Genomic DNA, 288,358 nt, shown 5'->3' on the forward strand with positions numbered 1-288,358 from the left:
CAGAATAAAGTATTCTTTAAATGATGCACCATTTAGGCTGTCTGTTGTAGACATACCCATGAGGATGAACACTTTAAAAAGCCCTCAGTCATTCAGTTCTACTCTAGAGGAATCATCCCATATGAATGATATTAAGTCTGAACATACTCTCTTTACAGTGAAAGGTTTGCAGGTCAAAGCTCATCCTGTTGTTTTCCAAAACAAGAAAAGATATCAGGAGGGGGGGTTTGATTTGGATCTGACTTTCAGTACAAATAATATAATTGCAATGGGATTCTCGGATGAAGATGATTTTTGGTTCAGTAAGCCAAAGAATGGTAGTAATTATCCTAATTCAATGTCAAATGGGAAGGTAGAGGAGCTGGGTAAGAATGTTGCTGATATAAGTATGGACTCTGAAGGTGGTGAATGGGAGACGTGTGTTCGTAAGTCCAAGAATAACTCTTTGAACAAACCTGAAAAACAATGGAATCAACAAACTGTGAATTCTCCACCTAAAGCTTGGGGGAATAATGAGAAAAGTGCAGGTAAGGGTTGGCAACAACCAAAGGCAGGAAGAGGAAATAGTTTCAATAACAATTTGGCAGCTTCAGGGCCTGAAATTGGTCTGTCTCTTCAGAATGGATGGAATTGGTCTTCAACGGCTGCCGCTTCTACTGCTGCTGCTGCCAATGTGCAAGTTTTTAAGGAAACAGTTTTCAATAAGCATGAGTCTGATGAGTATGATGTACTTGATGATTCTGACAATGATGTGTATGATTCATGTGCAAGTGAGAAGAGCCATGAAACTAGGAAGAAACAAAATATGTTAGCCGATTTCTTTAAGATATTTGATAAATGTTCAAATGAGGAAATGAATGATGTAGGCAGACAATGGCACTGGCTGGCATGCCAGGATGGTCTATGTGTGATTTATTGGTATAAAGGTTTGCCATCGATTGTCACGCATGCATCAAAGGGGGCGATTAGGATGAAGCTACATTGCGAGCTTGCTACACTATTGGACGAAGAACTCAAGATTCGAGGAGCCCCGATTGTACCAGCGGGTGAAGTATTTGGCCAATGGAGGGGTCTTTCACATCAAACAATGAAAGATCGCGAAAGTGTGTGGCCTCCCATAGTTATTATTATGAACACAAAACTCAAAAAAGGTGAAGATGAAAAGTGGATAAGCATGGGAAATCCAGAGCTTCTGCAATATTTCCATGAATACAATACTTCGAAAGCTAAACATGCTTATGGACTTCAAGGTCACCGTGGGATGAGTATTATGATATTCGATAGCTCAACTACAGGACACATGGAAGCTTATCGCAATCCTGTCATGTTCTATCCTGATGGAAAGCGTCAACTCTATGGATTCATGGCAGATAAGAAAGACATGGATGTCTTCAACCAACATTGCCAAGGAAAGGGGAAGCTGAAATATGAGTTGCAGTCTGATAATGAAATGGTTTTGAAGAAGACAAGGCAAGTGAATGAAGACAACCAGCTACTCATGTGGTCTAGGGATAGGCCCGCTAGAGAACATATGCGATCTAGAGGTCTCGAAAAATCACTTGGTATAGTTAGTGAAAAGTTGCAAAAGACTAAGGAGGAGTATCGCATCGGTAAGATGAGGTTCAAAAAAACATTACGAAGAAACCAATGAAGAGTTTGTGTTTCAAGAAGACTGCTTCAGTGCTCAAATGAAGATGATTCATGAAGCTAGAGTAGAACTGGAAACTAAGTTTGAAAAAAGGCAACAAGATAAACGAGAGGTGAAGAAACAGTTTTCCGATCATCATCCAAATATTTCATCTACAAATGAGGAAATAACAAACTTTATAAAGATTCAAGAGAAGGAAATAGGTGAATTTGTTGGTGAGAGGGAGAAGTTTAGGAAGAGTTATGATTTCAAGGTAAGAACGATGAAGTAATTTGCGTGTTTTAATTTAGAGACGAAGAGGATGTCTACATGAATTCGCCGGGGACGTCGAATTTCAGATGGAGAAGGTATTGATACGAATTGTAACTACAAAGGATCCGACGGAGACTATGGAGCCACGTGGCGACATCACAACAACCTGATGAAGAATATCATTTGTTTTTCCTTTTCTTTTTATTGTCTTTTCTGTTTTAATATTTCTTTATTTCTGCCCCTGAACTTATGTCTTTCTTAAATTTTGACCCAGTTAGTTAGGTCAGCTGTCTAACCCTAAAGAGAATGTGCTGAGAATATATAATCAGTAATCTCTCTTTAGACGAGTATCAATTAATTTCTGAATGAAAGGGCAGTTGCTCATCTCTTTCCTCATCTTTTCAATCTTATTGATCTTCATCGTTGGATGAAATAGTTTCTCTTCTCATCTTATTCTAAAGATCGTATCACATTCTTTCCTTTAGCTATCACCAAAGACCCCTTAGTGAGTTTCCATTTTCCTTCACCAAAGTAACTATGATAGCCCTCATCATCAAGAATACCAGTAGAGATCAAATTCATTTGAATGTCGAACATTCTTCAAAAGTAGCTTGCACAAAGTGTTAGTATCCAAACAGACATCTCATTTCCAACAATCTTACACGTAACATAGTTTCCCAACATTACTGAACCAAATTGTCCACTAGTGTTAGAAGAAAATATATCACAACGATTGGTGACATGATAAGAAGCACCCGAGTCTATCACCCATTGTGTATCTTGAGAAATAAGGTTTATACTATCATTGTCGTAAACAATATCAATGTCGTTACCACCCACATCTGCAACCTTACTACTTCCATCTTGTTTATTCTCCTTTTGTTCACGCTTTAAAGATCTGTATTGATACTTCTTGTGTCTTGACTTACCACAATGATAACATGTAATCTCTTTTCTCGAGCTAAATGTTCCCCGTGACCTGTCTGAACTGCCACTGCGATTTTTTGGAGTTTTACTTTTACTTCTACCCTTTTCTTAGTCACGAACACCTGACTTGGAGTCGAGAAGCCATGTTCTTTTCTTCTAGCCTCTTAATTCAACACGCTCTCTTTCATCATTTTCAAAGTGAGCTTACCTTGTGGAACAGAATTAGTAATTGAAACCACAAGTGTCTCCCAACTATCAGGAAGAGAATTAATCAAACACATAGCATGAAGCTCATCATCAAATTTCATTCCTATCATAGTCAACTCATTTAGAATACCCTGAAAAGCATTTAGATGCTCGGATATAGAAGACCCATCTTGATATTTCAACGAGCAAAGCTTCCTAAATAGAAATGCTCTGTTTTGAGTGTTGTTCATACAGCTCACTCAAAATAGTCCACACTTTATGAAATTAACCTCAATAGCCACATGTTGATACACACTATTGTCAACCCATTGTCTGATTTTACCAACTGCCTTTCTGTTCAGCTTCTTCCAATCTGCATCTGTCATAGTCTCTAGTTTGCCTTTATCACCCCAAATAGTGTCTTCATAATCATAATTACACAATAAGTCCTTCATCTGTGACTTCCAAATTGTGTAATTGGTAGCTGTGAGTTTGATCATCGTGCCATTACTACTCAACGATTCTTCCATTTGAATTATACAACAATCACCGCCAAACGAACTCAGCTCTGATACCACTTGTTGGAGAAATCAAATAATAGTACATGTTTAACAATCCAGAAATAGACAAGCTACAATAAATGCCTAACAATTCTTTTACCCCTTCTGCTGCTTCAATGGAGAAATTGTTGTTTCAATGGAGGAATAGTTGTTTCAATGGAGGAAGAGGGAGAGAGAACCAATCAACTGTTGTGTTTTTTTCTTTTAATTAAATATGCTCTAATGGGCTTTATTAATTTGTCAGGCCCAACTGTCAAATGAGCTGACCCAACAACTTGTAACAATGTTTCACATGGAAACTATCTATATCTTCCCAACGCATAACGATTTATTCAGACAAGGACATTTCTTTGCGTCATACCGAAAGTAAACTCTATTGTGAGACGAATTCTCCGATTATAAAATATATTTTAATTATACATATTTAGTAAAGTATTTTTTATTCAAACTCAACCTCATCTTATCCGAAAAGCTTGTTTGTGAGTTCATTGTAATAAATTTGATTTATTTAAGATTTAAAAAACAAAACAAAAAAATTAACAAGCCAAAGTATTTTAAAATAAAATGATATAATTGATAAGAATTAATATATAATATACAATTGACGTTGGAAATGAGGATTAACCATATTTTGGTGCAATTAATCAATCAAATTCCGTAATGGTCGGCAATAACAAAATGACCGTTGTTGATAAAGCACAAAATGACAGATTTGACAAATTGGTCTTATCATATGACAAGTTAATGTTTAGTGGCACAATTTTATTATTATTATTATTTTCTTCTAAGAAATTTCATCATTAGACGTTAGAAACTAGAATTAGTCAGTCTGAGTTAGGCAAACTAATATAAGTCTATAAGTCTTTTGTATGGAACAAGGTTAAGATCGAGCCAAGATAGCAATGACATCAATATTGGTGATCTTGGTGTAGAAAACTATAATAAATCAAAGTTGTTTTATTGGTTGCTAAAGGAATTGAGTTTTTGGGTTTTATCTGATTTAAAAAAAAAAAAAACGTTGTTATGATAAAAAGTAGGTAATATTTGGCTTTTAAATTTTGAAGATCAAATTACTTTTGATTTGTTTTATTTATAGGAGAGAATTTGGGAGAAGAAATGCTGTGTCGCCACATTATTCCTTTTCCATTCCCCCAATTATTTCTCATTTATATATTAATATTAAATTTAATTAAAATATAATTTTGGTATTCAAATTGATAAAATTGATTAATTATATTGTTGATATGATATTTAGGTTTGATGATAAATACTAGGTATTATCCCAATAATAATCAAACATCAAAATGAGGCTTTAATTCTAGAAGTTAAGTTGGTTTTTTTTGTTTTTTTTTTGGTTATATTGTTATTTATATTAGTTTCAATTTGATATTATAAATATGATGTATAGTAATGAGTAGTTTTTTTTTTGGTATAAGAAAAAACAAAAATATATTGTAGCGTATATCAAAATATATGTATGATTAGGTGATATTGAGATTTTGGTGTGGAATCAGTATTATACCATTAATATTAAAAACATATATTTAAATTTCAATAAACCTAATTGGGTAAAAAAAAACCAAACAATTTATAATGAAATCAAATTAGTTTAATAACTCGTAAAATAAAATGTTGAAGATTTGTATATTAAATAATATAATAATTTAATTATATTTTGATTTAATTTTTAAAAATAAAATTTTATAATTGAATAAATATCAAATATTTAGAAAAAGAAAATAGTTAAAGTTGCAGAGACAAAATATATATTTTTTTTAAAGTTGAGAGTTAACTCGTTTCAAGAAAATGAAATACATTAGAAAGATGGATTGATTGGATAACGATAGTTTGATTTTACATAAAAGTTTATAATGGTTGTGAATTTCTTCAAATGCTAATTAAAGTTGAATTATTTATAATTTTGTTAGGCATCATTTATTATATATATATATATATATATATATATATCGAAATTTTAAAAATCGCATTTATTGTACCGTTAATTTTAGTGTTAGTATCGTACCTTATTAGGATGACAATGTAATTTTCGATAATACCCTACCGATAATACATTTATCATTCTCGTCCCATTATATTTTGGAGATAATTTTTATTATTATCTTCGCCTATTTGATTTCGACGAATATCCGTGGACACAGTTATATCATATTCTTTTAAAAAATAAAAATAAAAATAGATAAAATTTTAAAATCAACTTTGTAATATTAAAATATTGTAAAATATTAAAAATTTATTTGTATTATGGAGTAGTGAGTAGTGACTAATATTTGTAGTCTTTTGTGGAGTATTATTGAAATTAATTGAGTGATGTCCAAGTTTTTAGGTAGTTAATGGGAAATTTTGATTGATGCGACCTACATATTTCAGTTACCCTTCAAAATATTTTTTGGTGGATTATCTGGTTGGAGATAAATCGTTGAACTTTCAATGGTCGTCCGATGCATATCATTCATAATATTATTATAAAAACGTTTTTTGAGATTAGTTTTAAAATGCCGGTAAAGTCAGTCAGAGATTTAATCATTATTCTCAAGAATTTATGAGCTCAATAACCTATTGTTTGACAGGTTTTTTTTTCTTTATATCATGTTTTATCGTTGTGCATACATAATTTTATATAATTTTTAATATAATGGATAATTTTTTTAAAAAATAAGATATATATTAAAAATTTATATTATTATAAAGAAATAAATTTAAAACTTTTATAAAATATAAATAATAAATAAATATATTGGTGAGCTTATATATTTAATTGTATGTATTAGTATTCAAGAAAGAATCGGGACAAGATCAAGGCAGAGTTGGGGCAGAAGACACAAATATCATCTCCGTCTCATTCTCGATCAACTACCGATCAAACCGAAGAAAAAATAACTCTAACGTGACAATTTAAACTGGAAATTATCATACTCATACCTTACCATTTTTTCGATAGACCAGAAACATTGATATGTTAAATTACATCATTTTTTTATATATGGAAGATAATGTTAATTTTAATTTATCTAATGATAAGATACAAAATACATGGAGTAGGAGTGTTGTATTAGAATAAACTTTAATTTAAAAAAATAATACATAGATTACTGTAATTAGTTTTAGGTAAAAATGTACAACTTATGTATCTGTGACTGAGTTTTATTGGCCAACTATTATTGCCAACCATTTAATTCATAATTCTTTATTGGCTTAATTATTATAAGTTTCGTTAAAGATATAAACCAAATATTACTTATATATTAATATTTTCAATAAAAATAATATTATTTAAATTTTTGAATTCGTTTTGATTTGTAAAGTAAATTTAGTTTGGAATACAAATTTAATATTTACATATAATTTTAAATTCATCTAGTATATAAAGTTTGAAAAGCACCGACTATATATTTTGGATCAAATTATCCATCAACTTATATAGAATTTTAATTGGGTGTAATATTATTTATTATTATACTTATTTGAAAAATAAAAATATTAAAAAAAAAAATCAAACCAATTATTTTAAGTTTTTTATAATTAAAATAATTTTGATTATTTAATAACTAAATTTAGTAAAAAATGATATTTATCAAAAATAAATAATAAAAAATATTGAATATAGTTTTTTTTAAATAAATTAATTAATATTAATATAATAATTAAAATGTGATAATAACATTGTTGTATATAGTGTTTCAATTTATTTTTTTATAATAATAAATTATTATAATAAATAATTGGATAAATATTAAAAAATAATTAAATTAATATAATAATTAAATAAAAAAATATATGTTAATAAAAAATTTGTTCATGCAATGTCTTAATTTTTTTTATAATAAATTAAAAATTATTTACAATTAATATATATATATATATATAAATATATAAATATATAAATAAATAAATAAATATATATGTGGTAATAAAAAATGATTCTTTTAAGTATTTTAATGTATTATTTTTATAATAATAAATAAGTTTAAAATACATTTCTCAATAAATTTAAAACTTAATATATTTAATTCAATATATTTTTAATTTAAATATTTTTATTAATTTATTTTATAGTTTTTATTTTTATTTTTAACAAATATTTGTTCAGTTATTTTATTTCGATAATTTTAATTAATAATATATTAAATATATATATTGATATTTTAATGGTTAAATTTTCGTTAATTCTAAAATATTATTTCAAGGATATAATGTCTTATTTTGTGTTTTTATAATAATAGATAAATTAAAAAGAATTTTTGATCCTTTAAAAACTTAACATATTTAATTAAATATTTTTTAATTTTTTTTCTAATATATATATATTTTTTTAATATACATATATAGGAACATTATAAATTAAAATGACAAATATTTATTATATTTTATGGATTATATATATATATATTTAAATAATTAATAATTTATATTCTAAAAAGAAAAAAATAATACATTATTAATTTTTTTGTACTCATATATATTATCTAAATTATCTTTCAATGATGCATTATTAACCTTAATCATTTTCAATTACCAACATACTTAAACATTCGGCCTATTGACTTTGACTCACCCTATGTAGAAGAACTTTAAGGTCTTTAAGTGTGCATTCTTAAACATTCGATTACACGCTTCGGCATGATTTTAGGCCCTAAATGACTCTTTGTTGACGAACCCTTAAGTTTTCTTACAAATGTTTGTTTTACTCATGTCGACATTCTCAACATTCATACTCCACGGACGAACTTTTAGGTTTTCTCACTAATGTTTGACATTTTCGCTTCCGCTTCTGCTTCATTCACCAATGTTCGCGCACCAACATATAATAATTACTTTTAGAGAGATTCAAACTCTAGTCTTAATGTTAAGACTTTAATCGGTAGATCACTTATAATTGTTGAAATAATTTTATAATTTTGTATATGTATATATATTTTGTAAGTTACATTTTGAATAACAATATATATTACATAAAATTTTCATACTCATACCAAACAAATATAATAAAACTAATTATATCTCTCATACTAATATTAAATAAAACATTTCCGTTAATAATGATATATATAACATTATATATAATTAAATCTCTTATCATAATTTTATTTATTAATTATAATAACACATTGAATACATATTTTAATTTTTTTTTTTAATTTACCTTTTCTGTGTGTATCCATGTGAATTTACCAGTATTTATTATAATACTTAACTCAAGTAAGTAGACATTCCCAATATTCGATTACACATTTTGGCATGATTTTAGGCCCTGAATCACCCATGTCGACAAACTTTTAGATTTTACTCACCAATGTTTACATTACTCAATCCGACATTCCCAACATTCGATTACACCTTTCAACATATATTCTCGTTTTTGCTTCATCTACCAATATTCACATACTCACATATAATAATTACTTTTAGATGGATTCAAACCCTGGTCTTAAGTATGAAATGTTAACACTTTAACTGTTAGACCACTTATGATTGTTAAATAATTTTATAATTTTGTGTATGTATACATTTTTAATTTTATTTTTAACTGTTTCAAATTTATGGGCAGGTCAACTCACGATCTGACACAAGATCTAATACAAGTATCCATTTACTCTTATATATATAAATTAACCACAAATCTCGACTCGACAAATCAAGCAAATTCAAATTAAACTATATATATATATATCTATATATATATATATATATAGATATATCTATATAGATATACATATACATATATAGATATACATATATATAGATATATATATATATAGATATATATATATATAGATATATAGATTTGGATTAATTTGTTAATTACTTGTTTGTCCCTATTATTACTTCTCCAAACCATTCATTGCAAAATATAAATTTCATGATATACTTATATATAGGTATTTGGATGATTTTGATTACCATCAAATTTTCGGTAATAAATTGTTATTATTATTTTTTAAACATGGGAAGCTAACATAACCACAATGTCTATCAATTTCAATTTAAAACGTTTTAAATGAAAATCGAATCAATTTTAATTTAAAACATTTTAATTGAAAATCGAAGTCGTATTATTTTATATCTTCGAAATTAAAATGGGCACTTTAGATGAATAATACCTTGTTTCTTATTGTATTACTCATTTTTTGGTATTATTTAAAAGACTTCTACTGAAAAATAAAAGTCGCCCATGTTACTACTAGGTCATAGTCTTTATTTATTTCAACTTAATTGATTTTGGGTTATTTGTTGACCGTCTACATCATTGGTTTTAATTAGTTGATTTCCATTATTGTGAAATCATCTATTGACCATTTCCACCCTTAAATTTTAGTTCTTTTTTTTTATTTCTTAAATAATGGCAATTATAATAAAAGCTGTAAAAGCACAAAAATATAAGAGATATATTAAGAGTAAATTTTATAATTGAGCTTATTTGTTCAAAAAATAATATTATCAAAATCAATCATATTTATTAGAAAAAGTTAGATTAACTTACATATTATTTGATCTAAAAAATTATTAAAAGAATATTCTTTTATCCATTTTTCACCAAATAATATTTCAATTAATTCAATCACATCTTTCATTTATACCAGATAAAACTAAAATCAATTTATACTTTAACAATTTTCAAAAATCATTATAATTGTGATAGTGATAAACAATTATTTTCCAACGAATCTTAATAGTTTTCATTAAAAAATAAATTATATGTTTCTATAATGAAACAAGTCATAATAATTAATAAGTCTCCTTATTTTGTTGTTACTTTATGCCCTTAAAACTGTTTTTAGTAAACTATTTGTCAATTTAAAGTTAAAATTTCTAAAATTTTGAAAACAAATTGGGGCTTATATCATATTTTTAATACAATATGGGTCCTAAATAAAATAAAATGCTATTTCAAGATACCTTAATAAAAAAATAAAATAAAACTTATATAAAATGAATTTGGACAAAATTTAGGGATTTTCTATATATAAAAAAAAACTTACAAATTCATCATAAAATGGTAGGGTGGGAGAGGGACAATGTGACCTTTTCTTAGCCTGGCAGATTATATAAACATATTTAATAATTAATATGATTGAGAATATATATCAATCTATTTCTTATGTTTTTGACAGTTATATATAATCAATCTTCTTAACTTCTAATGATCATATTTTATATTATTAATATTATTAAAACAAACTGTCAACTTAAGAGTGGATTATCCAAATGATTTCAAAACTAACATGTATTATCATTAATGTCACTTCACACTTACATCAAATATTTATAAATTGATTTTTTGAATTGAGTATCACTAGAAAACCTTAAATTGTGATTTATAAAGTTTTTTGTTTTGTTTATAATAATGCTTTGAGCTCTCCTAAGCTAATCAAACATTATTGAGAAATATTGGATTACTAAATGATATAACTCTTTTATCAATAAAATCTTTTGTTTTTGGTATTTTTTTATAACAGTTCAATATTTTATAATAATGGTCTTTACTAAAAAGAAAATTAGTATGGCATGGAAATTGCTAGGGAAGTCATCATGGTGTAACACCTCTTTGATTTGGTCTATCTTTTGACCATGACTAATTTTGTTATTTCTATTTGACTTTGTCCAAATTTAGGGATTTTATTGATGTAAAATAGATTATGGAAGGTAAAACTATTCTCATATTTATTATCTTCAATTTTAATTTAATACGATTTTAGTAAAAATTAAACTTGTAATATTGATATTTTAAGTAATATATGTTTAAAAGTTTGTGATCCATATAAGAACTAACCCTATATTATCTTCTAGGCTTCTTCTAAAAGAAGTCTATACGTGTGTGGCCAATCTTGCTTAGTTAACTAATTCTCCCAATTTGTGAAGATTACATTTTTTTTTTCTTTTAATGTGATTTTCAATAAATGGACATAAGTCAAAGAGAGTAACACTTTATTTTTTGTGAGATATTTATAAAAGTAGTAATAGATTAAGAGTTTGTTTGATGTGTTATTTAAGATTTTTATTATTTTTTAAAAATATATTTATAATAAAAAAGAAAGTTAAGTTATTTGAATTTTTAATTGGTTAAATTATTATAATATTTTTCTATGATTAAAATTTAAATTTTATAAAAATAAAGCAAGATTATTAGGTTTTTTTTTTTAAAAAAAAAATGTTAACTTTAAACTAACCAAACATGTTAGTAGTTAATGTTAAAATCTATAGTCATGTTTATCCTTAATTGATTTGAATTCGACCCGATTGTCTGAATTAACCTTACTCAACTCGAAATCAATTCGATTTATCTCGACATAGTTAATACTACAACTATTTTTTTAAATGAAAATGACGTTAACAAAAAATAACAATGAAATTAAATCACAAATTTACTATAAAAACCTATAAAAAAATAAATAAATAAGTGATAAAGAGTAAACACAAAACTCTACAACAAAATTATAAACCGGTTGATGTATATACTTTTAATCATTTAATGTCGACCCAATTTTAATCGGTTTTAAACATGTCGACCCAATTTTGACCCGAAAAAAAAAAAATAGTTGGACCATAATCTGATTTTCTCTTTAGGATCATGGTCATAAATTGATTGTTCTAATAAGCACACCTGCTAAAATTATTTTTATCTGCTTCAAATAGTTATTTATTTATTTTTATAAATATAGTGTTAATAAATAAATACAAATTTTTATTTATTTTTAAATGGGGCTAAACAAACGAGACTTTGAGCACATGCAAATGGTGTTCCATATGCAGTCAAGGAAGCGCGTGGGAACTTGTCCAATCTGACAGCCTGACTCTCTTAATTTTAAATTACTATTTTGCCCTCAATATTTTATTCCAAAACTTTCTATTCATTATTAATATAAAGTTCATTTCTTTAATAAGGCCTTTTAATTTCTTTATATATTATAATTAATTATCAATCTCACATTTAAATTAATTTAAATACTCATGTTTTAAAGTGATTTCAGTTGATTTCATATAAATTTAAATTTGGACATAATATATCAGTTATATCATATAAAAATCTCATTTTTATGGTATATCTCACCTATTAAATACATTGATATTGATTAGATTCAAATTTCAATAATTAATATATTAAGTATAATTTTTTATTGACCCGATTTAATAATTATTTAGATTTCTATTCCACATTTAGAAAAAATAATTAAAAAAATCAAAGTAAAAAAAATAAACACTTTTATAACAACCAAAATTAAGTTGATATATATTTTAAAAATGGATAGAATTATCAAATTAGTGTTATTTATTAGAATAAATTATCTTAATTGTTTTAAACACAATTAACTTATTATTTAATTAGAAATAAATAAATAAAAAATTATTATAATTAATTTAAACTACTAAATTTAAATTAATGAATTTATTAAGTAAAGGGTGATAATCTTTTCATATATTTAATTTTTGTGATTACTTTTACATAAAACATTTAAAAATAATAATAATAATAATAATATTAGTTAGTAACCAACCTCCCATACTTTCTGCAAATTACATAAATTAAAAATAGCCGTTTCTATTTTTCATTTATTATTTTATAAAACCAGCGCCGCGTATTATTAAAAATATGATTATTTTTTATAAATAGAGATTATAGAAAGGAGGGGAGAGAGGAAGAAGAAGAAGAAACGGCTAGCAGAAGAGAGAGAAAAATAAAAGTTGGATCTTGAAGAGGCCCCTCTTATTTATTGCAGTTTTTCTTCTCAATCGATTCACCTTTTCCTTCATTCCTTCCTTCTCAAAATCCTAGATTTTCTTTCGGGGATTTCGATTTCGGCAAGGCTTTCTCTTCTTTGCCTGCCGACCTTCTGATTTCCCCATCAGGAATCCTGGTTTTATTCAGAGAAGAAGAAGAAGAAAGAAGATAAAGGGGATTCATTCATTCATTCATTGATACCCTTTGATTCCCTTGAATTTCTCCACCCAGATCTGACTTTTCAGATTTCAAATGAAAGAAATTGATAGAGAAATGTGGGATGCATCTAGGTTATTGGAGAAACTTCATGCCATGGCTGAAGGAGGATCTCATTACTGTTCCAAGAAGACGGATGATATCTGCTGTCAAGGTCACGATGAGGTTCGTTTCTCTTGTTTTATTAGAAAAAAAAATCTAGGGTTTCGTTTTGTAGCAAATTGTAATGGTGAATCTCATCTTTGATTCAGGAAACAGGTCGATTATTAAACATGACAAGGCTGAAATGTATTCTTAAAGGATTAGATTTCAAGATGATAATATTTCTCTTCATCATGATCCCATCTTGTATCTTTTTCATTTACTTACATGGGCAAAAGATCTCTTATTTCCTTCGTCCGCTTTGGGAATCACCACCAAAACCCTTTATCGAGCTTCCCCATTATTACAGCGAGAATGTTCCAATGGAGAACCTTTGTAGCTTACACGGATGGGGTATTCGCGAATACCCTAGACGGGTTTTCGATGCAGTTCTGTTCAGCAATGAAATCGAGCTTCTATCAATCAGATGGAAAGAATTGTACCCTTTTGTAACGGGTTTTGTATTGTTGGAATCCAATTCGACGTTTACAGGCAAACCGAAACCTCTTGTTTTCGATATCAATAGGAAAGAGTTTGAATTCGTGGAACCGAGATTAACCTATGGGAGAATCAATGGAAGGGCGAGGAAAGGAGAGAATCCTTTTGTTGAGGAAGCTTATCAACGGTTGGCGTTGGATAGATTAATCAAACTGGCTGGAATTGCTGATGATGATTTGTTGATCATGTCGGATGTTGATGAAATTCCTAGCAGACATACTATTGATCTTCTGAGATGGTGCGAGGATACCCCTTCGATCCTGCACCTTCGATTGAAGAACTATCTTTACTCTTACGAGTTTCCTGTCGATAACAATAGCTGGAGAGCTTCTGTTCATCGGTATCAAACGGGGAAGACAAAGTATGTTCATTATCGTCAGTCTGATGTTATCTTATCCGACGCTGGCTGGCATTGCAGCTTCTGTTTCAGACGGATAGACGAATTCATCTTCAAGATGAAAGCTTACAGCCATTTCGATAGGGTGAGATTCTCTAGTTTCTTGAACCCTAAAAGAATTCAGAGAGTGATTTGTGAAGGATTGGATTTGTTTGATATGATTCCGGAAGAGCATACTTTTAGGGAAATCATCGCTAAATTGGGTCCAATCAAACGGTCATACTCAGCTGTGCATTTACCATCTTATCTCATAGAGAACGCCGAGAAATTTAAATACCTTTTGCCGGGTAACTGTTTGAGAGAAGAGAGTGGGTAATTCGCTTTCTTTAGAGTAAAAGGATGAATGGATTCTTCTAGAAGAGATGTACTCGAAGAAGAAGAAGGCCTTCGAACAAGATGGAAATAGCGATCGAGGGTGGCGGGGGAGATAGGAATGAATTGTCGGGAAAATAGCGATCTGAGGATTTAGTTTGTTTCTGGAGGAGTAAAAGTGAAATTTTCATATGAAAGTATCACTATCTGATTCATATTTATTCATTCATTTATAGTTATTGTTCTTTTGTATGGAAGTTGAGATTTTTCTATTATGAATAATGCATATGATTTATTGGTTGGATATTTTTGGATTAAAAAGAGGTATGCATCTTTCAATGGGGCTCCAAAGTCCATACAATGGAAAAGTCTTATCTAGTGGATTACCAAACCTTAACAACTTTTGTTCTCATGCTTTTTTTTTTTCTTAATGATTGAATTCACATATGAAATTGGTACAATTGGAATATTAACTTTGTGGTTGATTTTGTATGGTTTAGACTTTAGGTATGTTTGATTGTATTTTTTAGATAACAAGTGAACAACAAATTCAAAGAGCTTTTCATGTATAACCTTAGTTATATTCTATTAAGATGTATTCATAGATGAAATATCAAATTTGATACTACCTTATATAAGGGTTTGTTGTTTTTGAAAAAACCTAGATAGGAAAAAAAGTAATGATTTTAAGGATAAAAAGACTTAAAGGCTATTGATATATATAAATAAAATAAAAAGAAAACCTAGATAGGAAAAAAAGTAATGATTTTAAGGATAAAAAGACTTAAAGGCTATTGATATATATAAATAAAATAAAAAGTAATAATTTAAAATAAAGGGTATTTTAGTATTTTAGTTAATGAAATGAATGATGTGATTGTTGAGAAGTGATTGATTGGAAATTGATTTTTGATGAATTTTTTAAAAAACCCAAAAAGAACAAGGCTCAAGGATCAGCAATTTCTAATTTGAACCGAATACGAAAAAAAATTAGGGTTTTTTAGTTTTAGTCCAAATTAGATCGATCCGTTTAATATGATTAATAAATAGGTTAAAATTGGGTGAAATAACTGAAAAGTAGACTCCCCAACCTGTTTTCAGTTTTCTTTTGTAAGGTTTGTGTTACCCTTTCCTACTCATTTTCTTTTTTCAACTGAATTTGTGATTGAAATAAAGATATAATATTAATTACATTGAGTTAAATAGAGTTATGTTCGAGTTGAGTCAGATTATTAGAGACTTTAATCCGAATTAGTAAACATATCATGTCATGTTAATATTGCTCTGAATTGTCACCCTACATAATATATTCAATAATTCATATTATAGTAGGGTGGTTTATGTTGCTCACCTCTAATTGTCTAAGATTCTATATTTTAGGTCAAATATATAAATTCTCAACTAATCTAAAGAAATAGCCAAGATACAAACTTCATTAGGTAGAAATAGTAATAAGTAAATAGTAATATTATAAATTGTGCTAATTAGTTGAGAAATATACACCAGCTTTACTGTATTACTATTTCTAATACTACTGAATATACAAGCAAGAAAACCACTTAAAAACCTATTATCATATCCTTTTTTTGAGCTTTCTTCAAAATACTAATAGTTAGTCAATTTGTCAACAACTAGCCTATCCGATGTCGAATTTGGAGGAATCAATCCCATCGAATCGTAATAACTGATGTCAGCTTCAGCCACCCGAGTCTGGAACAATTTCCACTCTCTTTTACATCGCTCCCTTACCTGTTTTTTTGTCATTTGTTAAAAGAAAAACAACATTTGTCGAAAGAAAAATAACATTATACCAAGTTACGTACCCCCATCCATGGCGCTCTCCCGGCCTCTGCTTGTCCCTGCGCAGACACAAAACATACAAGGCTAAATTTAGTTTTAAATGTTTTTGCATGTTGTATTGTATAGTGAATAGGATTTTGGGGAATATCGCGATTGTGTAGAATTATAATTAGCATACAAAAGTATAAAAAAAGTGGTGTCTCGTTCCTTACCTGATTTCCAAGTGAAGGAACAGATCGATGATCTATCCACTGTGAATCAACCACTCCGATTTTCTCGTGGGCAGGCTGTATTATCATGAACATGAATAGAGAAACTGTTACAAGCTCATATAAAAAAAACAATTAAAAAATTGTAGAGATTAATAACCTCAACACATTTTCTAAGGGCGAAATCAAGCCCCCATCCATGAACCAAATCATTCTACAATTAACCAAAATGTAGCATTCAGTATATGTTTGAACAAGTAAAGAGATTGAAAACACTTATTGTTCCTGTATCTGGAACCGTCTCAAATTTCTGAATTCGTTGTGACTAAATTTAATTTCTAAGGTTTGGTGTTTTTTTAGAAAACGGATCAAAATACACAAACAGAAATTTTTTGTTTGTTGACCTGAATTAAATACCACACACAACGCCAAGCTTCCCTAGAAAACACAGGAGCCATTATCTCCACAAATCTGTTCAACAACCAAACAAACAAACAAAGCACTGCAAATTTCATTCATGTACACAACAAAATGAGAAACAAAACATGTTTTCATTTTCTTTCATACGCTGCACATGGTGGCGAATGAGGATCAGGGCACCATCCCGGTTTCTCTTTCGTCACTCTGGTTAATAGCGCACCAACATAGAAGGAAATCAGAAAATTAGCTTTAAAATAACGATTTCATTTGAAAAAAAACACTGCTTACTTGTGAACTTCACTATCAGTTCGTCTTTTTGTCATCTCCCATGTTAACAACTTGTTAGGTTCCAAACCAGGCTGGGAGATTTCTAGTCCATGCTTCTTCACTAGCTTTATGTACCTGAAATAGGACCCAAAAAATGAGACTTTTGACTGAATTATTAACCTTAAAATGACATATTTCAAGATTAATACTCACTCTTCAGCATTAAAATGTTCAACCCCGAGATCTTCATCCCAGATGAATATATAATCGTATGGTGTCACTATATCCGGATGTAGAAATCGCTTTGCATACCACCTTCAGATCGTAATGAAAATAGCTAAAGGTAAAACTAAAAGGCGATCATGAAAGAATCTTACTGACAATTGCAACTCTTTCTTACCATTTTGTTTGCTTTGGAACACTCACATGAATTGCATGTTTTGACCAGTCAAATTCATCCCATTCGTTTACTCGACCATCATAATGAAACAAAACTATTGTAAAATTTTCCGAGAACTGTGAGGAAAAGAAAGATTAACATAATTTGTATTTTATCACAATCAATCTTGATAATTGTCAAAGTGAAAGTGATTTTTTTTTGTATTTGGCATGAAAAGTGTGATTGAATTTGATGAAAAAGCAAGTTTTTTTCCAAATATGTATATAGGAGAGGTGAGAACCTTTTTCACTGCTGCATCGACATTCTTTTTTTGTGCACTTCCAACAGTAAAAGCTACCAGATACCTTTGTTTAACCCCATCTAAATCTTCACTAGGCTCTCCCCACAATCTTCGTAAATACAAATCAGATTTGGATTCAACAATGGTTGGTGGTAGCCTTTCAGCACCCGGTGGATTCGATGCAACCCAAATCTGCACACAAGTAAGAGTCATAAAGGATGCAAATCGATGTCAGCTCTATATGAACATTTATGATAAACCTTCATCATTTATGTCTTTACTTTGAATATAAATTTTACCAAGTAAAAAAGATCAACAAAGAATCTTGTACTTGTGCAAGAACTAAGGAAAAGAAAGCCTTACCTCTGTAGTATAATTCTGTTTCAGAGCACTAGTCAAGTTGCCTTTAGTTTCATTAGACGGCATTTGTTCCAATATAGTTGAGTTTTGGTCCTTAATATTACTAAGGAAACGAAGCTAAAACAACAGAGAAATAGACAAGTAAGAATGTAAGTGAATATGAAGAAAAAAATATCAATAAATGAACCTGTGAGGGTGAGAATGTTAGAAATGACAATCCAACTAGGAAGCCCAAAATGATTCCAATAAATGTTGTCAAAACAAATTGCATGTTATCAACGGGGTTTCTAGCCATTAAACTGCACCAAATATAACAAGAGCATAAATAATTTAAGGTTAGTAGAAAGAAATTAGCATTTCTACTAACCTGCGTCCATGGCTTCCCATTTTATCAAAAAATCTCTTATCTGACATCATTGATTGTCAAGATTTCCAAGGGAAAATCCCTGAAATTTCGTCAAGGGGAATAGATATATATATATATTTCAGGAGAATACAATAAATAGAAAATTATAACCTGGAAGAAATTATAGTAAATTTGAAATCCTTCTGAGTGCTGAAAACGTTGTAGTCCTGATAAAGCAGCACATTAGAGTTAACTACTTTCTCCTCAAGAACATATTTCTGAAGTTGAAAATTTATTTAACCTTCTCTTGGAACCAACTGGGTTCAATGTATTGATTATTCTAAGGCCGTCACTTGACATGTTGTTTCTGCAATTGATGCATTTTCTTCATTAAAGATCCATGCATGTGACAGGTTTTGATCAAAATAGTTATTGAGAACATGCAGAAAGAAGCAATCTTTGTTTAACCCAATTTTCATTGATTGAAGTGGGTTCCACCTAATCCCTTCTTAAAGAAAAACACAAATGCCCATGATCGAGTGTAGCAAAGATGAAAGATAGAGAGAGCGTACCTTGGATGAATAGCATGGAGAGGAAACGGGCTCGTTGAGGGAGACCGGAAGCAGCTTAAACGTGGGAAACAGGACCTATGCTGGAGAAAGATCCTGATGGATCCAGAATCTTTTACCAGGTAAAACCCAGCATCAACAAAATTGATAATAGAGATAGAGATGAAAAGAAGAAGAAGAAAAAAAAAAGTGAAATTTCGGATGATGGATTTGCTAAATAATCGCCATACTTTCCGGTTAACGAATCCAATGGCCCAGTTTTTTCTGCCACATCACTCAAATTTTACAATGAAAAGTTTCAATTATATATATGGAGAAAATGCTTCTTTTAATATTACACAGAGAGAGAATGGTTTTATCCTTTAAACTTCCATTCTTGAACAAGCAAATTGAAGTGGAATTGGTGGGTCAGAATATGACCCATTAACGATTTGATGAAATATCCAGTTATTAGCTGCCTCGGTGAAATGAGTTCCATCCCAATTGATACGAACAGATGGATCTTTGCAAGATTTCGCTACCATTACCTCTGTTCCATTCACAATTTTCTTACTTCCACACTTTAACAATCTGTTGTAATTGTACTTCCCACCATGCCCACAACAAGCCAGAAAAGGGTCCTCAAATCCTGCAATTCAAAAGTAAGTAGAGGAAAGAATGAACAATAAAGATGATGAAGAAAGAAGGAAATTACTAACCAAGCTCCCTGGCTCGACTGATGAGTGCATATTTGACAGAATATACATCAACATACGTAATAGCAGCAAAAGTAAGCTCTTTTCTTAAACGGACAAGAGCTTCCTTCAATCTAAGGTTGAAATAACTTGAGACATCGTTAAAAGGGGTGGCGCATCCTGATTTGTCGATCTCAGCTGCTGTGATCGGAAAACGGTCCATTACATATGGTAAGCATCCAACTGGACCCGTGTTGTGTACCCAAAATGATCTTCCTCCTTCCGCATATACAATCTTTAGAAACCCAAAAAATACAGAGTATGGGATGAATTGAGTTTTTTTTTTATTATTATGTCAATAATAACAATAGTCTATGAATTTTTGTCATTTTTATTTGTTTATTTTGATATAAAGCCATTTCATAATTAATAAATAAAAATCCAATCAACAGAATTTCTATCTCATTACATGTAATCAACTGATAATATATCAGAATTTGGTTGTTCTTGTTAGTGGAACTTGGCTAATATTTGACCACAAATGCAGATGGACGATTGAGATAAAAAAGACCATTAGTCACATGACTCACATTTAGGAATATAGTATTAAGTTGTTAAAGGGAATATGTAATTGTTTTTTTCAATATTTTAATAGTATTTAATATTAGCTAAGTCATGATTACTGATTAGGCCCCTAAACATTATTATAACATTTAAATAATTGATAGATGGACACCCTATATGGAAGGTGAATTGATATTTTGGACATTCTTTTTCCAAATCTTAACATATGGGCATATTATTATTAAAATTACACTTCATCGAGTATATGTCTTAACCATTTCAAAAGTCATTAACTTATTATTTAAGATGACATTTATAAATAATTTATATATCATTAATTTAACTATCGAATTTTAGCTAATTGAGGGTTTTGATTACCGAATTTCAAATAATCGGTAATCAAAATCTTCAATCCGGTAGGTATTTAAATTAGTGACATTAATTTTGTATTTATTTAGTTATAAATTACACATACATAATAACGACATTTGAAAATGATAAGACAAAACTCCGTTTTATATAACTTTAATAATAGAAAGCCTCAAATTGTTACGTTCAAAAAAGAGGTTCGAAATTTCAATTGTGGGAGTCTCCAATTTGACAATTAGAAGTTTACAAAGAATCAAATAGTCTAGATAGGAATCAAAATTATGTAGATAGATCCATACTGACCTTGATGGCTTGAGTGAGTTGGGTAATGAGATCAGGAACATATTCCTTCACCTGTTGAGTGGTCAAGTTGAGCTTATACCCTGCAGTTAGGTCATTCTGGCCAATGTCAAATGTGTATAAACCGCCGGAAAACACTTTCTCCTCCGGCAGCAACTCTCTATAAACTCCTCCTATAATATGAATCTGCTATTACATATATAAATAAATCTGACTAATCCATAATAGATTATGCTACTTGAATCATTTCCAATTACCTCGCTTACGAACTATCTGAGATCTACGATGAAAATCAGTAAACTGAATGATTTGATAATTAAGGGAGAATGGACTATAGCCACTCTGAGACATAGTAGTGTTTTGCGGCCGAATTGTCGATCCAGCCGTAGCGAAATTCGCTCCTTGACTGAAGTTTGATCCAACTGAATCTAGATACGCACTCAGATAACCTAACCCTAACCTCTCAGCTGAATCTCAAACCAAAATCAAAACATTATTATGAAGAAAATTAAACAGATGATTTTGTAAATGATTACCGATGAAATCGATGATGAGGCGACCGTCGGAGTAACGGCCGGATGGAGAGTGGAAATAGGTTTCTCCATTTGGAGATGGAGCTTGTCCGAAGGCGGAAGAGAGACCGCCGGTATCGGAATTGGAGTCGCCGAAGTTGAATATGGCGGGGAATGCACATGTATTAACTGCGGCGGATGCTGAAGAGAAGATTACTGAGAATGTGACGAGATTTGATGTGATAATTAGGGTTAAGAAGTATAATTTGGGATTTGTTAACGACATTTTTGAAATCATTGAAAGAGATTGAACGATGGGTGAGAAGAAGGAAGAGAATATTTAAGGAGGCAAAATGCCAAAAATTGAACAACCACTTAATGTGGGAAGAGTGTCATTTTGTGGTAGTTATGATGCAATAAAATATTTGTTTTTTTTATATATATATTTTAAAAGTTCAAATTGGGCTTCTTTTAAAATTTAAAATTTTAGTTTTTTTTTATTATTTAAAATAAATAATGTTATAGAATATAAATGATATTAGTTTATGCATAGCAAAAAAAATGCTCACATACGAACAAATATAACATAAAATTTAACGTTAAATATTTAAGAAAATAAATGAGTTAACGGACTTTCTCTACCGGTATTTTAAAAGAGATCTTTATCGTCATAATAATAACAGTGTGGAATAAACGCATTGGTCGACCGTGAATCGTGATCACTGAATCCTAAGATTTTTTTCGAGTCAAATAGTCGCCACAAAATAACGGGATAGAAACACATCGACTCAATCCAATAGAGCTCATGATTTTTATTCAAACATCTCAACAACCGACGGTTGACTTAGACATCACTCACTCAATGTCAATCATGTTTCAAAGTATGCTCTAAATCGTAGCCTCTCAATTGTAATGTAAAAACAAGTGAGATGTCGTCTTCACCTTTTCGTAATATATTATGTAGCGACTAATCATAATGCACCATTTTTTATACATTTATCATCCTTTAAGATCTCTACATGCATTACACTTCATCCAAAAAATGAAATTTTAAAGAAAATTTAGAATCACACAACTTCTCTAATAGGAAGTCATATGGAGAAATCTACATAAATAATGTGTAACAAACCAACCTTAAAAGAATATATATCTTGTCAACGTATGATATCACACGGAAAAATAATCACCACCTTGCGATTCACTAAAAGCAACATCCTTTCATGTAAGGTTGCCTCACTATCATTAAATTTTCTCATGTATCTTATTCTACTCACGAAACTATTCGAACGTTGATCGAACATTCCCTTGATCAAATCATTTCTACATATCAAGATTGAAGCGAGTGTTTGGAATGAGAAGACAAGACTACACTGAACATTGTTCAAAAATTTGATCGATGAGTCGTCGACTACAGAGAATTTACAATGTCCACAGAAGATTTCCACATAGTAGAGATGTCTTTCCAAACACTACAACAACTTGGTCTGGGCTACTTTTGGTGAACTATCCAGACAAATCATTTTCATACTTGTATGTTCCGAAGAGAATCTATTGCACAATTTTGATAATAAATGAATCTAAATTTCTAATTCTCCTAAATCCTTGAATCTCTTCACTTTATCCCAACTCACCAAATGACAAAAATAGGACTTAGAGGATACCCAAAGAAATTTGCACATAATTTTTTACATCTTCAAGACCACACTATTGGGAAAAGAAACAAAAACATCATAAAAGTGGACATGAAGACCAATGCGCTCTTAATGAGGATCAACTGACCCCCTTTCGAAATCATCTTACTCTTTCATATAAGTAATTTCCTCTATATTTTAGAGATAACCGAATCCCAAGAGTTTTAAAAGCATACCCATATAAGTTGGCAGAAATGTTCCAATGCTGAAGCCTGTCAAACTTGTCGAAGATGCTTTCCTTCTAGTGAAAACATAATCCAAAAAGAAAATATTAGACTTGCCGATATTGACCCGCATTTTAGAGAATGCTCTGAACAACCATAATATCCGACAAATGATTTATATTTCTACGTGGGGTTACTTATTGTTAAAATTGTACCAAGCGAGATTTTGTCATAATAGTTTTAAATGTCGTTAACTTATTATCTACGTGTTATTAATGAATAAATAAATAAATAAAATTTCAATGTCACTAATTTAACTATCAAATTTTAACGAATTGAGAGTTTTTTACTACCGAATTTCGACGAATTAAAGGTTTTAACTACCGAATTTCTCGTTTAATATATTTTTGATATATTTAATATTTTTGAATTAAATGTTTTTACTAAATTAACATATTTATTTTTTTAATTATAATCAAATTAAATATTTATTAAAATTTCAATGTCACTAATTTAACTATCAAATTTTTATATATTCTTATTATTTCTAGTAGAGATGAAGTTAACAAATTATAGTTTAATAATTTAATTTAATATAAAGTTATAAAATATATTAGTATTTATTTTAATTATTTTTTATTTAATATATTGAGTTTATTAATTAGTATATAAGAATATAATAATTTTAATATATTTTTCATATATTAGTTTTTAGATATTATTAAACAAATTCAAATATAAAATATTAAAAGTTTAGATATTTTTATTTATTTTTATCTTAATTTTTGGAAAATCCTTTTAAGAATATTGCTTATCATTTCAAGAATAAAATACCAAACATGCAAAATAAAGATGAGAAACTCTATAAATATAATTGTTACAGCTTATTTATGAGATTTCCATAACAATATTTAATAAAAATATACTTAATAAGGGTTGACTACAATCACTATCTTACTTTCATGGATTTGTTTTTCAACATTCATCACATCATCATTATTATGATTACAACTTCACATTAATTATTGATCACCCCCACACTATTACAACCACATATACATAAATATTTTGAAAACAAATATGTACAAAAACATCAAATTTGTCACAATATTATATATATGTGTATGTATTTATATGTTACAATTACATTCTCATTATTATTGAATTGTAATCTAGGGTGCTGATTTAACTATTTTACCATCTCTGTTTACAATTCTAAACAATGAAGAGCTGCTATAACTATAGCACCTCTTTCTTTCTTCTTCGTTGAGATTCCGATTTCGATTTGCAACTCGTCGACAATTGTATTCTTTCTTAAATAATAAGATCCATTAAGAAAGATGCTTCAAAAATTCCTCCATTTCGTCGGCATCTTCTTCACCTTCTTTTATTATCTGATATTCAATCCAAACAACTCAATCAATATAACTAACTAAATCAATATAATTTGGGTTTATTTGAAAACATTATTTACAATTGTACCTTTATGCGAGAGCTCGGGAAACCCCTTCGATTGAGAAATTCGTAACCAACCATCTCCCAATCATCCTTCAAATTTGTGGTTGAATACTCACTACCAACCCATATGAACAAAGTATTACAACTCGGAACTATCGCCAAATACACTAAACTCGAATCGAGCAATGCAAATCCACCCATATCAACTCTATCGAAACTAGGCCATTTGTAAACTACCTTCTCCATATCATATTCCATCTCATCATTGTTCGCTAACATATCGTATCCCTCCTCAGCCAAAGAGAACGATCTAGACCTAACCAACAATCTTGGTAGATGAGAATGAGAAGTTAATTCATCGACAGAAGGTAAGATCATAAGTGGAGGACGATAACTCTTTTTACAAGCTAAGCAAATATTAGTTTCCAAAAACCCTTTGCAAACAGGGCAATCGGTTCCACTAGGCGAAGATTGAGATGATAAGTACGAAAGATCAGACCAGTTTGATGACGAAGGCGAGAAAGTTAACGAGCTTGAGTAATCTGATGTCGAGGGTGATACAGAAGGATGATCATCAACTTCACAAGAATCTAGTTTAGTCGAAGCTAGGAGTTTTTTCATGATCCCACTCGCAAATTTCCTTCTCAATCTTCCCCATCCGCTATCTCTAAAGGGAAGACATGTTTCAGTTTCAGTTCCAGAAAGTGGAATAGGAGGCAAAATTCCTCCTGAAACCGCCTGATGGAAGATCTCAAAATCTTTATTGTATTCTTCTACTTTTCTTTTACCCGCGTCTCCATTTCCATCGCTTAAAGTTTTCTCATAACCAATCGCATCCCAAAACTCAGGAGTCTCTTCTCCTTCTTTTACTGTAAAAACAGGTCCTTTGGCAATTTCATACTTAACAACCTGAAAAGCAGCTAACTTTGCATTATCCGACATAACAGCCGGACAATGTTTCCCAATCCAAACAAAAACAACAGAAGGAACACGAACCAGAAACGCTCCTCGAGAATCAAGTCCAGCAACATCAGAGCTGATCAACATCTTAGGAACAAGATGAAGAGGGGCATAAGGCGAATGTGGCGCCATTCTATAAACAGCAGTCATAGATTTCGGACTTGCTAAGAAATCAAGAATTCGTTTCTGACATAACAAAAGTTGACAAGCAAAACCCATGTTAGGATTCGTTACACCTCTAGCTGCTTTAACAATTTGAAATGCATCTTCAAATGTCCTTCGTTCTTTCAACATTAGGTAAGCTATAACCAAAGAAGTCGATCTCGAAACTCCTTGACAACAATGAACAAGAACACGACCATTCTGTTCCCTAACATCTTCAAAGTAATCAAAAACATCGTAAAGTATACTTGTTATATCCTCAGATGGACTATCTTGAAGCCAAAGAGTTTTATAAACAAGTTCAGTCTTGAAATACTCAGGACAAACAAAACCAACGCAGTTTAAAACATGGGTAATTCCATTCTGTCTTAAAATTTCACGATTCCTTGCAACAGCATCACTTCCTAAATAAACATGATCCATAATTCTAGAACATTCTTTATCAAAGAAAGCAAGTTTCTCTCTTTTGTATTGAAACTCTCTCAATGGTTGTGGGTCGAGTTGTTTATTATCTGAAATACCTTTAGTAACAGTTTGGCCGCCGGGAGTTGGTGCTAAAGGCCATATACCCAGATCATCTGAACCTGCCGTCGGCCAGTCTTCACAGTTTGGTCGGGAAATCGAAAGCGGCGGTAAAGATGGTAAACACATCCGACCCTTTCCGGTTCTTTGAGGTTTTGGATTAGGAGCTCTAGGTGACCGGTCTGTCCATGATACAGAACGTAGATAGGCTTTCCGGTTAGCACCGGCTGGCCGGTGCTCATCTTCTGTTTCTGTAAACATATTATGATTTCGTCTAGAAATCAAAATCAAGATCCATTAAGGGATTTTTATCAATAGAAAGAGTTGACCCAATTCAGAAGGGGTGAAGGAGAAGGAGAAGGAGGAGAAATCAAAATCAAAATCAAATACAAATACGACTGGGTAAAAGATGGGAAATTGTGGAATAAGGGTTTCAACATGATGATGATGATATGAAGGAAGAAGAAAGTGGGTGGTATGAATCTGATAAAGAAAATGAAAATGAAAAAAAGGGGGTTTTGTTGAAGAAGACTTAATCAGATGAAGTAGATGGGTCGTGTTCTTTGAATTTGAATGTCTTTTTAGAATATTAAGAGGATTTGAAGGAGGATAATAAGAGAAGAAACAAAGGAAGAAGATCGATGAAGAAGATTCAACTCATTTGGGAAGAAGAGAGAGAGAGAGAGAGAGAGGGGGATGAAATAGACCAATTAGAAGAAGACAGCTGCATGCTTGTTGGGTTGGCAGTTTTTGACCAAAAATGGAAACAGTCAAACTGCCACGTCATAGGAAGATTAAATTATTATTTTATATTATAAAAATTATTAAATATGTATACTTTAATTAAATATATTAATTAGTAGTGATTTTAAAAAATTTAAAATTATCTCAATTGTTTTTGGTGAAGTATTTGGTTAGTGAGAAATTATAGAATTTTCAATAACATATTATCATATATTATTATTATCCTATTATTATTATTATTATTATTATTATTATTATTATTATTATTATTATTATTATTATTATTATTATTATGTTGTTTTCTGAATTTTAAGAAAATCAGTAGAGTTTGTCAAAAAAAACAATCATCTTGTTTTTTCTTAAAATTTACATAATTTATTAAATAGTTTTTTCTTATTTTTTATTTGTTATTTTAATGTCATTCTTAGTCATTATGTTTAAAAAATTATCTCAATTGTTCTTTGGTGGAGTATCTGTTAGAGATAAATCGTCTAATTTTCAATGAGAATCATACTATTATTATGATACTATTACGTTGTTTTCTGAAATTTAAGAAAATCAATTCTGTCAAAAAAAAAATAATAATAATCTTTTTTCTTAAAATTTTTTATAATTTCTTAAAAAAAATTCTTATTTTTTATTTGTTACTATTTGTGAACTAAAACAATATTTTTTGAATTTAAATTATTTAAATAAATCAAACCAAAAGAAACTATATTTTAGAAAATATCATACCTTATAAATTAAGATTTTTTTAAAATAATTATACTTATATATTATTTAATTTATTAATTAAAAGAATCTAGTTTATTAGCCACAAAATATTTTTATTTTATTATTATATAATTTTTTTAATTTTTTTTATCAAAATAACTCATCTTTTCAAAATTAACTTCAATTAATAATTTTTAAATAATTCATGTACTATCAAAAATAGGTTAAAGGCCTAAAAGTGTCAAAAGATTGCTTTTTACAAATAAATAATAAAAAATGATACGAAATAATTGGAAATTATAATTTATTAAATAATTTAAATATTATAATTTTATTAAATTAATTAAAGTGGTAAGAGTACTTAATCGAAATTAAAAGTCATGGATACAATTTTTATTTAAAATTTTTAAAATTCAAATGGAGGTCATTATTATGGAAGATCTTACACTAGATTTTTACATTTAAAAAATAAATTATAGTCAAACATATTTATTACAACACTTAATGCAATTTTTATTAAATATAAACTTTAAAACTTTAGTCTTCTATATAAACTTTAGTTTATTTGAAACTAACAAGATCTTATATGTATTTATTTCAAGTTAAGAAGTTATTAATAAAAATTAAATTCATAACTTTTGATATATTAAACAAATACTTTTATAATTTAATAAATATTATTTTTATTTAAATTGAGTTTAATTAACTACTTTTACTTGAATTGAGTTTAATTGAATTATTATTTTATTTAATTTTACTTGAAACCAAATGTTTGATATTTACCTTGGTTCTTAGATTATAAATTACTCAAATATAATGAATAACTATTTTATTTTCCTTAAATAGGAATGAAATTGAGTTTAATTGACCACATGCTTGATATTTACACTGGTTCTTAAATTAGAAATTACCCAAATATATAACTATTCTATTTTCCTTAAAAGGAAATGAATACTTTATTTGGGAAAAAGAAAAGTATATGAGTATTATATTATTGATAGGTTATGGTCTAATTTATATATTAATTGTGATAGTCTATATATGAGAATTGGTCTAAATTGATTAATTATATATTTGATCAAAACAAGTATATAAAATTTGGGATGATTTATCAATATAATAAGATTTTTGTAAGTAAGCTCAATATTTAAATGATATGAAAATGGTGTGGAAATTTTATAATAATAGTAAATAGCAAGTAGAAATAAGACTAAGGATAGTTGAAGTTTGACCAAGGACATCTCTTCCTACTAGTTAAACCAATAATAATATAATAATAATAATTAAATGCATGCTATTTAATTTTAAATTGATAATAAGAATTACAAAGGTGTCACCACTTTGAATTTAGATAATTATATTTGTATAACATGAGTGAGTGAAAATTGGTGTTTGTCTTATTAAATTTAGTTGATAAAATCAACAATGTAATAAATACAATTATTTATATATTTTATTGAATTATCTAAATTAATTATATTTATATAGATAATTAAAGTTATCTTTTTATTATTATACTAAAATACATTAAATTAAAGTATGACTTAATTATAATAAATAAATTGTGCTAGTTAAATTTGATAGTATATAAAATATTTAAAATAATTCACATCTCAAATAAAGCCTACATAAAAATCAATACTAATAAATCAACAATTAGATAATTAAAATAAATCAATAATTAGATAACTATTATTTTCTTTTTTAATTAATTAAATAAAATTTCATCATTTAAAAAAAACAATAAGAACTTAGTTTGAACTATTTAGATGAAATTAATTATTATAAATAAAGTAAGAGTCATTTGATTCATAATTTGAATAATCAAATAATAAATGATTAGATGATGTTTTATTTATATATATTTTAATTTTTAAGTAATTCACATGAAGCTCAATAAATTCAAATTTAATTATATCAAAGTCAAGTAAAGTAGGCTAGAAAAAATTGTATATACATTTAATGGTCACATCCATTGAATAGCCCCTTAAAAAATATTCATAGTCTTCTATTTATTAATTTTCTTATTTTGGTTGGTAAGGGTGGTGGTAGACTGTAGACTTATGATATCCAAAAATATTATAACATTGAATGATGAAAAGTTCTTAGGAAAAAAAAAATTGATTAAAAAAATAATATTAAAATAGGTCCTCAATATGTAGTCAAAGATCAAACAAGTCACTAATATTTTGAAAATACACTTATTGAGTAAACTTTTCCTTTTCTTGATATTTTACAAAGATAGGATCCAACCATAAAAAAATTGGTCCAAATTAAACTGAATTACAAATAAATACTAAACTCAACATGGTTAATTTAAAATTAAATAATTTGCTAAGAATTGATAGAATTTGTTTTTTAATATTTAAGATTTTGAATCTTTCACTAAAATAGATATTTGAAAAATATATATGTATAATAATAGTATTAATTTTTTTCCTTTTTTCGTTTATGATTTACAAAAACCAATTTAATAATAATTTGAAAGCCACAGTTTAAAATTTTATACTCAATTAACATTTTAATATATTTAATCATTTTTTAGATGTATTTTATCATTTATTGTATAATAACTCAAATTTAGAGATAAAATATAATTATTTAAAAATACAAAATATTCAATTCAAAATGAATGATTTTATTTCTTAACAAAGTTCATATTTAATTAGAGAGAAGAAAAAAAATGATAAGTATAAACTTTGGTTCAACTAAAAGATTAATCGGGATATTTTGATCCCAAGTCTTTCTAAAAAAGAAAAAATAAGACGTTAAGAGACCATCCTAGCTCGCCCTAGACACTTTAAGATTATCTCATTAAATAATTTTATTTTACAAAGGACAAACTTCAGACTGATTAAACATTTGGTTCATTACAAACTCCAAATAACATCTCATGTATCCGAGGAGTCAAGGCAAAAATGATTCATCTAACTCGAAATATCTACCTAAAATCATCGGTCTCGACGACAAATATTTGTAACCAAGCCTATACCCAAGGGCAGATCTACCTTATACTCAAGGGTGGATCTACATTATGGCTACCTGATTATAATTGGATGACCCAAAATATTTTGTATATATAACTAAAGAATCTATGGAGATTTTGTTTACTTGTTTAATAATATTATCATTGTAGTTCAGCTACATAAATTTCAAAACTTAACTCTAACCTTTCTTATACTTATAGTTTGTTTAACCCGATGATGATAATACATTTTACCAAAAACACATTAAATGGGTAACTTTTAAAATACATGAACAACATTCCAAATCTTTCAAAGTTTTTTACACAAATATAAAGTAAAAAAGTCAAAAAAATCTCACCAATGTCTCAAAATAGTGTCATCTTCCTCGTACAGAAAATACATACTCAGAAAATACATATTCTTAATTTTGACACAAGGTACTTATTAGATCGAATAAATAAATTTGATCTAATAGAAAGATTTTGCATTATCCAAACAAATATCAATCCAACCCAATTCATGAATAAAATGGGATCAGTTAAGCAACCAACAAAACTACTTCTTACAAATAACATCATGTTGTTGGATCGAAACATATAAATGTTGACTAATCTGGCTAACATTGAACTTGGTTATCGTGCACTTTGGAAGAAGTAGAAAAAACATATTCTATTCTTACTAAAACTATGTATGCATAAAATTCTCATATTTGATTCCTTCTTCAAGCCTATCTGCAAAGAGAGTTTGATATTTACCGTCTCTACAAGGTCCTGAGTTCGAAAGCATTACGTTTCCGTATATTTAGGAATATATGTTTAATCCATGGGGACTAAAGCTGAACCAACCTTCTAAAAAAACAAATATTCTCAATTTGATATGTAAGAAACCTACTTCCTAAACATTCTAAATTACTACAACACAGAAATTCCAGTTCCATCTTTCCATCACAATCAATATATACAAGAAAGAATCAAAGTTCATTGATAATAACATGTATCCGTACAATGAACTATAAGTAAAAAGATCAAATATGTATAAAGAACAATACAATCTGAAGAACATATAACTCAAATTGGTTACTTATTAGTAAAGAACTCCATTAAAGCAGACCAAAGAGAACAGAGAATCCAAGAACAATTAACCAAACAATATGCAACAACAAGAAAGCCTGTCCAGAAAGAGAACCATTACCTCCATTTCCCACGTCACAAAATCCTCTTTTCCTTACACGAACACCTGCGTGCTTCGCTTCTGCACAGCCGCACCAATAGGTCACACCGTCGATACCGCATACCGGATCCGTAGTAAAACATTTTACAGGGTAAGACGATTGCGTAGCTGTCGTACCGGCGCAAATATCATCTGAAGATTCATTGTCGATCGGCATCTGGATGATGATGGAGTCATCGTTTTCCGATCGGATAGAAGGAAATAAACATATACCGATAATGAGCACGAAGAGCGTGTTATGTAATGCAGATTTCGATGATTTAAGCATGATTGAAGGTAATAGATTGCGGTGATTCTCTGTTGCGAAGAAATTGGAAGAACATTTGCAGAAATTTACAATGATCTGGAATCCCTAGACGAAACCCTAACAAGAGGATTCGTAGGGTGGAATGAAAGGGTCTGGACCGGAGAAAGCAAGGAACCTTGGCGGCTTGGTTATTAAATATTCAAATTCGACAGCAAAGTAGTTGAACCGGTTCAAAAAATTGGTTTTTTTGGAAACAACCGAGTGTAAAATAACTAAAAATATATTTGAAAAATCTCATCCAAATATTGATTAAAATAAATAATGTTTTTAATATATATAATAAGAATGGTAAAATTATCTTTATTTTTAGTATATCAAGATATTCATAATCTTGATAATCTTGATATATATGAAAAAAATATTTATAAATAAATATACATTTATATATATATATATAATATAAGTAAATTATAATTAATGAAATTATATATGATTAAACTAATAATATCAATAATTAGATTGATCTAGAACTTTTTAATCAAATGGTGATAAACCAAATTTTAATAAAATTATTTTCTTTTTAAAATAAATTTGAGACTTAACTCTTAATTTGTTGATTCTATCTCTAATCTTAATAAATTTACTTTATTTTATTTGATGTTAATTTATTTGTAGAAACTTAATTTTTAAAAATTAATTCAAAATATAATTAAATTTTAATATTATTTAATACATGTAATTGTTATGTATTTTATTGTACAATATGCCCTCGTTTGGTAAGCAGTATAGCACTGTATATATAGTATAATTATAATTACAGTAAAGTTTATTAACCGTTTGGTTGTATACTTTTGTAACTACAGTAATTTAATCGATATAATTTATACCCTAAACTAAGTATAAAATTGTAACTGGATTCACCTGTTACAAACCTATAATATTTTTTTATTCCATTATTACCCTCACATTTTTTTTTTCACTTTCATCTTATTTGTTTCATATTTTTTTACCTTTTCTTTTATTTACTTATCTTCAATAAAAATAATATATTTTATTATTTAATTTATAATTGTGTTTTATAGTATTAATTATTTATAATTATTTATATAATTATAAAAATTATAATTATAATAATTATAATACAATAATAATATTTATTTAAAAAATATATTTATATAATAATTATATATTATTTTTTATTATTTTCAAACAAACTATATTATAAAAAATATATTAATTTTTATATAAATAATAATACAACCACCTAAAATAATAATTAAAAATATTTTATTTACATAGGGGTATAATAGTCTTTTACACGTTTTTATTACTTTTTTATACCACCAACCAAACATAAAATAATAAAACTTATATAATTTATACTTATTTTATACTCTCAACCAAACACTAATAACCTATATAATTTATATATTTTAATATCTCATTACAATTTATACTCATTACAATTTATACCTACATAACTAATACCCTATACCAAACATTGCATATGAACTAATTTGTTTTTTTAGAATAGACCCAATTTAGTACGAAATTTAATAGAAATCTATTAATACCGTAAATATAAATTATACCGAAATAATGTTATTGTTTTTTCTATATCAATTTTTTCGATAAAAATATGAATAAAAAAATTACAGTATATAACTCACGTTAATATAGACTTATAAAAATTGTCATATATTATTTAAAAAAAAGAAGTTAGATATACTTGATAGATAAATATTTATTTTGGTTGGGCTTCAATAGAGACAGATATAAATTAGTCTATAAAGTTTGCTTTTAAATGGGTTTTAGTGAGAAGATAAATTCTATTAATTAGCATGAAAATTCAAATCAATTTACTAGCAACATACAAAATTTATTAGATATAAACCTTTATCTACTAAAGCAACTTAAAGAATGTTGAAGATGGATTTTATAAATCTCAAATTCAAGAAACTTATCAAAAAGAAGATTAATGAGAAGATTAATAAGAAGATTAATGAGAAGATTAAAAGAAGATTAATGAGAAGATTAAAATAGACTTCAAGAAAATAATGATATTTTTCTTGTTGAGATTTTTGGGAATGATAATTTGGCTAATTAAATTGATTTAACTAATTTAGGTTAGTACAAATTTTCACTTTATTTTTATTTTAAAAGTTATAATATAAATATATTTATACATATAATAATTAAGGAACCAATAATTCAATTATATAAATTAAATATTAAATTTATTAAATATTTTTTTTAAAAAAATATTTTTTTTGCAGTTTTTATATTCTTTATCATTTTATATTATTTCATAGATATATTTATAAATATATTAAATTATTGTAATAATATAATATATTTTAAGAATCTTAATTTTTAAATTGATAATTATATAAATTATATATATATATTTTTTAAATAATTCTATACAAATTATAAGTTAAAATTTAAAAATAATATATATATATATATAACTATTTAATATTAATTATAATATATTTAATATTTTAAAAAATAACTAATATAAATATATAATAAAATTATTATCTAGAAAAATAGTTTAATAAAAAATCAAACCATTTAACCGTTAAAAAATGGTCGGAATCATTAGAATCGGTTAACTAATAAACAATAAAATAAAACTTATAAATTATCGGTTTGTTTTTTTCATAGTAATAATATAGAATGTATGTACATATATATGACCGGTTAATTGTCATCCATTAAGAATTGATCCGAACGACTGTAACAAATCGATACAAGAAATAAAATGTTGACAAAGAAGATAAGAGAAACTGATCTAACAATATATAATAAATTGGTCCATTAATAATTAAAAGGTAGAAAAAACAAAACTAGTTTTAGATGAAATTAGTCAAACAATGCAAATCTAGTTCTACTTGCTAGCTTAATAGATTTGAAAGTAAAAATAAAAATCCTTGCTTCTCCTACATCATTTAAATATATTGTCTTATTAGAAAACACAATTAAGATAATTAAACTATGGTGTAAGAGAATAAATATCACATTTCATTAGTTAAAGTTTAGTCAAATAAACATATTAGTTTTCTAAAATAACTAATGTTTGAATCTTTATGGTAACTTTCCCTTGCTATTAGAGGTGATCAAATTCATAAAATCAATATATTAACTACAAATTAAATTTATTAAATTTATAATCCTAACCATTATATTGCTTATTATGTGATTGAATTTGGTTTGGATTAGGAGTGTATAGTTGAATAATTTAATTATACAGTTTTTATTTATCTAATTGTTTGATATATTTTTTAATTACTATTTATTACATTCACTCTAATCTTTTTTTTATTTATAAATAACATATTTTAGAAAAAGAAAAAATTAATGTTAAATTTTAAATTTTTTAATAATATTTTATTTATTTATAATAAATACTATTTATTTGACTAAAAATAAGATCAATATAAATTTGATGGTGCAAGAGAAACAAATGATTGATCAATAAATTTAATCCATAACATTATTTAAATGGGGCAAAATAATAGATTTTTTTTTTTGGTGTGAATAAAATAGAACTAAAATATAAAAATAAAATTTTAATTAACTAGGAAGATCCCATGATAGAAATATATTTTTATAACTTTCTGCGTTCATCAAATTTGATAAATTTGGTGTTAAAATTAAAATATAAAGTGTTATTAGCCTAGTTGGTTAAAAATTATATTTGTTTTTGTTAAGTTGCAAATTCGAAACATAACTATAACTTTTTTAATTTTATTTTTAACCGTTTTAAGTTTATAAACGAATAACCCAGAATTCGACCCAAATATCCATTTACTCTATGTATCCAAATTAACCAAAAACTCTATATTCGAACACTTTCAAAATTAAGCATCATATTCAAATTTAATCAGTTAATCTAAACCACCAAAATAATTAATTCAAATGTGAATTTAGAATTCAAATCAACTTAAATTTCAAATTAATCCATTAATTTAAAATATTTTCTGCAATTACTTTCCTTTTAAAATCCCAATAATTCACCAAATATAATATTATTAGAATTTCCTAATTAATTAGAAAAAAAATATTCGTGTTATTTTTAACTTATTAATTTATTTTTGTTAAATTTAAAATAAAATAAATTTTAAGTTATATCATTTTCCAATTCCTTTTTTAATTTGTAAAACAAATAAATACTCAAAAAACCTAATCTATTATCTGAAACCCTAATCGCCGCCAATCTTCTTCTTCCTGCTGGGAGAGAATCGGGAGAAACTAAGCACTCGTAAGTCTACCTCTAGCTCTTCGTGAATCACGTCGGATTGTTATTGTGTTCGCGTCTGATTACTGTCTGCATTCTTTCATTGATTTTGTATTAGCAGGAATAGATGGAGTTAGAAGTACTATCCGCCTCCGGTCGAGGCTCTGAGAAGCTAAGTTTACCTGCTCTTCAATCGAAGATGAAATGTGATCCAGAAGGTTACGTGACAGAGCTTGAACTCATCTACGGTCAATTCAAGTCATCTCTTTATATCTTTCAACAACAAGCCTCAATGAACTTCACCTCCCTTACTGGAATTAAAACTGATCCTGCCATCTCAAAAAATCTAGCAGATCGAGTCATGTTCTTAGCTCATGTTACTCCTTTTTTCCCTAAGCACCTTTCTCAGTTCCCTAAGGAACTCGCTAGTTTTTTACAATCATCTGCTCCTACTCTGCCTTCATCGCTTCGCTGCACTGTTACCAAAGCCTTGATACAACTTATCAATCGCAATGTAAGTAGATTTCAGAAAGCTAGAGCTGTAGATTCTATTGATTGTAAATTTTATTGTTTCATGTTAACTTTACAGATGGTTGATCTTGGAGAGAACCTTCCTTTATTTATGGAGCTTCAAACATTAGGAGATACGGTATTGAGAAAGTTGGCATCCACACATATAGTTCGTAGAATTAAGAAGATGAATCAGAAGCATAAGAATGATGTTAAAAACAGGGCATTACAGAATATCATATTTAATATGCTGCAGGTTGGATAACTCATATTTTTCAGAATCATTATATTGCATATTAATTTGTTCTTCAAAACTTTAATGTAATGTTATCAATTTTATAGCAAGAGGATGAATTAAAAGCAAAGAGGTCTCTCATCATTCTCTGTGAACTTCACAAGAGAAAGGTGTGGTTTGATGATAGAACCGCCAATGCAATTTGCTTAGCGTGTTTTCACCCCTCGTCAAGGTTAATTCTTCTTTGTCCTATTGTCCATTTTTTGTTTTGTTGGATTTTGTTTGTGTTCCTAACACTTTAAATTTTCCCTTTCAGAATAATGATTGCTGCCCTTTCATTTCTTCTTGACTATGAGAAGATTCAGTATGATGAAGATGATGATGATAGTGATGCAGATAGTGAGGATGAGTTGGCTGCTAAGAAAAACGAAGTTGTTTTAAGTAGAGAAGCCCTATATAAGGTTTGTGGCAATAGTTGCATCATCAATATGCCTTTTTGTTGTTTTGATTTGGAGATATTTCTTTGCAAAGTAATTGTGTTACGAGATATTACGAAATATTTGTAATATTAGGTAACCCATTTGGAAACACTTACAATTTATCTTTCTGTATTTAATAAAATTTTGAAGCTGTGTTTGGCTAAATTTTGCTTTCAATCGTATCTGGATTTAGATAAAAAAAATTGCTTTCAAATGGGGCCATTGTCTAACTGGGATTAGTTAATGTTGCATTTGGGATTAGGTGAACATTGAAAATCTCAATATTTTTCTTATAGATATTCTCTTGCAATGTTCTGTTGTGTTTGATTTTAGGCTTTTCACAAAGGAACAGTCTCTAGCAAGAAGAAAAAGAAGGCCAAACTATTACGTGTCAAGCGTAGCTTGAAGAAGCAACAACGCAAGTCTACTGATGATGGGAAACCTGATTTCTATTCACCACTTTACCATCTTAAAGATGCACAGGTTTGTTAGTCTTATGCTACAGTCTGCACAAGATTACGTGCTTCAAAATCGATAAACCAACCAATTTCTTCTTGCAGGGCTTTGTTGAAAAGTTTTTTTCCCGTCTTCAAGCTTGTACTGAGCGGTTTGAGGTGTGTATAATATCAGCTTTGATAGAAAATGAATGTCATTATGTAATGATTTTCTTTTTTGTAATAAATTAATTGATTTTTTTCATAGAAATCCTGTTGTGGAGGCTTGACTAAAGCAAAATAATATATTCTCTGTATATTATGTGTTCATTTGATTTGTTATCACTAGAAGCTAAAGTTGCTCAAAATATCAAGTTCTGGTGGTAGATTTATAACATCAATTGTCTTTGTATGATTAATTCATTCACTTCTCTCTTGTTTTTTTTAACTTGTGTTGTCCAAATCATTTTTTTATTTTAACTATGAAGGAAAGAGGAATGAGATCCTTATATGGCCTTCTTGGAAGTATTTATTTGTAGTGATTAAATTATTATAAAAAATTGCAATGATTAAAAAGATATACTAATGACATTTCTTACATCTTCATTGACTGACTAACAACTGCGAGTCTTTTTTATGCTACAGGTTAAGATGATGATGCTTAAGTTAATTGCTAGAACGATAGGGCTTCACAGCTTGATTTTACTTAACTTTTATCCCTTCCTTCAAAAATATGTCCAGGTATGCTATTCATCCTATTTCTGTGATAATCTTGCATCACATTGTGTTTTTTTAAGAAGGTCAACAATTTCATTGATAACAAATAATGCGCATCTTTTGTGTTTTGCTGAGAAAGAAGACTCCTTTTGTCTTTGCAGCCCCACCAACGGGATGTCACAAATTTACTTGCTGCAGCTGTTCAAGCCTGCCATGATATGGTGCACTTTCTTTTTCTCTATTAGAGTATAGAAGATTATTATTGTTTTGTTATTTTATCAGTTTACATCTTATTCCTTTACTGAACCGTTTATTTCAAATGGGTATATACTAATAACATAAATGTTTTAAAAAATCAATAGGTGCCACCAGATGCAGTTGAACCTTTGTTTAAGCAACTAGTTAATCAATTTGTACACGATAAATCCCGCACTGAGGTACAGTATTCTTTGTGTAATTGATACGATGGCCTATTGGAGCACAAAGTTATTTTTTTTGCATTTCTTTTGTTAGGCCATTACCGTTGGATTGAATGTAGTGAGGGAGATTTGCATCCGTATTCCTTTGGTAAGATTTCTAATCCCTTGCCTAGACTGCGATTGGTTTTTGTGAATTTTGAAGGAGCTTTTTTGATCTTTGATTATTTGGAAAAAAATAAAGTTTAATGTGTGGTTTCAAAATCATATTATTTTGGTTCATTTACCATTACCTTAAATTGATAATAAATGAGGGGATTGACAAATTGATGTTTGATGTGATTATGAATTATTTGGGATATGTCAAACGAGCTCTAGTAGAGTTGTTGAGTGAAGTTTCATCATCTATTCTTAGTCTCTTTATTTTCTAATTCATTTATATGATCAATCAAATATTTTTTCCCTTTTTAACATTTTCCTTTGAGTTTCTTCTGAATTATTATGTTGGTGTTTGCAAATAGTTGATGACTGAAGAGTTGCTACAAGACCTTGTACTGTATAAGAAGTCCAATGAGAAGTCTGTTTCATCAGCTGCTCGTTCACTTATTTCTTTATTCAGAGAGGTATTTTCAGATTGCCCTGTTTATCTATATATTCTGGACCCTAAAAACAAAAATCAGAACTGACGCTATTTATTACAGATCTGCCCTTCACTTCTCATAAAGAAGGATCGTGGTCGACCTAATGATCTAAAAGCAAGACCAAAAGAATTTGGTGAAGCACATTCTTCTAGTAATGTCCATGGTATTGAATTTCTACAAGGTCAGGACAACTCTGACAATGATGAGGACGAAAATCCATTGGATTTGGATGAAGAAGAGGATGATGTTGAAGCGGAAGATGATGATTTTGATAGTATTAGTGATGATGAAGAAGCAGATGAGGATGAATGTGAAGCAGACAGTGATGAAAGCATGGAAGATTGTAGTGATGAAGATATGGATGACTGTGAAGAGAGAAGTAATGCCAGTGAGCCTAAATCGCGAAAGAGGAAGTTATCTGATTTTGATGGGCAGTTAGATGTTGCCGAGTCAAGTCTTCGGGCTTTGAAACGATTAGCAAGAGAAGAGACAAAAGTTGGGCTACCAAACACCACAGAAGAAATCGCTGATGGCATTCTTTCTAACGAGGATTTCAAAAGAATTAAGGAACTAAAGGTATCATTGTAGCGAATGAACAACAAATTGAGAAATATTTTATATATAACCAATCTTTCTTTTCTTGTTTTGTGATTTTAGGCGAAGAATGAGGCAAAAACACTTTTCAAGCAACATGGATTGTTGAAAGATGATTTTGATGGAAAGTCAACTTCAAATGGCCCAAACTTTGATAACCTTAGCACGAGGAGAGTTGACCCTGGGAAACTTGAAGTGAGTTGTGATTTTCTTGTGCAATTCCATTACAAGACATAAATTTGAGATATTTATTATTGTATACAAAAATTTTCTAGGCTGGTATTAGGAGAAAGCAAACAAAAGATGAAAGACTGGCTTCAATTAGAGAAGGGAGGGAAGATAGAACAAAATATCAGTCTCGTACTGCTACCAAACAGAAAAAGGTAAGTTTGTCTTTACCCTATCGATATTTGGTTCATCGTTTTATGTCATATTTGGATGATCACATTTTGAAAGCCTATTTAGAAACTTGTATTTTGGCACAATCTTTGTTAAAATCACCAAAATTGAAAGTGAATTTTTTGTGTAATTTTTCTAGATCATAATCTAAATTATAAAATGTAATTGTTGGTGTTTCTAGATCATAACAAATGTAGATTTTTTTTTCCTTTTCTGGATAATGATCAGCATGATAATAAAAAATGGTATACCAAAACAGCTCGTAGATTTAGAAAATTTATAACCCATTAGGTTAGCTCAAGTGACAAAGTCGGGCCTTTGAGACCAAAGGTGAGAGTTTGATATCCATACCACCATGTCATTGGAAAACTTAAACCCTTAGTGGTTTCTTTGTCCTGCATATAATATCATAAAGTGTCTTTGTTCTTTGGTTCTTTGTTCTTGTTTGATTTACTTTGAATATGGCGATGCAGGTTGGTGGTTCTAGTAACCGACAGAAGGAACACAAGAAGAAAATGCCACTTGCGGCAAAAAGATCGAAAATAGTAAAGTCTCGCCAAGAGAAAAAGAAGAAACAGAAGCGAGCAAGCACCCAGTTTAGGGGCAGAAAAGCATGGAAATCATAAAGCACCATGCACCCAGTTTAGGGGCAGAAAAGCATGGAAATCATCAAGCACCATGTTTGTGTTTTGACAGGAAACTACTCTGATTTTATTTTATTTCTTCTTCTATTTTAAACACTATATTATGTTTTTTGAATTTACATGAAACTCAGAATTTTGGGTTAGTTTGATTTTACATTTCTTTAATATTTATTACAAGAACCCATGTTTATTTTTATATGAGAAATATAATTATTTAGTATTTAATGTTCTATTAGAAGATGTCAATTCTGCTGTTTTATGTATCATCTTGCTCAAATGCTATAGGTAAGCTTGATCAATATAATTACTAGCAAATATTGAAGAATATTATTTACTTTATTTAGTTTTATTCCATTTAGGTTTAAAATTTAATTTGTGTCTTATATAATTCGAATTATGTCTAGAGTATAATAAGCATTCCCGCGTTCCAACCCATACTTGAGGATGACAATTTGAACCCGCATTAATCGAATTATTTTGTTTGGAACAATTTTTTTCGGTTTAACCGATAGTTGATTGGGGATAGTATTTGTATTCCCGTCCTATTTTACTCGAATACTAGAAACACAATTAAATATATAAAATTATCAAAATATTTATTTATTCGTTATATTTTATACAATTTTTAAGTTTATATTTTTATACTAATATAAAATTTTAATATATTATATTAAAAAATCGATTTATATAAAAAAAAATATTTATTTTTGAAAATATATTATAAACGGTACCCCGCGGGGATTCCAAAAACCGAATATGAATGGTAATAAAAAAATTTTAGAAGTAAAAACGAATGAGGATAGTAAATGCATTTTCTGTCTTGAACTGTCTCAGTACTGTCCTATTCCTATGTACATTTAGTAAGAACCCCTCTCAACTTCAACCTTCCTCGTCCGACCTCCGTTCGCGAGAGATTGAACGAAATTGGGTTTGACTATTCGGAATTAAAGGTGAAATTGAAAACATAATTTAGTAAAAATAAAGATATTTGGAAACACCGAGATGAAGTGGAGCTGAATTAAAGTAGATTGATAATATTATTTTATTTAAATCAATACCTAATTAAATATTTAAAAAAATAATTACCCATTAATTTATTTATAATAATTTAATTATTTATTTTAATATGAATAAACTAATTATTATTCTTCACAAATTTTGTTTTAATTAATTTAATAACCAACCAAACATCAAAGAAGACCCCCGACAGAGAGAAAGAACAATCGAGCGAGTGAGGGAAGAGAACAAGGAGAGAGAGAGAGAGGTTCAGCTGTTCTTAATTTTGACTGCTACGGAAAGAATCAAAGAGAAAGGAAGGAGAGAGAGATGACAGTAACGATGAACCTTTCAGCACTCAATCCCTTCTATCTTTGATGAAGTCTTAAATGGATCATGGATCTAGTAGTGAATACGACCATCATCATCAGTTTCTCCATCACCTCTCCTCGCTATTCGCTCATTCGCCGTTGTCGCTTTGCACCCACGTTCAATTCTCCGTCTTTATCACCAACCCAACAAATCCCTCTTAAACCCTTGCTCACAATTCTCCATTTCTAGATCTACCCACCTCGCCGCCCTATCTGATCTGTATTTCTCTTATCGTTTTCATATGGATGCGACCTCTCGTCCGGCGGTCGTCATCGATAATGGCACCGGGTATGCGACCAAAACATCCATCCATCAATCCATTCCTATATCGAATTTTACCCTAATCTTCATTTCCTATTTACAGGTATACGAAAATGGGATTTGCTGGTAATGTAGAACCCTGCTTCATTGCTCCTACGGTTGTTGCAGTCAATAATACATTTGCAAATCAATCACGAAGTTCTTCCAGGGGTAGTAATTGGTTGGCACAGCATAGCGCTGGTGTAATGGCAGATCTTGATTTCTTCATTGGAGATGAAGCTTTATCGAAATCGAGATCTAATAGCATATACACTCCCACTCATCCTATTCTTCATGGTCAAGTTGACAATTGGGATGCTATGGAGCGGTTCTGGCAGCAGTGTATATTCAATTACTTGAGGTGTGATCCGGAGGATCATTATTTTCTTTTAACAGAGAGTCCATTAACTCCTCCGGAGAGTCGTGAATATACTGGAGAAATTATGTTTGAGACTTTTAATGTTCCTGGCCTTTATATAGCTGTACAGCCAGTTCTTGCTCTTGCAGCTGGGTACACCACCTCGAAGGTTAGTCTTTAAAAATGTCTCATCAGAATAAAGTAGTGTGTTTCTGCTGTAACTGTGATACTAACCATCAATGTAGAAATTAGGCTTAGATAGCTAGAGTTAAGGTGAGAAATTCATAAGAAGGGGGATGGTATAATTGTATATTTTCTTGATTTTCCTCTTTCGTATCCGAATACCCTTTGACAAAAATGGTATCTCACTTGAACATAATAGAATGGCAATGTTTATCTGTTATGACCAATTAGTTAAGGTATGGGTCTTGGATCACACAATGGGAATATGATATTCTTTTGTGTGGTTTAATAGCCCTTAGGTTCTTCACTAGTGGTTGTGGTGTGCCTCTCCTAAGGTTTGTTACAATTGGCATCTCAACTAGTCAACTGCTTCCCGAGGTATGATATATTGTTATGACCCAATTGGTACCACTAAGATTTGGATCCCACCATAGGAAGTACAAGATTATGGGGGAAGTTTAATAACCCTTAACGTGATTCTCTTAAGGATTGTTACAAAATGTTAAATGGAGAATTACTTTTATTTTTTGAAAAAGGTCAACTTTTTATATTAGAAAATAACACAATAAGTGTTCAGAGATTACATAAGGAAAAAGAGGGAGAAAATAAGGAAAACCAACTGCATAGTTAGATGCCAATAAGATAAAAGAGATGCTCATCTCGTACAAACTCTTCCTTTCCTGATTGATGCAAACGCATGAAGTAAGACACCTTTGATTCTATTGAAACCGTAACTTTTTCCTTCAAATATTATTCTATTCCTTTCTTTCCAAATAATCCACCACATGATGAGAGTAATAGTTTTCGGTGATGATGTTACTTGAAGACAATTTTCACATAACCTTATTACTGGATTGCAAGAAATGGTTGTCTAGGAGGTACACATCTTATTTCTTTCAATAGGTGCAATTTGTTGAGTTTTGTAAGAGAAGAACCCCATTTGGAAACAAAATTAAGTTGATGAGAATAAAAATCTATTTATATTTTGACAGAAACAAAAGCAAAAGTTTTTCCAAATGGGGCCTATTTGGATGATAAACTAATACAAGGAGATTACAATTTATAGGCAATAGAAAAAGAAGCTAATTATATGAAGAGAAATTTCCTAGATATGTATAATGAGTCTTACTTGGGAAGAGAAGCAACTTCCAACCACCTGGAGTTAATGACTCTTTAAAATGATAAAACTGTTCCTTGGTAAGGTATCTCAAAAGGCGTAGGTTCATATTTACACACAATCATATGATCCAGAGTTTTGTAATGATTTTCTATACCTGAAGTTTGTCAAGCCACAGTTCCTTATTCTGTTTATATTCGTGTTGCCTTTGTTTTCCATAACAAGATCTAATGTACATGGGTACTATTATTGCAAACAAAACATATGACATTGAATTCTTCTTGTAGTGTGAGATGACAGGGGTTGTAGTGGATGCTGGAGATGGAGCAACTCATGTAGTACCTGTTGCAGATGGTTATGTAATTGGAAGCAGCATTAAATCAATTCCTATTGCTGGGAGAGATGTTACCATGTTTATCCAGCAGCTGATGCGGGTAAGTTGTCTTGAATTCATGTTTCATGTTAAGTAAAGAATACCAATTAATCATAAATCATGCTGTATAAGCATTTTCTCTTTTCACTTGTTTGCCTTTGTGTCCTACTACACTGTTGGTTCTCCTCGGAGAGATTTCTTAGACATATTATAACTGAATCATTGATTCCTTCCTTTCAACAGTGAAATTCATGAATGTTGTTTTTATTTGTTCTTCTGTTTTTGAAGAAGTGATATTTTAATCACATGATACAAATCATGTGTGTACAAGTTTTGTTGGGAACTCACTGATTTTTTTTAGAATGGTAAAACATTGGCGTCTTATTTTTTTGCTGATTGAGGGGTGTACTATTACTTTCTCTAGCCAGTAACATGTATTTCTATGAGTTTGAAATCTCTCATCTCTAGCATCTGGAACTCATATTATGCACAACCAGCAGACCATCAGCGGAGAGTACCACATAAAATTTTCTATTTGAAATAGAAAGTATATTATTTTCTGATTTAAAACATGATGCTAGAGTTTAGATTCATATTGCATTAATTTTCACATGTAGGAAAGAGGGGAGAATGTCCCGCCAGAAGACTCTTTTGAAGTTGCTCGAAAAGTGAAAGAGTCGTACTGCTACACATGTTCTGACATTGTCAAGGTATGTTTATATTCTTTGGGAGAAGTTTGGTTTTATCACTATTGCATGTTCTTGTTTCATCTGCTGACCTTACACAAATCTGACCATGTCTAAATATTTCATACTGGCTCTTGTAAAAGTCTAGTTCATCACTCACTATAGATTTTGAACTTTTCCTTCAATAATACCAGGAGTACAATAAACATGACAAAGAACCTTCCAAATATATCAAGCAATATAAAGGAATTAAACCAAGGACTGGAGCACCATTTTCTTGTGATGTTGGTTATGAACGGTTTCTTGGTCCTGAGGTATGTGTTCAAACTTTGCCTTTGCCCTTTTTGCATAGTTATCAGGGTTAAGATGAAAGCCATTTGGGAAAATATCATCCTCATAACGAAGTTAATTTGTCAACACTTGTGCTAGTTCTTCACAGCTTGTGTATGTTACTTACCTTCATTACGTTACAGGGTCTTGCTTTGCTTATTAGAGTTAACCATTTTTAGATGCTTTTGCTTCCTACCAGGATTTGGTATCTTGTCAACACGTTAAATAATAGGCAATGATTCACAAACACAAGTATATCTTAAGGAGCATAGCTTGTTGAGTTATTATATAGATGAAGGATGTTGTGTAAAGTTTAAAAGTGGCTAGTTATTCTTTGGTCTATTACTTATTGTAGTTGTATGTCTTATCAATAGCCACAAGAGAAACATCTGTTAAGCTTGATGGATGTTAAATGGTTCATGCACTTAAGATAGATACCTATAATTGTTGTACACTATCTGAACCCCTTTAATGACTGGTGGCTTCTTGTGTAGGTATTCTTTAATCCTGAGATATACAACACCGACTTCACAACTCCTTTACCAGTTGTTATAGACAAATGTATACAATCTGCACCAATTGACACTCGAAGAGCATTATACAAGGTGAGGTGGTTTTGATAATTTAGATGTGTTAAGGTTGCATTGCCTATTCTCGGAGACATCTTATTGGTAGATATGCCAGTATATGTTAATATTGTTTGTAGCTTAGCATGTCATTCTAATTCTGCAAGGTCTCTATGGGTTGAGCTTTGTATCTGCATAAGAGTTTAAGATCTCATGTATTTTGGTATTTATCGCAGAACATTGTGTTGTCTGGTGGGTCAACAATGTTCAAGGACTTTCACCGCAGATTGCAACGGGATATTAAGAAGATTGTAGATGCTAGGGTTGTTGTATCAAATGCTCGGCTAGGTGGAGAAATAAAAGTGGGTATTTTGACTTTTTTTTCCGATTAGTGTTTTTTTCTTGTAGAAAAAGAGAAATTAACTTTTGTGACTGTTGGTTCTTGCCCCAGGCACAACCAGTTGAAGTCAATGTGGTCAGCCATCCCATTCAGAGGTATGCTGTCTGGTTTGGAGGTTCTGTCCTTGCATCAACCCCGGAATTTTTTGGGGTGAGCTATTTCAACCTTTTCTGAAATTGTTCATTTTTCTAGAATTTCATTTTTGTCATTATATCTAATATTGGCAAGATCAGTTCATGCTATCTCTCATCTTGAACTTACACTAGATATTCAGTTTGAACCTTAAACCTGCTTCGCTTCAAAACAAACCTCAAATTTTTTAGAGTTCTCAAAATAGATATTTTTAATAATTGATATATATTTTTGATAGTTTCATGCCAGTAGTACCAACCCTAAACTACATACTAACTACGTGATCCTATCGTTACAAGGAAATTCAACCCCAATTTTTGTGTTAAAAAGGGTTGATTTTGATTTTATTGTACAAGTTGAAGGTTTGTTTCAATTTATCGCACATTTGAGGTGTTTGTTTTGAAGCAAAATTAAGTTTATACATCAAAATGAATATCGGGATAATATGTATTTTGCTTCTTGTACTTATAAATGAGTTGAAAATATCTCAAAATACTCTATTTTGTTTCAAGTTGTTCTTTGTATGTTAATTGTAATATGGATTCTCTCTTTAAACGTTTAAAATATGTTATCACACCATTATTATCTTTTACACATGTACAAACTACGCCTGTGGCACATCCAACTAGATTTCCCCTTTTCCGTCTATTCCTAAATCAAATTATTTTTTTAAAATATTATTTTTTCCAAAAAAATGGAGCTGGCAGCGTCATTGTGTGACAAAATGGAACGCAACCAAAAATGAAGGATGAGAGAAACAAGATGACAGAAGTGGAGATTTTTTATTGGAAAAAAGATTTTAAAAATAGAATATTGTTTAGGAAAAGAAAAAATATAGTTGGATATGCCCACTTAGGCACCAAAGCAATACCAAACTACAATAAAAGTGTATGGAGCAACTTCAAACAAATTAGAGTATTGAGAGATATTTCTAATGCACTTCAAGGTAGAGTGGACAAAATACCCATTATTCCATGAATATCTTACTCAAGTTGGTTTAATATGGGGTTTCACCTAATTTATTAGTATAATATGAAAACCCACTTTATTAGTATAGTATGCTCACTCAAATGAAGACCAAGTGTTACTGCCTAACTTAAATCGAGAACTTTATATTATCTTGTGGAATCCTCTGGTCTAGGACAAGAGATTTGTTAGAATACTTTTTACCTTTAAGTCCATCTTTAACAACTTAACATGTGAAATCAGCTGACTATTAATATTTGCATCATAGAGCGATGCCATTTTAAAATCTTCTATCTGTTAACTTATCTTACTACTCCTTTTATTCTCTATACTCCCTTCCAAATTCTCCTTTTTCTTGCCTGACATTAATGCTACATCAACAGATCTTGTCAATTTATGTTTTATTTTGCTTTTGATTTGGCTGACATCATTCGGCATAAAACAAACTTACTTGCACAAGGTTTTCTTATGACTGTTTGCTTTTCAAATAATGAACTTTAGTTTGATTAGTCTAAATAAAGGCTAGATGGCTGGTGAAAAAAATTACTTACTAAAAAGGTTTTTTGACATTATAGTTGTGCATAATGCACTTATCTGCCATTTGATGATTCAACAACCTGTTTGATGATTCAACAACCTGTATATGATAATATATCTGAATTTGTGGTTTCATTCGAAAACTAAGTTCTACCAATTGATTATAATTATGATTGGTGCGTGCTTACACTTGTTTTATCATGTTAGATCAAGTCACAACATTCTGGAGGACTTTATTTATTTTTGTTTTTCTGCATAGGCTTGTCATACGAAAGCAGAGTATGAAGAACACGGAGCAAGTATATGCCGGTCTAATCCTGTTTTCAAGGGTATGTACTGAGCAATCACCAAATCAAGAAGAAGAAGCATGTATGATTTTGAGAAGAACCTCTGACTGTGATGGCGATTTTCATTTCTGGGCAATGATTGTTTGTTTGACCATGTCAGAGATGGTGGTGGGTGTACATTTGATTGTCATTATTTTTTTTTTGTGTAAGGAAAACCGAGTCTCTTTTGTATTCTTTTCGCCTGGGGGAGAAACAGAAAACAGGGTTCTGAAGTTATTATACACGAGAATCTTGGAAGTCTAGCTGAAGGGGCGGCAGGCGTGGGTAGGCATTTTGCAGTTGAAATTTTGTTGTTTGGATTCATGGGGTAGGAATAGACAGACATACACAATAGTAAGTAGAAGGTTTTCTGTTTGTTTGTTTAAATATTTTGACAGTACACTTGTAAATTTTAGTTCACTTTTAGGTAGAGAATAATAGTGGTCAATAATCTCTTCAAGGGTAATTAATTCACATTCTTTTGGTACATGAAAGTGGTTTATTAATTGTTTGGTTGGTCACTTTTCAACATCTTTATTTCTTGTTAGCTTAGCTTATATATGAAGGCTATTTGTTTGGAATTGTCAATGATTAGGTTCTATTTTTGAGGGCCCTCTCGAGAACAGATCCAATGGAGACGAGGATTAGAGCACATGGCTACGAACCATGGTGTTTCGAATCCCTCCTCGTCCACAACCGTCCTGAAAGACGACCTTTCCCTCGAAAATCAAAGGTGTAGGAATAAGGAAATTTTAGACTAATTGTTCTAAGAGAACAAATCAAATGCATTCTTAATATTCCTTTAGACTCTTGAGAAGGATCCATATTAGTTGTTACAATGAACATCATTAGGTCAAATCCTGTATTATACTGAGTTTTTGAAGTTTATGTATAAAACACGTTTTTGATGTTTATGTATAAATTTTGGCCGAATTTTGAGAAACTCGAAAAGATTTTTTAGTTCTTATTATATTTTTATTTATATTAAAAACATACAATAGTTTTGTATTATTAAATTATAATTAATAAAATTAACTTTATCTATATGGTTAAATACTATTTCTTTTATTTAGAAAATTTATGACAACATATGCAAATTATATTGTACTGAATATTTTTTTTTTATTTGTTTTACTCTTTGATTGCCATCTTTATAACTAAATGGAGGAAAAAAATATATTTTGTTTTAAAAAAGTTATTTTTACATATCACTAGATCAAATGAAAAAAAAAGACCCCTCAACAAATATTACAACATTTGAATGTTATTTAGAAATTAGTATTGTGTTAAAATCACTTTTAAAATTTGACAAAAAAAAAGTAGGTGATTTTGTTTTTATTTGGTAAAATAAATGTGATTAAATTAAATGAAAAATCTATATACAAAAAATTATTTTTTAATAAAACTTTTGATTAAGCTATAGACACTTTTTTTAATCTCTTCATATTCTGTCATGTTTATAGTTTATTTTCTAAAATACCACAATTTATGCTCAATTTAAATATCCAATTTTTTATACTTCTCTACTCCATCTAAACATATTATTTTACTTTTTTTTTTCTTTCTTTTATTGAGTCAAATAAAATAGTCAATACTTATGATTAATTTTATAAATTTTATTATATTTAATTAATTTTCTTTTAAAATTTATTGAACCATATTAAATTAAATCATTAAAATGAAAAATAGTTTAAATATTAAAATAAAATAAATTGCATAAACATTAAATTAAAATTAAATGTATTATATAAAAAATAAAATACTCACTATCATTAAAAATTAAAATCAACTTTTTCTAGTATGCAATTTTTTTCCCATCTTCCACAAACTGTGTAAATCTGTTAAGATAGTTAGTTTAAAGCCTTGTTCTTATTTAGGTTTTTCAAATAATTCAACAAAATTAATTATCACATCACTCTCTCATGCATCAAATTAATCAATTCATTAACTAAAATACTAAAATATCATCTATTTTAAATTATTATTATTTATTTTATTTATATATATGAATACCTTGTCTTTTTTATCAAAAAAAAAACATTATTATTTTTTCAAAATCATCACACATAATCATTATTTTCTCTTTCTAAATTATTTAAATAACCTTAACAAGGCCTAAGTTCAATAAGATGAATTTCACAATATTTTTTTTAATGTCTTCCTAAACACAATATATTTGTGAATTATTTTTGACTAAAAATTGACTTAAACTCATATTTTCATATTTCATATATCATGTTGATTAATTGTGAAATAATTCAGTTGTATCTCAAATAGTGTGATATAGTATGTGTTAAAAATTTAACTTAAGAGTTTGTTTGAATTCTTAATTCTAAAGAAAGTTATTCTAAAAAAAATCTACACTATATTTTAATAATTTGACAGCTTATATCAATGTGATTTAATAATTATATGTTTAAAATTTATTAATTATATATTTTAAAAAATAATTATTAAATAATTCTATAAATGTAAAATTAATTCTATAATTTAAAGTTTTAATTATGTGTAGTAAAATACTTAATTTATAATTTAAATAAATAAAGAGAAATAATTAATTATCAAATAATGTATGGAATAGAGAGTATAAATAGTTAAGTATTTTAAGAAATTAATTTCAGAAAATTTGGTACTTTATTAAAACAAATAAAAAGTATGGGTAAAACAATAAATTATTTATTTTTATCAATTTTATCTAACAAATATGATTTTTTTTTTTTTGACAAACTTTTTTAACAAATAAATTAAATATTGTCTTTAAATGTTAAATTTCATTTTTTTTAAACTGTACCATTTGAGACTCATTAGGATTAAAATTATACCAAATAAAGTTTTGTTATAACGTTTTCAAACGCGTTAACTTATTATATACGCAATATTTATAAATAAATAAATAAAAAATTAATACTAAAAAAATTATTCATGTCACTAATTTAATAATTTTAGTGAATTGAAATTTTTTACTAATAGTTAAATTAGTAACATTAATATTTTATTTATTTATAAATGTTAGTTAAATAGAGAATTTTAAAAGAATAAGAAATTATAATTAATACAGAGTTCTAATTTCACAATTCTTAATATTTTAATTTTTATATTATTAGTATTTTTGGAAAATATTACATTAATATAAGTTAATAAAAATTGAGTTTTATATTTGGGAAATTGGACGAAATGACCCTAAAAATAGGCCTATTTGCCTCCGTGGTCAGGTTTAATAATATTTGATCTGGTGACCACTTATTTTTTTTTGGACAAATTTACCCTTTTCGCGTAACGCGAAGGGTGTTCGCGTTTCGCGAAGTGAGACGCTGTGAAAAGTCCAGAATACCCTTACTATATAATACAATCCAGCCATTTTTTTTCATTTCTTTTTTTCTTCTTCTCTCTCTTCTCCCCTCTTCTCCTCCTTCTCTCTATAGGAGGCGGCTTCTGCGGCGACGATGAGCACCACGACGAGCACCACGACGAGCACGAGCATCCCACTTGGTACGTTTATTCTCTTCAAGTTTCATATCTTCATGTTTTTGTTGTTCGTTTATCATCTTCACATCTGCATTTTCGAATCACTGTTTTTGTTTTTGAATCTGCATCTGCACCACGATGAGACTTAGCGTTTCGCTAAGCCTTAGCGTTTCGCTAAGACCTTCTCATTTCTTTCTTAATCATCAATCACATCTATTTACCCCGATCTGCAGTTTTAGCTAAATCTTATGCTGACTTTTATGGCCAAAAGCAGAGTCTGGATTGAAATATTGTTTATTCAATTAATGTGTCAGTTGAAACCTGAGGAAGGTCCAGATTATGAAATAAATGTGGTTCCTTTAATTGTTTCTTCAACTAATACCTTACCAGTTTTTTTTCTTATGCTTTAGATGATGTCTTACTTTCCTCTTTAGAGAGATGGAAAGCTTCAAGTGGTATGTTTTATAGGGAAATCTTGTGCTTTCTTGCATGATTGAATTGTATCTTTGTTCAGATTGTTATATGTACTAAACCATTTTGAGATCTTATATGTCACTCTCTTTGTTTTCTATGGGGTCTTATATCTAGAGTGCTCTTCAAGCCTCGATAAATGGCAAATAATGAGGTGGAATCGAACGCACTTCGTGGAGTAGAATGGGAAGTTGTTTCACCTACAACATCGGCTGCTGCTGCTGCTCCTAGTACACATGCTAAAGACAAATGCATTTTGGTCATTATTGGACAGCAATGGCAGAAGGAAAGGTGGCAGGTTTTATCATTAAGATGGTGAATGGACATCAATATTGCTAGTAATTTAAAGGGTGGAACTAACTATTGCACTTGTTAATATAAATTGTAATAATTGGTTGTGAATTGTGATACAATTACTTTGATCATATGCAATGTTTCAAGTTAAAAGTTTTTTCTTTGCATATTTTCATTACAATCATAATGATGTTTTAAACCAAACTTTATTCATAGTGTTCCTAATGATGTTTTAAACCAAACTTTTAAATATATGTTATATTACTAAACAAAACTTTCAATTTTCTTGTTGCTATTTTACTAGCATCTTGTCTTGGTGTAGCATTCTGGATTGGAATTCAGTATTTTTTTCAGATTAACAAATAACAACTCTAGATATAGTCGATGTAATCTTTGTGTTTAGCATTGTTTTTATGAAAAAATCTTTTTAAAAAGAAGCATATTTGGACACTGTTGGACACAAAATTACAGAGGTTATATAACTACCTATATAAGTATATATAATGAGAACATGTTCTAAGAGTTACATCAGCCTAGTAGTAGTATTCTCATTCGTGGTTAGGAATGATCTTTATTGAGAGGTTTCAAGTTGATGGTGTGGGCAAGGCCTCTCCGGTTCTCCTCTAGTCCACATGATTATGAGATCTCCTCGTTTTCTTCTCAATGTGAACAAAGTGCCTGCATAGACAACAACAACCCATGAATTATGAGGTATCAAATGAAGTAAAAAAGGGAAAACTATAATTTAGATCTTGATAAGAGAAAATAATTGATAATTTTCCAATAAGATCTTGATTATGAAAGTACAAATAAGCTGAATGAGTATAACCAAATGAAGTAACCAAAACTACACTATCTGGATCATAACCAAAGGAAGAAAAATCACTTTTAATTTTATGTTTGGTAATTTTCCAACAAGATTGTGAATTTGTGAGTATGATGATAGAGATAGTGACAAATACCTAATCCATATGCAATCATTGCCCATAAGAAATATCCTGCTCTGAGATTCTTCTTTGATAACCAGTCAAACCTTTTCATATGCGCGCCTTAGCGTTACGCTAAGTGCTTAACGAAACGTTAAGTGCTTTGCATAACGCTAAGTGCTTAATGAATCGCTAAGTGCTTAGCGAGACGGGAGACGCGAATCTTCCCTGAAACGGAACTCTAATGAGCTGCAAATATCATCATGAACAATAATGACCAAAATATCAACCAATATGAAAAATAATGAACCAAATATCAACCAATATCAACAAATATCAATAAATACCAACAAATATCAACCAATATCAACCAAATATAAACAAATATTAACCAATATGAATAGATTAAACGATTTAGGGTTAGAGTTTGGGTTTGAAACATGGATGTGTATGATGAAAATCGATTCAGGTTAGGTTAAGTTTACTTATCTTTCATTTGATGTTGTTTTCCGTAGGCGCCCTCGCCGTCGCTTCGCCGCCACCGTCGAACAAGAGAAGATAGAAGAGAGAGAAAAGAAATTAAGGAAATGAAAAAATTTGAGTTTTTATATAAAACCTAATCCACTTAGCGTAACGCTAAGTGACTTAGCGTTACGCGAAAATGGTAAATTCGTCAAAAAAAAAAATAAGTGGTCATCAGATCAAATTTTATTAAACATGACCACGGAGACAAATAGGCCTATTTTTAGGGTCATTTCGTCCAATTTCCCTTATATTTAGATATATATTTTTTTCTTTAGAAATTTCAGTAGCAAATTGAAAAGAAGCGGGAGCCTGGAATATAGCTAGCTCTGTCTCTCTCTCTAGGGCTTAGACTCTCTCTCTCTCAATCTCTACTTGCAGAGATACACTGTGAATCTGTGATTCCTTCTTTCTATTTGCTTCTCATTCACCATTCAATTCTGCATCTGGAGCTGAAGGAAGAAGACAGTTCAGGTTAGCATTCGACGAGCTTCAGAGCAGAGGCCGTTCATAATAATAATAATAATAAAGGAGCAGGAGAAGAAATCGAGGCCAATATTTCGTCTGGAAAGGCCATTTCTCGCATCCTTCGCACCTCTCATGGCTCCAACTGCATGAACGAGATGCTTCAATGCTCCGAAGGTGAATTCGTCGTCAGTTATTTCTTTCTCCTCTTATACATATAAACACTGTTGATCTCAGTTTATGTCCAAGTTGCTAGCTAGCTACTTAATTATGCTCCTTAAGGCAGTTTGATCTTCGATCTATTGTTTTCTTATCATTATGTAGTTCACATGCTCTGCTGTAGATGATTCATAGAATTTTTATAGGTGTCAACTTATTACATGTTAAAATCTTGAAGAAGAAGAAGATGTAGACGGAAAATTGTATTATTCAAGTTTTATTACAATCAATTACACCTATAAATTAGTAGTTTTAATCTGACTAATTAAAATAAACTGTTATTATCATTTTTACATTACATGAGCTTAAATAATCTTCTACAACTGATTTTAGTCGTATGATGTTACAACTTACAACCGATTGAATTGACGTCAACTGTGCAATTATCTGATGTTATTATTTTGGGATTCTGGCAAATGAATGTTGATAATCAAATTGCAAAATGTAGGAGATGGGACGAATGGAGTTGTAGTGATGGCTGGTGCATTTCTAGAACAGGCAGAGAAGTTTATAGAATGTGGTATTCATCCTTTCCAGATTTCAGAGGGCTATGAAATGGCTTCCAGGGTTGATGTTGAAAATCTGGAGCATATAGTTCATAATAGATTTGATTTTAAGCTAGTCAAATCTAGAATATTTGGTTCGAACTTGAATGACTACATTGTCGTCTAAGATGTAAGTTCATCACTTAATGTCATTCTTTCATTTGTTTGTTGGTTTCTGTATGCAGTCTAATTTATCGGATCATATTGTAATCCCATCTAGCAGTGTCAATAGATGCAAGCACAGTTTGGCTGAGATTTCTGTAAAAACAGTTATGGTTGTGGCAGATTTTGGAGAGGAAGGATCTGAAATTAGAGTTGATTAAAGTGGAAGGGAAAGTAGGTGGGAAGTTGGAGGATACCGAACTAATCTATGGTATCTCTGTTGACAAGGATATGAGCCACCCACAGATGCCAAAATAGCCATTTTAACTTGCCCATTTGAGCCACCTAAGCCAAAGACCAAGCATAAGGTTGACATTGACAATGTGGAGATTCCAAACTCTACATAAGCAAGAGCAGCAATACTTCGATGAAATGGTTCAGAAGTGCAAGGTAAAATTTCATGGATTGTTTTCTTTAGTTTTTGTTGTTGTTCTCTGCCCAGATTCTTATTTTGGAAGGAATGCTGACTTTGTTGCTTGTATAATGTTTCATGTGCATGTAATTTTTTTTTCTTCGAATTTTCAATTTTACTTGCACATCATGAAATGCAGGATGTTGGTGCGACAGAGGTAATCTTCCAATGGGGTTTTAGCGACAAAGCAATCACATGTTGATGCATTGAATCCTGCCTTCTGTTCATTGGGTTGGTCGTGTAGAGTTGGAGCATAGCAATAGCTACAGGTCAGTATTAAAATGATATTAGCTGAAATTCTATAACATATCTGACATTTCTTATAATGTGCCCCCTCTCAAGTTATGAAATGATATCTTTATGTCTTAGGTGGGAAATTGTACTTGGGTTTCAAGAATTGACCCCAGAAAAGCTAGGAAATGTATTTTCTTGTGATACCCCCCACAATCGCAAACACAGCTCATAAACACAAAAATCTAACAAAATGAAAATGCTCATTTTCCCTTTGGCATGATCTGTACTTTGATTGATGAATAGTTTTTTAATTTTCAAATACTTTATGGCCTTGTTTGATCTTGGGTCATTGAAAATCTTACTTTGCTAAAAGGACATTAGACACAAATATAACAAACAAAAAAATAGGGTATTTTGGTTGATGATTGATTAGATTCTGTTTCCAATGGTGAGCGATGTGGAATTAATCTGAAAAAACCCACATCAATCATGGCCTCCATCTTTCTAAATTTCCAGTTGTTCACCTCATGGATGAATGTTGTGCAACTCCAGTGATCTGAGATGTGTAATTGTGATATTATGAGAACTATACGTATACAATATGTAATCTAGGGTTGACAATATCTTAGTAACTGAGAGATTAGAAGAGTAGAGAATGAGAATAATTGCAGCAATTGATAGGAAGAAGAGATTAGAAGAGATACAGAATGAGAATAGGAAGAGTTAATCAGGGTTACCTGAAGAGTTACTCAACTGCTACAAGACCTTTCATATGCTGTGTAACAGCTTATTCCAGACTAAAAAACCTGCTGTGTGAATACAACGAAATTACCGAACCTGTCGGAACCTGTCGACTTCGTTAACAATCCGTCGACTTATTAAGGGTTAGAAAACCTAACCCTAAAATCCTCTCGTAACATTAGCCTCCTCATCAACACTTGTTCGCCCACGAACAAGTTGATTGAAAGAAGCTGTGTCTCCCAAGTCCCACCGTCAACACAAATTGAGGATACTTTGTCATCAACCATGACTCTTCCTCCCAGCTAGCATCATCATCTGAAGCGTTAGACCACATAATCAGGAATTGTCCCATACTGACTCCATCCTTCCAAACAATTCTCTCATCTAGAATTGCCACTGGTTCCACAAGGCTGTCCTCTTGTAGGATAGGAATATGAGGATTGACTACTGCATTTCCCCTCGTAACATTAGCCTCCCCTTCAATATTTGTTCGACCACGAACAACACAATTAAAAGAAGAAGCCAACTTATTTCCAACAAACCAAAGTTTTTGGAAATTCATGTTCCAACCAAGATTCATTCTCCCATGTAGATAATAAATGAAGGTTTAACTGACACTCCCAAGTATCTGGTGGCTCTTCAAACCACACAAATTGTTTCAAAATATCTCCCAATTGTAAGGCATAAGAACAATTGTAAAACTTTGCATCTGGTGGTTCTTCAAACCATAATAAGTATTTGCATCTCATCCATGTTTTATGCCATAAAATTTTCTGAGAGCAAGATCCAACATCTTGAGATTTCTCGAACCACAAAATCTGGATGCAATTTGGACTTGGCGCTAAGTATGCTTGAGAAATGGGATCAAACGACAACATCCTATCTTCAAGGCCCAAAACATCTTCAAATATTTCTTTAAATTTTATTTCTCCCAAGTTAACCCGATAATGATCTTTTTTTCCAACGTAGGTTGTCTTCGCATTCTCTTTGTCATCGTACACATGTGAGACTTGCAAATAAATAATCGAAAAACTTGAATTATCGTAGATTTCTTCATCGAGACTGAGATTGTCGTGTTTGATATCATGAGTATTTGAAGTCTCCATTTCTTTTTCCAAAACAAAAGTCTTCAACAGGAGGTGCGTCTTCCACTTTAGAACAATCATCATTAAAAGAGGTTTCGTCTTTGTTTAGAGCCGAATATGTCAATGGGGAAGGCATCGATTGTGAATGTGTCAATGTGGAATGTATCGATTGTCCAACATCTTCTACAGGTTGCTTGTCATCTTCCAATAACTCATCGGATTCGACTATCAATTTTTGACGATCGTTTTCCCATTTTTGCCTTGTTATTTCTTCATCGGCCTTTTGTTTCTGTCTTTTAATTTCATCAGCGATCCTCCATGATTTTAACAAGTCGGTTATTTGTTGACACTGTTCCGCGATTACCTTTCACGGTTCTGGTTGCACTTTCTTTTGTATATGTCGTGGATCGTCCCTGACACATGATCCAAACTCACGTCGCAATAGTTGTTTTAGCTCTCTCCACGTCAATCCTCTGCTGAGAGTTTTCATGACCACGTGTTCCCTAAGCCATCGTAGTGCCTTTTCCCTCATGTGACTTGTCGCAAGATGAACCTCGTCTTCTTCAAGTGTGTCGTTAACCCGAAAAAATCTTTCTGCCTCATAAATCTAGTCTTCAACATCTTCGACATTTTCTCCAAAGAATTTTGGAAAATTCATTTTGACAACTCACTGCACTTTATTCATTCATACGCCTAACTATGTTTATGATTTTCATTAAACTATCCGTCGATACGTGTTTCCACCATATTGCCAAGAATGTCGCTCTGATACCAATGTATTATGAGAACTATAAATATACAATATGTAATCTAGGGTTGACAATACCTTAGTAACTGCCGATAAGATGAGAGATTAGAAGAGTAGAGAATGAGAATAATTGGGAAGAAGAGGTTAGAAGAGATCAGAATGAGAATAGGAAGAGTTAATCAATATGCCCAACTGCCTTTGCCAGCTGGCAAGACCAGCTGTTACTGTCCTTCTGTTATAACTAATGCAGTTACTCAACTGCTACAAGACCTTTCATATGCTGTGTAACAACTTATTCCAGACTAAAAAACCTGCTGTGTGAATACAGCTTATTAACAACGAAATTACCGAACCTGCCAACTTCGTTAACAATCCGTCGACTTATTAAGGGTTAGAAAACCTAACCCTAAAATTCTCTCTAACAAATTGATACTTATTTCTTAAATTCATTAACAGGCTTCATGTTTGGCACTAGAAACACTGATTTCATAGTTTGCTCTTATTTGTAGGCTGGTTTGGTGTGTGAAAAATCGTTTGGCACAACAAAACATTGGATGCTTTAAATCGAACACTGCCAATTCAAGGGATGTAACCATATTCATTCGTGGAGGTAAGTTACTGAGGAGGATAATATGTTATTCATTCTAGCTTTATTTTTATTCTCTACATACTTTTCTTCTTGTTGATTCCTTCAATGATTTAATTTGATTGCTATTTGTATTAGTATCTAGGTTTAGTTAAGTTAGAGTGTAAAATGAATAATGAGTGAGACTTAAGAAAGGGACATGCTTTAGCAAGTGTCATAACTTTGTTTTACTTTATATAGTTAATTTCAATAAAGTTAGCATACTAGAATATTCCAAGGGTATATTTGTCTTTCTCAAGAACAGTACCAACCACCCAATGTGATTAATTGATTATGACCATGTTGTCAAAAGTCACTATTCTAATCCTTAAGGATGTGTTTGATCTAGGAGAATTGAAATTGTTGACGTTGAATTACAATTGGATTCTTATATTTGAAAAACTACTTAATTGTAATTTAATGTCTACCCATTCTAATAGAATTGAACAATTTTTATTTTTTTTCTCTAATACAAACCTCACTTATTTCAACTCATCAATAAACAATTGAAAAATATACAACTCTGTTCTAATTCTCATTCCCAAATATCCATTTCCCGGATATGCTACCTTAACTAAGCATAGACTTTACTTAGCTAAGATATAAGCTATTGCGACAAAGTCATAGTATTACTTAGGTTTGTTGTCATCAAGACTAACATAGTAAACTACTAAATGCACTTTTCATTGTAACCTTTAAAGCAATCCTAATAATAAAGAACCAAAATTGTTTTAAAACAATATTTGTAAAATTAGAATGTGACAATTGGATCATTTCTTTATTTGCATCAAAATTCATAAACATCTCATAAGATAAGAGATTACAAGAATACCTCATACTTTCTCTCATTTGAGGTGAGTGCGTCAATTGTAACCGTTCTATTAATAGATCGCTCTACACTTGTTGCTTTCTTAGTTAATTTTGAACAACTTTATGTATGTTCAAACTTAACTTTTGAACGATTTCCAAATTTGAAGTTGTTTAGTAGTTTTCTATGTCACTACCAATTACAACAAACTTAGTTGGGCTTATAGATAGAAAATGATTTCAAGTGCTTGGGACTTTAACTAACTCATAATTACAATTTGGTTATATCTATTTAATTTAGTTAAGTCTAGGTTTAAGTTAGCTTTGTATATTTGGGAACCAAATTTTATGACAAAGTTGTATATTTTTCAATTTTGAGTATATTATTTATAGAAGAGAAAAAATAAATATCTTTTTCATTTATATAAGAATTAACATTGAATTTCTCCTTATCCAAATAAACCTTAAGACCATAATAGTACAATTATTGAGCAATGATTTGCTGGCCCATTTTAGGATAAATAATAAAGAAGCTGAATATAAGATTAGGGCAGTTTAGGGTCAAACCTTGAAGACCAAATTAAATTAAACTAAAGAAAGCAACAATGTTAGAGAAACTGAATATCCACAATTTATAAACTATTTACGGCTACCCTTCAGTAATCCTGATCTTCCACTTCTTTTTTCTTTTTAACCCTAATGCAGATTTACTGAGACCCATTACCCCCAGATTGACTCCTTACCCAAAAGTCCATTCTTTTTTACAAAGCCAACCCTTTGTTGTTTACTTGTTCCTATTTACAGAGACAATAAACAAACCACCAAATCATCTTTTGCTTCAATAATGTTAAAAGAGAATAGAAGACCAATCCATCCATGTTCTGTCTAGCTTTAGCTTAAGCTGAGATCCACTCCAACCACCTCAGGGCTCGGCCTCTCCGTCTGGTTAGCCGCCAGCTCCACTCCCAACTGTCCTTTATCCCCTGCCCCAAACGCATACAGCTTCCCTGATTCAGTAAGTGCAAATGTATGTGCATTCCAGTATATAGAGTTTGTCAGGCTGATCTGCACCACTTTTTCTTTCAGCTCTTTCAAAGACGCCACCATTTGAGGGCTCAACACATTTGCATGCCGATTACCCTGTAGGAAAGAACAAACAATACCAAGTTACCCTGATGGGTTAACCAGAAAATAAACAATGTCGGACAAAACTAGAAGGAAGAAACCTGTCCACCATCTGCTGCTGCTGCTCCTCCTCCCCCTCCAACTCCAACTCCATTGTTATGACCGAGGCTGGATGATTCTCCACAGCCAAACGAGTAAACATCGCCCTCTTCCGAAACAACAAACGTCGTGTAATCTCCAGTCGCGATGTGAACAGCCTTCACATTGCTCAAAGCCTCAACCACTTTCGGGACCGACTCACATTCTTCATTTCCGTGCCCTAAGCAACCATACCTTCCCCAACCCCAAGTACAAACTCGTCCATCCTTCCCCACAACCGCAGCATGCCAAGCTCCAGCCGCGACCACAGCTGGCTGGATGTTCAAAGTCTGAAATTGTTGAATCAGCCTCGGCAACTTCTCGTCGGTTCTCGACCCATGTCCAAGTTTCCCGCCTAAACCACATCCAACCGAGTAAACTGACATGCGGTCTGGTTGGCATGCTAATGCTAGAAGGTAACAATAACCGGCAGCAATCTGAACAACGGGAATTGTTTCGAGTTCGCCTAGTAAAGGACGAGGCTCCAAGTCGGTCAGCTCGGTTTGATGACCGAGTTTCGTCTCATTCCCCCAAGAGAAGGTGTAAACCCTACCTTCTCTTGATAAAACAGCAGTGAAGAAATTCCCAATCGCTGCCTGTACAACAAACACGTCTCTTAAAGACTCCACAAGCTGAGGAGATGTAACCAGCTTGTTTCCTTGAACACCGTATTCGGCTTCTCCAAACGAATCCTTCCCAAAGGCGTATGCTTTTCCCGCATCACTTATCAGCATTGTCCTCCCAGCACCAGCCGCCGCTTGAATAATTCTTATTCCATGAAGAGACCTGTACAACAACAACAAACAAAAAGGTTAAAAAACTATACAAATGTTGCAGGTCTGGAAGGAAACAAAAACAAGAATCTTTGGGTAAAACAAGGTAAAACAAACAGAAGTAACAAAGAGGCATGGATATTCAAGAATGTGTCCAAGTCTGGAACAAAATAACCAACACGACCCAAAATAAGCTATTTTGAAAACCAGGGTCTGTTCCCTTGAGGAAGTCTGAACTTTGCATTGATACTTTAAAAGTGATTATTTCAACTACAAAAACTACCTGATAGGCTGCGGGCGATACTCCTCTTCAGTATTGCCATGTCCAAGCTGGCCGGAACTGTTGGACCCGAAAGAGTAAACCGCACCTTTCGAAGTTACAGCAATACTATGACCGGGGCCAGCTATCGCCTGCGATTTCTCCCTACGGGTACACAATTCTCCGGCCAGCAAGAATCTCAGGACTAATTTCCAAGACCCCCCACAAATCTGTTTCAGTTTTTGTCGCTCTTCAGCAGTCATCGGCTTAAATATAGCCCTCTTCTGGCACATGTCGAGAGCTGCAAGCTCTCCTAAAGACAAGTTAGGATCAGGTTCAAATTCAGCAGGCTCTCTGAAGAAAGAACAAGTAGCCTACAAAGAAAACCATTCACAAACCCCAATCCAATCGAATCAGTAAAAATAAAAAGTGGTACAAATCCGAGTTTAAAAAGATAGAAGCAAGAAACTCGCCTCGAGTCTAGCGAGATCACGAGGATCGAAATCGCAACCAGTAAGTACATGAAGAACAATGGTGGGGTTAGTAGATAATGGGAATTCCCCAGGATTCTCATCTCCAAAACAATGCCTGGTTTGTCGATGAAAAGCTGCTAAACCTGAGGTTACCAATGCTGCAATTGGTTGGTCTGGAATGTTACAGAATGTAATAGCTGGGGTTGCACTTGTTGATGGATCCATGGGCACTGCACAGGAGCTTGAAGCAGTGCCCAAAACAAAGACTGGATGGATTTATTTGAAAAAAAACTCACTTCACATCTTCAAAACAAAACCAAAACAAAAACAGAAGACAATTCCTTCAGAATTACAGTTCAATTTGGAATCTTTTAACAAAACTGGAAAGACAAGTTATCATTGGCAATTGGTCTAACGTCCAGTCCAGGTAAGACTCAACAACAACAACAACAGGAAGAGCCTAAACAAAGCAACAATACAATGTTTGACTTGAACAAATTCGATCAAACAAGTAAACATCTTATTGATTATGAAAGAGTTCATTCAATTAATGACCTTCCCATCCATCGAAGGTCATTAAATCAGATGATGATGATGATGATTGATTCATGTCCATAAGTGAAATCAAATACAAACCCATATCATAGATAGATAGATAGATCATCACAATATGTAGAGAATCAAACAATTTCTCAAAACATAAACAAAGATCTTGTGATTATTAATATAGAAAAAGGGGTTAAGTCTAGCAAAAGAACAAAAATCTCTACATTTCAATGATTGATTGATTGTTAAGATAGATAGATAGATAGAGATGAGAAAAGATAGATTCAGATTACATGTCATCGGAGAAACGGAAGGATGAATATCAAAAACCCCCATCCGATGATGAATTTCACCGTAAGCAACTGTTTTTTTTCTTTCTATGAAGATTCCAAATGAAAATAGCATCCGATCATCAAAGGCCGGCTTGGGTTTTGATTGTTTTTTTTTGTCAGATAGATAGAAAACGATCACACCCAGGCCTTAAAGCGTAAGAACTGTTGATGCCTGATGGGATGTTTTTGGAGGAATTTCAAGAGAGAGAGAGAGAGAAAGGGATGAATTTGGAGAGAGATATATAGAAAGAAAGAGAGAGAAAGGAAATTACTTTTTTGATGATCAAGTGAGAATGAATTGTGGTTTATGACGATTTTCTCTCTAGCCTTATATATTTTCGGCGTTTTGAGAAAGAACAGATGAGGTGTCTCTTTGGTGGTGATTGAAGAAGCCCCATCTATCTCTCTATCTCTCTCATCTTTATCTCTCTATATATAAATTAAAAAATAAAATTAAAACTTATATTTGAATTTAGGAAATTTATAATTATGAATATAAAATATAAACCCAACACGTTGAATAATTTTTAGATAATTAAATCCTCTTTTTTTAGATAATTTGACCAAGTAACCTTATCAAGTAGTAGTTTTCTAGTTTATGATAACTTCCTTTTATATATTATTGTTATAGCCATAGTAAAAACATTCTTATACTCTAAATATAAAGAATTAGAGTGAGTTTAAATGAAATAATATTGATATATTCTTTTATAAAAACTTGGATTTCGATCATGACGGTTATGTTTCACCTAGTTGAGTCACTTGCGTGTCTTCTTTAAGAAGACACGCAAAGATGTACATCTTGTGATGAGTTAGATAATCTATGTTTTTGCTTTATGACATGAAAATGTGAGGTTTAATCTTTTTATTAGTCTTGTCCCGATTTTTTGTTGGTCCGGGTTAATCGAAACATATCAATTGAAGTTTTGCCACGGAGAGTGCTTAATAATCACACAAATTTAATGTATAATGATCAAAGCTACTTATTAGTTATAATATTCATAAATTTATTAGACTTAAAATCAGATGTCTTTGTAAAGTATTTTTACATGGTTCCCCACTAACCCTACTTAATTTATTATATTTTCTAGAAATTTATATCTATTTTAATCAAGCTCAACAAATATTGATCCTTGAAATTTTGTTGTAATTTATACCAAATGAATTAAGATGTAAATGTATATTTATAAGTATCTAAAAATGAATGGTAAATCTAGATGAAACTAAATGATGTGGTTTGTTAATTGCTTCAAGCCAACACTGTACGCCATTAAACAATTACCACTAATTTATTTCTTATTTGGTCCTTTGCCAAATAAAGGGAATTTAGGCCAAAACCTAGGGATAACTAATGTTAGAAATTAGGGTTCAAGAAAGCCTACCCAATGGAGCTACCCATATGCCCTAACCTCATTTAAATGCCTTAGGGGGTTAGAGAATTGAATCTTCAAAACCTAAATGAAAAATATAGAAGAGTAGTAATAAGAAACTTACTATACCTAGTTAAATTAATTTAACTATCTAATACAAGATTTCTGAAGCCTATGTTATCTATTCTTACACACTATTTGTATTTCTCCCCCTAAAAAATTGATGTATAAGACCATCTCCAACGGGCATACAAATCTCATTATGTGTACCCATTCTTCCTTCAACCGGATCCCATACTAAACGCAAAATGCATTTTATTGCTTCTCTCTTCCGGACACTATTCCTCCCCTTTTCAAAATGGCCTTTAATCTATTTTTATTTTTTATTTTTTATATAACTTTAAATATTTATAATACAAATTGATCCTTTAACTTATTTTTTTTACTTTTAAAATAAAAAATTATAATATTTTTTAAATATATAATTAAATCATTAAATTGTATTATAGTTGAAATTTTATTTTATTTATTTTATATTTTATAAATAAAATTTTATAATTGTATTATACTTGAATTGATATATTCATATTTCTTTTTATTAATAATGTTTGTTTTAATATAATATATTTTTTTATTTAGATGTATTATTGAATTATTTGTTGTGTATAAATTGTTAATATATAATAAATTTTATTAAATCAATAAGAAAAAAATGAGGTTAAATATGTAAAGTTAATAAATATATAGATAATTTTAATAAGGTTAAAAAGTTAGTGTAAGAAAGGAATATTTTAAGAATATACTTTTAAGTTTGAAAATAAGTTTTTGGGTTGAAGATGAATTAATGTTTGACGTGATGTTTACTGTATTTTGAGTTTGAGAATAAGTTTATGAGTTAGAGATAGTCTAATAAGATACTCTAATCATACGGTATTATATAGATACAGTTAGTAGTATATATATATATTTTTAGCTATTTAGTGAGTGGTGACTGGTTTGGAGCTAAACTTTTTAATTTTGTTAATTTACTAAATAACAAAGTCCATGATTGTAATCTTATTTGGAATTTTATGTATTAATTATTTTTTACATGCTCTCATTTAAGATAAACATAGTATGAATAGTGAATTAGGGCGTGGATCAATGTAAGGGCTCGGTCCGTTTGCCAAACTCCTCGAAAAATTTCCCATTTTTGGTATATACCAAAAGAAAAAAAAATATTTTTTTACGATAAAAATGTGACAATATATCTTAATGTCTTCAATTTTTTTAATTTAATTCACAGTTTGTTTATTTAATTATTATAAAAATGATAAAATTTTAAAATTCGTTATTTTTTTAAACTTATTTAAAAAAAAAAAATTACTCTAACTCAGATATTTGAATCCGTACATGAGTGAATCCATTACTAAAAGAATTCAATCATTTTAATAATTTTTTTTAAAAGAATTCATTAAAGGGGCCATTAGTGCAATAGATTTGAATTCTGAATATATTGATTTTATAATTTAATTTTATTTTATCATGTTTATAGGGTTAAATCCTTAGATATGTTAAAATTTATCTTCATTTATAAAAATAAGAAACAATTTTTACATTTGGAGCCTTTACGGAGATGTTAATAAATTTATGACAAAAAAAACATATATTTAATTTTAATGTATACCATCATTTAATGCAAATCATGAAAGAATCAATTTAAAAGATTCTCTAATGCCTTCTATACATTTAATATTCATTTAATGACAGTTAGTGTTTGACAAATCACAAGAAGACACATATCCACATATTAAAGACTTAGATAATAATTTATTAGGATAATTATGTTAGTAAATAATAATGTTTTTAAGGCATGTTAAACTTTGGAAACACATTATTCCCTCACATAATTATCCTAAACGTCATCGTTTTAATTTAATAATTTGAGCCACCAAACATTCATAAGGGTGAATTGGTTGGCTACTCTGCTGATTATTTATTTATTTTTAGGAGGGTGAAATTTAAACCATTTTATATCTTTGTCAAATATATATATATATATATATTTAAAAATTGAAGAAGAATTTGCTCTATAAAAAAAAATATAACATCAATTTGAACAATGAAACTTTATAGTCTCTTAGTGAAAAGACTATTTATTTTAAGACATGAAATTTCAAAATTTAAAATCTATCTAAATAATTTTAAAATGTTATTTACAGCATCCTAATTGAAATATTTGACTTTGATAAAATTTGAGTTCTTTTGAATACCAATACAATTAGAATAACTTGAAATTTTCAAAATCTTATACATTATATTTGATTATCCTAGCATAATAATATAAGAATTCAACCATTTTTTAATTTTTTTTAAAGAAGTTACTATTGTTTCAACTCAAAACAAATTTTTTTAAAAAAAAAATTGAACATGAGAACTTTGATATTTTGTGTAAGAATTTTGTTAGTTAAATTATCTTAATGGAATTTTATCACTTGAGTTAAATAGTTAAAGTGTTTATAAAACTAATCATCTAGACTTTATAAAACCATACCATTAATTGCCCAATTAGAACAACTTGTACAACAGTTTTGTAACATAATTTTTTGAAAGTTTTTTTTATCTCGATAGTTATCCCCATAACTTACTTTTCTCTTGAGTGAAACAAAAAACCAAATTGGTAGGCGCTACTACAGTATTTTTATTTATTTTTTAATTAAGGAGAACTAACATAACACCCACAACCTTAGTACGTTTATAGTTATCAATTTATACTAGTTTTGACTCCCCTTTTTTTAGAGTTGTCACATACTTATTGAGATATTAAGAAGAAAATCAATTTTTAGTTTTTTATCCATCTTTTCCTAAATCATGCATATATTTTATTGTCAATAATCTTAAACATAAAATATTAAGAAATCACATATATTTATAGGCGTGTAACAATGTTAGAGAAATAGTACCTATAAAAAAAATAAACCATTGGTTTATAAATAAGATAAAATCCAAACGTACCCTTATTTCTGTTAGAAATAATATTTTATTTTTTTTTGTATTTTTTAAAAAATTATTAAATCATTTAAAAGTACAAAATAAGAGAAATGTTAAAAATAGAAATGCAAACATGCTAGGCCAATTGTCGGACAGTATGGGCAGAAGAATCCGAGCTCAAACATTTGAGCGTGTTCATAGGCGCGAGCTAAGCGTGGGTCGGTCGCGAATGGGTTCGCGGGTCTGGACACATCTGTATTCTTGGCTCAGTTGGCTGGGGGCTCTGACTCAGGGAAAGGAAATGAAGTCTCGAGTTCGGGAGTTGCTATTTCTTTTTTTACATTTTGGAAAGTGGGAAAGGTTTAAATTATAATCGGGATGAATGTTAACAGAACGACGTGCTGAGCGTATTGGTATAAGGTGTGGACGCAACGGTGGGAAGAAGGGACCCGAGTTTGATTTTCGCAAAGTTTTTTTTTTCAGTCAGAAGACAGACGTTTCGCTTGATCGCCTAACTCTTTTTTGTGGTCGAAGAATAAGCCAACGATTGTGTTTTTCTTGATCGGGTGTTCAAGAACACAACTAGTCACTAGACCTAGACCAAAACGAAATTTCAATGAACCTTTTTCGTTTTTCTCAACATTGGATCACCACCTCCTTAATTTTGAACCTCAACATAGAATCAAATACATCCTTCCAAACCAAACATCAGCACAGTCTCTGTTGGGTTAGCTAATTTGGCAGTTGAGCCTGACAAATTAATAAAGCCCATTAGGGCATATTTAATTAAGGAAAAAACACAGCAATTTAGTTTTTGTTCTCTCTCCCTCTTCCTCCATTGAAACAACAGGTTCTTCTTCTAATTTCCTTTATATCTTCTCCATTTGATTAGTCATCTTTAGTAGCGATGATAATGTATGTGAATGACAAGTTAGGATGAGGTTAATTGATAACTTTGATTAGATTACCTCTAGGCTTGTATTGAACAACATTGTATACCCATTTGATATAATGAATGATTTAAGTGGCCGAAATGTCCTGTGGTTTTTACCTAATTTAGGTTTTCCACGTAAGATCTTGGTGTCTTGCTCTCTGTTTCTTTGATTGTTTGATGCTCAATTGAATTGATTGCCTATTTGATTATACAGAAGGGGAAAAAAATTGTTAGGCTTTGTTGTAACTTGTCTATTTCTAGATTGCTAAACATGTGCTATTATTTTTTATTTCTCTAACAAGTGGTATCAGAGCTGAGTTCGTTTAGTAGCGCTTCTTGTATAATTCAAATGGAAGAATCGTTGAGTAGTAATGGCACGATGATCAAACTCACAACTGCCAATTACACAATTTGGAAGTCACGGATGAAGGACTTATTGTGTAATTATGATTATGAAGACACTATTTTGGGTGATAAAGGCAAACCAGAAGCTATGACAGATGCAGATTGGAAGAAGCTGAACAGAAAGGCAGTTGGTAAAATCAGGCAATGGGTTGACAACAGTGTGTATCAGTATGTGGCTACTGAGGTTAATTCTTATAAAGTGTGGACTATTTTGAGTGAGTTGTATGAGAAAAACAACACTCAAAACAGAGCATTTCTATTTAGGAAGCTTTGCTCGTTGAAATATCAAGATGGGTCTTCTATGTCTAAACATCTAAATGCTTTTCAGTGGATTCTAAATGAGTTGGCTGCGATAGGAATGAAATTCGATGATGAGCTTCATGCTATGTGTTTGATTAATTCTCTGCCTGATAGTTGGGAGACACTTGTGATTTCAATTACCAATTCTGTTTCACAAAGCAAGATCACTTTGAAAATGATGAAAGAGAGCGTGTTGAATGAAGAGGCTAGAAAAAAATAACATGGCTTCTCGACTCCAAGTCAGGTGTTCGTGACTGAGAAAAGGGGTAGAAGTAAAAGTAAAACTCTAAAGAATCGCAGTGGCAGTTCAAACATGTCACAGGGAACATCCAACTCGAGAAAAGAGATTACATGTTATCATTGTGGCAATGCAGGACACAAGAAGTATCAGTGCAGATCTTTGAAGCGGGAACAAAAGGAGAATAAGCAAGATGGAAGTAGTAAAGTTGCAGATGTGGGTGGTGTTGGGAATTTTGAAATGAAGATTACTTTTATACTGTAATCTAGCAATGTGAGATGGGTAAATGCACATGTTATCCAAGTCTAAAACAGAAGATCAAACGCAGAACAAAACAACACCAGATTTACGTGGAAAACCCTCTCAACCTGGAGGGTAAAAAACCACGGGGCCAACCAGCAAATTTCACTATAAGTAAGAAACAAATACAAATGTTCTTCTCAACTTTAAACCCAAAGTTGAGGCATACAAAACAGAGAAAACCAGATTCATTCAGACTTAAGCTAGTCTAGATATAATATAACAAGAGATTGAAACCTGAAGGTGAAAATGTAAGAGATCTACTGCCTCTTTCTCTTCTTCTTCCTCTGTTTCTTCTCCTCTGTTTTTTCTCTTCTTTGCAGAATGACTTCTCTCTCTAGAAGTGATAGAATGAGCAGCATTCTTAGGGTTTTGTTTGTTTTATTAAATGCCTAATTGGGCTGGACCTAAAGGCCCAACAATCTCCCCCTCCAGCCCACGGAGAGAGGTACACCGATCTTCAAGTCATCACTTGGTATTCATGTCGACAAGCCGACAATAGAGCTCGAGCTTGTCTTTTGGAACAATCTTCGTAAACATGTCTGACGGGTTCTTATCCGTGTGGATTTTCTTCAACTTCATCTGCTGGTTTTCTATTACATCTCTTAACCAATGAAACCTCACATCAATATGCTTAGTTCTGGAATGATATGTAGCATTCTTGCTCAAATCTATGGCACTCTGGCTATCACAAAAAACAATTGCATCTTCTTGTTGCATACCAAGCTCTAGGAGAAATCTAATCATCCACAATAACTCCTTACCAACTTCAGTTGCTGCAATGTATTATGCTTTTGTTGTTGATAAAGCCACACATTTCTGCAATTTGGATTGCCATGACACGGCCCCCTGCAAAAGTAAACACATAACCCGAAGTGGATTTTCTGTGATCTAGATCTCCAGCCATATCAGCATCTGTGTAACCTTCTAATACAACTTCACCATTTCCAAAACTCAAACACAAATTGGAAGTGCCTCTTAGATATCTAAGATTCCACTTCACTGCTTCCCAATGTTGTTTTCCTGGATTAGAGAGGAACCTACTTACCACACCGACTGCATGCGCTATATCTGGCCTAGTGCAAACCATTGCATACATCAAACTCCCTACAACTGAGGAGTATGGAACACTTGACATTTCATCATTTTCTTTCTCTGTTGATGGACACATCTTTTTGCTCAATTTAAAATGGCTAGGAAGTGGACAACTTACTTCCTTTGCTCCTTGTATGTTGAATCTTTCAAGCACCCTTTCAATGTACTTCTCTTGTGACAACCAAAGTCTCTTAGCTTTTCTGTCACGAGTAATCTGCATTCCCAATATCTGACGTGCTTGGCCCATGTCCTTCATGTCAAATGTCTTGGACATCTCCTTCTTCAACATTGCTATTTTCTCAGCATCATGTCCTACAATCAACATATCATCAACATAAAGTAAAAGGATCAGAAACTTTCCATTAGAAAATCTTTTGAACTAAACACACGGATCTGCCTTGGTTCTCTAGTACCCATGACTCATCATAAAAGAGTCAAATTTCTTGTACCACTGTCTCGGAGCTTGTTTCAACCCGTATAGACTCTTCTTCAATTTGCAAACCATGTTCTCCTTTTCTTTCACTTCAAAACCCTCTGGTTGCACCATGTAGATCTCTTTTTCCAAGTTACCATGAAGAAATGTAGTTTTTACATCAAGTTGCTCAAGCTCAAGGTCTAAGTTAGCTACTAGACCTAACATTGTACGAATGGAAGTCATCTTTACCACTGGTGAGAAAATCTCCTCAAAGTCGATGCCCTGTTTCTGTCCAAAACCCTTTACAACAAGTCGAGCTTTGTACTTCATAATTTCTCCATTTTCATCTCTCTTTAGCTTGAACACCCATTTGTTTCTCAATGTCTTTCGACCCTTAGGAAGTTCCACCAGCTCATATGTGCCCATCTCTTGCAATGACTTCATCTCATCTTTCATTGCATTCTGCCACTTAATTTTGTCTTTATGAACTTGTGCCTCCTGAAAACTTTTTGGCTCTCCTTCTTCTGTCAATAGAATATACTCTGAAGAAGGGTACCTTTTAGAAGGTTGGTGCTCTCTCTCAGACCTTCTTAATGGAGGCTTTTCTGGCTCCTCTTGACGATGTTACTCCCCCTGCTCAGGAACACCATAAACAGTCTCATCATCATTACTACCATTTATGTCAGAAGTTTCCTCAGTGGCTTCTTCATTTTGTTCATCTTCATCTGTTACTGTTGACTGTACATGTGAAGGAATTGGTATGAGTTCTATGGACTCATCAACCCTCTCTGACTTCTCAATGATTTCTGGATTTATCCCATTCTGACCCTCGAAGAACACAACATCTCTGCATCTAACAATTCTCTTCTTTTCTGGGTCCTATAATCTGTACCCAAATTCCTCATTTCCATACCCAAGGAAAATACATGGAATTGCTTTATCATCCAACTTGGATCTTTGCTCCTTTGAAATATGCACATATGCTTTGCATCCAAACACCCTTAGATGCGAGTATGAAATATTCTTCTTAGACCATACACTTTCTGGTATTTCAAACTTCAAAGGAACAGAGGGTGACCTGTTTATGAGATAGCAAGCTGTGCGAACTACTTCTGCCCAAAACTGTTTTGGCAACTTTGTCATCTTCAGCATGCATCTCACCTTTTCTACAATGGTGCGATTCATTCTCTCAACCACACCATTGTGTTGTGGAGTTCCAGGAACTGTTTTCTCATGTCGAATTCCATATTTTACACAATATGCTTTAAACTCCTTGGAGGTATACTCTCCCCCGTTATCAGAGCGAAGACATTTCAGCTTATTGTCTGTCTCTATTTCAACCATGACATGAAACTCTTGAAAGTAATTAAATACCTGGTCTTTCGTTCTCATGAAATAAACCCACACATTTCTAGATGCATCATCAATAAATGTTAGAAAGTATCGATTTCCACCCAATGACTCCTCCTCAAAAGGACCACACACATTAGAATAAACCAAGTCCAGCACATTCTGTTTCATTTCTGATGTTTAACTAAAAGAGACTCTGTGTTGCTTACCAAAAGGGCAGTAGTCACATAAATCCAAAACCTCATCTTTGGTTGAGGGGATATGAAGCTTCCTCACCAGAATTCACAGCCCTTTCTCACTCATGTGGCCGAGACGTTGATGCCATAGATTTAGAGAGTTTTCAGCTTGTACTGCATTCAACCCATTCTTGAGTATCTTCACATGGGTTCTGTATAAGGAGTTCCACGACTTCCCTTTTGCTACAATCATTGATCATTTGCTGAGCTTCCATTCTCCACGACCAAGGTAATGCTTGAATCCATCTTTGTCCAATGCATCACCTGATATTAAGTTTAGACGCAAATCAGGAATATGTCGCACATCTTTCAGTGTTAACTGATATCCCAACTCTGTCTGCAAACAAATATCACCAATACCCACAATGCTCGAGTGATTAGTATTACCCATCTTCACTGTACCAAGATCTCCAGCCTTGTAAGTCATGAAGAACTCTCTATTTGGTGTAGCATGATAGCAAGCACCTGTATCAACTATCCACTCAACTCCTTGGTGACTTTCTACATGTAGATATTGTTCTTTTTCACAAGAAAGAATCACTACATCATCTGCAGTTACTGTGGCTGTGGTATTTCTAATCTCATCATCTTTCTTCTGATTTTTGTCTTCATTCTGTAGTCTTTTCCAGGCTCTACAATTTTTCTTCATGTGACCTTCTTTACCATAGTGATAACATTGTCTTCCCTTAGATTTTGATCTGCCTCTGGACTTGCTATGGCCTCTTGATTGTTGTCGGTATTCAGCTCTTCCCCTGTTCTCTATGACAAGGGCCTGTGCACTATTTGTATTAGTTGACTTCCTTCTTGTCTCCTCATTGAACAAGCTGCTAGTAACTATACTCATAGTAAGAACACCATTCGGACCTACATTACTGACTGTCACAACCAATGTCTCCCAACTGTCGGGCAATGATCCCAAGAGCAATAAAGTTTGCAACTCATCTTCTAAGGTCATCTCCATCACTGACAATTGATTAATCAAGCTCTAGAATTCATTTAAATGCTCAGCAACACCTGCACCTTCTCTGAATTTCAGATTTACTAACTTTCGAATCAGAAATGCTTTGTTACCACTTGTTGGGAATTTTAAAATGAAGATTACTTTTATACTGTAATATAGCAATGTGAGATGGGTAAATGCACAGGTTATCCAAGTCTAAAACAGAAGATCAAACACACAACAAAACAACACCAGATTTACGTGGAAACCCTCTCAACCTGGAGGGTAAAAACCACGGGGCCAACCAGCAAATTTCACTATAAGCAAGAAACAGATACAAATGTTCTTCTCAACTTTAAACCCAAAGTTGAGGCATACAAAACAGAGAAAACCAGATTCATTCAGACTTAAGCTAGTCTAGATATAATATAACAAGAGATTGAAACCTGAAGGTGAAAATGTAAGAGATCTACTGCCTCTTTCTCTTCTTCTTCCTCTGTTTCTTCTCCTCTGTTTTTTCTCTTCTTTGCAGAATGGCTTCTCTCTCTAGAAGTGATAGAATGAGCAACATTCTTAGGGTTTTGTTTGTTTTATTAAATGCCTAATTGGGCTGGACCCAAAGGCCCAACAGGTGGTAACGACATCGATATTATTTACGATAATGATAATATAAACCTTGTTTATTAAGATACTCAATGGGTGGTAGACTCAGGTGCTTCTTATCATGTCACCAATCGTTGTGATATATTTCTTTCTTACACTAGTGGACAGTTTGGTTCAGTGACGTTGAGAAACCATGTTACGTGTAAGATTGTTAGAAAAGGAGATGTATGTTTGGATACTAACACTTCTTGCAAGTTACTTTTGAAGAATGTTCGACATGTTCCCGATATTCGGATGAATTTGATCTCTACTGGTATTCTTGATGATGAGGGCTATCATAGTTACTTTGGTGAAGGAAAATGGAAACTCAATAAGGGGTCTTTGTGATAGCTAAAGGAAAGAAGGTCAGTTCTCTTTATGTGACAGAGGCTAAGTCTTACGGGGGAAAAGCAAATGCAGTTAATAATTGTTAAGCACAACTTTGGCATAAGCGACTTGGTCACTTAAGTCAGAATGGCATGCGAGTTCTCTCCAAGATAATCGATCTTCAGGGCTTAAAGTCCACAAATTTAAAGACATGCACAAATTGCTTAGTTGGTAAACAACATAGAGTTTCCTTCAAAAGTTTCTCTCCATCTAGAAAGCCCAATATCCTAGATATGGTTCACACAGACATATGTTTTATGGATTCATTGACTTTAGGCGGTGCTCATTATTACATCACTTTTATCGATGATTGCTCAAGGAAGGTGTGGGCATATTGCTTGAAGACTAAGGATCAAACATTGGATTACTTGTTTCATGCTGAAGCGGAGAGAGAAACTGGGAAGAAGTTGAAATGTGTTCGTTCGGACAATGGTGGCGAATACAGAGGGCCATTTGTGGAATACTGTAAAAGTCATGGGATCAAGTTTTTGAAAACTGTGCCAAAAACACCTCAACAAAATGGAGTCGCGGAGAAGATGAACAGGTCTATCAATGAGAGAATTTTGTGTATGTTGTCTCATGCTAAGTTGTCAAAATTCTTTTGGGGAGAGACAATGAAGACATCGGTTGATCTGATAAACCTTTCACCCTCAACTCCTTTAGATGACAACGTTCCAGAAAGAGTTTGGAGAGGTAAAGACGTTTCTTATGATCACTTGAGAGCTTTTGATTGTAAAGTGTTTGTTCATGTTCCTCGAGATGAGAGAGCTAAGCTTGATAGCAAGACGAGACAATGTATCTTTATTGGGTATGGCCACGGAGAATTTGGGTACCGATGTTGGGATCCAGTTAACAAGAAACTCATTAGAAGCAGAGATGTGGTATTCTTTGAAGATTAGACCATTAAAGACTTTGAGAAAAAAGAAAAGCCAAAGTTTATGGAGAAGAAATTGCCCGATAATGGTAGGATTCGTACACCACAATCACAACCCAATGATGTGGAAAATGCCCAAGTTAAGGTTGATGAGACTCCTCTAGTTGATGCTGAGCCAACAGAGGAAGCTGAACAAGATGATGATAGTTCTCTAGAGCAATCCGATGATCAGCATATTAGAAGATCTAGTAGGCAGCGACAACCTTCTAGTAGGTATTCTCCCAATGAGTATGTGATGTTGATTGACGGGGGAGAAGCAGAAACCTATCAAGAAATATTGTCTCATGAACACAAGAACAAGTGGTTGGTGGCAATGCAAGAAGAGATACATTCCTTGCAAGAGAACGAGACTTATGACTTGGTGAAACTTCCGAAAGGAAAGAAGACATTGAAGAACAAGTGGGTATTCAAGTTGAAGCATCAAAAAAATAGCTCACAACTTCGATACAAAGCAAGACTAGTTGTGAAGGCTTTGGACATAAAAAAAGGATTGATTTTGAAGATATCTTCTCACCAGTTGTGAAGAGGTTATCCATCAGAGTTGTGTTAGCATTGGTTGCTAGTCAAGATTTGGAAATTGAACAACTAGATGTGAAGACTGCATTTCTCCATGGTGACTTGGAGAAGAGATCTATATGGAATAACCCGAGGGTTTCAAAGTTAAAGGTAAAGAAGATCTTGTCTGCAAGTTGAGGAAAAACTTGTATGGGCTCAAGCAAGCGCCTAGACAATGGTAAATAAAATTTAACTCCTTCATGGAAGCAAATGGGTACAGTAAGACTACTTCTGATCATTGTATTTTCATCAAGAGATACGGTGTTGATGATATGCTGATTGTTGGGAAAGATATTGCGAAAATTGAGAAGCTCAAAATAGATTTGAACAAGTCTTTTGCGATGAAGAATTTGGGTTCAGTGAAGCAGATCCTAGGCATGGAAATCACAAGAGACAGAAATAACATAACACTTTGGCTATCACAGAAGAAGTACATTGAGAAGGTACTTAAAGAGGTTTGCAATGAAAAATGCAAAACCGGTTTCAGTTCCACTTGTAGGTCATTTCAAGTTGAGTTCTAAACAATGTCCTACAAGTGAGAAAGAGAAATATGAAATGAAGAATGTACCTTATTCCTCCGCAGTTGGTAGTCTTATGTATGCCATGGTATGTACAAGACCGGACATAGCACACGCAGTTGGTGTTAGTCTGTATCTCTCCAACCCTGGAAAAGAACATTGGTTGGCTGTTAAGTGGATTTTTAGATTTCTTCGAGGTTCTTCGAAAGCACGTTTATGCTTCGGAAGTGATACTTCTATTTTGGAAGGCTTTACAGATTCTGATATGGAGGGTGATGTTGATTTAAGAAAATCCGTATCAGGTTTTTTGGTTACCTTTGCAGGCGGTGCTGTTTCGTGGCAATCAAGGTCACAGCAGTTTAGTTTTTGTTCTCTTTCCCTCTTCCTCCATTGAAGCAGCAATTCCTCCATTGAAGCAGCGGGTTCTTCTTCTAATTTCCTTTATCTCTTCTCCATTTGGTTAGCCATCTTTAGTGATGATGATAATGTATGTGAATGACAAGTTAGGATGAGGTTAGTTGATTACTTTGATTAGATAACCTCTAGGCTTTTATTGAATAACATTGTATACCCATTTGATATAGTGGATGATTTAAGTGGCCGAAGTGTCCCATGATTTTTACCTAATTTGAGTTTTCCACGTAAAATCTTGGTGTCTTGCTCTCTGTTTCTTTGATTGTTTGATGTTCAACTGAATTGACTGCCTATTTGATTATACAGAAGGGGAAAAGGAATTGTTAGGCTTTGTTGTAGCTTGTCTATTTCTGAATTGTTAAACAAGTGCTATTATTTTCGATCTCTCTAACAGTCTCAAACATAAAAATCCAGATTTTCCTAATATGTTAAGAACGTCATTTATCAATTGAAGAGTTCTAGTTGTTTTTCAAGTACTTAAAACATTTCTAAAATGTATTTATAAACTGTCCACCAAACTTAGAACAAAACAAACACAACACAACTCGAAAATGAAATTTGCACAAATGAGTTCTAAAAAAAATTGAAATTTGATTTTTCGTTTTTAGTTCGTTTCAAACTCCACATTCAATATAGAATCATTGCATGATACATTTAGAACTACGCTATAGGAAATGATCGATTAAAAGATGGCTCAAGAAAGGTGCTCCAGCTGATCCCGAAATAATTTGAAACTCCTAATTCCAAAAGTTAGAAAATCTGGAGAACTCCAAGAATAACAATGGTGCTCCCAAACAAATGGCTTACAATCAAGGAATTTGTGTTAATTAAAGTGAGAGGGGTGACTTTTACTCAAACGTCCTCAAATGCTTCTTTGCCACAATCATTTATCAAATTTGGGTGAACGAAATGCAAGGGATTTTACGAGGACCCGAAGAACCATGGATAAGTCGAGAGGGATGTGGTCAATGATGGTATCTCACTCATTAATACGTGGAGGTGAATCCCCATTACTCAACAATTAACATTGGATCCTTTGCCAAAATTTGTATATTCGATAGGATGAAATCAGAGAAACAACGATCTTGTTGAGTTATAAAGATTACACTTATAATAAATTCTACAATAATTTATTAGAGTTTATTGGTTTTGTATTTGGATTTAGTTTGGGTCTGACCAAGAGTTGTTTATATTTTATTATCCGAATATTTATCCTATAAATATGTTATTATTAAAAATTTACATTGATAAGATATAAATCTAAAGAGATAAAATGTGAGACAAACACTCTATATTTCTTCTTTTTTTTCATAGTGAAATCTGGTGGCGATTGAAGTGGACGTAGTTTATTTGAGTGAAGCACTATAAATCTGTGTTTTCTTGTTTTCTTTTTTTCTTTCTTTTTTCCATATCGTTTCAAACGACGTTATGTTGTTTAAAGAAATAGAAGTGACAGGAGAGGGAATGAAATGTCATCATCTCATTAGTTGAAAAATGAAAAAGTGTGAGAAAAAATAAAAAATAAATAAATTATTTTATTTTTTTAACCAATCCTATTATGTCACGTCAATCCCTCCCCGATCACTTTGTCTAATCACTGATTTTGAGCATCAGTTTGGGTAAACGATCACATTGCGATTGTGATTACTTTCATTTTCCAACTTAAAATCATCCAAAATTGAAGGATTTAGTTTTTCCAAAAAGATGGAGAAGACGATGTTCCGCAATCTCGGTCCCACGTTTTCGACGATCCTTCGAGCGTTGGGGGTGTCTCGCGTTCGTTGACTGCATCCAAAGCCCTATTGCCGCTTCCGTTGGCCTTGACCTAGGCCTTCTGCCTATGATCGCAGGACTAGTTGTTTGTCTTTGCGCCTAAGTCTCGTTTGACTTGATGTATTTTTTGTTTATTTACAAAAACAAAAGACAACAAATTAATTAATAGATAAAATCTCATTAATTCATTTTAATTTGTTTGATTTATTTACATCATTTTCATTTTTCAATAAATTCAAATTTTAATTCTAAACATAAGGTGGAAAATGTGTGTACAAGTTTATAAATAAAAAGAGAGCCATAGACAATAAAGGAGATATAAACATACCCTAATAAAACACCAATCCTTGTAGGAGAATGACTAAATAAAACTCTCCTTTAATAGCAAAGAAACCTAAAGAATGAAACCCATGATATGATGTAATTATTTGAAATATACTATAAATAGTGTATGGCCGGCATTAATAAGAAATTTGTTGACATTACGAAAGTAAGATTGCAAGCTTTATCATCATTGGATTCAACAATTTCTAATATTATATGATATAAAGAGAGTCAAATTTCATTTGGCTACATTTATCTCAATTAATTCATATTTCTTATTTTCCATTTAGGAACAATAGATTCAGTTCCAAAGTTATTATAATACCTTTAATTTTTTTTGTATTTATTTTTATATATTCTAATGATTTTAATTTATAAATTGTATATAAGTTCATTTTCAAATTTGTTTTCCAACCAATATTAATCAATTCATGTTAAATGAGCTGGGTAAGTTCATTTCATTAAAAAAATTGTTTAATTGTAGGGTATGATAATTGAGAAAATTATTCAAAATTTTATGAGTGTTGCTATAAATTATAATAACAAAATAAAATAAAATGTTATAAATTATGCCAAAAAAATATTTTTTGGAACCATTTATAAAATAAAATAATATAACACGAAAATCACGTCATATACATTTCTTTTGTATTTTTTTTTAGAATTGAACATAAAACTTCTATTCTCTTAAGGCTTATAAAAGAAACAAATTAGAAGTAAATCTTACATGTATCCTAATTTATTTTCCTTCGGTAAATGACGACGGAATTTGAGAGAATAAGGAAGAGAATGATGTTGCATTACCTCATTGTTGAAAAAAATAATAATAAAAATGAGAAGAGATAAATTATTTTATTTTTTCAATCCATTAAAATACTATACGCATTTCCTCATTAGTCATTTGATATTTAAGGGTTGATTTAATTTATTTTGAATGAGATTCTATCTTGGGGCCTAAGCCAAAGTAGTAATTAGGGCAAATACATATATATTTATTATAAATTCATTAGCTAGCTATAATACTATTAATTAATAAGCACTAGTTAGCTAACGTACACGCAAATATAATTATTGAGTATTCTTTACAAACATGCTAAGGTAGCAAATTAATTAAGGCCACATATATTTATATTATTTACTAAATTATTTAATTTATTGATTTTTGAAAAAAAAATGGTTTCATTACAAAAAAATTAACTCATTCTTTTCAGAACTAAACGCACACTAAATTGAAATAAATTAAAAAAAATTGTTAGTGAGATTTTTTTAATATTAATTTTTTTTAGAAATTTATAATACAAAAATGAAAATAGGTATTTTGTAGCCATTCTACTATTATCAATATATAATTGATTTTTTTTTTGCTTAATAAATATTTTATAGCCATTCTACTATTATAAGTGTTTTTTTTTTATGTAAAAATAATTCCACGGAAAATTAATTAGATATTATTATAAGGAAAAATAATGTTTTTAAACAAAATTAAATTTGATATGGACTCAAACTGATTTTTTTTAAATTGTTAAATAAAAACTGAAAATGAAAAACAAAATTAGTTAAAAAATAGTAATTATAAATTATTTCGTAAAAAGATTAAAATGAAAAGAAACTAAAAAAACAAATCAATTAAAATACTTAATAAAAAAATTCAATCGAATAAAATTGAAATAAAAAGAAAAATATGACATTAATACAAAATTTAAATTAAAAAATAATAATTAAGAAAACTGAATTTAAAATTAATAAAAGAATTAAATCACCAAATATTAATTTGAAATTTGAAAATAAAAAATAATTCTTAAAAAAACTGTAACTATTAAAATTGAAGCTAAAAAATTCAAAAACACAATTAAAATTATAAAAACTTAATTTATTTAAAAAGAAAAACTTGGTGACCAAATATTAATTTAAAAAACTGAAATAAAAAAATTAAAATTAAACTAAAACTTAAAAAAAACTAAGTTATATAATACAATAAATAATGAATTACTTCAGTCTAGTCAAAATTAATTCAAGCTCAATACAGGGTTTAAAAGAATGTAAAAAAATAAGAAGTTAATGAAATCAAATTAGAGTTATTTTAAATATAAATATAAAAACATGCTAAATTTGACCCAAAAAATGTTACTTTGATATATTTATATATTTGGCATAATTCTTACCCATTTTATATTAAAAAACTTAAATTATATTTTTCATATCTATTAATACAAACAAAAAATTATATAATTTTTTTATTTTGTCAGTTTTTAATTATAATTTATTGATGAATATAACAACATACAAAATATTATTAAAAGACCATTTTAAAACAATTAAGTATTATTCTGCTGAATTTACCATCAGTACAAACTAGCAAGTTGATGAAAAGTAATGTTTTATTACCAACAATATCGAGAAAGAAAGAAAAACATAAACCCGACTCGATTAGATCCGATCAGGGTCACCTTGAATAACAGTTAACTAGTACTATGTAGTCTATTATGTGATCGGTGTCTCCTCCCTTTTTCTCTTCTTTGGATTCCTATGGAGAGGCGCCATGCATCGATCACAAACTCCGGCAACAATGAGACAAGAAACCATTGAAAGGAATGGGTCCAATAAGGGGTGCACCTCGATTCATAACCGATGCGTCGGATTGCTGCCCTCGCGTAGTCGTCCGACGAAGGCACGAACATCGTCGGATTGCCTTTCAAGAATGCAACTTTTGCTGCCATCTTTGTTGAAACATACAAAGGAACCTGCAGTATTAATAATTAATTATGGAGTAATGAGAATCTTAGATAACCACACAAATATGGTACTAATAAAATTAAAATTAAAACTATCACAATAACAAAAAAAAACACGTAAATATGAACAATTAATTTCCTATATATGCAAATTCACAAACTCTCCTTTCCTAGACATTCTAATAATAGGTTATAAATAATATTCATAGAACAACTACAATTTATTAAAACAAAATTAAATACAACTTATAAGTCAATACTTAATTTCTTAATAATGGGTATCATAAAATATAAAAGATATTATATAAAAATCCCATTTTTTTTAATTATATATAAAAAGGTTCAATAATAATACCTGGCATTGGACATGTATCCCAAATTCCTTGTATTCCATGTGGAGGCTACTTGAGAACTTATCAATATACCTGTGCAATGGTTATCATTTAAAAATAAATAAATTATTATATATATATATATATATATATTCTTTGAATTAAATAAAATTATTTATTAAATGTTTTTAAATATTATTCTATTAAAATCAATATTAAATGAGATACTTAAAAAATATATGTATATATTTTTCAGTCAAACTTGATGGTTTTAAAAATGACAAATGTCCTTTAACTAGGTGGAAGTCAGGTCAGGACAATGTATATATTCACTTTAATTTAATATTTTTAATAAAAATAATATATAAACTAATATCAACACAATAAAGATCATATTGGTGGTAGGTATAAGTATAACAATAACCTATAATATATAAACTAATAAATTCATTCATTTGTATTTTTTTTTATATTTGAAAATTGAAACCCTATCTTCTTTCTTACAATTTTATTTTTTTGTTTTTTTTAATTTCCATTATCAACCAAACATTGCATTTACATCTCCCTCTTCCTTTATTAACCGTTTACATTCATCACATTATTCTCACCTCACTCCCCCCATACTTACAACACCAACCACCTCCTCTTCTCACCAATTGCCTCTAAGTAATTAATAATGCATGCTGCCATTTTTCCAACTTTAAAAAAATCTTATTTAATACACTTTCCAAAAAAAAATTAAAAAATTATAATAGCTCAAATTAAATACACTTAAAACAACTTAAAAATTGAAGTAATATCGATAATGTAATTAAATCATGCACCAAGGTAAAAAACTATAATGCGTTAACATGACATAATTTACATTAAGGTTGAGATATACTAAAACCAATACAAAATATAAAAAAATGTTTTAATATAATAATAACATTGTTACCTACTTCTTTTGATAACGTTGAGTTTCGTTTATCAGGAGTGTGACTAATCTTCGTGGGACAAACACATAACCCACCAATATACTTAACTTATTTAACTAAACGGGCAAAATTTGCATATGACAAGGTTAAAACTCATGACTTCTGAAAGAACGGTGCTTCCACCGTCTTTTGTCGATTAGGTTAGTAGAGGGGATTATTGCTCTATGGACTAAATATTCACCTATTTTAACCATTTATTTTCTTAATTTCACATTTGTTTTTCAAACCCAACTATAACTCTAATTCCTACCTACATTGATTACCCTCTTAAACAAATACTATTCCAAGTGAATTTGACCTAATATCAGAATCTAATCATAAATCTATCATATCATACAACTTATAAGAAAAGAAAAAGAAAAGAGAAAGAAATAGTTACGCTTTAGTTGCAGCATAAACAGCAAACAAAGGATGAGAAGGAACAACAATGGCAGCACCAGATCCAACATTAACAATCGCACCTCTCTTCCTTTCCATCATCCCTTTCAAAACAACTTTCGTAACCCTAGTTGTCCCTTCCAAATTCACCTTCACCACATTCATCCATTCTCTCTCCTCAACCTCATCAAAATATCTAGCTTCTTCATAAGTCACTCCTGCATTATTCACCACAACACCCAAATCAATACCCATCACCGCCGCCTCAACCGCCGCAATCACTCCTTCGCCGGCGCCGGATAAATCCACCGCCACACATCTTATCTGGGTATTCTTATATTTGCCCAAAATTAACTCCGAAACTAATTTCAACTTTCCTAGATCTCTGCTAACTAGTACGAGGTTTAACCCTTGTTCGGCTAACTGTATTGCCATGGATTTTCCTATCCCGTCTGTGGATCCGGTAACCAGAGCCCATGACCCGTAATTTTTTATCAGATTTTTGGGTTTTCTGATGAAGGTGATGAATACCCAGATTACAAAAGTTAGTATGTAATTGGAGAGACGAAGGAAACCGATGATAGCCGGAATTAGTATCCATAAAGGCTGCTCTTTTATCATAATTATGTGTTATGTGAGAGAGTGTTTGAGAATGTTTTATTTGAAAATAACATGCAAATGAATATATGTTACTTAATTAATTGTAGCACGCCACGATAATAACGACGTCTATCTAACGATTAATTAAAAATTTATGATATATAACTCATAACTGTTTTTATTAATGAAAATTTGATTATTAATTTATTAGTACGGATAATATATATTTGTTTCCTAAATTTTATTTTAATTATTTATACTGTATACTCCATTATTAGCATTTAAGTCTCAAGTACATGATATTTCATTATTTTAAAAGTTAGTAGGTTTGTTGAATATGTTTAATTTTTTTAGTTTTTTAATTTTTTTATATTAAACTTTTTTTTTATTGAATATTTTTTTTAACATACCATAATTACTATTTTTATTTTTAAAAAATAATATAATATTTTGTGTAAAAAAAGTAGTAGATTAATTATTTTGTCTTGATGTTTAAATATATATATATTGTTCTATTTTATGAATTTATTTATATATGTATTTATAAAAATAATTAATAATTTTACAACATTAATAAAGAAAAGACGGAAAAAAAATACCGTGTTAGATATATTAGTCTTTATTTTAATATTATGAATATTTAAAAATAATAGTTAGATTATTATTTTTTAAAAAGCATAGTAAAATTATAAAATAAATTAAAAAAATAATTAATAATATTTTCACATGTTTTAAATAATTGATAAATATTATTATTTTAATTTATAATGTTATTGTTTAATAAAATAGTGTATATTATATTTTTATAAATATTATTTTTAATATTTGAAATAGAAGAAGTTCAATAAAAATAAATAAAATAGTACTTAATTAACAAATAAAATATTAAAAATAGTTAAATTAATATATGTATAATTTAAAAAATAATAAAAAGATATATTGAATCTTATTTGATAATAAATAGAGTAAAAGGATTTAAAAAAAAATCTTAAAATTAACTTTTAAATTTAGTTATAAAGAAAGTACTAATTATTCTTTAATTATTTGAAACATATGCAAATGAATATAAGTCCATCATAAAGCTTAATTTATATAAAGGGGAATTATTATTTTGAGGACGCGCAATTGTTATTTAATGTTAAATATTTTATTAAGTTAAAGAAAACACTCATTTCCTTTTTCTTAATTAGTAATAGTGACTATACAAAAAAAATGGCTAAAAATTGTTTAAATTTGAAAGGACACAACCGCATACCAAAAGTGATCAAATTTTGATATTAATCTCAATAATATAAACAAAATATTATTTATTTATAAATATTTTAGATAAAATTAATATTATTAAAATTTAATTAATTTAAAATTAGTTAGTAAAAAATAAGTTTAATTCTAAATTTAATATTAATATTAAATATTTAAATTTTTAAAAAATATATAAATTAAAAAAATACTTACGTAAATTACTAAAAATAAGTTAATTATACCATTTATCTTGTTAGTTAATATAGATCGTTATAGTTTGTTCTTGTCTAAAAAATATTAGACGTGTTTTATATTATTATCGATCTCTATCGCGACTTTTTTTACCATCACTTCGACAAACCAACCACCAATCACACAATCAATATCTTATATTGTGACATCACACACTTTAACACATCTATTATCTCTCGACAAACCAACCACCAATCTCAACGACCTCTCATATCATGACCTCACATTTTTCACATATCTCTTATCACACTCGACAAACCAACCACCAATCTCAATCGACCTCTAGTATCGTGAGCTCACACATTTTCACATTTCAGTCAATCAAAATTTCATTCATACTATTTTTAATGACCAATTAAATATTAAACAAATTCTAAAATATAAGCTGGAATAGCTCAGTTGGTTAGAGCGTGTGGCTGTTAACCACAAGGTCGGAGGTTCAACCCCTCCTTCTAGCGAAATACATTTTTTATTTATTTTTTTATCCTTTTTAATATACCGTTAAAAAAACTCTGAAAGGGCTTAAAAACAATCTCATCTCATTATTTTTACTCTTACCACGGTCTCTTTTACCAACAATCGACCTCTTATTATGTGACTCACACTTTTTCATATTTATCTTTTTATTCACTCAAAAAATCACCCACAAATCCCAATCAACTTTTAATCGTGACCTCACACACTTTTACAAATCGATTAATCAACATCTCATTCATATATTTTAACCACTAATATATCATTTATTATCATCCTTATTTATATATCCGACCTCATTTTTTACCCTCACTTGGGTAAAACCAACCACCAAATCTCAATTGACCTCTCATCTTGTGACCTCACATACTTTCACAAACTTCTTATACTCGTCAAACTAACACTAATCTCTCAATCGACATTTCATCTTATGACTCACACTTTTTATATATCTCTTTGTCCCCTCGACAAATAACTCACCAATCACAATCGACCTCTAATCTCGTGATCGCACACACTTTTATATTTTTAGCCATTAATATCTAATTTGTTACAAACCTCTTAAATTATTCCCCACTTTTGGAAAACCAATCACCAAATCTCAATCTCATATCATTTCATCTCATGATCTTACACACACCTCTTATCCCTCGTCAAACCAAACATCAATCTTCTCAATCGACCTTTAATCTTGTGACTCACAATATTCATATGCATTTTTATCTCTTCGACAAAACACTCACCAATCCTAATTTCGACCTTTAATTTTGTGACCTCACACACGCGTTTATACAATGGTCAATCAATATCTCATTTATATATTTTTAACCGTCGATATCTCCTTTTATTATCAGCTTCTTATCCAGACAAATCAACCACAAATCCCCACCTCGCATCTCATCATATTTACTCTTATTGCGACTTCTCAACAAATTAACAATAGACAATTCTCAAATCAACCACTTCTGTCAATCAACATCTCATTCATATATTTTTAACAACTAATATCTAATTTGTTAAGAAGATCTCTTACATTTATACTCACTTCGACAAACCAACCACTAAATCCCAATCAAATTTTCATCTTGTGACATCAAACATTTTCACACACCTCTTATCAACTCGGCAAACCACCCACCAATTTTAATCGACCTCTTATGACTCACACTTTTTCATTTGCCTCTTTATCCATTTGGCAAACCACCCACCAAATCTTAGTCGACCTTTTATGACTCACACTTTTTCATATGTATTTTTATCCCTTTGGCAAACCACTCACTAATCTTAATCAAACTCTTTTACCCCCCACTTCAACAAATCAACAACCAATTTCAATCGATCACACACCTCTTATCCCTTATCAAACCAACCACTAATTCCCCAATTGACCATCATCTTGTGACTCACACTTTTTCATATGCTCATTTATCCCCTCATATGCCTCTTTACCCTCTCTGAAAACAACCCACCAATCTTAGACGACCTCTTTTACCCCACTTCAACAAATTAACAACCAATACCAATTGATCACACAAATGAAGAAGATCAAAAAATTCATAAAGGCCAGAAAGTAAAGATGCAGGAAAATGAAACAGATGTGCCTATTATCAAAGAGCAAAATGTGGTTAAAAATCAGGATACAGAAGATAAAGAAAATTATGTACAAGACGAAAGTAGTACGATGAATGAGGTGGAACCTCAACCTAATCATATGGAATAAATAGTTGAGAATTCTCAATCCAATCAAGTTGAAGTGGTTGTTGATGAAAACAGAGAGGAAGATATTCAGGTTAATCAAGAGAAAGAAGAGAATTATAAGGTTGATATAGAGGAATTCAAAGTTGTTGAGGATTCTAAAGCTGAAACTAAAAAAAAATAAAGACAATGATCTTGAAATTCAAGTGGAGAACAACAAGGTAAAGATCTCAAAATTCCTGAAGAATTATTCTTTTTATCAAATTAGAATGGATTCATATAAAGGAAAAATCAAAATGAGAATAAACAGTACCCATCATTATCTTCAGTTTACCCTCTTTCATTACAAGAGGAAGTGGAAGGGGAAGAGAAAGACAACCTGTTGAAACATCAGGTTGATATAGAAATACAAATCCTAATTGGGATAATTAAGATTTGATACAATTTATAATCTTTGTTTGTAATCTCTGTTTTTCGTATGTTTGATGGCTACTAATCAGTTTCTTTAGGGTCGTTTAATTGTCATCTTTTAATCATAGCTAGAGTTTGTTTAACTTTGATTTTGACCCTCCCACTTTTGGGATTTTAATGAAATGGTTTTAACCGTTTTCGCAATAAAAAAGTTGAACTTGGATTATGAGGAATGTCGCACGCTTATCAAATTTGATGTTGAATTTAAAATATAAAGTTTTAATAGCTTAGTTTGTTAATATGTCGTTCGAAACATATATAACATTTTTATTATATTTTTAACCGTGTCAAGTTTATGGCACGTATATCCACTATCCGACCTAAGTATTTATTTACTCTCACATATATATCCAAATTAACTACAACTAATCAAACAAATTCAAATTAAGCATTATTTTATAGATAGAGATTAGTTAGTTAAAAAATTGAACTTATATGGCTAAGAAGTCATTCATCAAATTTGGTGTTGAATTTAAAATATAAAGTCTTATTAGCTTTGTTAGTTTAATGGTTATATTTGTTTTGTTATATTACAAGTTCCAAACATACATATAATATTTTTAATTTTATTTTTAACCATTTCAAATTTATGGGCTGGTCAACCCACTATCCGACTTAAGTATTCATTACTCTCACGTATATATCAAAATTAACTATTGTGTTTAAGCGGGAGTCGTGACTATATATATATATCATTTTTAACTGCCTATCATTCAAAATTCTTCAATTATGAACATTATTTTCCGCTTTTAATCCACATGAAAATGGAGTTCAATTGTTATAAAATGATTAGTAAGCATTCTCTTATACACATTTTATTCTAAAACAAATTTGAAATAATTGTTATATCAATTAGGGGTGAGCAAACGGGTAAACCCAACCCGTATTACCCAACCCATATTCAACCCAAATTAAATTTACCCAACCCATATTATTTACTAATATGGGTTGGGTATGGGTTGGATAACCCAAATTATTTTATTTTTATTTTTTATTTCACATGTATTTGACTCATTTAACACATTTTTATTCGTTTAACACGTTTTTCAAGTTTTTGACATTTTTAATACGTTTTTCACACGTTTAACACGTTTTTGACACGTTTAACACGTTTTTGGCACGTTTAACACATTTTTGACACGTTGAACATGTTTTTCATGTTTTTGGCATGTTTAACACGTTTTTAACACGTTTAACACGTTTTTGACACATTTGACACGTTTTGACACGTTTTTTTCACGTTTTCGACACGTTTAACACATTTTGACACATTTTTGGCACGTTTAACACTTTTAACATATCTTTCACATTTTGACACGTTTTTCACGTTTTTGGCACGTTTTGACACGTTTTCCACATTTTTGACACGTTTTCAACACGTTTAATACGTTTTTCACATTATTGACACATTCACACGTTTTTCATATTTTTGGCACGTTTAACACGTTTTGACACGTTTAACACGTTTTAACACGTTTTGACACGTTTAACACGTTTTGACACGTTTAACATGTTTTTACACGTTTTGACACGTTTAACACGTTTTGACACATATTTCACGTTTTTGGCACGTTTAACACGTTTTCCTCGTTTTTGGCACATTTTGATACGTTTAACACATTTTTGACACGTTTAACTTGTTTTTCACATTTTTGACACGTTTAATACGTTTTCACACGTTTAATGTCAGAAGTGTGAAAAATATATTAAACGTGTCAAAAATGCCAAAAACGTGTTAAACGTGACAAAACATGTTAAAACGTATCAAAACGTGTTAACGTGCAAAAAAATATGTTAAACGTGTCAAAAATATGTTAAATGTGTAAAACATGTTAAAATGTCAAAAACGTGTTAAACGTGTCAAAAACGTGAAAAACGTGTTAAACATGTTACAAACGTATTAAACATGTTACAAACATGTTAAACGTGTTAAGAATGTGAAAAACATGTTAAACATGACAAAAACGTATTAAATGTACCAAAATGTGAAAAACGTGTTAATGTGTGAAAAACGTGTCAAATATGTCAAAAACGTGTTTAACATGCCAAAAACGTGTGAAACACGTGTTAAACGTGTGAAAATGTGTTAAACATATCAAAAACGTGTTAAAATGTTAAAAACGTGTTAAACGTGCCAAAAACGTGAAAATCGTGTTAAACTTATCAAAAACGTGTTAACGTGTTAGTTATGTTAAAAACGTGTTAAACGTGCCAAAAACGTAAAAAAAAGACATGTTATATTTGTCAAAAACGCGTTAAACGTATTAAACATGTCAAAAACGTGTTAAACATGACAAAAACGTGTTATTAGTATGAAAATGTGTTAAACATGTCAAAAACTTGTTAAACGTGCCAAAAACATAAAAACGTGTTAAACGTGTGAAAAACATGTTTTAAGTGTGAAAACGTGATAAAAATATTAAAAACGTGTTAAACATGTGAAAAACGTGTTAAACATATCAAAAACGTGTTAAAATATCAAAAACGTGTTAAACGTGCCAAAAACGTGAAAATTGTGTTAAACTTATCAAAAACGTGTTAAATATGTTTAAAACGTGTTAAATGTGCCAAAAATGTAAAAATCGTGTTAAACTTATCAAAAACGTGTTAACGTGTTAAATATGTTAAAAACGTGTTAAACATGTCAAAAACGTAAAAAACGTGTTAAACTTGTCAAAAACGCGTTAAACGTATTAAACATGTCAAAAACGTGTTTAACGTGACAAAAACGTGAAAAATGTGTTATTAGTGTGAAAATGTGTTAAACATGTCAAAAACGTGTTAAACGTGTCAAAAACATGAAAACGTGTTAAACATGTCAAAAACGTGAAAACGTGTTAAACGTGTCAAAAACGTGAAAACGTGTCAAAAATGTGAAAACGTGTGAAAAACGTGTTAAACGTATGAAAAACGTGTTAAACGAGTGAAAACGTGTTAAACGTGTGAAAAACGTGTTAAACGTGTGAAAACATGTTATAAGTGAAACGTGTTAAAAATATTAAAAACGTGTTAGATGTATGCAAAACGTGTTAAACGTATGAAAAATATGTTAAACATGTCAAAAACGTGTTCGACTTAAAGTTGGAAGATGATTAGTTAATATTGGATTAATAATAGAGAATTAAACTAAATTTATATAATTTGGGTAACCCTAACTCAACCCAAATTAAACTCAACACATACTCAACCCAACCCATACTCAACCCAACCTATATTACCCAACCCAAATTAATATTTTGGGTTTGGGTTAGGGTTGGATTTGGGTAAACCCATATTATGCTCACCCCTAATATCAATGGAACGTGAATTTTATAAGTTAGCACACTTCATCATTATGCTCTTACTTATTATTCAAAAAAAAATATGCTCACTTAGTGAGAATTAAAATCATAACTTTTAATCTCTTAAAGTTTTTATTTTTTAAGCAAAACTTTTCAAACTTTTAATCATATACTTAGCCTGAATATAACACTTTGGTTATAGTATAACTATACCCACAGTAAAGCTAATTAGATGTTTGGTTGAATAATTTTATAAGTACAGTAATTTAAAAGGTATAACTTATACTTTAATCTAAGTATAAAGTTGTACCTCCCTCAATCTGTTACAATTCTTTACTAAAATCTTATTTCATTATTACCCTGATATATAATTTTATTATATTTTATGTTTTTCATAAAATCTCTTAGTTCTTATCTATCATACATATAGATTTATATATTTCTTCTTTTTGCTTATTTTTAATAAAAACATCTTCTATTATTCTTTCATTTAGAAAGAGACATAATTAGACTCTTGTGTTTGATTTTATTGTGTCATCAATAACTGTTTCATTTGATTTTGTTAATATGTTAATAACCTTTGATATTTCTTAGTTTCTAATGACTATGGATCATTCAATATTTTGATGAGTTAGAATTAGGTATGAAGTGTTAGATTAGACTGGGTTGGGTTAGGTGAGTTAAAATAGGTAATTCGGTGTGAGTTTTTATCCTAAATATATATTTATGTTTATTTTTTTATAAATTTTATTTGTGTCTAATTAAAAGAATATTGGAAAATTTTCAATATTAATTGATATATTTTGCTATAAATTTTCTCTGTAAAACAAACAAATACACAATAAGGACACAACCGATGAAATTGGAACTAATGATAAGGAATAACAAAATGTTAGTAACTAATATATTTTGTTTGTGAGTATTAATTTTTTATAAACATTTATATATTTATATAATTTAAATTATAAAGAATTATATATAAAATAATGCAAATAATATAATAGTATTATTTATTTTAAAAATCTATTTATATTGATAATTATATATTATTTTTTTATTATTAATTTTAATATAATTAATAATATAAATTACCTATAAGATAAATATTAAAATAATAATTAAAAATAATTTATATAAATACAAGGGCAAAATAGTTTTTTACACGTTTTACTATTTTCTTATACCACTAACCAAACACAAAATAATAAAATCTATATAATTTATATTCTCAACAAAACACTAAAAACTTATATAATTTATACCTCATAATACATCCTTATAATTTATACCCATTACAATTTATACCTATATAACTACTATCGCGTACCAAACATAGTTGCAATTAATCACATTTAGCCATAACCAAGTGCATAAATAATATATATATATATATATATATATATATATATATATTATATATATATATAAAAGTGATCTAGGTAGATTTGGTTCAAGGTTGTCAAAATCTCGAGTTAACTCTTAAAATCTTACGATTTTACAATTTCACATTATGTTAACGAATCTGATTTTAAGTAAACTCTTAAATATGTAAACTCTTACATTTTTAAATTTACGATTAATAAGATTTTACGATTTTACGAGTTTATAAATAATTTCGATTTTACGATACGATTTTACTTAAAAATAAATAAATTTATATTTAAAAATTAAAAAATAAAATTATTATTTATTTAAATAAATTAATTAATATAATTAATTTTGTAAATATAATTTTTTATAGTGTTATTTACTTATTATTATTTTTTAATTAATTTTATATTAAAATATATAATATTTTAAAATTGGATAAGTATAAAATATTTAATTATATATATATATATATAAATAATAATAATAATATATACCTATTATTTTTTTAATCTAAACTTGTACAATTTCATATAAACTCTAAATTTTACGAGTTTACAACTATAAAACGATTTTATGTAAACTCTCGATTTTGATAGTCTTAATTTGGTTTGTTTAATTATTATGATTGAAACTCGAAATTTTTTTCTAATTGAAGACAAGGTCCACGAGATGATTGGTACTTGAACATGGAAATTGATTCATCTCTTTGAACATGTGACGCTATCTAATTAGAATCAGCCCATTACGCCATTACTGTAAGGTATGATCGAATTAACCTTCTTACATACTGAACATAAACGAAAAATCATTAAAGGGGCAATCCTAGCTGGTAATATAGTTGTAAGAGAAGTAAATAATAATGAGACTAAAGAGAGATATAATCGGAATATTCAGACTTTTCAGGTTACAACTTTTCAATTAACTAACTTTTAATCTGTCTTTATTTAATAAGAAAATTGTTTGAAATTGTTAGTATGTTTAACTTATAATTGATTAACATGTTCAATATGAATTATTATATTTGTAGGGTCGAATATTTAAACAATTATCAAAACCGTCCAATATCTAATACATCAAATTTGTTGAATATAAGGTCTTAATAAAGTATTACCGACCTATTTCCTTAAATTTACTATCTTTAGAGGAAGTGTTGCACTATTGATTTTGAGAATGAAATACATTATGATTGTGATCATTCTTCTTCTATTTGAGTATTGACTTGAATTGAAATATCCTAATGAATTATAAGAGCATAAGAAAAGTTCAAAAATGAAAAAGGGTACATTTTTCATTGTCATTATGAATTGAAAGAAGATAGATTATTTATTTATACAAAACAATGAAACCAATAAGAAATATTACCCCTCACAACAAATAAGATTGTACTCATTCCACTGAAGAGGCAACTTGGGAAATAGAGGGCTGAGTCATAATTTCTTGTACATACATAATAAACAAGAAAATATTTCTTGAAAACATTTTTTTATTATTCTCTCCATCACTCAATGATCCGACCACATCAAAAATCACAACAAGATCTTTTGAAGCAGCCAGCATGCACAACAACAATACATACATAGATAATGAATATTGAATGTTCTGGTTACCTGAAAATTCTTTTCTTTCTTGGTGTCATCATCGAATTGACTGGATATGCTTCTGCTCCTCCTCCTCCACCAACATTTTTCCTTTCTGGGCTAGATTTGAAAGAAAATCTCCAAGGTGGTCTTTGGTTCAATTCTTGAACAGATGATTTCTTCTTCTTCTCTGTTAATTGGTGATGATGATTAATGGTGGGTAGTTGTGTTTTGCTGCTATCAAATTTCTTCTTGACAACTGTAATGGTAGTTGAGAATGATTGTCTCTTCTTCTCCACTTTTTTGTCCTGCATCTTGTGTTTTGTTGGGGAAGACAACATCCTCTTCTTTTTCTCTTTCCCTTTGTCAGCAGCAGCTATCAATTGGGATGACTGAAATAGGATAAATTGTTTCAGTTCTAAAACTTATCAGAAAAAAAAACAAGAAATTGCTTATTGTTTATGTACCTCTTTGTGTTGTGCTAATGGTTTATTAACTGGATTTGGTTTCAGTAGTCTACTTTCCACCAAATTAATAGCAGCAGTCTTCTTCTTCTTCATGATGACAGGAGTTGAATCATCTATCTTAATTTTTTGAATCCTTTTGATGATAGGAGTTGAAGTTTCTTTCTTGATTTGTCTAAGAGGAGTCTTGTTTGTAGTAATTGGCTTTGGTTGAGCTGATTTCGATAATGAAGGACGAAGAGGAGGTGGGGGAGGAGGTGGAAGAGGTTTGAATGGTTTGCTGCCATTAATGGAAGACTTTGAGAAAGAATTTATGGGTTTTTTCTTCTTATCTTCTTTGGGTTTCTTAAATGGAACAGGAATGTTGACTATATTCTCTTCTTCTTCTTCTTCAACAACAACTTTGAATGAAGCAGGACTCTTGACTATATTTTCTTTGTCTTCTTCTTCTTCTTCTTCAACAGCAGATTTGGGTGGAACAGGACTGTTGACTATATTTGCTCTATCTTCTTCTTCAACAGCAAGAACATGACTGTTTTCATTGTCGACAAATGTGGAATCTTGTTTTTCCATCTCCCTATTCAGATCAAGCCCATCATCCCCTGTTTCATATTGAGCAACTTCTTCTTCTTCTTTAGCAATTTGGTCATCAGAATCTTCACTTGGATGTTCAAGCAATGAAGCAGCTTTATTTGCTGCAATTTTCTTGTAATGGGAATCAAAATAAGCTTTCATCTCTTTCACTGAACCAGGTTTAGATGATTTCTTAGCTTCTTCCAAATACCTATTACTAGTAAAGGCTGTCCATTTATCACTAACAAATGATTCCGAAGCATATCTTCCAAACGAGACTGATGATGTTAAAGCTCTCATCAATTCATTCTAAACCCAAACAAAACAAGCAAACCCAGAAACAAATTTTAAAGAAAGAACAGAAAAACAAAACAGCAAATTCCGATTCAATATCAAATACCTCGTGAAAACCGCCGATGGTGGAAGTGGCGACTGGTTGAGAGTTTGATCGGAGAAGACAGGCCGCCGGCGATTCACTCATCATCTCTTCAAACGGTCTACTTTTTTCTCTTTTTTTTCTCTTTTTCAGATTAATTGAAAGAGATGGATTCAGTAGTTGTGATGAATCTAAATGGGGATCACTGGTTTGAAAATGAAGAAGATTTGTGAAAAAGTGTGGGTCCCAGTTATAACAGCTCTTTGATTTGTAGACATCCCAACGGCTACTATATTGATGATCTATTTATTAGTGGGGATGTCCTAAATCTTCCTTTATTTTCATAATTTAATTGTAATTTTCCTATTCTTAATTTAAATTAAAAAAAAATTATATATTAATTTAGAAAGTGAACAATAAATAGTCAACAATTTTATATATAGAAACAACTTATTTTAAATGGAATTATATCAATTTAGTATGTTTTTTTCCATTTAACTTTTATTAAATTAAATTTTAATTTTAACAAAATGTTTAATTCAAAATCATTTTTAGAAAGTTCATTTTTTCTCAGTGAAATTAATTATGATGAGACAAGTTCAAAAATTTAAACATTTTGACTCCAAACAAAACAACCCATTATTAATTCCTTCCTAAACTAAGTTTTTTTTCATAAGAGAATTGAGAATTTTGGATGGTAAACCGACAAAGTCCAATTGAAAAATAAATAGAATGATAGACAATTTTTAAAATTAGTTGAACAGACATATTATATTTAACATTTTTTTATAAAACAAAATGCATAAATAAATTATAATCAAGAGATATACTTGCAACATCTTTATTAATAAAAAAATTTACATTCAACTAACATAAGTATTTAAGAATATAAATAATAAAAGTAGGCGTGATCAATCTATTAAACGTTTCGGTTAAGTTCGATTTTATATATCTCTTATTTTACAAACGGTTAACCGACCAATATTGATATCGGTTTTATCGGTTTTAATTTTTTACTAATTTCGGTCGATACCGATCGGTTAACTAGCTTAACGTTAATTGATAATTCAATTTTTTTTATTAAATATTAAACTTATTAAATTTCTCTATTTTTATCTATGTTATAATATATTATATTATTATAATATAATATAATATATTATAATAATATTTCATAGATATATAATATATTATATTATTGTAACAATATAATATATTTCAAATGTTTTTAGTGTTATATTAATAGTTATATAAATTAGATTTTTTTAAAACAATTCTATACAAATTATAATTTAAAAATAACTAATATATATTATTAAATATTATTTAGACTATATATTTACAAAAATAACTAATATAAATATGTAATTAAATTATTACCGGTTTATCGTTTGAACCGTTAAAAAATTTGTTCAACCAAAAATCGAACAACAGTAAAAAAAAACGGTAAACTATTAGTTCGGTTGAATTATCGATTTTCCGATTTTTTTGACCCAAAATAAAAATATAATTTTTATTTATCAAACTAACATAAATAATTTTTATTTAAATATACAAATTATCAAAATTTTATATAAATAGTATATAATATAAAAATAGTGTTATATATTTAAAAGTTAACTCAAAATTAATATACAAAAATTCAAATACATAAATTTATATTTATATATATTTTGAAATCAAAAAAGTTATATAAATAATAAATATTTTTTAAAATTATATAATTTTACATATATTTATATAATATAATTTTACTAATTATTAAATTTTGTAAATCAATTAATAAAATATTTTAAACTTATTTATATAATTTATAAACATATGATTAAATATTTTTAATTGAAAATTAAGATTGTGTTAATATTAATATATATATATATATATATATTATAAATTTATTTTAATAAAATATAAATGAGAGAGAAAATAAAATCCCACCGTAAATAACTAGTTATACAATTTCATACATATAAATGTGATTTATTCCTATATAATTTACCCTTACCAAAAGTGCCCCCAAAAGAATAAGGTTATTAAAATAGCCCTAATCCAATCAAGGCATCACTCAATCAAAACCTGTTGTATCAAAGTCAATATGTAAAGTCCAAATCACAAAAATAATTAGAGTGGTTCTAAGGCCTGAACAATTTTTAAAAAACATAAAAAAAAAATAATAATAATAATTATTATTATTATTAATGATTTTAAGAATGTAATAATTATTTTTTTGGTAAAAAAGTTTAAAAGGTATTGAAATATATAAATAAAATAAAAAATAATAATTTAAAATAGAGAATATTTTGATTAATAAAATGTGTAAGGTAATTGTTAAGAAATGATTGAAAAATTAATTTTGTTTGAATTTTAAAAAAACTAAATCATCACTCATTTCATTATTCCTGCTGGTGCCTTTGTTGTAGCCACTTTTGATAGTAGTGCTTATTGTTTGTTTTAATTAATACCCATTTCATTGTTAAGAGGATTATGATCCTGAACTGGAACTAAGTTATTCCTTTAGTTGACAGTTTTATGGAAATTGATAGAGAAACTCCTCCTTACAAAGCCAGTGAAGACTTCATCATTATAAGATAAACCTTCTGGTAAAGAAAAGAAGTGGTCTATTGATTCTGGGGCGAAGATTGAAAGGGAATCCAAGCAGAAACTGAATGAGTTTTCTAAAGAGATTAGGGTTCTTACTATGTTGATATGTCAGGTAATATAACTTCATGTTAGAATGTTGTAATTGTAGAAACTTATCATATGGGAATGTTTTGACAGGTCGTAACTTTGGAGATGAAGGACTGTTTTTTCTTGCTGAGAGCTTAGCCTATAATATCAGGTTTTGTTTCTTTCCATTTTTATGAAAACCAAACTTAGTTAGACACAGATTCAGAGATTCAAAGATGAAGCAAAAGAGAGAAATCACAAGGGCCACAAGTTCAACTTAACTACCAATTAACAACAAAAACATTAAAAAACATATACTTGTTAATATTTCTCAAGAACATCCTTCATGTTTATTATAATAAAATTCAAGGGAGAAACCAATCCTCATTCATCATAAGATGGCTAACAATCCCAACCAAACTGAACAACTTGATCATAATAATAATAATCATTAATCAATCAAGATTTTGAACCTTTTTTTTTGAGTTGTTAATTCTTCTAACCTTCAAGAAAGCCTCCCCCAAATTCTGCAACACCAACAACAACAACGACAAACCAAGGATTGAGCAGCCAAAAAACAATTCAATTCAATAACGACCTTGTTTGATGTTGGGTTATTTGAAAAACTCTTGTTTAATAAAAACATAAGAAAACCCAACATTTGTGAACTCAAAAACAAGCAAATAAGGAGATGTTTACATTTGGTTGTTCTTTATTAGATGCCCCTGGTATCCAAAGCCTCTCTAGATTGTAATATGATCTAGCTTTCTCATCAAGAGCATGAACTACAATTGGTCCTGTCATTTGAACAAGATGATCAAAGTATAACATTAGGTTATTATAAAAGATTAATCTTTTGTAATCATTTCAAACATAGATTTTCAATGAACTTCTATCAAAAAGAAGATTAAGTACCAGAATCAACAACAATCCATTTCCCTTCCTTCTCCCCTTCCACAACAGGAAGCAACATCCTCTCTGCTCCTCTCTGTTTTTGCTTTACCTGCTTATACAATGGCAAAATTAAAACCCTAAACCCTAAAACAGTTATTCAATCAATCAAACATGTCTGTTAAACAAAAGAAGACAGATTGTACCTGACCTTGTAAATTAGTGCTTGAGCGATATTGCGAACGTGCCAAGCCGAACGGCCGCTAGCAAAGACCATATAATCAGCCCAATCGCATTGATCCCTCACTTGAACAACCTTGACGTCGTCGGCTTTAACATCTTCTAGAATTTTCTCAACTTCGGCCAGGTTTAACAGTCCACTACTGGGAAGATCAAGGCTGCGATCCACATCAGATGAACAAAATGTTCTGTTGTTGAAAGTAGAAGAATGTAACTTCCATAGCGGCTGAATAACAGAAGCAGACGAAGAAGTCGACGAGAAAGAGAGAACTCGAGATCTCAGAGCTGCCAACATCAGATCTTTAACGATCTTGATAGATGAAGATTACTTAACTTTGTCTTCTACAAGTATTGGTAATGGAGGTCGCAAGGAAGATGCGGGCGTTGGATTGGGGAAGAAAAGTCCGGACTTTTAGGGTTTGCTATAATCATAATAATATTAATATATTAATTAATAATAAATGAAATGTGACACTATTCATTTTTTTTTTTCTAGATTATTTCATTATTAATATTTTTAATTGAAACTCAAAACTTTGGTAATTATAATATAACCCTACCACTTTACTTATATATATTTGTGTGCAGGCCCGTCTAATTCAAACAATGCAATTATAAGCAATTATATAGGTTTTACTTTTAGAGTTCAAATTTTAAATTCTTAATATATAATATTATTAATTATATATTATATAATATAAAATATTATATTTATTTCTTTATAATATAAAAAAAAAATCTTTATATATAATAATAATTTTTTTCTCACTCAAAATAATATAATAACATATATTATTTATTTCTGTCGATATTATATATAATATAATAACATATCAATTTTTTCTCTTACCATATCTATATATATATATATATATATATATATATAAAATTATGCTTAATTTTTAAAATGTCTGGATTGTCAGGTCGAGAGCTGTGGTTAATTTGGATACTTGGGTCGAATTGTGGGTTGACCGGCTTTTAAATTTAAAACGATTAAAAATAAAATTAAAAATGCTAGAGGTATGTTTCGAACTTGCAACCTAACAAAAACAAGTACAACTCTTTAACTAACTAGGCTACAAAGACTTTATATTTTAAATTCAACATCAAATTTGATAAACGCAGAACGTTTTAATATTAATATAAGTTCAACTTTTTAACTAACTAATCTATATATATATATATATATATATATATATATATATATATATATATATATATATATATATATATATATATATATATATATATATATATAATGATGCTTAATTTTTAAAGTGTCCGGATTACCGGGTCGAGAGTTGTGGTTAATTTAGATACTTGGGTCGGATTGTGGGTTGACCCGTTTTTAAATTTAAAACGGTTAAAAATAAAATTAAAAATGCTAAAGGTATGTTTCAAACTTGCAACATAACAAAATAAGTACAACTCTTTAACCAACTAGGATACAAAGAGTTTATATTTTAAATTCAACACCAAATTTGATAAACGCGAGACGTTTTAATATTAATATAAGTTCAACTTTTTAACTAACTAATCTATATATATATAATGATGCTTAATTTTTAAAGTGTCTGGATTGCCGGGTCGAGAGTTGTGATTAATTTGGATACTTGGGTCGGATTGTGGGTTGACCCGCCTTATAATTTAAAACGGTTAAAAATAAAATTAAAAATACTAGAGGTATGTTTCGAATTTGCAACCTAACAAAACAAGTACAACTCTTTAACCAACTAGGCTACAAAGACTTTATATTTTAAATTCAACACCAAATTTGATAAACGCAGGACGTTTTATCATTAATATAAGTTCAACTTTTTAACTAACTAATATATAATATATAATGATGTTGAGTAAATGGATATTTGGGTCAGATTATGGATTGACCCACCCAAAAATTTAAAACGGTTAAAAATAAAATTTAAAATGTTATCTGTAATTTTTTTCTACAGTTTTTTATATTATTACTCGTGCAAATGCACGGGCTAAATGCTAGTTATATCTAATTATATTAATTTTTTTTTCTCTTCATAACTCTTTTATATCACTAACCCTAATTATAGTTTTTTTTCTATCTCTAATATTTAAAAATAAAAAATTATCATAAATTTAACCCATCTATTTGTGAAAAACAATTTTGAGGTTAAATTTTAATATTTGTAAATTTATTTTTTTTATTTGTTCTTAATACTATGTTTATCTTCATAATCTCTTCTCATTTATCTATCATTTTTTTTATTATAAAAACATTTTAAACAATATATCACAAATATTATAAAGAGGTTTTAAAATCACCAAAAATATATCAATAAAACTAAAAAATATTTTTTCTTTTTTTTAATCAATGATCTAGTTATATATTTAGTTTGTATATTTAATATATTTTTGATAAAATTTACAACTATCATATTTATTTTAATTTTGGACCACAATATTTAAATTTGCATTAGCCTCCCAATTCTATGGGTAGGCCCTACTTATGTGTTGGTTGATTTTATATATACAAATAATTTAATGATAATAATTGTACAAACTATTTTTTTAATTCACGAGTGGTTTAAGGATATTAGTCTTTCAATAAATCACAGTATATAAAATAAAACTCAAATAAGAAACAATGTCTACATATTCAAACACTTTAAACACTTTAGTTATGTGTGTTTAAAAAACCCGAAAAAATTTATTTAAACATATATATACTTGTAAATCAGTTAGGCAGTTAGACATATTAACGAGCATTCATAGATGTCATGATCATGAAAAAACTTTATGACCAAAATTTTGTTCATTTTTCTTATATATGACCAACAAAATCTTGTTCATTAATTAAAAAATATTATTTTTATTTTTAAATTAAAAAAATAATAAATAATTTTTAAATATAATAATAATATTTAATTTCTAATTTTTATACATAATAATATTTTTTAATTTTTAATTATGGATAATTGTAAACAAAGGAGGATAATTAGTAAAAATGGAGAAAATTGTGATTTTTGTTGTACTCCAAAATATAGCAAGAGTGGTCTTATTATAGATCTCGAAAAATTATGAATTTTGATATATATATATATTTTAAATTATAAATAATATTAAACCAAGTTTTAAAAATAAGAGATAAAGAAAATATGGGCAACCAATTAGATGCTGACAAATTGCAGTATTTGATTGAATGACTTTGGTTGTGATTTTTGTCATAATTTAATAAAAACCAAGATACAATGACATGATTTTGGTTTTGGTCATGATAAATTGACAAGATCAACCATAACCAGCATCCTGACCCATTTTTGAGTCATTGATAAGAAGGATGGTCTAATAAAAGTTCATTTAAATTGTATCTAATATAAAAAATGGTTCATTTAGACTAGGTTAGGAAATAAAGTTTTTTTTTTAATTTATATATTTATTAATTAAATATTCATTTTATTTATTATGTTATTATTTGATATTTGATTATTTTAATTTTTTTTATGATTTTACTTATTTTGCGTTCTTCCTATATCAATTATTTTAAAATTGTTTGGTATCTCTAAAGAGTTAATACTTGATTATCATACTGACTCGTCCTTTAACAACAAAAAAAACCTTGAATTTAGATAATAATATATATTAATTCATCCAACACCAAAAGAGTAATAATCAAAATTATATATAAAAATATAATAATAATTCAATGATTTTGTTTACTATTATTACAAACTTGAATAAAAAAATTACAAAAAAAAAACTATTATTTTTATTTTTTATATTAAATAAAATAAAAAATATTTTCACAAAATATTAATTAATTAATTAATAAAAAATATGAAAAATATGAATATTTAATTAATAAATATATGAATTTATAAAAAAAAATCTTTTATACATACATTTACATATAAACTTTTATTAGTTTATAGTAATACGTCTGAACTAATAGTATGAGCAGAGCTGTAGTCGGCTGCCCCCAGCCCCTGAATAAAAAAATGTGGATATTTCTATTATTGTTCAAGGTTTAGTTTAAAAATTGATAAAAATAAATAATTTTTTTTATGAGATTCAAACAAATAGTCAAATAAAATTTTAAGTTCTTATCTCAAAATATTAATCTATTACAAATTTATGTTTAAAATTACAACAAATTTAATAAAATATCTTACTATTTTTAGTAAATGAGTTCTCTTAGGGAATAGCTGCCCTAACCGAGGGCTTGTCGGACTTAACTAAGGAAAATCATACGTTTAAATGAGTTTTTTTCTTAAATCATACTTTGAAAAATAAAGTAAATATTTTATGATATATTGAAATAAATTGAAAAAAAAGTATAAAATTATAATAATTTGATCTTATTTTAATAAAAAATAAATAAACATTTTTGTAGGGTTGTATTAAACACACCACAACCTTAAATTCTTCTTAATATGACAAATCCCTAAACTATTCTCCTATGATTTACAGCAGCAGCTCAGTCTAAAAATTTATTTTTTAAAATGAATTTTTATAAAGAAATTTTATTAAATTAGAGATTGTAATCTATTATTTTTTAAATGAGAGAATAATTTAGTTAAATATATTAGTAGAATAAGCATAAGAGTTTGTTCCGAATGTATTTCAAAACATTTGACATATTTATAATCATTATATTATTTTAAGTGATAAGAGTCAAGTATATGATATTATTTTGTTAAAATTATATAAGTTGAAATAGAATTAGAATATGTAACTGTAAATATAATTTTTAAAAGATAATAAAACCCTAAGGAAAGGATTGATTCCTTTGACTCACATTGTAATTATCTAATTGACAAAGTTCTTCAATACAAAAAAGAAATTAAGCAATATGAAATTTAAGTAAATTAATATTTTATAAGTCTTATATCGAGAACTTTTTATTTTATTTATTTTCTTTTAATTCTTTGCAACATATATTGTGTTTTCAGGTATTGATCTATATATATTTTTTTTTACAATAAAGATGTGACCCATTAATTTTTAATTTATTTATTTTTTCCAATTTAATTCAATATATTTTTTTTTAATTCAAATTAAAAGACAAAATTTACATTGTGTTTCATTCATAATTTTTTTTTAAGTATTCCAATTTTTGTTTTAATCAAACAGAATTCTAATTAGTGGATTCTTCCTATGTTTTTGCAATAAGATACACAAAAGTTGACTCATACACCCTAATTTTAAATGGAAAGTTTTGAGTTCAATTTAAACAAATGAAACTCTTGAAGGGTTGTTATTATTATTTACAAGAAAACAAAATAAAAGATATAATTTGATCATTTAAAATAAATAAATTGATTTATGGGTCCAATAAAAAGTGGACTTTTATGATGATATATACTAACAAAAACAAGGACGCTTCGCACTTGGACCCAACTTACTCACGTGACTTGTGAATGTTTTTTTTTAATGTAAGGTAACAACAAATAATCTTATATTAGTCTTCTTTAATAATCACTTAAATAATCACTTAAATAATCATAATATTAGTTTAGTTATAAATATTAGTGCTTAAAACGTCAAATAAAATTGTTAAGAAATTAAATCAAGTATGTCTAACAATTTATAATAAAAATGTGTTTAATACTCACTTCTTTTTTATTTTTATTTGAGAAGTTAACCCCATGTGATTATGATTCATACTAATTTCAATTTTTTTCTAATAAATGTCAAACTTCTTCTTTTTTTTATATATGTAGAAACGATACTTACAAAACTTGAATAATTAATATAAAAAAGTTGAATTATGTAAGTGAATTACTATATCAATAATATAATCCTGATTTGTTGTTCATAAGAGAGAAATAATAATTTAAACACAACTTCCACAATTTTCATTAAAATGATCCTTTATAAGTTTTATTGCAATGGATGGAAGAAAGTTAATTATTTAGGAAATAGTAGGTAATGGACAATCATGATGTGGATTAGAGATATATGCAATTACACAAATTTGGTTGTTGCACACATAATCCATAGGCTTCCTTGTTTTTAAGATACTTTTGACACGAGCATCGCTACATATTCCTTGTTCCCTAAAAGGAATTTGTATGTATTTTGCTTCGACTATCGTAATATCACTTCCTAATAAAGAAGAGAAGTTTCAAAAAATATTAAACATTATATATTTATATAATAATAATTCACATTTACGATAAATCAATAATTGATTTTCATAGCTAAATCATAAAAATAAAAGTAGGTTAATCAACAAAATTAAAAAAATATATATATTCTTCTTACCATCTTGTCTATTAACTTTTAAAAGTAAAATATAAAAAAAAAATACATGAAAAACTCAAAAAATTATTCTTCTTACCATCTTATCTATTACCAAAAATTTAGGAAATTGTAGGTAAGTCCAAATACAGAAATATGCAATGACAATATTTTTTATTCCTCGTATCATAATCAATGTTCATTTTTAAGATAATGTCCACATTGACTTTGGTAATCAGCGTCACTACAATATTCATTTTTCAAAAACCGATTCTTATTAATTTTGCACCGACCATCGTATTATAATTTTCAAACAATATTAAACATTATATATAATAAAATTTATAATTATAATAAATCAATAATTGATTTCATAACTAAATCATACAAATTAGTTAGTAAACAAAATTAAAACTTTGAATTTTATTTATTCTTACCGTTCTATCTATTAACTTCTAAAGATAAAATAAAAAATGAGAAATGATAGGGAGAGAAAATTTGAAAAAAAGAATGAGAGAGAGAATAGCGTGGTATAATCAACTAGATGATACCACACCTTCTCTCTCTTATTCTATTTTTCAAATTCCCTCCCCTATCACTCTTCATAAAAAAAAAAAAATTACATAAAAGAAAATCAATCAAACTAGAGATAAAACAAAGTTCACATTGAATTTTGTTTTAGTTTTATCTACTTATGAATTTGTGTATAAGTTTGACAATAATGCAGAACTTGATGTCCATTTATAAGAAAATAAAAATGTATAAGTGATTTAGATTAGGTAAATCTTTAAAATTTGAAGAATTTTCTTATAGAAATAATTAGATATATATTAAAAAAATCTTCCTTTATATCTCAAAAGATAATAAAGAAATATACTTTTTAAAAAGTGATATTTTATTACAATTATTTATTATCAGATTAATAAAATAAAAAGTAAAAAAAATATTACATTTAATATTTTATTAAAAATAATTAATTTTATTTAGTAAAAAGCTATAAAAAATTGTGAATTTATTTTATACATTTTTTTTAGCAGAGTAAACATTCATTTAAAACGCTTAAGTTGTAATTTAATCCGTAATATTTTGTCTATTAAGAATAGTTATTGATTTAAACTCTAGTGAGTTTATTTTAAAGTATTTATTTAAAAATATAATTTTTAAATTATAAATATAATTAATCACTATAATATATAATAAATTATTTAAAAAAAAATAAATTAATAAAAATTATATTTATTTTATTTATTAACTTATTTAAAATAATTTAATAACTGAGTTTGGATTTAAAATTGAATTTGAATTTGAAAAAGAAACATATTAAATTATGAATGAAACTTGTAAATAGTGTTATGAGTTATGACTATATATATATATATATATATAAATATTTTATTAATATTATATTTTATAAATAATATTTTATTAGATATTTAAAAAATATACATATCTAAAAGCATTTATTTATGATTTTGTTACTAGTCTATTTAATAATAATAAAAATATAGTTGTTTAAAAAGAATAATAAAATATATATATATATATATATATATATATATATATATATATATATATATATATATATATATATATATATATATATATATATATATTTCAATGCAACTTTATTTCGTCCTGTTACACTTTTTATACCAAATGTAATGAGTAAAATATTCAAACTCAGTTCTAACTTTAGAACGTATTATTCAAATAGATATTGGATGTCAATAAGTCCTTCCTTTCCTCACTTTTCTATGAGGATACATTTATAATATGGGATATTTAACACTTAAATAAAAAAAGAAAAGGAAGATGTAACCATATTTCCTTTTGTGACTAGGTTTGGTGGATTTTTTTTGGGATGTCCTACCTTTACCTTCTGCATTTGATTTCTCACCTTTATTTTCAAGCTCTAATGATCTATATATATATATATAATGATGCATAATTTTTAAAGTGTCCGGATTGCCGGATCGAGAATTGTAGTTAATTTAGATACTTGGGTCGGATTGTGGGTTGACCCATTTTTAAATTTAAAACGGTTAAAAATAAAATAAAAATGTTAGAGGTATGTTTCGAACTTGCAACCTAACAAAATAAGTACAACTCTTTAACCAACTAAGCTACATAGACTTTATATTTTAAATTCAACACTAAATTTGATAAACGCGGGACGTTTTAATATTAATATAAGTTCAACTTTTTAACTAACTAATCTATATATATATAATGATGCTTAATTTTTAAAGTGTCCGGATTGCCGGGTCGAGAGTTGTGGTTAATTTGGATACTTGGGTCGGATTGTGGGTTGACCCGTTTTTAAATTTAAAACGATTAAAAATAAAATTAAAAATGATAGAGGTATGTTTCGAACTTGCAACCTAACAAAACAAATACAACTCTTTAACCAACTAGGCTACAAAGACTTTACATTTTAAATTCAACACCAAATTTGATAAACGCGGGACGTTTTAATATTAATATAAGTTCAACTTTTTAACTAACTAATCTATAATAATGTTGAGTAAATAGATACTTGGGTCGGATTATGGGTTGACCCACCCATAAACTTAAAACAGTTAAAAATAAAATTAAAAATGTTAAACGTAATTTTTTTCACGGTTTTTTATATTATTACTCGTGCAAATGCACGGGCTAAATGCTAGTTTTTCTTAATAATACTAGTATAATTATATTTTAAAATTAAAATATATTTATATGAAATTTATTTTAAATTATAGAAAGTCAGAGACAATTATGCAAATTTGTTAATAGAAAAACAAGTTCTTAATTCTATACTCCTTATTTTTAATTTGTTAAAAACAGCTCTTGTTACTTGAATAAACTTAATAGGATGATCATCACAAAAATCCTCGCGATCAGATATTAAATAGTTTTCAAGGGTCGGTTACAATATTTTAAAATAAGATATAAAAAACTACATTTCACTTCGTGCGTATAACTAATTTCAAATTTCGGATTCACTTATATCATAGTCATTCCAATTTTTTATTTTTTTTTTATGAATCTTTCAAATTCACACTAGCTGAAATCCAATCTCTATATAATTAATAAATTATGATAGTTAAATAACATTTATAGTTGTATATAATATATATATATATATATATATATATATAAATTTTAAATAACTTGTACTTATTCTTTAACAGTATATTAATCTATAAGTTTTATATAATCAATGTCGGTTATAGGTAAGCTCAGCAAGTTAACAAGTTAACAAGTTAAGACATCTTATTTAATAAAATAGATATTATTTTTAGTTTAATTTATTATTATTTTTTAATATAAAAGTATGCTGGACAGTGGTTTAAGACTAAGAATAAATATTTATTGTACGTTCAAATTTAATCAAAATCATTTTTTTAACAATTATTTTAACTAAAATTAGGGCATTGTTGATTATTGGAATAAAATTCAGTTTTTATCTTAAAACTCAAACATCGTAACAACAATCTTATAAATAATTTTATCTATTTAAATATCAAAATTATCCTCTAATTTTATCCTCTCTCTAATATACCATTCTTTAAAGTTAGAAGGGTAAATTAATTTTCAAATTTTAAAAACTAAATTTTCCACAAACAAGCCCTAACATGGATATCCAAATAATTAAGAGTTCGCAAAATCTTGATATTTCATTAACATTATAATATATATATATATATATAATAATAATAATAATAAATTTAGATTTTGTAAGAAAAAAAGGATTACCTAAATAAAAAAATAAAAGGAATGTTATTTCAAAGGGACAAATCAAAAGTATATAATTTATTAAATAAAAATAACATTAAAAAAATAATGTTTCACACAATTTTAAACATGATTTTCTTGATTAGTATCTTTCTTTAAAAAAAATTATCTAAATTAATAAAACTATTTTCTTTATACGAAAAATGAATTTAATAGACTTAATTGACCGACTCAATTAATTAAAAAACTAATATTCATTGCAACCATATCTTTAAAACATTAACCAATCGACATAACTAGTTTGACTTAAGTTGATTGATCTCACATAACGAGTAACGAAATTATAACTGAACTAAACCAACTTAAAAAAAAAAAAAAAAAGATTGTTTTGCATTCTCAATATAACATTTAGGATCAATAAATTAGTTTTATACTTTATATATATATATATATATATATATATATATATATATATATATATATATATATATATATATATATATATATAACATTTTATTTGATAACATTAACTTTACAAGTTGGGTTGTTACATTTATTTGGAAAAAATAACTTAATAGTAATGCCTATGAGAATAAAAATTCATTATATTAGAAGAATTAGATTCTTTTACCTTGATTTTGAATATGTAATTGATAGTTTTATGTTAATGACTTTATATTTTATAATGGTCATTTATGAAAGTAGTTATTCTTTTGATTATTCATAATTATGTAATGAAATAGTATGATTTATATATAGTTTGTTTGATATACTATTGCAGGATATATATTTGGAGCCCACTAACTAAAACGGGATTATAGACTATAGTAGTGACATTCTAACTGATAACAAATACAAAATGGATGGATTATCATTGTTAGCATGTGTAGTCACTTCTTGGTTAAATTGTAACATTTGTTTGTAACATATTGGGTCTCCTTTGGCTTCATTTGATTTAAATTTGCATCTGTCTAATCAACTATTACATGAATTAATAAGTTAATGCAGCAATTTATATTTAAACATATTTTACCTGTAATATTTTTTCTACCGCCTCTTTTAACGTTTAAGTTTTTAATCTAAAAAAAATAAAAATCTCAGTCATACTTTTTTATTCAGTTTTTATTTTATTATATATAATTATTGAATTAATTATTTATATAAAATTATTATAATAAAAAATAATTTAAACATATTATATATCATCTTCTTTTTTACACACACAAACATTTATTCAAGAACACACATTTCAACATATATCTTCACCATATTTATATTTGTTATTTCAAAATATTATTATATTATATTATTTTTATAAATAATTAATTATAATTTTTTAGATAATAAATATTAAAAATATTAACAAAAGAAATGAGAAATATATGAGTTTAGAGATTTATAACCTTCACCAAAAATAATATTAATATATTTTTAATTCTATAATTGTAAAAAATATTAATAAATTAAAATTCTATAATGAATAAATTAAATAATAAATAAAAATTATACAATAAAAATACTATACAAAAATGTATAAATTATTTCTTATTTTTTATTTTAATTAAAATTTAAAATTATACATTAATAAAAACGTATAGAAACTAATATATTTATATAATTTATTTTAAAATATTTTTATAATATTTAAAATTAAGTTCAAAAATAATTCGAATTATTTTAAATAAATAATATTAAGTTAATAAATATATAATTAAATAGTGAATCATTTATTATTGATAATTTTTAAAAAAAATGTTAAAAAAATTAAAGTGATTAATATTACAAGTATATAGTATTAAATATTATTATAAATATACAAAATAAACAATTTGAAAGATATAAAATTAATCAAATTAATATATGTTCTCATGTTCCTCTTCATAAGGAATGACATATATAGTAAGATATGTTTGTTTGTTTTTATTTAAAATTGTGAGAAGGAACACAAAGAACATGTGAGATCCGTAACCGAGTATCTATTCAAGGTGAATTTATCTAAATAAGTAGAATAAAACTAACATTAGATGAATATTGAGGGGCATGTCCTCCTCTACTATCACATTTTTGAAGTTTGGATTGACATGTGCAATAACATGTGGATAGTGAGTAAAGAAAAATCATAAAATGCATACTTCAGTTTGAGAGAGAGGTTGTTAGAGGTTAGCAATTCTTTCATTTATTTTCTTTTACATCATGCATTCTTCAATTTGAGAGAAGTTGTTAGAGGTTAGCACTTCTTTCAATTATCTATTTTTACAGCATTATTGAAATTTGTTGAAGCATGTCAAGTCATTATGTTTAGTATGGTATGGGCTTTGGTTTATGGTGATGGTTTGATGTTTGTTAGCACCAATTGTGTGGTATGACAACCCTCACGGAACGCTTTTGTGACGATAGAATATTCGTGTGGTAAAAATTGTGTTGTCGATAGAGATGGAGAAATTAATCTAATATTTATCGGGTTTGAATTTAAGCATTATCAATATTATCAATATTGTGGTCGGCTCTACTTTCTATCAAGTGATAAATGGGACGTTGCCTCACAGTTTAAAGGTAAGAAATTTATTTAATCATAAAATGTATGTTATGTTTAATTCATACTCCAAAGTTTCACTTTTCTCTATTTACATGTTGTAGTCTTGTTTATTTATTTATTTATTTATTTGTAGTTTTTATAACTCATTCAGTTAGTATGTTTATTTTTGTTTCTTAAATATGTACTTTTATGAGCTTATGTAAATATTTTATTCTTGAGATCAAGAATTTTTCATTCTTACTTGTATGCAATTTATATAAACTCATTTTTTTGGGGTTAAATTTTCACCTTAATTTACAACATGCTTATTAATTTCTTTTAATAATTTGTTTGAAAATGATAAATTAAATGTTTTAATTCATTACATTTTCTATAAACTATGTTATACCATTGTGTTTAAACCTCTTTCTTATTATAATTATGTAAGTAACCAACTTGGTCTTGTTTCGGTTTAATTTTTTTAAATCTGGATATAAGAGTTTTATAATGATCAGTGATAATTTTAAGTAAATAAAAATAATTTTGGTAAAAATATTTAAAAGACATTAATACATAATAATAATTTAAAATAAATGTTATTTTAGTATTTTAATTAAATAAATAGAATATATAATAAATAAAAGGAGTGTGAAATAATATTTAAATAAATCAAATAAATCAAACCTAAATATTTAATCAATTAACCAGTTCACTCCGCATATAAATATAACTTTATAATAGTCAAATTTATTTATTAAAAGTTAAAATTAAAGGATGAAATTCAAAATGAACCAAAATAAATAAAACTGAGTTTGAGGTATTTAAGTAACTAAAAGTCTCACGAATAAAAATATAAATAAAAATAATAATAATATATATTCAAATTTTAAAATTCTTAATAAATTATAAATAATATATTAAAATAAAAATAAAACATTCTCATTTCACATTTTATTTACTTTGGTAAAATAACTTATGATCTCACATATCTCAATATATATTTTTTCCGAATAAACCTCTCATCTCGTGATGTTACACTTTTCCTTTGATAAATTAAATATTTGATTTATATTTTTTAATATTTAACATTGTGACCTCACACATTGATTAATCAAATATTTGATTCATATTTTTTAATTATTTTTAATTTATACTGACCTATTATCTTTCAACAAACCACATATCAATCACACTTGTTTAAAGTGTTGCACTTATTTTATTAGGCTGTAAATTCGAAACATACCTATAACATTTTTAATTATATTTTTAACCGTTTGAAGTTTGTGAACGAGTTAACCCAAAATTCGACCAAAGTATTCATTTACTCTTTTATATATATATATATATAAATTAACCACCGGTCTCTACCGACAATTTGAAAATTTTAAAAATTAAACATCATTTTATATATATATATAAACATTATTTTATTAGTATTCTTATATATCACATTACTCAATACTGTAGTAATAATTCATAAAAAGAATCCTTTGTATTGTACGGTGATGAATTATTTTATTACACATATTTCAATAATTAAATATTCAATTCAAATAATTTCAAATCGTTCAATTTTTCTATAAAATAATCATTTTTTTTTTAAAATTCAAGATCAAACAAGGTACTATAGACCAGATCTATCTCATCATCTCCTTCCACGAGTCTCATCTCAAGGTACACTGTATATTATATTTTTATATATTTTCACATTGTTACTAATCTATGTTCGTCATTATTCCCGGCATATTTCTTCTTTACTGACTCAAGCTATCCATCGCAGAGATCTTCGTGTTTTTTTACAGTAATAAATTTACCATTTTATTAGGCTTTCTAGTGTTTTTTACTCATATATTTAATTTACTCAAAATTATTACCAATAATTACTATTTAAATAATCCAAAACTAAAATATTATTAGATTTCTAATTTTGTTTTTTTCAAAAACTCTATGTTAAGAAGTGATTACTAATTTGATTAAATTTTAAATATGATATTTTTTTAGAAAAACTCAAAATATAATATTTCGATAAAGGGTGAGAAGAAAAGATAAAAAATTTGTTAACTTTTTTCAGCCATTTCTTTCTCAAATATTCTTTTATTTTTCAAAATCCAAGATCAAAGAAGTCCTTTTTCTTTTTCCTCACAAACTGATCAACTTCTTTTGATGAATTCCCAAGTTATATATAAATACTATTAATAAAGCTTTGTTCTTTATCTCCAACGGGAATTGAATGAATTGAATTGATATTTATTTTATGGGTTTTTCTTTCTCTCTCTTTATGGAGTGTAGTACACATACCAACAAAAAATGGCAATCCTTCTTCTGGGTGGTCACCACATGAAAAACCCAACTCAAGATCTTCATCTTCTTCCTTCCTTCACATGAAATTAATCATCTTTTACTTTCATTGACTTGTCATTTCTATTCTTATCATTTCTTTCTTTCAAAGTCCTTAGATCTGTTTCTCACAAGATGAGATCTGTAGAAGACAAAGGATGTTTGAACAACGAGATCCCGACCGCCGCCGCCAACAATACATTCGAGTTCCACAAACCAACCGGACCGAATCGAACTCCGAATCACTTAACATCTATGGGCAAACCAACCCCATCCAAATGGGACGATGCCCAGAAATGGCTAGTGAATCTCTCCAAAGGAAGTGAAAGAAATCAATCCAAAACAAAACCCAGAAACTCTAACGCAGATGACCGGAGACTAATCGCTCCGGTGCCTAAAAAAGAAGACTATTCAAGCGGTGAAGATGAAGAAAGGAGAATAGCTGAGGAAAATGGGTTTCCTAGTTCACTTACGTACGGGATCGAAACTAAGAATGTTGTTGACTGTGATGAATCAATTTGGCGTATTAATAAAACATCATCCCAAGCTTCATCTGCTGCCGCCGCCGCTGTAGTTAGATCAATCTGTGTTCGTGATATGGGTACAGAGATGACTCCCATGGTTAGTCAAGAGCCTTCAAGGACTGCAACTCCGATCAGGGCTTCAACACCGGCAGGTCGAAGTCCCATTTCATCTCCGGCGAGAAACACAAATACCCACATCAATAGTGTTCAAACGGTTGACGGCGGTAGGGAATCTGGCCGGCGCGTGGGGATTAAGGAAGAACAGGATCAGGTAGTAGTAAAGAAGGTTAACTCTATAGAAACTAAAGCAATGGCTTGGGATGAAGCTGAACGTGCCAAATACACGGCGAGGTTATAAACTGTTTGGATTGAAAATCAAATCTTTTGTAAATCTATCTAATCTTACATTTGGTTGAAGAACAGGTTTAAAAGGGAAGAAGTGAAGATTCAAGCTTGGGAGAATCATGAGAAGAGGAAAGCTGAAATGGAAATGAAGAGAATGGAGGTAATTGATTCATGAATGAATGAATGAATGAATGTGGGTTTATTGATTATGAACAATTGATGATGATGATCTTGATATGAATGGGACACACAGGGAAAGGCAGAAAGGTTGAAGACAAGAGCTGAAGAGAAGTTGAAGAACAAGTTAGCATCAACAAGGAGAATAGCAGAAGAGAAAAGAGCAAATGCAGAATCAAAACTGAATGAGAAAGCAATAAGAACATCTGAAAGAGCTGATTACATAAGAAGGACTGGACATCTTCCATCTTCAATCTCTTTATCATCTTCATCCTCATTCAAGTTTCCATCCTTTTGTTCTTAGTTAATCAATCTGTTCTTCATCATCATATGGTGTTCTTCTTTTGTTTTTAAGCATGTTCTTTCTTTTTTTTGTTTGTTTGAAGACTGTTATTAATTATTTTACCACCTAATAGTAAATTCCTTTAAGTTTTACTATTCACAAAAGTCACAGATCTGTATGATTTTAATAATGTCCAATCTGGGTTGTCTTTGTTTGCCCCCACATTCTGCTATAAGTTTAAGATTCCCACATGTAAACTCTGATTGGAACAACAACCCTATTGTCTCTTATAAATTCATATTTATCAACTTCAAACAATTGTTAACTTTAGGCTTTTAGGCCGTGGCAATAATTTTGAGAAGTAGAGAAATTATTTATTTTATTTTTTTAACAAAAATTATTTTAAAATATTAATATATAATAATAAAATAAAAAATAATAATTTAAAATAAATTGTATTTTAATATTTGGATTAATAAATTAAATAATAAGAAAGAAAAAATTTATTTAAAATAATATTTGATTAGTTTACATTATTTAAATAATTCAAACTAAATAACGCCAAGTAATTTTAAAGGAAAAAAAATTATCGAAAAAAATAATGATCGGTGATGATTATGAGAAGGTAATGTTTAATTTTGGTAAAAAGATTTAAAGGGTATTGATATATAAATAAAATAAAATTAATAATAATTTAATATAAAAAATATTTTAGTATTTTAGTTAATGAATTGAGTAATTTGATAGAAGAGTGAAACAATATTTGATTTTTTTTTTAGTTATTTGAATAATTCAAACTGGACAAAACCTAAAATAAAGTTATTTTAGGAATTTTATCCAAAAACTTAACTATTAAATCTCATATCTTTTTATCTATCAAATTAATTAATTTATTAAATAAAATATTAAATTATATCTAAAAAATCCGTATTTTCTTAAATTATATCAAATTAAGTTTTTTTAAAACTCAGTATTTATCACTAAATAATCCAAATCAAATCAGCTTTTAAAGTAATATATAATGATAAAATATATTTTTTTAAAATAATAAAAATTATTTTAATATTTGAATTAATGAATTGAGTGATAATAATTAATTAAAAAATTTATAGAAAATGTGATTATGATTGGATTTTAAAAAAATAATTCAAACAAAGTCTAATGTGAAGGGCCAAGTCCCCCACAGATGGAATGAAAGGATGATGCCACGCATGTATGTATCAGTCAACTGTTGATTAATTAGTTTTATTTGACTATTTATGGTAATTGATAATTGTACAATTAGTTTCTATTTTGCATTTAAGTTTGCTTTCTAAACTCATCGGTAATAGAACTATTATCTTTTCAGCATTATTATCAATTATAACTTGTTAATTTATTCATCATTTTCTATACTAATCTACAAGAATCCAATAACAGTATAACCATATTTTATTTTATTTTTTAAACATTTTTTTTAGAAAACACGAAATCACATTCATGTTACTCTTCCATTTATGATGTTCTTAATAAAATAAAATTAATTAGAAAAACATTTTTTATCACTTAAACTATAATATTATAGTATAATGAAAATTAAAGTACATAATTTTTTTTTTATAAATAGTACTAAATTATTTTATCATATACTCCAATTGCTTTGTCCTTACAAAAGAAAACTTGTATTTAAAATATGTTTAATTGATATAAGGAAGCTGGTTTGATAATGGTTTATTAGATATTTGACTTTAATGGGGACCCTTTAATGTACAATTTGTTTTTTTGGTCTTCTACATAATATTAATAATAAAACTAATAATAATGTTTTTTTATTGATCTTGTGTGTGTGATTCTTTATTTATTTTACTGTAATTTTATGAATAAGTTTATTTATTTTTATTTATTTGTGTGACATGATGTATTGAAATGATTTTTTTTTTTATTTCTCAGCATATAATCATGTTATTTATATGTATCTAAACTAAGTTCTTCTGCTACACAATAAAATAAGGGATAACGACAATTTAGTACCATTTGTTTTAAGAAACAAATAATTTATTTAAATATTTTATCCAGTAAATAAAAATATCCAAAAAATATACGTATTTATCTCTAGCAAATTTTTGGTGTCCGGCACTCAAAGTATTTTAGTATTTCCATAAAATACGCTGATTTGAAAATATTTTCAGTGACGGTCACCGGAAATTTGGTTAAAAGTAACCCCAAGTAATTTTTTTTTTAATATTTCACACACAAGAGTAAAATGTTTATTTTCTAAAACACATTCTACTTAATTCTCAATTTTCTTTATCCCGTAATAATTAATCTTTGGATAAATCTAAGTTTTTTTTCACTCTCTTCTTATGAATCTAAAATAGTCTACAAAAATAAAAATAGTTTTTTTTCTTTCGATGGATTTTCTTCACTCATATTTGAATTAATGTTGTATATTGTTCGGTTCGACATCTTATTTAAATTTTTCATCTCAGAAATTTTAATCTGAATAATATTTTCATTCATTGGTTGGTCGTTCGTTGGTTATGCCCTCCGATTGTGTTGATGACATTTTCTTGAGTTCGCGTCGATTGTGTTGATAAGTTCTTAGTCGAGAGTTGGTAAGTAATGCCGAAAAAAGTTCTACGGAATTAAAATAAAAATCACATATTAATATATGGTCGAAATAAAGCATATTTATAGAAACTAGTAATCTTGGTATAAGAAAATAAGATTAACAAAAAAAATTGTTATGTTAATAAAATTCGAAATATATTGTAACAATATTTTGGAGGCTCCAAATAAATATTGATATTGACATAGTTATAGTTGATATTTATTTAAATGTGCAACTAGACACTTTAGAAAACTGAAGTATTTTTTTTGAAAGCGTCGTTTTCAGTACTAGTTCTGTATCTGTTAAAGTTTCGGGGGACTGTCTATTATATAATCTAGAGTCATATCCCTACACTAGGGATGGCCAAAAAATCCGATCCAAAAAACCCGATTCGTTGATCCGGTCGATCCGATCCAAAAAATCCAAATCCGATGGATCAAATTCAAATATCGATTCGATAGGATATTTTTACCGAATTTCGGGATCAGGGAAAAAAAAGTTGGATAGTCAAAGCCGATCCGGTGAGTTTTAAAATTTAAAAATAAAATAACATATTTCTAAGAATTACAAACCATAAGAGCCTAAACAATAATTAGTGTGTTTTTATTATTTGCTTGAAATAGTATTTCAATAATTTTACAAACAACATCCATGAATTAAAATAATTCTATGTTTACCTAAACAAAAATATTATTAAATAATTAATTATCAAACAAGACGTAACTAATCCCTTTGGGTGGACTAATAATTTTATTTTTAAAAAAATATTAATTTTATTTTGACATTTGAATTATAATTTTGATATGTATTTCAGTTATACGTTAAATTTATAACTGAGATCCTTAATAAAACAATTTATATTTTCTAGCATATGAAAAAAAATCGGATTGACGGGTATTCGATTAGTCGATCCGAACCGGTGTTTTCGGATCGGATAGTGGTCGGATACCGAGTCGAATAGGGATCACAATTTTTTAAAAAAAATAGAGACGAATATTCGATCCAAAATACCATATTGGATCGAATCGGTAAATTTGTCCACCCTACCCTACTCTATTATCATCTCTTTAATAATATTATCTCCTTTTTAGTGGATGTAAACAATTTTTATTTTTACGAACCATGTTAAATATTTGTCATTCTTGATTGCTTAAGGGTTTCATATTCCGTTTTAACCAATCTGATAAATTAAAAAGACTCACTAATTAACATAAAATTATTAGGATTCTTATTAGATTGTTTAATGATGGCACTGGCTAGCATGATATTTTATATTAATACTACTTTTAGGTCCATATGGAATATATATTAGACTAATCCTTTATTGGATTAATAATTTAGGCTTATGAAGAATACAATCTAACTCATTCATTTAATAAAGAATTTATCTTATTATAACTTAAAATCAAAAGTGTCTTACTTGAAATATAATAATATATTTAGTGTAATATTATCACAATTTAATATTATATTATATTAGCTTTTTTTTATAAATATATTAAAATGTATATATATTTAAGATAATTTATGTAATTCTATATATCATTCCATATAATTTTTCATTTAATTCTAATATGATATCATACTCTTGTTATTCTGGTGTATATCAAAGAATAGTATTTCGTTGTCTCCATCAATAATTATTCTAACAATTGTTAGACGATTTCTATATATTTTATAAATTTTTAATTTTCACACAAAAAAAATTACACGTTCATCCACATAGTAGCTTGCGTATATTTTTTAAATACATTCAAAGTTTTGATGATAACGAACCCAAAGAAACTTGAGACCCCACCATTTTTGCACAAACAACACAAAGTCGTCCCTAATCAGTTACTTATTCTCGAACCTAAAAATGAGGAACGACGTATCCACTACCCTACGCTCCACTATACTATGTCGATAATCGAGACAACTCCACTGAAATACTTTTTAAAAAATATTAGTCACCCAAAATATTGACTCACTAATCGAAAACATGGCAACACGAGACTAGGACAACCTACCACTAGTATTTGATTTTTATTTTTATGCTTAAATGATTTTTGACATTTTTTTTTCATTATGGAAAGATTATTTTTAAATAAATAAAAAATTGTTCTAGCTATATCTTTTCCTTATAAAATAATTAGGTTTGTTGACATGTAAGGCTATATCTTTTCCTTTTCATTTTCATTTGCTTCACTTTTTCAATTAATCACAGAGAGTAAAAAGTACATACTCTGCAACTCCATTTTCATTCTATTCCACCACACTTCATCTTCTCACCCAAATCAATGCATAAAAATAGAAAACCGTCGGCGGATGACACGGGCAAGAACTCAACCTCTAACCCTAATGTTGAGACACTCGACTGGGAAACATGTACCAAAGAAGAACAGTTGGAGAAAATTATCCGGAAGAAATTGTATCAAGTTTATCGCGAAGCTCTGTGTACGCTTGTTTACAAAGGATTTGATCAAGATGTCGCGTTAAATGGGTTATTGGAAATGGGATATTGTGTGGGTGAGTGTGACTGTTTGACTAATATCGTTCAAAATTCTTTGGAATTTCTAACCGGAAAAGCATTTGAATCGGAACAAGAAGATCGACCTGACCCGTTCCAGAATCTTGAATTGTTAGTAGACTTCAATCTGCACTTTTTGGTGTATATTTTGCAAAAATATAGGCCCAATTTGAATAGAATATGTACACTTCGGTGTATTCTTATGACTGATTTGAATTTGAATCAAACCATTATCATGAATATCAAGGATACCCCTTTTGTAGTAACAGAAATGCCTACTAGTGATTTGAATCTTGACGATGAAGATAGTGATAAAGATGGATTCTTCGGGGCGGAGCTATGATGAAAAATTACCTGGGACCAACTTGCATATCAGATTTAACTTTCTATGCTCCGCTTTTTTTTTAATAAAATTTCCATGATTATTCGAAGATGGAGACTCGTCATGCCCTCTCAATGCACACCCTTGCAAAGTGAGCCACCGAGTGTTTTCAATAGTTGTTGTAAGCCGTAATCTGTTATTTTGTTTTTCATCTGAAGACTATGCATTCAGTACTTTGTCTATATTCATTAAATTATCAAAATATTCAACTGCCCTATTATGTGATGACATATTACATCATATATGCATAACAAAAAAGCATCTACCCCCATCATTAACTCGCTTTCAATATTTGAATGCATCTATTGTAAATGTAGGTTTTTGGGGTTGCTTATGTTCAAACAAGAAATATGGGAAACAAAAACAGCATCTTTCAAAGGAGAGCATTCTAACCAAGTAAATTTCTTAAACCAATAACTTTGTAACCGTCGATTTTGATTTCCAAATTTGGTCGGCGGTATCCATCCTTAATAGGTTGATATGACCCCATCTTATATAAGCTCGTCTAATTTCATCCATTTGATTAAAAAGATATTTCCATATCAAAATACGTAATGCTGGATCAAGAGAACTTACATCAACATCAATTCTGGAGATTCGTTAGGTTTTTGAGTAGGGATATCAAATTCTTTATTTAAATACCGAATCAAATGAATATAACTATTTTAACTTGTTTATTAATATTAATTTATATTTTCTTATAAATTTTTTAAATAGTTTAAAATTAAAAAATATAAAATACTATTATTATTTTAATTTTTATATTTAGCCTTATAAATAATAATGTATAATTAGATAAAATATAATAAATTAAAGGTAAGACTAAGGTTTGATCACCTAACCTCATTTTCACAGTTTAGTTATATAGTCAACTGGGCTAAGAGTCACATGTCAAATATATATATAAAATATTTTCTTTAAACATTTTAATTTAGGTGGGCTGGAGCCCTGGCTCCGCCCCTGGGGTTCTTGGTTCTTGAAATCAGACAAATGCTTAATAATTTGAATACTCTTGATGAATCTGTTGTTTCTGAGGATACGAAGGATGCGATGACTGCTGATTTGCAAAAGCCCATTGATGATCTTAAGCCGAAGCTTGAAGAAAGGATAAGATGGGCAAGTAAGAAGGTGGCAGAAGCGAGAAGAAATCAATCCTTGACATTAAAGATTGTACTTGAGAAGTTTCAGCAATTTCAATATATGACAGAAAACATGTTAGCAAAGTGGGAATCTGAATTATCATCGGCAAACTTTGGATTGGCTAATGTGGAGGAAACTATAAAACGTCTTGAGATGGAGAAGGAAGAGATTAAAGCAGAGATATCGGCGTCAAAGCTAATAGAATCGGAGGCAAAACAGAAATGTTTGGAGGTTTCAAAGAAGGGAGGGCAGAGGCAAAGGCAGAAATTGAAGCTGCAAGAGGAGATACAATTAGAGAAGAAAAAGATATCAAAATGGGAACAACAGTTGGTAGAGAATGAGGCAGCTATAATTCGGGCTGAGGTGAATTTGGGAGAGGTAATGGAGACGAGGAGGGCGGCCATTGCACAAGTGTATGAGATATGTAAATCGGCTTTACATAAATGGAATCGAAAGCTTGAAGCTCTGAAAATTGTGACAAATGCGCAAAATAATGTTCTTGGGGAACTCACTGATGTGAGCTTTAGGAAAATGCTTACAAACTCCCTAACAAATGTATTGTATTACAGGCCTGCTTGAGGCAAGAGACAAAATTATGAATTTTGATCAAAGTTTATCAACTGAAAATGCATCAGAATCTGTAACTATAAGGAATTAGAATAGAAAATTAATGAAAATGATAGAGAATTGTGAGATACTAATTTTGATGTCATGTATATTTAATCATGATGGATTTGATACTAACTATGTCCTTGTGCATGCATTTTATTGTTTCTATTTTGAATCATGTTTTTTAAATACATGAAAAAGTATGATGATAAATTGACTTTGATAGTATGTATAACAACATAAGAACGACAATTTGAGCATTTACTGTATCGATTTGTCATTGTCAATCACACTGCACCCTCGTTTTAAACATTTTGATCCAATTCGAACCATCGTTCACATTTTAATATTTATAATAACTTTCTAAAATCCAACCATTCCTTAAATCTGTTATCGCACCTATGAAATCCAACAATTCCCTTAATCCATTATAGCACCACTTATACTATTATTATTTTAATATTTATAATACACCTTCTAAAATCTGTGTCCAGATAGATAGGACACAAACATTTGTCTCAAATTTGAGATGTCATTCATGTATATGAACATTTTAACAACTGCATTATTTGTGATGATTATTTAATTTATAATTTTGTATATAAACTCATAAGAGAGAAAAATAATAAAAATATTAATCTATTTTTATTTAAATATATCAAAAAATTAATAAATAGTTCTTACAAAATTAATAAGAAATTAATACAAATTTTTAATATTATATAAACGCAATGATGTCCATTTATCAAACTTTAAATTATATTGAAATATACAACATTATTAGCTTAATTAATTCTATTTATGGAGAAGGTTTGGAATGACCTTTAGAGAGAGGTGAGTAAGGGATTTACTTTGTGCAATCTTAGATCAATTCCTTCGCGTTAGTTAGCTAGCTTTGGTTGCTAAGCAAGTCTGATTCTTCGGGCACTACGGTAGGACGTGGATCGATTATGACGAGAATTGACTTTTTTATAATGTAATAGAATGATGCGTCAAAAACCAAATCACAAGCTTCCGATAAAAAAATGAGTCGTTCGAATAAGATTTGTAATATAAATACCTTTATGCTTTGCAGAGATATACGGTGCCATTCTAGGGTTACCATGGCCAAAATGAACTTCCGATGACATCATCTCTTTCAAATTGATGTTCCAATATCTTCTTGTCAGAACTTATATTTTCAATAATGTAATATGTTTATCAAAATTTGTGTTAAATTTAAAATATAAAATCTTATTAACTCAGTTGGTTAAAGGGTTATATTAGTTTGGTTAGGTTACAAGTTTGAAATTTATATATACCATATTTAATTTATTTTTTAAAATTTAATCGTTTCAAATTTATGTGTTGGTCAACCCACGACCCGACCCAAATATTCATTTACTTTTACATATATATTTAAATTAACCACCAACTCTCGACACGGTAATCTAGATACTTTGAAATTAAACATTATTATATATAAACTATGGAGATTCTCGTGTGATGCATACAAATAAAAATATAAATTTAATAAAAAATAATAATAATATGTATTCAATGTTTAAAAATCTTAATAAATCATGAATAATATATTAAAATAAAATATAAAACACTCTCATTACATATTTTATCTCATCATATATTTTTTCTGAACGAACCTCTTATCTCGTGACTTTACACTTTTACTTTGGTCAATCAAATATTTGATTCGTATTTTTTTAACATTTAACATTGTGACCTCACACTTTGGTCAATCAAATGTTTGATTAATATTTTTTAACCACTTTCAATTGATACGACCTATTATCTCTAAGCAAATCATATCATAATCACACTTGGTTAAAGGGTTATACTTGTTTTGTTATGTTGAAAGTTCGAAACATACATATAATATTTTTAATTTTATTTTTAATCATTTTAAGTTTATGTCCAGATCAACCCACAATCTGTCTTAAGTATTAATTTACTCTCACATATATATCTAAATTAACCACAACTTTCGACTCGGCAATTCATATACTTTGAAAATAAGCATCATATATATATATATATTAGTTAGTTAAAAATTTTAACTTATATTGTTAAATTGTTCCACGTTTATTAAATTTAGTGTTAATTTTAAAATATAAAGTCTTATAAAATTATATTTGTTTTTTTCTTATGTTGCAAGTTTGAAATATACATATAATATTTTTAATTATATTTTTAACCGTTTTAAGTTTATGGCGAGTCAATCCATAATCCGACTCAAATATTCATTTACTCTCACGTATATCTTCAAATTAACCACAACTCTCGACCCGATAATTCGGACAATTTGAAATTAAGCATAAATATATATATATATATATATATATTAAAAAGTTGAAATTATATTGTTGTAAGTTAATCAAATTTTGTATTGAATTTAAAATATAAAATTTTATTAGCATATTTGGCTAAATGATTGTACTTGTTTTTTTTGTTAGGTTACAAGTTCGAAATATATACATATAATATTTTATTTATTTTTAACTGTTTTAAATTATGAACGGGTCAACTCACAATCCGACTTAAATATTCATTTACTCTCATGTATATATTCAAATTAACCACAACTTTCGATCCCGACAATTCAGACACTTTAAAATTAAGCATTATTATATAATAGTCTTCTTTGGTGTTAAAAATAATTAATTACAGCTTAAAATATTTGGTAAAGATTTTTTCGACATCGTTTTACTCTATTTTAACTTTCATCGTTAAGAAGTAAATGAGTTCGTCTTTAAATTACCCTCAACAAATTGTAGGATTGTTGAATCTTCTTTGTTAATCATTTTTTTAAAAATTGTTTATACAATTTAACATCTAAATTATTAATTATTTATTTTGATTTTGTAGATATTATTTATTAATTAATTTTTTTAGATGCATCCTCTTTTATAATTAGATGAGAATTATTTAAAAAATATTAAATAGATAGTTAGGTAAAATAAATAAATAAATTAAAGACTCAATTTTCCATGAGTAGTTGGTGTAAGTTATTTAAACAATATATATAAAATAATTGAATTTATTTAATAAAGGTTATAATAAAAAATAATATTATTGCGGAAATCTCAATAACACGAGCAGACTGTATGCATTTCTTCTTCTTCTTCTTAGGGGGTGGTTAAATACCGAGCTCCCCCAATTTGAGTAGCTAGAGAAAAAGATGACTGGAGGTGGACGGAGTAGCGCTCGAAGCCGAGTAAAGTCAAAGTCTGCAGTAGGAGATGATACTCCCAGTCAATCTCTTCTTGATTTCAAGTCCAGTCGCAGATTACGTAGAGGCAACAGTAATAGAGAAGAAAGTTTGCTTCGTATCTTCGATATCAATCCAGCTGTTCTCGTAGGATTTGGATGCATTTCATTGATCATCGTCTTCTTTGTTATTCGTCATCTCATGATTCCTTTCGAAGAACTTCAGAAAAGACCTCGAGTCATAACGCCATTTCCTGCTCCAAAAGTTATGGATCTTCCTCAGGTGTGACCGATTTTGTTTTCTCATATGTAAATCGTTCATAACTATAGCCTTGAATTTCGAATGAATGAATGTGTGATGGAATTGGAAATGTTGATTTCTTGTTTGTTTTAACCGTAATTGATCGCGCTAATTCTTTCAGTTTCAAGGTGACCATAAGGAGAGCTTATATTGGGGAACTTATCGTCCTCAAGTTTATTTTGGAGTCCGGGCAAGGTATTATATATTTTATGTATCTGTAACTAACTGTGATGCATCCTGCTTAAGGAAGTATGAAGATCATCAATGATTCTCTTATTTTATTAGTAGCATACATTATTCTCCAGTCTATTACCTCTAGTTTGTGTGTGTATATGTCTTGTTGGTATCAACTTACGTTATTAGAACTTTCGTTGCGTCATTTTCATGCTAAAGCAGTAGGAAAAAATATTGAAAGTATTCCAACAGTAAATGGATAGTGTTAGGTTTAATCTTTGTAAATATCGACAGCTATCCTCAGTTTTCTTCTACAGAATATTTTCAGCAGATGCATAGAGTCAATTTAATATGCTCTGATGATTCTAATAGAAATGTGTTTTTATGCATAAATGTGTCAATCACAAAGGTCTATTTTTCTAAGGTAAAGGAATGTTGGTTCGATCTGCGGGTATTCACACTTTTCTGCTACAGATTGAGCCTATTTGGAAACATCACACGGTAGATGCAGATGGTGCTCTTACTTGATGTATTTTATTTTTTAAGGTCAATTGAGAAGGTGACAAAGAGACAGTGCAGAGCAAATGAAAGAAATAAACAGAACACAGCACAACAAAACTTAGAACGAGAACCAAATTAGTGTCTAAGGCTATGAATTAAGTCCATAATATCCCACACCGATGGAAGTGAGAACACTAAGAAATTGCTCTTCCAACATGACAATGGTCTTTTCTTGTCATATCTCGTTCCTTTCTTGTCTCTCCTAATTTATTGATTGATGTTTATTGTCTGCGGACTGGTTGGTAGATGATATAACTCAAGATTACAGGAACAAAATACATTCCTTTTTATTTATCATATCTATTTGGTTTGCATCATGTTAATGGTATTTTTAATTAACATTTGTAAATAATAGGACACCAAAGTCATTAGTTGCTGGACTCATGTGGCTTGGTATTAAAGACGGAAGATACTCCATGAGACACATATGCCAAAATTCAGATGAGTTGAAAACATATGGCTGGACACATCACAATGGGAGAGATTATGGTCACCAAAATTTGGTTGACCAAGAAATGGCATTGATGACAAGTTTTTTGAAATCAAAGGAAGAAGGCAGTGGATATGGAGGTGACTGGGCTGTGCGAATTGATGCGCGGAATGAAGAGTAAGTATATTCACTTTCTACCTAGATGATAATGTCTGTCTGATTTTTTTTACAAATTTAAATATTCTTCTTTCTTTTTCAAGAGGCAACTGTAAACTAGGATATTATCTAAATTAGGACACCAAATTGAATTATGATTTGGAGGACAAACATTTTGATATGCATATAGTGATATATGCTAATGTCATTCTTGTGGCAAAGAAGCAGACAATTTGGAGCATTTTATAGTACTATTTTCTCTCCTTGTACATTTCCTTATTTTAGTTGGTCTAGTATTATCCTTTAGTGTAATATTTTTCTGATCTAATGTGATCTTTTAACTCTTCCGTTTTCTTATTGCTTTATAATTTCATGGGATATCAAACAAAAAATGAATGGAGACATCCTTTTAAGTGTTTTCTTAGACAAGATGTTTCAAATTTTCAATACATTCTAATATCACCTTTTGTAGAGCTTGTATCTCAGATGAATGTTGTTGGTGAGAATCTTTTGTTATCAGAGGTAGGTTTGATAGAGTATCATTTGCATCATAAACTTTCTAATTTGAAGTGCTCTGGTCAAACAGATCAGAAATTAGAGAGAGCGCATCAAGAGTAGCACATCTTTTCTTCTATCTGGCTGAAGAAGAAGGAAGTCCTATAAACCTGTGGGGAAATAGCCCATACAATCAGGACAATTCTTTAGTGGCATCTGGATCACGAAAAGATATAGGCAGTTGGCAACTACATTTAGAATCAAAGGTAGTTTATTGAATAGAGAAGGTTCTTCCTTCTACTTTAAGACTCGCCTTCTCCACACTTGAATTAAATCATTAATTGATTTTGTCTCTCCAGCATGTGTACGCACATATTCTCTTTCCTGGATACTTTCTTTTAATATATTTTCTCACAGGATAATCTGGAAGTTCATTACTCTGGTTTTAGGACACCTCACATTCACAATTTGACAGACCTTGTCCAACACAACCTTGGTGTTCAAGTATGTAAAGAGTTATCTATAGTTTTTGTCTTTTAGTTCCATGTATCAGTTCTTTTTCACGTATTGACCATTTCTATTATGATGCTTCATTTTTTATGACTGTTTTCATTGGTCATTTATGCTCATAATATCTGCCCCCTTATTCTTTGCCTGAAGATCATTTTTTTCGGATTTGTTAGGCAAGAAAGCTTGATCGTTTGCAGCTCTCAGACACTTCTGAGGAGTCTTCAAATGTTTTAGTATTTCAGGTTTGTGAATAAGGGATGTTAGCTCCCAGTGATAATGTCAACTAGGATACCCATTCTAATACTTTGATAGAAATTCTTATGAGGCGGCGCGTGGGCTTGCTGCAGGTCTCTGTTAGGCTTCCTTTTAGAATCGATATGGCTTTTGTTTCTGGAACTGATTTAGAAGGCTCAAGACTCACAGAACGTGTCAACCACCTTTCAGGTACTGAATTTTCTTGTTTCTGCCATGATCCATATAGTCTAATGGAGGAGTTGATGAATATCTCAACATTTTACCTCTTGAAAGAAAATTGAGAAAATGAAGAGGTGTGTTTGGTAACCATGGAATTGGAATTGGGAGGTGTAATTCCAACTCTTAGATTTGGTAGGCCATATAATATTTAAGAATTGGAATTGAAATTAGAATTCCAATGAAATTCAAACCAATGTAATTTTATAATTCTCCATTCCACTCTTTTTAGCTCGGAATTGTAATTTCAATATTTATTTTTTCAATGTTTTCCAAACAAAACATCTTATTATTTTATCATTTACAACACGGTTAACGTCTTGAACTAATAATATATATTTTTTAATTTAGTAAGTTAATATGTCGAACCGATATATATTTTTTAATTTAGGAAGTTAACATGTCGAACCAATATTTCGTTTTCTTGAATTTAGGAAATTAAAATGCCGAATCGATATATGTTTTTTTAATTTAGGAAGTTAACATGTCGAATCGATATTTTTTTATGGAGAATTGAACCCTAAACAAAACTCTTGACACTTGAGCTATCCTAATAGGCTTTGTCGAACAAATATCTTAATAATATATATAATATATATTTAAATTGTTTTTACTATATTTTTTTTCAAACATAACAATTTGAATTGAATTAGAATTCTATAATTTTTTCAAACATAGGAATTGAATTGTAAAATTCAATGTCAATTATTGTGGAATTAGAATGAAAATTCTAATGCCAATTCCAATTTCACTCATCCAAACGGACCCTAAGAGAAAACCATAAATATTGAGAAAGGTTGAGGTTGTTGGATGAACTATATCCTCCTGCCAGCCTAACCATAAAAGGATTAATACAAAATTTAGTTATGCTCAGTGGAGCTGTCAAACAAAACCCTTCACATACTTGTTATGTTAATGCTAATGTATGTTGAAAGAGAAGTTACACAAAATGTAAACTTGGTTGCTGAGAAGGATTGCTGTTAAGTTAACAAATGAGGTCTTGCGTTAAGCAGATGTATTTTTATTTAGTAAAAGGAATGCGTGCCATTATTTGGTAGTGAAGAATCATTTATTAACAATACAGAGGTAGATATTTACTAAGATGTGTCCCTTTCATCAAATTTGGTAGCTAAAATGAAATGGCCTGAGAATGTTGGGAACCTAGTATGTAATAATATTGAAATATTAAGAGGCAGTTTAAAAAAATTGAAATATTAAGAGGCTCTACTTTCCTTATATCTTTTATGGACTAGGGGCATTAGCACTGATCATGTTTGCAATTAAATATGATCAGTGGTAAAGATTAAAGACATCTGTATGCAAGGAATACATGGATAGAGCAATTTTGCAAGAAGTGTCCATTCATTGTTTTTATTGTTCAGTTACGTGATGCATTCACTTTGATCTGAATTATCTGTGAGATTATAAGAGTTCATTCAATTGCTTGTACTTTGGTTATGTGATGCACTCATCTTGATACTAGTTATGTCACTCAATTGTCCCTCTCTCACAAGTGTCTTGCATTAATCACCATCTTACTAACTTCTATTTTTCCATACAAATTTTGCAATGTTTAACAAAATAAGCTGTGGCTGATTTTTCTTTTTTATATCAGGCGCCTCTTTGACCAGTCGTCTTGATGAGAAGCAAAAGGAATTTGATACAAAATTCAAAACTTGCTTTAATCTTTCTGATGAGGTATTTGTTTACGTGAATTTGACCACTTAGTTCCATCTGCAAATTTTAGTTGAACTTGAATTGTAGAAGCAATTTGATGGTTAACAGCAAAATATGACTTTATAATTTAACTTGTTAGTACATGAAAAGAAGAAACCATTTTCTTTGTTGATTCTTCTTTTTGAACAATTTTCTTCTCATTGATCGAAAGTAATAATTTGGTAGTTGATCATTTTGTGTTGCTTGACCAATACATAATAGACGTATTCATTGTCTAACAATATTGATATCAAACATGTAAATTTTTGTTAGTAATTGATAATATTGTTTTGGTTGTGAATCTATTTGAGAAGAACTTCTGATTATGCCTGGAGTTGTTTCAGAACTCATTCCTTATAATTGGAAAAACTAACACCTATCTTCTTTGATTTTCAGTTTGGATCTGAGTCAATCTCTGTTGGAAAGGCTGCCATTAGTAATCTATTTGGTGGTATCGGCTATTTTTATGGCCAGTCAAAAATCTCAGTCCCCACAAATCCTAATGTAAGACAATTTTCTTTATCATTTTAATCCTGCTGTAGAATCTTTCTTATAGCCTTGGGGAACATGTGGATAGCATTCCAATATTATCCTTTTTTGTACCAATATCTGTCAATCACGGTCATGCATAAAGAACTTTTATATGTATGGACAATTGCGAGGAAAACATAGACTATTTTCTGACTATTCTCTTGGAATTTCTACAGTAATATGCATTCTTCTTACTTCTTGCAGCTTAAGAATGGTCAAAACCTTTTATACTGGCCAGCTGAGCTGTATTCAGCTGTTCCCAGTCGGCCCTTCTTTCCAAGGGGGTTTTTGTGGGATGAAGGATTTCACGACTTAGTGATCTGGTTTGTAGCCTATTTGTTTCTTTAGTTGAATTCCACAAGTAGTTGTCTTATATTGGAATGCAAAATTGTCCTATCTGAATAGGCGCTGGGATTTGCGTATCTGCTTGGATATTATTGGACATTGGATAGACTTGATGAACATAGATGGATGGATTCCACGTGAACAGATCTTAGGTGCTGAAGCATTAAGGTGTTTCTACAGTATTCTCTCTTTTATTTTAATCTTTTTGTGACCTGTTGCTGAAGCATTAAGGTGTTTCTACAGTATTCTCTCTTTTATTTTAATCTTTTTGTGACCTGTTTTTTTTTTCCGGGTGTCTAGCATGACACCTACAGTCATGACCCCCCTTTAAATCAGAGTGTTTCTCTTATTGAGATATACTCATTGTGATACCATTGTTTATAATATTTTTCTCACTCCTTTGTGTTCATTTTTGTAGCAAGGTTCCAGAGGAATATGTTGTACAACATCCATCAAATGGAAATCCGCCGACTCTATTTTTGGTTTTACGTGGTATGAAGAATGTTTTACCATTTACTCCACATTTTTTGTGTTCCATACTTATAATAGAAAAACAACATGTTCACTGAACTCGTAGCCTTGATTCTTTCAGACTTTGTCTGTGGCATGAAGAAAGGCAGGTTTACCATTGAAGAAAGTGAGGAGATATCTTCCTTTCTGGAAAGGGCATTTATCCGTTTTCATGGCTGGTTTCAATGGTTTAATACAACACAATCAGGTTAGCTGATTTTTTGTCTTCTTAACAATACTGATGATTATTTTTTGGGCTACTATATTTCTATTGTGTTTTTTTAAAGAGAATTATCATTCCACATAGTTAATGCGAAAATCACATCTCCACTGATAAGAAAAGACAATTAATCTGCTGATGTGCTGTGTACTTCCCTCACTTTGACAGGCAAAGAAGCTGGCAGCTACTTCTGGCATGGAAGAGACAGTACAACAATTCGTGAGCTAAATCCTAAGGTTCATTTTGTTACTCATTTGAATTTTTAGTTTTGAAGCTAAGGCAAGCCATTACAGCTAACCTGTGACCATCTTCCATCTTATCTGACCTATTTTCTTTGAGAAATTTTGTTTATAAGATGTGGCCATAATTATGGTTGTCTTATTGACTTGTTTATTTCCAGACTTTGACATCTGGATTAGATGATTATCCACGTTCATCACATCCAAATGAAGATGAGCGTCATGTGGACCTGAGATGCTGGATGCTTCTTGCAGCTGACTGTATGCACTCAATTTCGAAGCTTCTTAAGAAGGGGGACAAAATGGAAAAGGTTAAACTAAAGTACAAAAAAATATAATAGATTTTATGAGAAATTTATGTGGATTTTTGAAGTAATAGATTTTTAAATCAAATGATACAGGACTATGGCTCAATGGCTAAGCTACTCTCAGATTTTGATATTCTAAATCAGGTTTGTATAAGATTAATTGTTATGATGAATTTATGTGTCACCCAATTGTCTAAAACTGATTAACTTGTGCTGGACTATCTTATCTCTGACCTAGCCTGGTCCTCCACCTATACTACATGATGGTCTAATGGAATTTAAGAAATTATCATCATCATATTCTAATGGCTATGTTAATCCAATGGTAGCAAAAGGGGTAATTCCCCTTTACATATGCAAAAGCTGGCATAATGAAGAAGTCATTTCTTTTCTATTCCGAGTATCATACTCATTTTATTCCTTCCCGGTGTCGTGCTAAAGTCTTGAGAATTCTATCATTTTTTTAGTTTAGGAACTTAGCACGACCTCCCACAGCCATGCCCCCCCCCCCCCCACTTCAACTTAAGACGTTCTTAGTGGGAAATGAGAATCAAACTCAATATTTTTGGTCTCATAGGCAAGATTCTTGCCACTTGAGCTACTCTAGTGGATTTGCAGTATTTTGCTTATATATCTAACAAATAACAATGCGTACTTAACTTGTTGATTTGCTACATTGTAATTGCAAATTAATACTAATTAGTTTGGATTGAAATTGAGTTGGTTTGCATTGAACAATATGGGGGATGTGTGCTGCCTTTTGTACAGAAAATTGGTATCTAGGAGAATCACTAATTATAGTGATAGATTGTGTATTTTCACTTTCAGTTTTAATGGGATTGATATATGGGTCTCTATAGCTTCAGTAATGCTTTTCCTAGATATGCATACTGTTCTATAACACTACTTTTGACTTTTATTTAGATGCATTTTGACCATGCTTCTGGTGCTTATTCTGACTTTGGGAATCACACAGAGAAGGTACACAGCCTTTTGCATACCTTTCTTTTCTGAATTTTGATTTTTGTGCAAGCAATGTTCGCTATTTTCCTTCTGATGATATTGCCACGTTTTATATAAATGGTGAATAAGGAATACTGACTTTTAAGTGTGAATTAAGTCCTTAAAAAATATATGTTGAATACACCAAATGAAAATATCTAAGTTTTAAGTACTTGGTATGTAAGTTGATTTGATAAAATGTGCAACTAACACCAGCAAATTATTTAAAGACTATTTTATCCTTATAATGACATATTATGATTCATTTCTAAGGTTGAAGTTGTCTTAGTTAAGTCATTCATAGCACATACCGAAGCTAATTATTTATTTATTTTGCTTAATTTGAGCTTAATCTAAATAGTTAAGTGGTTTTATATGTGAACTTAACTCAAATAAGAACTTCATCGCTTAGAAGTGACAAATTATCAAACGCCTCCTACTCTGTTATAAATAAATAGCTTTCAGTTTCCTCAGCTGATACAGTTAATGAGGGTTTTAGCAGAACACAGACATACACCATGATAAATAAAAAATATAAAAGGAGAATCATATCCATTACTTGGTTCTTGCCCCGATTTTTCAACACAACTTGAACCTTTGATTATGACATTGTATTTGGATAATAATATCCAGAGGATGATGATTTGTAACTTAGGTACGTTTGAGATGGCAAGAAGTTGTAGGAAGCAACAACTACATAAATCGTGAGCTAATACGTGAAGTTTTGGAAGATCCAAAGCTGAGGTTTGTTCCTCATGTAGGATACGTAAGCCTATTTCCATTCATTGCGAGGATTATTCCACCTGTAAGTTGCATCAAACATGTTATTTAATAAATATTAGCACTTCATTTTTCTAACCCTTAGTATACATACTCACAGGAGTCTCAAATTCTAGAACAACAACTTAACCTGATTTCTAACAAGAGTATTATGTGGACAGAATTCGGTCTTCGATCTCTGTCGAAATCAAGGTAGTCATCGGTTATGGATTCTTTGTAGACTTTTGATCTTCTTATCTGACCTGACCCCCCTTTCTTTTTGTGTTTGTTTGAATCTGCAAGTTCAATGTATATGAAACACAATACAGAACATGATGCCCCATACTGGAGAGGTCCCATTTGGATGAACATCAACTACTTGGTTCTTTCTTCACTACACCATTACTCTAAAGGTAAGATTTTCCTCCACAAGAAGAGAAACAAAAAAATGTGAGTTGAAACTGTACTATTCTAAGAATCTAATAGATTTCAAGAAGAATCTGAAAATCGCCAAAATATATAGCAGTGACAAATGAGTTTGGAGAAAAAAATATGTAGGGAGATTATGCGTTTATTGGTCTTTTTACATAATCACAATACATGTTTGTTTGATATTTTTTTAACTGAAAATTGATCAGAATCCAGAAATTTGCCATGAAAAAACAGGAAAATAGAAAATCACTTTGAATTTTTTTGTGTGGAGACTTTCCAATCATAATTGTGACAAATTACTACTTTTCAAATAAGTTCATTTGATCAATGACCTTACATATTTTGTTAACTTTTTAATATTGTTTGATTTATCCTGCAGAAGATGGACCATATAGAGACAAAGCGAGGGACATTTACAATAACTTAAGAAGAAACCTCATAAGGTGGAGTTTCAATGAACTCCATGAATTACTACTTCTGTTGTTATATCATTAAAACTCACAAACTGTTTTTCAACAGAAATGTTGTCCAGAACCATCAACAGACGGGATTCTTCTGGGAGCAATATGAACAGAAAAAAGGGAAAGGAAAAGGCGCTCGAGTTTTCACCGGTTGGACATCTCTCGTTTTGCTTATTATGGCCGAAGCTTATACAGAATGAGCTTATACAGAATGTTGATAGCTTTTGTTTTCCATGCAAATTTTGACCCTTATTTAAAAACTTTCCCAACCTAATAACACTTAGAAACTTGACTCAATTTTTTAGTTGGGATTTGAGTAACAAAAACTATATAATGAATTATCCAGCCACTTAATTTATGTTTAATAAGTCACAAAGAAATATCCAGATTCATTTTCTACAAGCACCAAAGGGTCCAAGATTCAACAACAAAAAAAAAGAAACAAACAAAAAAAGTGGTTTAGCTTGCATCTGCTGTAGTCATTTCTGTATCTTCAGCCATAATTATCTCAATATCTCTAATGTCTCTCTTCAGCACATTCCCGAGCTTCGCAATGGCTTCCGTCTGCTGCTGTAGAACCTGTTCAATATTCAATCGTTAAAATCACAATCACAAACCGAAATATTAACAAATAGATGCTAACTAACTCAAACCTCGTGCATATCAGCAAGACTCTGGTCATGGATTTTAGTCGATCCTGGAAGGTAAACCGGAGTGCCAATAACTCCATTGCTAGACTGAAGTCTAGCTATATTATGCAGATTTTGAACTCTCCTTGAAAGTTCTGCTCCAGATCCCTTCAACTGCAGAACAGAAAAACCAGCTCGGTTATTTAAAGATACGGAAAAAAACAGGTAATAGTTTAATCAAAGAAGAAACCAAAACCTGTCTTGTAATTGAAGTCAACTTCTCAGCCAAATCTGCTTCTCCTTTTACTAAAGGCATCCTGAAACCTTTTCCCTCCAAAGCTTCTAATACTCTCATTACCTTAACAGACCATACTAAATTATATAACACGAAACCAAATTAAAAATCTTAAAAAATAATTTATAAACCTTTATGAGGCGCCTTTGAAGAACTTGCTCTTTCTGTCTCATCCTTTCAATCCAAGGCAGAGTTCCAGCTTGAACATGCCTTTGAAGCTGCAAATTTACATTACTCGTTAATTATAAGGCTGCTAATGTTTTCTTTTCAGACATTGTGAATAATAACCGCGGGACTTAGAGGGAATACCATCTTGACATTGCTTTGAGTTGTTCGCAACCTCTCAGCATCTGATAATATGACTTCATCTTGAAGCTGCATAATTAATTCAACATAAATACCAACAAAATTCAAACTTGTGAATAACCCGTGTCCAAACATGTTGTCTTCATCATCATCATCAAAGAAATTCTACAATAGTTGTGTTTTTCAATAGACTCAATACGTAACATATGTGTTCACTAACATCTGATAATATTCGAGACTCACACATATCAAATCTATCTCCTATCTGCATATGCTTCTGTATGTCCAAATTCATATAAGAACAATCACAAAAAGTACCTTGAGGCGCAGAGACAGATCTTTGAAACCCTGAACAAGTTGGGGCCAAAGCCGGTCCCTATCAGAACTATCCATACCATCAAGCTTACAAATTGCTTCTGCCCACATGATCTGCCAATGCAAACTATTTCTCAAATTAGGTCAAATTAAAATTCAGGCAACAAGATTCAAAATAAACCTCTAGTACACATAAGAAATCAAAAACAGTAGCCCAATTACACAACTCACGTCTGATACAATAGCGGGTTTTGTTCTGTGCTGAGGTTCAGTTACACTGAACAATAGATGCTGCAAACAGAAAATTTTAAAACTGCAAAGCCTTAGAAATAGTAGAGATAAAAATGGAACAATGGTTAAACAAGAAATCAGACAAATCAGACCTTAAATGCATATTTAGTATTCCCTGGTTCCTCCTTGTAAGCTTCAAGGATTGCCTAAAGGGTCAAGACAACATATGAATAAAAAACTAAGAACAAGAATCATACAGAATATCTATCTGAAACAAAACCCACTTGGATATCACGATCGGCAAGAGAGAAAGGAAGGGGCGCCACAGGAGCCATCTGGGTGGTCAATTGAACATTTCCGAATGGAAGAGAAGTAGCAGACGGCAACTGACCAAAAGGTGTTGATTGAGCGGGCTGCTGCTGCTGCTGCGGTGTCGCACCAAACGAAGAGGGGAATCCGAAAGAACCGGAAGTCTGCTGCTGAAAAGGAGAAGCTTGCTGCTGTTGAGAGAAGGGTGTAGAGAATAATGATGAACCAAAACCTGTAGAGAAAGAAGGGGTAGAGGGTGCTCCAAATGATGGGGTTACGGAAGGGGTAAACATGGGTGTTGAGGATGGAGTTCCGAATGCAGGTGTGGAAGATGGAGTTCCGAATGGAGGCGTCATTGATGGGGCACCGAATGCTGCTGGTGTAGATGATGGAGTTCCGAATGCCGGCGTTGAGGAAGGAGTTCCGAACATGGTTGCAGAGAATGGAAATTAAAGAAAAAAAAATCGAAACCCTAGAGAGTAATTGGAGTTGCCGCCATTTTCAGAGACGGAGTAAACCTTACGAGAGACGAATTGAAGAATGAGATCGCTCACTTGATTATATATATATATATTGAGACCTTGTTTTCTCGCTGAACAATTAGGCTATTCCAAGAATCAAGATTGCTTTTTTTTTTTTCTTTTTTTTTTTTAATTTTATGAAAGATCTTTGTTACCGTTCAAAAATTATTAAACTTAAAACTAAAATTAATTTAGTTTTTTATTTATCAAACAATTTTTTTTCATATTCTAAATTTCATTAAAATAGAATAGATTACAATTAGGGATGACAATAGAGAGATTTGGGTGAGTAATGCATTTATCATCTTCGTCCTATTTTTACATTGAAGATTTTTTTAATACCATTCATGTCTCATTCGATTTTGGAAAATCCACACAGAGCACCGTTTATACTATATTTAAAAAAAATAAAAATTATATAAATAGTTTTTTTAATATAATATATTATATATTAAAATTTTATATTATTATAAAAAAAATAAACTTACCATTCTTATAAAATATAATAAATAAATAAATAAATATATTTATGATTTTATATATTTAATTGTATTTAGAGTGTTCAGGACAAAATTGGGGTCCTGATCAGGGTAAGATCAGGACGGGTCAGAGCGGGAATACAAATACTATATCCGCTCAATTCCTGGTCAACTACCAATCAAACCGAAAAAAACCCGCCTCAAACGGGACAATTCAATTCAATTGTTTTTAAATTGTCATCATCTATATATATATATAATGATGCTTAATTTTTAAAGTGTCCGGATTGCCGGGTCGAGAGCTGTGGTTAATTTGGATATATGTGAGAGTAAATGGATACTTGGGTCGGATTATGGTTTGACCCGCCCATAAACTTAAAGCGGTTAAAAATAAAATTTAAAATACTATAGGTATGGTTCGAACTTGCAACCTAACAAAACAAGTATAACATTTTACCCAACTAGGCTAATAACACTTTATATTTTAAATTCAACCCAAAATTTGATAAACGCGTGACATTTTAACAATATAAGTTAAACTTTTTAACTAACTAATCTATATATATATATATAATGATGCTTAATTTTTAAAGTGTCCAGATTGCCGGGTCGAGAGCTGTGGTTAATTTGGATATATGTGAGAGTAAATGGATACTTGAGTCGGATTGTGGGTTGACCCGCCCATAAACTTAAAACGGTTAAAAATAAAATTAAAAATGCTATAGGTATGGTTCGAACTTGCAACCTAACAAAACAAGTACAACATTTTAACCAAGGCTAATAACACTTTATATTTTAAATTCAACCCAAAATTTGATAAACGCGTGACATTTTAACAATATAAGTTCAACTTTTTAACTAACTAATCTATATATATATAATGATGCTTAATTTTTAAAGTGTCCGGATTGCCAGGTCGAGAGCTGTGGTTAATTTGGATATATGTGAGAGTAAATGAATATTTGAGTCGGATTGTGAGTTGACCCACCCATAAAAATTTTACCGTAATATTTTTTCACAGTTTTTTATATTATTACTCGTGCATTTGCACGTGATACATGCTAGTTAATCATAAAGATTGAATCATGCCTTTATTTTTTAATATTGCACGTGATACATGCTAGTTAATCATAAAGATTGAATCATGCCTTTATTTTTTAATATATACTCGTATAAGATTTAGAAATAATTAATATTTTTTCCTTTTAATTTTTAGATTGATCTTAAAATATATAATATTTGATTTTATTGTTTGTATTATTAAATAAGTTTAAAATATATTATTTATGAATTTTAAAAATTAATACAAATATTTAAATATATTTTTATATTTTATTTTTCAAAATTTGAACTTATATTTAATAATAGAATGAGTAAATAAAGTATTATAACTTTAAGAACCAATATGACAGTTAAGTCAAAGCTTAAGAATTTTGTTTTTATCAATTACTTCTACTATTTATATTAAATATTATTTTTACTTATAATAATTTATAAATAACTTTAATAATTTGAGTCTTATAAAATGTGAGTTTGATTTTTATTAAAAATATTTTAAATTAAAATAAGATTTAATCACTTGTATTGTGCTATATCATAAAAAAAATATATAATAAAGCTTTCAAAAACTATTAACATGACAACAATTTATCAATAAAATGTAAGAATAAATTTAAAAAAATATTAGAATTGTAAAATTAGAGCTCTTCTTTTTTAAATAAAGTTGTGGATTACTTGGATTAGTTTCCTATCGCTCAAAATATAAAGATTTTTTTTTTTTTTAAATCTCACAATTTAAAGATTATTATTGTTAAACTTATAAGAAATGAAATTTTACTTTAATGATTTCAAACTCCTATTAAATTATTATTAAATGATATTTATAAATAAAAAATATAAATATTACTAATTTAATTAATAAATTTCAACCTTTCGAAATCTTTTACGGTTGAATTTAAGAGAATAGGTAGTTAAAATTCTTATTTCGCATTAAATTCATATTTTATTTATTTATTTATAAATATCACGTAAATAATAAATTATAAACGTTAAAAATAATTGAGGTGAAATCTTCGTTTTTATAACGTAACAATCAAAAGTCTCAAAAGCTTTGAAAAAATAGATCCAAAATCTCATTCATCATAAGCTAATCATCATGATTTTGAAAAAAACATATACACCAATGAAAACAACCTTGCCTTGAATTCAAAGCTTCAACATTATAAACCTTTTCTTTAAAGCAATAACTGACAGACACCCATTAACTTACATTACTGATCCATTTCTTTAGAAAACTCAGATTTATCATTCATGAAGAAGACAACCATAATCAGAATTCACCATGGGATCCTTAATCCCAAACTCCATTTCAATGCTAGATACATCATGTGGGTACCTTCTTGAAGAATTACAGATTATCTGGGATGAAATTGGAGAGGATCCATACATAAGAGAAAAGATTCTCCTAGATCTTGAACAAGATTGCCTACAAGTCTACAGAAGAAAAGTTGACAATGCAAATATCTCAAGAACTAAACTTCATCAAGAACTGGCTGAATCAGAAGCCGAGTTCACTCATCTTCTTCTCATATTAGGCGAAAGATCTCTCCTCCCTGCCAGAGTAAGAATTTTGATCATTTTTGTATCAACTTTTTTGTAACAAGACTTAATAATGGTGATATCTGCAGCCAGAGAAGATGAAAGGGACTTTGAAGGAGCAATTGGCATCCATAACACCAGCTCTACATGAAATGCAGCTTATAAAAGAAGAAAGACTTAAACAATTTCAATCAATTCAAGCCCAAATTCTCAAAATCTCTTCTGAAATAGCAGGCCGAGCTGAATCCAATATTCCATCAATGACATATAAGAATGATCTTTCAATTAAGAAATTGGAAGAATATCAAAACCAGCTTCAAAGACTTCTCAATGACAAGGTAACCATTTTCATTGATCATCATCAATTCAGCAATTCATCTTTAAAATGATAATCATTTACCTTTTTTCTACCTGAAAAAAAAAATAAACAAAAAAAAGAATGATAGACTGGAAAGAGTAGAGAAATACACAAGAAGAATCCAAAACATATCTGCAATAATGGGACTTGATTCATCAATCATCATAACAAAGGTTCATCATACCTTAAACGAAGTATCCGGGCTTTCGAAGAACATAAGTGATGATATTCTAGCTAAACTGGACTCAACATTACTCTCTTTGGAAGAAGAAAAGCATGCAAGGCTTCACAAGGTTATTACTATATATATATACATAACTTAATTGAATTCTTCTATTTCATTTTTTTTAAAACTTGATCTTAAATTTGAGTGCAGCTGAATCATTTGGGTAAAACATTGACAAATCTATGGGAACTTATGAACACACCATTTGAAGACCGTTTATCTTCTGAAATTTCTAATCCTGGAAGCCTCACACTCGAAAGAATTCAAAAGGCTGAGGCAGAAGTAAAGAGATTGGATCAACAAAAAGCAAGTAAAATGAAAGATCTTTTCATCAAGAAAAAAACAGAACTTAAGGAGATTTGCAAAAGATCCCATATGGAAATACCTTCAAGATCAGAGATAGATAACATAGTCAATCTAATCAACTCAGGTCAGTCTAATTTGTTGCATCACAATGATATTTTACTTGAAAAAACAACTAAGATATGAAAAAATAGGGGTGATTGATCATGAGGATCTGCTCACAAGTATGGATAACCAGATAGCTCGAGCGAAAGAAGAAGCTTTTAGCAGACAAGTGATAATGGAGAAGGTCGAAAAATGGATGACAGCTCGAGAAGAGGAAAGATGGTTGGAAGAATACAATAGGGTCAGACAGTTTTCATTTCATTCAATTCATATGTTCATACTTCATTACAATAAATTTGATTATTTCAATATTATTACAGGATGATAACCGTTATTCAGTAAAAAGAGGTTCTCACAAAAATTTGAGACGCGCAGAACTTGGTCGAATAATGGTGAACAAAATCCCAAGTAAGCTGCAATCAAATTATTCAGTTTTGTATTATTTGTATCATTCTAAATTTTAATTAATTGAATTGGATTCTTAATGTAGGTTTAGTTGAGTCACTGATAGAGAAGACAAAATATTGGGAAGAAGAAAGAAACGAAGTGTTCTTATATGATGAGGTAAAAGAAACATGTATATATATGAGAAAACCATGTTTGTAATTTGATGACATTAATGTTGTTGTTTTGAAGGTACCTTTGTTGGAAATGTTGGAAGAGTACAATTTGACAAGATATGAGAAAGAAGAGGAGATGCAAAAAAAACAAAGGGTTAGTTGATTTTGTAATAACAATTTTATTTTTAAAAGCATTATTCAAAACAACAAAACAATGAAAAACAAGAACCAATAACTTCTCTGATATAGTGTCATTAGTCGTAGAAGCAAGGACTAATCGAATTCCATTGGTAGGAAAAGAAGAACAAATTACAAATCATTCGAAAAGTGGATGGATCCTCGGAGCAAGAATCCACTTTGAGCCCGAGCAATAGTGGTCGACGACATTCAAACATAAGTTTGAATGGAGGTTTAGTTAGAAGATTTTCAATGGGCATAGAAAAGAAGTTTGGATCCAAAAATAGCATCATTTCAAACAAAATGGTGAATCCTTAAACTGGTGTGTCACACTTTTATGTTTTTTATGATATTTAGAGAAGTAGAACAGTTGTATTAATGTTGTTAATTATATGAAAAACAAATTTTGTGTTATGAAAACAATGGAATGGATTTGTATGCTTCTTCTATTTTTTTTCTTATCCTTGAGCTTATTTGATGTTTTATTTTTTTTGAAAAAATTACATTTTAATAGATAATAAACTGAATGATAGAAATAAAAAATAGTTTTTAAATAATTTTTTTTTTTATCAAACCTAGATCTAGCTATCGATCATCTGTTTCCAAATTTGTTTTAATTTCTTCTTTGTAAATAATGAAAATAGACTTTTCACCTTAAAAAAATAAAAGTCAGAAAAAAGTTAAAACAACATCAATCCAAGGCCAATATCATGATTTATATATTCTTTCTATCCAACTTAATAATATCATATTATAAAAAGAAATAGATCTTTCAGTATTATCTTGTTTGAATCATTAAAATTATTTGTTAATGTAACTTCAATTAAATAAATTATTACCCTAATTTAAAAAAAAAACATTATGTGAGATTAGCCTACCTAATTATGTAATATATATAAACAGGTTTTAATATTAAAATATGTATATATTTTTTGACAGGGTAATGTTTATGTAGCGGCCAAAAATAATATAATTAAAAACATTCAAATTATAATAGTAACATAAAAGTCCTCGTGCATCTTCAACTAAAGAAAAAAGTGAAAAACTACATTCTCTAATTGAACTAAACTTAATGTTAAAGATGTAAAAAATTTGAAAGAAAACAATAGTTATTTAATGTTAAAGATGTTAAAAGGAAAAAAATCGAAATGATAGTTTATTGAAATACGGAAAACATTTCATTAAAGCAGACTCAATCAACTTTCGACGATCCATTCCCATTTTAGTATTTAATCCGACGCACAAAACCATTTCTTCAAGAACTTTTTCATTAGTAAGAACTTTGCAAGACTAATATTGTTTTCACACGATACTAAAAATCCATCCAACTTAACTATCCTTGTATGATTAAGAAAATAACGCATTTCCCGAAGTTGTTCTTCCCAGTATTTATCGTCGGTCCTTTCTTCCTGTTGATATAATTTCAACTAGTCAATTCCAAAACACATACAAAATAAAGTATTGCGCTACTTTAAAAAAGAAAAATAATGAGTTACTTTAGATTAATAAATAGATAATTGAGTGAGAACATTATATACTCACCTGCCTTTTAACCCATCTCTTATATGTTTTGTTGATTGTGATGACAAGTGTATCTAGGTTGGGAGAGTTTTTGAATAGTCTAGCGATAACTAAAAAGTTGTTGTAGGCATTCAAGTAAGAATATTCTATGATAATTTCGAGAGCTCTCAAATTCTTAAATTTATTTTCTAAGATAACGACATCATGATTTAATGAGAAAATGTGTCAAACAAACAATAAAATTAAAAACATTCAAATTATATTATTAGTAAGTGTAAGACAATAGTTAATTAGTTATTGTAAAGTAGATACATAACTCAATAGATTCATAATTAAACTTTAAAAACTTGGCATTAGATAATTAAAGCAGTCATCATGTTAGACAATCCCATGTTATACAATCCGTGTATATTTTCTGGGGTTAAGTTGTCATTCTCCAAGAGATGTGATTTCTCCAAGAAAAAAGAAGTACGAGGTAAATGAACATTCACCCATTTAAGAACCTTCATTATATATAGGAGCAATGATTTTGACCTTGTTGTTAGCAGTACTATTTCTACAATCAAAGCAATTTCTTATCTTCAATCTCACTTATAAGTTTAGTCCATAAATATCCAATTCATTAAGGTCACCACAACCCTTTATGATCAAATCTTTCAACTCACTACATCTCAAGGTAAGCTCTTTTACACAGAAACACCATTTCAATGTCAACTTCTTCAGACATGGAAACAAGGAATCGGTGAATATTTGTTTATCATGGAAAAGGAGGAGGAAAGATACCTTATATAGGGTCATCGTGTGGAGAAATCTGAATTCTCTCTTCATCAATGACGGTCATAAAACATGATATTTAATTTTAAAATCCTCACATGTCTAATGATGCTCCATGGGATATTGAAGTAAGGTTTGTTCTTGACCTTCACGTCTAGCTCTTCAATACCGATGAATTCAAGCTGGGTATCTCATTAGGAAGTTGAAGACTATACAACTTAATTGAGAGGATTTCAATTTTAGGGTTTTGATTGTAAAGTTGTTGTCTCGTCGGGAGAGAATGTTGTCGAGGAAATAAATGTCTCTAAACTTGGATCGTGGTTCCATCCAGATAAGTTCACTTGCAAAATGAGGTGGATTATCCAAAGGAGAAGCGACAGCGATGGTTGTGAAATCGAAGTCGGGGATGGAAGGAAAAACGTTATTCCAGCGATGTGAAAGGATCATAGTTTGGACTGCGGATCTAATTGGTAAAAAACGGAGAATAATGTGGATGATGTGATCTGGGAGCTCGCTGATACGATCGTCTTTATATTCGTTAGGGTTCATTGTCATCATACGCATCTTATTTTTGGAAGATCTTGATTCCATGAATGAGTGATGAAGATCTTGATCTTGATTCCAAATAACGGTGTTTGATGAAAACCGTTACAGATATCCCTCACCAAAAGTTTTAACTGAAGCCTTATCTGTAACGGGTTTCTCTATAACCGTTACAGATACTAGCAGAGATGTTGAAAAGACGGCTCGCTTTCTGTAACAGTTTTATTTTTAACCGTTACAGATACTATATCTGTAACGGTTTCCATCGAAAACCGTTACAGATATCACTCACTAAAACCTTAGACTGAAGCCTTATCTGTAACGGTTTTCTCTATAACTGTTACAGATACTAGTGTAGATGTTGATAAAACGGCTCGCTTTCTGTAACGGTTCCTTTATAACCGTTACATATATCATATCTGTAACGGTTTTATTCCAAAACCGTTACAGATATCTCTTCTTATCTGTAACGGTTTATATAACCGTTACTGATGTACTGATACTTGTAACGACTTAATTTAACCGTTACTGATAAAAAATATTAGTAAGGGAGTTCGAACGCCGTTACTAGGAGTCGTTACAGAAGACCTATTTTCTACTAGTGTAGACTTTTCACCTTAAAAAAATTAAGTAAGAAAATATCAAAACAACGTCAATGCAAAGCCCAAAATCATGATTTATATATCTTTCTATCTAGGGGTGTTCAATATTTGGTCTGAACCGAATATCCAACCGAATTCGAATTTCATTTTCGATTTTTGAATTGAATTTCAAACCAATTCGAATTCAAATACGGTTTTCGAATTGATTTTCGAGTTTGAGTTTCAACTCGAAAACCAAACCGAACACCGAATTCATTCTTTATTATTTATTCTTCCAAACTTAGTTTAAGAAGAAATGTAAGGAAACAGAGTTAGAAGAGAATACATCAAGTACACATTTAGAGACGTCTATGAAGGTAAATGTGATTCACTTTTGAAGCGTATTCTAGAAGGTGATAGAATCCTAAACCTAATGAGGCAGATGAAAAAAATGATGAAATATGATGGAAAACAGAAAGCAACGAGAAGTTCATTACAAGAAAGGCATGGGAAATGGTTAGAACAAGAGGACACGAGTTAGATTGACATAATGTGGTATGGTCTTCAAAGATTATTCCTCGTCACCAATTTATTTTATGGCTGGTATACAGGAAAATGTTGACAACAAAAGACATAATTCGAAAATACATAAACATTCCTGATATCAACTGTGTCCTATGTTCGAGAGTTGAGGAAGCATAAACCATTTATTTGGGAAATGCTCTTTTGTAATACAAATATGGAGAAGGTATGCTGCACACATGAACATCATCAACTTTCCAGGAGCATGAGAAGAAATTCAAAAGTGGATGAAGAATAAAACAAAAAGAAGATTATTCTATTTAAGCATGTTGAAATGCTATTTTGGAGTAGTAATATACAATATCTAGAAATAAATAAATTTAAGAACTCATAGTGGAAGAAGTAGAACTGCTGAAGATATTTGGGAAGATACACTTTTAGATGAAAATGCACTCATTCAATCTTGGAGAGGAATTGAAAAGAATGAAGAGAATAGAAAGTTCTGCAAAATATGGGATATTTTATTTGAGAAAGTCACAAGTAAAATCAAAGTAAAAACGATATAGACGTTAATTGATTGTTGTTGTCTGTAATTCAATTATTGTTTCATTGTAAAATCTAGAAATTGTCTGGATTTGATCTTAAACTTTTGTATTTTTTTCTCTTTTGTTTTCAAAAAAAAAAGTCAAAATAATCAAATTATAATATTTGAATTCAAGATTTAATAATAAAATTACAAAGAAAGAAAAACATCAGTGGTCTAGTGGTAGAATAGTACCCTATCACGGTAGGGTTCAATTCCCGGTTATTGCAATTTAATTTGAGTTATGCTAGTTCTCATTTATTTCAAAAAATAAAATAAAAATTCAAATTCGGTTCGGTTTAATTAAAATTTATTAAAACTCGAATAACCCGAAAATCGAACCGATGAACAGCCCTATTTCTATCCAACTTAATTGTAGTATTAGGTAAAGAATGCAATTTTAGAAATTAATTGTTAATGTAACTTAAATGAAATAAATTATTACCCTAATTTAAAAAACAACATTATGTCATTTTGGCCTACCTAATTATGTAAAAAAAAATCGTGTTTAATATTAATAAATTAATTGAGTGACCACCCAAACTTATAAAATATGTATATACTTTTTCTAAAGTAAGTTGCAGCTAGAAAGACATTTAAGTAGTTTCCAAAATAATATAATTAAAGACATTCAAATTACAATAATAACATAAAAGTCAGCATACATCTTCAAACGATAATGGAAAATAAATAACCAAACATCAATCTAACCCTAGATAATCAACATTATGTATAATTTTAAACATTCAATATATTTTTATCAATAAGGAAGAATATGCATTAATGTCAATAAATATGAAATAAAATCATTATTATTTTTGAACGTTAAAGATGTTAAAGCAAAAAAAAAACGAAATGATAATTTATTTAAATACTAACTTAGCTTTAGAAGATGCCCAAGAACATTTCATTAAATCAGACATCATCAATTTGTAACGAGCCAATTCTAGTAGAGTATTTAATTCGATGCACAAAACCATTTGTTCGAGAACTTTTCCATTCTTTAGTAAAAACTTTGCCAGACTAATATTATCTTCATAAGATTCAAAAATCACGTCCAACTTAACCTTCCTTATATGATTAAGAAAAGAATGCATTTCCGGAAGTTGTTCTTCCCAGTATTTATCGTTGTTTAAGTCATTCATCTGTTAATACAATTTCAACTAATCAATTCCAAAACACATAAAAAAAAGTATTGAGCTATTTTGGAAAGTAAAGAGTTACTTTATAATATTAATAAATAAATAATTTAGTGGCGAAAACAATACTAGAACAATACTCACCTGACACTTATGGCATCCCGTATATATTCTGTCGATTGTGATGCCGAGTGTATCTAGGTAAGGAGAGTTTTTTAATAGTGTAGCAATAACTAAAAAGTTGTTGTAGCCATTCAAGTCAGAATATTCTAGGGTAATTTCGAGAGTTCTTAAATTCTCAAATTTATTTTCTAAAATAAATTCATTTAATGAGAAAACCTGTCAAACAAACAATAAAATTGAAAAATTCAAATTACATTGTTTGTAAAACAAGAGTCAATTGATTATTGTAGAGTAGTGTACGTACCTCAATAGATGCATAATTAAACTTTAAAAACCTAGCATGAGATAAAGCATTCATCATATTGGACAATTCTTGTACATGTTTTGGTGGTATAAGGTTGGCTTTATATAATAAACTAATGATAACCTTCTCCAATAGATATGATTTCTCCAAGTGAAAAGAAGTACGAGTTGAATGAACATTCACCCATTTAAGAACCTTCAATACAGGAGCAATGATCTTGACCTTGGTGTGATCTGAGAAATCTTCAAAGCAATTTTTTACCTTCAATCTCTCTAAGTTTAATCCATAGATATCCAATTCATTAAGGTCACAACAATTCTTTATGATAAAATCTTTCAACCCACTACATCTCAAGGTAAGTTCTTGCACACGGAAACACCATTCCATTCTCAACTTTTTCAGACACGGAAATAAGGTATCTGTGAATACGTGCTTATCATGGAAAAGAAGAAGGAAAGATACCTGATGTAGGATCATTGTATGGAGAAATTTGAATTCTCTCTTCATCAACGACGGTATAATAAGGCGATCAAAGTGTAAAAACATGATATTTAACTTTAAAACTCTCACACGTCTGATGATGCTCCACGGGATATTGAAGTAATGTGTGTCTTGTACCCTCACGTCTAGCTCTTCAATATCAATGAATTTGGGGTATTTCATTATGAAGTTGAAGGCCATGCAACTCAATTGAGAAGATTTCAATTTTAGGGTTCTGATAGTAAAGCTGTTGTCGCGGAGTGATAGAGTGTTGGTGAGGAAATTGATGTCTCTATCATTGGCCATAAAATTGAAAGGAGGCGGAGAAACATGGATGGTTGTGAAATCGAGGTCGGGGATTGAAGAAAAAACGTTCTTCCAACGGTGTGAAAGGATCATAGTTTGTGCGGCGGTTCTAATGGGTATAAATCGAAGAATATTGTGGATGATGTGGTCTGGAAGCTCGCTGATTCGATCCTCTTTGTCTTTGTTAGGGTTCATCGTCAACATAAGCATCTTCATTTTGGAAGATAATGATTTCATGATTGAGTGATTATTGATCGATTGATGAAGAGTGATTGAAACCCTTAAAAAAAATTAGGGTTAATAGCTTCTGTGCTGCCGCCTTTGCAATTCGCCTATATTATTTATTTAAAACCACTACCAAACCTATATAGACTCTTATACTATCAAAGTATTTTCATATATCCCCTCTTAAAAGGATTTATTAAAAAAAAATTGCATTACAATATTTAACTAAAACATATAGGGATAAGTACATTAATGTTTTATTAATACCTTATAGGCTTATGCATTACTTAAAATTTCGGTATGCAAAAAATGCATACTTTTATCTTACCTTAATTTCGGTATATCTTGATTTCGATATACCTTAATTTTGGTATACAAAAAATTAATACATTTACCTTATTTTAATTTCGGTATAACTTAATTTAGATATTTTACTTTTGATACCTAAAACCATATTAACTTAAAAAAAAATCAATCTTATCGGTAAAGTAGAGAGACATATATGGAATAATATTTTAGTATAGTTATATTTTGATATTATTCAAAAATTATATTTCTATAATTAAATTAATATTAAATTTATTTAATTATTTTCTTATAAGTATTATATATATATATATATATATATATATATATATATATATATATATATATATATATTATAAATACTATTTCGGTATGGTATAAGGGTATATCTCAATGTACCAAAATTTTAAAAATCTCATATCTTTACCGTATTAATCGGTATCATACTTACTTTTTTCCGTATACCTTAAAAATCAATATTTTCAATATATTATGGTACGGTATTTTCGATATACCTTTAATATCGTTATTTTTTTCCACCCTGAAAACATATGTACTGCCCTACAAAATTCAAAATATTATTAAAATATTTTTTTGAGAAATGATTAGGTGAGGGAATTTGGTGAGAGAATGACTTAGTATAGTCTTATTCGCTAAAAAATCAAATAATTTCTCTCTTTTCTCTCTTTCCTCCCACTTTTACAATTTTCAGCCAATGAAATACAAGTCATTCCTTCACCAAATTCTCTCTCTATCACTCCTCTATTTTTTTTAATATTAATAAGTTATTTGAGTAAATATGAAAAATAAAATTTTATATAATTATTTTTTTAAATATTTTATCAAATATTAAAAATTGAAATTTAAGCCGAACAAAACAAAGAATAATATTAAAATATGATTATAGGAAAATAAGAAACTTCTCAACTAACTCCACATAAAAATACAAATTTATATATTTAAAATATTTGAGTAAGGAGGTTAATTTTAAATTCTACAAATTTAAAATTTTATATTCTCTCATCCTTTTCTACTAAATTTTTTATTTTATCATATAAATATACAGTATATTATTTTTAATTATTAATATTTACATAATAATATTTTTATATTCTATATTAATATATATATATATATAATTTTTGTAAGATATATGATATAAAGTTAATATATAATTTGTGTAGGTATATGATATAAAATTTAGGATATAAAGTTTAAGGTTTAGAGTTTAGTATTGAAGGTACTTTAATTATTAATATTTATAAATAATAATATTATTAGTTTTTTTATATGAATATATATTTATATAATTAGTTTAAGGTATATAATTTAGGGTTTAAGAATTATTAATATTTATAAATAATAATATTATTAGTTTTTTTATATGAATATATATTTATATAATTAGTTTAAGGTATATAATTTAGGGTTTAAGGTATAATGTTTAAGATTAAGAATATTTATAGTAAGATTAGTGATTAATTTAGGTTTACATAAGGAAAAAATTAGTAAAATTTAGAAATTAAATAGGAAAACTAATAAAGATTAATAAAATTTAGAATTAAAAATTAAAAATAAATAAATTAATAAGTCGAGAAGAGGAAAGATAAGATTTTAAATTTGCATAACTTTGCAGCCACAGATTCGCTATAAAATATTTTCGTACATGAATAAATATAGTTAATAAGTAAAGAAATTATAATTAGGGTTTAAGGTTTGTTAGGCTAATGTTTCATTAAGTGGAATGGGCCAAGGCCCAAGTATTTACAAATATGGTCCTAACATTATCAATAACTTGTATTTTATTTTATTTTTTTTGTATTTAGTTTTAATTTTTATCATTTTCATAATTTTGTATCCAAAAGGACAATTAAATCATCCCTAACAATAAAATAGTTAAAATGAATCTTGACTTTTCTCCATATCATTGACTGCTCCAAGTTTTTGGGCTGTCCTAGTTATAATAAAACAAACCAAAAATCAAATTCCCTTTTCATGATTTAATTCTTCATATCATACAATCAATTTTATTTGTTTTAACATTAGAAAGAAAAGGAAAAAAAAAAATTCTCAAAGGGTAAGTGGTATACTAAACTCGGAGCTTGTATCATGTTTAGTTTTTTTGTTTTATTTTATTTTTATTCAAAATTAATTTATTCAACTAAAATTCTCTTATTTTATTTTTATAAAAGACTCATTTGATAATATTTCTTAAAATTGTATCTTGGTTGAGATAGAATTTGACTGAAAAAATTATTTGGAAACAATTTTATATAAATAATATAGATTTATAAATGCTGATTTAAATTATAATTAATCTTATATAAATAAACTTCATTACATTTAAAAGAAAGAAAAAAAGTGTTTATAAGGCCTTTCAAGTGTTGGATATTTATATATGAAAAATAATTCTAAAAAATTCTATATCGATATTTTATTATCCGAAAGAATTTCCATTAAAAAAAAGGTGGGTCGGTGGAATATGAATCCCAGTTAGACATTCTAGTTAAGAAGAAAAACATGCAAGGCGTCGCAAGGTTATTACTCTTTTATATATATATATATATATATATATATAAGGAGTGATAGAGTGAGGGAATTTGGTGAGGGAATGACTTTGCATCACATTCATTGGTTGGAAAATGTAAAAGTGGAAGGAAAGAGATAAAAGAGATGATTTTTTTAGCGAATAAGATTATGCCAAGTCATTCCCTCACCAAATTCTCTTACCAATTTCCCTCACCTAATCATTTCACTATATATATATATATATATATATATATATATATATATATATATATATATATATATATATATATATATAGCTTAATTGAATTATTCTATTTCAACTTTTTTATTAAATTTGATCTTAAATTGAGTACAGCTGAATCATTTGGGTAAAACATACTCCAATAGAACCAACAATGGAAAATTTAAGCAAACATCAGTCTAACCCTGGATCACCAACCTTATGTATTTAATATAAATAAATGTGAAATAAAACAATAGTTAATTATTTAATGTTAAAGATATTAGCAGGAAAAAAATGAAATGATAGTTTATTGAAATACAAACTTAGCTTTAGAAGATGTCGGAGAACATTTCATTAAAGCACTCAATCAATTTTCGACGATCCATTCCCATTTTAGTATTTAATCCAACGCATAAAACCATTTCTTCAATAACTTTTCCATTATTTAGTAAGAACTTTGCAAGACTAATATTGTTTTCACATGATACTAAAAAACCATCCAACTTAACTATCCTTATATGATTAAGAAAAGAACGCATTTTCGAAAGTTGTTCTTCTCAGTATTTATCGTCGGTCCTTTCTTCCCGTTGATATAATTTCAACTAGTCAATTCCAAAACACATACAAAATAAAGTATTGCGCTATTTTAAAAAAGCAAATTAAATAATGAGTTGTTTTAGATTAATAAATAGATAATTGAGTGAGAACATTATTCACCTGTCTTTCAACCCATTTAATATACGTTTTGTTGATTGTGATGACAAGTATATGTAGGTTGGGAGAGTTTTTGAATAGTCTAGCAATAGCTGAAAGGTTGTTGTAGCTATTCAGTGAGAATATTCTATGGTAATTTCGAGAATTCTCAAGTTCTCAAATTTATTTTCTAAAATGACGACATCATTTAACGAGAAAATATGTCAAACAAACAATAAAATTAAAAACATTCAAATTACATTATTAGTAAGTGTAAGACAATAGTTAATGTTAATTAGTTATCATAAAGTAGTGTACTTTACCTCAATAGATTCATAATTAAACTTTAAAAACTTGGCATTAGATAAAGCCGTCATCATGTCGTGTATATTTTCTGGTGGTATAATGTCATCACTGGTTAAGTTGTCAAATATTAAACCAATGACGACATTCTCCAAGAGATGTGATTTCTCCAAGAAAAAAGAATTACTAGTTAAATGAACATTCTCCCATTTAAGAACCTTCATTATATATAGGAGCAATGATTTTGACCTTGTTGTTATCACTATCATCACCCTAATTTAAAAACCAACGTTTATGTCAGATTAACCTACCTAATTATGTAAAAAAAAACGGATTTAATATTAACAAATTAATTGTGTGACCACCCAAACTTATAAAATATGTGTATATTTTTTAAAAGTAAGTTTCTAGAAAGACATTTATGTAGCTTCCAAGAATAATATAATTAAAAACATTCAAATCTATATATATATATAATGATGCTTAATTTTTAAAGTGTCCGGATTGCCGAGTCAAAAACTGTAGTTAATTTGAATATATGTGAGAGTAAATGGATATTTGAGTCGGATTGTAGGTTGACCCGTCCATCAACATTTTTATTGTAATATTTTTTTCTCGATTTTTATATTATTACTCGTGCAAATGCATAGGATACATGCTAGTTACAATAATAACATAAAAGTCTACATGCATCTTCAAACTTCAAACGAAGAACATGAAAATAATTAACCAAACACCAATCTAACCCTAGATAATCAACTTTATGTATAATTTTTAACATTCAATATATTTTTTATCAATAAGGTAAGAATATGCATTAATGTCAATAAATGTGAAATAAAATCATTATTATTTTTTAAGGTTAAAGATGTTAAATCAAAAAAAACGAAATGATAATTTATTGAAATACTAGCTTAGCTTTAGAAGATGCCGAAGAACATTCCATTAAATCAGACTTCATCAATTTGTGACGAGCCAATCCTATTAGAGTATTTAATCCGATGCACAAAACCATTTCTTCGAGAACTTTTCCATTCTTTAGTAAAAACTTTGCAAGACTAATATTGTCTTCATAAGATTCAAAAATCACGTCCAACTTAACCTTCCTTATATGATTAAGAAAAGAATGCATTTCCAAAAGTTGTTCTTCCCAATATTTATCGTTGTTTAAGTCATTCATCTGTTAATACAATTTCAACTAATCAATTCTAAAACACATAAAAAAGTATTGAGCTATTTTGGAAAGTAATGAGAGTTACTTTAGATTAATAAATAAATAATTTAGTGGCGAAAACAATACTAGAACAATACTCACCTGACACTTATGCCATCCCATATATATTATATCAATTGTGATGACAAGTGTATCTAGGTAAGGAGAGTTTTTTAATAGTGTAGCAATAGCTGAAAAGTTGTTGTAGCCATTCAAGCGAGAATATTCTAGGGTAATTTCGAGAGTTCTTAAGTTCTCAAATTTATTTTTTAAAATAAATTTATTTAATGAGAAAACCTGTCAAACAAACAATAAAATTTTTAAAAAATCAAATTACATTGTTTGTAAGACAAGAGTCAATTGATTATTGTAGAGTAGTGTACATACCTCAATAGATGCATAATTAAACTTTAAAAACCTAGCATGAGATAAACCATTCATCATATTGCACAATTCTTGTGCATCTTTGGGTGGTATAAGGATGGTTTTATATAATAAACCAATGATAACCTTCTCCAATAGATATGATTTCTCCAAGAGAAAAGAAGTAAGAGTTGAATGAACATTCACCCATTTAAGAACCTTCATTACAGGAGCAATGATCTTGACCTTAGTGTGATCGGAGATATATTTAAAGCAATTTTCTACCTTCAATCTCTCTAAGTTTAATCCATAGATATCCAATTCATTAAGGTCACAACAATTCTTTATGACCAAATCTTTCAACCCACTACATCTTAAGGTAAGTTTTTTCACACTGAAACACCATTCCATTCTCAACTTCTTCAAACACGGAAACAAGGTATCTGTGAATACGTGATTATCATGGAAAAGAAGAAGGAAAGATACCTTGTGTAGGGTCATTGTGTGGAGAAATTTGAATTCTCTCTTCATCAATGACGGTTTAATAACGCGATCAAAGTTTAAAAACATGATATTTAACTTTAAAACTCTCACACGTCTGATGATGCTCCACGGGATATTGAAGTAATGTGTGTCATGTACCCTCACGTCTAGCTCTTCAATATCAATGAATTTGGGGTATATCATTATGAATTTGAAGGCCATGCAACTCAATTGAGAAGATATCAATTTTAGGGTTCTGATAGTAAAGTTGTTGTTGCGGAGAGATAGTGTGTTGGTGAGGAAATTGATGTCTCTATCATTGACCATCTCGTCAAATTCAATCATATAATGAGATGAGAAATCCAAAGGAGGCGGAGAAGCAAGGATGGTTGTGAAATCGAGGTCGGGAATGGAAGAAAAAACGTTCTTCCAACGGTGTGAAAGGATCATAGTTTGTGCGGCGGTTCTAATGGGTATAAATCGAAGAATATTGTGGATGATGTGGTCTGGAAGCCCGCTGATTCGATCCTCTTTGTCTTCGTTAGGGTTCATCGTCATCCTAAGAATCTTCCTTTTGGAAGATATTGATTTCATGATTGAAGAGTGATTGAAACCTTTACAAAGAATTAGGGTTTATAGCTTCTGCCGCCCTGCAAATACGCCTTATAAATTATTCCTTTCAAACCTATATAAACCCTTATACTATCAAAGTATTTTCATATCGCCCCTTATGAAAAGGATGTTATTAAAAAAAAAAAATTGTTTAAATTGCATTACAATATTTAACTAAAACATATATACTGCATTAAAAATTTCAAAATATTATTAAAATGTGTTTTTTTTAATATTAATAATTTATTTGATTAAATATGAAAAATAAATTTTAATTTTTTTTAAATATTTCATCAAATATTAAAAAATTAAAATTTAAGACGAACAAAATAAAGAATGATATTAAAATATGAAAGAGAGGAAAATAAGAAAATTTTCAACTAACTCCACATACAAAAATACAAATTTATATATTAAAATATTTGAGTAAGAATAGGTAACACTAATTTGGAGCCACATCTTTCTCCCTGATCTCTTCAATTTTTTTATTTACAAATTTTTTATTTTATTATATAAATATATATTATTTTTAATTATTAATATTTATTCATAATAATATTTTTTTTTATATTTTATATTAATATATATATATATATATTAATATAATTTTTTAGTTTATCTAATTTAGAGTTTAAGGTATAAAGTTTAGAGGTATTTAAGATATTTTTAAATTATTAATATTTATAAATAATAATATTATTATTTTTTTGTATGAATATATATTTATATAATTAGTTTATGGCATGTGATTTAGAGTTTAAGTTAAATAATATTTATAGCCAAGATTAGTGATTAATTTAGGTGTATAGAAGGAAAAAAATTAATAAAATTTAGAAATTAAATAGGAAAACTAATAAAGATTAATAAAATTTATGTTCTAAAAAAAATAAATTAAGAAAGAGGAGTGATAGAGAGAGGAAATTTAGTGAGGGAATGACTTGGCATCACCTTCATTTGGAAAATGTAAAAAGTGGGAGGAAATAAAGAAAATAAAGAAATTATTTGATTTTTTTCATTCTTTCACTAAATTCTCTTACTTAATCATTTCTCATTAATAAATCATAAGGAGAGAAAAAGGGAAGATAAGATTTTAAATTTGCGACCCGCGTCTTACTCATAATAAAAATAAAAATAATAATAAAAAAGAAATTTGGCAAGTTTATAAGTATAAATAAAATATTTTCGTAATAAGTAATTATGATATTGCTTAAAAAGAAATTATAATTAAGGTTTAATGTTTGTTAGGCTAATGTTTCATTAGGTGGAATGGGCCAAGGCCCAAGTGTTTACAAATATGGCCCTAACATTATCAATAACTTATATTTATTTATTTTTGTATTTCAACTGTTAGATTAGTTTTAATTTTTATCATTTTCATAATTTTTTGGTAGTTTTCCCGAAGGACAATTAAATCATCCCTAATAATAAAATGAATCTTGACTTTTCTCCATATAATGACTACTCTTTGGGCTGTCCTAGTTATAATAAAACAAACTAAAAATCAAATTCCCTCTTCATGATTTAATTCTTCATATTATACCATCAATTTTATTTATTTTAGCTAAGGTAGGTTCTTACGGTATATATTTTAATATTTTATCTATATTTTATATTTTACCTAAAATTTTGGTATGCAAAAAAATGTATACATTTACTTTACCTTGATTTTGGTATACTTTGTTTCGATAATTTCGGTATACAAAAATTCATACATTTATCTTACCTTAATTTCGGTATACCTTATCTTATTTTCGGTACGATATCAGTATTATACCTTTGATACCTAAAATCTATATTAATTTTAAAAAAAAAATTTAATCCCATCGGTAAGGTAGAGATTGCATATATTGAATAATATTTCCGTATAATTATATTTGGATATTATTCAAATATTATATTTCTATAATTAAATTAATTTCAAATCTATTTAATTATTTCCTTATATTATATATATATTTATATATATATATATATATATATATATATTAACTTATAAATACTATTGGGATATTTCAGTATATCTCGATATACCAAAATTTTAAAAATTTCATACTTTTACCGTATCAATAATTACGGTATCGGTATCATACCTTACCTTTTTTTCGGTATACGTCGATATTTTCGATATATTATAGTGCGGTATTTTCGATATACTTTTAATATCGATAATTTTCTCACTCCAGTCACTCCAGTTTTAACTTTAGAAAGAAATAATAATTCTCAAAGGTAAGTGGTATACTAAACTTGGAGCTTGTATCATGTTTAGTTTTATTTATTATTATTAAGTTTGATGAGGGTTGGTTTTTAGCCTAACAAGCTAATTTCCATTAAAATAAAAAAAAAGTGGGTCGGTGGAGTATGAATCCTAGTTAGCTTGATTCTTTAAACATGTTTTCTTTCTTCCACCATAAATTCATTGCCTATCCCTTAAGTTTACTCTACTATTAATAATACATCCATTCACATTCATTTGCTACAGTATACTATTATCAATTCATTTCATTGAATTAATTTGTAACACACAATCATAAACAAAGATGTTGAATTGGGGGCCAGTATTGGTGGCAGTTATACTCTTCATCCTCTTAACTCCGGGACTGTTGTTTCAGGTGCCGGGAACTACCAAATGCGTCGAGTTTGGCAATTTCAAGACAAGCGGCGCATCGATATTGGTCCATACTTTGCTCTTCTTTTCCCTTGTTTGCATATTTCTTCTAGCCGTCAAAGTTCATGTTTATGCCGGCTAGTTATTGTCGGGGAATTGATCGATCTTTTGAAAGGTATCATGGTTTGTTTTGTTGTTAGAATGTTTTCGTAATGGATTGAAGCTAAAAATAAAAAATGAAATAGTTGTATGTGTTTTTCAAGATCTTATTCAATAAGAGTGAATACAAACAAGGAGGAGATTTCCTCTTCTTTTTTTTGTTCTTTTGCAAATGAAGGGAAACACAAGAGGAGCTATACATCAAATATTATATCCCACCATATGTTTCAATAATAATTTCCAAAAAAAAAATATATATTACTGCTACTACTTCCGTTTTCTTTTCATGTACGCACGACGCAACTCGAGAGTCCTGCTGAAACACGAGGTAGGTCGTGATTACGGTCCAGAACCATTCACGAGAACTTCCAAGCTGCAAATTGAGCAAGGTCCAAACCCAACTCACAATAGCTTCCAAGCTACAAATCGAGCAATTAATCAAATTTAGATATATTAGATTAGATTGAAAGAACTAAAATTAAACAAATTAACCGTTTCATTTCTATCAATCAAGTTCAATTCTTACTCAAAACACCTTAAATTGAAGTATGACGAGAAGTAATTATAAAGAATATAATTATAGAAACGCATATTAAAGAACACCCATGAATCAAGTTCGATTTTACTAAGAACACCTTCAATTGAAGTGCGACGAAGAGTAATTAGAGAGAATATTGACTTTAATTCTCACAAAAAAAACGCATTAAATTGAAGTGAAGACAAAATTTTATCGTACTAACTTGCTAATTTCGACTTAAAAACATTCAAAACACATACACATTCTTATGTATACATTGTTACCTAAATATTGCCTATTTACAAAATTATTTACAACTAAACAAATTGTAGCAAGTTATTATCAAAAGTCAACCCAAAAATTGATCCGATTAAACTCATAATTCAGTTGCAGAGCACAATAACTCGATTCTATGACGGTCTTCCGAGATGGAATTGAACTCGTGACATTTTGACCTCTATGCGGTCATAAATATGAATATTAAAGACTACAGATTGAAAAGAACACAATTGAATCATTTGAATGGTGATCAAAGTAATAATCTTGCCAAATAAGAATCACTTTGATTTGAATCATGATTATGAAATAGATCAACAATTTCCATATAGACCCAACAAGTAACTATAACTGATCAACAACTAAATGAATCAAAAAACAAGAAAACAGAATTAGGGTTTCATAATCGAAAACAGAGGAGGCATGATTATGATTAGGGTTTACTTTACCAGGAACATCTTTAGTCGAAGACGAAGGAGGATCAGTGATAGTGTGACAAAAAATAGCCCTTCCAAGCATTGAAAAAGTAGAAACAACTCCAACAAGATATAAAAACATAATCAATCCGATCACCCAAGGCATCAAAAGGAAACCAATGAAAAACGTAATCGACCCACATAACATCAAGGCCAAAGACATTCCAAGCATCATAGACGCGAACCCAGCGGGGGAAATCGGGGGTAACGTTGGTGGAGGTCTTCTAACGATCTGGCGATGATCCGATAAAGAGATCGTTGTTGGAGGATATCGTAGAAGGTTTAGGATGAGATTTGATAGATCGTAGAAGATCTTTGATTGGTGATCCTGTTGCATTGTCATGATCAAGTTTTGGGTTTGTAATCTTGAAAATGGATGATTTCTGAACGTAGAAAGAGAAAACGGGTAGCAGCAGAAATTGGAAGATTTTGGATTGGAGTCAAAGGAAGAAGAAGATGGATTTATATTCACCAAAAATAAAAATAAAAAAAGAAAAAAGAAAAAAGAAAAAAGAAGAAAAAAAGAAAAAAGAAAAAAAGGAAAATAATGCATTATCTATTGGGGGGTCAAAGCCAAAGAGGGTGGGGATGGGACGTGACGTGGAATCCTCTCTCCCTCTTATCTAATCAAGATTCAAGATTATCATTATGTAATAAGGTCCCACCATTTTTAAACTATAATATTTTTATTTTATTTTATTTTAGAAAAATAAAAGATTTAGAACCATAAAATTGAGTAGATACATGTAGAGCTCGTTTGAGAGGTTGGTTATATTGGAATAAAATCAATTTTGTTTGGTGTAAAGTTAAAAAATAAACTTAGTTTTTCTTTTAGAAAGTGGATTTAATTAATTAAATTGGTAGAACTTTTTACTAACATGCTCAAACCCAAGATTGTAGCCTGTGCCTTGTTTGAGGAAATGGTTTTTTTGTAGGGTTTATTTGGGTTTATCCAAAAAATATTATTTGATAAAAGTATGAAAAAATTAATTTTTAAAATTTGAAGACTAATTTGTCTTTTGACTTTAGAGGATATGGTGTATGCAACAGAATAATGGTTTAGAGAGGGAATAAAATTAGAGGGTAATTTTGATATTTAAATGATAAAATTATTTAATTTGATAATTAACAAGATACTTGAGTTTTGAAATAAAAACTGGGTTTTATCTCAAAAACCCTTTCATCATATCATACCTATGTTAATTCTAGAATGGAGTATAAAAACTAGTTTTTAAATTGATTATTTATTTCATTATTTTTAAATAATAGTATAATAAAATTATAAAATATATAAACGATGGTATTTTTGTATTTTATCCTCATCATTATGATAATATGGTAGATCAAATATTTGAGTTTTTGGGTGAAATTCTAAAAAAAAAAAACAATATGAAACAAAATTGTATAGATTTTTTTTTGTACCACGTAGAGTTTTTCATCAATATATCTTTACTCATAACAAAAAAAAAATAAATAAAATTTTCATTGCATAACAAATATTGATAGAATTAACAATTTTATAAAGTAATATATAAAATTGTAATTGAATCTTTATACCAGTGATTGAACTTATTTTTGTATGGTTAATATACATCTCTTTTTATTAATCTTCGTATTAAAATGTTAAAACACAAATTATTTTATTTTTCAAAATAATTTCTTATTAAATAATCATTTTAAAAAAATCATTACAAACAATTCACTTTTTTAAAGTTATAAAATAAATTTATTTAAATAATATTTTGAGTTAAATCATAATAGACGGATTAAATTAATCTTAGGTTAATATAAAGATTAACTCTCAAATTATATTTAATTATAGATAATATTTTATTATTTATATATTATTAATATGTTTGATATTATTTTCCAAATAATGTATTGATTTTCAATTGGATGGTATATTGTTAAAAAAAGTATATATTATTATTTATTCGGATCACTTTAACTTTAAAAAATATTTTTTCACTCTCCTTCTTTTGTCTTATTACTTAATTTATTAATCAAAATACTTTTAATTTTAATTTTTTTTTTCATTTTATCATTATATATTAATACTCTTTAAATATATTTATCCAAAAATATCTTCAACTCTTCAAAATCATCACAAACATTATTTTTTAAATAACCCAACTTTTATATAAAAAAAAATCTTATAAAAAAGATGACCAAATTTTTAATTTGAAACATAATTTTATAAATCATTAAATATAATAAGTTTTGTTACAAATATATAATATAATATATATTTATTTGTATCCAAAAAAGTTTTGGTTGGTGCTAGCAAACCGATTCTGCATCATAGAAATCTGGATAACGTTACATAGCTACATGTATGAACTTGTTTTATTATTATTATTATATTTGTTAGTTTATATTTGGTTCAATGTTTTTCAGAATATTTATATTCTTAAAAAAAATCAAAATAAAAATGCTTGTTTGAAAAGAAAAAGAAAAAGTGAAAGTGAAGGCTGAGCTGGTAAAGGCAAGTGGGGATGGATGATGGTGATAGAAATTCAATTTTGGGTCCTTTCGTAATCAAATCAATCAAAATTCTATTATATTTTTTATAACAAATAAATATATTCAATAATTTAATTCAATAATTTCAAAATCAAAATTATTAAAATTAGGGCCCAAACAAAGAAAATTGGGATTGATATTTAAAAAAAGAATAAATTTATTATGTAATTAAAATATTGGTAGTTAAGAAAATATATTATTTAACAACAAATTGTGTTTACTATTTCAATCAAATTGAGTTTTTTATTATAAAAAATATTGTTAAATTAAGTTAAAAAAGAAAAAAGAAAAATCAATTAAAATAAAATTAAAGAAGAAATCTTAATTAAGTTAAATTAAGAAAAAATTGATTAAAATGAACTTAGGATAATAAAAATCAACACGACATAATTTTGATAATGGAATAAAACTAAGTTTTTGTAAATGTTCAATGCGCAGGTAAAACTGAAGAGGTGCGAGCAGCAAAGCTGACGTCAACAGATCTGAAGAGGCGTTGGCAGCAGGGTTGCCAACAGTAGAGTTGACTTCAGCACGCTGACAACAGGCTTGCCTCAACAGTAGAGATGAAGAAGCGCCAGTAACAGTCTGAAAAAGCGTCGACATCAACCTTTCTTCAGCAACAATCTGAAGAAAGCGCTGACAGCAACCCTACTTCAGCAACAGTCTGAAGAAGCGTTTACAACAGAGTAGCGAACACCAGTGTTGCGCTAATAGCAGACTGTCACTTGGCATACAACCATCAGAAAGTTGACACGTGTCTACAAATAGATTCAATCGTTGCTACGATTCAATATAAAAGGACATCATAGTACAACGATGAATCCTATCGGTCAATTCACGATCCCTGAATATCTGGATTCTTGGTACGTTCCCTGAATATCTGGAATCTCGGTCAATTCACGATCCCTAGATATCTAGACTCTCGGTCAAATCACGTATCTAAGAATCATATTCGACCGTTGTTACGCTTCAATATATAAAGACTCCAAAGTACAACGACGAACATATCTATGAACAACAAGCTTCAAAAAGTCTCTGGAACTCTCGATCAACTTACTCTCTCTAACTCATCTTTCATAAGTGCATTTTGTATTTCATTTACACCAAGATGAGAGTTAATTTATTGTACTATCTGAGAATATATTCAGTGTTGTAAGTTGAATAGAAAGTTGTATGTCTTGAGTGATAGCTAGGAGTTCAGAACAGGAAGCTGTTAAGTCCTGAGTTCTTACTAGATTTGTGTAGATGCTATACAAACCAAAACCTTCTAATGGAATCCTTCTGAAAACAGAAGAAGGGTGACGTAAGAGTTTATCTCCGAACATGCATAAAAAAAATATTATTTTATATTATTAATATATTATTTTGATAAATTAAATTATTTGATTATTGTATTGATAATATCGAATAATAAAAAGTTAAACAAAAAATAACATAAAAAAACAATATGAAAACGTCTCCTCGTTTGTGGGTCAACTTTGTTCTTTACTATCATTTGAAAGAAAATTTGAATGTGATAGGTAATTAGAATTTTGATTATGCAAGTTATTGAAGACTTGTGTATAAAGATATTTTAAGGTAGCATAATAAACATTTTTTATATATGTATATTTTAAAGAAAATTAACCCAATAACCAAATTATTTATAGTTTAAAATTTGTTTCTCAAATACATTTAAATTAAATTAATAGATTTGTTAAGTGCTTACTAAACTATTATGGACTAATATATATATATATATGCTTAAGTTTTAAAGTGTCCGGATTGCCGGGTCGAGAGTTGTGGTTAATTTAGATATATATGTGAGAGTAAATAAATATTTGAGTCGGATTGTGGGTTTATCCACCCATAAACTTAAAACGGTTAAAAATAAAATTTAAAATGGTATTTGTATGTTTTGAACGTGTAATTTAACAAAAAAAAAGTACAACCTTTTAACCAACTAGGCTAACAACACTTTATATTTAAGATTCAACATAAAATTTGATGAACGCGAGAACCTTTTAACTAACTAATATCTATCTATCTATATATATATAATGATGCTTAATTTTCAAAATGTTCGGATTTCCGAGTCGAAAGATATGGTTAATTTGGATATATATATATGAGAGTAAATGGATACTTGAGTCGGATTGTGGGTTGACCCGCCCATAAACTTAAAACGGTTAAAAATAAAATTAAAAATGTTATTTGTATGTTTCGAATTTGCAACCTAACAAAATAAGTACAACATTTAACCAAGTGTGATTAAGATGTGGTTTGCCGAGGGATAATAGGCCGGTATAAAATTTAAAAATAAATGTTAAATAAAATTGTCTTTATTAGTTTATATTAATATATTTTTTCTTTCATAATATATACATTCGAATACATCTTTCGACATAATCTTAGGCCATAACTCACCCTTTATTGACACAAATCATTGAGTTTTATTATCAATTATTGCGTTACTCAAGTCGACATTCTCTCCATGGACGAACCATTCGATCACATTTTTCAGCATGATCTTAAGCCCTAACTCACCCTCCATAGATGAACCCTTAGGTTTTCTCACCAGTGTTTGTGTTACTTAATCTGACATTCCCTCTGTGGACAAACCTTTAGGTTATCTCACCAACGTTTGTTTACTCAATTCGTCTTCTCATCAATGTTTGTTTACTCAAGCCGACAATCTCGCTTTTGCTTCATCCATCACTATTATATGTTATTCAAATTCAAATCCACATATAATAATTACTTTGAAGAGATTTGAAAACTCGTCTTACGTATGAAACGTGAATACTTTAACTTTAGATCAAGTAAGACGTTTGAAACAATTTTGTGTACGTGTATATATTTTGTAAATTAGATTTTGTATCCAATGTATTTTTTTATTTCATTATAATTTATCTTCATTTTTTAAATATATAATATTATATATATATATATATATTAAAATATTTCTCTTATAATTAATTTTTTAATATTTAATAATTATATAATATTACATATTTTATCATATTTTTATTAACTAAAAAACATAATTTTTAATTTATAAAAATGCTAAAAAAATTTTTGTCTTTATTAATTTATATTTTTTGTCTTTTTATATATATATATATATATATATATATATATATATATATATATATATATATATATATATATATATATATATATATATATATAATTACAACTTTCGGAATTATCTTAGGCCTGACTCACCTCTATGGACACGGATCATTGAGTTTTTATCATCAATGTTTGCGTTATTCAAGCCGATATTTTCTTCATAGACGAACCATTCAAGTACACATTTCGACATGATCATAAGTCCTATTCACCCTCTGTGGACGAACCCATAAATTAGCTCACCAATGTTTATTTATTCAAACCGATAATTTCGCTTTTGCTTTATCCACCACTATTATAAGTTATAGTTCAAGTCAAATTCACACCCACATATAATAATTAATTTATAAGGATTCGTTTGTCTTAAGTATAAACGTGGAAACTTTAACCCTTAGACTAAGTAAGATTTTGAAATAATTTTATAATTTTGTGTATATATATATATATATTAAATATATTTTGTAAGTAATGTATTTTTTATTTTCTATCTATCATAATTTATCTTTTCATTTTTTTCTAATATATATATATATATATATATATATATATATATATATATATATATATTCTAATTAAAAATATTTCTCCTCTAATTAATTTTTTAATATTTAATAATTATATAATGTTATATATTTGTAACTCGAGCAAAACCATTTTTTAGTTTCTGTTCAGCTGAAAAGTTTAAAGTTCGAGAATTTCAACTTTAGTTTGTGTGTTAGGAATATTTTTAAAATAAAATATTATTTTAAACAATTTCAAATAATTTCTTAACAGTGTTTTAAAATTAATTATAAAATAATTAATTTTGTTCAAATTTGAATAATTTAGGGATTCACGATAATTAAATAACAATTTGATTTTTTTTTATGTAATTCTTGTTTAAATTATTTATTTGAAAATAGAATCGTCAACTAATTTTTGAATATTAATAAAAAGTGGCGTACGTATACAAACGCATTAAACGCATTGACCATAATTTGTTAGTTTGTAGTTGGGTGATATTCGATAAAAAATTTCTCGTATTTTTGACAGAGGTTTGATAATTGATTTTTGGATTTATTTTAAATAATTCAATTCGGGTCCATTTGTTATCAAATCAATCAAAATTCAAAATTATTAAGATGTTTTATTCTATTTTTTTTAAAAAATAAATATATTTAATAATTTGATTGGAAAATTACAAAACAAAATTATTAAACACTAGGGCCCAAACAAAGAAAACTGGGTTGATATGTAGAAGAATAAAATATTCATTATGAAATTAAAATATTAGTTGTTAAGAAAAATATTATTTAATAACAAATTGAGTTTTTTATTATATAAAAATATATTATTTAAGAACAAATCACACCAAACATGTTTTTGGTCAATCAACCACCTTTTATATTGATTATTTTTGTATATTATATTTTCTTTAGTTTTTATTTTAATCATTAAAATATTATATGAAGTTAGCACGATAATTGTGTCATGTTTTCTTTAAGTTTTTTAATTTAAGAATTTTATTTTAATGAGAATGAAATGTGACATTTTTATTTTGTACAGAAAAGTTTTATATTTCATTCTTAACCTTAAATAAAAAATTATTTTGTAGACTTGGCTTATGATTTGAGTTTAAACATGGTTATGGTCATGAATTTTCATGTTATTTCTCATTTAATTCTTAAAATAATTTATTTTAAAAATTAAAAATTAATTATTTTATCCATTCATTGATCTTTATTTAATCTTTTCATCAACATCGATAAAAAAAAAAATTAGTTTTTGACTTAGGTGAATATTAATTTATTTTTATCTTTTTCTAATAATATGAGTAAAAAACTAAGTTATTTTTTATTTTAATTAGTTAAATTATAATAAAATGTATTTAATATTGATAAATTAAGTATTTAGATAAATAAGAAGTTTATTGAATCTTAGGGGTACTTTAAAACAGTATTGTTTAATAAAAAAATTATTTTATATTATTAATATATTATTTTGATAAATTAAATTATTCTCTATATATATATAATGATGCTTAATTTTTAAAATGTCCGGATTGCCGGGTCTAGAGCTGTGGTTAATTTGGATACTTGGGTCGAATTGTGGGTTGACCCGCCCATAAACTTAAAACGGTTAAAAATAAATTTAAAAATGTTATTTGTAGGTTTCGAACTTGCAACCTAAAAAAACAAGTACAACTCTTTAACCAACTAGGCTAACAACACTTTATATTTAAAATTCAACACCAAATTTGACGAACGCGAGACATTAAAAGTTCAAATTTTTAACTAACTAATCTATATATATATAATGATGTTTAATTTTTAAAGTGTCCGGATTGCCGGGTCGAGAGCTGTGGTTAATTTGGATACTTGGGTCGGATTGTGGGTTGACCCGCCCATAAACTTAAAACGACTATATATATATAATGATGCTTAATTTTTAAAGTGTCTGGATTGCCGGGTCGAGAGCTGTGGTTAATTTGGATAATTGGGTCGGATTGTGGGTTGACCCGCCCATAAACTTAAAACGGTAAAAAATAAATTTAAAAATGTTATTTGTAGGTTTCGAATTTGCAACATAACAAAAAAAGTATAACTCTTTAACCAACTAGACTAAAAACACTTTATATTTAAGATTCAACATCAAATTTGATGAACGCGAGACATTAAAAGTTCAAATTTTTAACTAACTAATATATATATATATAATGATGCTTAATTTTTAAAGTGTCCGGATTGCCAGGTCGAGAGCTGTGGTTAATTTGGATACTTGGGTCGGATTGTGGGTTGACCCGCCCATAAACTTAAAACGGTTAAAAATAAATTTAAAAATGTTATTTGTAGGTTTCGAATTTGCAACCTAACAAAACAAGTACAACTCTTTAACCAACTAGGCTAAAAACACTTTATATTTAAGATTCAACACCAAATTTGATGAACGCGAGACATTTAAAGTTCAAATTTTTAACTAACTAATCTATATATATAATGATGCTTAATTTTTAAAGTGTCCGGATTGCCGGGTCGAGAGCTATGGTTAATTTGGATACTTGGGTCGGATTGTGGGTTGACCCCGCCCATAAATTTAAAACGGTTAAAAATAAATTTAAAAATATTATTTGTAGGTTTCGAACTTGCAACCTAACAAAAACAAGTACAACTTTTTAACCAACTAGGCTAAAAACACTTTATATTTAAGATTCAACACCAAATTTGATGAACGCGAGATATTTAAAGTTCAAATTTTTAACTAACTAATCTATATATATATAATGATGCTTAATTTTTAAAGTGTCCGGATTGCCGGGTCGAGAGCTGTGGTTAATTTGGATATTTATGTGAGAGTAAATGGATACTTGAGTCGGATTGTGGGTTGACCCGCCCATAAACTTAAAACTGGGTTGATATGTAGAAGAATAAAATATTCATTATGAAATTAAAATATTAGAAGTTAAGAAAATATATTATTTAACAACAAATTGAGTTTACTATTTCAATCAAATTGAGTTTTTTATTATATAAAAATATATTATTTAAGAACAAATCACACCAAACATATTTTTGGTCAATCAACCACCTTTTATATTGATTATTTTTGTATATTATATTTTCTTTAGTTTTTATTTTAATCATTAAAATATTATATGAAGTTAGCACGATAATTGTGTCATGTTTTCTTTAAGTTTTTTAATTTAAGAATTTTATTTTAATGAGAATGAAATGTGACATTTTTATTTTGTACAGAAAAGTTTTATATTTCATTCTTAACCTTAAATAAAAAATTATTTTGTAGATTTGGCTTATGTTTTGAGTTTAAACATGATTATGTTAGTTCTTATTTAATTCTTAAAATAATTTATTTTAAAAATTAAAAATTAATTATTTTATCCATTCATTGATCTTTATTTAATCTTTTCATCAACATCGATAAAAACATTAGTTTTTGACCTAAGTGAATATTAACTTATTTTTATCTTTTTCTAATAATATGAGTAAAAAACTAAGTTATTTTTTATTTAGTTAGTTAAATTATAATAATATGTATTTAATATTGATAAATTAAGTATTTAGATAAATAAGAAGTTTATTGAATCTTAGGGGTACTTTAAAACAGTATTGTTTAATAAAAAAAATTATTTTATATTATTAATATATTATTTTGATAAATTAAATTATTTGATGATTGTATTCATAATAATTTTGCTCTTTACTATCATTTGAAAGAAAATTTGAATGTGACAGGTAACTAGAATTTTGATTATGCAAGTTATTGAAGACTTGTGTATAAAGATATTTGAAGTAGCATAAGAAACCATTTTTATTAAAAACTATCCTATATGTAAAATTTATATTTTTTATATATAGAAAATTAACACAATAACCAAATTATTTATAGTTTAAAATTTGTTTATCAAATACATTTAAATTAAATTAATATATCTAATAATTGCCTACTAAATTATTCTAGACTTTTTAATATAATAAGAGGACTAAAGCTGAAACTAAAACCGACTGAACCCTTAAATTGAATTGGTTTAAATCGAAAAAAAAACTAATTGAATCAATCAAATCGAATGATCGACGATTTATTAAACTAATGAACCAAATTTAATTATTCAATATGTTGATTTAGTGGCGTGCAAACCGTCGAATCGACCGCCCATGATTAAGATTATAAACAAGCATAATTTGATTACAACTTAGGCTTTGTCCGGTTCATATCACTCTCATCTCCTCCGTTATATTAATAAATTTATTAACCAAAATACCAAAATATCAATTATTTAAATTATTATTTTTTATTTTATCATTATATTTTAATATTTAAGTATTTTTATCAAAATTATTCTACATATTCTCAAAATCACTAATAATTATTATTATTCAAATAACATAAGGTTATTAAATAACCTATATCCGAACAAAGTCTTTAGTAACAATTATTTTTTAAGCATTCAATTACCATAAGGTCGGCTCTCGGAGATGCCCAGCAAACTCACGGACTAGGACAACCCATTTAATAAATAAAAAATAAGTTATTTATTTAAATTTATTAATTATTTTAATATAAAAGTGTATAGCATATTAGTTTATAATAGAAAATACAAAATTATTTAATCATTGGTTTAAATCTCATAAAAACATTTTTTTAAAACAAAATTAGGGTAGACAAATTCTTTTTATATTCATAGTTTGTATTTGATTTTCAAATAAATTTATTAAATAGACTTCAATTTCTCTAACATCAAAGCAAATGCAAGTGGAGGTGTGTAGCCATCGATTATTTATAATCGAACCAACTCTATTTGATCACTAGAAAGCAATGGCAACTCCGTGATTTTTTTTCCATGGCTATAAATATTATATACATTATACTATTATAATAAGTGATCATATTATTCGAACCGATACACAAATACCTCTATTAAAATAAAATAAATATAAAAGATTTAAAAAGTGAGGAGAATACCCGATTTAAATAGCAAATTTATATATTTAAAATTTTATCTCGTATTATTTAAAATTTAAAATTAAGATAAAAGAAAGTCTATAAAATTTAACAAATTTTTACATATTATTTGAATTGTAACATTCTATTTTTTTTTATAGAATATAATTAATCTATTATAAAATTTGAATCAATATTTTCAACAAATTCTTCTTCAATATAAATTATCATAATATCTGTTATAAAAAATTCTTTCATCTTATTCTGTTGAACAATTTTCAAATATTTTATAACTGAAAATGATATTTTTGTAATAGCGGTAGAAATTGGAGGTCAAAACATGTCTAATTAATCTATAATCAAATTATAATTTTATGATTTGTTTGTTTCAACTAATTCGCGACACAATTTAATGATCGATGGAAAACATATTTTGAAAATTCTTATTAAGAGAAACATTAATTTTATAATATTGATGTTGTGATCTCAAATAATGCATTTCTTATTTACTGAAGTCTTCTGAATAATACTTTAAATCAATTTTTAAATATCTCTAGTTTTAAATAATTTGAAATTATCTTTAGTGTCTAAAGCCGAACTAAATATAAGGAGCTTTACTACTTCATCATTAACTTTGAAATTCACCTATTCTTATTCAAAATTTATCACTGAATTGAAGAAGATATTAAAATGATAGTGGTGACTAATTGTCAACGAATCTTTTAACGTCTTATTTTAATTTTGTATGAAGTATTTAGATCTGAAATTTCAATGTCATGTGTATGTAAATCATTTGCACGTATTCCAAAATATGTTCAAATTCTTTTTCTCTTAAATTGAAAAGTAATACTTTAGTAATTGAGATTAAATTCATATTATTTACACTATCGAGATATTTGTATTTGACAAAGTAGGTTTATAATTTTTATTATGAATTATATGAAGTGTCAAAATAAATTGAAAAAATCTTAAAGTTATTAGACAATTATATAGCTTCTTCAAGAATTATGTTCAATCTTTCACGTAAAAAAAACATTAATTTATTTTAATATAAATTTTTAAAAATTACTTATTTTTAGTTTATATATAAACTTTAATATATATATATATATATACTTAAACCCACCCATCCACCCTACACCCTCTTCTTAGTTCCGCCAACACTAGAAAGAGAAAATTTTCTTAGATCTGCCAATGCTAGAAAGAGAAAATGAAAATTGTATTAAAGATGTTTTTCAACCTAACTAATTAATCTATTTTATCATTTCTAAACTCATCAGCAATAGAATATTGTTGGGAATTTTAAAACAAAAAATACTTTTTTATTATAATTAATCGAGGTGAAATGAGTAAATGCACATCTTATTCAAATCTAAAATAGGAAATCAAACACAATAAAACAACACCAGATTTACGTGGAAAATCCTCTCAATTTAGAGAGTAAAAACCATGGGTCAACCGGTAAATATCACTATATCAAACAATAAAGGGATACAAATATTTTTCTCAACTTTAAACCTAAAGTTGAGGTATACATACAAAAAAAATCAATTCATTCAGACTCAAACAAGTCTAGATATAAGACAACAAGAAATTGGAACCTGAAGGTGATAAAGGTAAAGAGATCGCTACTGCCTCCTTCTCTTTTTCTTCATTTGTTTCTTCTTCTCTATTTCTGGTCTCTTAGCAGAATGCTCTCTCTTTCTAGCAGTCATAGAGTGAATAACATTTTAGGGTTTGTTTGTTTAATTAAGTGTCTAATTAGGCTAGACCCACAAAGCCCAACAATCTCCTCCACCAGCCCGTAGTGAGAGACACACCGCATCACTTGGTATTCATTCCAATAAGCCGACAATAGAGTTCGAGCTTGTCTTTGGAACTATCTTTGTACGCATGTCTGATAGGTTCTTATCCGTGTGGATTTTCTTTAGTTTCATCTGTTGGTTTCTATTACATATTTTAACCAATGAAATCTCACATCAATATGCTTAGTTCTGGAATGATTTGTAGCATTCTTGCTCAAATCTATGACACTAAAGCTAGCATAGAAAACAATTGCATCTTCTTGTTGCATACTAAGCTCTACGAGAAATCTAATCACCACAATAACTCCTTACCAGCTTCAGTTGCTGCAATGTATTCTGTTTTTGTTATTGACAAACCACACATTTCTGCAACATGGATTGCCATGACACAACTCCCCCTACCAAAGTAAACACATAACCGGAAGTGGTTTTCTATGATCCAGATCTTCAGCCATATCAACATCTGTGTAACTTTCTAACATAGTTTCACTATTTCCAAAACTCAAACACAAATTGGAAGTGCCTCTTATATATCTAAAAATCCACTTCACTACTTCTTAGTATTGTTTTCCTAGATTAGAGAGGAATATACTTACTACACCGACTGTATGCGCTATATATGGCCTAGTGCAAACCATTGCATACATCAAACTCCCTACAGTCGGGGAGTAAGACACACTTGACATTTCATTATTTTCTTTATTTGTTGATGGATACATCTTCTTGCTTAATTTCAAATGGCTAGTAAGTGAACAACTTACTTCCTTCGCTCCTTGCATGTTGAATCTCTCAAACATCATTTCAATGTACTTCTCTTGTGACAACCAAAGTCTCTTGGCCTTTCTATCACAAGTAATTTGCATTCCCAATGTCTGACGTGCTTGACCCATGTTCTTCATGTCAAATGTCTTGACATCTCCTTTTTCAACATAGCTATTATCTGAGCATCATGTCCTACAATAAACATATCATCAACATAAAGTAAAAGGATTAGAAACTTTCCATTAGAATTGAAGTAAACACACGGATCTACTTTGGTTCTCTAATACCCATGACTCATCATAAAAGAGTCAAATTTTGTGTACCACTGTCTCAGAGCTTGTTTCAAACCATATAGACTCTTCTTCAATTTGAAAACCATGTTCTCTTTTTCTTTCACTTCAAATCCCTCTGATGCACCATGTAGATCTCTTCTTCCAAATTACCATGAAGGAATGTAACTTTTACATCAAATTGCTCAAGCTCAAGATCTAATCTAGCTACTAGACCTAACACTGTACAAATGGAAGTCATATTTACCATTGGTGAGAAGATCTCCTCAAAGTTGATGCATTGTTTCTGTCCAAAATCCTCTATAACCAGTCGGGCTTTATACTTCATATCCTCTTCATTTTCATCTCTATTTAGTTTGAATACCCATTTGTTTCTCAATTCCTTTCATCCCTTAGGAAGCTCCACCAACTCATATGTGTCCATTTCTTGCAATGCCTTCATCTCGTCTTTCATTGCATTTTACCACTTATCTTTGTCTTTATGAATTTGTGTCTCTTAAAAACTTAATGGGTCTCATTCTTCTGTCAATAGGATATACTCTGAAGAAGGATGTCTTTTAGAAGTTTGGTGCTCTCTTTTAGACCTTCTTACTGGGAGCTCTTCTAACTCCTCTTGATGATGTTGTCCCCTACATAGGAGCATCATAAACAATCTCATCATCATTACTATCATTCATTTAGAGATTTCCTCTATGCCTTCTTTATTATGTTCATCTTCATTTGTTATTGTTGTATATGTGAAAAAATTGGTATGAGTCATATGGACTCATCAACTCTATCTGACTTCTCATTGATTTTTAAATTTATCCCGTTCTAACCCTCGAAGAACACAATATCTCTGCACCTGACAATTCTCTTCTTTTTGGGTCCTATAATCTGTACCCAAATTTCTCATTTCTATATCCAAGGAAAATATATGGAATTGTTTTATCATCCAACTTGAATCTTTGTTCCTTTAGAATATGCACATATGCTTTACATCCAACACTCTTAGATGCGAGTATGAAATATTCTTCTTAGACCATACTCTTTATGGTATTTCAAACTTCAAAGGAACAGAGGGTGACATGTTTATGAGATAGCAAGTTGTGTGAACTGCTTCTCCCCAAAACTGTTTTGGCAACTTTGTCATTTTTAGCATGCATCTCACATTTTCTACAATGGTGCGATTCATTCTCTCATCCATACGATTGTGTTGTGGAGTTTCATGTACTATCTTTTCATGTCGAATTCCATATTTTACACAATATTCTTTAAACTCCTTGGTGATATACTCTCCTCCGTTATTAGAGTGAAGAAATTTTAGCTTATTGTCTGTCTCTCTTTCTACCATGACATGGAACTCTTGAAAGTAATGAAATACCTGATCTTTCGTTCTCATAAAATAAGCTCACACATTTCTAGATCTATCATCAATAAATGTTAGAAAATGTTGATTGTCACTTAATGACTTCTCTTAAAAAAGGACCACACATATCAGAATAAACCAAGCCCAACACATTATATTTCCTTTCTGATGTTTGATTAAAAGAGACTCTATGTTGCTTACCAAATGGGCAGTGGTCGCAAAAATCTAGAATCTCGTATTTTTTTGAGGGGATGTGAAGTTTTCTCACTAGAATTCGCAGCCCTTTCTCACTCATGTGGCCAAGACGTTAAGCCACAGTTTTATAGAGCTTTTAGCTTGTACTGCATTCAGTCCATTCTTGAGTATCTTCACATGGGTTCGATATAGGGAGTGCCACGACATCCATTTTGTTACAATCATTGATCCCTTACTGAGCTTCTATTCTCCACCACTAAGATAATGCTTGAATCCATTTTTGTTCAATGCATCACCTGCTATCAAGTTTAGACACAAATCAGGAATATGCCGCACATCTTTCAGTGTTAACCGATGTCCAAACTTTGTCTACAAACAAATATCACCAATACCCACAATGCTCGAGTGATTAGTGACTTCACTGTACAAGATTTCCAGCCTTGTAAGTTGTGCAGAACTCTCTATTCGGTGTAGCATGATAGCAATCACCTATATCAATTATCTATCAACTCCTTGGTGACCTTCTACATGTAGATTTTGTTCCTTTTCACAAAAAGAATCACTACATCATTTGTAGTTACCGTGGCTGTGGTATTTCTGTTCTCATTATATTTCTTCTGATTTTTGCCTTTATAATGTAGTTTTTCCTAGCTCTACAATTTTTCTTCATGTGACCTTCTTTACCATAGTGATAACATTATTTTCCCTTAGATTTTGATCTGTCTCTAGACTTGCTATGGCCTATTGATTGATGTCGTTATTAAGTTATTCTCTTGTTCTTTATGACTAGAGAATGTACAATATTTGTATTATTTGACTTCCTTTTTGTCTTCTCATTGAACAAGTTGCTACTAATTATACTCATAGTAAGCACATCATTAAGAGTTGCATTACTGACTGTCACAACCAAGGTCTCTCAACTGTTGGGCAATGATCCCAAGAGCAATAAGACTTGTAGCTCATCTTCTAAGGTCGTCTCCATTATTGACAATTGATTAATCAAGCTTTGGAACTCATTTAAATGCTCAACAACACTTATACCTTATCTGAATTTTTGATTTACTAACTTTCAATTTAGAAACGCTTTGTTACTTATTGTTTTTTGCTCATAAAATGACTTCAACTTCTTCCACAACTCATGTGCACTCTTCTCACTTGCTACATGGTGGCATAAACTATCATCAAGTCACTGTCTGATTGTGTTGATTGCTTTATTTATTCAATTTTATCCAATCAGCGTCAGACATATCTTTTGGATTCATATTATCTCCTTCAACCGATTCATACAAGTTTTTACAATATAGGATATCCTCTATTTTGGATTTCCAAATCTGCCAATTACTATTTGTCAACCTGATCATTGTGTTATTGCCTTCCACCTCAACCTAAAAAATTACTCTTCAATAAAAAAATAAACCTAACAACTCTGATACCACTTATTGAGAATTTTGAAACGAATAATATTTTTCTATTATAATCAATCGATGTGAGATGGGTAAATGCACATGTTATTCAAATCTAAAATAGGAGATTGAGAAAAATAAAACAACACTAGATTTACATGAAAAACCCTCTCAACTTGGAGGGTAAAAAACCACGGGACAAATTAGCAAATATCATTATATCAAACAATAAACGAATACAAATGTTTTTCTCAACTTTAAACCTAAAATTGAGATATACATACAGAGAAAACAAATTTCATTTACACTCAAATAAGTCTAGATATAAGACAACAAGAAATTAGAACCTGAAGGTGATAAATGTAAAGAAATCACTACTACCTATTTCTCTTCTTCTTTCTCTGATTCTTCTTCTCTATTTGGTCTCTTAGCATAATGTTCTTTTTTTCTTAGTAATGATAGAGTGAATAACATTTTAAGGATTGCTTGTTGTGTATAATTAGGCTGAACCCACAAGGCCCAACAAATTTAACTAATACAAAAATGTTTCTACTAAGCATTTGCAACATTTTTAGACGACAATTATTTTGTTCTAATACTACTCTTTTTTTTTAACAAATACTTAAGTCATTACAAAAAAAATATACTTTCATTTCATTCAATTTTTTTTTATAAATTCAATATTGCATATTATGCAACTAGATTTGCACTGTTAACCTGATATTTTAAAAAAAAAATTAAAAAATGTGCAGTTAGATTATAGTATTTGAATAAGCCATGTTTATGTTTCTACACATTTTATATGATAACATGTTTAATTAAATTTTGATTTTGAAATAACCAAAAATTCGAACTTTCATGTTTTTATTTACATTTTTATCTCTAGGAACTTTCAACGACGCTATTACCGGCGCTTATTATACACATCTATACATTTCCGACGCATATTTCAGCGACGCTCTTGATTAGCGCCGGTAAACTTAAGGTGACTTGTTTTTGGACTGACAAAAATAACATTAATTAAGTTTGATCGAAATTTGAAGTAGAATTATTTTACAAATCAATATTTCAGATACAAAATGTGTAACAAGATGACTCTATTTATAATATACGATAAATAAACGAAATAAACATATGAAAACAATGAAGATGGAGATGAAGACGAAAAATAGACAATCGAAATGAAAATGTTTGTTTGGTTTATGTTCTCCTCCTAGCCATTGAAACAGCATTACCTTCAAACAAATCCTCAATCATACTCTCAATATCTTCTGGCTGATACTTAATGAACTTATCTGCTTGCCTACTAGACTCCAAATAATGTTTAAACCTCCCGAAGAAAGCCCGATAAGCTGGAATCACAACCGCCGTAATCGAGACCCTCAATTCCGATTTCAATTGTTCCTCATTCACCACCCACCCGCTTTGAGTCCTATGTATCTCTTCCATCATAGTGTTAAAACTCTTAAACCGATCCTTCAACACTTGTTTTTGCACTTTCCCATTCCCTCCTTGCAACAATCCTTCTTGACTCAAACATTGCAAAAGTTTCCCCCATGTCTCTCTTTGATAATTCTTATGATATTGTCTCACGATTGTTGATCTCGTTCTATACCATGTGTCTCCCATCACCTCGAGTATCTCCGTTGATCCTTTTATTTTTTGAAGTATATATCTCCCGTTGTTCATCAAGAACACGAATCGGAGCGATGTATCTTTGTATAGCTTTGATTTCCCGTCTAGGCTTTCGTCGAGAAGCTCTACTATCGTCATCAATTGAAACGCGAAAGGACTCAATTTCGATTGCTCCTTTGAGAGGAATACGTGGTTGAGTGTTTCCTTGTATTCGCATGTGTATTTTAAATAGTTCATCACATAACGAGTCAAGGGATGTACCGCTCCGCCTGGCAATGGTGTTCTTGCTAAATCGCCCTTGATTGAGCTCTCGAGATCCCCGAATATGCAAACCGCCGCCTCTCCTAACCGGTCTCCGGCTGCCGTTATCTCTACCTTTGCCTATGTAGCAAAACAAACAGCGTCATTTGGCATATTAAAACATTTTTTTATTTATTTGAAAAAAAAAATTTAATACATGAAAGAAAGTTAGCACAATTCTCACAAACATTGTCCTAACTTTTAACAACTGAAGAAAAATGAAAATGATACGTACCTCACTACTACTTCCGCTGCCTTCGACGACAGCGGTGAGTTCGCGGAGGGTCTCGTACATATCGAGGAATTTGAAGAGCTTTTCCGCAGATCGTTTCGTGAGGGCAACCGCATCCGCGAAGTTGAGAAGTTGTATGATGACGGCTCGTGCTAGGTTTCCGAATAAGCTATCGGAGATTGTCGGGTGATCGGGGAAAACCGACTCGCTTAGCTTACGTTCTCCCGGAAACAACACGGTTGCGCATTGTTTAACCGCCTTAATCCATTTTCCAATCTCAATTTCCAACGTATCCCATTGCATTTTTTGAACATCATCAATACTCATCTTCTCAATTTCCAAACTTCTCAACACTTCTTCAAACGCGTTCCGTCGCGAAATACTATAAACTTGACAACATTCGCTCTCATATCCAGCTGATATCATCGTCGAAACAATCCTCGTCATCTTCGTCACGACATCATTCGAATACCCGGGAAATACTTCTTCCTCGGCGTCCTCGTTTATCGTCAGATCCGTGAACGAAGTGTCATGTCGAGAATTAATCGACAGTAAGTTTTTCGACGAGGAAAGAGTACTAGTGGATTTAATATTATTCTCGACCGGAGACGAAAACCTCTTGCTCCTAGAACCTTCAAGAAGATCACGAAGTTCCTCTTCTAAAAACGACATTGCTCGTTGAAGCGCCATGCTTGTTCGATTAAGCGACGTCGTAGTGGCGGAAGCAGAAGGGAAATCACTAAAAGCGTCGGTAAGTTTCGAAATCCGATTAACAGCTTGAAGAAAGAATGAATCTTCTTCTGTCATTTTACCAAATCGTGAATGATTGTCACCCGAGTAATATTTAGCTATTCGGGCTTCGACGATTTTGGAAAACGTATCGACGGTATCGGGAACATCAGGTGGATTTGTTTTATCATCGACGGCGGACAGAGTATCGGTGAATCGATCGATTTCTTCGGTTACTTGTTCAATGTTATGATCTTGAACCAATTCATCGAAATTTTCGGCGACAAAATCGTCTATAATGGGTTGTTGAACTTCGGCGACGGATGATAAATCGGGTGTTCTTGGGCTGGAAACGTCGCTTTTGAGACGTATATGTCGGGAAATGAAGCTGCCAGGTCTATCAGATGGGTAATAAGGTTTGTCGGATTTTTCTGCCGGAGTCATGTTTTTGTCTGATCGATGAAATTGGATTAATTTGGGTGGAGATGATTTGGGGAAGAAGATGTCAGAAGAGACATGAACATAACTGCGAGGGAGAATCAAGAATCAATTTTTTTTGTTTTTTTTTTTGGGTCGTGGCAACGTTGTTGAATCGATTGTGGTGCGCACGAACTGGGGGGATGTTTGTTTATGGATTTGTGGTGGGTAGAAAGAAATAGAGAAAAATTTAGTCTTTCTAATTCCTTTCACCTGTTTATTTGCTTAACTGTCTATAGGACAACCTCCCATTTTTTTATTACTTAATTAATATTTATATGTTAGCAAATTAATTAAATACATATTGCATCTTCTTCTTTATATTCAAGTGGGTATTTGTTCTCTTTTTTTTTAATCTATTTGTTATGAGATTTTTTCCTATATTATTAGAGTAGATTTCATGAAAAAATTATTTGAAATAAAAATAAATAGAAACATATTTCCAATAAAAGGAATCCAAAGATCATATTCTCTCCAAGTTTGGGTTTAACTTACCTCTAGAATGAATTTAAGGTAAGGACATATTCCAAGAAATTTTGACTAAAAACTTTGACTAAAGATTTGTGGTTGGCCGAACATAATAGGATATCAATTACAAGTCAAGAAGTAATAAGTCATTGAAAGTAAATTAGTAACTTTCTATTTTCCAATGAAAATATCATAATTGTGAATAATGAATCATAATTGTGAATAATGAACTGTATTAATAATTGTATTAGTGATGTTGTAGGTAAGAGTCGACTTAAGAGACTAAAAGATAACACGTTCAATTTCAACTAGAAACGCTTTAAATGGAAACGAGATTTATGACGGTGGGGTTCATGCTATTTTTTTTTAATAAAAAAATTAATGTTGTAGGAACTTTTTTTTATCATTTTTTTCTTTTTCAATCATTTGAAAGTGAAAAAAGAAATCTTATTGGTTTTTTAACAATTTTGATCGAATTTGAACTCATATTAAGTTCTAACCACCTAAAAATGATCGAATAAATCTTGTAGGATTCAAAAAAATAAAATTAAACTGTCTATATTTTACAAATTTTATGATTTTTTTAATTGTAAAACATATAACTCATATTTTATTTTGATTGTTTCAATTACAATTATAATTTAAAATATTAACTAATCAAAAATCAACATTTTAAATTGACAACTAAAAAATTATTTTTAAGTAAATTCTTGTTTAAACATCATTCTCCATAAAAAAAAATAACAAAGATAGACAATTTGTGTTATTAATAATTCTTTAAGTGTGAAATAGGGTGGGCTGAAGAATTCACACTTAAAACATGGGCTTTCTTGTTGGGCTTCTTTAGGAGATAGGTATGTGATTCTACCAACCATTCACATTTATGGCAAAATTTCCCCAAATTTTCAAACTTAAATTGATTCATTTTTTTTATTTGATAAAATTACAAAATAATTATTTTTTTATTATTATTCAGTTTTTGTAATATAATATTTTTATTTTTTAATTATTTTGTAAGTTTATTTTGTTGTTGTGCCAAAAACTAATGAGATATTAAATAAATTTGTGAGTATGTATCAATATATATATATATATATATATATATATTGTTCTATTTTTTTATATATTAATCTAATATTATTCATTTTATATTATTTAATAAATGTTATAAAATATCCTTTTTAAGTTTTTCAATTTTTGTTTAGATATAATGGGGAAAAAACTTTAGTATGTTAGAAGAAGTACATAAGTTTTCTCTCAAAGTATTAAAAATGATTGTCAATCTATTTTAAACTCTCATTTCAACTGTAATTGAAGTTACAAACAAAATTAAATTTGCATATACTTGAGTATCATTTCTTATATACTACTTTGTTTTTTGAAAGAGAAAATCAAGTTTGGATGATTTAGAAAGATTCTAGCAAGCTAAAATCGTTCAATTTATTGTACAATATAAACACATAAGTTTAATTTATAGACTAATATGTATAATGTTTCTTATACACACTAGTAAAAAAGGGGTTTACAAAGATCTTCTTAAACAAAAATAAATGTATAAGGATTGATTTAAAACAAAATTATATATAAGAAGATATTTAAAACTTAATTAAATGTACAGAGACTATTATGTTTATTAGCTCTTAAATAAAATTCAAAAATTAAAATGATTGTGTTGTTGTTCTTAAGCTCTAATTCAAGAATTGTAACTTAGGAATGATCTAAGCAACTTACAAGTGATTTAGAATATTTTTAAACCATACGACTTAATTAAGATTTGCCCAATTTAAAATAAAAATAGTTTAAATTTCAATTTTAATTTTGTGTTTAGTTTAAAACTAGTTAGACTATATTTTGTTGAACATACATTAATTCTTATATACATATAAAAAAAAAACTATCTGCAAACTCAAAAATTAGTTTCAGTTTGAAATTCAAATTAAATACATATAGAGTTGTTGTCTATTACATTAAACAAATCGGTTTATATATGAAATTTTTATTAAAAAAAATGATATTATAGTTATTAATAATAGGTTCAAATTCTGAAACACTCTTGTAAAAATATTAAAACCAATGATTATAGATTAAGGTATAAAGCAACATAAATTGTTCTTATAGATTAAATAATGTAAAAGATATGGTAGAGTCACATGCATAATAAAGGAAAAGTTATTATATTGAGAGTTTATCTAAACTTAATTTATAAAATAAACTTTGATTTAAAAAATATTTAAGAATTATTCTTATAAATCTTTTTGTATCAAAATTTAAAATGAAAAAAAAAAAAAACTCAAAAGGAAATATATTAAAAATTTTGATTATTTGTTTCATCCAAATTTTGATTCATTTATTATAAAGGTGAAATATTTTGTTTATTTTGTGTAGAAGTTTATATTAGAAAAAACAATAATAATAAATAAATTTTGAAAAAAAAATAGATTTCACATACTAATGTGAGACGAATAGACAAAGTCTGTGCCAGATACATACATAACACCATTTAAAAAGTTGTGATTTGATAAGAAAAAAAAATTATAATAATATTTTTTATTTATAAGTTATTATTATTTTATAGTTCAATATGAAGAATATATAAAATTTATTATAATTTTCATAATATATATATATATATATATATTAATTTATTAAATATAAAAATATTTATCATTTTTATATAAATTTGAACACTTATAATACATATATTATTAATTTTAAATATATTATAATAAAAAGGAATTTCTTAATTATATTTATAAAAAAAATGATAATTTCAAATATATATAATAGTTAATATTATTGTCATATATCATTTCTCTTATATAATAAAGAATTAGCCAAAGTTTGTTGTTTTGTAAACTATAAATATTATATTACAAATATTTTTAAAATATAAATTTCATTATTTCATGAAATTGGATGACTCTCAAGCTCTTCTTTATTATTACTGGATATTTAAATTAGTTTTTTAAATACAAAATAAATTAATGTTTATAATTTTGTAGGTAAGAAATAAAAGAATGTATATTAATTATTATCTAAATATAACAAGGTAATATATATATATATATATATATATATATATTTCAAAGCACAATATAAATTACAGATTAAAAAATGGGTAACATAAATCATAATAATTTTATATCATATAAATAACTTATTTCACAAACTTCACAAACTTTACAAACTTAATTTTACATGTAAATGCATTATATAAAATATTATGACTTTAAATTAATATTAAAAAACATAAACTTATTAATATTTCATAATATTAATTTTGATAAAATTTAAAATATTTTTTATAAATATGGATTAAAAATGAAATTAATGAAAAAAATATATATTATTAAAAAACAAATTTAAAAAACGATATCTATAAAAGTGAACATATTTTATAATTTACAAAATCTAACACAATATATTTTTACAAATTTATTTTTTATTCAGAATATAAAATAGTGTCACACTAATGTATAATAAAAAAAATCCATATTATATTATAAATATATATATATATATATATATATATATATATATATATATATATATATATATATATATATATATATATATATATATATATATATATATATATATATATATATATCATGTTAATTAAAAATTGATAAATTATAAATTAAAATAAGAAACATATCAATAAATTAAGATTTATTAATAAAGTGGTTGTTATTATATGAATTGTAACGAGTTAACAAAACATTAATTAATCAATATGTTATATATTTATAAAGTTAATAGCTATTACATTTTTATCATATATTGTTTCTTAAAGAAGTTATTGAAATAATTTAAACTTGTTCTCAAAGTTATTAAAATAATTCAAACTTAATAAATCAATAATTTTTAATATTTTTATATATTTGATTTATATTTCAAAACACAACAAACAAAATGTATGTGTCACATATGTGTTAATAATTTATAAATCTCCAAATTTATTAAATATTTAATATTAGATAAGAAAAAAATTAAAAATATATATACCAAAAACTTATTTAATATATTCTAATATAAATTTAGGCACAAGAACACAATGGCTAATAAATTTAATAATAATTAAAATGAAAAATAGCATAAAAATATTATATTATAAAAAATAAATAAAATTATAACCAAATATTTTATCTTATTTATTTTATTACATTGTTAACAAAAAAAAAACAAAATAATAATCTTTCTTATATTATTTTATAAATAAACTGAGAATAATTAAAATTTATTTCTATGTTAATTATAACCTAATATAAATTATAATAAATCTTACAGAAAAAACAAATAAAATTGTATTAACAATTTACTCTTATAGTCTACTTTATTAAAATATATTCGTAATGACCTTCTTCCATTTAAAGAGACGTGAATTACTTATCTCCATTTATAGGCAACATAAAGTAAGCATTAACTAAGTGGGCTTTTATGAATCAATATTAAAATTATTTTCTTAACACCAAAAATTTTAAATGTTTATGAATGTCAATAAAATATAGTTAAGAGATAAAGAAACTATCATATTTGTTTTATTGTACTGTTAACCAGAAAAATAAACACAAAAGAATAATATTTCTTATACTATTATATAAAATAAACTAAGAATGACTGAAATTTATTTTTATGTTAATTATAACCTGATATAAATATAATAAACATGAAAGGAAAAAACAAATCAAATTATATTATCATAAAAAAAACAAAAAATAATATTTTTAATATTTTCACATATTTATATTTTAAAACACACAAATATTTTCATTTTATATTTATAAATTTATTAAATAATATAAAAAATCATATTAGAATAATATATAGATAAAAATAATAAAATATATATGTATTAAAGATACATACTCATCAGATACGGCACAATAGAAAAATACTTAATAAACTTTAAAAAAATATATATATAATTTGTTATGAATATAAAAATATTTTATTACACAAAATGAATCATACAAAATAATAATTATTTTATGATTTTATAAGGTAAACTTTTTTTCTTACTTTTATCAAAATCTGTAATAATTTTATTTATTTATTTTATATTGGGTTTTATTCTAATTATATTTATTTTGTATTGAGTTTTACTCTTGTTAATAAAAAAGAATTAATTAAGAGTATTTTAATAAAAAATAAAATAAAAATTAATATATTAAGTAAGAGTATTTTCTACCTTATCATATCTTATTATTTTTTTAATATCTAATTAGCATGTATATCTCTCCATTTCAAGGTGGTCCATTACTTACCAAATTGTTAGGTTAATACCAAATTGTGTGTTTTACAAAAATATTCTTTATAAATTTATTTTTAAATATTTTGTTTTGTAGATATATTTAGTTGAATATGTATAGTTATTATCTTTTTGTAAAATATTTGAATAGTATATTCTAAAACTCGGTTATCAAACTAACTAATTGATTACTACAATTCAATTGTAGTTTAGAAAAGTTGTAGAATTTTAGATGCACTTGATTGTTTTATTTTTGTTTTAAATATATTCTATTTTTCTCCTCCTATGCCAATACTAATTTGCCTAATCAAACATTCTTCAATAGTTAAAATCATTCCCACAAGTAGATTGAGACTATTAAGTTATTTCATCAACTAAGAACCTTTAAATTTTCAAAAAAATTCATAGACATTTAATTCCATGTAGCACTAAAATACATATCAGTTTAGAGATTTTCTTTGGTAAGAATGTTTTTTTTATTGAGATTAATTCAATAGGGTATATTAATGCGTGCAATTCATCACTTAAAGTAAATGTTCTTAATAAAAATTTAACTTGAAATATGCAAAAGAAATTCACTTTAATTATAAGTTTTGTATTTAAATTATGAGCAATAATGATAGATATAAAACCCATTTTAAATTAATGAACATCCCTAATTTCAACTTATTCATTTCAACCAAACATTTTGTCTCGTTAGGTAAGGTGGGTGAGTCCAAAAAAATTAAGGGTATGTTTGAAAGAGTGAAATTAAAATTAAAATTGATATTAAAATTTTAATTAAAATCCGATGAAAATTAACAATTGAATTACAATTGAGAAAATTATAAAATTACAAGTTAATCACAACTCTTATATTTAAAAAATATATATATAATAAAAATAAATTTAATATCTATTATATTAAAATATTAGTTTGAAACAATCAATTATAATAATTTAAGTGTAAATTGTTTTGTTATGTTTTAATTTTATTAAAAAATATCGATTCAACATATTAACTTCATAGATTAAAAAAAATAATTATTCGATAGGTTAACTTCCTAAATTTAAAACAAAATATTGGTTTAATACGTTAATTTCTTAAATATATATATATATATATATATATATATATATATATATATATCAAGATGTTAACTTACTAAATTAAAAAAGAAAAAAGATATCGATTCAATTATTTATTTTTAATTATATATTTAAAAATAAATTATTGTTTGAAAATTTTAATTGTATTTTAAATAATAAAATAATAAATTATTTTTTAAAAAAATATATATAATTAAAATTTTAAATTCCAAGCTAAAATAAGTTGAATTGAAAATTATAAAATTACATTATATTAATTTCATTGAATTTTAATTTTAATTCTTATTCTTAATATTAAAGAATCTATCCAACTTAATAATTAGATTGACCTCTAATTAAATTTAAATGCAATTTTAAGGTTACCCATAATTCAAATTTAAATGCAAATTCTAGGAAATAATTGTTACTTAGAAATATAAATATATAAAAATGAAATAAATGAGATTTTTTTTAATAAAAGAGTTAAAATTATATTAATATATAATGATAAAATAAAAATTAATAATTTATAATATACGTGAAATAATATTTGATTTAAGTTATTTACATAACTCTCAACCGAACATGTCCATATTTTCATATCTTATAAGATTTTTTTTAAATTTATATATATATATATATATATATATATATATATATATATATATATATATATATATATATATATATATATATATATATATAGGAAGCAAAATCATAACTTTCAGTTAAATTGACTTAATCTATATTTATTTGTTTTTAATGATAATCTAATCTAAGAATTAAAAAAAATCCAAATAATCACATGAAAGAAGCTTTAAAATCAAGAGAGTTTTGTCACCTCCAATATTAATTTAAAAAATGTTAACTAAAAAAAATACCATTGAATTTAATATAATAGAATTGTGATGGAGCAACAAAATTATAAACGGAAAGTAATACAAGAACCCAACAACTAATTTGTGATTGACATACTACATAACCGGTGCATGTAACTCCTAAGAGCAACTGCATTGCATCAGTTACTCTAAATCTGAGTATCTAAAATACAGTAAAACAATATAAACTTACTTTGACATCTCAAATTTTAACTGGTCAATACATCAGCTACTCTAAATTTTACAATTGTATCATACAAAATTATAAAATATTCATTCTCTCAAAAATCTATTAATATAATAAGAGAGAAAGAATTGTAGAGAAAAGAGAGGAGGGAGAAAGAATTATTAAAAAATTATAGAAGAGAGAGGAAAGAGAAATAATTATTAAAAAATTATAAAATTTATATTTGGTATGTTAAATTTAAACTTGGAGAGTTAAAATTTTAGAATTTTCTATTTTAGAATTAATGTTTAGATTAACTGATGTATGATTTTTTTTTAAGATTTTTTTTGTTAAAAAATATAATATAGCATAAACCTAACAAAAACAACTTAACCAAGCTACAATTAAACACCTAACCAAGTTATTATTCCAGGCACCAACAAGCCGAGTACAAGCAAAAAAACCAGACCAATGAACCGAAAGACTGCTTTTTCTGCGTGTCCATGCAGTTGACTCCTCTACTCTTGCCACTTAAGTAGGAAAAAAAAATAATTTAAAAAATTCCTTAAAAAAAAAACTTTCTTTTACGCATGGACATTTTTGTGAACAAAAATTTCCATGACTATTTTCTCAATAAAAATAAAAATTCTCTCTCAAACATAGTCAATATTTTCGAAGAAAAAAAAAATTATCTCTACATTTAACATTATGACAATTTTCCCGATTTTTTTTTCTTTTTCCAGCAATGTGTCTTAATTTCTAATTTGGTTATAAATTAATTGCACAAATTATACTTTTAAAAGAAAGGATTCATTTCATAGTGAGAAGAACTAAAATGGAGATGAAGTACGAAACCCTAGAAATCAAACAAAGAATTTCTTCAAACAGTCGCGTTTTCGAACTAATCCTCAATCGACCTTCCACCCTCAACTCCTTATCTCGAGAATTCTTCAACGAATTTCCCAAAGCCCTAAATTCTCTAGATCAGAATCCCAACGTCGCCGTCATAGTTCTATCCGGCAAAGGCGAACATTTCTGTTCCGGCATCGACCTCAACACTGTCGGTGGCATCACCGCATCCAGCACTGATCGTGGTCGCACCAGTGAACTCCTCAGGCGAAATATCTTGGTTTTGCAGGATTCTATCACTGCCATTGAACGCTGCCGCAAGCCTGTAATCGCTGCTATTCATGGCGCATGTATAGGCGGAGGAATTGATATCATCACAGCCTGTGATATACGTTACTGTACGGAGAAAGCTTTCTTCTCCGTTAAGGAGGTTGATTTGGCTATAACTGCTGATTTAGGTTCTTTACAGAGATTACCTGCTATTGTTGGTTATGGTAACGCAATGGAATTGGCATTGACTGCCCGGAGGTTTTCCGGCGTGGAGGCTAAATCCCTTGGCCTTGTTTCTCAGGTTTTTAAGGATAAGCAAGCTTTGGATGCTGCTGTTGATATCATTGCTCAAGGTCTTATTCTTGTTCTTAATTGTTAATCAACTTTTATGCAATAGATGAGCTAGTGAATCATCAATTTTGAAGTGTTAATACCAATTTCATGGCTATTTTGTTTCACAGATTCCACTTTTGAGTAATAACACATTCTTGAAACATTGGTCCAATCATTGACCATTTGTTAGTGTCGAATTGGGTTTTATATAACATCATCAGATTTCAAAAAAGAAAATTTGTGTTTTTTTTCTTGATATTATGGATTTGGTTACTGATGTATGGAGCTTTTTTTGGTCTTTATGCAATAGATGAGCTAGTGAATCATCAATTTTGAAGTGTTCATACCAATTTCATGGCTATTTTGTTTCACAGATTCCACTTTGAGTAATAACACATTCTTGAAACATTGGTCCAATCATTGATCTTCTTGACCCATTTGTTGGTGTCAAATTGGGTTTTATATAACATGATCAGATTCCAAAAAAGAAATTTGAGTGTTTTGTTCTAGATATTATGGATTTGGTTACTGATGGATTGAGTTTGGTTTTGTTTGGTGTGATCAGATATTGCATCGAAATCTCCTCTTGCATTGATTGGAACAAAATTGGTGTTACAGAAGAGCCGGGACTTGACTGTTGATCAGGGCTTAGACTATGTTGCGACATGGAACGCAGGTACGCTTATATCGGATGATCTTGTTGAGGCAATATCGGCCTTCAAACAGAAACGTGCTCCATCTTTTTCCAAACTTTGATTTTCTTGTATAAGAAAAAGAGTATTATAGAAATAAAAGATAACAAATTTGAACCTTATAATAGGGATTGTATTATACTGTTATTGTTATGCACTTATCTTGAATTCAATAAAATACCAACAGAGAATAAACTTGTTTTGATTATGCCTCTGTTTTCCCTTGACATTCAATAGCATTTCTTTTGTTTAATTTTACTTGTAAATTTGTGAATAAGCACTCCATATTTTGTATTGTGGAATTTTGTTGGGTTTTGGATTTGAAGTTTTGATGTTCTCTATTTTCTGAAAATAGTGTTTGGACAAATTTTGCTATATTTCATTTATCTCTTTTATTTTATCGGTTATTAATCATCTATTAGTGTAGATAAAATGAAAAGAGTTTAACTTATTAGAGTATTTAAGTTAAAGTGTATAAAAAAGTTTTTGTAGGATCCTGGATTTTTTTTTTAGTTAGTGGTTTAATAAACTTATGCATTAGTAATACCCAAAATAAAATAGAAAATATATTCCTCAATATTGGACCTTTACATGTATTACTAAATTTATATATAAAACAAATAGTATAGCTCTATATTTTAAAAAACAAATAAATCCATAACAAATTAATAAATATATATAACTTATAAATCTAATTAATTGAATATAAGATTTTAAAGAAAAACAATCAAGTATGCAAATTAATTCACAAATTTTTTTTAATCTAATCCCCTACACCACATTGTGAATAATTATTAACGGCCTACTTTGGTTGATAAATGTTTTTCGATTTTTAATCTCCCACATCGTCATGATAGGGACAAAGATCTATCTTGAAAGTCTTGCTTTTTTGGTCGCTTTGGTCAATGTCTTTTAATAGTCACCAACAATCTCTGACATAACTCATTGAATTCTGGTCAAATTTCACACAAAAGACTCAATACATATATTTGTGACAACATGAAAATGTAAAAAGAGATGCAAAATCGTCTCTATCTCATTATAACAAATAACAACAACTCACAATAATTATGTCATTTCTTATACATCTATCATCAATGAGATTCAGATATAAATAACACTCTAATCAAAAAATGAGATATTGGTAGACATCTTTAGACTCCCATAAATTTTCTCAACAAAGATTAATCGAGTTGACTTTATTGAACAAAATGTAACAATGTAAGTTATTCAAATCACGTCACCAAATAGAATCATGAGAAGAAATGTTTAACCCCTTATTTTTAACCATAAACAATAGTCTATCATGGGACATTTTCCTCTCTATTCAACATTCTTCTATATCTAATATAATTATTAAAACTTTTACACCGAATGTCAAACATATATTTTACCGATTCATCTCTACAAATTGAAATATAAGTAAACTCAAAGAAAAATATTCACCAAACATTTAACACTGCACCAAGTGTCATCCTATAAACTAATTGAATTTTCACCCACAACAAAAATCGAATTATCCCGATAAACCTTCCACATGAAGTTCTGCCACCCCAAATGTTGCATAAATACCACATCATATGTTTGAATCTCATGTGTCTATAAAATTTATTAATCTACTACAGCTTTATTGAAAGCCTAGATATGTAGACGAAAAAGCCTCAATTTTAATTTTCAAAATAAATTTCAATCAAAACATAAATTAACATGGAACTGGTTTTGAAAAAAATGTTATTAAATTTCATAGTATTAACATATTTAAAATACTTAAGGCAAAAACAAATGTTTTCAAATAAGATCTAACTTCGGATGTTGGTGTTTCCGACAAATTAACTTGTTTTCGATCTTAACAATGTTATAGTGGTGTTTATCATATTAAAGATAGGAAAACATACATTCCACAATTCCTCAATTCATGGAGCTCTTTCTCAAATACTTCAAAATATATCATTTTTCATTCAACCATAGAATAATCACAGTAGTGTTGTTATCAGCAGCAATTCACGTAATAATAATAATAAACTTTACATCATATAATATATAATGAAAAGAACCTTCTCCCACCATTCTCAGAACAATCACAGACAAATCCTCACCTTATATAGTAAAAAGACAACAATGGAGTAATAATCAATCAAATTATGCAGGCAATGCAAAGCTTTGTTGAACCCATTGTGGAGGATCCATCACAATACAAGGATCAGACTTCTCAAAATCAGCAACCTACAATCAAAATTGCAGCTTTTCAGTAAAATTAGGTCAAAAACAGGATTCAACAGAACCTTTCTTCTTTTACCTTCTCATTGCAGCTAGGACAATAGTGATACTTATGCCATAAACAGTCCATTGAAGGACAAAGAAAGCAAACCCCCATCATCATAGGCATCATACATCCAACAAATGCTGCCAAACTTGGTTTTGATCTGAATTAACAGCAAATCAAATAAGGGTTTGAACCCTAAGTGAAAAATCAACAAACTTTAAAAATCTGTCACTTACTTGACGGTTGTGAGACCGGTGGTTCCGCAGTAGATGCAATTAAAAGGAGCAGGAGTGTCGTTATACATGGTTTGGTGGATTGGAATACCCTTGGGATCGCCGAATATGGCGGTCGGTGGGATCACTCCAGATTGATAAGGGTTCTGAGCGACATAGTATTGTTGATGTTGTTGAGGGATCGGAGCAGTAGAATAGTAGGGGATTCCGATCGCTGGCTCGTCCGCGTTGTTCTTCGACATGATCGATGAACCCTAATTTGTAGATTCTCCAAATACAAGAAATTGGAATGGTATTAGGGCGTAGGTTTTATAGGTCAATCTTGAAAGGGGGAAAAGCACTAACCAGGAAAGTGGGTTTGGATTACAATTCCAATTTCTTCCCCCTTATTGGTGGACCAACCAATAAGGGATGAATGAACAAGTCCTCTAATTCCATTTCATCTAGAAACTTATTTTTTATTTTTAGGTTAAATAAAATTAGATTATTTGAATTTAGTGAAGATTTTATTATTATTTTTTTGATAATTTTTTTTTTACAAAAAATAATATATAATGATAGAATAAGAAAAATAAATATTTAAAATAAATAACATTTTAGATAATGAATAAAATTAGGTGATGAATAAAAAATAAAAATAAAAAATAAAAGTATTAAACTAAAACTCAATCAATAAGTTATAATACATTATTGTCAGCTATACCCTTCATTACTAATTAAATATAACATTTTTATTTAAAAAAATATTTTTTTTGGTTCATATCAAAATTTTAAAATTATTAAAAAATATATTTAATTAAATTGATAAATAATATGGAGAGAATTGAGGAAATGTGAGAGAAATTAAGTTCACACGTAAAATGACCTGTTGACTCAAAAAAAAAATGTGAGAAGGGAGAAGATATATATTTTTTTTGGTGAAATATTATATGGTCAAAAATATAATAAAATAGAAAAAAAAAAAAAAACATAAACAAATGATTAGGAAAAAAAAATTATAGTTTATAAACAAATATTATATCTATTGGATGCATTTATAAAAAAAATTGTTGGAGAAGGTAAATATGTCAAAATTTATAATATATGAATAAATATTTTTTTATCTATTTTGGATGTATATATAATATTTAATTTTTAATTTTTTAATTAACCCTTTAAAATGGGGTTTAGAATTTAGGATTTAAGATTTAGGGTTTAGGGTTTGGAATTTAGGGTTTAGAGTTTAGTATTTAGGGTTTATTTCATATATATATAATTTTTTATTTGTCTAATTTATCAAAATTATGTTGTTTTGATAAATGAGACAGCAAGTGAACATTATTTTGGGACAGCAGATCCTTACCCCTTTAAAATTAACAAGAATGATATAAAACAAAGAAAATTACAAGATAATAATAAAATTATAGGAGTATAATTTTTTATTTATAATAATTATATACATTAAAGTTATATTCTTTTATTAGACAAGTTAATTATGTCAAAATTTAAAATATACAGACAAATAATTTATCTTCAAGATGTGTTTATTATTTTTCACGTCTAATCTTACATTTTTAAGTTATCATACTTTAGACATTAAAATTTGACTTACACAATTTAAAATAATTTTTCAAAAAATTATAAACTGGTTAAGAAATTTAATAGAATTAAATAATATTTTGGATAAATATTATATTTATTAAATTCAAAATAATTTAAATAATTATTTAGAAAAAATATTGTATTCATTATCCAAAAATAATTAAAATTTAAAAGCTAAAAATAAATTAAATAATTATTTTAGGAAATGTTATTCATTTATCATAAAATAATTAATTTAATGGTAAAAAATAAATTAAATAATTATTTAAAAAATATATTATGTTCATTTATCCCAAAATAATTAATTTTAAAACCATAAAAAATTATTATAATTAGTTGGAATAATGTTGTATTCATTCGTACAAAATTAATTAAAATTACAGTAATTAAATTAAATAATTATTTTGAACAAATGTAACCATTTAAATTTCAAAATAATTAAAATAAATATTAAAATACATAAAATAAATTTTATGTCTTGTATTTTACATATAAATAAAAGATAATAAAACGAAGAAGGGAAGAAGGCCAACCGGGCCAAATTCGTTTAGTCAATATCAAACCGGCAACTTAGAGCCCAAACGAGCCATGAATAAGATCAAACAGAAGCCCAGACGTAAGGCCTATGACCAAGTAGCGTTCACAATGTCAAGGTGTAAAGACCGCCTCTGGTTCGTCTTTTGACAAATTAGTCAATGTTCTGGATCAATTTATCCTAATATGGACATGTTTTGGACTATTTCGTGAACATATTTCTAGTGCCCAACATATCAATATTATCGATATTTCATCTCAATTTATCAGACATTACACTTCAATTTTAAAAATAATATTAAAGTTTAAACATTATACTTCACATCAAAAGAACATTACAGTTTAAGTTAAAAATAATATTACAGTTTAGTTCGATGATCGTCTTTTTTGCGCTAGTCGTCTTCTTCGTAGTGGTCTTCACGGTAGTTTTCTTCTCCGTGGTCTTCTTCGCAGTAATCGTCTCTTAAGTCGTTGTCTACTTCGATTTCAGTTAGAAATATAAAACTCATAGTTTAGCTAAATCTAATACTTTTGAACGATTTTCGAAAGGAGAAAATTATGATTTGCTCATATCTAGGGATCAAAATTAAAGAACGGCTTTTTTTTTTACTGTGCCATATTTTATTCACGTGGTTGTATAGGGAAATTTGATGAAATAACCCTCATAATAGGGTTATTTCCAAATTTAGCATAGACTAGATAATTTTTTCAAATTTAACCTTTTGTCCTTGGGAAAAGACCCTTTTGCCCCTAAATTAAAATAATAATAATAATAAAAAGCAGACGACCGATCCAAGCCTCTTTTCATATTTCCAAACCGCCTCATCCCCCTCCCCGACGACGATCGATCCAAGCCCACGACCCACCTCTCCCCGACGACGATCCAAGCCACGAAACTCCACCTCTTCCTCGACCCCCGACGACTGTCCGAGCCCCCGACGACTGTCCGAGCCCCCGACGACATATCCGAGCCCCCGACGACGATCCAAGCAGAACGAACGAAGGTTGACAACGCCGCAACATTGAAGGTGAGTTTTTCCCGTTTTCTGTCGTTTACCTTCCATGCATGTTGAAATGAAAGAATGGTTTAGGGTTTTAGTGTTAATTGTTTAAGTTTATGTTTAGGTTTAGGTTTATTGCCTGATTGAATCGTTTTGGGTTTAAAATGCATCTGTCGAAAACTGTTGCAGGCGACTGTGCATCTGTCGCAGGCGACTGTGCATCTGTCGCATGCGATAGAAACATCTTCCGCCTGCGACAGATGTATCGTCGCCTTCGTCAGATGTATATTCCACCATAAAACAAATCAACCACGCTCTAAAACCATTCAGCCACCACCTAACCTAAACCCTAAACTCTAAACGCTGAAACCCTAAAACATTCAGCATGCAAAGACGGAAAGATGGAAAACTAACCTGAAATCGGGAAGACGGGAAGACGTTCTGGCGTTGCCTTAGCTTTCCGGCGTTGCCTTAGCTTTCTGGTTCCCGTCGTTTTGTTGGTTCGATCGCTGCGGAGGTTGGGAGAAAAGGGAGGAGAAAAGGGAAAACTGAAACGAGGAGGTTGGGAGAGGGAGGGAAGTTCCTGACAATAAACTGAAAGTCCCACTGAAAAGTTTTTTTTTAATTTAGAGACAAAAGGGTCTTTTCTCAAGGGCAAAAGATTAAATTTGAAAAATTATATAAGCTATGCAAAATTTAGAAATAACCCTATTACAAGGATTATTTCATCAAATTTCCCTTGTATGGTGGGTAGAGTTGCTCACTAGTCTTGTCTTTGTCTCACTCTTTATTATTTCTCTTTTTTATCGATATTAAAATTTAATTTTTTATTTAATTCATTTAAACTTTTTATCTTTTAAATCATTTAATATTTTTAATTTTATCGAGCTTAATTAAACTATTATGGATTCTTACTTTTAAAAAATGACACAAAAAAATTTAATTAAATAAGATAAAAACTCTTGCCTAATGCATTTATTACTAATTAAGATACAAAACAAATCAACAATACACACACATTAATTACTAAATTACTTAACATCTTCATCAACTAATAAACTAAAAAGTAAAAAAAAAAACTACTCATCTTTAAAGAAATCAGGTTCATTAGGTTTAAATAATTTGGGCATTTTTAAACTAGAAGCAGATTCAACAATTTGAACTTTCGAATTAACTCCTCTTCTCGCATTCGCCGCAAATTTCGAAGCCAAAAACGTCGTCCCAAGTTGCTGTGGATTTCTAGGGTTATTCATCGAATTCCCTCCATCTTCATCATCATCATAATTACCAGGCATCATCTCATCATCACTTTCATCCGCCATTCCCATATACTTATCATAATACTCACTCTCCTGTTGAGCCAATTCCTTTGCAAGTTTCCTTTTCTTATACCTTCTCCAAGCCGCCTGTATAAAACAAGCTCCCCATGTCCTCCATTGATGAGAATAGTATCTGAATGCATGTTGAAGTTTCTTACTATGTAAACGTTTGAATTGATTAGCTACGAACTTCAGATCTTCTGCTCTTAACGCGAATGCTTCAACTTCTGTTACTGTTCGAACTGTTCGTGTTGATGATGGAAGGTTTAAACTCGAATTCGGCATTAACGCCCAAGTTAATAACTCCTCGCCGCAGAAATCGCCTGGTCTTAGAGTTATTGAGTTGAAGAAACCAGATCTACCTCCGTTTGTTGTTGAACTCTCTAATTGTCCTCTGATTATGAATAACATCTCGTTTACTGGATCTCCTTCTCGTACGATATACGTCCCCTGCGTACTCAACGAAGAAACTAACCGCTCGCAGATGGCGTCCAGTAGTTGATCGTCCATTTGCGAGAAGAACGGGACCTGGAATTGGAAGAAACGATGTCAAATTCATCTTCAACTTGTTTTCAATTATACAGAATCAAAACACTTACACGACGGACTAACTGAAGGCAGAGATGTCTTTGGATTTCGCGACGAAGATCTAAAGGTAACGAGAGGAGAATTGATTCTTCGTTGACACCTCTAGTGGCGATCCATTTGTATTGAACGAATCGACGAACTCGTTCCTGTAATTCTGGTGGTAACTGTCGATGCCGCATCCATTCCTCTGTATCTCTTCGTTTTACTCTCCATTCTTCGAGTCTTACGGTCATGGATGCGAGGTATGACTTTAAACGAGTATAGTTTAGTTTATATTAGACATTTTCTACAAACAGACCATGAAAATTTCGCGAATATTTACCTGCATTTGACCTATCAATTGTGCGAATAGAACCAATCCGATAAGGCAAATGGTAATGCAAAAGGCGGTTTCGCCAATGTAAGTGCTTGTTGATATGTTCTGTCCGTATGAACTGAGATTTCTTAATCCCCACCAAAGACAGTACAAGTATTTGGAAGAGAATTCAGCTGAAGCGACTTCGTTTGTGAATGCTTCAGCAAACATTCCGAATTTGAAATTGGAATCGTCGTTTTTAGCATCACAGTGGGATATAACCTGAGTAGAGTTCAGCCATTGAAGACGATTTGGTACAGGTAAACTGGCACAGTCTAGATAGCCAACAAGGCAGTATGGAGGAGCATTCCTTTCGATTGAACATTGTAATCTCCAACACGAATGCTGTCTGGCTATTGACGACAGGTACCAAACAGCCCCGAGAACCTGATTGATGATCGTGATTGGTGAGAAAACAGGAAATTTTTTGAAGGTTTAAGAAGAGATTTGATTGAATCATTACATGACTGGCTAATGTGTAAAGAAGGAGATTGTAGGCTGCGCCAGCCCACGCAGTTTTTGCGATAACACCTGTAGTTTTGATGATCTTTTGATTCAAGGGGAAGATTAAGAACAATCGCGGAATGTATTGAATTAGAACTATCAAAGCTAACGTGTTGTTAGCGTAATCTGCTCTAGAATTCTTTGTTGCAGGAATCACAATCCAGATAACAATCTGCATAAAAGAATTTCAATAAAACCATAACTTTATCACTAATCCGAAGAGAAACTGAGACTTTCCTGAGGTAAAGGAAGGGCAGCAGCAAGATCAATAATGAAATCTGATTTCAAATATCTCATTGTAATCTCGTTAGGATCCATGACTAACTCCCCTCTTCCGAAAACTCTAGAACTCGGAGCGATAAACGCAGTTCTGAATTTCATCGACATGTGAAGAACATAGAAGAGATCAGCGAGTGTTCGGAAGAAGGTAATGGCTACACCGAGACTCGTATCGTTGCTCATGCAACCGGGGGCGCCAACATAAGGTGTGTAAAAGTAGAGAGGATCGATGAAGAGTGCTAGGATGGAGGTTACAAGGAAGACATGGTTCCACCATGTGACAATCTCTCCGGATGGATCGAGAATTTGATGTCGTTGCCATAGGAACTGGAGTTGGTCAGTTATAGGCTGGGAAGGTCGCCGGAGGCGGTCCCTGAGGTTTGATGCGGGTCTGCTGAATAGCCTATCCATCTTCTTCCATGGCGGAATAAACATATATATATGTATATATGGAGACAAGTTCAGAGTGGAAGCAATGCAATGCAATGAAACCTGTAATTAGTAATTGTGTGAAATTTGAATTAGGGATGAAGAATGAGAGATTAGAGGAAGAAGAAAGAAGAGGAAATGTATTTGTATTTGGACCGTTAATTGGTGTGGACTTGGCGCCATTGAAATCAAGAAAATTAACAAACTACGAAAAACTAGGAGAGAGATTTTAGTTTAGGTAATATAACCATCAAATTAAGATTACATTTTTAAGTAAACTAGCTAATGATATAAATAAAGTTTTGTTTAAATATAAATATTTTAAATAAAAAGAATTTTAGAATCTATTTTAATTTTAAGAAATTAAATTTAATTCAAATTTAATATTTAGATATATTATTAAATATAATGCTGAGAATAACATAATTGACACCATCTATTAAGTAAGAATAAAATAATTTAGAATTATTTTTTTTATTAAAATTAAATTTATATTAAATTATATAAAGTTCTATTACAATATAATTCAAATATTAAAAAAATATATAATCAATTAATTTATAATATTTTATATTTTTTATATCTATAATATTTTTAATTACTTAATAACTAAATTTAGTAAAAAATTATAATTATAAAAAAATATAAACAAATTTATAATTAATTATTTTAAAATAAAATTTAATATAATATATAATTGGACAAATATAAAAAATATTTAAATTAATATATATATATATATATATATTAATAAAAAAAATGAGTGTATATAAATATTATATAAAAAGTCTTAATTTATATTTTATAATAATAAATTATTATAATAATAATTAAATAAATATTAAAAATTAATTAATTAAAAATATTTGTGATAGTAAAAAATTTATTATGATACATAATTGGACAAATAATAAATACTATTTAAAATTAATATATATATATATATAAATAATTAAATAAAATTATAATATATATTATTTATTTTTTATAATAATAAATAATTCTCAAATAAATTTTTAATAAATTAAAACTTAGTTTAATATATTTTAAAATTTTATTAAATTGATTTACAGTTTTTTTTTAAATATTTTTTTATTTTCTTATTTTTAAAAATAATATTTTAAGTATATATAATTATTTTATTTTATTAAATAATATTTATTTTTAGTGACTTAATTTATTTGTTTTAATAATAAAAAAGTTTCAAATAATTTTCTAAATCATTTTAAAATTTATCATAATTAATTAAATTTATTTTCTAATTTAAATAGTTTTTATTATTTTATCTTAAAGTATTTTTTATGATTTTTTTTATTTTTTATATTTCAAATTTTTATTTAATAATACATTTAAAAATATAAAATTATTTTTTTTTATTCAAAAATTTCATTAATTTTTATTTATAATTTAATAATAATAATTTAATATTATAATATATTTTTTAATTATAGTTTTTTAATTTTTTGAATATATATATATATATATATTATTATTATATTATATTTTATAGATTTTTATAAAAAAAAAAAAAAAAATTTAAAATAATAAATTTTAAAAAAATATATTAGTTTTTATTTAAATATTTATTAAATAATTAATTTAAAATATCTGATATTTATTTATTATAAAATATCTCATTATTTATGCATTATTTCTTTTCTAACATTTTTTATTAATATTATGAGTTTAATATATATATATATATATATATATATATATATATATATATATATATATATATATATATATAAATAATTAATATAAAAATATGTTGTAATTAATATTTTTTATATAATTAATAAATTTTAAAATATATTTTCAAGTATATAATGTTTTAATTTTGTTTTTTATTTTAATAAATAAATTTAAAATAATTTTTCAATTACTTTAAAACTAAAACTGAAGATACTAAATATATTTTTTATATTTTTTCTATTTTAAATAATATTTTAAATATATATATATAAAAAAAATTCTTTCAATAAATATATAAATTAAAAATAAGAAAAAATATATATATAAATTTAAAAATAAAAATAAAAATAAATAAATATATTTGAAGAGTTTATTGCAATTCAAATAAATGAATTTAGATTTTAGCTTTAGTTATTATAACAATTATTAATTATATATAAATATTATAAACAAAGAAAATATTATTTAAAATATAAGTTTAATAAAATATAAAAAAATATTTAAAATATATATATATATATAAATAAATAATAAAAAAAATATATGCTAATAAATAAAATTAATAAAAACAAATATGTGCTAATAAAAAACGTATTCATGAAATATAATAATTTATTTTTTTATAATAATAAATTATATGATATATAATTGGACAAATATTAAAAACTCTTTAAAATTAATATATATATATATATATATAAATAATTAAATAAAAATAATATGTATTAATAAAAAAAATATTCTTTAAGAATTTAAAAATTATTTTTTTATAATAATAAATAAGTTTTAAATACATTTTTCAATAAATTAAAACTTAACATTAATAATTAATTTAAAATATCATTTTACTTAATAATTCTTTCTTAAAAAATAATTTTAAAAATATTAATATGCATTTTTTCTTTAAAAATATAAATAATTACTATAAAAAATATGTGTTAATTAATATTTAATTTAAATTCTTAATAAATATCAAAATATTTATATAATGTTTTATTTTATTTTTTATTTTATTTTAATAAATAAATTTAAAATAATTTTCAATTACTTTAAACTTAACATATTTTTTAGTATTTTTTTTTCTAGTTTTAATGATTTTTAAAATATATATATATATATATATTTCAAAATTATTTAATATAAATTTATTAATAAATATTTTTTTTTGTCTTTTATATATAGATATATATAAATATATATTTTTTTAATTAAAAATATTTCTCATTTAATTTATTTTTTAATATATAATAATTATATAAAGAGAACGGAATAAGTCATCGTCGCCAGAGCAAGCGTCGGAAAAGCAAGGAAGAGAGTCGGCCGGTTTGTTTTGTTTCATTTTTTTTTATTCATTTTCCCCAACTTCTCATAAACATAAAGTTGCAAAGCAAATACATGAAATATTTAATATAAATATTATATAAAATGTCTTAATTTATATTTTATAATAATAATAATTGAACAAATATTAAAAATTAATTGATTAAAAATATTTGTATAGTAAAAACTTAATTGATTAAAAATAATTGTATAGTAAAAACTTTATTATGATATATAATTGGAGAAATAATAAAAACTATTTAAAATTAATATATATATATATATATATATATAAATAATTAAATAAAATCAATATATATATAATTTATATGTTTTTTATAATAATAAATAATTATCAAATACATCTTTAGAAAATTTAAAACTTAGTTTAATATATTATAAACTTTTTATTAAATTAATTTACAGTTTTTTTTAATAAATATTTTTTTATTTCATTATTTTTATTTTCGTCTTTTTAAAAATAATATATTAAATATATATCATTATTATATTTTATTAAATAATAATTATTTTAGTGCTTAATTTTTTTTATAATAATAAATAAGTTTCAAATAATTTTCTAAATCATTTTAAAATTTATCATAATTTATTAAATTTATTTTCTAATTTAAATAGTTTTTATTATTTTATCTTAAAGTTTTTTTAAGTTTTTTTTTTATGATTTTTTTTATTTCTTATATTTCAAAATTTTATTTAATAATATATTTAAAAATATAAAAAAATTTATTCAAAAATTTCAAAATTTTTATTTTAATTTAGTAATAATAATTTAATATATAGAATAATATAAATTAAAATAAATAATATTTAGTAACTATTTAAAATATGTAAAAATATAAAATTAATTATAGTTTTTTAATTTTTTGAATATATATATATATATATATTATATTTTATAGATTTTTGTATACATATATGTAAAAAAAAAAAATTTAAAATAATAAATTTTTAAAAAAAATATTATGTTAAATATATTAGTTTTTATTTAAATATTTATTAAATAATTAATTTAAAATATCATTTTACTTAATATTTTTTATTATAAAATATCTCATTATTAATACATAATATTAATAATTATAAAAATATATTTTTTAAATTTTCATTTTAAAAAATATTAATATTTATCTTAAATATTAATATGCATTATTTTTTTCGAACATTTTTTACTAAATATTATATTATGAGTTTAATATATATATATATATATATATATATATATATATATATATATATATATATATAATTAATATACAAATATATGGTAACTAATATTTTTTTATATAATTAATAAATTCTAAAATATATTTTCAAGTATATAATGTTTTAATTTTGTCTTTTATTTTAATAAATAAATTTAAATAATTTCTCAATTACTTAAAAATTTAAGATACTAAATATATTTTTATATTTTATCTAGTTTAAATAATATTTTTAATATATATATATATATATATAATTATTTAAATAAATATATAAATTAAAAATAATAATATATATATATATTTATTAATTAAAATAATTTTTATTTTTTTCTCTTTTATATATATATATATATATATATATATATATATTTATTTATTTTTAATTAAAAATATTTATCTCCTAATTTATTTTTCAATATATAATAATTATATAATGTTACATATTTATTTATTAAATTATATATATAAATATTTATATCAAACTTTTCTTAATTAAATTTTATTTTAGAAAAATATTAAATATTTATTTTTAATATTTATATATATATATATATATATATATATATATAAATAAAGCATTTTTCTTATTTTTAATTTATATGTATATCATTTTTTGATTGAATGTGTTAAACTTTTATTTATATATAAATAAGACAATAAAATATTTATTTAATTAAAATAAAAATAGAAAAAATAAAAAAAAAAGAAAAATTATTTTAATTATTTATCTCAGTATATTATATAAATTTATTAATAAAAATAAATTTTTTTCTCTTATATATATATCTTATTTAATTAAAAATATTTTTCTCTTAATCTATTTTTCAATATATAATTTTATAATTTTACATATTTATTTATTATATAATTATATAATTTTACATATATTTTGGCTGCCAAGTAATAGAGAGCCCCTTCGCATTTAATTGTTGTTATTTTATATGTATATGGTTATAATTATCTAAGTTGCGAATGTATATATGATGTATCACCTATAGCTAGATAATGTTTTATTTTAATAAATAAATTTAAAATAATTTTTCAATTATTTTAAACTCAACATATTTTTTTATATTTTTGTTCAGTTTCAATAATTGTTTTAAATATATATATATATATATATATATTTCAAAATTATTTAATATAAATTTATTAATAAATATTTTTTTTCTTTTATATATTTATATTTTTTTTAATTAAAAATATTTCTTATTTAATTTATTTTTTAATATATAATAATTATATAATGTTACATATTTACTTATTTAATTTTATATATAAATATTTATATCATATTTTTCTTAATTAAATTTTATTTTTAAAAAACACTAAATATTTTTTTGTGTTTTATATATATATATATATATATATATATATATATATATTCTTTTTTTTAATTTATATGTATATCATATTTTGATATAATTTATATGTATATCATTTAATCTGTTAAAGCTTTTATTTACATAATTATATTAATATATAATTATATTAAGAAAAGTAAATATTAAAGAAAACAAATTAATTAAAAATGAAAAATTAGAAAAGAAAAATTAGAGAAGAGAAATTATCTTAATTACCTATTTAATTTTTTCAATATATTATATAAATTTATTTATAAAAATAATTTTTATTTTTATTTTTTTCTTTTATATATATATATATTAATTAAAAAGTTAAATTAAAAAAAGAGAGATATATATATATATATATATATATATATATATATATATATATATATTTTAGTGGAGAGAAATTAGTTAAAATATATAAATTAAGAAAGAGAAATGACTTAAATAATGATGATAAAATATTTTAAATTAAGAGTTATTATATATATATTTATTAATATTTAATTTCTTTAAGTTTTATTTTTATCTTATTAAATCAAAATGCATAATGTGTTTTTGATAATCCTCTCCTTCCTGTTAAACGCAATATTCATCTCACTATTTTTTCTCTTTGAACTTTTTTTTCTTATAATATGATTATTATTAACATTATTTGAAGAATTAAATAACTTTTCATAGTCAAGATTCATAATTCAATAAAAAGAATAAAGAAGGAAGTACTTAATCAATATATATATATATAGATAATATTAATAAGGTTAAAAAGTTAGTATATAAATATTTTAAAAATATTATTTTGAGTTTAGAAATGAGTTTTTAAATTGGAGATAAATTATTATTTAGGACATTTATTGCATTTTGGGTTTGAGAATTAATTTATAGGTTGCTGCATTTTGAGTTTGAAAATGAATTTATGAGTTAGAGATAGTCTAAGAATAAATTATAATACAAGTTAATACTATATGTTTAAATATAATACTATAATATAATAAAAGTTATTCAAATATATTGTATATTCCTATTGTGTTGTTTAATTTGTATAATGTTTGTATTTGTTTAGTTAATTTTATTTGATTAGTTATCTTAAAATTAATTTACAAGTTAAGATATTTTTAAACTGAGATTTAACTTATTTTGTTCATTTTGTCAGGAAAAATTAAGGCCATGCATTGACAAGATCTTAATTAGAAACATATTTAATCAAGAAACAATTTGTGAGCATATACAAATGTCATTGTGTTAAAATTTGGAGTTATGATTTTAAATAAGTTTAATAAGTTTAATTAAATAAATTTTTAACCTAAGTTTATATAATTTTAAATTTATAGTAATAAAATTTTAGAATTTTAAGAGTATAAAATATTGATTTTACAATTTTACTATTTTATGATTTCATACCATTTTGCAAAAAAAATGAAATTATATTTAAATTAAAAATAATTATTAGTTATTCAAATAAATAAATTAATATAATTAATTTTTAAAATATATTTGATTTTATAGTGTTATTTATTTAGTATTATTTAATTAATTTATACTTAATTATATATATTTATTTTTAAATTTTAAAATAATTATATATAAATAATAATATTTTTATAAAATAATTCTTATCCTTTTTAAGTAAATTATTGATAAAACAATTTTATATAATTCTTAATTAATTTTAAGTATTTAGACCTAATAATAACTCAAATAAATGTATATAATTAATAAATAAAATATATAATCAACACTAACAATTTAAAAAAATTTACTAATAAAAAATTATTTTTAAATTATATTAAAATAATAAGGGTTCATTAATAGAATTTATATAGGAAAATTGGCTCAAATAGTTTCATAACCCTCGAAATTCCTCAAATGGCCAAAACAATAAAACATTGCCCAAATGGGTCTCCCGGACGAAAATACCCTTGATTTTCCTTCGCGTAACAATTAGCTCTTCGCGTAACCCTTCGCATAACCCTTCGCGTAATCAGTTCACTTCGCGTAACGCTTCACGTAAGGCTTCGCGTAACACGTCCTATAAAAGGGTTTTTTCATTTTTTTATCTTCATTCTCTCTCTTTTTCGCGTAAGCCCTTTTCTTCTTCTTCAATCCCTTTGTTGCTCGATCCAGTTTGTATTCCTCTCGATTCCGGTCAACTCCCTCGCCACCGCCGTTCCCTGCATATTTGGCAGTTTCCCGATTTACAAGTTTTGAAAATGGGTATGTCAACATTCCTTTTTATGTAATGCTTGTCATATTATGTTAGAAATGGTGAAAATATGTTATTCTCAAACTCTTATAGCTTTTCATATTGGTATCCTTCTGTTTTTCTCATTTCCGTCATCTCATTCCCGTCATTACGCGAATTGACTCATTACGTGAAGAGAAATCATTACGCAAAGTGAATTAATGGCTCACTCTCAAGTTCTAACTATTTCATATTTTTGAGTATTGAGATTAACAGACAACATAGTTTTTGAATGAAATAGTATATATATACAATTAGTGATTTTGCATATACATGGATGATAAGATCATGAATAACTGGAGTTGTAAGTATAATTCTCTTGCATTTGGATGCAAAGTTACAACAAACTTATAATTTCAGTTAGGGTTTAAGATGAATTAATGGCTCACTCTCATTAGCCTTCGCGTAATAGTTTATACATAAACAAAACAACAATTAATGGACTTTGATGCATAATGCTCCTCAATTGTCTAGCTCAATTTCAGTTGTTATTAGCCTTCGCGTAATAGTTTTTATTTGACCTTGTACTGTTTCCAATTGCAGAGGAAGTAGCCGAAGTGTTTGTTATGTTTAAAGGAGAGTGGAAAATTACTGATAGTGCTAGTTCTTTTGTTGCAAACTCATCCAAAGCTGAAGTTGTAGCTCAAGTTGAATCAAATTCATGCAAATACATGATGGTACCCTAAAATACTACATATGCAGAATTACTTGATATCATCTATGATGCTCTTGTAGTGGACAAATCTAGGTATGATCTAGTTCTTCAAGTGAAGTATAATGTTCCCGGTATGCAAAATCCTCCTACTGTTGTTATCAATCAAGATAAAGATGTGATGTACTATTTATTACGGTTGATTTCGGGTCCCACTCCACCTCCATCACCACTGTTTGTCTCTTTATTAGACAAGTCATCAAGTCAAGAGCTGATACCACTTCAGCAGGATGTGTTTGAAAGTCAGAATGATGAGAACCGGGTTACTAACTGGATTATTAACAATGTTAATGCAGCAGAAGCACATACACCCATTAGAAGGAAAACTCGATCATCAAGACGTACTCCTTCGACTGATACATCATCAATTCCTACTCCTACGACTGATCGATAATCAATTCCTACTCCTACGACTGATAGATCATCGATTCATCCTTCGACTGAGTGATCATTTACACTTTTAGAGACATTACGGTGCATGCACATACCACATCAAGATGAATATTATGGAAAAATACAAAACTGATAAATGTCACGCTGAGTTTGATTTGGCTTCTCGTGCGTACACTATCTCAAACTTCAACAAACATTTTGAGAGGATCAAGGTTAAAGACCAAAGGGTTGTCGCGTATTTGGAAGAAATTGGGTTCGAGAGATGGACTAGAGCTTCCGGCAAACGATACAATCAACTCACAAGCAATTATGCCAAGAGCTTTAACAGTTAGAGCTGAAATGCCAGAAAGTATCTCATAACAACATTGGCTGATTATTTAAGATACACAATACAACAATGGTGGCATAGTAGAAGAGAAAGAGCCTCGAACCACAAAGAACGTTTATCTCCATATTATGATAAGTTATTATGTGACCAATTCGAGAAGGCCAGATTCTATAACGTTAGTCCGATTAGCAGATTCGAGTATTATGTGCAAGACAATGAGTCCAATTTTGTAGTCCACTTGAAAAACCGGACATGCACTTGTAGAGTGTTTGAAGTATCTGGTCTTCCTTGTACGCATGCCCTGGCTGCTGCCCGTCACCAGAATTTGGATCCCTATGATTACTGCTCAATTTATTACTCATCTGAATCGTGGTTAAATTTATATGCGGAAACTTGTTATCCAGTTTTGAACGAAGATGATTGTGATATTCCAGAGGATATCAAACAACATGTGTGCCTAAAATACCTGTGATTGTTAAAGCAGGGCGACCAACAACTAAGTGTAGTCCATCCCAAGGTGAGTAGAGAAAGGTCCGGAGACGATGCACCTCATGCGGAGGTCAATGTCATAATAGGGCAACATGCTCAGCAGTTATGCCTGCACCATTTACACAACCCTCACAGCCTTCAACATCTACACAACCTTCACAACCTTCAACCTCTACACAACAACCTTCTAGTTGTAATACACATTATTCATTGGGTTAAATTGTTATGATTGTTGTATGTGTTGTAAGACATTGAATTGTTGTGTTGTGTTTGTTGTTGTATGAATTGAATGTGTTGTAATGTTTAGATTTTAATTGCTGTGATTGTTGTATGTCTTGTAAGACATTGAATTGTTGTGTTGTGTTTGTTGTTGTATGAATTGAATGTGTTGTAAGGTTTGGATTTTAATTGATGTGATTATTGTATGTCTTGTAAGACATTGAATTGTTGTGTTGTGTTTGTTGTTGTATGAATTGAATATGTGTTGTAAGGTTTGGATTTGAATTGTTGTGATTGAGATTTGAATTTGTGTAAGGTTTGTTTCAAGTCTATGTTTTGTTTTGTGTTGTTTTCAAATATATCAAATATTCCAAGATAAACGCCATATACATCAAATATTCCAAGATAAACACCATATATATCAAAAATTCAAACTGTTTCATCACAAATTCAAATTTAAACACCACATACATCAAGTATTCCAAGATATGATCCATTTACATCAAATAGTTAAAGATATATAAATTATAAATCTATGATTTGATGGAATAGCCTAACTGCCCACTTCTTCCTCAAACGAATCATGATATCTAAGGTCACTTCGCGTATGTCCAGGTTAGTAGTCAACCATTCAATGTACGACATTACAAACACACCACAGTCCCTAGACTTCCCACATTTGGGGACTTCGGGGTGTGGAATTCTTCTAAAATCCATGGGGTCCAAGGTGAACCATGGAAACCGGAGTAATTGTGGAGGATACAGGGTCTTATGAAGTACATATGGAAGCATCTCACGCATTGGTGCCGTAAATGATTCCATTTGTTCCTCGCTATAAATGCCTTGCTGGCAAACATAGACGTCTATGCGCCACTCTTGCAGACGTGCAACGCATAGTACCCAATGATATTCCAAGATATTCATGGGCATGTAGATGTGATCCACTTCCATCCATGGCTGCAAATAATTATTCGGTTGATCCCATACATACTCAATGAAGTCTTGTAACTTACCTTCCTCATCCAACTTACCTGCATCACGGTCCTCAACAAATGTTTTGTGCTGCAGTTGAAACTTATTTGAGAGCATGCAATCCCCAATAGCGAAATTTTGAGCATACGTCTTTGGATAATGTTGAATTCTTTTCTTATAAACCATAACTAAATCCTAAACGAATACTATACTAACCTCTAAATGCACAGATAGAATGCAGGCAACGGCGATGGCGAGAAAGTTGACCAGAATCGAGAGGAAGACCAACTAGAACGATGAATACAGATGAAATGAAGGGTTACGTGAAGGAAGAAGAAGAAAAGAACTTTACGCGAAAGAGAGAGAGAAAAAAAGATAAAAAATGAAAAAAAAAAACCTTTTATAGGACGTGTTACCTGAAGCCTTACGCGAAGCGTTACGCGAATCAATGATTACGCGAAGTGAACTAATTACGCGAAGGGTTACGCGAAGGGCTAAGTGTTACGCGAAGGAAAATTAGGGGTATTTTCGTCCGGAAGACCCATTTGGGCAATGTTTTATGGTTTTGGCCATTTGAGGAATTTCGAGGGTTATAAAACTCATTTGAGCCAATTTTCCTTTATATATATATATATATATATATATATACTATTTATTAAAATTATATAATTTTTTATTCTTTATTTAATTTTATATTTAACTAAAAAATGAAATATTAATTATTTAAGAATTACTCAATTTTAAGAATAAAAAATTAATTTAATTATATTAAGGTAATAATAGTTCTTTTATTAGAATTTTGAATAAATATTTATATATATATATATAATTTTATTTGTATTTTTATATTATTAATATATATAACAATTTATTTAAAACTTAATTTACGATATATTTAAATAAAAGTAAATTATTATTTTTGATTATTCGTCTACACTTTTTATTTGAAGTAACTAATATTTTTTATACTAGAAGGTAAATTGATTTTTTTTATTATTTATCTACATTTTATATTTAACACAAAATGATAAATAATAATGTTTAAAATTGAATTGTCTTGTGTAGACACGTGATTAATTTGTATCCTACCGTGAGAGTAAATAGTATTGGTAGATATGAATAAAAAAACTGATAAAATTTTTTATATTCCTTCTTTCATTTCTTTCTCTAATTAATAATTAAATTTTAAGAATAAAAATTTAATATAATTAAATTAAAATAATAAATGTTCATTAATATATATATATATATATATATATATATATATATATATATATATATATATATACCATTTATTAAAATTATATAAAAAAATATATTCCTTTTTCATTTATATCTCTAACTTAAAAAAAATGAAACATTAAAAATTCAATATTGAAGAATTAATCAATTTTAAGAATACAAAATTAATTTAATTATATTTATAATAAGTATTTTTTTATAATTTTTTTTAAATAAATTTATATCTATATCAATAATTGTATTTGTATTAATTATTTTTATATTTTTATATTATTATATATCATATATATATATATATAAATAATTTTTAAAATTATATATATATATATATATATATATATATATATATATATATATATCTTTTTAAAACTTAATTTGCAATACATTTAAAAAAAAAATTATCATCTTTTATTATTAGTCAACAATATATATAGTAACTAATATTTTTTATACTTTGAAAAAGGTAATTAAAAATAAATTAATCTTTTTTATTATTTATATACATTTTATATTTAACATAAAATAATAAATAATATTTTTTATACTGAAAATATAATTTTACCTTTATTAATAAAATGGTCTAATGTTATTTGTGAATTTTATAAAAAAAATAAAAAATTAAAATTTCAAAATTTTATTAATTATAAAATATATATAACAATAACATATATAAAATTATAAATAAAACATATTAAGTGGTCTAATGGTTAAATTGATCATCATTTACACTCGAGACAAGAGTTGTTGATTTGACGCGAGATAAGAGGCTGGTAATATTGAATTGTGAGCTCGATTGAGATTAATGATTGTATTGCCGAGGGATAAGAGATCAGTAATAAAAAATCGTGAAGTAATGGTTGATTTATCGAGGGATAAGAGGCTAATAATATTTGTTTGCTAAGGTTAATAGACTTATAAAAGTGTGATTGAGATTTGTGGTTGGTTTGCCTAGGGATAAGAGGTTGGTAACAAAAGATAGTGATGTCACGAGATTAGAGGTAATTAAGATTGGTGGTTGGATTGTCGATAGATATGAGACTAGTAACATTGGGATTGAGATTATTGATATTGATGGTTGGTTTGTCGAGAGATAAGAGGTCGATAATAAAGGATCGTGAATAAGTAATAAGAGATATCGACAATATTTGTTTGCTAAAATGATAAGAGACTTGTGAAATAATGAAAGTGTGATTGAGATTTGTGGTTGGTTTTCTAAGGGGATAAGAGGTCGGTAACAAATGATTGTGAGGTTACGAGATTAAAGGTCTATTAAGATTGGTGGTTGAATTGCCTATAGATAAGAGACCAGTAACATTGGGATTATGATGTGGTTTTGCTGATGGATAAAAGGTCGATTGAGATTTTGTGGGATAAGAGACCAATAACATTGGTTTGCCAAGAATAAGAGACGTGTGAAATTGTGTGATTGAGATGTAGTTTATCGAGTAATAAGAGGCGTGTAAAAATATGATTGAATTTGGTGGTTGGTTTGCCGATGTATTAAGAGGTATAAAAGTGTGATTAAGATTTTGTGGTTGGTTTACCGAGGGATAAGAGACCGGTAACATTAGTGATAAAAGTTTATTGTTGGTTTGCCAAGGGATAAGATTAAAGATTATTAATATGAGAGACTAATTGGAAAATAACAAATATTGGTAGTTAAATATATAAATGAGATTGTTGGTCTACCGAAGAAGTTAATGTAAAGAGGTTAATGATATGATGAGATTGTTGGTTTGTCAAAAGTGAAATTAAAAGATGTTGATACTGTTGAGATAGTTTGGTGCAAAAATGAGGTTACGAGACTATTAATATGAGATGTCTATTATGTAAGAAATGATATTTTTGGTTGACCGATAAATGAGGGTGAAATTAATGAACTAATGAGGAAAAAGTTTAATGAATATCTCCTTATCAAATTTGTTATCCTGTTTTTGAGAAAAAGTAAGATGACTACTAGATTGTTCCAACCATTGAAACCCCTAATGTTTATACCATAAATATTATCGACGAAAAAGATGATGAAGACGATAAAAACGATAATGATGATGACGACGACAAAGATGTGAGTATTGTCTATTTCAACTTTATAATGTGAATTTTATTTATTCTTGCAACGCATGTAGGGCATGTAGGAGTAAGGTTTAATAAAACATGAAATTTTATAGTCTTCTTATATGTCTAAATAAATATATTTATATATTATAAATTGAATTTAAAAAAATTATATATAAATATATGTCTAATAAAATATTATTCTAAAGAGAGGTTCACTATTTATTATAATTTCAATTAGAACATACCCATTTTATATTAAAATTGAAATAGAGTTTGAGGACTTATATAAAGTATTGAATATAGGGATTTGTTTATAATGATCTATTCTAAAAAGATGAAACCGTTGGCGCTCCCTATTTTGTAATCTGGGATAAGTTGCTAAACCGCTCTCTCCTCCTCCCGCCGCTAGATCTCTCTTCTCTCTCTAATCTCTCTCTATAATCTATATATATACACACCTGTATTTTTTTACCTGATTTTGGATGCCGAAGCTCAATGAAGACGACGAAGTCTACCAGCAAATGGACCTGTACGAAAGCTCAGGTTATATTTGCTCTATCAAGCCTTATTGCCGCGGCAATGATTGCAGATTACGTTTGGGCTTCGTCTTCTTTATCTGCAACATATTTTTCATTTTCCTCCAAATTAGCTGCCGCCAGATCTCATATAATCGTCGCCTCAAAATCTAGGAACACTACTGAAGAGGTTTGTGTCTTTTCTTTGAGTATATCTCCATTTCTAGAGTTTTTACTCTAGTTTTACAATGTTAAACCTCGTCAATTCAAGGAAGTTGAGATTGAAATGAAGTTTTAAGAACACAGTTCAATTGAATATATATATATATATATATATATATATATATATATATATATATATATATATATATATATATATATATATATATATATATATTCAATTGAACTGTGTTCTTAAAACTTCATTTCAATCTCAACTTCCTTGAATATATATATATATATATATATATATATATATAAGTTTTATGTTGATGTAGTTGTAGATGTTGATGTAGATGAACTATAAGAATGCTACATGTTGACATTGATTCACAGTTACTCGTGCTACATTTCTAGAGTTTTTACTCGAGTTTTACAATGTTAAACCTCGTCAATTCAAGGAAGCTGAGATTGAAATGAAGTTCTCAGAACTCTGTTCAGTTGAACATATATAAGTTTTATGTAGATGTTGATGTAGATGAACTGAAAGAATGCTACACGATCGACATTGATTCACAGTTACTCTTGCTACATTTTTCGAGTTTTTACTCGAGTTTTACAATGTTAAATCTCATCAATTCAAGGAAAGATGAGATTGAAATGAAGTTCTCAGAACTCTGTTCAATTGTATATATATATAAGTTTGATGTTGATGTAGATGTAGATATAGACGAACTGAAAGAATGCTACATGTCGACATTAATTAACAGTTACTTGTTCTACATTTCTTCAGTTTTACTAGAGTTTTTCAATGTTAAACCTCATCAATTCAAGGAAGCTGAGATTGAAATGAAGTTCTCAGAACTCTGTAAAATTGAATATATAAGTTTTATGTTGATGTTAAGGATGTAGATGAGAGTTAATCATGCTACTATTGCCTGCTTACGAATTTGTTTGTTCAATAGATTGGAGAATTGGCTAACGAAATGATTCTGTCTTTCCCTTTTGTTTTAGACAGGATATAATCGAAATCAGAAAAGTTTAACTAGACAAATCATCCCTGCAACTTCTTTTGATATACCTGGGCCAGAATTAGAATGGGAGCAGATGGAAAGTGCACCAGTGCCACGTTTGGATGGTTACTCAGTTCAGATAAAGAACTATTTATATGTTTTTGCAGGCTATGGAACAATTGACTATGTAATAATCTCCTCTTTCTCTGGACTGTGATTGTTATTAGGAGTTTCCATCAATTCTTTAACGACAGTTTGATTTGTTTCTTGATTTTTGCTTGTTCTTATTTGTGAATTCAGGTTCACTCCCACATTGATGTCTACAATTTTACAGACAGCAACTGGTGTGACCGGATTGATATGCCAAAAGAGATGGCACATTCCCATTTAGGAATTGCAACAGATGGGAGATATGTATATGTGGTTACTGGGCAGTATGGTCCTCAGTGTAGAGGTCCCATTTCCAGTTCATTTGTTCTAGATACAGAGACAAAAACATGGAAGAGCTTCCCTCCATTGCCTGCACCAAGGTATATGTTGTTTTATTAATTGGTATAAAAGATGCTCATTAGTTTCTTTCTTGTTTTGCTTAAACAAATAGGTAAAGAGACTTCATTTGTAACACTATTTGGGTCAGATTTCTCATTCAGATGGGATCAGGTTTCTAGTTTAGATTCAGATTCAGATCATGATACACCCATGCTTCACGAAAAAATTGCTCTTTCAGCTGTAGGTTCTAAATTTCATGATGATAATCAGACTTAGATCATTTGTCCAGATCCAGAACTTTATTGACTATTTCTCAAGATTCAGAGACAAAGTTGTTTCCATGTAGGCATCCAAATCATTAAACTAATGATTGTTAACACGTGTTCATCCATCTTAGATATGCTCCGGCAACTCAAATTTGGAGGGGTAGACTCCACGTGATGGGTGGAAGCAAAGAGAACCGCCACACACCAGGTACAGAACATTGGAGTATTGCTGTGAAGAATGGAAAATCATTAGAAAATAATTGGAGGGTTGAGATACCAATTCCACGTGGAGGCCCACACAGGTTAGTTTGTGTTGCTCAAATTTAAGACCATACACTAACCACATATATATATATATATATATGTCTTCTAATTGTCTCAACTTTGTGAAAATTCAGAGCATCTATAGTGGTTGATGATCATCTTTATGTTATTGGTGGTCAAGAGGGTGACTTCATGGCCAAACCCGGTTCACCTATCTTCAAGTGTTCCCGTAGGAATGAGGTGTAATGTTTTATCAAAACAATCTTTTATAATTTATGTTCAAGATTTCATTTTTAATATGGATACTTCATAACTCAATAAATGATAAAGTGTTCATGATTTCCTCTACTTTTGGTTGGGTTATATAGGTTGTATATGGCGATGTTTACATGTTGGACAGTTCAATGAAGTGGCGGGTGTTACCTTCAATGCCAAAGCCCGACTCACATATAGAGTGTTCTTGGGTAGTTGTAAAAGATGCTATCATTATAGTTGGCGGAACAACAGAAAAGCACCCGGTTACTAAAAGAATGATCTTGGTTGGAGAAGTTTTTAAGTTTGATCTAACTTCACAGGTAAAACTTTTTCAAGATTTTACTTATTGTTGTATAAAGTTCATGTATCATAGTCTATTTACCTGTTTAATGTTCATATAATATCATATTTTTAGAAATGGTCTGTTATGGGAAGGCTACCTTATAGAGTGAAGACTGCTCAAGCTGGTTTCTGGAATGATTATTTATATTTTAGTTCTGGGCAGCGAGACCGCGGCCTGGATAATCCTCAACCGGGGAAAGTTGTCGGAGAAATGTGGAGAACTAAGCTCGTTTTGTGATTTTGTAGTTCGCGAATTTGTATAGTTATTATAAATCTTATTATTACAAGCACGCTAGTGTAAAATATGTGTTGTTCACAATTCAAAATTATTGTTCGTTGAAAAAAATCATTGAATCTATTGAACTAAACTCTATTTTCTTGGTATATGGTTAATTATGTTTCTATTTTCTTCCTTGTTATGTATTTTACTTTTACTTATTCTAATCTTGTATTTATAGAAAAAAGAAAATTAAAACTGATTGAATATTTTTATATTTAATTTACAGTAAAAAAAAATACTAAAAGAAGTGTTTATATTAAAGAAGTCACTAAAATTTTCTTTAGGCTATAAAATAAACTCAAACTAGTCTCATAATTTTTTTCATTTTTAAAAAATCAAAACCAAGCATATTTGTTATTAAAAGTTATCAAAAATAAATAAATTATATAGCTTTATATAAAGATTTATTAAAAATTATTTTTTTAATCCAATTTTACTTAAAAATTATTTTATTTAATTCAATCACATGTTTTATACTAAATAAAAACAAAATAATTTTCAATTTTACTTAGTTTAAATGAAATAATTGTTATGAAAACAAAATATTAGTTTCTAAATAACTCGAATTGAGTTAGATCCTATGATTTGAATAAATTTAAATTTAGAATTAGTTATACTCAATTAAAATATTAATTTTAGATTAGATGAATTGAATGTATAAGATATTAAATTGATTTGATATTATACTTAAGAACTTATTCTCATTTAACTTTGGAATTGATTTTGTTAGTCAATTAAGATTTTCTTAGGATAGGGTACATTGGTCGGTTTTGTTATTCACGCAATTCTCTACTTTAACTAAGTACGCATCCAGTCCGCCCATATCCGATCATGAATTCTTTCCCTCCATTAAAATGTCTATTAATTAATCCCAATTAAAGTTTAGATCAATTTTTTTTATATCAAAATCTTATATTAGATCTTTATTAGGTTTAAATAAATTAAAAACAAAGGGTAAAATTAGACTAATATGTACAAGTATAGGGTATAAAATGATATTTTTACAAAGAAGAAACTTGATAAGGACACAGAACATATTCCGATTTTCTGAGTTTCAAAGTCGGCATCTTCATCGTGAGATAGAAGATATTGCAAGATTTCCAGCGCATATATCGTCTTCAATCTCTCAAAAATCCTATCTAAATGTAAGTTTCCTCTCTCGATTCAACCTATTTCTTTCTTAATTTGCCAAAATAATCGTGAAATTGATTTGTTCGAACTGTAGGAGGCATTCTGTGAATCGTCCTCCAACGCCAGATTCAAAGGATGATCGACAAAGAGACCTCACTCTTCAAGAAACAATCAACATTAAGGTACGTTTTATCGATTATAACCTAGAATCAAGTTGTTTTTCTCAATCTCACCATCATGATTTCAGATAGTTAGATCTCGATATTCAATCATTTGATATATAGTTTCTCCATAGTTAATCGAAAGTGGTGAAAAGGAACGTTTAATGGAACTTCTCAGAGAAAGACTCATAGATTGTGGATGGAAAGATGAGATGAGAACTCTTTGCAGGTTATCACTTGTTCTTCAATCTTCAATATCAAACTCTTATTCTGTAGCTGAACTTGTTTGGTTTATTCGATTTTATGTTTCTAGGGCTTTCATTAAGAAGAAAGGTAGAAATGATGTAACTGTTGATGATCTTATACATGTTATTACTCCTAAAGGAAGAGGTAAATATGTTGATAGACGTCGAATTCATTCAGTCAGTTTTAAAGATGGTGTTAATGAATTAGGGTTCTTGTTAATGGCTGCAGCTACTATACCGGATTCTTTAAAGGCAGAGCTTTTGCAAAGAATCAGAACATTTCTCGTTGCAACTGCTATGTGAGTTTTTGTTTATGTTTATTACATTTCATATGATGGAAGGTTTATTAGATTCACGATCTTCGTATATCCTTCCGATTTATAAAGAACAACTATTTTGTTGCGAGTGGTGATGAAAATACACTTGTTTTTAGTCTCTTATGGGTATATAGAATTATATATTTATATGTAGTAGCTAGTAAGTATATATGGTAGATTTCTAAGTTCTTCCATTGTTTTCTTAGTTATTATATTTGCTTCATTCATTCAAAATGATTCCAGTCTCTACAAAGTTATATATAATGTTCTTAAACAAACAACAAGATATAGATTATATTTTTTGACATTGTTCTTGTCAAAATGTGTACAATATTCAAGACAAGCTGTCTAATTTTACTATGAATGTTGAACTCAAAACATGAAACTTTTTACTATAGAAATGAGAATTTATAACAATGAGTCGAGAAAAATAACAGAATGCCAGTGAAAAAAACTAAATTAATTACCCATGAATTTGTGTGTTACATCATCTGGATGTTGCTTATTTCCTTTCGAATTCGAAAGAAAACGGTAAATTGGAAACTATTGTAAAATGAGAAGAGAAACCAAATAAGGGTTGGTTAGACAACTTTGTATTCAAAAAGATTCGTGACTCGGGATGTTTGGTCGAAAAACATAAATAAGGAGATTCTGATTGGGTTTGGTGTTCCTTTATACTTGATAAAGGACATTTTATTTATAAATTATTTCCCTAAGACATGATAATCATGCACCTAATTTTGTTACACTATGTTAAAAAAAAAGAATTCAGGATATAAAGTGTATCTACTAGCAAAAGCCTACTCCAAAAGTATCTGAACTTAGATTCCCGGGTCAATTTTGAATAAAAACGTTTTGTTTTGTTTTTATTAGTTTTTACCAATTTTTTTTATTTGTAATTTTGTCAATTTTTATTCATAACTACAAAATATTAGAAAAGAAATGGTGAAAACCAATTAAAATGAAGAACCAAAGAAAAATTATCATTTGTATTAACTTTGGAACTCTATATCTCCTTAACAAATAGATCAAACTAAGAGCAACTCCAAATATACTATTGATACAATGGGCACCCAATTTTAAATACTCGTGGGTACAGTTGGTTCAGTATTTAAAATCGGGGCCGAGAATCAGGAATATTTAAAATCGGGGTAGAGAATCAGGAGTGAAAATTACCTGATTGGAATTGGAATGGGGAGTATGTGAAACCCAATTCTGATATATATATATATATTCTTGTTAAAATTTAAAATAACTTTTCAACTTTCATATCATTACAATTATTATTAATTTACATTAAATATATTATTTATTTATACATACTCCATTCCACGTCATCATTATTTCAACTAGCATGTATCTCGTACATTTGCACGAATAATAATATAAAAACGTGAAAACAATATTACGGTAAAAATGTGATATCATTTTTAATTTTAATTTTAACCGTTTTAAGTTTATGGGCGGGTCAATCTGATCCAAGTATCAATTTACCTCACATTGCAGAACGATTTTTAAAACAATTGATATAGTTTGATTCATCAAATCAATTAATTTGACCTCTAGAGTCCACTTCTTTCTCATACTACAAGTGAAAGGGAAAATTTAAAGACTACCATTAAAGTAGCTCATGCGAGACTTACTATATTCATATAAATTATGACCCATATCTCTATAAATATGACGAAATTTTTTCATTATTGTTCACTAATAATAGTGAAATATATAGCGCAGATTCAAAAGAGAATAATGACTTATTAAAAACTATTGATGATCCAACAAGTTCATCAAATTTGGTGTTGAATTTAATATATAAAATATTATTAGCCTAGTTGGTTAAAGGGTTGTATTTGTTTTGTTAGGTTCCAAGTTCGAACTATACCTATAACTTTTTTTAACTTTATTTTTAACCATTATAAGTTTATGGACGGGTCAACCCACAATCCGACCCAAATATCCATTTACTCTCACATATATATCCAAATTAACCACTACTCTCGACCCGGCAATCCTGACATTTTAAAAATTAAGCATCATATTATATATATATATATATATATATATATATATATATATATATATATATATATATATATATTTCTTTTCCCATCACCTTTACTCTTTCATTTATTTAATAACAAAATATTTTATCTCTATTCACTTTTTAATTCTTATTTTTAAGTTTATCATTCATTCAACTTTCTTTATCTTCTCTTTATTTATATTTTTGTTAAACTTTAAATAAATTCAACTTTCTTTAACTTTTCTTTAATTTTTTTTATTAAACTTTAAATAATAATAATAACAAAAATTGTTATATTTGGTTGAACTTCTACCCTATAACAATGCAACTAAAAAATATTTTTATTTGTGTTTTTAATATTTAAAAAAAAAAAAAATATAAATTTATATTTTCATCGGTTAATAAGAATGAGATACAAATAAAGATACCTGTCGGAATCGGGAAATACAATAAAAATCGGATTTAAGAATGTGTACTTCAGTACCGACAAATAAGGTAACTATTGTCATTACTAATTCAATCTAACTAAAAAAAAGAAGAATACAATAATATCAACTCAAACCCATTTTAAGTTTTCGATTTTCTCTCTCCATATCAAGACTAATATTTGCGTTGGTAAAAAACGAAATGCTAAGATATGAATTTAGGTCCTGGTTCTATTTCCAAATTTATATTTAAGTCATTTAATTTATAAATTATATAAATATTATATAATTATTTTAGATTTCATTATTTTATTATATTTTAATATATTACATTAATACATCTAATAATTTTATAAATTGATATTTTTATAAGTATATAAATATTTTTATTAATAAAATATATTTTTTATAATTTTATTTTAATCTCATATGTGTTTTTTTAACTTGTGTATTGTAATTGTTGATTTTTGTATGAATTTTTATTTATAAAATTTGTATGTATAATTTATTATTTTATAATTAATTTATAATTAAATTTAAAATAATATTATGGTGTAATTTATAATATCCTAAAATATAGGAATGATATTAAAAAGTTAATTTAAATAAGAATATTCTCTTTGACTTTGAAATGATTTTTTCATTTGGAAAATAATTAATAATCAACGACGATCCAACCAATTATATATATATATATATATATATATATATATATATATATATATATATATATATATATATATATATATATATATATATATATATATATATATATATATATATATATAAAATGTTAATGATCAATTTTAGTGAAATTTCCAAACTTTTTTTTTTATTATTTTTAATTTATGTCCATTGGATCCATCACTTTCATGGAACTAATTTCCTAGCTGTTTTTATTATGTGTCTAGATTACCTAGGAAGATTATTTTATTTAATTTTTTAATTGTAGAAATTTTCATTAATCACTCAATCATAAAATCATCAGACTTTGGTGAAGAAAATTAATTTATTAAAAATGACATACTAATTTTTGTATAAATATGTATAAATAAATAAAAAATCACATGGAATTGATATGACCTTAAAATATATGAATTGTTAATTGACCCAAGTTTGACTAGCCTCTCAAAATTGTTTTTTTAATTAATTTATTGATAGAGAATTTGAGAGATTTTGGAGCATAAGAATAAAATGAATTGAGTGTTTAAAAATATGATTGATTTTTAAATTAAAAAATAACTAAATAAATTAGTTATACTTAGTCAATATATACATAAACAAAAATGTGAAAAGAGTAGTAAATTGCAAAAAAAAATTTAACTACTTCTTACAGATTTGTTAGATTTATATAAGAAAAATATTATGATTAATCGTATGTGTTAAGAAAAGTTAAATCAACAACTTACTCACTTATATATTGTCGATGGTGGTTAGTATTTGAGTCTTTTTGGAGTATTATTGAGATTCATTGAGTGATGTTCAAGTCTTTAGTTAATTAGATTGACAAGACTTATATGGCAAACATACATATTTGGTTTACCATTTTAATTGTTTTTTGATTGACTATCTGATTGAAGAAAAACCGTCGAACATTCGTTAAGGAAAACCAATAGAGTATGTCGAAAAGTTAATCGTTTTCTTGAGAATTTATGAGATCGATAACTTACTGAGTACCGTTATTTCTTATTTTTATTCTTTTCATGTTATACGTTGTCGTTATGATTAAACGATTTTTTTTATTTTTAATATCTATAGACTTTTTAAAAATATAAATAAACTAATAATAAATAAAATAAATTTTATTTATATATATATATATATATTATAGGACCGACACTAAGGTGAGGCAACCTATGCAATTGTAGGCCCCCACTTTTATATGCACCCATTTTTTATATTTAATAATATCATACTATTAATATTATTTTTTCCTTTTATTTTTCCTTTAATTATATAATATATATAACTTTTTTTTATCTCCTTTTTAATCTCTTCCTTTTTATTCTCTTATTTATATATTATAATATATTAATCATTTATATTTCAGTTTATATTATTAATATTAAAAAAAAACTTATTTTTACTATTTTAGGTGCCCAAAATTTTAATTTGCACAGGGTCTCAAATTCTTAGAAGTCCGGCCCTATATATAAAATCTTTTTTAGAGTATTATTGGGATTCATTAAGTGATGTTCAAGTCTTTGGTTAGTTAGATTGATACGCCTTATAAGGCAGATCTACATATTTGAGTTACCATTTTAATTATTTTTTTGATTGACTATCTGATTGAAGAAAAATGGTCGAATTTTAAATGATTGTAGTCTCCGATGAGTATTATTCATAATATTATTATTATAACACTTTCTGATATTCGTTAAGGAAAACAAGTAGAGTATATTAGAGTGTGTTAGAGAGTTAATCGTTTTCTTTATATTAACTAGGACAATCCATTCTTGCGGATCAACATGATAATAATGAGGTTAATCTGTTAATGTTAAGGCTTATTTGGACAGCATTTTATATTTTAATTGGTTTTGATAATTAAATTGATTTGGGACTTTTGTATGACGTTTTTATTTTTTATAGGTTGAAAATAAGTGAGAGTATATAAATTAAATATAAAACTCCATAACATCTAAAATGATCGTCGAGAGTTAAGTCACAACAAAACATCGTACTAGTCTTTCACCCTAATCACGTCCCTAAGGGCAGATTAGTCAATTCGGAAAATTATTAATTGTTTTTCTTTTACGGTACAAATATAACATTATTCATTAATTTCTTAAACTTTTATTTAATTTTTATAAAAAAAGACAACTTATATTTATTCACTCTTGTTTTATTTATAATTTTCTCGTTATTTTTTAAAGTCTATCTTAAACTTTTTTTTAAGCTCATCACAAGTACATAATCCCTGAATACATTTCGCAACTGCACAATATTTATTAGCACATTGATCATCAGATGAACATCCATGAAGGGGCAAGCGGTTAATAGGAATATCTGCACATGATTGTCTCATTGTACCTATACATATATATAAATTATGTTAATATATATTCAGATTGATTTCAAGTATAATATAAAATAAATAATAAAGAGTATGATAAAAATACCTAACAAAATAATATTAATGAACAAAATTATCTTTAGAACACTCTTCTCCATGATAGACTTTTGATGTTAATAATTATTTATTTTATACATTTTTGTAGCTACATTGCACTATTTATATTAACAAAAAAAAAAAAAATCAAACTTGTGAGAAAGAGCTTTAAATGACTTTTAATTTATTAGTAATTTATGTAATATATATAAAGCAATATCCACAAATTAAATGTGATATTAAAAATAATATAATAATGGAATGACATAATCCTCATAATTAAATTCTTACTTTTTTTTCCTTCTATGTTTATCCTTATTATTTTATATAAATTATATGTGTTCTATATATATTTATATTAAATTTTATAACAACAGTAAAATAGATTCACCCAAATTTATTACAGCAATATAATTTAGTAATTTATATAATATACAATAATATACACCAATTAAATGTGATATGGTATAATATAATTAAATTATTAATATTTAACATGTAAATAAAAATTCAAATTATTTTGAGCAAAAAGTATTAAAATTATATAAAGTTGTTAATATTTGAAAATATATAATATACCTAAATATCTATAATTATATATATATATATATATATATATATATATATATATATAATATTAATTACTAAATATGATTACAAATAATAAATAAATAAATTTAAATAAACTGAATTTAATCAAAATTCAAAAAGTTAAATATTAAAAAAACTAAATACTACATTAGAATAAGTTAAATATATTAAAACAAATAAACTATGTATAAACTCAATCAAACTAATCAAGTATAACCTCAATCAAAATAAACTTATACAATTTATTACAACGACATTATTCATAAAGTATTTATTAATAATATATATATAATATACAACATTTAAATGTGAAATTATATTTTGATAGATTCTCACAATGTACAGTAATATAATTTATAAAATTAAATTTATTGTATATATTAGTAATGTATGTAAATATACAGTATTATACAACAGTTAAATAATATGTTGTCTTTATCCCATAAGATCTTCTGCTATCGAATTGGGTGTTCCTCTGTTGCGGACCAATCAAAACTCAGCATTATTATTATATTAATAAATTAAAATTGGGTTGAAAAGGAAGAAAGAGAACCCGGAACCTGTATTTTATTCCGGGTTCAGCAGAAACAGAAATGAGTGAGGCTTCATTCGCTTCACTCTGTTTTACATGACCTTTGAAGAGACAGTCTATACTGTTTTACATAAGGTTGTCCATGTAAAACTGATTGATATATATTCACTCAGGTGAATATAAAATACATTCATGTAAAAACAGTTTATATGATAGAAGTGAAGCAAACTTCACTTGATATTAAATTTGTAAGATATTTAAATGAATTTACTTTAATTATTTTATATGATTATATATTAAATATATATATATATATACATGTTCAATTTTTTTTTTTAATATATTTAAATAAATTTGTAAAACAAAATATTTTAAAATTTATTTGTAAGATATTTTTAAAAAAAATATTTAAATTATTTTATATTTTATATAATTATATATTAAATATATGTAAATGTTCATGTAAAACCACTAACACATTTATGTAAAAACATTTATACGTTAGTGTAAAAGCATTTATGCCTTCATTTAAGTCTGCAAAAAAAAAAAACAAGCGCTACCAGGTGAAGCTAACTTCACCTGGGTATTTACAGCGCTCAAATGAGTGAAACAAGCACTACCAGGTGAAGCTTGCTTCACTCAATATTTACAATGTTGATAGAAGTGAAACAAACTTCACTTGATATTTACATTTGTAAGATATTTAAATTAGTTTATTTTAATTATTTTATATGATTATATATTAAATATATATATATATATATATATATATAACAATATATTCAAATTTTTTTGTAATATATTTAAATAAATTTGTAAAACAAAATATTTTTAAATTTATTTGTAAGATATTTAAAAAAAATTATTTAAATTATTTTATATTTTATATAATTATATATTAAATATATATAAATGTTCATGTAAAACCATTAACACATTTATGTAAAAATATTTATATGTTCATGTAAAACATTTATGTCTTCATGTAAGTCTGCAATAGAATAAAAACAAGCGCTACCAGGTGAAGCTTGCTTCACCTGGGTATTTACAGCGCTCAAATGAGTGAAACAAGCACTACCAGGTGAAGCTTGCTTCATTCAATATTTACAGCACTAATAGAAGTGAAGTAAACTTCACTTGATATTTACATTTGTAAGATATTTAAATTAATTTATTTTAATTATTTTATATGATTATATAATAAATATATATATATAACATTTTCAAAAAATTTGTAATATATTTAAATAAATTTGTAAAAAAAATATTTTTAAATTTATTTGTAAGATATTTAAAAAAATTATTTAAATTATTTTATATTTTATATAATTATATATTAAATATATATAAATGTTCATGTAAAATCATTAACACATTTATGTAAAACCATTTATATGTTCATGTAAAAGCATTTATACATTCATGTAAGTCTGCAAAAAAATAAAAAAATAAACAAGCACTACCAGGTGAAGTTTGTTTCACCTATGGATTTACAGTGCTCAAATGAGTGAAACAAGCACTACCAGGTGAAGATTGCTTCACTCAATATTTACAGCACTGATAGAAGTGAAACAAACTTCACTTGATATTAAATTTGTAAGATATTTAAATGAATTTACTTTAATTATTTTATATGATTATATATTAAATATATATATAAAACAACATGTTCAATTTTTTTTTGTAATATATTTAAAAAATTTTGTAAAACAAAATATTTTAAAATTTATTTGTAAGATATTTAAAAAATAATATATTTAAATTATTTTATATTTTATATAATTATATATTAAATATATGTAAATGTTCATGTAAAACCACTAACACATTTATGTAAAAACATTTATACGTTCATGTAAAAACATTTATGTCTTCATGTAAATCTGCAAAAGAATAAAAAAACAAGCGTTATCAAATGAAGGTAGCTTCACCTGGGTATTTACAACGCTCAAATGTGTGAAACAAACACTAACAGGTGAAGCTTGCATCACTCAATATTTACAGCGCTGATAAAAGTGAAGCAAACTTCACTAGATATTTACATTTGTAAGATATTTAAATTATTTTGTAAATATATTTAAATTAATTTGTAAAACAAAATATTCAATTTTTTTAATATATTTAAATAAATTTGTAAAACAAAATATTTTAAAATTTATTTTTAAGATATTTAGAAAATATATATATTTAAATTATTTTATATTGTATATAATTATATATTAAATATATATAAATGTTCATGTAAAACCACTAACATATTTATGTAAAAACATTTATACGTTCATGTAAAAGCATTTATGCCTTCATGTAAATCTGCAAAAAAAACAAAAAAAACAAGCGCTATTAGGTGAAGCAAGCTTCACCTGGTAACTTGTTTTTATTTTTTTTATTCTTTTGAAGACTTACATGAAGACATAAATACTTTTACATGAACATATAAATGCTTTTACGTAAATGTGTTAATGGTTTTACACAAACATTTATATATATTTAATATATAATTGTATACAATATAAAATAATTTAAATATATTTTTTTTAAATATCTTAAAAATAAATTTTAAAATATTTTGTTTTACAAATTTATTTAAATATATTACAAAAAATTTTGAATTGCTTCACTTCTATCAACGCTGTAAATATTGAGTGAAGCAAGCTTCACCTGGTAGTGTTTGTTTCACTCATTTGAGCGCTGTAAATACACAGGTGAAGCTAGCTTCAACTGGTAGCGCTTGTTTTTATTTTTATTTTTTGCAGACTTAAATGAAGGCATAAATGCTTTTACATTAACGTATAAATGTTTTTACATAAATGTGTTAGTGGTTTTACATGAACATTTACATATATTTAATATATAATTATATAAAATATAAAATAATATAAATATTTTTTTTTTAAAAAATATCTTACAAATAAATTTTAAAATATTTTGTTTTACAAATTTATTTAAATATATTACTAAAAAATTTGAACATATTTATATTTATATATATATATATATTTAATATATAATCATATAAAATAATTAAAGTAAATTCATTTAAGTATCTTACAAATTTAATATCAAGAAGTGAAGTTTGCTTCACTTCTATCAACGCTGTAAATATTGAGTGAAGCAATCTTCACCTGGTAGTGCTTGTTTCACTAATTTGAGCGCTTTAAATACCCAGGTGACGCTAGCTTCACCTGGTAACGCTTGTTTTTTTATTCTTTTGCAGATTTACATTAAGGTATACATGCTTTTACATGAACGTATAAATGTTTTTACATAAATGTGTTAGTGGTTTTACATGAACATTTACATATATTTAATATATAATTATATAAAATATAAATAATTTAAATATTTTTTTTAAAAATATCATACAAATAAATTTAAAAATATTTTGTTTTACAAATTTATTTAAATATATTACAAAATTTTTTGAAAATGTTATATATATATATATATATTTATTATATAATCATATAAAATAATTAAAATAAATTAAATTAAATATCTTACAAATGTAAATATCAAGTGAAGTTACTTCACTTCTATCAGTGCTGTAAATCCCCAGGTGAAGCAAACTTCACCCAGTAGTGTTTTTTTTTTTTTTTTTTTTTTTGCAGACTTACATGAAGGTATAAATGCTTTTACATGAACATATAAATGTTTTTACATAAATGTATTAATGATTTTACATGAACATTTATATATATTTAATATATAATTATATAAAATATAACATAATTTAAATAATTTTTTAAAATATCTTACAAATAAATTTAAAAATATTTTGTTTTACAAATTTATTTAAATATATTACAAAAATTTTTGAACATTTTATATATATATATATATATATATATATATATTATATAATCATATAAAATAATTAAAATAAATTAATTTAAATATTTTACAAATGTAAATATCAAGTGAAGTTTAGTTCACTTCTATCAGTGCTGTAAATATTGAGTGAAGCAAGCTTCACCTGGTGGTGCTTGTTTCGCTCATTTGAGCGCTGCAAATACCCAGGTGAAGCAAGCTTCACCTGGTAGAGCTTGTTTTTTTTATTCTATTGCAGACTTACATGAAGACATAAATGCTTTTACATGAACATATAAATATTTTTACATAAATGTGTTAATGGTTTTACATGAACATATATATATATTTAATATATAATTATATAATTATATAAAATATAAAATAATCTAAATAATGTTTTTTAAATATCTTACAAATAAATTTAAAAATATTTTATTTTACAAATTTATTTAAATATATTACAAATTTTTTTGAATATATTGTTATATATATATATATTTAATATATAATCATATAAAATAATTAAAATAAACTAATTTAAATATATTACAAATGTAAATATCAAGTGAAGTTTGCTTCACTTCTATCAGCGCTGTAAATATTGAGTGAAGCAAGCTTCACCTGGTAGTGCTTGTTTCACTCATTTGAGCGCTGTAAATACTCAGGTGAAGCTAGCTTCACTTGGTAGCGCTTGTTTTCTTTTTATATTTTTTGCAGACTTAAATGAATGCATAAATGCTTTTACATTAACGTATAAATGTTTTTACATAAATGTGTTAGTGGTTTTACATGAACATTTACATATATTTAATATATAATTATATAAAATATAAAATAATTTAAATATTTTGTTTTACAAATTTATTTAAATATATTACAAAAAAAAATTTGAACATGTTTATATATATATATATTTAATATATAATCATATAAAATAATTAAAGTAAATTTATTTAAATATCTTACAAATTTAATATCAAGTGAAGTTTGCTTCACTTCTATCATATAAACTGATTTTACATGAATGTATTTTATATTCACCTGAGTGAATATATATCAATCAGTTTTACATGGACAACCTTATGTAAAACAGTGTAGACTGTCTCTTCAAAGGTCATGTAAAACAGAGTGAAGCGAAGGAAGCTTCACTCATTTCTATTTCTGATGAACCCGGAATAAAATACGGGTTCCGGGTTCTCTTTCTTCCTTTTCAACCCAATTTTAATTTATTAATATAATAATAATGCTGAGTTTTGATTGGTCCGCAACAGGGGAACACCCAATTCGGTAGCAGAAGATCTGATCTGTGTCTTTATATACTAACATGTAAATGATTCTCATATTTAACAAATAGACTAAATCACCATGGATCTTAAATTTTTACAATATTTGTACACTTGTTATACACATATGTTTCTGTTACGACTTGTTTCGTAAGGTGTATTTTGGGTTCAAGAATCAAGTTCTTGATCTATAAGACCGGTGGAAATTCTACAATCAAAGGGCAGCGGAAGGTTTTCGATAGAAAATTTGGGGAGAGGGATAGAAGAACCAAGGTGCGAAGAGAAATACCATTGGTCTACACCAAACAGTCCATAGTAAATAATAATAGACGAATAGGGCTGAAGTTCATATCTTCATTATTCTATTCATGGGTCTTTGGGGAAGAAAGATCATCCTTATATAGGTGATGTCTTGTCCCAGAATATTCGGTTACAACAAATACTAGAAAATAACAGAATTCGGTTTGTAAAATAGAAAAGGAAAGCAAAACAAAATAATAAAACAACAAAAAAGAAATCTGGCCCATGTGCACCATAGGACCGAGACCGGGTGCCGAGAAAGGTTGCTAGAATTTATTCTAGGACCGAGGCCTTGATTTTAGACCCTAACATTATCTCCCCCTTCAAAATTCGTCGCCCTCGACGAAAAAGACCGTGGTCTTCCGAGCCTCTAATGCGCATGCTCAATATTTCAAAAAATTCGGTCGGACTTCAGCAAGTCCCGCAAGTGTCGGAGTCTAGGACCGCATTTCTTAGAAGCCTTCGGTCTTCCTGCTCCACGACCAGTCCTTCCTTCGGCCCAGCACGCCAAGTGCAGCAAAAGGGCCATTTTTCTTCCGGGCATACTCTAGAATGTCTTCAAACAACCAAGCCCAGTCCTTTATCCAGACCAACAACACATGCGCAACAACATAGCCATGTCTTCCGACTACCTTCCTGGATGGTGGTCGGTTGTTGGGTTGCTGGGTGAGCCCTTTGATTATATTTTTGAAATTTTCAGGAGCGTCTTCCAAAACAAGTGAAATAGTTTGGCATTTGTTTTTGCTCTTTATTTGTACCGTGACAGCAACATTATGATTTTCCAAGGCCTTTTCTAGTTGGTTGCCTTGTATTATGTTGACCCGCGACCGAGTGGTACCTTGCTGGACCGAGAAAGTGTGCAAGATAATGACACGTTCGTCCCTTGTCTCAAGCACCAAAGGTGGGTTATAAAAATCTGATTCTTGGACGGGTTCTTGATGATTAGGCGGGGCCATGAACAATCTGGATTTGCACCTATGATTGGGCTCCCAATTATCATTTCAAGTATAGCGCCGGTCTTCCTTGGGATCGGTTGTCCGGTTTGTGCTCGGCCAGACCGTGTTAACAATGCAAGGCGTGGGCAGCAGCGGCGGTTTGTCATTGTACAAGGGCCTACGACCGAATCGCAGCAAGAGATCTTTCTTGAATTTATGCCACATCAATGCTTCCATATGGTTGCGATTCCGTAAATATGATTCATGCCACGTTCTTGCCTCTTTTGAGAAGTGAGTGCGGACAATGTCCAGCTTTGTGGCATCATTCGTCTTGCTCTCCCTAAATACTTGCTCGGCAAATAAGAGCCAGCCCTCCAAATTAGTCCCATCAAATTCAGAAATATCAATATTTGTGAGCTGGGTTGGAGGAAGGTGGTAAGAAGCAATAACATAGGGTCGGGTGGGGGGATCTTGACCATTATTAAACACACCTTTTTCAATTGCTGTCAAGCTTCTTCCAGCATCATACCTTCTGTTCATATTTTGCTGAAAGGCATTGTGCAAGGCAGCCTGTTCGGTCAAGTGTTGTTGCAGGGCAGCATTCATGGATGCATATTGTTAGGTCAACCCTTCGAGTAGGGTCTTAAGATCCTCCATTCTTGCTGCTATCGGGTTTCTTTCATTTGAGAATCGTCTTGCTCTGATACCAAGAATGTTACGACTTGTTTCGTAAGGTGTGTTTTGGGTTCAAGAATCAAGTTCTTGATCTATAAGACCGGTGGAAATTCTACAATCAAAGGGCAGCGGAAGGTTTTCGATAGAAAATTTGGGGAGAGGGGATAGAAGAACCAAGGTGCGAAGAGAAATACCGTTGGTCTACACCAAACAGTCCATAGTAAATAATAATAGACGAATATGGCTGAAGTTCATATCTTCATTATTCTATTCATGGGTCTTTGGGGAAGAAAGATCATCCTTATATAGGTGATGTCTTGCCACATAATATTCAGTTACAACAAATACTAAAAAATAACAGAATTCAGTTTGTAAAATAGAAAAAGAAAGCAAAACAAAATAATAAAACAACAAAACAGAAATTTGGCCCATGTGCACCATAGGACCGAGACCGGGTGCCGAGAAAGGTTGCTGGAATTTATTCTAGGACCGATGCCTTGATTTTAGACCCTACATTTTTTTCATATAGATCTTAACTTTTTTATCATTTATTTTTTAATCTCAAACATAATTTAATTTTTCATTTTTTTACCATAAATAACTTTTAAACCTTTTTTTCTCAATCTTGTCATCCCTCCAAATTTCGATATCGATTCTTCGCTCGAGGTCATGCCACCCATGCTCCAACCATAAAAGGTGAAAAAATCGAAAATTAACCATCTTCTTATCTAGACTCCTGTACTCTTGCAACGTCAGATTGTCGACAAATACTCGTTGCATCTGCCCAGACTACGAACACCAAGGTGACTTCAATTTTGACCACTGTTATTTGTTATTTGATAGAGCTGAAATTTGGGTGGTTAAATTTTGGGTGATAGTGAATTTGTGGCAGGTGGCTATTATAAAAAAAAATATGGTTGTTAGAATTAATGATAACTAAACATAATTTAATTGCAATTTTTTTTATAATATTTGCAAGACGTGATCCCAATCATCTCGATCGTAGTCTCGTGGAGGATTGGTTAGTACCGTCGCCTCGTCTCCTTGATGAATGCATATATAATCCTTGTTCAAATTCAAGCGTCATCTATCCCATATTTGTTTGGCGTGTGCCAATCCGGACCTTCGATATTAATCAATAGAACCATCAGTACACTCGAACGGATCCTGAAAAATAAATCATTCAAATGTTATAAAAAAGTATTGAATGATTAATGTATAATTAAATAATAATTACCGTCATAGCAATCCAAAGTGAATCCAATTGGTCACCCACTTCAGGAGACGGTGGGAGACGGCTGAGGGGTCCCGCGCAACCGACCCTAAATGTCTTGACCACATTGTTCTTCCATCGCCGACACCGTCGGGCCTCCCATCTACCGCTCTAAAATTCAGAGCAATCTTTGTCCCCGGTGGCCTCTTAGATAGCGCAATATTCTTGTTCTTCCTCCGTCTCTTGCAGGCGGAAGATTCTTCAAAATTATCAAATTCATAATTAGATGTAAATCAATACAAAACAAGAACTAAGTGTAAACATGTAATTACCCTTCGATGATGGGTCGGGAGTGGAACCATGCTCCTCCTCGTCATCCCCCATTGAGGCAAACGTACTCTCAACAAACTCGTCAGCCTCAACATCAATATTCTCGTCATGTGTATCTGCTGGGGGAGCAGTAGCTAGCGGGTCCACAACTAATGGTGCGTGATCTCTAGAAGACTCTTCTCGAAGCCTTAGGTTTTATGAATGTACAAGTAGGTTTTGGTATGGCCTAAACAGTTTTGCTGAGTGTTTTCCTCATACTCTTCCAAGTTTCTTTACGACCTTGAGACATTCTTAATGCATACCATTAATAAATGGGAGAATAATAGAAATAAAGTAGTAATAATAATGAGTATAAAGTAAAAAACATAAATCTATCTAATTAATCTCAACTATATATTGGTAAACCGTGTATTTATTTTTGTCACAATCTTCCAACCGAGTCAGACTGACATATCAGGGGCGTAAAATATTTGTTTTTCTTGACTTGCCAATATATACGGGTCCTGACTTTGGGTCTTTAAAATTCGGTTTACATTTATACTTACGAAACCATATTTATCCACTTTCACTCTTAGTTCCCTCGAGTGTGACACTTTAATAAGACAACTCGTTTGTGAGAAAAGTATTGTACTTCGATTATATCAGTTAAAACTCCATAGTATGACATAGTATCTGACCCGTTGTACCCTTCAATAACTACCCCACTATTTTGAGTGGTCAATCATTCGTCGTGTTTTCTGTATAGAACTTGTATCCGTTTACTTTACACCAAACATACATACACGAGTACATACTTGGACATTCGCCTAAGATCTTGAGGTCTCTTGATATGTCGTTATTTTCTACTAATTGAGCAACCTATATATATACATTCCCGAAATTTAGTCGTTAAAATAAATTTAAAGTTATTAGATATGGTTTTGAATATACTCACTCTATTCTTGAAATATGTGGCATACGTTTCTCCACGGGATTCATTGTTATTGCAATATTACATATAATCACTGTAAATAGATCGAATATTAAATAGAATACTCTTTAATGTTAATTAATAAGACGTACTATAACAACAAACTATTGAATCTTACATGTAAAAAGGTTCTACTTCGGGGAAATTTTTCTAAATGTATGAATGAACTGTTACTCGATCGCTATAACCCAAGTTGTATATTTTTCCGTTGGATAGGTCTTCCAACGATGAAAATATTGAAATGCCCGAGATTTCAGTTTGTGAATTTTCTTGGTCTTCTTCTTCCATATACCTGGCACATAAACTAATACTCTCATTTACAAGATAGCTCTCACTTATTGAGGCTTTGAGGTGATTTTTATTCCGCAAATATATTTTCATTGTACTCATGTAATGTTCAAACGGATACATCCATTGATACTGGACAAGTCCCCTAAGCAAAGCCTCAAATGACAAGTGAACCGGGAGATGCATCATGATGTCGAAGATTGACGGTGGAAAAATAATTTCAAATTTGCAAAGTGTCAATATAATATCCTTGTACAATTGTTAGAGGTCTGTTGTAATCACACAAATATACATTAAACTAACATGAATCCAACAAAATCAACATAAACATATACCAACAATTCAAACATATTCATCAAACCTAACCAACAATTCAAACATATTCAAAATCAAATCAAATCTAACCTAAATGAAACATAATCTAACCAAACAATTCAAACATATTTATAAAATCTAACCAACAATTCAAACATATTCATCAAATCTAACCAACAATTCAAACATATTCAAAATCAAATCTAACCTAAATCAAACATAATCTATCCAAACAATTCAAACATATTTATAAAATCTAACCAACAATTCAAACATATTCATCAAATCTATCTAACAATTCAAACATATTCAAAATTAAATCTAACCTAAATATAACCTAAATCAAACATAATCTAACCAAACAATTCAAACATATTCATCAAATTTAACCAACAATTCAAACATATTCAAAATCAAATCTAACATAAATCTAACCAAACTCTAAATCAAACCTAATTAAAAATATAAAAAACTAACTTAAATCAAATTAAATAACCATAAATCTAACCTTTAAATGCAGGAGTTTCAATCGGACAGCGGCGGTAGGCGACGGTTCAGTCTTCAATCGACGCGGCGACACAAAGAGGAGACTTCAGTCTTCAACCCACGGCGGCTTCAGTCTTCAATCGGCAGCGGAAGCGTCCTCAAACAGATGGCGGCGGCGTCTTCAGTCGGATGGCGGCAGTTGTCTTCAGTCGAATGGAGGCAGTCGTCTTCAATCGCGGGGGGCGGGCAACGTAGAAAGAAAGGAAATAAACGGGGAGAGAGAAGCAGAGCGGAAAGAATCGGGAAGAAATAAGGTTTTTTTTTATTTAAACAGGTCAAAACCGAAAGTTATATGAAAACTTTCGAATTTGATGATTTGATTAATTTCGAGAGTTTTATATAACTCTCAATTTTTGATCACTTTAGATTCCGAGAGATTTGTTAAATCTCTCGGTTTTAGATCATTTTTAATAGATAAAACCGATAGATTTGTGTATATCTCTCGGTTTTAGATAAATTTTAAATAGATAAAACGAGAGATTTGTGTATATCTCTCGGTTTTAGATAAATTTTAAATAGATAAAACCGAGAGATTTGTGTATATGTCTTAGTTTTGATGGTTATTTCCGAAAGTTATACCATTAACTTTCGGTATTACCACTTCATTATTTCTTAAATTAATTGGTTTCTCACTTTCTAATAACTTTGAACAACATTAATTTAACGCATTTGATATCCTTAAAATATTACACAATCCATATGATCAAACATTGCACACATTCATAGGATAATCAAACATAAACATACAAATACACTTCTTTATATAATCAAACACAATCATATACATTTTAACATTAAACACAATCTGAATTCTTAAAACCTTAAACACACTTGATTAGCTTAGTTAGGAGTCTAGATTAGAAAGTGAAATGACAATTAAATTAACAAATTATGTAGTGTCAATACGAAAGTTATACCATTAACTTTCAGTTTTGATGGTTAATTCCGAAAGTTATACCATTAACTTTCGGTATTAACACTTCATAAATAGTTAAATTAATTGGTTTTTCACCTGCTAATAACCTTGAACAACATTAATTTTACACATTTGATATCCTTAAAACATTTACACAATCCCAATAACCATTACAATTAAACTTTACACATAACCTTATTATCATCAAACACAAACATACATATACACTTATTTATATTATAAAACACAATCATATACATTTATAATATTAAACACAATATTCATTCTTAAAAAATAACACACTTGATGTGATTAAATAGTTTAAACAAAAAATTGTAAAAAATCAAATAAAATAGTGAATGAATACCGAAAGTTAATTATATAACTTTCGGTACCTACATTCAAAACCGAGATAATATCAAATATCTCTCGGTCCTAGCCTTAAACAGAATGTTTTTAAGGAAGGGTCAAAAGCGAAAGTTTTTCAATAAACTTTCGTAATTATCCTTCTCAACACTTAGAATTTTTTCAGATTTTTTTAAGGAAGGGTCAAAAGCGAAAGTTTATTGGAAAACTTTCGCAATTACCCATTCCCAACACTTAAAAAATTTTCAGATTTTTTTAAGGAATGGTCAAAAGTGAAAGTTTTCCAATAAACATTCGCAATTACCCCTTCCCAACACTTAGAAATATTTTTAGATTTTTTTAAGGAAGGGTCAAAAACGAAAATCTATTGGAAAACTTTTGCAATTACCCCTTTCAAACACTTAGAAAATTTTTAGATTTTTGTAAGGAAGGGTCAAAAGCGAAAGTTTTATTGGAAACTTTCGCAATTATCCCTTCCCAACACTTAGATTTTTTCAGATTTTTTTAAGGAAGGATCAAAAACAAAAGTTTATTGGAAAACTTTCGCAATTACCCCTTCCCAATACTTAGAAAGTTTTCAGATTTTTTAAGAAATGGTCAAAAGCGAAAGTTTTATTGGAAACTTTCGGAATTACCCCTTCCCAACACTTAAATTTTTTCAGATTTTTTTAAGGAATGTTCAAAAGCGAAAGTTTTCCAATAAACTTTCGCAATTACTCTTTCCCAACACTTAAAATTTTTTCAGATTTTTTTAAGGAAGGGTCAAAAGCGAATGTTTATTGGAAAATTTTCGCAATTACCCCTTTCGAACACTTAGATTTTTTTAAGGAAGGGTTAAAAGCGAAAGTTTATTGGAAAACTTTCGCAATTATCCATTCCCGATTTTTTTAAGGAAGGGTCAAAAGCTAGATTTTTCAAATAAACTTTCGCAATTACAAATTCTGGAAAGTTAAAAACAAGGGGTCTTTTAATAACCTTCGCAATTACCCTATTTTTTCCATTTTTTTGACAATAGTGTAAACAAAATTGTTTATTAAATTTCTCAAATAAATTCAAAACCAATACATATAGAAAAACATTCATAAACCACATTAATAAACCAAAAGATAATTATAATTCATAAGTCTAAACAAATGTCAAAATGTACTAATTTATCCAAAACATGTTAGCAGTCGAACGAAAACGTTAAAAATAATTATTCAAAAACTGTAATCTAGTTAGTAGATGGGGGAGGAGGGGGTGGTTGATTCTGCCTCCTGAAGAAATCAATTTGTTGTTCAAGATTCTCCAATTTTTTCGCCATTTGCTCCTTGTCCGCTTTAATTTCAGTAAGCAATTGAGCTCTTTCCGCATCCCTTAATTGAATGTGCTTCAATACCGACACTATGTGTCTCGCATCCTCCTCACGTTTAACATTCGCAGTAGTCATTGGGTCTGCCGCGACAGACCCTGGGTCAGAACTTGATTGTGCTAGCAAGTTCTGGAATGACGGAGGAGTTTCTCGATGTTTTCTGAAGACGCATCCAAGTACTCATCCTGAAATCATTTCGTTAATAAATTTAATTAAAATCTTATAAATTATAAATTTGTAAGATCAAAAGTTTATTTGAATAACATTAACCCTACACAATCATCGTGATCTCCAGTTTCAACTTAGAAAATTAATTAAATAAATAATATATACAAATATAACAACCATAGAAATTATATCTCAATCCTTTTGCATATCAACACATGAAGTATACTAAGCCATAAACATTAATTAATTGAAAAAAAAAATCATAACACATTATTTTTAATCCAAAAAATTACAAATTCATTAAGATAACTCACATAGGAAAAATAATCTTTCGAATTCTCATGTTCAAATCCTATTAAAAGTACTCGAGTTGAAGTGAAAACAATGACAGTAAAAGTCATGATAACTTCCTAAATTAAAATAAATGCAAATATTTAAAATGAGACAAATAAATATAAGGGACTATGAAAACAAACTCTCAAATTCTCCAAAATGTCAATAATATCCCCAAATGAGTATCAATGTGACCCAAATCAAACCTGAAAAAAACACAAAAATGGAGTTCAAGACATCCGAGTTTTCATTTTTTGTTCAGCTCAAGCCAAATAATCCACGTAAAATCAAATAATTCAAAAAACCTTCAGGATCTAATTTCTAATAACGAAAGATTTGTGAATCCATTTAACCAAAACCACTATGTAAAAATAATCAACCCATGGACATTAAGCTAACAAACTCAAAAGGTATGCAGTTTCCAACATGTAGCTAATCCATAATTATAAAATAACTGAAGGTGTAAATCTAGAAAACAATCTCTACTGGAAAAAAAACAAGACAAAAAAATCTAACCTTGAATTGGCGGAGCCGAAAGCGAGACGGTGGTTCCGTCGAGGGTGTCGACGCGTGCGGAAGGAGAAGAGAATGGGAAGAGAGGAAGAAGAGAATGAGAGGAGGTGGATGCGGCGCGGGCGGAAGAGAAATCAGGGAGAGAGGGGAAAAGAGAAACGGTGGAAAGAAGAAGAGAAGTAGGGTTTTTATTTAAAAAGGTCATTACCGAAAATTATATGAAAACTTTCGGTTCTTATCATACACCGAAAATTTTCATCTAACTATAAGAAAACCTTCAGAATTAATCTTTCACAACACTTAGAATTATTTTTAAAAATTTTGGAATGAGTCAAAACCGAAGGTTTATTGGAAAATCTTCGCAATTAATCATTCCCAAACTTAGAATTATATTTCATTTTTTTGGGGATGAGTCAAAACCAAAGGTTTATTGGAAAACCTTCGCAATTAACAATTTCAAGAAAGGTAAATCCGATGGTTTTTTGAATAACCTTCGCAATTACCCCATTTTCAACACTTAGAATTATTTTGTTTTTTTTTGTAAGGCAAAACCGAAAGTTTATTGTAAAACTTTTGGTAAAAAGTTGTAAACGAAAGATTTATTCCTCTCGGGATCATTTCCGAAGGTTTTATAAAACCTTCGGAAATTTTCGTCGGTAAAAATAATTTTTTTACTAGTGAATAGGGAACCTAAATGTCTCCGTGATTCACGGACATCAAACTAAGACAAAAGAACATAAATTATCATGCTTATTTGAAAACACATTTCAAAAACTTTTTTAAAATCTTTGATTCATAAATTAAGTTTTTGGATTGTCTTTCAACTAATCTAAAATTATTCTGTTATAAGTATCAATTAGAAACAACTTACAATGCTTTAAAGAACAACTCAAGAACAATTTCACAATTTTAAATTTATTTTAGAAATTAAAATTTATAACAAGTTTGAATCAAAATCAATCTAAAATCAACATTTACAACAATTCAATTATAAACTGCTCTCATGTCCCACAAATTAGTTCTGGAATGTTTATAAATCGTCCCAAGTTTGAGAATCTTTTAGTCTTCAATTCATAATCTCCCCTTTTAGTACAAAAAAATATTTTGATGGAAAATTCGAAAAATCGAGTTTAGTTTAATCTTAATTTGAAACTTCTTTCATAACTTTTCTTTGAAGACCATACGATTGAGAATTTAAGAAATGAAGTCAAAACAATCTCAAAAATTAATTTTGAATCTGATTGATATATTATTGAAGGATTCCAAATTAATGTTTTGTTTTTATCTTGTGCGAGCCTTTATCAACTAACTAACTAAGGATCCAACCAGTTATATATATATATATATATATATATATATATATATATATATATATATATATATATATATATATATATATATATATATATATATATATATATATATATATATATATATATATAATAAATATAATATTAATGATCAATTTTAGTGAAATTTTCAAACTTTAATTTTTTTATTTATTTTCAATTTATGTCCATTGGATCCATCACTTCCATGGAACTAATTTCCTAGCTGTTTCTATTATGTGTCTAGATTACCTTAGAAGATTATTTTATTTAATTTTTTAATTGTAGAAATTTTCATTAATCACTCCATCATAAAAGCATAAGACTTTGGTGAAAAAAATTAATTTATTAAAAATGACATACTAATTTTTGTATAAACATGTATAAATAATAAAAAAAAAATCACATGGAATTGATATGACCTTAAAATATAAATTGTTAATTTACAATAAGTTTGACGAGCCCTCTCAAAATTGTTTTTTTAATTAATTTATTGATAGAGAATTTGAGAGATTTTGGAGCATAAGAATAAAATGAATAGAGTATTTAAAAATATGATTAATTTTTAAATTAAAAAATAACCAAATAAATTAGTTATACTTATTCAATATCGGTAGGGATAAACTTAATACATAAACAAAAATGTGAAAAGAGTACTAAAATTGCAGAAAAAAATTAACTACTTCTTCATACAAATTTGTGAGATTTATATAAAAAAATATTATGATTAATCGTATATGTTACGAAAAGGTTAAATCAACAACTCACTTACTTATATATTGTCGATGGTGGTTAGTATTTGAGTCTTTTTGGGAGTATTATTGGGATTCATTGAGTGATGTTCAAGTCTTTGGTTAGTTAGATTGACGATGCTTATATGGCAGACCTACATATTTGGGTTACTATTTCAATTATCTTTTGATTGACTATCTAGTTGGAGAAAAATCGTCAAATTTTAAATGATTGTAGTCATCCGATGATGAGTATTATTTATTATGTTATTATTATGACGCTTTCTGAGATTCGTTTAGGAAAAAGTCAGTAGAGTGTGTCGGAAAGTTAATCGTTTTCTTGAGAATTTATTAGATTGATAACTTATTGAGTACCGTTATTTCTTATTTTTATTTTTTTCATGTTATAAGTTGTCGTTATGATTAAACGATTTTTTTTATTTTTAATATCTATGAACTATTTTTAAAAAATAAATAAATTAATAATAAATAAAATATATTTTATATATATATATATATTGAGTCTTTTGGAGTATTATTGGGATTCATTAAGTGATGTTAAAGTCTTTGGTTATTTAGATTGATGCGGCTTATAAGACAGACCTACATATTTGAGTTACCATTTTAATTATTTTTTAATTGACTATCTGATTGAAGAAAAATCGTCGAACTTTAAATGATTGTAGTCGTCCGATGAGTATTATTCATAATGTTATTATTATGACGTTTTTTGATATTCGTTAAGAAAAACCAGTAAAGTGTAGTAGAGTATATTAGAGAGTTAATCGGTTTTTTTATATATTAACTAGGACAATTCATTCTTGCGGATCAACATGCTAATAATGGGGTTAATTTGTTAATGTTAAGGCTTATTTGGACCACATTTTATATTTTAATTGCTTTTGATAATTAAATTAATTTGGGACTTTTGTATGACGTTTTTATTTTTTATAGGTAGAAAATAAGTCGAAGTCTATAAATTAAATATAAAACTCCATAACATCTAAAATGATCGTTGAGAATTAAGTCACAACAAAACATCATACTAGTTTTTCACCCTAATCATGTCCCTAAGGGCAGATTAGTCCATTCGAAAAATTATTAATTGTTTTACTTTTACGGTACAAATGTAACATTATTCCTTAATTTCTTAAACTTTTATTTAATACATAACTTTTATTTAATTTAAAAAAAGACAACTTATATTTATTCTTTCTTGTGTTTTATCTATAATTTTCTCGTTATTTTTTAAAGTCTATTTTAAACATTTTTTTAAGCTCTCACAAGTACATAATCCATTAACACATTTCGGAGGTGAACAACGACAATATAAAACAAAAACAGCGCATTGATAATCAGATGAACATCTGATAAGGTGATAATCAGATGAACGGTGCAAGCGGTTAATAGGAATATCTGCATATGATTGTCTCATTGTACCTATACACATATATATATAAATTATGTTAATATATATTCAGATTGATTTCAAGTATAATATAAAATAAATAATAAAGAATATGATAAAAATACCTAACAAAATAATATTAATCAACAAAATTATCTTTAGGACACTCTTCTCCATGATAGACTTTTGATGTTAATAATTATTTATTTTATACATTTTTGTAGATACATTCCACTATTTATAATAACAAAATATCAAACTTGTGAGAAAGAGCTTTAAATGACTTTTAATTTATTAGTAATTTATGTAATATATATAAAGCAATATCCACAAATTAAATGTGATATTAAAAATAATATAATAATGGAATGACATAATCCTCAAAATTAAAACGTTTAAAAATAAAATTAAAAATGCTATAGGTATGGTTCGAACTTGCAAAATAACAAACAAGTACAACCTTTTAACCAACTAGGCTAATAACACTTCATATTTTAAATTCAACCCAAATTTTGATAAACGCGTAATATTTTAACAATATAAGTTCAATTTTTTAACTAACTAATCTATATATATATAATGATGCTTAATTTTTAAAGTGTCCAGATTGTCGGGACGAGAGTTGTGGTTAATTTGGATATATGTGAGTTTATGTAATATATATAAAGCAATATCCACAAATTAAATGTGATATTAAAAATAATATAATAATGGAATGACATAATCCTCAAAATTAAATTCTTAATTTTTTTTCTTCTAAATTTATCCTTATCATTCTATCCACTTTATTATATAAATTATATGTGTTCAATATATATTTATATTATTTTTTATAACAATATTAAAATAATTTACCCAATATATTACATTACTTTAATATAATATATAATATCTAGTAATCTATATATAAATAATTATAATTATGTTTAATTTCAAAGGTTTCAGATTATTGAGTTGAAAACTGTGGTTAATTTGGATATATATATGTGAGAGTAATAGATATTTGGGTCAGATTGTGGGTTGACCATACGTAAACTTAAAACGGTTAAAAATAAAATAAAAATACTATAAGTATATTTCGAATTTGTAATCTAACAAAATAAGTAAAACTCTTTAACCAACTAAGCTAATAAGACTTTATATTTTAAATTCAACACCAAATTTCATAAACGCAAAACATTTTAACCATATAAGTTCAACTTTTTAACTAACTGTTTTATATATATATATATATATATATAATGATGCTTAATTTCAAAGTGTTAGGATTGTCGGGTCGAGAGTTGTGATTAATTTGGATATATACGTGAAAGTAAATATATACTTGAGTCGGATTGTGGGTTGAACCACCTATAAACATAATACGGTTAAAAATAAAATTGAAAATGTTATATGTATGTTTCGAACTTGCAACATAACAAAACAAGTACAACCCTTTAACCAAGTGTGATTGAAATGTGGTTTGTCGATGGATAGTAGGTCGGTATCAATTGAAAGTTGTTAAAAAATATGAATCAAATATTTGATTGACCAGAGTGTGAGATCACGATGCTAAATGTAAAAATATGATTCAAATATTTGATTCACCAAAGTGAAAATATAATGTCACGAGATGAAAGGTTCATTCTTAAAACCTTAAACACACTTGATTAGCTTAGTTAGGAGTCTAGATTAGAAAGTGAAATGACAATTAAATTAACAAATTATGTAGTGTCAATACTGAAAGTTATACCAATAACTTTCGGTTTTGATGGTTAATTCCGAAAGTTATACCATTAACTTTCGGTATTAACACTTCATAAATAGTTAAATTAATTGGTTTTTCACATGCTAATATCTTGAATAACATTAATTTTACACATTTGATATCCATAAAACATTTACACAATCACAATAAATCATTACAATCAAACTTTACACATAACCTTATTATCATCAAACACAAACATACATATACACTTCTTTATATTATAAAACACAATCATATACATTTATAATATTAAACACAATATTCATTCTTAAAAAATAACACACTTGATGTGATTAAATAGTTTAAACAAAAAATTGCAAAAAATCAAATAAAATAGTGAATGAATACTGAAAGTTAATTATATAACTTTCGGTACCTACATTCAAAACCGAGAGAATATAAAATATTTCTCGGTTCTGACCTTATACAGAATGTTTTTAAGGAACGGTCAAAAGCGAAAGTTTTCCAATAAACTTTCGCAATTACCCTTCTCAACACTTAGATTTTTTTCAGATTTTTTTAAGGGTTAAAAAACGAAAGTTTATTGGAAAATTTTCGCAATTACCCATTCCCAACATTTAGAAAATTTTCAGATTTTTTTAACAAAGTGTCAAAACGAAAGTTTTCAATAAATTTTCGCAATTACCCCTTTCCAACACTTAGAATTTTTTCAGATTTTTTTAAAAAAGGGTCAAAAGCGAAAATTTATTGGAAATTTTCGCAATTACCCCTTTCAAACACTTAGAATATTTTTAGATTTTTTTAAAGAAGGGTCAAAAACGAAAGTTTTATTGGAAACTTTCGCAATTATCCCTTCCCAACACTTAGATTTTTTCAGATTTTTTTAAGAAAGGGTCAAAAGCAAAAAAAGTTTATTGGAAAACTTTCACAATTACCCCTTCCCAACACTTTGAAAATTTTCAGATATTTTTAAGAAAGGGTCAAAAGCGAAAGTTTTATTTGAAACTTTCGCAGTTACCCCTTCCCAACACTTATATTTTTTCAAATATTTTTAAGGAAGGGTCAAAAGCGAAAGTTTTCCAATAAACTTTCGCAATTACTCCTTCCCAACACTTAGAATTTTTTCAGATTTTTTTAAGGAATAGTCAAAAGCGAAAGTTTATTGGAAAAATTTTGCAATTACCCCTTTCCACACTTAGATTTTTTCAGATTTTTTTAAGGAATGGTTAAAAGCGAAAGTTTATTGGAAAACTTTCGCAATTATCCCTTCCCGATTTTTTTAAGGAAGGCTCAAAAGCGAGAGTTTTCAAATTAACTTTCGCAATTACAAATTCTGGAAAGTTAAAAATAAGGGGTCTTTTAATAACCTTCGCAATTACCCTATTTTTTCCATTTTTTTTGACAATAGTGTAAACGAAATTGTTCATTAAATTTCTCAAATAAAGGCAAAACCAATACATATAGAAAAATATTCATAAACCACATTAATAAACCAAAAGATAATTATAATTCATAAGTCTAAACAAATGTCAAAACGTACTAATTTATCCAAAACATGTTAGCAGTCGAACGAAAACGTTAAAAATAATTATTCAAAAACTGTAATCTAGTTAGTAGATGGGGGAGGAGGGGTGGTTGATTCTGCCTCCTGAAGAAATCAATTTGTTGTTCAAGATTCTCCAATTTTTTCGACATTTTCTCCCTATCCGCTTTAATTTCAGTAAGCAATTGAGCTCTTTCCGCATCTCTTAATTGAATTTGCTTCAATACCGACGCTATGTGTCTCGCATCCTCCTCACGTTTAACATTCGCAGTAGTCATTGGGTCCGCCGCGACAAACCCTGGGTCAGAACTTGATTGTGCTTGAAGGTTTTGGAATGACGAGGGAGTTTCTCTGGTGTTTTCCGAAGACGCATCCAAGTACTCATCCTGAAACCATTTTGTTAATAAATTTAATTAAAATCTTATAAATTATAAATTTGTAAGATCAAAAGTTTATTTGAACAACATTAACTCTACACAGTCATCATGATCTCTAGTTTCAACTTAGAAAATTAATTAAATAAATAATATATACAAATATACTGACCATAGAAATTATATCTCAATCATTTTGCATATAACACATGAAGTATACTAAGTCATAGACATTAATTAATTAAAAAAGTAATCATAGCACATTATTTTTAATCCAAAAAATTACAAATCCATTAAGATAACTCACATAGAAAAAATAATCTTTCGAATTCTCATGTTCAAATCCTATTAAAAATACTCGAGTTGAAGTGAAAACAATGACAGTAAAAGTCATGATAACTTCCTAAATTAAAATAAATGCAAATATATAAAATGAGACAAATAAATATAAGGGACTATGCAAACAAACTCTCAGATTCTCCAAAATGTCAATAATATCCCCAAATGAGTTGCAAGGTGACCCAAATCAAACCTAAAAAACATAAAAATGGAGTTCAAGACATCCAAAATTGCATTTTTTATTCAGCTCAAGCCAAATAATCCACGTAAATCAAATAATTCAAAAAACCTTCGGGATCTAATTTCTAATAACGAAAGATTTGCGAATCCATTTAACCAAAACCACCATGTAAAAAAAATCAACCCATGGACATTAAGCTAACAAACTCAAAAGGTATGCAGTTTCCAACATTTAGCTAATCCATAATTATAAAATAACTGAAGGTGTAAATCTAAAAAACAATCTCTTCTGAAAAAAAGACAAAAAAAATCTAACCTTGAATTGGCGGCGAAGGCGAGACGGTGGTTCCGTCGAGGGCGTTAGCGCATGCAGAAGGAGAAAAGAATGAGAAGAGAGGAAGAAGAGAATGAGAGGGGGTGGAGGTGGAGGTGGCACGGGCGGAAGAGAAATCAGGGAGAGAGAGAAGGGGGAAAAGAGAAACGGTGGAAAGAAGAAGAGAAGTAGGGTTTTTATTTCAAAAGGTCATTACCGAAAATTATATGAAAACTTTCAATTTTGATCATACACCGAAATTTTTAATTTAACTTTCGATTTTGAACCTGAGTCAAAACCGAAGGTTTATAAGAAAACCTTCGGAATTAATCTTTCACAACACTTAGAATTATTTTTAAAAGGTTTGGGATGAGTCAAAAACCGAAGGTTTATTGAAAAATCTTCGCAATTAATCATTCCCAAACTTAGAATTATATTTCATTTTTTTGGGGATGAGTCAAAACCAAAGGTTTATTGGAAAATCTTCGCAATTAACAATTTTAGGAAAGGTAAATCCGATGTTTCTTTGAATAACCTTCGCAATTACCCCATTTCCAACACTTAGAATTATTTTGTTTTTTTGGGAAGGGCAAAACCGAAAATTTATTGTAAAACTTTTGGTAAAAAGTTGTAAACGAAAGATTTATTCCTCTCGGGATCATTTCCGAAGGTTTTATAAAACCTTCGGAAATTTTCGTCGGTAAAAATCATTTTTTTACTAGTGAATAGGGAACCTAAATGTCTCCGTGATTCACGGGCATCAAACTAAGCCAAAAAACCTAAATTATCATGCTTATTTGAAAACACATTTCAAAAAATATTTTAAAATCTTTGATTCATAAATTAAGTTTTTGGATTGTCTTTCAACTAATCTAAAATTATTCTGTTATAAGTATCAATTAGAAACAACTTACAATGCTTCAAAGAACAACTCAAGAACAATTTCACAATTTTAAATTTATTTTAGAAATTCAAATTTATAACGAGTTTGAATCAAAATCAATCTAAAATCAACATTTACAACAATTCAATTATAAACTGCTCTCATTTATCCATTTGCATCGCACTAGAATTCTCCTAGATTATATAATATACAATAATATACACCAATTAAATGTAAGATATAATATAATAATTTATTAATATTTAACATTAAGTAAATAAAAAAATCAAAATATTTTGAGTAAAAAATATTAAAATTATAAATATATAATTGAATAGTGAATTATTTATTATTAATGATTTATAAAAAAAATATTAAAAAACTTACCGTTGTTATTATTTGAAAATATATAATATACATAAATATCTATAATATTATATATATAATATTAATTACCAAATATTATTACAATTAAAAAAATTAAATAAACTGAATTTAATCAACATTCAAAAAGATAAATATTAAAAAAATACTATCAAAGATACATTAGAATAAGGTAAAATATAGAGTATTATACAACAGTTAAATATGATTTAAATTTTTAAAATAATATAATAATATTAAAATTAGTATTTATACCAATCTTTATTTATATAATGAAAATAATATTAGAATGGTTACATAAATTATTTTCCATAAATATTAAAATTTATAAATTATTTTAATATTTCATTATTGTTTTTTTAAGTTTTAATACAATATTATAATATAAAACAAAATAAATAAGTGTTACTCGAGTGATTTCATAATAATACAATACTTTTATATTTATGTATACATAATTATTTAAATAATAAAATATTAAAAATCAACTAATCAATCTACTTAGGTCTTTAATGCATATATTTTTATTTTTCATAACAATATTTTAATAAGATGGAAAATTACCATCAATAGAAAAATAAATATTTTGAATACATCTTAATATAAATAATTATAAAAAGAGGTTAAAACTATTAAAATAAAATATAACTGATATAAAAAAACAATTAAAACTAATATATATATATATAACTAGTAAAAATTGGATTTTTACAGATCAAAAGGAAGAAATTTGTCATAAATAAGAACATATACCGACAGATGCACAAAATATGTCGGTATTGTCATGTAATGCCGACAGAATTAGACTAAATATGTCGGCTTTGGCTCCTTCCAAAAACCGGAAAAAAGTTAGATGGGAAATGCCGACAGATTTAGACTAAATTTGTCGGTTTTGGCCCCTCCCAAAAAAATAGAAAAAAATTCTAAGTGTTGGACTTTTTCTGGAAGGGATACGTCGAAAGATTTAGACTAAATCTGTCGTTTTTTGCGCCTTCCAAAAAACAAAACAAAAATTATAATTGTTGAATTTTTCTGGAGGGGATATGCCGACAGATCAGTTTTGGCCCTTCCAAAAAGTAAAAAAAATATAAGTGTTGGTTTTTTCTAGAGGGATATGTCGAAAGAATTAGACTAAATCTGTCAATATTGGCCTTCTTCGCTAATTTCTTTTTCTTTTCTAAGTGGTGTTTTAGTTTTTAAGTATATGAATCTTATTTGAGTTTCTAAGCATATGAATTGTGTGTCAATTTCCAAGTATATGGATTGTGACTGATTTTCCAAGTATAGATTTGTGTTTGATTATAGAATGATGTATAAATTAAGGTTTGTATTTGATTATAATTATAAGGTGTGTGTATGATTTGTGTTTGGATGTGTAGGAGCTGTGTGTAATTTTTAAATATAGGTTTGTATTTAGTTTTCAAGAATTTTGCTTTAATATGATTATTTATTAAATTTTAAGTGATGAAATACCGAAAAATTGAATTAAATCTTTCGTTATTTTAGGGCATTGCCGAAAGAATTAATCAATTATTTCGGTATTGACCACTTCACAACACCTAAAAAATTTTCTGGGTCATTAAGGAAAATGACGAAAAAATAGTCACATATGTCGGTTTCGGCCCCTAATATCGAAAGATTTTCTCCAATTCTCTCGGTAATGGCCTTCTTCACTATTTTTCCCTTTTCTAAATGGTGTTTTAGTTTATATGTATATGGATCTTGTTTAATTTTCTAAGCATTATGAATTGTGTGTCAATTTCTAAGTATATGGATTGTGATAGATTAAAGGTATAAGTTTGTGTTTGATTATAAAAGGATATATATAAAGGTTGTGTTTGATTATAATTATGATGTGTGTGTATGGTTTGTGTTTGGATGTGTAGGGTTGTGTATAATTTTTAAGTATATGATTGTGTTTAGTTTTTAAAGATAAAATATAATTCGATTTTGCTTAAATCTGATTAATTATTAAATTTTAAGGGATGAAATGCCGAAAGATTTGAATTAAATCTTTCGGTATTTAAAGGCAATACTGAAAGAATTACTCATTTTTTTGTATTGGCCCATTCCTAACACATAAAAAAAAATTGGGTCAATAAGGGAAATGTCGAAATAAATAGTCAAATATGTCCGTTTTGGCCCCTATATGGACCCCTGGGATCTGTCTCCCATCCCATAACTTAGTATGTGTCGACGTGTGCAAAATAGCAGGAATATTGCGGGGAGGCTCGAGGTTCGATGCGTTCAACATTGGTTTGCGTGCCAGACATTTTTAAAATGAAACATTTAGTTTTTAAAAGATTTTGAAAATACTTGGAGCGGCAAGAAATTAATTATGTAAAAATGATTAACCATTTGTTCAAATTTTAATAATTTGGGAGCTAAATAATAATTTAACTAGAACTCGTTTTAAATTAATTAAACATAACTAATTTAAAAAATTATTTATTTGAAAGTCACCACGTGATTTTATAAAAATCAATAAAATGATACGTATATAAACGTATTTATACCAGAATTTCTGAAAAGGGGTTCGTGGTTTGTTTACGCTCGGGAAAGGGCTTTCGCGATATGTCATATACTCCCGCTTAAGGACGGTTCTTAAAAATTCTTTTAAAATAAACAAATAAACAAAGTATGGATAAATTAATTTATAACATTTATTTCCTTTAATTAGTAGTACAAGGTTCTTAAACAATGATTGGTTTAGATTGCGTAAATAATTGTAAAAAAATATTTAAAAGGGGTGTGTACCTGTTGAGTTGATATTCGATTTAACAAAACCTGAAAATATCAGAGGAATGTGTTAAAATTTAAAAATAAACTCCAAATGGGGCCTTATTCAAAATAATGATTTAGGAAATATCCCGAAAATGTTAAAATGTCATTCTTCTAACCTCTTGGGATTATTTGTAAATGAATTTGGGTTCCAAAATTTTAAAATAATTTTGAATTTTGAAAAGTAGAACCAAATAGGCCTTAGGACCGCAGTCTTAGGGTCTGGGTTCGGTTTGGCCAATCTAGGCTTGGTCGGGCTCGGTCAAGACCGAGGTGGTCCGGACTAGGGCTTGGGTCGTGTGAGTCAAGGGACCGGAGGGCTCGGTCCTGGGTTTGGGAGGCTCAGTCTCAAACTCAGGGTGCTCAGTCCTAGACCTCGGAAGCTCGGTCCTAGATCAAGTTTACCGGTCTAGGTTCTCGGTCCTAGGGTTAGGTAGTTCTCAGTCAAAGGCCTAAGGTTAGGTTAGATTTATAGCTTAGTTTTCTCATAGATAACGGTACCTGAATTCGGGGCATTACAGGTGGTATTAGAGCCAACTCGGTGGTAGGAACAAAGTGTCACAAGGGAGCACCTTTTGAATCCCGTAGGAATAAAATGTCACGTGGGTCACTTCTAGAGTCCTAATTGAGGGAGTGTGACTACGAATGAGATTGTGACGAGGACCTCACGTGACTAAGCTGGGAAGATTGTGATGTTCCACATTAAAAAATCAAAAAAAATATGAACTCTTAGAAGAATGAAGCTAATAGATTATAAATACATTTATAGGTACCTTTTAAACATGGGTTGTGGTGATCCAATGATTTGTTCAGGTATTTATAGTCTATTTTTCTCATGAATAACGGTACTTGGGTTCGGGGTGCGGTCCAGACTACTCTGCACCGACCACAAATACTTGTTGCATTTGCCCATACTACTAATATCAAGGTGACTTCAATTTTGATCACTATTATTTGTTATTTGATAAGGCTGAAATTTGGGTTGTTAAATTTTGGGTGATGGTGAATTTATGGCAGGTGGCTATTATAAAAAAAAATAGGGTTGTTAGAATTAATGATAATTAAACATAATTTAATTGCAATTTTTTTTATAATATTTGCAAGACGTGATTCCAATTGTTTTAGTTGATATTTTACCTTTCTCGTTTTAATAATTTAATAGGAGAGAAGACAAAATAAGGTTAAAAATACTTTTTACTTATCTCATTTTTTTTAAGTCCAATGATATATAGTCTTTTGCATTTAATGTTTTTAGTTTTGTAATATTTATATGTGATTGAAAAAATAGGTAACTTTTCATGGGATTATATTTGTTAATTCATGAATTATGAGGAGATACTAAAAAATGCTTATTATAGATATCTTATTTAAACTTAATTTGAATTGTCATATTAAAACATCTTATTGAATGACATTTCAAATTTTCTTTCAAAAATCTTATTTTTTTTCTAAGCTATTTATCGTTAAAATATAAAAAAACAAGATTTTGTCTCTATCGATTTCAAACGTCGTTAACTGTTATCTACGTGTCATTTAAAATAAATAAAAGATCAATGTTACTAATTTAATTATCGAATTTCAACGAATTGAGAGTTTTGACTATTAATTTTCTAGAATATGAAAGTAAAAATTCTTAATTTGCTTAAATTCGGTATTTAAATTAATTATATAAATATTTTATTTATTTATAAATGTCATGTGTATAACAAGTTGACGACGTTTAAAACAGTTAAGACAAAATCTCATTTTTGTATAATTTTAATAATAAAGAAGTTGTCCGAAATCTCAATTGACCGCTAATAATAAGTAGTTCCAATATGACCATTTAGCCATCATTCTTATTATTATTATTAATATTTTTAGAAGAATATAGAAATGTATAATATTATTTTTAATTTGTATGTGCCTCTAATGTAGGTAGCCATATACTAATGTATAAGTTGCATTACATTATAACAATTGATAAATGACATATATTATGTTTTGTTTGTTTAAAGATCTAAATTTATTTCCATTAAAAATAATGAGTTTCATTAATCAAGCTTCCATAACATATTCATTTTAAGCACTTTTTCAACTAATTCTCTTATGATGCGAATTATGTTTATAAAAGTTCAATGTATAATATGATAAGTTTCGAGTAACCTTGTAATTTATTATATATTTTTATTTTTATTTTTACATAATTATACTACACTTACATATTTGAACTTTTTAATAATTTAAATTAGTATAAAATTAGTATAGTTATTTTATTTGTATAGGGTACCCAAAAAAAAGTTACTAGATTACCTCAATACTTGTGACTGTTTTGAGCCTAACTTATATAAAATGGTTAATATATATCAAAACAAGACATATGTTAAAGACTTATATAAAAGAATAATAATTTAATGATGATTTTCGAAATTCAACCATGCTCTATAGATGAATTTATGTATTAATTCTTTGAAAAATATAACTTTGATTAAAAAATAAAATATTTGAATAGTTTTTTTTTTTTTCATAAAAGAATAGTTGAACTAAAATAATTGGCCTGTTTGAAGATATTCAGGATTTTTTTTTTTAATATCAATAGTGTTAATTTAAATAAAATAATGTTACGATTTAATTATATATGTTTTAATATTTAATAATACCTAATTTCCAAAATATGTTATATAATAGTGTTATATTTTGTTACAAATAATATATGTTTAATAAAAATAAAATAAAATCTCAATAAAGCAGTCATTATCATATAACTTTGGATTGTGGATCCACAAATATCGCCGGATCACCCCCATTTCATTGGGAATCTGAAAAATAAAATATCCCCTTAGCTTGTTTGGTTCACAAGACAATTCTAACAACAATTTAATTAAATATAAGAGTAACGATTTATTTAATTAAATATGAGTTAATTTAAAAAAGATTGATGTAGATGATTTTGAGAAGATAATTATAATTAAATATGAGATTAATAATTGATCAAAATTATAATAAGAAATCAGTAAAGTTGAGATCGTCAAATGCAAAATGCTCGAAATAAGGTCACAAATCCATGAAAGTTTATTTGAAAATAAGATATAATTATGATTAATATGCGAATGAGATTGTGTCTCGTTGTATGTCATTATAAGTTGGGTGAAAAATACTCGGAATGATGTCACAAAATTAATTATGAAAAGTTCAATTTAAAGATAAGAGATAAGGTGATTAAATATGTGAATTAGATTATTGCTTGACTAAAATAGATAAATGTGAGGAACATGATGACATGGTTAAGTGCAAAATTGTGTAAAAAAATTGATATTAAAATGATATTAGAAAATTTGGAGAGGAAATAACGTACCACCATGTCAATGGTTAAAAAAGAAAAAAAAATGTTAAAAAAAGATTTTTTTTCATAGATACCCATTTTTCATTTCGCAAATTTCATTTCATAATTATTTTTTAATAAGTAATTATATTATTTTTCATAATCCGACTTAAATATCAATTTACTCTCATATATATATCCAAATTAAACATATCTCTCGACCTGACAATCCGGACACTTTAAAATATAAATATTAGTTAGTTAAAACGTTGAACTTATATTGTTAAAATATCTCGCGTTCATCTAATTTTGTGCTTAAATTTAAAATATAAAGTGTTATTAACTTGGTTAGTTAAATGGTATATTTGTTTTTGTTAGGTTGCGATTTCGAAACATATATATATCATTTTTAATTTTATTTTAAATTGTATTAAGTTTATGGACGGGTCAATTCACAATCCGACCCAAATATTCATTTACTCTCACGTATATATTCAAATTAAACACATCTCTCCAATCCGGACACTTTAAAAAATAAGTATTAATATATATATTAGGATTACATATTTGATTTTAAATAATAATTTTTTTTTAGGGAACAGTAATAAAAATCTTGAATAATACGAAATCAAACAAACAAGCTTTTAGTTTTCAATCGTTATCATCTCTAACTTAAAAAAAAACTCAATTTGGACCGTCTAGTTAATCGAATTGAGATTCAGCAGATGTTCGTAGATATAGGAGGAAGAGGAATCAAAGGGTAAAAACCCTAACCCCAAAACACAAAAGAATTTGTTTTTCCCGTTCATAATTGGATCAAGAAGAAGGAATCAAATGGGAACCGAAACTTCATCGGCTATGGAGATTTCGGAGCCATTGCTCCATGATGAACATCAAGCGAAAACTAAGGGAGTCAAACTATCAGATGCGGATGAAACTATTCCAGAATGGAAAGAACAGATCACGATAAGAGGTTTAGTGGTTAGCGCTATCCTTGGAACTCTCTTCTGTATCATAACCCACAAGCTCAATCTCACGGTAGGAATCATTCCATCCCTTAATGTTGCTGCTGGTTTACTGGGTTTCTTCTTTGTCAAATCATGGACCACCTTCCTCCCCAAACTGGGTTTGTCTGTAAGACCTTTTACCCGGCAGGAAAACACTGTTATTCAGACCTGCGTTGTCGCTTGTTATGGCCTTGCTTTCAGCGGTAAGAAAGAACATTTCTCCATCTGTTTTATCACCCAAACAGATGAACTAGTTTCCTTGAATCAAACTCATCTGATACTGTTTTGACTCTCTCTCTTTTTTTTTTTCTTATGCCAGGGGGGTTTGGTTCATATTTGATTGCTATGGATGAGAAGACTTATAAGTTAATTGGGGAGGGCTATCCTGGAAATCGGGCACAAGACATTATTGAACCTGGTTTGTTGTGGATGATGGGTTTCTTATTCGTCGTTAGTTTCCTTGGTCTTTTTAGTCTTGTCCCACTTCGCAAGGTATAGACTGAATTATCTGATCTTTTTGATGATTATGAACAATGATTGGTCTTAATTAGTTAGAAACAAAGATCTTAGGTGTAATTTTGGGCATGATTCTGCATATAAAATTCTCCAACACTTAAAAGAAGGTTTGTTCTTATTGTTCTTATTTGCTCCCTACCATAATAGGTTATGGTGATGGACTACAAACTCACATACCCCAGTGGAACAGCCACAGCAATGTTAATAAACAGCTTCCATACTAACATGGGAGCAGAACTTGCAGGGTAAGAGGAAACATGTCTAATTAGGTCTGTCTATGAACCATTCTGAGTTCTTTCTTTGTGCAGGAAACAAGTGACATGTCTTGGGAAGTATCTGAGCATAAGTTTTGTTTGGAGTTGCTTTAAATGGTTCTTCAGTGGAGTTGGAGATTCATGTGGGTTTGATAACTTTCCTACGCTTGGACTTGCCCTCTACAAAAATACGTAAATCTTTTGTTCAACTATCGTTTTTTCAATGAATTAAGTTCACAGATCGTTAGAAATTCCTTGACAGTGATTTGTTTTGGTTCGTGTAGATTCTACTTTGATTTCAGTCCGACATATGTTGGTTGTGGACTTATATGTCCTCACATAGTGAATTGTTCAGTTCTGTTGGGTGCTATCATTTCATGGGGTTTTCTCTGGCCCTTCATTTCTCAGCACGCAGGAGATTGGTATCCAGCTGATCTTGGTAACAATGACTTCAAAGGTCTTTATGGATACAAGGTATGAGATTTTTAGAAGATAAAGTTACAGAATCTTATTTAATGATGCATAACTATTACTTATTTTGCCAATTGTCTGAACTGTTAATTCCCAGGTCTTTATTGCTATTTCCCTTATACTTGGTGACGGCCTGTACAATTTGATTAAGATTATTTCATTGACCATTTGGGAAATGTGCAAGAAGAGCTCCAAACAGGACCTTCCAACCACTAAAGAAGAGGATCTAGGTAAGAATTTGTATTTCATCTGTTTGTCTGGGCATTTGTGTCTGGTATTTGATGCCTGCACCTCTTTCCATATTTTTTTTTTGTGACCCGGGTTTATTCCCAAGGGTGGTTAGCTTGACTCTCCGCAGTCATGATCTCCTTTAAGTCTAGAGTGTTCTTAATGGTTGCTTCTAGATCTTGTTTGATGTTGGTTATTTGAGGGTTTTAGTGGGTTTTTTCCAAAAACCTTGTTTGATGAAAATTTTATAAAAATAACGTAATGGGATTTTAGTATTTTGGTCAATGAATTGAGTGATTCGATGGATCAAAAGATATATGATAGGATGGTTGAGGTTTGAGTAAAAAACCCACATCAAACGAGCTCTCTTACTCTCAACCGAGACATTAGAACTTTTGAAGTTGATTCTAAGATACATTTTCCAGGTGAAGAGAATTCGGAGTTGCTATTGCTACAGAAGAAAAGGGACGAGGTATTTCTAAAAGACAAGATACCATCATGGATCGCTGCTTCCGGTTACATCTGCCTTGCTGCAATATCAATGGCTATAATTCCATCAATCTTCCCTCCTCTCAAGTGGTATCTAGTCCTCTGTTCGTATCTCTTTGCTCCAGCTCTTGCATTCTGCAATTCCTATGGAACTGGTCTCACAGACTGGAGTTTAGCATCCACCTATGGAAAAATAGGTCTCTTCACAATCGCAGCAACAGTCGGAACAGAAGGAGGAGTCATAGCAGGTTTAGCCGCTTGTGGTGTCATGATGTCGATCGTTGCAACTGCAGCCGATCTGATGCAAGATTTCAAAACAGGTTATCTGACGCTATCGTCAGCCAAATCCATGTTCGTCAGCCAATTGATCGGAACAGCTATGGGTTGCGTGCTTTCTCCGCTTACATTTTGGATGTTTTGGACCGCATTTGATATTGGATCGCCAGACGGTCCTTATAAGGCTCCTTATGCGGTTATATTTAGAGAAATGGCAATTCTCGGAGTTGAAGGGTTTTCAGAGCTTCCCAAACATTGTTTGGCTATTTGTTGTGGGTTCTTTATAGCGGCTTTAATTGTGAATCTTTTGAAAGATGTGACGCCTTCGAGTGTTTCTGGGTATATACCGATTCCGATGGCAATGGCGGTTCCTTTTTATATTGGAGCTTATTTTGCTATCGATATGTTTGTTGGGACCGTGATATTGTTTGTATGGGAGAAAATTAACAAGAAGGAATCGGAAGATTATGCTGGGGCGGTTGCTTCTGGTTTGATATGTGGAGATGGGATTTGGACGATTCCTTCTGCGCTTCTTTCGTTGTTCAGGATTAATCCGCCTATCTGTATGTACTTTGGGCCTGCGGTGTCTCGATAAATGGCTGGATCTTTTACCAGGTCTTTTTAATGTTGTTGTTTGTTACTTGAAATAGTTGACAAGGACTTGTAAATGTGTTTCCTTGATGTTTTTTTATTGTTATATGGGACTTAATGTATTTGATTTCTGCAATTTATTTTAGGTATATGGTTAGAAATTGTGTTAAAAGGTGAAAACTATCTTAAAATCTCATTAAGTTGGTTGTGTTTCTTTCAAATGTTTATTAATTTGGTTTAACTGGTTACACTAATATTGAATACACTATCTAAATTAGTTGACATTAGGTAACTCAATTAAAAGAATTTGGTGGTAAATTATTCTTAGGTAGTATTAATTATATAAACTAATAAAAGATTATATTACCCTTGATTTATATAAACTATTTTAGTTATTATTATTAAAAATAATATTTAATTATCATATAAATATTTAAAAATAATATATATATTATTTTCCTTCTTCTCGATCACAATGATTATAAATGTGTCTTAATAATAAAATTATTCGATAAGTATGGCATACAAATACAAAGTTCACATGTGCATGTCATTGATTGAATATGCCAAAATAAACACTACTCTAATTCACAATATCCTTAAAAAGTACAACTAATATATAAGTTATTATACTTTGTTTCATGGGTATAAAAGGATTACAGTTTATTGATAGAGATTCCCAGTGAATTCAAATTCAGTACCGACATCTAGTTCATTGATAGAGATTCCCAGTGAATTCAGATTCAGAACCGACATTTATTTCATAAGTGTCATTCGAGAGCTTACGGTTGTATTTTGACCATTGAACCAATAAGTATTCCTTACACTAACAGTACTAAGCCGTTTGCAGACTGGTTAAACACAATAGGAGATCATGCTTCCGGGAAGATTAATTGCTCTTAGACGTCCAACAGATCTTGAGTTTTTTCTAGTAGCTCTCACTCCTTTCTTAACTTTAAGTAAGGCTTTCATTAAGTCAACAAACAACTCTGTTTTACACGGTTTTTAGTATTTATATTTTCTTGTGCTTATAAAACAGTTTCCAAAGAATGATAAAATGAAAAACATTAAAACTTTATAAATATGTAAAATTCAAAAGCCCAACTATTAGCGTAATATTGTCTCCTAAAAGACAAAACCAAATAATTTGGATCAGGGCCGGCCCATTGGCTGTGCAAGATGTGCACTTACACGTGTAAGGCCACAAAAAATGTAGGGCCACCAAAAAGATTATATACATATATATAAAAAAAATTAAATACATATATGATATATATTAAAAAATGAGGCTCAACCCTAGGGCCGGCTAGCTAAACTCATCCACTCCAACACCACACACTCAAGCGGCAAGCACCCAATTTGTGAATTGTGACGAGCCGAAGGTTATCTCCAAAGTCCAACCCCGTCCTCTCTCCAAACTCCGACGTTCGACCATCGTCTCATTTCCTCAATTATTTGTTGGTAATCTATACTTCTTGGATTTTAGCTTTAATCATTGCAATTTTAAAAATCAATTCATTATTCTTCCATTAGGGCCGACCCATTGGCTGTGCAAGATGTGCACTTGCACAGGGCCACAAAAAATGTAGGGCCACCAAAAAAGTTATATACATATATATATATATATATATATATAAAATTAAATACATATATGATATATATTAAAAAAATGAGGCTCAACCTTAGGGCCGGCTAGCTAAACCCATCAACTCCAATACCACACACCCAAGCGGTAATCACCCAATTTGTGAATTGTGACCAGCCGAATGTTATCTCCAAAGTCCAACCTCGTCCTCTCTCCAAACTCCGACGTTCAACCATCGTCTCATCTATTCAATTGTTGGTAATCTCTACTTCTTGGATTTTAGCTTTGATCATTGCAATTTTAAAAATCAATTCATTATTCTTCCATCACAATTTATTTTATTTTCATTGTCATTTGTCAACTATGTTTATTAATGTGATGAAATTTGAAATGTTAGAATGACTCTTATAACTATAAGAAAACATGAATCGGGTAGTTCCAAACGCAAAAGAATAAAGGAACGAGACAAATTTATTCAAAGACAATGAGGGGCTATGGATAAATTTGTTTTTGTTGGGTTAATATTTTTAATGTTTAAACTGGTTTTGATAATTTAGTTTAAATAATCAAAAATGGAGAAATTGTTGGGTTAAGATTTTTAATGTTTAAACTAATTTTGATAATTTAGCTTAAATAATCAAAAAGAGAGAAGTTATTGAGTTAAGATTTTTAATGTTTAAAATAACTTAACAATCTTAATTTTAATGATTGATGAAATGATTTTTGATAATAAATGGATAAAATTAAGTTCAATAACTGTTAGTCATATCAAATATATAAATATATATTAAGATATCAACATTGTATGTGGAGTAGTGGTAAATACACTAGTCTGTCACACGGGTGTCCGGTGGTTGGAAGAAGGGGTGACGTATGAGAGTTTGCTCTGAACATGCATAAACAACTTGCTGTATTATTTACATTCTGTCATTTTCTCCTTCATCGGTTCTTAGCTTCAAACCTAAGCAAACGTTTCCGCACTTGAATCGTTCAAGAGTTTGCAAAGGGTTTGTGAAGAATAGAAAGTGATTTAAATCTCTAACATAATTTCTATCAAACCGTTTTTGTACGAAGTTGTCATCAATAGCTAGACCCTTGTCTTTATTGGTGCTACCGATCCTATCAATTTTTAATAAAGGGAACGAAACACAATATTCAGGGGATATATGGGTAGATATAGACATTAATGTTGGTGTAGAATAAAATGTGGAGCAATCAATGGAGACTCAAACACCTTCTGAGGAAGATGTTGATATTGGCCTAGAAGAAAATATAGAGAATCAAATGGAGGAACCTTTTGAAGTAGATATTGATGTTAATGTAGAAGAAACTATGGAGCCTGGTTTGGAAGGGAATGATGATATTCCCAACATCTTTGATCCTAAAAATTGGGATAATCTTTCTCCTAAATTGAGGGATTTATTGGTGAAAAAGGTCCTCTAAGAGATGTGTTGACAGGAAAAGGTCCGAAAAATGAATCAAATAACATGCGTTTCACATCTAAATTCTATACTATGCACTTATCAAATGGGAAGAAGCATCATCGAGATTGGCTTGTGTATTGTAAGGATCTTGACAGAGTATTTTGCTTCTATTGTAATGTCTTCAAGACCAAACGACAACTTTCTCAATTAGCACATGATGGAATAAGGGATTGGGGCACCTTTCTCACAGTTTGATGCAACATGAACGAAGTTCAGACCATATAACTTTATACTTGATTTGGGTTGAGTTACGTGAACGACTAGAAACTAATCAAGTAATAGATAAAGTTTGCATGATCAAATCAAATTAGAGACTGAACATTGGCGAAAGGTACTACAAAGATTGTTTGCAGTCGTGAAAAAGGTTACACTTTGAAATCATTATCGACAACACAGTGGGAAAGAAGAGTAGTTAGTGTGAAGGCAATAGTTACTCAAGCTCCTGAAATAAGAGAAGTTTTACATCAGCTTGCCGAGAAAACAACAGATTCTGGTATTAAAAGTGAAGCCAAGTGTCTAGCAGATTATGAACTTGGAAAAATTGAGTTTATTGTAGGGATGGTTATCTGGTATAATATATTGGCTAAAGTGGATATTGTCAGTAAACAATTGCAGTCTAAAGATATGCGGATTGATGTAGCAATGGGTAGTGTGAAGGCACTTATTGCATTCTTTAGAGAGTACAGAGAAGTAGGGTTTGAGAATGCGTTGAATTGTGCCAAAGAAATTGATGTTGAATTGTATATTGATCCAGTATTTCCAGTGAAGAAAAAGAAAAGAAAAGTTCTTAAGAAAAAACATTTTGATGAGATTGACTCTGAAAATCAGTCATCTGAACCACCTATCGAAGAATCAAGTCAAGAATCCTTCATAATTCATTACTTTTTATACATAATTGATGAAGCAATCGGTTCATTGGAGAAAATGTTTGAGCAATATGAGTAAGATGAGGAGACATTTGGGTTCTTATTTACGACAGAGAAGCTAAAGTTCTTGGATTCTGTTAACCTAAAAAGAAGCTGCAACAACCTTGAAAAGAAGTTGGAGAATGGCCACACTTCTGACATTAACGGTGATGATTTATTAAATGAATTGGGACTATTACAAAAACATTTACCAAATGAGCTTGATTCAACCAGTGCAATCCTAAATTTCTTGAAAAGAGCTAATTGTTATCCTACTAGTTGTCTTGCATATAGAATTATATTAACAGTTTGAGTGACAGTAGCATCAGCTGAAATAAGCTTTTCAAAGCTAAAAATATTGAAATCTTACTTGCGTCCATGTCACAAGAAAGACTAAGGGCATGCTTGGTACGTGGTTTTTCTACTCAGGAATAGGAAAGGGAATGAAATGAGATGTTTGGTTGGTTGTTTTGATTACAGGATATTGATTTGATTCCCGGATACTCAGGAATCATCCAATCCTCTTTAAATTGGGAAAAATGAATCTCATTTCACAGCGATACACTTTCTCTCACATTATCTCCACTCTCCTATTTTTTAACTCTCATAATTATAATTATAATATTATATATATATTTTATAATTATATTATATGTTATTTTATAATTAACATAATAATAATTTCTTATTTATTTATGAAATAAATAATTTCAATAATTTAAATAATATTAAAGAATCATTTGAAATAAAATTTTAGTGATAATTACAATAACTAATAATAATATAATTAATTTTAAATATTATATATTAATAATAAAATTAAAATAAATTAATTAAAATATGAAAATATAAAACTAAAATAAAATAACAATTTTATGTAAAAAAATATTTAAAAAGTTAAATATGAAGTATTTTAACAAATATTATTATTAAAAAAATTATACCAATTAAATAAAATATTATATTTGATTTAAATGTATTTATCTAATTAATATATAATATTTGAAAGACTTTGTCTTATATTATTTATATTTAATAGATAATTATTTATTTATAATTAGTAAAAAATTGAAACATTCGACATTTTTTTTGTTATAAGTATTTTTATTTTTATTTTGAAAAAATATAATTAATATGATAAAATATTAGATATTTATATTTTATTAAATTATGTCACTTAAATATTTTATATATTTTAAAAAATTATGTTATAAAAATAATAATATTTTTAATTTAATACAAAAAAAAATTAAAATATTAATCATATTTTTTATAACAAAATTATATATATATATATAACTTTTCTCTTATAAATCCAAACATTATCAATGGAAATGAGAATGATTAAAACTCTTAACCAAACACTACACTTCTATCAATCATACCCATTCTCATTCAACACATCTATCAATCCCAATCCTATTCTCATTCCTTTATTTGAACCAAACACACCCTAAATGCTTTTGCTTTGATTTTTATTGAACACGAGTTCTTGAAAAAGATTGACTATGATAGGTTAATTGATGATTTTGCATCTAAGAGTGCAAGAAGATCAATTTTCAGAAAATAGTATTGCATTGGCTGATTCAAATTGGTAAAATTCTAGTAGAATTGTATTGCATGTCGTGTCTTTGTAATAGATTTCAGACTTTTGGTCATTCCTTTTGAAGACAATGTAACAAGAGCATTTGTTATTGAAGTAAATTCAATAAGCTTTACCATAAAATTTGCCTTGATTTTTTTTATCTTTTTGTTGTTGTGATCTTAATTGTTGGTATGCGTAGATATTTATTTATGATATTATGTTTGAGTTTTGGTGTTTTTCTTTTTTTGGAGTACTTAGGGCCGCATTTGATATCTCGCACAAGGCCTTCAAACATATTGAGTCGGAACTGATTTGGATCACCATAATATATTATGTTGAACAAATTTATCAACTCAACCATTAGCTTCCTTAGGACTAGCTTCTGAATAATTTGAGAGTCATTCCAATATCCCTCCAATTCACGGAATCTCTTAGGGTGAGAGCCTCTACATATGAACTTGCAAATAAAGAAAAGGTGTAAAATATAAAACCTAGACAGAACTATAGGTTGGACAACAAAATTACATTTCAAAAGAATTAATTTTTTTCTCATTTTGTTCAAAATTTTAGACAACAAACCTTGGTACCTTGTTTTTCTAGGCAACACACATTACTCTCGATCCAATTGAATTATCACTTTTTTATAAAAAAGTTATATAAAAATATTAACTAACATATTACAAGTTTTTAATAATGTTTTAAAGATTTAAAAAACAATTAAACTAAAAGACAAATTGTATACTAAAATACTAAAGTAACTCCATACAAGATAGAAATTATACATTTATGAAGACAAAGAAAATTATACATTTGTTATCACGGTTTCCAAAAATGACAATAACCTACAAAATAATTTGGATAATGAATTTTACCAAATATCCGTACCTAAAGACATAATGTATGAAATGCTTCTTGGTCAGCTTCTTTTTAATCTCTACTGCCTGAAAAATTTGGTTCAAACCATAGTGTTATTATGTTATTGAATTAGAAATAGACCAAAGTGTATTTCGTTAAATTGAAATCGAAAAATATGAATAAAAAAACGAACAATTAGAATATGAACAGATCATCAAAGTATTCTTAAATTGAACCATAGATCGTTCAACCGATTAGAACAATATGATGCAAAGTATTACTCAAGGAGCCTTAGGTTCATATTTCAAGAAAAAAATACATGAAGAATATCTGGTATTTATTTGCAGAAAGGTCTGAGAAACTTGTTTTGTCAATTCAACAAAGAAATGCCATGTTATATGTTTAGAAGATGAAAGATAATCCATTAAAATAGAAAATAGAAGTGACAGAAAATTTTACTTAATGAGAGACATAACTAGATATGGCAATTCAGATACACGAATTGACTTATTTAATAAAATGATTCAAATAGTAAGTGTACTATGAAAGTAGTGCAATATTGACTCTAATCAAAAGTTGAGAATTGCAATCACATCATCTTCATGTTTCTATCTAATGCAACATATTACATCGTTCAATTTTTTAAACAATAAGATTAGAACTACATAATAAAGTGTAATTAACAGCATATTTTCCTCTAAACTTCTTTGATTGTAGTGTATTTGTATTTGAACTATTGAAAAGGCAAGATTGTCTAGACAATTTTTAAATTAGGAGTAAATTAGTACTCATGACCAATGCCATCAATCCCGCACCATTATTTATTTCATTAAAAAATAAACATGAAACAAGATCACACATTTTTATATTTGACAAAATTATCAGAGGTATGATAAGTAACATACAACCTAGATTTGATTTGCTCATGTATAATGAAATATGTAGGGAGGAATGCTTGTTAATAAGGGCAGAACTGCTCCATTTCAAGAACATCAGCAACACATGCAAAATATATATTTATATATCCAAGGAGAAAAAGGTTGATAAAGAAAAATATGAAGGACTCACCCTGGATAAGATTGTCTTGTTTAAGGAAGATCTCCATAAGCCTGCTTAATTTGACCACAAGAATTGTACTTCAGATTGAATTTATCAAAACAATGAAAATTGCTCTTCAGAATTATATTTCAAATTGTCTTGTCTTGTTTAAGGAAGATCAACATGAAAAACAGAGAACATAGAAAATGATTTTCCACTACCCACCATTCTAAGATTTCCTAGTTAGTGTTCTCAAGTCTCAACAATGCTGAAGTTCTGATCTCAAGAGAAGAATTACAAATTGGATTTCCTGGTTAGTGTTATATATGCTTTTTAATACTATCCTCTTAAATCTGCTATCTCTCTTCGCTTCACCCAAATTAATATTCCTTTTTGAAAAAAAGTACTAGAATCAGTAATAGTACTAGAATCGGATTCAATTTTAGGGTATCATATCATTATTATCAGTAATTGAGGATTTTTAAAAACAAAATTTGTTAGTCGTGGGTATGCAAGGAACATCATTTGTCAAACTTACAACAACAAATAAACAAAGAAACTGAAGACAATCAAACACAGACTAACGAGTAAAAGCATAGACTACAATATAAACGTAAAAGAGAAGAGCAGAACAAACAAAAATCAGAAGAGGGACGAAAGAGATCCATAGATGTGAATACTCCCAAATCCAAGAGTTCCGAGTTTAATCTGAACCATACTAATCAACCGAACCGACCGCCGAGACCAGATACCCAATCCGAAGAGCAGTTCTGTTAATATGATCGTGAAGATCCTTGAACCCCAACGCAATGATGTTGGAGAAGAGGAATGGAAATGGAAGACGACTAAATCCTCGGCGATTTTCACGGTGGCGGCGCAACTTGGATCGTCGGTCGACGAAGTCGGCATTTGGTTCACAGGCGCAACTTGGATCGTCGGTCGACGGAGTCGGCATTTGAGCCCAATGAAAACGGCTATATACATATACGGTGAAGAGAGAGGTAAGAGTAAACACCTCTATAAGATTGTCTTGTTTAAGGAAGATTTCCCTAAACCTGCTTTTACCACAAGAATTGTACTTCAGATTGAATTTATCAAAACAATGAAAATTGCTCTTCAGAATTATATTTCAGATTGTCTTGTCTTGTTTAAGGAAGATCTCACTAAGCCTACGTGAACATCTAAGAGATCAAAATGAAAAATAGAGAACATAGAAAATGATGTTCCACTACCCACCATTCTAAGATTTCCTGGTTAGTGTTCTCAAGTCTCAACAATGTTGGAGTTCTAATCTCAAGAGAAGAATTACAAATTAGATTTCCTGGTTAGTGTTATATCTGCTTCTTAATACTATTCTCTTAAATATGTTATCTCTCTTCGCTTCCCCAAATTAATATTCTCTTTTGAAAAAAAGTACTATAATCAGTAACAGTACTAGAATCGGATTCAATTTTAGGGTATCATATCATTATTATCAGTAATTGAGGATTTTTAAAAACAAAATTTGTTAGTCGTGGATATGCAAGAAACATCATTTTCCAAACTTAAAACAACAAATAAACAAAGAAACTGAAGACAATCAAACACAGACTAAGGAGTAAAAGCATAGACTACAATACAAACGTAAAAGAGAAGAGCAGAACTAACCAAAATCAGAAGAGGAATGAAAGAGATCCATAAATGTGAATATTCCCAAATCCAAGTGTCTCGAGTTTAATCTGAACCATACTCATCAACCGAACCGACCGCCGAGATAAGATACCCAATCTGAAGCACAGTTCTGTTAATATGATCGTGAAGATCCTTCAACCCCAACGCAATGATGCTGGAGAAGATAAATAGAAATGGAAGACGACTAGATCCTTGGCGATTTTCACGGTGGCGGCGCAACTTGGATCGTCGGTCGACGAAGTCGGCATTTGAGCCCAATGAAAACGGCTATATACATATACGGTGAAGAAAGAGGTAAGAGTAAACACCTCTATAAGATTGTCTTGTTGAAGGAAGATCTCCCTAAACCTGCTTTTACCACAAGAATTGTACTTAAGATTGAATTTATCAAAACAATGAAAATTGCTCTTCAGAATTATATTTCAGATTGTCTTGTCTTATTTAAGGAAGATCTCACTAAGCCAGTGTGAACATCTAAGAGATCAACATGAAAAACAGAGAACATAGAAAATGATGTTCCACTCCCCACTATTCTAAAATTTCCTGGTTAGTGTTCTCAAGTCTCAACAATGCTGAAGTTCTAATCTCAAAAGAAGAATTACAAATCAGATTACAAATTAGATTTCCTTGTTAGTGTTATATATGTTTCTTAATACTATTCTCTTAAATCTGTTATCTCTCTTCGCTTCCCCAAATTAATATTCTCTTTTGAAAAAAAAATACTAGAATCGGTAACAGTACTAGAATCGGTAACAGTATAAGAATCGGATTCAATTTTAGGGTATCATATCATTATTATCAGTAATTGAGGATTTTTAAAAAAAAATGTTAGTCGTGGGTATGCAAGGAACATCATTTGCCAAACTTACAACAACAAATAAACAAAGAAACTGAAGACAATCAAACACAGACTAACAAGTAAAAGCATAGACTACAATACAAACGTAAAAGAGAAGAGAGGAACGAACCAAGATCAGAAGAGGGACGAAAGTGATCCATAGATGTGAATACTCCCAAATCCAATGGTCCCGAGTTTAATCTGAACCATACTCATCAACCGAACCGACCGCCGAGACTAGATACCCAATCCGAAAAGTAGTTCTGTTAATATGATCCTGAAGATCCTTCAACCCCAACGCAATGATGCTGGAGAAGAGGAATAGATATGGAAGACGACTAGATCCTCGGCGATTTTCACGGTGGCTGCGCAACTTGGATCGTCGGTCGTCGAAGTCGGCATTTGGTTCCCAGGCGCAACTTGGATCGTTAGTTGACGAAGACGGCATTTGAGCCCAATGAAAATGGCTATTTACATATACGGTGAGGAGAGAGGTAAGAGTAAACACCTCTATAAGATTGTCTTGTTTAAGAAAGATCTCCCTAAACCTGTTTTTACCACAAAAATTGTACTTCAGATTGAATTTATCAAAACAATAAAAATTGCTCTTCAAAATTATATTTCAGATTGTCTTGTCTTGTTTAAGGAAGATCTCACTAAGCCTGCGTGAACATCTAAGAGATCTACATGAAAAACAGAGAACATAGAAAATGATGTTCCACTACCCACCATTTAAGATTTCCTGGTTAGTGTTCTCAAGTCTCAACAATGCTGGAGTTCTAATCTCAAGAGAAGAATTACAAATTAGATTTCCTAGTTAGTGTTATATTTGCTTCTTAATATTATTCTCTTAAATCTGCTATCTCTCTTCGCTTCCCCAAATTAATACTCTCTTTTGAAAAAAAGTACTAGAATCGGATTCAATTTTAGGGTATCATATCATTATTATCAGTAATTGAGGATTTTTAAAAACAAAATTTGTTAGTCGTGGATATGCAAGGAACATCATTTGCCAAACTTACAACAATAAATAAACAAAGAAACTAAAGACAATCAAACACAGACTAACGATTAAAAGCATAGACTACAACACAAATGTAAAAAAGAAGAGCAGAACGAACCAAAATCAGAAGAGGGACGAAAACGATCCATAGATGTGAATACTCCCAAATCCAAGACTCCCGAGTTTAATCTAAACCATACTCATCAACTGAATCGACCGTCGAGACCAGATACCCAATCCGAAGAGTAGTTCTGTTAATATAATTGTGAAGATCCTTCAACCCCAACGCGATGATGTTGGAGAAGAGTAATAGAAATGGAAGACGACTAGATCCTCGGCGATTTTCACGGTGGCGGCGCAACTTGGATCTTCGGTCGACGAAGTCGGCATTTGGTTCACAGGCGCAACTTGGATCGTCGGTCTACGAAGTCGGCATTTAAGCCTAATGAAAACGGCTATATACATATACGGTGAAGAAAGAGGTAAGAGTAAACACCTCTATAAGATTGTCTTGTTTAATGAAGATTTCCTAAACCTGTTTTTATCACAAGAATTGTACTTCAGTTTGAATTTATCAAAACAATGAAAATTGCTCTTCAGAATTATATTTCAGATAGTCTTGTCTTGTTTAAGGAAGATCTCACTAAGCCTGCGTGAACATCTAAGAGATCAATATGAAAAACAGAGAACATAGAAAATTATGTTCCACTACCCACCATTCTAAGATTTCCTGGTTAGTGTTCTCAAGTCTCAACAATGCTGGAGTTCTAATCTCAAGAGAAGAATTACAAATTAGATTTCATGGTTAGTGTTATATTTGCTTCTTAATACTATTCTCTTAAATCTGATATCTCTCTTCGCTTCCCCAAATTAATATTCTCTTTTGAAAAAAAGTACTAGAATCGGATTCAATTTTAGGGTATCATATCATTATTATCAGTAATTGAGGATTTTTAAAAACAAAATTTGTTAGTCGTGGGTATGCAAGGAACATCATTTGCCAAACTTACAACAATAAATAAACAAAGAAACTAAAGACAATCAAACACAGACTAACGATTAAAAGCATAGACTACAATACAAATGTAAAAAAGAAGAGCAGAACGAACCAAAATCAGAAGAGGGACGAAAGCAATCCATAGATGTGAATACTCCCAAATCCAAGACTCCCGAGTTTAATCTGAACCATACTCATCAACTGAACCGATCGCCGATACCAGATACCCAATCCGAATAGTAGTTTTGTTAATATGATTGTGAAGATACTTCAACCCCAACGCAATGATGTTGGAGAAGAGGAATAGAAATGGAAGACGACTAGATCCTCGGCGATTTTCACGGTGGCGGCGCAACTTGGATCGTCGGTCGACGAAGTCGGTATTTGGTTCACAGGCGCAACTTGGATCGTCGGTCGACGAAGTCGGCATTTAAGTCTAATGAAAACGGCTATATACATATACGGTGAAGAAAGAGGTAAGAGTAAACACCTCTATAAGATTGTCTTGTTTAATGAAGATCTCCCTAAACCTGCTTTTACCACAAGAATTGTACTTCAGATTGAATTTATCAAAACAATAAAAATTGCTCTTTAGAATTATATTTCAGATTGTCTTTTCTTGTTTAAGGAATATCTCACTAAGCCTGCGTGAACATCTAAGAGATCAACATGAAAAACAGAGAACATAGAAAATGATGTTCCTTTATCCACCATTCTATGATTTCCTAGTTAGTGGTCTCAAGTCTCAACAATGCTAGAGTTCTAATCTCAAGAGAAGAATTACAAATTAGATTTCCTAGTTAGTGTTATATCTGCTTCTTAATATTATTCCCTTAAATCTGTTATCTCTCTTTGCTTCCCCAAATTAATATTCTCTTTTGAATAAAAGTACTAGAATCGGTAATAGTACTATAATCGGATTCAATTTTAGGGTATCATATCATTATTATCTGTAATTGAGGATTTTTAAAAACAAAATTTGTTATTCGTGGGTATGCAAGGAAGATCATTTGCCAAACTTACAACAACAAATAAACAAAGAAACTGAATACAATCAAACACAAACTAACGAGTAAAAGTATAGACTACAATACAAACGTAAAAGAGAAGAGAAGAACGAACCAAAATCAGAAAACGGACGAAAGCGATAAATAGATGTGAATACTCCCAAATCCAAGAGTCCCGAGTTTAATCTGAATCATACTCATCAACCGAACCGACCGCCGAGACTAGATACCCAATCCGAAGAGCAGTTTTGTTAATATGATCGTGAAGATCCTTCAATCCCCATGCAATGATGCTGGAGAAGAGGAATAGACATGGAAGACGACTATATCCTCAGCGATTTTCATGGTGGCAGCGCAACTTGGATCGTCGGTCGATGAAGTCGGCATTTGATTCCCAAGCACAACTTGGATCGTCGGTCGACAAAGTTGGCATTTGAGCCCAATGAAAACGGCTATATACATATACGGTGAAGAGAGAGGTAAGAGTAAACACCTCTATAATCTACGGATTTGAGGACCTAACCCTTAAAAGAAAATGCAAGTGAAACGTTGCGCTCACTAACGCTTATTAATAGGGTTATGCTCACTACAATCCACTTATCTTAAGTGGGGCATTAACTGAAAGAATACAAAAAGAATTGGGCAGTAGCACCTTTACTTATCCAACGGGAACGGTGGCAGTTTAAGTTGAAGCATATTGTTGCCAACGGGGATCCCCCATTCCGAAAGGTTACTGGGCCGACCATTAGGTCCAAAGGTGTATGCCACTGCTATGGTCATGGCTCGAGAAATAGCAGTTGCATGCCACGCGTACAATGGCTTTTCCAAAACAAGAACCGGAGGCCCTTCAAGATCAGTCCCCGATGACACCATTGGTGTTGTCGGGCTAACATAAGTAACAGCAAAATCCAAACCTAGACTCTCAAGCTCAACTAAATCTTCAACAACAGGTTTAGCCCTAGTAGCCCTTGCAATGGCTTCATACTCTTCTTTAGTTCCACCTTCTAAGAAAGAACCAACCAACTGACCTTTACTAACCCAATAAGCACCTATGGTCTTCCCATCATCGAAATCTCCAAAATGTACTACTTCTCCGATATTATCTCCGAAAAACTGCCATGATAACGTGAAGATTCTGGAATAGAAGAACGGAAGGTAATCGAATTCTCCTGTTTTATTAGGTTCCATTATGGCAGAAACAGCATGTTCTGCAGATTTTCGAGCCAAATCGACGTGCTCGAGACGACGGGTTTCACCGAAAAGTTTTACAGGAAAAGCTGCAACATCTCCCACAGCATAAACCGAAGTGTTACTGGTTTGCATTTGTGCGTTTACCTTGATTCCTCCTTTTTCTAGAGTCAGTTGGCCTTCGAATAGAGATGTGTTTGGACGGATACCTATTCCTACTACAACCATATCTGCAGGAAGAGTATTTCCATCACGGAGATTAACTGCAGTAACCTGTAAAAAGGTAGATGGTAGGTTCAGATTATGCAAAAAATAGCAGAATCACAGGTCTAATAGCAGTGGAAGAAGACTCTAAGGCTATGTTTGGAGTGAAATTAGAATTAGAATTGGAGTTAGGATTTCAATTCTGATTACAATTCAATTCCTATGTTAGAAGAAAACATTGAATTGTAATTCTCAAGAGCTTGTTTGATGTGGGGTTAGTTGAAGGTTATGAAATCAAAATCTTGTTTGATGAGAAAGTGGGTTTTTTTAGATTATTTAGGTTAAATTACTAAATTGTACTTTTGTATTTAAAATTCAAATATTATAAAAGGTTAAATAGATGTATTTTAGTTAATGAATTAAGTGATTTGATAGGATCCCCCATTCCGAAAGGTTACTGGGCCGACCATTAGGTCCAAAGGTGTATGCCACTGCTATGGTCATGGCTCGAGAAATAGCAAGATTTTCAGGTCTTCACTTACCCAAACTATACTCTGACTATCAACCCACCATTCTTAAAGGTCTTGTGCAGACTAGGACATGTCAGGAGCATAAACCGTTTCGATTCTTGGCAGCCGAGTTGACACACGAATAATTTGAAGATATAGTCAAAAGGGTTTGGCGTTCAGATGGGGATCCGTTTTGGACACATGTTAAACTTTCACCTTGAATGTTACAACAAAGGGCTAGGAATTTGAGCTTCAATGCCTTTCAAATTTCAGCTCACAATGTGCAATTATTTTAGCTCGGATAATGGGAACGGAATGTCACAAATCCAACTTAAAACATTGTTCAAGCGTTCTGCTCAAAATTATTCGTCAAGTGAAATGCTTAAAACTTTCAGCTTGATAAAGATGGGGTGTAAAATTACAGTCGACAACAAGATGCTGAAAATTGAGTTGAAAATGACAGCATAAGAATGTTACAATTGAAGCTTGAACATGGCAGCGAATTGCTTCAGATCATTGCATATGAGTGTTAAAATCTCAGATTAGACATGGCAGCAAAGGGTTGGAAATTGTAGCCCCTTACAAGTGCTCAAGATTCAGCTTGAACCATTACAAAAGGTCTGAGAAGTTCAGGACCAAAACATGCCAAGATCTTTACCAACTTAATGTCGTAGTTTCGGCTTGCGATAGACAAGAATCAAGCCTAAATTTCAGAACATCCTATCCAAATTATGAAAACTATTTATCAAAGCACATGTACATTAAAATTGACCCTCTAAGATAGCAATAGTGGGTTGTCCAAACAGCTAATTAGGGCAGAAAACATCTTGCTCAAAATAATCGGGGGAGGGATTTACCCGGACAATTGTCGCAGCAAAACGATTGGGCTATGGCGATTCTGCTCTACTGCAGCTGAGCTCTGTTGGGCGGTGGATCTCAGCTGCGAGAGGGGGGTATTTATAGGCGGATTAGGGTGGAGGCAATGATTATCAAGTATTAAAGAGCCTGGATTTGAAGGATGGATTTGTAGTGTGATGTTCGACCGAAAATCCCAGGAACGACGGGGTTGGCCGGCCGGGGAGGTGGAGAGAGAGCTGAGTGTAAGGTTGAAGAAGGCAGCCGCGTGTCAGCTGTCAATTGAGTAAGTCAGGGGGTGTGCAGATTATAACGTGGATCGTTGGATGGGGTTTAAGTAATTAGATCTCATCCGCCGTAAAGTCAAACAAGTGTCTGAGCCTCCTTCCTATCTACCCGTATATCTAAACGTCATGTTCGGCCGTCTCGATTCTCGTAATCCTGTACAGTTCAGAACGGGCCAGTCAGACTTTTCGAGATCTCGTTAGGGGGAATATTTGGGTGTCTACACAGGCCCTTACTAGTAAAGTAATTGGACTAACATCCAGGATTACCCCTGCCCCACTCCCACCTCTTCCGAAAAGACAAGCTTACCTCAATCTGTCATTACATAAGATATATCGAGAATTAAGGACCATAACGTAATTTAGAGAATGCCGATTCTCAAGTAGATCTGGTTCCGAGATCTGGAAAGCGGTGAATACTGTTAGTGAAGCTAGACCGGGAAGTGGGGTATCTCTGGAAAAGAGGTCGACCTTAAGTTCTAGCTTAGACTGAAGAGTTGTTGCTTTGCTTTCTTCAAGAGTAATTTTCCCGTTATTAGAGAGAAGCAGAAGCCTTAGAAAGGAGCATGCTGGCTTGGTATTACTAATCTCTGTGCTGTGATACTAAATTAAAATCGAAATGCCAAGAAGTAGATTTCCCCGCAAGAAGAGAGAAAGTTAGTAGGGAAAGCTATCTACCTTCTTTTCCCATAAGAACTCATTAGCTTATCAGTTACAGCTACCGAACGGAGTCGATCTAGCCTTCCCCTTTTACGCAAGGCTAAACTAACTAATCTGTAAACTTAGAACTTTATTCTTCTTCAGTCCAGGGATTCTAATTCCTGAAGCGCTTCCCTTTCTATCTCTCCAAGTACGGAGCTCAGCTCTGTCCCAGAGACGAAGTACTCGACCGATAGGGAAGAGGGACATCAAAGTACTGACAGGTAGAGGTTCCGGTTTACGATAGAGGCGTAACTGAGTTCTTACGGTCTGGGGAGAAAGAGCGGATTGGCACAGCTTATTCGAGAGCAGTCAACTATCAAAAAGCGGAAAGGTCTAGCGAGCCTCACTTTGCTAAGCAGCGAAAATTGTACTGAAGCTTTCTTTCCAACGCTCGCCGATCGTACTACTTCATTCTTAGTGTGCTAACCAGATACCCAACCAATAATGAGCTAAGAACCATATTAAGAGATATAGTGTTGGCTTCCGGCTTAGTGAGCTCATAAAATAGAAATGTTTTAAATAATTTAAACATATTTTATTTTAGTAATTATATTATTAACTAAAATAAATTTTATATAAATTAACTGGATTAATTTTTTTTAATTAGTAAATGATATATTTAATAATACCCTTATATATTTTAATGAACAATATAACAAATTATACAAAATTAAGCAAAATTATTTGAAGTAAATGATATTTGGGAAGTGATAGGGGAAGAAAATTTGAGGGAAGAAATATGAGAGAGAATGACTTAGCATCATCTCATTGATTGAAAAAAGGGAAAAGTAAGAGGAAATAAAAAAGAGAAATAAATTATTTGATTTTTTCAGCCAATCATATTGCGCCACGTCATTCCATCTCTTATTCCCTCACCCAAATTACCTCTCAATCATTTCTCATTATATTTTATTGTCTTTGTTAAATTAAAATTTGAGTGACTGTGTTGTGTAGTTATAAAATATTATTTTAAAGAGGTATTATCTATTATTATTTGTTGGTATTGATCATCTTTATTAAATTAAGTTATATAATTATTAGTAGAATATATATATATATATATATATATATATATATATATATATATATATATATATATTTCTTAAATTTATCCCTAATTTAAAATTTTGTTGTTTATATATTTAAAGTTAGTAAAAGTTTTTCAATTTATTAAATTAACGATAATTTAACGACGAAGCTGAGTATAACCTAGCTTTATTTATTTTTTAACAATCACTAATTAAATTTATTTGTCAAATAGACACTATCATAATTAACATTTTATCTCTCCATCTCATTTCATCCTTTTTCTTCTTCGTAACAATAATAATGTTATGGATGATATATATGCCGCCCCTACCTTAGGAGGAGGAAGCAATCACAAAAAAAAACAGATACTTTGGGATGGATGATGAATTAAAATTCATCTGACATTTAATCCCATGATTATCTTGTTGAATCCCACATAAATGTTGAGAAAATAATCCAATCAAAGATGAAAAAATGAATGAAATATTATTCCTTGAACAGTTGACCTGATCGGTAGTTTCAAAAATACGATACATTTAAATATTCAATTTAGATAAATTCGAATCCCCAACAAACAAACATACTTAGATCCACAACTAAACCAATATCCAGAAAAAATAGAGAATTTTGTTTCACCCAAACAATACCAACTATTGTTTGATTTAAAAAATATATCCCAACAATCACAAACATGATCTTTATGGTCTGACACGTTGAAAGAATTAGATCCGTAGTCGTCATATAAATCTCAATAATACGCCTTATGTGTAGTCGTCATATAAATCTCAATAATACGCCTTATGTGTAGTCGTCGTATAAATCTCAATAATACGTCTTATGTGTTCACTATAATGCCGCACATGTAACGATTCCAGTCGGAAATAGCTGCCGTAGGAGATGAAAAGGGAAATGAGTAAAAATGAAGTGGGTTAATTAGGTTAGAATTCGTTTGATAAATAATTTTAATTACTAAATGTGAAAAATAAATAAAGTCACATGAACAAAAATTTAACATCGTTAATTTAATAAATTTGAGAACTTTTACCGATTTTATAAATTTAAGAAATAGTCACAATTTCAAGAATAAATTTAGTATTCACCCGTATATAAATAAAATATTAATAAAATGAAATAGTTGAAAAGACACATTAAACCATCTTCCAACTGAACAAAAAGTTGTTCTTAGCCAAAATGAAATGAAACCTGTCAAATAAACACTAGGATTACAAAAATGCAGCAAATGGTTAAACTGAAGCATTTCAATCAAATAAACATTATATGTGTTTGATCTTGCTATCTCTCATTCATTTCTATGATCCAAATAACTTATTCTGACAAAGGGAAAGGATTCTGAAGACAACAAAAAATCCCCAGCATTACTGATTCTCTTCTTCTTAAAGGTCCTGCTATAGTGGAGTGGCAAATCCTGTCACCCAAAAAACAAAAACCCATCAACACATGTGAAAAACTTTATCTGGGTATTATTAGCTAGCCAACATATAAATAGAAGACACTGAAATAACAGTCCACAAAGTTACAAGTCTTGGAGACCCCAACATATATAATCAACAAGGAATATAATGGTGTACAAAAATACCAAGTCATACATAATTTGGAAAGTTATTAAAAGTGAAAACCAAGTTTTCCAAACTCAGAGAGATCCAAGAAAGAACTCCAATTGTGAACTAGTCAAAGTTTTAGGGTTAGTTTAACAACTAATTTGATGTCATTAGTCACTTTAATAGTATGAAACAGATACAACTTAGGATATGTAATCAATCTATCTGGTAATCACTAATAGACAATGGATGTTTCCATCACTAAATGTGTTTGCCATGAAGAATAAGAATGATTTTCGCCAATATCAAATTGAACCAGATCATCTAAATTCTTAAGACATCATGCTTATATATATAGTCAATTGTCTAGATCCATTTCAAGAAGTAGTATAACCAACCAAGTAAAGCATTAAATGAGAACTGTACCTTCAGAAAGACATCCCCATTGACCAACCTCAGAAGACAACTTGGATATTAGCAAGGACGAAGCAGTAGCAGAATGGAGCGGCATCAATGAATCATAACAACAAAGTTCCACCGGAAGCCTGCACTATGATCAAAATCAGTAAGCTGTCACATTTCGTGAATGTAAACAGTAACTACAAGAACTAAAGAGGGAGAGATGAACCTGGACGAGAATAGACGATTTTTTGGGGTGTGAGAGATTGAAGAAGATAGATTGTTGGGAACAGATCCACGGAGTTTAGAAAGTCTAGAACCAATTGATGTAGCTGATTGGAGTCCTTGATCACGACTAAGAAATGTTCCCACGGAAACCGTTGATCTTTGAAATAGACGGAAGGCTGAAGCCATCTTCTTCCTCTCTCTCTCTCTTGTTCTTGATTCTCGGCAAATGGTAATGACTTTCTAGGGTTTCATTTCTATCTTACTGTTCAGAATTTAGATAGCTAGGTCAAATAAGAAACCCAGAAAACCGGGTTTTTCTCTTATACCGGTCGGGTCCGGTTCAGCATATAAACATAATTTAATTTTTAAATGTTTCTATATAATTTAAATAATAAATATTACACATTCACTTGCCAATCTATTTACATTCACTTGCCAATCTTTTTATTTTTCTGAAACCAACCCATTCACTTGTGAATTATTATTTTTATTTTATTTTACACTTGTTAATAATTATTATTTAAATAAATAAATAAACTATATCTATCATATTTCATTTAAGATATTCTTAATTCAAAAAAACATAAAATATATATAAAAAAAGAAAAATAATTATTTTAAATTGTTTGATATAGTCATTTTTGTCAATAGTTTTACATAAGGTCTCTTAAATATAAAAAAAAAAAAATTAAATAACTCAATACAAATTCAATTGTTGGGTGAGTGAAAGGTCTTTACAAAACATTAGTAACACCCATTAAAGAAAATATATTAGCATTTCACAAACTTAATTTTCATGGGGATATAAGTGATTATTCAGTATGCACTTTGAAATCGGTTTGAGAAAATCTCAAAATAACGGTTTATTGGATACGAATCTTCGTCGTCTAGATCGAGACTCGAAATGGTTTCAAAATCTGTCCATATACATATATATATACGAGGCAATAACATCAATAACAACAAAATGAAGGATGGCATATAGTGCATCATAATCAAAATCATAAAACAGAACCACCAAATGTATTTTGTGAATATCTAAAACAAGAACAACATGAAGAAGAAGAAGAAGAAGAAGCTTAGTAGGCCTAACTAGCTAGCTAGTAGTAATCAAACAGAATCAAACAAATCCTCTTTTCTAGGGTTTCATACAACTCTCTAAACAGACACAACAAGCGTAACAATCTCCATAGCTACGAGTTCGAGTTCAGAAGATCGTAAACAGTCTGCTATAAACTAATTCCATTCTACTACAGAGTATTTATTATTATTAGAACATTTCACTTACCTTCCCCAGCAGACCTTTCATTTCATCTTCCAGTTTCTTCTTCCTCTCCCCCGACAAACTCCCATCGCATTTCTCCAGCATCGATGCCATCTTCTCGAGTTTCTTCTTTATGAATACGAATCTATTCTTATCCTCGTCATTCTTAGTTCTTGGTTTCGCATCAACCTCCGTACCAGTTGCAAGTTCCAGTCTGTATTTCACTTTACCAGCAGCATCATCTCCAAAAGGGTTCCCCTTCTCCTCTCCCAAACTGCAAGCCTTGAACGCCTCTTCAGCATCTGAGCTATTAACAAAAGCGATTCTAGCACAATAAGAGTTATAAGAAACTTCTGTCAGCATCTCGTTTAGTAACCCGAACTTACTAAACATCCCGATTATCTTATCCTTAGATGGTAACGAGAATCCAGGTGGAAACGTCGCCATAAGTAACTTCGGTTTAGCTTTCTCCTCTTTAGCTTTGTCCTCCCCACACGCCTTGAGCTTTTTCTTGCCAAGGCTGGCTCGAGAATTATCCAGATTTCTCTTCTTTCCGACGCGCTGGCTTTGGTGGTACTCTTTGTAGGTAGATCCGTTTAAATAGTAAGCCTCTCTGAACAAGCGGAGAATTCCCTTTGTGATACCTAAAGGATTCTTCTTCTTCAGATCGAGTGGATTGAGAGCTGCAGACTTCAATACGGAGAGAACTTCCTTTGCTGTCTCGTTGGATTCGATCGAAAAGGAATCTGATGTTACAGGAGAGTTTGTTTTGGCAGAAGATTCTGAAGAATTCATCACTGGTTCAATCTTGGCTGCCTCGACAGAATCTGATCTGAAGTCCCGTTTGGAGAAGAACGCGTTTGGATTTGTGTAAGGCGGCGATAAGTATTTGCTCCTCTTCCTTTCTCTTGGGGTATGAACTATTTCCACATTTTCTTCATCGCCGCCTTTTTCATTATTCTCGTTGTTCTCATTGATCTTCGTTTTGGTCCTTTTATGGCTAGATTCACTGGCTGTCTTACTTTTCTTCTCGGATTTCAACTTCTTAGTAGTCAGAGTCGGAGTTTGATAATCGTCAGTCTCAACAGTTTTGGACTCTTTCAAGAGATCAGCCACGCTTTTCTTCTTCCTTTGGTGAAGATCAATTGAGCTTTCACCCCCTTTCTTCTTCTTCAAAGAAGAAAACTCTTCATCGCTCACGATTTCATCTGGAATATTGAGATGAGACAAAACCACCTTCTTCACATCCTTCTTCTTCTTATCTTCCAGACCATCGATGTAACACGTATCATTATACACAGCCAATCGATGACCACCTTTTGCTCTATTGAAAGCAGACAACAAACCGGTAATGGTTGCAACCTCTAGCCTATTCTTAGCCGAAGAAAACTTAGCAATCGATTTGATATTCTCGAGTAACTCATGCGATTCGAAACCAACTGTCTTCAACAAGCTTATACCATGATCTGGCACGAGAACTCCCTGTTTGATTCCCGCGTTTTCAACAGATTGCCGTTCAGGCTCGACAGGTATACAAGAACACGTCATCTTAAGTTTCGCAAGCCTGATGACCTCGTTCAGTGCGTTCTCAACCGCAGTTGTGAAGTTTTTGTTGTTGCTTTGACGAGATTTTTCGTCGAAATCTTCTTCAATGTGTCGGAGCTGAGACAGAGAGCACCACGAGAAAGAGCCATCTCCGAAATATGCGACTAGATGTCCAGACGATTTCTGTTTCTTAGCGTAATCTGATGCGTCTAATGGATCATAAATTTGTCCAGGCCACCATGGATGGCTCCTGATTTTCCCCCATACAAGGTCACCTATTATATATCCTTCTTTCTCTTCGCCATCCATGGAATCGATATCATCTTTGTTTTCCTCTTCTTCTTCCCCGTTAAGATCGATATCCATCTTCTCCAACTCCACAACTTTCTCAGAATCTTCATCTAGGTCATTATTCCCCTCAGCATCAACCTCAGCCTCAACCTCGGCCTCATCCACAGCAAGTGAAGCTAATCCCTCCTCCTGCTCCACCTCTTCCTCTTCCTGTTCAGTCTTGTTTTCGCATACACCAGCAGCCACAACATCACCATCTACCTCCATTTCAACTTCATCAGCCGGACCTTGGAAGCTAGTTTCAACAGTAGTTTGAATCTCAACAACTTCAGTAGTAGTAATAGTAGTAGTATTCACTGTTAAAACCCTATTTTCATCAGCAAGATCCTCATCAACATCAACATGATTATCCTCAGCTCCATTCTCCTCAGTTCGAGCAACATGAGCAACAGAAGCAACAGAATCAGGAATTAGGGTTTCGAGACGAGAATCATCTCGAGCTCCAAACCCACCGACTTCATCTAGGGTTTTGGTTATTTCAGTCGCCATTTAGCAAACACTCTTATCAGTTCCCTCCACCGAACAAATCTATGAACCGACAAAGCTGAAAAATACAATCCAAGTAAAAAAATAAACAAAACATGAACTTCAGTCACTCAATCGATGAGCTATTTTAAGAGTTTTACATACAAATAGATGAAAAAAAGCGGATCGTTGTACTATTTACTGTAACTAGTAGATTGAGCTAGAAAAGCTTAGAAAAGAAGCGGAAAACGACGAGAAGAAGCTTGAAGAGAGAAGAAAGTAAATACCGTGAAGAATACGGTTGAATAAGTGATGAATGTGGAGATTTTCTATGCCATTTCTTCTTCAAACAAGTCTTCAAATTCGCGAGAGAAACTCCATTAGAGAGAGAGAAGAAACCAGAAGAGTTCAGACCGATTTTTACTTCTACACAGGTAGACAACTCATCAATACCTTGTTTGATGTGAAAAATAATTTAATTAATTGTATTATTTAATTGATCATTTATTTCAAATAAAATTATTTCATTTAGACAAATTTTATTAAATTGAAATATATTAATTTAGGACCAATGTAATTCTCATCCAAACAAATATATTTTTCTTTTTTAGTTTAGGAAAGTAATTAAAACTCTACCATAATGTTTCTTACATTTTGAATTAATATTTATTAAGTGATAATAGAATATGGTAACTAATATAACAACTCAAATCAATAAAGATAATAAGTATTTTTTTAAACCATATTTTATTATTTGAAAAATCGATTATGGTAGTTCAAGAAATAGAAATGGTTTTTAAGATATTAAAGTATACGGGTCGAGTTCGATTTCTACTTTTAAAATATTTTAATTTGAAGTGAGGGTCGTTATTACACGGGTGACGCGGGTGATGTTAGCTTTGTATATCTAAACGCTTTGTATTTTTAATTTGTAGTGAGAGTCGTTACTACTCGGGTGATGCACCGCTTTGTATATCTAAACGTTTGATTAAAAAAAAAGTGATTTTAAAATGTTACAATTGGTATGAAAGGCAAGGAATAAAGTGATACTAGATAGATAGGGTCAGCTATTAAATTATTCCAAAACAAAGTTCCATTATTGACATTATTACTTTGGAGGAGATAATATGATTTTGTTTATCATCCTTGATATCCAACTTTGTTATAATTAAATAAAATAATTATGTATATCAATATATTCTCCACTAATTGACAAATGACATTAAGTATAATTTCAACCCTAGCCCTTATATAGTATATTAATATTATGATTACTTACAATCCTTCTATACTTCTTTTATTGTTTCTATTTAAAAGGTGACAAATTGAAATAGAAGAATTTTACCAAATAAATGACATTGATGAACTTAATTTAGTATTTGGGATTTTAGTATATTTAAATGTAACTATAGATTAAATACTAAAATAACTCAAATAATAAGAGTATTATACCGAAAAAAGTTTTAAATTAAAGTGGGACAGTACTGTAAACTTTTTAAATTCGAATAAAATTATAAAAACAAAAGTAACTGTTTCATGGTTTAAGGAGTAAACTTTATAATATATTCATGGTAAAAATGGCTATTACGAAAGAATGGTAGATGAATGATATTAAAACGGATTTCAGTGTTTGGCCCATTTTAAATGTCTTGTTCCACTCATGTCAATTGAATGCTATCTTTTCATATAATCTTTTATAATGCAAAGTCATTTAGATTATAGTGAAATAGTTTAAATTTTATTTGTTTTTTTTATATTTTCATTTTAAGAACTTATAACTATATATTTTATTTGACTTTTTTAATTTAAGTTGTTTAAATTAAGAATCAAATTTAAAATTTATTTTCATTTTTTAGTCAATACTTTTAACATATTGAGTTATATGTACGATGATAATGAATATTCGTATACCTGATATATGTGGGTACTCGATGGTCGGGTTGAGGTCGAATATGGGGAGGGAGAAATGTACTTAATCTCGTATACCCGATATCTGTGGGTATTCGATGATCGGGTTCAGGTCGGACACAGAGAGGAGAAAATGTACTTGATCGGATTCGGGATGGAGAGTGTGTGAAACTCAAACCTGATACTCGACTATATTAATATTGCAAATATTTTTTAATAAACTATATTAATATTGTAATTTTTTTTTTTTATTAAGGCTTAATTTTACCTTTCAAAATGTCAATCATTACAATATCACAATAAATACATCATTTAATTTTACTTTTATCTACACTCCACCCCCAACTTTATTTTTCTAATATTCCCAATAAAATTATTTCTCTCTCAAATCATTACTCTTTCATGTTAATTTTTTTTTAAACAAAATGTTATGTCTTTTATTTACTCTTCACTCAATATTTTTTTAACATTTTTTTTTTTTAAATGTAGTAATAACAAAATAATTATCATTTTTAACATCTACTAAGTAGATAAATAATTAGGTATGGTATGT

General features: G+C 28.9%; 30 protein-coding genes, 1 long non-coding RNA gene, 1 other non-coding gene and 1 pseudogene across 35 annotated transcripts; 14 read left to right on the forward strand and 19 right to left on the reverse strand.

The window, feature by feature from the left end:
* The first annotated feature begins 13,227 nt into the window (after positions 1–13,227).
* LOC124934079 lies at positions 13,228–15,178 on the forward strand. Its single transcript, XM_047474550.1, has 2 exons — positions 13,228–13,690; positions 13,777–15,178. Exons 1-2 carry the CDS (start codon positions 13,562–13,564, stop codon positions 14,875–14,877), a joined length of 1,230 nt encoding a protein of 409 aa, XP_047330506.1. The 5' UTR covers positions 13,228–13,561; the 3' UTR covers positions 14,878–15,178.
* Positions 15,179–16,319: 1,141 nt separating this feature from the next.
* LOC124936479 lies at positions 16,320–19,333 on the reverse strand. 2 transcript variants are annotated; one of them, XM_047476982.1, is made up of 15 exons: positions 19,257–19,306; positions 19,127–19,182; positions 18,977–19,055; positions 18,797–18,908; positions 18,613–18,726; positions 18,250–18,441; positions 17,970–18,085; positions 17,783–17,884; positions 17,591–17,704; positions 17,450–17,506; positions 17,287–17,353; positions 17,043–17,096; positions 16,886–16,960; positions 16,697–16,732; positions 16,320–16,622 (listed from the first exon to the last, which is right to left on the reverse strand). In XM_047476982.1, exons 3-15 carry the CDS (start codon positions 19,024–19,026, stop codon positions 16,479–16,481), a joined length of 1,233 nt encoding a protein of 410 aa, XP_047332938.1. In that variant the 5' UTR covers positions 19,027–19,055; positions 19,127–19,182; positions 19,257–19,306; the 3' UTR covers positions 16,320–16,478. The 2 variants fall into 2 exon arrangements, with proteins under 2 accessions (XP_047332938.1, XP_047332937.1); XM_047476981.1 differs by having other exon boundaries at positions 18,977–19,182; positions 19,257–19,333.
* Positions 19,334–19,709: 376 nt separating this feature from the next.
* On the reverse strand, positions 19,710–22,261 carry LOC124936480 (GDSL esterase/lipase At3g26430). The gene is made up of 5 exons (XM_047476983.1): positions 21,968–22,261; positions 21,689–21,898; positions 21,435–21,604; positions 20,223–20,493; positions 19,710–20,152 (listed from the first exon to the last, which is right to left on the reverse strand). The coding sequence occupies exons 1-5, from the start codon at positions 22,239–22,241 to the stop codon at positions 19,887–19,889; spliced, it is 1,191 nt and encodes a 396-aa protein (XP_047332939.1). The 5' UTR covers positions 22,242–22,261; the 3' UTR covers positions 19,710–19,886.
* Positions 22,262–24,879: 2,618 nt separating this feature from the next.
* LOC124936234 (protein-tyrosine-phosphatase MKP1-like) lies at positions 24,880–27,547 on the reverse strand. The gene is made up of 2 exons (XM_047476715.1): positions 25,281–27,547; positions 24,880–25,192 (listed from the first exon to the last, which is right to left on the reverse strand). Exons 1-2 carry the CDS (start codon positions 27,159–27,161, stop codon positions 25,130–25,132), a joined length of 1,944 nt encoding a protein of 647 aa, XP_047332671.1. The 5' UTR covers positions 27,162–27,547; the 3' UTR covers positions 24,880–25,129.
* A 4,735-nt stretch (positions 27,548–32,282) lies between these two features.
* Positions 32,283–32,960, reverse strand: LOC124936672. Its single transcript, XM_047477188.1, has one exon. It carries the CDS (start codon positions 32,820–32,822, stop codon positions 32,424–32,426), a length of 399 nt encoding a protein of 132 aa, XP_047333144.1. The 5' UTR covers positions 32,823–32,960; the 3' UTR covers positions 32,283–32,423.
* Positions 32,961–36,980: 4,020 nt separating this feature from the next.
* On the forward strand, positions 36,981–42,343 carry LOC124934335 (protein SDA1 homolog). Of its 2 annotated transcripts, none has more exons than XM_047474853.1 (16): positions 36,981–37,068; positions 37,163–37,558; positions 37,634–37,810; positions 37,897–38,021; positions 38,106–38,250; positions 38,602–38,751; positions 38,829–38,882; positions 39,348–39,443; positions 39,581–39,640; positions 39,782–39,856; positions 39,933–39,986; positions 40,357–40,458; positions 40,537–41,052; positions 41,134–41,265; positions 41,346–41,453; positions 41,943–42,343. In XM_047474853.1, the coding sequence occupies exons 2-16, from the start codon at positions 37,172–37,174 to the stop codon at positions 42,093–42,095; spliced, it is 2,334 nt and encodes a 777-aa protein (XP_047330809.1). In that variant the 5' UTR covers positions 36,981–37,068; positions 37,163–37,171; the 3' UTR covers positions 42,096–42,343. The 2 variants fall into 2 exon arrangements, with proteins under 2 accessions (XP_047330809.1, XP_047330810.1); XM_047474854.1 differs by having other exon boundaries at positions 36,997–37,068; positions 37,166–37,558.
* A 983-nt stretch (positions 42,344–43,326) lies between these two features.
* Positions 43,327–50,286, forward strand: LOC124936240 (actin-related protein 3). Its single transcript, XM_047476722.1, has 9 exons — positions 43,327–43,769; positions 43,846–44,308; positions 45,727–45,873; positions 46,430–46,522; positions 46,693–46,812; positions 47,323–47,433; positions 47,631–47,756; positions 47,846–47,944; positions 49,689–50,286. Exons 1-9 carry the CDS (start codon positions 43,723–43,725, stop codon positions 49,767–49,769), a joined length of 1,287 nt encoding a protein of 428 aa, XP_047332678.1. The 5' UTR covers positions 43,327–43,722; the 3' UTR covers positions 49,770–50,286.
* A 2,903-nt stretch (positions 50,287–53,189) lies between these two features.
* On the forward strand, positions 53,190–53,938 carry LOC124933578. The gene is made up of 3 exons (XR_007098999.1): positions 53,190–53,244; positions 53,631–53,675; positions 53,809–53,938. It is a non-coding gene; the product is annotated as an uncharacterized LOC124933578 (long non-coding RNA).
* A 1,413-nt stretch (positions 53,939–55,351) lies between these two features.
* LOC124934703 lies at positions 55,352–62,622 on the forward strand (annotated as a pseudogene).
* Positions 62,034–65,443, reverse strand: LOC124933834 (ultraviolet-B receptor UVR8). The gene is made up of 5 exons (XM_047474273.1): positions 65,084–65,443; positions 64,245–64,547; positions 63,796–64,145; positions 62,703–63,525; positions 62,034–62,616 (listed from the first exon to the last, which is right to left on the reverse strand). Exons 2-5 carry the CDS (start codon positions 64,467–64,469, stop codon positions 62,368–62,370), a joined length of 1,647 nt encoding a protein of 548 aa, XP_047330229.1. The 5' UTR covers positions 64,470–64,547; positions 65,084–65,443; the 3' UTR covers positions 62,034–62,367.
* An 18,089-nt stretch (positions 65,444–83,532) lies between these two features.
* Positions 83,533–86,282, reverse strand: LOC124936371 (very-long-chain 3-oxoacyl-CoA reductase-like protein At1g24470). The gene is made up of 3 exons (XM_047476867.1): positions 85,643–86,282; positions 84,310–84,379; positions 83,533–83,963 (listed from the first exon to the last, which is right to left on the reverse strand). Exons 1-3 carry the CDS (start codon positions 86,260–86,262, stop codon positions 83,682–83,684), a joined length of 972 nt encoding a protein of 323 aa, XP_047332823.1. The 5' UTR covers positions 86,263–86,282; the 3' UTR covers positions 83,533–83,681.
* Positions 86,283–88,119: 1,837 nt separating this feature from the next.
* TRNAN-GUU lies at positions 88,120–88,193 on the forward strand. Its single transcript has one exon. It is a non-coding gene; the product is annotated as a tRNA-Asn (tRNA).
* Positions 88,194–96,630: 8,437 nt separating this feature from the next.
* Positions 96,631–98,206, reverse strand: LOC124934704 (protein WVD2-like 7). Its single transcript, XM_047475221.1, has 3 exons — positions 98,042–98,206; positions 97,072–97,950; positions 96,631–96,996 (listed from the first exon to the last, which is right to left on the reverse strand). The coding sequence occupies exons 1-3, from the start codon at positions 98,123–98,125 to the stop codon at positions 96,631–96,633; spliced, it is 1,329 nt and encodes a 442-aa protein (XP_047331177.1). The 5' UTR covers positions 98,126–98,206.
* A 2,785-nt stretch (positions 98,207–100,991) lies between these two features.
* LOC124936067 (protein Iojap-related, mitochondrial) lies at positions 100,992–102,149 on the reverse strand. Its single transcript, XM_047476523.1, has 4 exons — positions 101,787–102,149; positions 101,600–101,687; positions 101,384–101,481; positions 100,992–101,211 (listed from the first exon to the last, which is right to left on the reverse strand). Exons 1-4 carry the CDS (start codon positions 102,108–102,110, stop codon positions 101,140–101,142), a joined length of 582 nt encoding a protein of 193 aa, XP_047332479.1. The 5' UTR covers positions 102,111–102,149; the 3' UTR covers positions 100,992–101,139.
* A 14,339-nt stretch (positions 102,150–116,488) lies between these two features.
* Positions 116,489–118,079, forward strand: LOC124934312 (remorin 4.1). Its single transcript, XM_047474825.1, has 3 exons — positions 116,489–117,472; positions 117,545–117,626; positions 117,720–118,079. The coding sequence occupies exons 1-3, from the start codon at positions 116,733–116,735 to the stop codon at positions 117,945–117,947; spliced, it is 1,050 nt and encodes a 349-aa protein (XP_047330781.1). The 5' UTR covers positions 116,489–116,732; the 3' UTR covers positions 117,948–118,079.
* Positions 118,080–128,269: 10,190 nt separating this feature from the next.
* Positions 128,270–138,409, forward strand: LOC124933496 (mannosyl-oligosaccharide glucosidase GCS1-like). Its single transcript, XM_047473907.1, has 22 exons — positions 128,270–128,643; positions 128,783–128,856; positions 129,752–130,003; positions 130,569–130,743; positions 130,895–130,981; positions 131,161–131,229; positions 131,335–131,431; positions 133,074–133,156; positions 133,571–133,678; positions 133,910–134,028; positions 134,111–134,218; positions 134,469–134,542; positions 134,643–134,768; positions 134,949–135,016; positions 135,181–135,330; positions 135,421–135,471; positions 136,252–136,308; positions 136,985–137,134; positions 137,210–137,301; positions 137,392–137,501; positions 137,900–137,963; positions 138,040–138,409. Exons 1-22 carry the CDS (start codon positions 128,332–128,334, stop codon positions 138,179–138,181), a joined length of 2,568 nt encoding a protein of 855 aa, XP_047329863.1. The 5' UTR covers positions 128,270–128,331; the 3' UTR covers positions 138,182–138,409.
* On the reverse strand, positions 138,302–140,612 carry LOC124933497 (nuclear pore complex protein NUP54). Its single transcript, XM_047473908.1, has 9 exons — positions 140,042–140,612; positions 139,910–139,963; positions 139,758–139,817; positions 139,530–139,640; positions 139,215–139,280; positions 139,037–139,123; positions 138,867–138,968; positions 138,635–138,784; positions 138,302–138,560 (listed from the first exon to the last, which is right to left on the reverse strand). The coding sequence occupies exons 1-9, from the start codon at positions 140,495–140,497 to the stop codon at positions 138,441–138,443; spliced, it is 1,206 nt and encodes a 401-aa protein (XP_047329864.1). The 5' UTR covers positions 140,498–140,612; the 3' UTR covers positions 138,302–138,440.
* A 2,776-nt stretch (positions 140,613–143,388) lies between these two features.
* Positions 143,389–145,839, forward strand: LOC124936622 (65-kDa microtubule-associated protein 8). The gene is made up of 9 exons (XM_047477135.1): positions 143,389–143,686; positions 143,754–144,002; positions 144,103–144,315; positions 144,399–144,678; positions 144,746–144,897; positions 144,977–145,064; positions 145,147–145,220; positions 145,293–145,370; positions 145,511–145,839. Exons 1-9 carry the CDS (start codon positions 143,408–143,410, stop codon positions 145,709–145,711), a joined length of 1,614 nt encoding a protein of 537 aa, XP_047333091.1. The 5' UTR covers positions 143,389–143,407; the 3' UTR covers positions 145,712–145,839.
* A 2,497-nt stretch (positions 145,840–148,336) lies between these two features.
* Positions 148,337–152,485, reverse strand: LOC124934705 (putative F-box/FBD/LRR-repeat protein At4g03220). The gene is made up of 4 exons (XM_047475222.1): positions 151,484–152,485; positions 151,201–151,395; positions 150,797–151,062; positions 148,337–148,442 (listed from the first exon to the last, which is right to left on the reverse strand). The coding sequence occupies exons 1-4, from the start codon at positions 152,483–152,485 to the stop codon at positions 148,337–148,339; spliced, it is 1,569 nt and encodes a 522-aa protein (XP_047331178.1).
* A 4,961-nt stretch (positions 152,486–157,446) lies between these two features.
* LOC124934706 (putative F-box/FBD/LRR-repeat protein At4g03220) lies at positions 157,447–159,165 on the reverse strand. Its single transcript, XM_047475224.1, has 2 exons — positions 158,149–159,165; positions 157,447–157,728 (listed from the first exon to the last, which is right to left on the reverse strand). The coding sequence occupies exons 1-2, from the start codon at positions 159,163–159,165 to the stop codon at positions 157,447–157,449; spliced, it is 1,299 nt and encodes a 432-aa protein (XP_047331180.1).
* A 2,466-nt stretch (positions 159,166–161,631) lies between these two features.
* LOC124936052 lies at positions 161,632–162,140 on the forward strand. Its single transcript, XM_047476505.1, has one exon. It carries the CDS (start codon positions 161,757–161,759, stop codon positions 161,964–161,966), a length of 210 nt encoding a protein of 69 aa, XP_047332461.1. The 5' UTR covers positions 161,632–161,756; the 3' UTR covers positions 161,967–162,140.
* LOC124936051 lies at positions 162,059–163,685 on the reverse strand. Its single transcript, XM_047476504.1, has 2 exons — positions 163,226–163,685; positions 162,059–162,402 (listed from the first exon to the last, which is right to left on the reverse strand). The coding sequence occupies exons 1-2, from the start codon at positions 163,593–163,595 to the stop codon at positions 162,386–162,388; spliced, it is 387 nt and encodes a 128-aa protein (XP_047332460.1). The 5' UTR covers positions 163,596–163,685; the 3' UTR covers positions 162,059–162,385.
* Positions 163,686–181,291: 17,606 nt separating this feature from the next.
* Positions 181,292–183,468, reverse strand: LOC124934707 (exocyst complex component EXO70B1-like). Its single transcript, XM_047475225.1, has 2 exons — positions 182,299–183,468; positions 181,292–182,144 (listed from the first exon to the last, which is right to left on the reverse strand). Exons 1-2 carry the CDS (start codon positions 183,466–183,468, stop codon positions 181,329–181,331), a joined length of 1,986 nt encoding a protein of 661 aa, XP_047331181.1. The 3' UTR covers positions 181,292–181,328.
* Positions 183,469–192,145: 8,677 nt separating this feature from the next.
* On the forward strand, positions 192,146–193,701 carry LOC124934447 (delta(3,5)-Delta(2,4)-dienoyl-CoA isomerase, peroxisomal). Its single transcript, XM_047474982.1, has 2 exons — positions 192,146–192,804; positions 193,350–193,701. Exons 1-2 carry the CDS (start codon positions 192,168–192,170, stop codon positions 193,538–193,540), a joined length of 828 nt encoding a protein of 275 aa, XP_047330938.1. The 5' UTR covers positions 192,146–192,167; the 3' UTR covers positions 193,541–193,701.
* A 1,708-nt stretch (positions 193,702–195,409) lies between these two features.
* On the reverse strand, positions 195,410–196,335 carry LOC124936339 (GSH-induced LITAF domain protein). 2 transcript variants are annotated; one of them, XM_047476833.1, is made up of 4 exons: positions 196,318–196,335; positions 195,976–196,240; positions 195,773–195,899; positions 195,410–195,699 (listed from the first exon to the last, which is right to left on the reverse strand). In XM_047476833.1, the coding sequence occupies exons 2-4, from the start codon at positions 196,212–196,214 to the stop codon at positions 195,616–195,618; spliced, it is 450 nt and encodes a 149-aa protein (XP_047332789.1). In that variant the 5' UTR covers positions 196,215–196,240; positions 196,318–196,335; the 3' UTR covers positions 195,410–195,615. The 2 variants fall into 2 exon arrangements, with proteins under 2 accessions (XP_047332789.1, XP_047332787.1); XM_047476831.1 differs by lacking the exon at positions 196,318–196,335 and having other exon boundaries at positions 195,976–196,310.
* Positions 196,336–200,147: 3,812 nt separating this feature from the next.
* Positions 200,148–202,625, reverse strand: LOC124936797 (cyclic nucleotide-gated ion channel 18). Its single transcript, XM_047477325.1, has 5 exons — positions 202,096–202,625; positions 201,814–202,030; positions 201,318–201,737; positions 201,007–201,243; positions 200,148–200,935 (listed from the first exon to the last, which is right to left on the reverse strand). Exons 1-5 carry the CDS (start codon positions 202,566–202,568, stop codon positions 200,168–200,170), a joined length of 2,115 nt encoding a protein of 704 aa, XP_047333281.1. The 5' UTR covers positions 202,569–202,625; the 3' UTR covers positions 200,148–200,167.
* Positions 202,626–213,060: 10,435 nt separating this feature from the next.
* Positions 213,061–213,693, reverse strand: LOC124934708. Its single transcript, XM_047475226.1, has one exon. It carries the CDS (start codon positions 213,691–213,693, stop codon positions 213,061–213,063), a length of 633 nt encoding a protein of 210 aa, XP_047331182.1.
* Positions 213,694–217,118: 3,425 nt separating this feature from the next.
* LOC124936261 (kelch repeat-containing protein At3g27220-like) lies at positions 217,119–220,482 on the forward strand. Its single transcript, XM_047476745.1, has 7 exons — positions 217,119–217,512; positions 218,496–218,681; positions 218,795–219,024; positions 219,381–219,551; positions 219,648–219,753; positions 219,882–220,088; positions 220,184–220,482. Exons 1-7 carry the CDS (start codon positions 217,303–217,305, stop codon positions 220,346–220,348), a joined length of 1,275 nt encoding a protein of 424 aa, XP_047332701.1. The 5' UTR covers positions 217,119–217,302; the 3' UTR covers positions 220,349–220,482.
* Positions 220,483–221,416: 934 nt separating this feature from the next.
* Positions 221,417–222,400, forward strand: LOC124936608 (transcription and mRNA export factor ENY2-like). The gene is made up of 5 exons (XM_047477123.1): positions 221,417–221,535; positions 221,616–221,703; positions 221,817–221,911; positions 221,996–222,072; positions 222,157–222,400. Coding segments are annotated over exons 1-5 (336 nt in total). The 5' UTR covers positions 221,417–221,533; the 3' UTR covers positions 222,231–222,400.
* Positions 222,401–259,234: 36,834 nt separating this feature from the next.
* Positions 259,235–262,496, forward strand: LOC124933878 (probable metal-nicotianamine transporter YSL6). Its single transcript, XM_047474320.1, has 7 exons — positions 259,235–259,725; positions 259,842–260,014; positions 260,186–260,283; positions 260,347–260,484; positions 260,577–260,766; positions 260,861–260,993; positions 261,417–262,496. Exons 1-7 carry the CDS (start codon positions 259,350–259,352, stop codon positions 262,349–262,351), a joined length of 2,043 nt encoding a protein of 680 aa, XP_047330276.1. The 5' UTR covers positions 259,235–259,349; the 3' UTR covers positions 262,352–262,496.
* Positions 262,497–275,969: 13,473 nt separating this feature from the next.
* On the reverse strand, positions 275,970–276,815 carry LOC124934709 (monodehydroascorbate reductase 4, peroxisomal-like; the record flags this gene model as incomplete). Its single annotated transcript, XM_047475227.1, has 1 exon — positions 275,970–276,815. A coding segment is annotated over one exon (846 nt), but the record flags the coding sequence as incomplete, so codon positions are not given.
* A 4,438-nt stretch (positions 276,816–281,253) lies between these two features.
* On the reverse strand, positions 281,254–282,523 carry LOC124936486. The gene is made up of 3 exons (XM_047476989.1): positions 282,274–282,523; positions 282,072–282,190; positions 281,254–281,512 (listed from the first exon to the last, which is right to left on the reverse strand). The coding sequence occupies exons 1-3, from the start codon at positions 282,456–282,458 to the stop codon at positions 281,493–281,495; spliced, it is 324 nt and encodes a 107-aa protein (XP_047332945.1). The 5' UTR covers positions 282,459–282,523; the 3' UTR covers positions 281,254–281,492.
* Positions 282,524–283,231: 708 nt separating this feature from the next.
* Positions 283,232–286,321, reverse strand: LOC124934264 (PWWP domain-containing protein 6). Its single transcript, XM_047474765.1, has 2 exons — positions 286,185–286,321; positions 283,232–285,976 (listed from the first exon to the last, which is right to left on the reverse strand). Exon 2 carries the CDS (start codon positions 285,919–285,921, stop codon positions 283,543–283,545), a length of 2,379 nt encoding a protein of 792 aa, XP_047330721.1. The 5' UTR covers positions 285,922–285,976; positions 286,185–286,321; the 3' UTR covers positions 283,232–283,542.
* Positions 286,322–288,358: the final 2,037 nt, after the last annotated feature.

Source organism: Impatiens glandulifera, chromosome 4 (assembly GCF_907164915.1).
Source record: "Impatiens glandulifera chromosome 4, dImpGla2.1, whole genome shotgun sequence".
Classification (NCBI taxonomy): Eukaryota; Viridiplantae; Streptophyta; class Magnoliopsida; order Ericales; family Balsaminaceae; genus Impatiens; species Impatiens glandulifera.

Bases quoted from the DNA above. Each gene is read 5' to 3' on its own strand.
- LOC124934079 (XM_047474550.1), top strand. From the start codon at position 13,562: ATGAAAGAAATTGATAGAGAAATGTGGGATGCATCTAGGTTATTGGAG. The intron at 13,691-13,776 runs GTTCGTTTCTCT...TCTTTGATTCAG, and splicing joins GCTGTCAAGGTCACGATGAG to GAAACAGGTCGATTATTAAA.
- LOC124936479 (XM_047476981.1), bottom strand. From the start codon at position 19,026: ATGATGTCAGATAAGAGATTTTTTGATAAAATGGGAAGCCATGGACGC. The intron at 17,097-17,286 runs GTCAACAAACAA...GGTTAATTGTAG, and splicing joins GTGTGTGGTATTTAATTCAG to AATGATTTGGTTCATGGATG. The intron at 16,623-16,696 runs GTACGTAACTTG...ACAAAAAAACAG, and splicing joins GGAGAGCGCCATGGATGGGG to GTAAGGGAGCGATGTAAAAG.
- LOC124936480 (XM_047476983.1), bottom strand. From the start codon at position 22,241: ATGATTTCAAAAATGTCGTTAACAAATCCCAAATTATACTTCTTAACC. The intron at 21,899-21,967 runs GTAATCATTTAC...TTTGAGATTCAG, and splicing joins CCTCATCATCGATTTCATCG to CTGAGAGGTTAGGGTTAGGT. The intron at 21,605-21,688 runs GTAATTGGAAAT...TTCATATTATAG, and splicing joins TCAGATAGTTCGTAAGCGAG to GAGGAGTTTATAGAGAGTTG.
- LOC124936234 (XM_047476715.1), bottom strand. From the start codon at position 27,161: ATGTTTACAGAAACAGAAGATGAGCACCGGCCAGCCGGTGCTAACCGG. The intron at 25,193-25,280 runs GTACAATTGTAA...ATTGAATATCAG, and splicing joins TCCCGAGCTCTCGCATAAAG to ATAATAAAAGAAGGTGAAGA.
- LOC124936672 (XM_047477188.1), bottom strand. From the start codon at position 32,822: ATGCTTAAATCATCGAAATCTGCATTACATAACACGCTCTTCGTGCTC.
- LOC124934335 (XM_047474853.1), top strand. From the start codon at position 37,172: ATGGAGTTAGAAGTACTATCCGCCTCCGGTCGAGGCTCTGAGAAGCTA. The intron at 37,811-37,896 runs GTTGGATAACTC...TCAATTTTATAG, and splicing joins TCATATTTAATATGCTGCAG to CAAGAGGATGAATTAAAAGC. The intron at 40,459-40,536 runs GTATTTTCAGAT...TATTTATTACAG, and splicing joins TTATTTCTTTATTCAGAGAG to ATCTGCCCTTCACTTCTCAT.
- LOC124936240 (XM_047476722.1), top strand. From the start codon at position 43,723: ATGGATGCGACCTCTCGTCCGGCGGTCGTCATCGATAATGGCACCGG. The intron at 44,309-45,726 runs GTTAGTCTTTAA...TTCTTCTTGTAG, and splicing joins CTGGGTACACCACCTCGAAG to TGTGAGATGACAGGGGTTGT. The intron at 47,945-49,688 runs GTGAGCTATTTC...TTTTCTGCATAG, and splicing joins CAACCCCGGAATTTTTTGGG to GCTTGTCATACGAAAGCAGA.
- LOC124933834 (XM_047474273.1), bottom strand. From the start codon at position 64,469: ATGGATCCATCAACAAGTGCAACCCCAGCTATTACATTCTGTAACATT. The intron at 63,526-63,795 runs GTAGTTTTTGTA...GTTGTTGTACAG, and splicing joins TATCGCCCGCAGCCTATCAG to GTCTCTTCATGGAATAAGAA. The intron at 62,617-62,702 runs GTTTCTTCCTTC...TCTTTCCTACAG, and splicing joins CAGCAGCAGATGGTGGACAG to GGTAATCGGCATGCAAATGT.
- LOC124936371 (XM_047476867.1), bottom strand. From the start codon at position 86,262: ATGATAAAAGAGCAGCCTTTATGGATACTAATTCCGGCTATCATCGGT. The intron at 84,380-85,642 runs GTAACTATTTCT...ACCATTGCACAG, and splicing joins GTTTATGCTGCAACTAAAGC to GTATATTGATAAGTTCTCAA. The intron at 83,964-84,309 runs GTATTATTATTG...TTAATACTGCAG, and splicing joins GGATACATGTCCAATGCCAG to GTTCCTTTGTATGTTTCAAC.
- LOC124934704 (XM_047475221.1), bottom strand. From the start codon at position 98,125: ATGATGAGTGAATCGCCGGCGGCCTGTCTTCTCCGATCAAACTCTCAA. The intron at 97,951-98,041 runs GTATTTGATATT...GTTTGGGTTTAG, and splicing joins CCATCGGCGGTTTTCACGAG to AATGAATTGATGAGAGCTTT. The intron at 96,997-97,071 runs GTACATAAACAA...ATCCTATTTCAG, and splicing joins CATTAGCACAACACAAAGAG to TCATCCCAATTGATAGCTGC.
- LOC124936067 (XM_047476523.1), bottom strand. From the start codon at position 102,110: ATGTTGGCAGCTCTGAGATCTCGAGTTCTCTCTTTCTCGTCGACTTCT. The intron at 101,688-101,786 runs GTCAGGTACAAT...TTGTATAAGCAG, and splicing joins CTCAAGCACTAATTTACAAG to GTAAAGCAAAAACAGAGAGG. The intron at 101,212-101,383 runs GTAAACATCTCC...TTGGTGTTGCAG, and splicing joins CTAATAAAGAACAACCAAAT to AATTTGGGGGAGGCTTTCTT.
- LOC124934312 (XM_047474825.1), top strand. From the start codon at position 116,733: ATGAGATCTGTAGAAGACAAAGGATGTTTGAACAACGAGATCCCGACC. The intron at 117,473-117,544 runs GTTATAAACTGT...GTTGAAGAACAG, and splicing joins CGTGCCAAATACACGGCGAG to GTTTAAAAGGGAAGAAGTGA. The intron at 117,627-117,719 runs GTAATTGATTCA...TGGGACACACAG, and splicing joins TGGAAATGAAGAGAATGGAG to GGAAAGGCAGAAAGGTTGAA.
- LOC124933496 (XM_047473907.1), top strand. From the start codon at position 128,332: ATGACTGGAGGTGGACGGAGTAGCGCTCGAAGCCGAGTAAAGTCAAAG. The intron at 134,543-134,642 runs GTATGAAGAATG...TGATTCTTTCAG, and splicing joins TCTATTTTTGGTTTTACGTG to ACTTTGTCTGTGGCATGAAG. The intron at 135,017-135,180 runs GTTCATTTTGTT...GTTTATTTCCAG, and splicing joins TTCGTGAGCTAAATCCTAAG to ACTTTGACATCTGGATTAGA.
- LOC124933497 (XM_047473908.1), bottom strand. From the start codon at position 140,497: ATGTTCGGAACTCCTTCCTCAACGCCGGCATTCGGAACTCCATCATCT. The intron at 139,964-140,041 runs GTGGGTTTTGTT...TTGACCCTTTAG, and splicing joins TTGCCGATCGTGATATCCAA to GCAATCCTTGAAGCTTACAA. The intron at 139,641-139,757 runs GTGAGTTGTGTA...TTGCATTGGCAG, and splicing joins AACCCGCTATTGTATCAGAC to ATCATGTGGGCAGAAGCAAT.
- LOC124936622 (XM_047477135.1), top strand. From the start codon at position 143,408: ATGGGATCCTTAATCCCAAACTCCATTTCAATGCTAGATACATCATGT. The intron at 143,687-143,753 runs GTAAGAATTTTG...TGATATCTGCAG, and splicing joins GATCTCTCCTCCCTGCCAGA to CCAGAGAAGATGAAAGGGAC. The intron at 145,371-145,510 runs GTTAGTTGATTT...TTCCATTGGTAG, and splicing joins AGATGCAAAAAAAACAAAGG to GAAAAGAAGAACAAATTACA.
- LOC124934705 (XM_047475222.1), bottom strand. From the start codon at position 152,485: ATGAAGATGCTTATGTTGACGATGAACCCTAACAAAGACAAAGAGGAT. The intron at 151,063-151,200 runs GTGAGTATTGTT...TTGTATTAACAG, and splicing joins CGGGATGCCATAAGTGTCAG to ATGAATGACTTAAACAACGA. The intron at 148,443-150,796 runs GTTAGTATTTAA...AAACTGTTACAG, and splicing joins TGGGCATCTTCTAAAGCTAA to AAAGCGAGCCGTCTTTTCAA.
- LOC124934706 (XM_047475224.1), bottom strand. From the start codon at position 159,165: ATGACGATGAACCCTAACGAAGACAAAGAGGATCGAATCAGCGGGCTT. The intron at 157,729-158,148 runs GTATGTACACTA...TTGTATTAACAG, and splicing joins TTAATTATGCATCTATTGAG to ATGAATGACTTAAACAACGA.
- LOC124936052 (XM_047476505.1), top strand. From the start codon at position 161,757: ATGTTGAATTGGGGGCCAGTATTGGTGGCAGTTATACTCTTCATCCTC.
- LOC124936051 (XM_047476504.1), bottom strand. From the start codon at position 163,595: ATGACAATGCAACAGGATCACCAATCAAAGATCTTCTACGATCTATCA.
- LOC124934707 (XM_047475225.1), bottom strand. From the start codon at position 183,468: ATGACTCCGGCAGAAAAATCCGACAAACCTTATTACCCATCTGATAGA. The intron at 182,145-182,298 runs GTACGTATCATT...TTTGCTACATAG, and splicing joins GCAGCGGAAGTAGTAGTGAG to GCAAAGGTAGAGATAACGGC.
- LOC124934447 (XM_047474982.1), top strand. From the start codon at position 192,168: ATGGAGATGAAGTACGAAACCCTAGAAATCAAACAAAGAATTTCTTCA. The intron at 192,805-193,349 runs GTCTTATTCTTG...TGGTGTGATCAG, and splicing joins TGTTGATATCATTGCTCAAG to ATATTGCATCGAAATCTCCT.
- LOC124936339 (XM_047476833.1), bottom strand. From the start codon at position 196,214: ATGTCGAAGAACAACGCGGACGAGCCAGCGATCGGAATCCCCTACTAT. The intron at 195,900-195,975 runs GTAAGTGACAGA...CTGTTAATTCAG, and splicing joins ACCGGTCTCACAACCGTCAA to ATCAAAACCAAGTTTGGCAG. The intron at 195,700-195,772 runs GTAAAAGAAGAA...TTTTGATTGTAG, and splicing joins GTCCTAGCTGCAATGAGAAG to GTTGCTGATTTTGAGAAGTC.
- LOC124936797 (XM_047477325.1), bottom strand. From the start codon at position 202,568: ATGTTTATTCCGCCATGGAAGAAGATGGATAGGCTATTCAGCAGACCC. The intron at 201,244-201,317 runs GTAAATATTCGC...ACTCGTTTAAAG, and splicing joins AATTGATAGGTCAAATGCAG to TCATACCTCGCATCCATGAC. The intron at 200,936-201,006 runs GTAAGTGTTTTG...TTCCAATTCCAG, and splicing joins GCCTTCAGTTAGTCCGTCGT to GTCCCGTTCTTCTCGCAAAT.
- LOC124934708 (XM_047475226.1), bottom strand. From the start codon at position 213,693: ATGGTTTATAAGAAAAGAATTCAACATTATCCAAAGACGTATGCTCAA.
- LOC124936261 (XM_047476745.1), top strand. From the start codon at position 217,303: ATGAAGACGACGAAGTCTACCAGCAAATGGACCTGTACGAAAGCTCAG. The intron at 217,513-218,495 runs GTTTGTGTCTTT...CTTTTGTTTTAG, and splicing joins CTAGGAACACTACTGAAGAG to ACAGGATATAATCGAAATCA. The intron at 218,682-218,794 runs GTAATAATCTCC...TTGTGAATTCAG, and splicing joins GCTATGGAACAATTGACTAT to GTTCACTCCCACATTGATGT.
- LOC124936608 (XM_047477123.1), top strand. The intron at 221,704-221,816 runs GTACGTTTTATC...GTTTCTCCATAG, and splicing joins AAGAAACAATCAACATTAAG to TTAATCGAAAGTGGTGAAAA. The intron at 222,073-222,156 runs GTAAATATGTTG...TAATGGCTGCAG, and splicing joins TATTACTCCTAAAGGAAGAG to CTACTATACCGGATTCTTTA.
- LOC124933878 (XM_047474320.1), top strand. From the start codon at position 259,350: ATGGGAACCGAAACTTCATCGGCTATGGAGATTTCGGAGCCATTGCTC. The intron at 260,015-260,185 runs GTATAGACTGAA...CTACCATAATAG, and splicing joins GTCTTGTCCCACTTCGCAAG to GTTATGGTGATGGACTACAA. The intron at 260,994-261,416 runs GTAAGAATTTGT...TACATTTTCCAG, and splicing joins CACTAAAGAAGAGGATCTAG to GTGAAGAGAATTCGGAGTTG.
- LOC124936486 (XM_047476989.1), bottom strand. From the start codon at position 282,458: ATGGCTTCAGCCTTCCGTCTATTTCAAAGATCAACGGTTTCCGTGGGA. The intron at 282,191-282,273 runs GTTCATCTCTCC...ATCATAGTGCAG, and splicing joins AATCGTCTATTCTCGTCCAG to GCTTCCGGTGGAACTTTGTT. The intron at 281,513-282,071 runs GTACAGTTCTCA...TTTGGGTGACAG, and splicing joins ATGGGGATGTCTTTCTGAAG to GATTTGCCACTCCACTATAG.
- LOC124934264 (XM_047474765.1), bottom strand. From the start codon at position 285,921: ATGGCGACTGAAATAACCAAAACCCTAGATGAAGTCGGTGGGTTTGGA.